Here is a 286,191-nt window from a genome sequence, read left to right on the forward strand (position 1 = left end):
ATGCAGCCACCATGGAATGGGACTGTGCCAACACCCTGACTGACTGACGGGTGTCAGCTTGGATTCTGACTCTGGCAGGGCTGGGATTGTTCTGTGTAATACTGCATTGCTATTTTAATTTTCCTAGTAAAGAACTGTTATTCCTAATTCCCATCTCTTTGCCTGAGAGCCCCTTAATTTCAAAATTACAATAATTTGGATGGAGGGGGTTTACATTCTCCATTTCAAAGAGAATCTTCTGCCTTTATTGGCAGACACCTGTCCTCCAAACCAGGACATCCACCATGGCTCAGCCCAGCAATCCAGTCCCAGCCCAAGCATCCCTGGAGCAGCTCCACAGTCTGCACATCCTCACACTGGAATGGATGTTGTGAAACTCTCCTGTGGAACCTTCCTGTGCTGCCCCCACGGTGGCATTGTCCATCCACTGTACTGCTCTGGAAGTGGCTCTCTCCTGTTTAGATGAACTGAGTTACCAAAAATGCTCCTTTTCTAAGAGGCCACCGGGAAAGTGTTTCAGAGTGATGGAATTACAATAACTTGGTGAGAAAACTTTACATTGCTCAGAGCTACGGGTGAGATTGGTCTGAACTGAGAGGAAAATTTTCTTCAATTGTTGCTCCTGGGTCACAGAGAAGAGCTGGACTCCGAATTTCTTCAGGCAGTTGTGGCTCTTGGGGCTCTGGTGGAAGAGGCAGGGGATTTCTCTGCGTTTCTTGGCCAGGTTTGAACGAGGTGAGCACACTTTACCTCTGGGGATGGAGAGCCTTTCCAATAACTGCAGAGCACCTGTGCATTTCCATTATGGAATGATATAAAATGCTCATTGCCAAGTTTTCAGGTCTCCACAGAAGAGAGTGCAGTAGTTTCTCTCCTGAAGAGACTGCAGAGTGAGGGTGCAGTGTGACCTCTGGATGCTGCTGGGGGCCAGGGGAAAAGCAGCCTTGGAGCCTTGCCCTCCTCAGCCTGCACAAGGACAAGCAATTACAACAATTTATGCACCTGCAGGGTGTGTGAGAGCTGTGAGTGCCTCGTGATGGTTTGCACAAAGCATGTTTTCAGAGAGGTGTTGCCTTCTCGACCAGTGAGCCTTTTCTATTGTTTTTCACATACTACCCTATATCAGTTTATTTAAATAAAGCTCCCTTTCTCTTTTGCTTCTCCATTACACCAGGAACTGTGTTGCATTATCCTTTTCACCACTCTCCCATAGCCTAAAATGCAACAGACCCCTCCAGCCCAGCTCTGAGGGATCAGCTGCACTCAAACAAGCTGGGAAATGCACCCACCATGGGTCAAAGATTGCAGTGTCCTCACAGGAAACAAGAAGATTTTCTGAGCCAAGATGAGATGGATCCAACTACCAAAGGCAAAGTGGCCTCTGTCAGAAAGTCAGGCCTTGCCTGCCCACAGCAATCAAGTTAATCAAGGAGGAGCAGAGTCTGAGATATCACCCTAACGGTTAACACAGGGAATTTTGGGTGCTGGATACAGACAATGCCACAGGCTGTCATAAATCTGTAATAAATCTGCATAATTGCTACTTAATCAGGAACAATGGAATCAGTTACAGCTGTAATTAAGGGTGTGAAATTTCAGTGTTTGTTCCATAGGTGTAATGAGGCCAGGTCCTCTCCCAGTGGGGTAACTGCCACCAGCCAGTACCAGGAGGTCCCCAAGGTCACCAAAGCACAGTTCCTGGTGACACAGCCCTGCCACCAGCCAGCACCAGCCTCTCCTCTGGGTGCTCCAGCTCAGGCAGAGCAGAGCTCAGAAGAGGAGCCAAGGAACCCCATCTCCTGCTGTCCTTGTACTCCTGACCTGCTGCAGGAAGAGCTCGAGCAGCAGACGACAGCACCTCTGAGCTGGGCTGGGAGGGAGCGGTGCTGGGACAGACGTGGCTCTCTGGGGACAGCAGGAGCTGAAGTCTTTCCAATTAGCACTCTGGAGCGGAGTCAAGGGCTGTCAGGCTGGATTTACTGGGCAGTGTCCCTCTCCCCATATATCCCCGTGACAGCTCATTCCTTTGGGCTTGATGGAGTGCGTGGCTGGCCTCTAACTGTGCTCCTATCCATCTCCCTCCCCAATTTCCTTCCTCAAGAACGTTTTCCAAAGGGGAATTTCCACGGCCTGTGGTCACCCAGGTTAATTTATGCCAAATAGTTATTCCTGCTGTAAAACAAAAGCTCGAGTTTCTCAGAGTCCTTTTCATGGCCTGGGGTGAGGATGGTGATTGTGTAAATCACCACAGATAGCTGACAACAACAGGGATTTGTTGATGCCCCATTCCTGGAGTCCAAGGCCAGGCTGGTCACTGGGGCTGGAGCAGCCTGGAACAGGGGGAGCTGTCCCTGCCAGGGCAGGGTGGCTCCGGGTGGGATTGAGGGTCCCAAACCACCCAAACCACCCAAACTGCAGTGAAGTTGGGATTTTCTGACCCAGACAGGCAGGTCTACAGTGGGGCAGTGCCCTGGGCTCCTCTGGTGCTCCCTGGGGTCAAACAGGGCATGAGGCACCAGCTCATGTCAGAAATTCCCTCAGGGTGGGATAAGTCATTCCTGGAATACCCAAGGGTGGAATAAGACATTCCTGGAAAACCCATTTTGCCCCCTGGACCAGGAATGGGGGGTGGGCAGCTAATTGGGATGTAGGTGTGAACACCCCTTTACAGTCACAGAGGCTTGAAATGAAGTGAACCCAAATGAACATAATTACGGGGGCAATAGGAAAGGAAGACACACCAACACCAGCACGAGGCTCATGGAGAAAGGAACAGGAATAACAATTCAGAGCCAAGGCCACAGGTTCTGCTGTGTAGAGGTCAGATCCCATCTCCCAGCTCCCAGATCCAAATCCCAGCTCCCAGATCCCAGGTCCTGGATCCTAGGTCCCAGCTCCCAGATCCAGATCCCAGATCCCAGATCCTGGATCCCGGTGGCTCCTGGGCACTCCACCTCCTGAGCCACGCAGCCACGGAGCAGGGCCAGCAGGGCAGGGCAGCAGCCAGGAGCAGCTCCATTGCCACATTCCCTCGGTGCTGGGAGGCTCTCAGGGCACAGGGCTGGAAGCAAACCCCTCCTGCTGCCTTTGGATTATTTCTATTGAGCTGGAATACAATGGGAGCGCTGTAAAAGCTGAGATCAGTCTTGTTGCTTGTTAGAGTGACAAGAATAATGCAGAGGAGGAGGAGAGGGCAGCAGAGAATGCAGAAGCATCAGGCAGAAACTCTCTGAAGCTCATGCAGCCTGGAACAAGCCACGCTCGGCACGCTGCGCCGTTTAACCTCCTGCCCCTGTGACTAATGAATTCCCAGTGCTGACGGGGGGAAAACCCACCCCAGCCCCACAGCAAGATAAAATCCTGTAACCCTGTGAGCTGGCCAGCAGCAGCACTGTGCTGTTCCAGCAGGGTATCTCCGGGGCCATCAGTGGGACATGGACAGCCTCACACAGGACTCCACTTCTCTGGCACTGTCTGCCTGATAAAGATTTTAATTGCACTGTTTATGTTTCCAGCTCTCCAGCAACACAAATCTGTGCTGATAATGTGTTTTAAGGGACCAGAGGTAACATTTGGAAGATAAATGTGATGTCAGCTGCCCACTGGGTTACACAGACATTATGGCCAACTAAGGATTCATTATCCATTGTCTTTGAGGGGTTTTTATGGGTTTTCCAGGCATCCAGCTCTGTTTTCATGGAACTTTGCCTCTTTCCTCTGCTTTTAGATACCAGCTGGGATTATCAACTGATGTAAACCAAGCAATTCTCCTTGACTGGCTTGGGTGGGGCCTGGGGAAGGATCCTGAACAGCAGGAAACAGGACAGCACTCTTCTTATCATAGCCTGGGATTTGGGGCTGGAGCCCTCTGCTCTGCAGCCAGGCTGGGAGAGCTGGGAATGCTCCCCTGGAGAAGGGAAAATTCCAGGGAATGCTCAGAGTCCCTGCAGGGGCTCCAGGAGAGCTGGAGAGCAGCTGGGGACAAGGCAGGGAGGGACAGGACACTGGGAATGGAGGGACAGGACACAGGGAATGGAGGGGACAGGACACAGGGAATGGAGGGGACAGGACACAGGGAATGGAGGGAGAGGACACTGGGAATGGAGGGAGAGGACACTGGGAATGGAGGGGACAGGACACAGGGAATGGAGGGACAGGACACTGGGAATGGCTCCCACTGCAGAGGGCAGGGCTGGATGGGATTTGGGCAGGAATTGTTCCTGGGAGGGTGGGCAGCCCTGGCACAGGTGCCCAGATTGGCTGTGGCTGCTCCTGATCCCTGGCAGTGCCCCAGGCCAGGCTGGATGGGCTTGGAGCACCTGGCACAGTGGGAGGGGCTGGAAGTCGATGATCTCTAAGGTCCCTTCCAGCACAAGCCACCCCATAGCTCTGTCACCCTGTGAGTCCTGCAGAGCTCGGGGCCCCAGCAAGGCAAGGTCCCAGTGGGGAAGCAAGAACTGGTTGTGAGCTCCAGGAGACAAACCCTGAGTGCCAAGGAGGGGATTCCTGTGCCTGGTGCCCCTTGGCACACAGCTCTGGGGCTGGGGTACCTCTGAGCCCTGGGGCAGAGGGGGGCACACACCCTGGGCATTTCCTGATGGGAAAGTGTGCCCCCAGTTTCCACAGTGAGAGGACAGCACTGCTGGGCTGCCCTGGCCACTGGGACCATGGAAGCCCCTTGGAATGCACATTGACATTTCACTTCCATCATCCCCTCACTTTTATTTTCAACTCAAACCATCAGTCACACTCAGCCCATGGTCTCCAATAACCCCCAGCCCACCCCCTTAATTGAGTTCACTCCTGGTGAAAAATGATTCACAGGCCTCTACCAACATTTGGTCAAGGGCTACTTTTAATTTCTGCTTCCTTCCCCTGGATTTTGCTGGATTGTTCCCCCTGCAGGATCAGGGGTGCAGCCCTGGAGCACCCAGCAGTGCTGGCTCTGGGAGTGTCCCCCCTCCCTGGCACCACAGGCTCTGACCCACTGATCCTCACTGGCCCTGTGCCCTGACTGACATGGGAGAGTCAGGGGGGATAGTGGGGATAAGGGAGGGTCAGTGGGGATAGTGGGAGGGTCAGTGGGGATAATGGGGATAAGGGAGGGTCAGCCCAGCCCAGGCTGCTCTGGGTTCAGCCCCCTGACAGCCTGGGGCACTCTGAGTCAGAGGGAGGCAGGGGAAGCTGCTGCCAGGCTCCACCTGTGTGCCAGCAGCTCTCACCTGGAGAAGGTGCACCCAGGACGGAGAATTCTGTCCCCAGAGTGAGTCTGAACTTGCTCCAGGGGCTTCCTGGGGTCCCTCCTGCACAGGGCTCAGACCTCTCAGGGGAGTGAGAAGTTTCTTTGTTCTGGATTTCAACAGTGACAGCTGGAACCCCCCAGACTGTCCCCCCAAGGCCCCATTTGTGTGAAATCAGAAGAAAACCAGGAGGAATGTGTTCCCTTCAAAGGTGCTGAGAGGTGAAATTTCCCCCCACCGTTTCTGGTTGTTCCTCCCAGAGCTGTCAGATCATTTGAGTCGGGAACACAGAGACAGAAAATATTTAGAATTGGCACTGGCTTTATTTTCAGTCTTCCCAAGGCAGCCCAGAAGGGAAAAGCAGACTCTGAAGATTTATATGTTCTTTGAACAAGCAGTGAGCAGAGCTTTTAATTGATCACAGGCCATTTAAAGTGAGGGCTGAGCAAAGCTGGGGCTCTGCAAGGGGCTGGCAGTCAGTTCCACGTGCCCTGGGCAGCCCCAGAGCTCTGCTGCTGCAGAATTCTCTCTGCTCCCTTTCCCCAGCCCCACACCCCTGCATGATGTGTGCACCCACCGAGGGGCACAGAATAATCTTGGGGATCTCTTCAGGCCAGACCTAATGAGAACCTTCTCCCTAAATTTTGGGCTGTAACCCCCAAATCATGGCTGTGCTTCCCATTGCAAAATCCAGGGGAAGGAAGCAGAAATTAAAAGTAGTCCTTGACCAAATGTGTGTAGAGGCCTGTGAATCATTTTTCACCAGGAGTGAACTCAATTAAAAGGGGGGGCTGGGGGTTATTGGAGACCATGGGCTGAGTGTAGCTGATGGTTTGAGCTGAAAATAAAAGTGAGGGGATGATGGAAGTGAAATGTCAAAATATTTCTTTTCAACCTGTCTTGTGTTTCACATCAGAAACACCAGAGCACTTTCAAAGCAAAACCTCTCAGCTTCCATTTGTCATCTGAAAGCAGAATTTCTTTCATAGTGGACCTTGCTTTTTAAAAAAACTTTGAAATTAAGCAAAAAATTTTAATTAGGAAGAAAAAGGAAGTATTTGGGGTTGACCCTAAATGATTATTTTTCCAGTTGTTTTTCATTTCTCTGAAAATAAGAGGGCAAATAGCTGGGCTTGACTTATTTTAGTTGTTTCTCATTGATTCTAGTAAAATCAGGGACCTCAAAAAAAATTATTTACAAGCTCTGAACCTTGCTCTGAACCAGGCTGCATCTCCTGGGGGCGTGGGCTGAGTACCTTCTCCTGATTATAAATAGTCTGTGCTTATAGACAGCAAATGAAAACATGAAGATGTGAGAAAAAAAGAAAAAAAAAAACTCCTTGTGAAGGTCTCAGCAGTTTCTGCATGCTGGCAGGTGCCAGAGCCCTGGGGATGCAGCTGGGAGCACAGCAGTGCTGGGCTGGAGGGAGCCCTGCACAAGGCAGGGCAGGGCAGGGCAGGGCCCTGTGGGGGCTGAAAGGAGAGGGGCTCCAGGCACAGAAATCCTGCTCCTTCCCAGGGCAGGGGAGGGAAAATCTCAGCTCACACCAACTCCCTGAGGATCCTCCCTGAGCATCACCCCTGCCCACAGCACCCATCACATCCCATAGCATCCCATCCCATCACATCCCTCAGCATCCCATAACATCCCATAGCATCCCATCCCATCCCATCACATCCCATCCCATCCCATTATCCCATCCCATTATCCCATCCCATCCCATTATCCCATCCCATTATCCCATCCCATTATCCCATCCCATTATCCCATCCCATTATCCCATCCCATCCCATCCCATCCCATCCCATCCCATCCCATTATCCCATCGCATTATCCCATCCCATCCCATCCCATCCCATTATCCCATCCCATCCCATCCCATTCCTGCCATTGCAGGGACACCTCCCCTGCCCCAGGTGCTCCAATCCCGCCCCAGCCTGGCCTGGGCACTGCCAGGGCAGCCCCAGCTGAGTGTCCAGCATGTCCAGCACCTTCCAGCCTTGTGTCCCCCGTGCAGGGCTCTCCCCACACGGGAACAATTGCTCCCCCATATCCTCCAGCCTGCAGCTGTCAGACTCTGCTCACTGGTGCCACGGGGCAGAGCACCTTCCCTTTGATGCACAGAGGATCCTTAGTGCCAGGGAGAGGAAATAACTCAGCTCTCCTCTGGACAGCAGCCCTGACCCTGCCCGGCCTCCTGGAGCAGCAGAAAATCATCAGCCCGGGGCAGGAGCTGTGCCTGTCACCCAGGGGGAGAGGAGCTGCAAGGGGATATATTATAATTGTCATTGGAGGCAAAGAATATCCTCCAGAGCTCCCCTGGAGGAAAGCCACAACAACATGTAATTTGAAAAGCTGTGAGAGCAAATGTGAGAGAATAAAGGCCTGGAAAATAATGTTCTCTCTCACTTTTGGAGTGGTTATTGGAAGCACCAACTGGAGAGCACAGAGGAAGGTCTAGCATGCTGTGGTGTTTAAAAAAACAAACCCAGAAAACGTCCTGGTTAATGAAATGAAAGAATCTCCTCTGATAAACGGGAAGTGCTCTCAGAAGGAGTCCCACTGTGAGTCATGCTCCAGGAGAGGAGCAGGGCTCACACAGGGACCTGCAGCCAGAGGGGTCCCAGACCCAGGGACTCACACAATGGCTTGGGAGGGACCCAAAAAATCCTCCAGGGCCACCCTGCCGTGGCAGGGACACCTCCCCCTGCCCCAGTGTCCAGCCTGGCCTGGGACACTGCCAGGATCCAGGGGCAGCCACAGCAAACCTGGGAATTCCAGCCCAGCCCCTGCCCACCCTCCCAGGCAGGAATCCCTCCCCAAAACCCCAACCAGCCCTGAGCTCCTTCAGCTTCAGGATTAACAGTCAGCAAAGGAGCATTGCCTGAGCATTGGCCTGGCAGGGATGTGAGAAGGGTGGGGTGCAGAGGGACCCTGGGGTGCAGAGGGACCTGGGGGTGCAGAGGGACCCTGGGTGGCCATGCCCTGAGCTCCCCAGGGTGAGTGCAAGTAGCTGTGTCATCCATCCATCCATCATCCATCCATCCCTCCATCCCTCCATCCATCATCCATCCATCCATCATCCATCCATCCATCATCCATCCATCATCCATCCATCCCTCCCTCCATCATCCATCCATCATCCATCCATCCATCATCCATCCATCCATCCATCATCCATCCATCCATCATCCATCCATCATCCATCCATCATCCATCCATCCATCCATCCATCCATTCATCATCCATCCATCCATCATCCATCCATCCATCCATCCATCATCCATCCATCCATCCATCCATCATCCATCCATCATCCATCCATCCATCCATCATCCATCCATCCATCCATCCATCCATCCATCCATCATCCATCCATCATCCATCCATCATCCATCCATCCCTCCATCCATCATCCATCATCCATCCATCCATCCATCCATCCATCCATCATCCATCCATCATCCATCCATCCATCATCCATCCATCCATCCATCATCCATCCATCCATCATCCATCCATCCCTCCCTCCATCATCCATCCATCATCCATCCATCCATCCATCCATCCATCATCCCTCCATCCATCATCCATCATCCATCCATCATCCATCCATCATCCATCATCCATCCATCCATCATCCATCCATCCATCCATCCATCCATCCATCCATCCATCCATTCATCCATCCATCCATCATCCCTCCATCCCTCCATCCATCATCCATCCATCCATCATCCATCCATCCATCATCCATCCATCCATCCATCATCCATCCATCCATCCATCCATCATCCATCATCCATCCATCATCCATCCATCCATCCATCCATCCATCCATCCATCCATCATCCATCCATCCATCCATCCATCATCCATCCATCCATCCATCCATCATCCATCCATCCATCCATCATCCATCCATCCATCCATCCATCCATCCATCATCCATCCATCATCCATCATCCATCCATCCATCATCCCTCCCTCCCTCCATCCCTCCATCCCTCCCCACAGTGCTGCTGCTCCAATCAGGGACCGCAGACATTCAGAGTTCCTATCAGGTTTTGGGATCCATCTCTCCCTCCGGGGTCCCTGAGGTCTCCCTGCAGTTCAGGAGGAGTTTCCCCCCCCGGCACAGGGGGATCCTGGGGGTTGGTCCCACAGCAAAGGGCTGGTTCTGCCGGGACCAGAGCACGGAAGGAGATTGATTCTGGTGGTCTTGCTTCAGTTCAACAGTGGTTTGTGAGAGGACAGAGCCACTCCTCATCCAGCTGTGACATGAAACTGCCCCTGGTGATGTTCTTTCACATGGAACAGAAGGATCCAGGGGTGAATTTATTCGCCACCTTTTCCTCTGAGCATCTCAATCTCCTTACCCCCTGCCCCTGCTGCAGCAGCACTGAGGGTGAATCTCCAAACCAAAACTCAGTTCTTGAGATTCCCACTGCAAATCCCACGTCAGGTCATGGGAGGAGCAACCAGCTCCTTCCCAGTGCTCTCCTCTCCTGACAGAGCAGCTGTTCAGGCTCTGGTTTATGGAGGGTTTGAGCCATGGAGGAAATAACAGGAGTAGGAAAGAGAAGTGTGAGGGGTTTTTTTTCTTTTTAACTGAGCAGATTTCCACCAGGGAAAAAAAAAAAAAAAAAAAAAAACCAAACCAAAAAACAAACAAAAAAAAAAAAAAAAAAAAAAAAAAAAAAAAAAAAAAAAACAAAAAACAAACAAAAAAAAAAAAACCAACAAAAAAACCCTGAGATCATCCTCCACTCCTCAGTGGCAACCTCTGCCATCTTCCAGTGAATATTTGAGATGTGAAGGGAGTTCTGCCCTTACACAGACCCACGGACTCTCCCGAGCTGGAAGGGACCTTCAGGATCTCCATCCAAGCCCAGCCCTGCCCAGACCCCCCAAATCCCCCCTGTCCATCCTGGAGCTCTGTGGGGCCGTGCCCGTTCCCTAGGCAGTGCCCAGCACCCTCTGGAGAGGGAATAACCTTTCCCAAAATGCACCTTAACCTGCCCTGGCCCAGCTGCAGCTGTTCCAGCTGTGTGAAGAACAGATCAGCCTTCGCCCTGTATTGCACCTTCCCACCCATCCTCCTCCACCTGCCCTGCATCGCCCAGGGCTGCCCTGCCTGAGCCTGGCTGCGTTCCCCATCCCAGCCCCTGTTCCCTGCCCTGCCGGCAGCTCTGGGGAGGAATTTGTGGAGCATTTCCATTCCAATGCAAGGGACTGGAGTCACTGATTACCGCTGCCCTTGAAGCCAGAGCCTCCCTCGGATTTAAAATATCCTTTACGAGAAGTTAAGGACAAAACCCTTCCCTTACAGAAGCACTCCCTGTGACAGCCTCACTAATTAGTTGTTATTAACAGTGATAACAGAGCTATCCGATCTAATCGACAGAGATTATGGTAATTACGGGGATCGGCGGCTCCGGGAGCTCGGGCTCTGGGGACAAAGGGATTTTGTCAGGCAGGCGCAGGGAGGCTCCAGGGCAGGAGGGTCCGGGCAGGAAAGGGACACCAGCCACTGGAGCCTCCGAGGATTTTGGCAAACCCACATTCCCGAGCTGTGCAATGGACCAGGAACATGGAACTGCTCCTGGGCAGCTCCTCATCCTCATCCTCACCCTCCATCTCATCCTCATCCCCATCCTCATCCATCCTCATCCTCATCCCCATCCTCATCCTCATCCCCATCCTCATCCCCATCCTCATCATCCTCATCCCCATCCTCATCCTCATCCCCATCCTCATCCTCATCCTCATCCTCATCCTCATCCTCATCCCATCCCCATCCTCATCCTCATCCCATCCTCATCCCATCCCCATCCCATCCTCCCTCCCTGCCCCTCAGCACCGCAGGCATTTCCCTCTGGGCTGGTATTTCCTTTTCCCTGCTGGATTTTTATTGTTAAATCAGCCTTGAGAATAAAACCCAACACAAAACAGACACAGCAACACATCCCTGAGTCACAGCTTTCCCACTGCCACTGGGTGTTGGATTGCCTCTGTTATTATTATAATATTATTATGATATTATCATATACATTATATATACATTATATATACATTATATATACAGCAACAACGGGATGGGGCTGCAGGAACGGTGCTCTTGGATCTTTTATTCCATCAGCATCACCAGCCCCATTTCAGAGTGAGACAGGGGGATGGTGAAACCCTGGCTGTGACCACGGCAGCCAAAATTCTCAGGGTTACAAAGTCTTTTAACAGCTTCCAGCCAATGATGTCCAAAGCTGACAGGTGTTTGCCTAAGCCAGTTATCCTGCTCTGAACAATGCTTGCTTGTTACAGCTTAAAACAATGGATAAAGGTTCATATTAAACTTACATATTTCTACTGTCTTGCTTAACACTTGCTGTCTCTGCACAGCTCACAGCTTTGTTGTTCCTGTCCTTGCACCTTCAGCATTCTTCCATTCTGAGATTTCACACAGCTTTCTGAGAGTTTTCTGCCTTCCCTATTTCCCACAGCTGGGGCTTGTGAAGAAATCCTGCCCTGGTGCCTGTGACGTGCCCAGCCCATGCTTGGCTGGAAGGATCCAGGAGGAGAGCCTGGAGCCCCTGAGGGGCTCTGCCCCTCCAGCCTGGGCTCTGGGATGGGGAGCAGAGCCCAGATATGTGATTCCAGGGGAACAACGTGCCCCGGGGTGCACAGGGGATGGAGGGGACCACACCTGGCTGTCCTTGCATTGGCTCCTTGAACCCAACTCCAGGAGCCCCTCTGGGACCAGCACCTCGCTAGGCTCACCCTGGAGGAAGAAATAGAGGAGGGGTTCACAGAATGTGGGGCTGGAGGAGAGCTCTGGGGTCCCTGGGGGATCTCCAAGCCTTGGATGCGGCACTTGGGTGCGGGAGTCTTTGGGATTCTGTATCGGGGTAGACAAAACTCAAACGCTCTGTGGAAGCTAAAGGTTAAATTGCAGTTTATTATAAAAGAGCCTGATAGGGGCTGCCCAGCACAGCCCCAGAGCAGGATTAGAGATATATAGGGGGGAGAGAGAGAGAGAAGAGGGAGGGTAAAGAGAGAGAGTAAGGAGAGAGAGGAAGAGGAGTAAGAGAGCGACTTCCCATTTACAATACAATAAATCTTCTTCCATGATGAATATTCTAATTTCCATTAACCAATGTAATACAAAATACAAATTCTACAGCATTTACATGCAGCCTATAGAAATCCTTATATTAGCATAATGTGTTACACTTTAAGATCTAATCTTTGCACCCTGGCAAGTCTTTTGTGACCTTTGGAGTTGCTCTCTGGCCGAGGGCATTGTTCAGTCAAGAGGGGATTACCTTCAGGGGCCATCCTATTGTTTCATGGTAATTCAGGAACTAAGGCTTGGTATCTCAAACGTGGCTTTCATTTAATTTTGTTCATGGTTTCTGTATTCCCAGAATCTGAACATTCATATTTGCAAGATTCCTGTTTCATCTTTTCCAACACTTGGGGACGTGGGGCAGAGCTGGGCATGGCTGGGCTGGGAGATCTCAGAGCTGTCCTCTTTATTGCTCTGAATCTGTGCACACCCCTGTGGGAGGTGCTGGAACAGAAGCTGGGGAAGCAGCTCGGGCAGCACCTGCAGCTCCTGCACTTCCCTGGGCTGGCTGCACTGAAATCAGCATTTCTGGCAACCCCAGAGTGATCCACAGCTGACATTTGGGAGGGATTTCGGTTCAAAGGGGTTAGAGCAAGAGGTGCAAATACTGATAAATTATCTTCCTCATTTTTTTTTTTCTCTCTCACAAAGCAGAATAAAAATGCCACAGACTCAATTTCTATAATGTTCTGTTTTCATCTGTAAGGAGAAAATTTTCAAGCTTAGGTGCCAAAAGCAGGAAAGTTAAATCTCTATTTAGACAGTTAAATAAGAGGCTCAATTTTCAAAGGCACAATACCCTGTATTCTTAATTGCTCCAGAAGAGACAGAAACCTTCCTTTACTTTTAAAAGGGTATTTCCTAAGCCTATAAGGAAAACTTTCTTATTTGTAAGCATTTCAGCAGAAAATGTCCACCAGGGAATGAAGGACAGATGTTCACTGGAAAACAACACGCTGATTTTTCCTTTTAAAGTTCAATTCCTCACAATAGACAACTGAGATGGATTCAGGAGCAATGGAGCAACAGAAATCACAGGGAAATCAAAGGGAAATCACAGGGAAATCGCAGGGAAATCGCAGGGAAATCACAGAGAAATCACAGGGAAATCAAAGGGAAATCGCAGGGAAATCACAGGGAAATCAAAGGGAAATCACAGGGAAATCACAGGGAAATCAAAGGGAAATCACAGGGAAATCAAAGGGAATCACAGGGAAATCAAAGGAAATCAAAGGGAAATCACAGGGAAATCAAAGGAAATCAAAGGTCCCATCTCAGCTCTTCTACCACTCCTCTGACTCAGGGGTTGCCCCCAAGGTCCTGCCAGTGAAAATCAGGAAATTAGGGAAAGGGTTTGGAGCCCTGGAGGGACTGAGGGAGCTGGGAAGGGGCTGGAGGATTCCTGAGGGAATTCTGGGTGAAGATTTTATGGAAATACTTCCAAACCCCAGCAAGAGAATAACACAACCACAGTTTAAACTTGCTTTGAACTTCATTCCTCCCCACACAAGGTGACTTCTGCTGGCACCTCGTCCTCCCCCTGAGCACATCCCCACCTCCCCAGGTTTGACATATCATTCTGGTTTCACACAATCTTTGTCTCACTGTGACGTGCTCAGCCCCCAGCGCAGGCAGGGAGGTCTCTGGGCAGACAGGGATGTTGTCACAGGGCAAAGCTCAGGGTGTGACCTTGGCTGGCCAAGGCACAAAAGGTGGAATCAGGTCTGGTGCTAAATAAACACTTCCCACCATCCCTGCCCCAACTGCAAGAGCTGAGATTAACTCTGGGGAAGGTCAGAAGCTCTGAGATAACTCAATGCAGGTGCAAGGGCTACCAGGGTCAGGAAGGAAAGGAAAATACAAGCCATAATTCTGAGGGAAATGGAGATTTGTCACTAGGCCCTGACAAAAAGCCTGTGCTGGATGAATAACGCTGGCTGGGGAGAGCTGCCACCTCCTGAGGGCTGAGCTTCGTCCCCTCGTCCTTCCTGAGAGCTCTGAGGGCCAGCACAGCCTGGGGGTGTCCCAGGGCCAGGGCTGGACACAGCCACAGGGCCAGGGATGGACACAGCCACAGGGCCAGGGATGGACAGTGATGGCAGTGCCTGTGCCAGGGGCTGGACAGAGCCACAGGGCCAGGGATGGACAGTGATGGACAGTGATGGACAGTGCCTGTGCCAGGGGATGGACAGAGCCACAGGGCCAGGGATGGACAGAGCCACATGGCCAGGGATGGACAGCAGGGGATGGACAGTGATGGACAGAGCCAGGGCATGGACAGCAGGGGATGGACAGTGCCCCATATCAGGGATGGACAGTGCCCCATGCCAGGGATGGACAGTGATGGACAGTGCCCCATGCCAGGGATGGACAGTGCCCCATGTCAGAGGATGGACAGTGCCCCATGCCAGGGATGGACAGTGATGGACAGTCTCCCCATCCCAGGGATGGACAGCAGGGGATGGACAGTGCCCCTGTGCCAGGGGATGGACAGTGATGGACAGTCTCCCCAGGGATGGACAGTGATGGACAGTCTCCCCATCCCAGGGATGGACAGGGCCTTGGCTCCCCAGGGCTGCCCAGCAGCCTCCACACCATCCCAACCTCCCCAACACCAAAACACGCTCAGGAACCAAATGCTCCGGTCTCCAAGAGGGTGTCCCAGCCCAGGGAGGAGATTCCTTGCCCCAGGCTGGTTTGTGCCGCGCTTTGTGCCGTGTTTTGTGCCGTGTTTTGTGCTGTGCTTTGTGCCGTGCTCACTCTCCGAGAGAACAGGTTCAATGTCTGTGATGTGCAAACACTGAACCAGTGAAATTTCCTCTTTAGAAATGATCGAGGGCACCAAACCCACGGTTCAGGGTGCGAGTTGTTCAGGCAGCTGCTGTTTGTGGAGCACAAATAAATCGGTGCTGCTGTACCAGTGTGCCCCAGGCTGGGGCTGCTCTCCAGCCTGGTACCCCAATAACCCGGGGTGACCCGTGGGTGGCTGGCTGGGGACCCTGAGGGGTGGCAGTGCAGCCGAATGGGGCTCTGTGCCTCGGGGACACAGCCCGAGGCAGCGATGGCAAATCCCAGCCGTGAGCCACAGCAGGACACAGGCTGCTCTCCAGGTTATCCGGGAAAGTTCACAAACCAGCACAATATCCCCTCGCTATTCACAAAAAGAGGAGGGAAGGAAAGCATTTCAGCAATAAAAACATCAGCCTCTGGTTTATTTAAAAAGTGCTAAAACAATGAGCTGCAAATGGGGAATCTAGCAAACTCCTTTGATAAATGTCAGTACTTTTAAATTAGGACAAAGGAATTAGAAAAATGGAGGCTTATGTTTAATTCACTTGAAAGCAAATTAAAGGGTTCGGCTTATGGATGAAAGAGAAAATTAGGTTATTTTTTTCCTGAGAGTTACCAAGGCTACTGCAGCCCAGAGAAAGGCGCCCAGCCTGTTGACAGGGCTGTTTGCACATCCTAAGTGGCTTCGGGAGAAGTGGCTCCATCTCGGGGATCCGGAGCTGGAGCAGACGGTGTGTCACACCCTGGCAGGGACAGCAGCGGCTGGGTCTGTCCAACCCGGATTTTTCCCAAAATAGCCCTTCCTCCCCCGCATTCACGGGGGGTGGTGAGTGTGAAGCCTCCAGCAGTGGGCTGGGGGATTTTGCAGAGACTCAGGTGCTTTACAGCCCATCCTCAGAATGAGGATTATGGATTCAGGGAATGGTTTAGGGTGGGAGGGACAGTAAAGCCCCTCCTGTCCCACCCCTGACACCTTCCACTGTCCCAGAGAGCTCCAAGCTCCATCCAGCCTGGCCTGGAACAATTGGTCTGTTTTAGATTTGCCATAACAATTTGGAAAGGTGGAAATTAAGTTCTGATAAAAAAAACTCCATGAAAAGTAGCAGGAGCTGAATATCTCAGAGAAAACCTCAAGAATGAGCAGAAACAGGATGAGAGTTCAAAACCTGAAATCATGAACCTGCAAGGAAAAGTTTCCTTGGAAAGGGCCCTTGATTAACCCCTTCTGTGCTGGACAGGATTCCCAGCCTGAGCCAGGGCAGCATGGGCAGGTTTGGGCACAGGGGCTCAGGGGCAGCGTTTCTGCAGTGCTGGGCACTGTGCCCAGGGCAGGATGGGCAGGTTTGGGCACAGGGGCTCAGGAGCAGCGTTTCTGCAGTGCTGGGCACTGTGCCCAGGGCAGGATGGGCTGATTTGGGCTCAGGGGCTCAGGGGCAGCGTTTCTGCAGTGCTGGGCAGTGCCCAGGGCAGGATGGGCTGGTTTGGGCTCAGGGGCTCAGGGGCAGCGTTTCTGCAGTGCTGGGCAGTGCCCAGGGCAGGATGGGCAGGTTTGGGCACAGGGGATGAGGGGAAGCGTTTCTGCAGTGCTGGGCAGTGCCAGGACAGGTTTGGGCACAGGGGATGAGGGGCAGCGTTTCTGCAGTGCTGGGCACTGTGCCCAGGGCAGGATGGGCTGGTTTGGGCACAGGGGATGAGGGGCAGCGTTTCTGCAGTGCTGGGCACTGTGCCCAGGGCAGGATGGGCTGGTTTGGGCACAGGGGATGAGGGGCAGCGTTTCTGCAGTGCTGGGCAGTGCCAGGGCTGATTTGGGCACAGGGGCAGCGTTTCTGCAGTGCTGGGCAGTGCCCAGGGCAGGATGGGCTGGTCTGGGCTCAGGGGCAGCGTTTCTGCAATGCCCGGGGCAGGATGGGCTGGTGATGGCACAGGGGCTCAGGGACAGCGTTTCCAGGGTCCCACAGGTTCTGTGCAGGGAGAGGAACCACCATTCCCTGCTGAAGGATCTTTCCTGGGCAGCTTCTCGCAGTGCAGCCCCTGTCTGTCTGTCTGTCTGTCTGTCTGTCTGTCCTGGGTGTCCCACCGTGGTCACAGACAGGCAGGAAATCCCTCCCTGCTGCTTTGGGCACTGGGGGTGGCTGTGCCTGCTGTCCCCACATCTCCAAACCCCTTTTGTTTTTCCTTTTCAGACTTAGGAGGAAGTGATGCTTGCCTTGCACTGATTCCTTGCCAGTCCCTTTGTCCTCAGCCCCAAAGTGACACCAGGGCAGCCTCCAGCTGGTCCTGAGGTGGGGATGGAGGAATTTCATGCAGCTTCTCAGGTTTGATGGAAAGGAAGATTTTCCTGCTGCTCAGACCTCAAAAAGGGACAAGACAGAGCCAGGGGCAGCAATTCCTGACATCCCAAATCTCCTGTGTGAGTGGAGAGCCAAACCCACCCCTCCTTCATGGGGCTCAGGTCACCTCCAGGAGCACCAGAATTTCTCATTCCTGAGGGAAGCAAAGACATTTTCCAAGGAAAATATTTTTTTTTTCATTTGTTAAAAGCCCCACTAAAACTCACACATGTTCCAGTGATTTTTTTTCCCCTGGACAAACAGCCACTTCAAAAATAGAACACTGAAAAAGAATCTGCAAAATAATTAAAAATAATAATAAGCAGAAAAATCCAATCATTTACCCAGTTTCCCAGCTGATGTTTCAACTTCAGCTCAGCTTGAAATTTGCTTAAACATAATCATACTCTTCTTAAAGAAATCAAAAATCCCAACTCCAGAGCAATGTTCTTTACTCCAAATGAGGCTTTATTAACACTTTCTTTTTCCCCACTGGGTAGCTCAGGAAATGCTCATTCTGGGTGTGAAATACAGTTGCTAAAGACATTCATGTATTTACAACTTTTCAGTTCTGGCAGAGGACTAGGAAACCTGTTAAATGAACTGTTCCAGACTGGAACTTGGGAGAAGCTTTCAAAAGGAGAGGAAGGCTGAGGATCACACTTTCCTTTTGATTTGCCAAGAGGGAAGGAGAAAAAAAAAAAATTTCCTTGACTTTTTCTGTTTGATATAGAACACCTACAAATGGCTGTATGAATTATTTCCCTTCTCTGTTTTACTCCTGAAAAATAAAAGTGTGCAGCTGCTCTGGCTTTGCAGGAAGGATTAATGAGGTGATGCCACGAGGAAATGCAAGTTAAGAACCCTGAACAGCTACAGTGGAAAAAAAAAAAAAAAATCTTCCCAGAGCATTTAAATACCTGCTCAGTGAAAATATCTGAGCCAGCAGTGGGAAAAAGCTCTCTCTGCAAATATCCAAAAGCTTTGCCTGGGTGATGTGGGAAAAGAGTTCTGGTCATGCCCTGAATGATAAGGGAAGGGAAGGGAAGGGAAGGGAAGGGAAGGGAAGGGAAGGGAAGGGAAGGGAAGGGAAGGGAAGGGAAGGGAAGGGAAGGGAAGGGAAGGGAAGGGAAGGGAAGGGAAGGGAAGGGAAGGGAAGGGAAGGGAAGGGAAGGGAAGGGAAGGGAAGGGAAGGGAAGGGAAGGGAAGGGAAGGGAAGGGAAGGGAAGGGAAGGGAAGGGAAGGGAAGGGAAGGGAAGGGAAGGGAAGGGAAGGGAAGGGAAGGGAAGGGAAGGGAAGGGAAGGGAAGGGAAGGGAAGGGAAGGGAAGGGAAGGGAAGGGAAGGGAAGGGAAGGGAAGGGAAGGGAAGGGAAGGGAAGGGAAGGGAAGGGAAGGGAAGGGAAGGGAAGGGAAGGGAAGGGAAGGGAAGGGAAGGGAAGGGAAGGGAAGGAGCTGTGTCCAGCACTGTGTTCAGCACTTGGGACCGAGGCTGCTCCTTCTCCATCGGTCAGTGAATTTCTGGGGAACCTGAAGATGTCACTTCACGTTTTGTGTCTCAGGTACTCCATCCATGAAATGGAGGTAGTGAAAAATGATGCTCACTCATCATCATAAAGATTAAGGAGCCAGGCTCTGCTGTTGGCTCCCTGCAGCAGGGTCACTGGCTGGGGATTGGAGCTGGGGAGGCACCAGGGGATTGGGTGAGTGAGCAGAGCTCCGGGGTGAGCGAGGGGTGGGGAGCTGATGGAAAGTTATGGAGCACATCACCGGGATTGTGTGTTATGGGGCACATCACCTGGATTGTGTGTTATGGGGCACATCACCTGGATTGTGTGTTATGGGGACACATCACCTGGATTGTGTGTTATGGAGCACATCACCTGAGCTGTGTGTTATGGGGCACATCACCTGGATTGTGTGTTATGGGGCACATCACCGGGATTGTGTGTTATGGGGCACATCACCTGGATTGTGTGTTATGGGGACACATCACCTGGATTGTGTGTTATGGAGCACATCACCTGAGCTGTGTGTTATGGGGCACATCACCTGGATTGTGTGTTATGGGGCACATCACCGGGATTGTGTGTTATGGGGCACATCACCTGGATTGTGTGTTATGGAGCACATCACCTGAGCTGTGTGTTATGGGGCACATCACCTGGATTGTGTGTTATGGGGACACATCACCTGGATTGTGTGTTATGGAGCACATCACCTGAGCTGTGTGTTATGGGGCACATCACCTGGATTGTGTGTTATGGGGACACATCACCTGGATTGTGTGTTATGGAGCACATCACCTGAGCTGTGTGTTATGGGGCACATCACCTGGATTGTGTGTTATGGGGCACATCACCTGGATTGTGTGTTATGGGACACATCACCTGGATTGTGTGTTATGGAGCACATCACCTGAGCTGTGTGTTATGGGGCACATCACCTGGATTGTGTGTTATGGGGCACATCACCTGGATTGTGTGTTATGGGACACATCACCTGGATTGTGTGTTATGGGGCACATCACCGGGATTTACAGACGGTTTGGAGGAGAACTGGGAGGTCACACGTTGCAGGGATTAGGGGAAAGTGTCATGGCCAGCAGGACGTGGCCCAAGTCTCCAGGGCAGTGTCCCTGCCGGCCGACAGTGACAGCAGGACAATGTCCGAGGCCAAGAAGGGCTCCCAGCTGAATGAGGGGTCGGGATGAGCGGGGACACGCCGGGACCCGCGAGGCGGGGAAGGAGCCGGCCGGGCCGGGGGTGCGAGGGGCCGTGGCCAAGGCACAGCGCAGGATGCTCGGGGGGCAGGAGGGAGGCGGGGGCCGCACCAAGCCCCTCCCAGGGCTGCGGGCGGGAGCTCGGGCAGCGCCGCGAGTTTCGCTGCTGAGAGGCTGAGAGAGGAGGGAGAAAACAAAAAATAAAAATACACCACAAAAAAAAAGAAAAAAAAAAAGAAAAAAAAAAAAAAAAAAAAAGAAGAAGAATAAAAAAAGATAATATTAGGAAAGGAAGATTAAATAATTAACAGGCATTAAATAAGTGTAGGAACCCTGCGCGGAGGATGCGGCGCAGCCCGCCCGTGTCCCCGGGGCCGCCCCGGGCATGAGCCGGGACCAGAAGCGGAGCCGGAGCGGGGCCGGCCCGGGCGAGTGAACTGGGCCGGGGGCCGGGCCGGGGCTCGGGGCCGCCTCCTCCCTCCTCCCTGCCCTGCCCAGCGCAGCGCAGCGCTCCGCGCATCCTCCGGCAGCCGCGCCGAGCCGAGCCGAGCCGGGCTGAGCGCAGCCGCTGCGGAGCCGTGCGAGCGGGAGGATGAGGGGCATCCTCTGCCTCTGCACCCTGCTCCTGCTGGGTGAGTGCCGGGGCACGGGGGCGCGGGGGGCACGGGGGGCACCGGGGGCACCGGGGCACAGCTCCGTGCCGGGCTCGCTGGCGGGGCTGCTCGGGCACCCCGGGCTGGGGGGTCCGGCACCGGGGGCTCGGGGGAGCAGCCCCGGGCTGGGGGTCCCCGCTCCCAGCGCTCCGGGGCTCGGAGCAGCCCAGGCTGGACGGGCTGGGAGCAGCCCGGGCTCGGGGAATTGTCGCTGCCCGTGGCTCGGGGCTGGAACGAGATGCTCGGCAAGGTCCTTTCCAGCCCAAACCATTCCGCGATTCCGTGACCGTCAGCCTTGTGCGGGCTCCTCTGCTCTGGAGCCCAGCAGGGCTCTGCCGCTGATCTGGGATGGTCCTACTTGCCCAGAGAGATCCCGAGAATGAGGGCGCTTCTTGGCGAAGGGGAGCTCGGAGGGGAGCGCTGGGCAGGGGGAGGCATGTTCTGCACAGCGCCCGGAGTGCCCCGGGCATGGCGAGCTCGGAAATGCAGGGTTTGGGGCGGTGAGTGCGGGTTTGGGGCGGTGAGTGCGGGTTTGGGGGTTTGGGGCAGATGAGTGCCGGGTTTGGGGCAGCTGAGTGCGGGGTTTGGGGGTGAGTGCGGAGTTTGAGGTGGATGAGTGCGGGGTTTGGGGCAGATGAGTGCCGGGTTTGGGGCAGATGAGTGCCGGGTTTGGGGTGGATGAGTGCGGGTTTGGGGCAGATGAGTGCCGGGTTTGGGGCAGATGAGTGCCGGGTTTGGGTCGGTGAGTGCCGGGTTTGGGGCAGTGAGTGCGGGGTTTGGGGCAGCTGAGTTCGGGGTTTGGGGCAGTGAGTGCCGGGTTTGAGGGTTTGGGGCGGATGAATTCGGGCTCCAGCCCCAGCTCTGCCCCTGCCTTGTGCAGCCCCGGAGCCGCGTGTGCCTGCGAGCCCTCGGGGTCCCTGTGCGGGTTTCCGCGCAGCCCGAGCCCGGCTGTGCCCAGGGCTTTGTTCTTACCCGGAGCAGGGAGTTCGCACCCCGAATCCCCGTCCCCGAGGAGCTCTAGGGCAGCCCTGCTCCTCTGGCTGCCGGAGCCGCTGCCCCCGTGTCGCGGGAGCTTGGTGCTTGGAGCATCCCGCTCCATCCCCGCTCTGCTCCGCTCGGGCGCTTCTCCTGCGCGGAATTCCCGGGGCTGCCGCGTCCCTGGCGAGAGGGAAACGCGGGCGGGGGGCTGCAGCCCCCGGCAGCGGCTGGGGCTGCCTGCTGCCCCCCTTGGGGCATTCTGTCCCCTCCTGTGCTCCGCTGAGGCAGCGATCCCAGCATTGACCCGTGCTTGAACAGGGAAAGGCTGTGGGAACAGCATCGCCCTTCTCCGCGGGTGGGCACGGGAGGAGGAGGTCCCGGTGTCACTGGGGGAGGTCCCGGTGTCACTGGGGGAAAAGGTCCCGGTGTCACTGGAGGAAAAGGTCCCGGTGTCACTGGAGCAGGTCCCGGTGTCACTGGAGGAGAAGGTCCCGGTGTCACTGGGGGAGGTCCCGGTGTCACTGGAGCAACTCCCGGTGTCACTGCAGCAGGTCCCGGTGTCACTGGAGGAGAAAGTCCCGGTGTCACTGGAGGAAAAGGTCCCGGTGTCACTGGAGCAGGTCCCGGTGTCACTGGAGCAGGTCCCGGTGTCGCTGCAGGCGGCGGTGCCGGAGCTCCAGTGACGCCGTGCCCGCTCTGCCCGGCACTAGATGTCAGCAGCAGCAGCTCTCCCGAGTCCCAAAGTCGGGGGGAGGCCAAATTCGACCCCCCAAGAGGCACCGACCGTCCTCAGCCGGGGAATGCTTTGCCCCAGGGGCTTGGGGGGCAGCGGAACCCGGGCTGGGCTGGGCTGGGCTGGGCTGGTCTGGCAGAGGGGCAGGAGCTGTGCCTGGGGCTGGGCTGAGCTCGGCTGGGCAGGGCTGGGCTGGGCTGGCAGAGGGGCAGGAGCTGTGCCTGGGGCTGGGCTGGGCTGAGCTCGGCTGGGCTGGGCTGGGCTGTGTTGGGCTGGGCTGGGCTGGCAGAGGGGCAGGAGCTGTGCCTGGGGCTGGGCTGGGCTGGGCTGGGCTGGGCTGGGCTGGCAGAGGGGCAGAAGCTGTGTGTGCCCTGCCCCGGGCTGGGCTGTGTTGGGCTGGGCTGAGCTGGGCTCAGCCTCCCCAAAGCTCAGTTTTTCCCTGAGGCTCTCACAGGCCAGGGTTCTCAGGATCCGCGCTCCCAGCAGCTCGGCTGGGCTGGCTCGTGGAGTGACTGACTGGTGGCCTGATTGATTTTAGAGAAAGTTGCTTATGGAAAAGAGCAAATGGCCAGTCCTCCTCTGTCGGCAGTGCCATTGGGAACGGGGGACAGGTGCTAAGGACACACTTGTCACCTCTGGTCCGAGCCAGAGCAAAGCCAGCAGCTGCTGTTCACCCTCTGCCCTCTGCTGCCCCTGAGCTGGCACTTGACCCCTGCAGGCACAGTAGTGCCCAGCAGGTGCTGCTGGACACCTCAGCCTTTCCTCGAGCTGTTGTGGGGATGTTGGTGTCATGGGTGGACATGAGATGTGCCTGGGGAATCCCTGCAGGGATGCAGGAATGCAGGGTGGCAGGAAAGCAGAATGCAGGGATTCAGGGTTTCAGGATTACAGGGTTGCAGGCATGCAGAATTGCAGGGTTTCAGGGATGCAGGGTTTCAGGGATTTAGGGTTTCAGGGTGGCAGGGATGCAGGCATGCAGGATTGCAGGGTGGCAGGGTTTCAGGGTTTTAGGGTTTTAGGGTTTCAGGGTTGCAGGCATGCAGGGTTTCAGGGTTTCAGGGTGGCAGGGTTGCAGGGATTCAAGGTTGCAGGCATGCAGGGTGGCAGGCTGCACAGGGCAGGCATATAGGATTGCAGGGTTTTAGGGTTTCAGGGTTTCAGGCATGCAGAATTGCAGGGTGGCAGGCTGCACGGGGCAGGCAGCAGCCTGGCAGTTCCAGCTCCATCCCTGCTGCCTGTGCCCCCTCTGGGCTGCAGTGTGAGCTCCTTGCTCCTGCTGTGTCCCCCTCTGGCATTTCTGGGGCGATCCTGGCTGCAGTTCTGGTGGGACTAGGGCTCCCCAGGTGGGGCTGTCAGTGTCCCCAGCTCCCAGCTCCTGTGGCACAGGGAGCCCAGAGCAGGCAGCTGCAGAGCTGAACAGTGTTTTTATTTTTCTGGACTGCTTTCAGCCAGATCAGCTCCCTGACTGTGTCCCCAGCAGCCACTGCAAGCACAGGATGGGAGCACAGCTCCCCCCCTGAGGACAAGGGATGTGGGATGGCTTTGGGGGGGTTCATGGCTGCTCTGGTGTCCCCTGGTGCTTTCTGGAATTCATTATTGGAAATCCCACTCACAGGACAGTGGTGAGGTGCTCAGGTGTTTATGGAAACCAAGGCTCCAGGAAGCAGTGAGGCAGTTAAATATAAAGAGTTAATTAATTGGACCAGGGCAGGGGGCTGCACCTGTACCCAGATCCCAGAGCACACACCAAACCCATTGTTGGGTGAGGATGGAGGGCTGGCACAGCTGGCACAGCTGGCACAGCTGGAGCTGGGTTTGCTCCCTCCTGGTGCCTGTGCTGGGACCCCCAGTGGCCCCAGGGCTGGTTCCTGCTGCAGCTTTTCCTGCCCTGCTCCTTTGCACCAGTCCTGGCACACGCTGTAATCAAACACGAGATCCTCTGGATCACCTGGTTTGGGGGCTCAGGTCCCAGGGGAAAAGCAAAATACATCTCTTGAGAAAAGCATGTGTGTGTGAGAGAGGGAAACTCTCCTGACACGAGTGCCTTTGTCAGTTGTGGCAGCAGCAATCCCTTATTTGCATCAACAGCAGTGTGATATTTGTTTCTGCAGAGCAGAAATAAAACTTCTCCCTCAAATGCTGTGCAGATTCCTCTGCAAGGATCTTACCACACCCAGAAAATATTTTTTCCAGAGCTCTGGAGCCTTAAATAGTAATTATTGCTGGGTAAAAATTAGTACTACTTAAGGCTAATAATTAGTATGAATTCCTGTGAATAGCATTTTATTTTGCTTTTGGAGACAGAAATGTCTTCCCTGATCTCCTGGCAATTTTCACAGATGATTTCTATTGTGCCTGAAATTCCCTTCATCATTTTCACACAAGACTTGTTCATTTTTACAACTTTCCACTTGGTCATTTTAAAACACGACTTCTAATGTCTCTAAAGTTTGCCACCTTTTGATAAAAATACCTTGCCACCAAGATATTCATGACTTCTTTTTCCCTCTAGTGGACTTTATATTCCTTTTTCTTCCTTAAAAAGTACATAAATGACCTCTTTCTTCCCAGCCCAAAAGTGAGAGAGGACAAATTGAAAGGTAGTTCTCCTGCCAGAAGAATTTTTTCAGAAGAACACATTTCATTGAAAAAATAAAAAGGAACAAAACTATGAAAAGCTTGTTCCTGCCAATCTTCAGCTCAGTGCAGCTCCCCTGTTTTAAAAGCATCTGTCAGAATGCCCTGTGGTAACTCTTGTGGCAGTGAACTGCACACCTGGATGGGCTGGGGGAGGGAGGGGAGGAGAGGAGGGGAGGAGGAGGAGGAGGGGGGCTGCCTTCATCCCTCAGCTGAGCTGTGTGGATCCCTGGGAGAGCTGAGTGGAACCTGGTGCTTGAGAGGTGACCGGAGAGTGGATGGAAGGTGGAACCATGGGTGGATGGATGGTTTCTCCTGCAGGTGACACCATGGCTGGGTGTTTCTCCTGCAGGTGGAACCATGGATGGCTGGGTGATTGATTTCCCCTGCAGGTGACACCATGGCTGGGTGGGTGGATGGTTTCCCCTGCAGGTGGAAAGGGAGGAGATCCAAGTTTGGTGCCTGGGCAGGTGGCAGTGCCCAGCAGGGGCTGTGGGGATGGAGGACAAGGACCCAGGGCTGTCTCACAGGGCAGGGAGGGTTTCCACCATTTATCCTGGGCTGGGAGACCCTGGGAGTGGCACAGGGAGGAAAGATGAGTCTGCACTAGGTCAGAGGAGATTTAAATCAGTGAGTCGTGCAGGAGCTGGGGCTGACAGCAGGGGAGGCTCTGGCTGAGCTGTGCGGAGCTGGGGGTGCCAAGAGAGGTTCTTGCTCTCATGGACACTCCCAGACATGTCCCTGCTCCTGCCAGGGCTGGTGCTTGGGGACACTCCCAGACATGTCCCTGCTCCTGCCAGGGCTGGTGCTTGGGGACATTCCCAGGATGTCCCTGCTCCTGCCAGGGCTGGTGCTTGGGGACATTCCCAGGATGTCCCTGCTCCTGCCAGGGCTGGTGCTTGGGGACACTCCCAGGGATGTCCCTGCTCCTGCCAGGGCTGGTGCTTGGGGACATTCCCAGGATGTCCCTGCTCCTCTCACAGAGCTGGTGCTTGGGGACACTCCCAGGGATGTCCCTGTTCCTGTCACAGAGCTGATGCTTGGGGACATTCCCAGGATGTCCCTGCTCCTGTCACAGAGCTGGTGCTTGAGGACACTCCCAGGGATGTCCCTGTTCCTGTCACAGAGCTGATGCTTGGGGACATTCCCAGGATGTCCCTGCTCCTGCCAGGGCTGGTGCTTGGGGACATTCCCAGGATGTCCCTGCTCCTCTCACAGAGCTGGTGCTTGGGGACACTCCCAGGGATGTCCCTGTTCCTGTCACAGAGCTGGTGCTTGGGGACATTCCCAGGATGTCCCTGCTCCTGTCACAGAGCTGGTGCTTGGGGACATTCCCAGGATGTCCCTGCTCCTGCCAGGGCTGGTGCTTGGGGACATTCCCAGGATGTCCCTGCTCCTGCCAGGGCTGGTGCTTGGGGACATTCCCAGGATGTCCCTGCTCCTCTCACAGAGCTGGTGCTTGGGGACATTCCCAGGATGTCCCTGCTCCTGCCAGGGCTGGTGCTGCCCCAGCTCTGGGGACACTCAGGCTGTGAGCAGCTGCTGCAGTGGGAGATGTCTCTGCTCCTGAGGAGTTCTTTCAGCTCAAACCAGTCTGGCACTGGGATTTTAGATTCAATCAGCCTTAGAGGGTCCCTCCACCCCAGTTCTGAGACTCTCTGTGAGTGCTGCCCCACTGCAGATGTGCCTGGGGCCCTGCAGCCCCTCTCAGTGCACATCCTGCCCTCCCCTGGGACAGGATCTGTGCTCCCCACGCCCTGCTGTGTCCCCAGAGCCTCAGAGCCTCTGTCCCCTGGCAGGAGCTGCTGGGCACTGGGTTTAGCTGCTGCTAAGGGATGGGTGGCCCCCAGAGGAATGGAATGAACCTCACTGTCCCCTGCCTCAGTGTCCTCACAGGGAAAAAAGATTTCCCTGTATCCTGGTGTATTAGATAAATCTCCTCCAGCTCAAAACTTTTTGTCTGCAGCCTGGCAGGGAGTTGCTGCAGGAGAAGCTGGAACCCTCGGGCTCTGTGACCTGAGAGGAATTCTCTAAAGGAGTCAATGGTTCTGTTAATGAAAGCTTTCATTACAAATTACCCGAAGGAAGGGGGAAGAGCCAGGTTCCCCTTGGGCTGGTGGGGTCCCTGGGGGAGGTGTCAGGTTTGGGAGATTAGCAAACCTTGAACCCAAAGTGCTGCCATGGAGCTGCTCGAGGAGCTCAGCTGCCCCATTCCCTGAGTGTTGCATCTATGGTGTTGCTTGGGGTGAAATCAGCAGGAAAGGCCTTTGCAGGGTTTACAAAGATGTTTATTTCAGCCACGCACGGATTCAGGGCTGGGGGAACAAAGGCCAAGGGCTCCGGGGATCCAGGCTGAAGTAGGTGGGATGAGCAGGGCGGGGAGAGCATCAGGGACCAATTACCAGGGACACGGGGTCTGCCAGGGAAGGGCTGAAAGAACCAGCGGGGAATCGGGGTGGGAGTGACCGAAAGTTTCACGGGCAGGGAGAGGGCACGGGGCTTGTTTTAACTGGGAACTGGGTCTGCACACCTGAGAACATCCTGACTCTCCCAGTCCACTCAGAAATCTTGTCCCTGTGTGATCCCGTGGAAGGTTAAAAGGAAATGTGCTGAGGTGAGAAGTCTCCTGTAGCACTGAGCTTTGGGGGCTCTGCTGCTGTTTGGGGAACTCGGCTAAACCTGCACCCCAGAGTTCTCCATCCAGCAGCTCGGGGAACAGTGGGGAGGGTTCTGGGCAGGTTCTGCTCTGGAGCTGGGAGCTGGAAGGGGCTGCTGAGGTGTCAGAGGATGCAGCTGGAGCTCTGTGGGGGATTGAGGAGCTGTGGAGGAGTCAGAGCCCCTCTGGACATCCTGGGCTGGACGTTCCCCTGCAGAAGGACAGCTCTGTCAGCCTGGCTGGGGACACACAGCAGTGTCAGAGCTGCCACCCTCCGGGACCAACACGAGGAAATTTATCTCCTCCCTTGGTGTTGCTTCATTCTCCTCCCAACAGTGGCCAGGGCAGCCCTTAGTGTGTGCTGGGAGATCTGGCTGTAATTAAACACCTGACTCCAGGGGTCCAGAGCTCTAATTGGCTTCATTAGATGCTATTGCATTGCCAGTAAGTTTTGATCATAATGGAAGGGCTGGAGCAAAAAACAAACGAATTAAAAACCCAAATATCAAGAAGAAATCCAGCAAGCTCTTCCAGAAGTGTTTAATCTGCAGGTTGGGTCTGTCCCACAGGATGAGGAATGGCAGCATCTGCTTTGGATAATGGTGCAAATTCAAAATAAGGATATTTTTAAAGTAGGGAAATTCTTGTGAGGCAAAGCCAGGAGACAGTTCTGTGTTTGTGTTTGTGGGGAGCAGCAAACTATGAGCTGGGATTCAGCAGCACTTGCCTGACACAGAGCACACTGAGCCCTTGCCTTGGGCTCAGGCAGGAGCCAGAGTCAGGGGATGGCTGTGAAAACCTTCCCCAGCCCGAGTGAGGGGAGCAGGGATCTTGAAAACCTTCCCCAGCCCCAGTGAGGGGAACTGGGATCCTGAAAACCTTCTCCACCCTGGGCACAGGGATCAGGGATCCTGAAAACCTTCCCCACCCTGGTCACAGGGATCAGGGATCCTGAAAACCTTCCCCACCCCAAACACAGGGATCAGGGATTCTGAAAACCTTCCCCACCCCAAACACAGGGATCAGGGGTCCTGCCTCACTCTGGGATTTGGGATGGGCTCTCTGAGGGTGCCCCTGAGGGGGAGCTGCCCTGCAGACTGAAGTGGAAAAGCCTCTGATGGAAGAGCAAGCAGGAAAACAGGAAAACAGGAGCACATTTCCCAGGAAAATATTGGGCTTTTGGTACAGTTTGACTTTGGAACAACAATGACAGATCAGGAACAGTAAAATTTGAAATAAAAGATAGCAAGGAAAATAAAATGCTTATTAAGTATAATTCCAGGGGAAGAAAAATGAGGGCTGAAATAATGCTGCAGATGTTTCTATTCTGTTTTATGTTTTTATTAAGGAAACAGACAACGGTTGTCCTGGAGGGACCTGGCACAGGGACAGGAATGGAATTTCAGGCAGGGATGGTCCCTGAGGTTGCAGGAATGGGTTTCACCAGTGGGCTCCATCCCAGCTGGTTCCAGCTGGTGGTGTGAGCTGCTGCTCTCAGCTGAGGCAGAGTGCAGCCCTGCAGGGACACTGGCCTCTGCTGCTCCCTCCAGGGCCAGTCCTGGGGACACTGCCAGCTCTTCCCTTGGCCAGTGACATGAGCCCAGCCTGAGCCACCAAGTCTCCTGTCCCTGAGGAACAGCTGGTGCTGGAGGGAGGAGTCAAGGACTCGTCATTTCAATCTATGCATAAAAAAGGAAAGACAAAATGAGATTAAAACAAAAGAAAGAAATCCAATGGGAAATTTCTGTTTCACAGGCCTGATGGGCTCGAGTCCCAGTGGTGGTTGGAATTCTGTGGAGTTGGTGACTGGTGGTGGTCACAGAGGCCACCCAGAGCCCAGGAGCTTTTGGAGCTGTGGGAATTTGCTTGTCCCACCTGTTAAAATACCTGAAGAGCTTTTGGCCATGGCAGCAAGTCCTGTTCTGGGCACTGCCCACGAGCAAGGACCATTCCTGTGGGTGTGCAAGGGCTTGCTCTGCTCTGCCGTGCAGGGGAGGAGACCCGGGCAGCCTGAGGGGCACTTCTGGGTCACTGGGACCAGAGTTCATGTGGAACCTTGAGTTCCTCAGGGAACTGAGCCAGGCAGGCACTGGAACCCTTCCCTCCCACGCACTGCCCCTTCCTCAGGCAGCTCCCAGCTGGACAAACCTTCTCAGTTTAATGTCCTTCCATCCATCCATCCATCCATCCATCCATTCATCATCCATCCATCATCCATCCATCCATCCATCCATCCATCATCCATCCATCCATCCATCCATCATCCATCATCCATCCATCCATCCATCATCCATCCATCCATCCATCCATCCATCCATCCATCATCCATCCATCCATCATCCATCCATCCATCCATCACCCATCCATCCATCATCCATCCATCCATCATCCATCCATCATCCATCCATCCATCCATCCATCATCCATCCATCCATCATCCATCCATCCATCCATCATCCATCATCCATCCATCCATCATCCATCCATCATCCATCCATCCATCCATCCATCCATCCATCCATCATCCATCCATCCATCATCCATCCATCAATCCATCATCCATCCATCCATCCATCCATCCATCATCCATCCATCCATCATCCATCCATCCATCCATCATCCATCATCCATCCATCCATCATCCATCCATCCATCCATCATCCATCCATCCATCCATCCATCCATCCATCCATCCATCATCCATCCATCCATCATCCATCCATCCATCCATCACCCATCCATCCATCATCCATCCATCCATCATCCATCCATCATCCATCCATCCATCCATCCATCATCCATCCATCCATCATCCATCCATCCATCCATCATCCATCATCCATCCATCCATCATCCATCCATCATCCATCCATCCATCCATCCATCCATCCATCCATCCATCATCCATCCATCATCCATCCATCCATCCATCATCCATCCATCATCCATCATCCATCCATCCATCCATCCATCATCCATCCATCCATCATCCATCCATCCATCCATCACCCATCCATCCATCATCCATCCATCATCCATCCATCCATCCATCATCCATCCATCATCCATCATCCATCCATCCATCCATCATCCATCCATCCATCCATCCATCCATCCATCCATCCATCACCCATCCATCCATCATCCATCCATCATCCATCCATCCATCCCTCCATCCATCATCCATCATCCATCCATCATCCATCCATCCATCCATCCATCCATCATCCATCCATCATCCATCCATCATCCATCCATCCATCCATCCATCATCCATCCATCATCCATCCATCCATCCATCCATCCATCCATCCATCCATCATCCGTCCATCCATCCATCATCCATCATCCATCCATCCATCATCCATCCATCATCCATCATCCATCCATCATCCATCCATCCATCCATCCATCCATCCATCATCCATCATCCATCCATCCATCATCCATCATCCATCCATCATCCATCCATCATCCATCCATCCATCCATCCATCCATCCATCCATCATCCGTCCATCCATCCATCCATCCATCATCCATCCATCCATCATCCATCCATCATCCATCCATCCATCCATCCATCCATCCATCCATCCAACCATCCATCATCCATCCATCATCCATCATCCATCCATCCATCCATCCATCATCCATCCATCCATCCATCATCCGTCCATCCATCCATCATCCATCATCCATCCATCCATCATCCATCCATCATCCATCATCCATCCATCATCCATCCATCCATCCATCCATCCATCCATCATCCATCATCCATCCATCCATCATCCATCATCCATCCATCATCCATCCATCATCCATCCATCCATCCATCCATCATCCATCCATCATCCATCCATCCATCCATCCATCCATCCATCCATCCATCCATCCATCCATCCATCCCTCCCCAGCAGCAGACCGCTCCTTTCCTGCCGTTGCAGTGAGTGGCGTCTCAGAGCAGGAGGCACAGGGAGGGTCCTGGGGCTGTGTGCTGTATCCAGAGCTGAGGGGGAAAGGGAGGCAGAGGAGAGAACATGACCAACTCCATAAATACCCTGAAGGTAACAGGGCCAGGGAGAGAGCAGGATTAGTCACAGTCCTGTGAGACAGCGAGGGGAGGGGAGAAGCAGCAGCGTGAAGCAGTGAAGGAAGTTTTGAGTGTTAGGAGTGAGATGTTTAGGCTGGTTTTTCTTTCTCATTTATAATGGCAAAAGAAATTTCAGGATCTCAGTTTGAGTTATCCTTCAGGCTTGATGGAATTTTTTCAGGAGAGTTGTGAGTCATAGGCATGAGGAGTAAGCAGTGCATTGTTGTGTAGGAGCTGCAGGTCCTGGGGGCATCCAGGGGCCAAACAAGGGGCCAGGGTGGCCTTTGGGACAGCCACAGTGTCACCAGGCACAGGCCACCCTGCTGTCTGCAGCTCTTGGGCTGAGGCCTGGCCACAGTTCTTTGCCTCTGCCCCAGTGCAACCCAAATTCATGCTGGGGGGCCCGTGGGAAGGAGGTGCTGGTGCCTGGTCAGTGGCCATGGGCTGGTAGTGCTGGTGCCTGGTCAGTGGCCATGGGCTGGTGGAGCTGGTGCCTGGTCAGTGGCCATGGGCTGGTAGTGCTGGTGCCTGGTCAGTGGCCATGGCCTGGTGGAGCTGGCAGGGGCTCAGTGATGGACCCTGAGCTCTGCCTGTGGTTCTGTGGTGATGGGCTGGCTCCTGTGCCCTGGGACAGTGCTGGTACCTCACCCCTGTGCCACCCTGTGCCACCCTGTGCTCTGGGACAGACCTGGTACCCCCTGTGCCAATCTGTGCTCTGGGACAGTGCTGGTGCCCCCTGTGCCACCTCCCAGCCCCTCTCCTGCCCCCACACCTGGCCCTGTTCTCCCTGCAGTGCAGGTGAGCAGGGCAGCAGTTTGGAGGTGACCTCCTGAGCTTGGACAGTCACTCCTATTGTCACCTCCATTATGCTGGGACTCAAAAGGAAATGTTTTCATAAAAATGTGGATTGCTGCTGCCAAGATCCTTCCCTCTCCTCAGGTTAGTGCCAAGAGCTCTGTCTGCTCATAACAAACCAAGTGGGCAAACGTGGGTGTCCCTGGAGAAAACCCTTCAGGCTGGTACGAATTAACAAGTTGATTCAACTAAAGGTAAAACACTTTAATTGTGTTGTTCTTCCAGCTGTGTTCTCCTGAGAAACTGAATCTTGTGTGTGTCACTCTGTCCTCCCCCACTAGTTTTTGAGCCCCCTGGACCAATCAGACAATCACAGATTCATGGAATGGTGATTTAAATCCCATCTGCTTCCAGTCCTGGCACAGGCAGGGACAGGACAGGGACAGGGAGGTTGCAGGGACAGGGACAGGGACACAGGGACAGAGACACACACAGGGACAGAGGAACACAGGGACAGGGACACACACAGGGACAGGGACAGGGACAGGGACAGGGCTCTGGCCATGCCCCAGGGGCAGGGGGGTGGCACAGGGCAGTGCCAGGGCAGGAGAGGCCGAGGACAGGCTCTGGTGGCTGCTGTGACCTTGCACAGGGGTTTAGGGATTGCCTGGTGCACTCTGCTGCTCTGCTCTGAGTGCTGAACACAGCCCCTTCCCTTCCCTTCCCTTCCCTTCCCTTCCGCTCCGTTCTCTTCCCTTCCCTTCCCTTCCCTTCCCTTCCCTTCCCTTCCCTTCCCTTCTCCCTTCCCTTCCCTGCTCCCTTCCCTTCCCTTCCCTTCCCTTCCCTCGTTGTCCCTTCCCTGATCCCTTCCCTTCCCTTCCCTTCCCTTCCCTTCCCGTCCCCTCCCTCCCCTCCCCTCCCCACCCCTCCCCACCCTGGGCTGTGTGTTGTACAGAAATCACAGAGCAATAGATCACAGGGAAAAAAGGGTGAAAGAGAAGGAGGGGGAAGGATGTTCCTTCATGGTGCTTTTGTTTCCTAACAATGTTGACATTCTGGAGTAAGGGAGTATAAAATGTGCTGTGGTGGGAGCTGTGCAGGAAGATGTCATTATCCCAGCCTGTTATGCCTCTTTACCCTGTCTGCATCAGAGCAGATAAATGTGCAGATAGAGCCCCAGCTCATGTCTTTATTTCAGCTGTCAGGTGCTGCTGTGTTATTTTATGATGATTGTTACAGAAAGCCTCCACAAAGAGATATATGTTTCTATACTCCCCCTTGTTTCCTATTTTAATCTATAATTTAATATAAAAGAGATGTATTTCCCTTTATTATTTTTATTTGTAGTGTCAGTGCTTCTTGTTCACTCTTATTTTTCAAATAAACATTCACAGTCACAAAGCAGTTAAAATATGCACACAGTCAATCTCCCTTGTTCCCTTCTGGGCTCCCTTTGGCTATAATTTATAAAGTGGTGCTTTAATTTACAATTAATGCCAGAGCAGGTTTGGGCAAAGCACGTTCCTGCTGGGACACGCTCAGGAGCACGGGGACATTGCCAGTGAGCCACACCCACTGCAGAGGTCAGGCACCTGCTCAGGTGAGCCACACCCACTGCTCAGGTGAGCCACACCCATTGCTCAGCCACACCCACTGCTCAGCCACACCCACTGCAGAGTCAGGCACCTGCTCAGGTGAGCCACACCCACTGCTCAGGTGAGCCACACCCACTGCTCAGCCACACCCACTGCTCAGCCACACCCACTGCTCAAGCCACACCCACTGCAGAGGTGAGGCACACCCACATTCTCAGGTGAGCCACACTCACATGCTCAGATCAGTCACACCCACCTGCTCAGGTGAGCCACATCCACTGCTCAGGTGAGCCACACCCACTGCTCAGCCACACCCACTGCTCAGGTGAGCCACACCCACCCATGCCATGAGGCCAGAGCCGTTTCTGCTGGGCTGGAACAGGCCCAGTCCCAGACCCAGTCCCAGCCCCAGTTCCAGTCCCAGCCCCAGCCCCAGCCCCAGTCCCAGTTCCAGTCCCAGTCCCCAGGCTGCTCCAGCCCCAGTGTCCAGCCCAAACCATTCTGGGATATTCAGTGATTCTATAACTGCTAACAGATTCTGGGATTTAGTTACCTGTCAGGGCTTGTACCATACCTTCCAAAATACTGAGGCATGTTCATGGTGTCAGGGCACTGAGCTTCCCGTGGGCTCCTGGGAGAGCTGGGTACCAGAGGAGGGGGTGAACCTGTGGGCCTGAGCCAGGTGTCTGCTGACATCCAGATTTGGGTGAGCCTGAGCTGAGCCATGCCCGTGATTTCTCTGGTTCTTGTTCTCCCTGTGGCCACCCCTGCAGCTGCAGCCCTGGCTCCAGGAAGCACCAGGGAGTGACCATGGCTGAGGTCAGCACAGGGCTCGTGGGCTGGGGGTCTCTGGGGCTGGACAAAGTCACTGGAAACATCTCATCCCACTTCTCTGCCAATGTCCTTCATCCTCTGCACAGACTTAAATCCTTTCTCTTTGGGGGAAGGCATCTGCCTTCTGTTTTGTTTTAATTTGGGTGTTTAAATAACTAAACCCCCAATTAATTTGGGGGTTTTAAATTCTGTCACAGCCTTTACAGAGCTAAAAGTGTGGAATGGGCAGGAGCAGGGCAGCCTGGGGAGCATCACTGGGAGCTGCTGACCACAGCTGCTTGAACCATCTCCAAGTGGAACTTGGCACCTCTTCACATTTAAAATACAGACAATTAGTGGAAGTGGTTTCAGTCTCGATTATTTCCCTCTTATGGCAGAAAATGCATCTGTGAAAGCTGGACAGTTTCTTTCCAAGAGTGTTGAAATTGTGTCCAAAGGGAACAGGAGGGAATCCCAGAACTGGCTCAGCATCTCTCATTCCTGCACATCTGAGCCCTGTGCCAGGCAGTGCCCACCTCTGTCCAACATTTTCTCAAGTCCTGGCTCTGAAAACTCTAATAGGAGTTACAGGGGTTGTCAGCAACATTTTTGTTCTGTTTAGTTTAAATCCAGTCTCTAACATCCAAATCAAAGGGGTTACATGTTTTAGAAATAAATCAGAGCAGTGAAGAGCTATAGAAATGATTCCTTCTGCTCCCAGGATGAAACTTCCAAGAGAAGAAATGAGATGAAAAGAGCCCTGGGATGCAGAGTCTGAGGCAGACACGTCTGTTCCGTGGGATTGGTCTCTGGGGTGAGCTGCTGTTCCTGTGCTTGCACTCAGATCGGGCTCCTGCTGACAGGTCTCAGGGCTGCAGGATGTTTCTGCACATCCATCACCTCTCCCAGCAGTGGAGGGTCCCTGGAGGCACCCAGGAATGCAGAGACATGGGTGGGCACAAAGCTGCTGCCCCCCAAAGCAAGGAACTCAGAGCAAGGAACACAGAGCAAGGAACTCAAAGCAGGGAACTCAGAGCAAGGAACTCAGAGCAAGGAACTCACTCAGAGCAAGGAACTCAGAGCAAGGAACTCAAAGCAGGGAACTCAGAACAAGGAACAAGCTGCTCTGCATCCCAGAGGAGCAGAGCTGGTAGGTTCTGCTTTGTCCTGTCCTGCCAGTCCCAGCTGGCATCTAAATTGGAAAGGGACACAGAGAATCTCTTCCAGCACATTTCCCAAGCCCCAGGAAAAATCTGCAAGCTCCAAACGTGTGTTCCCTGCTCCATGCTGGCTGTTCTGCACTCTCTGTGTGTTCCCTGCTCCATGCTGGCTGTTCTGCACTCTCTGTGTGTTCCTGGTGCTCCATGCTGGCTGTTCTGCACTCTCTGTGTGTTCCTGGTGCTCCATGCTGGCTGCTCTGCACTCTCTGTGTGTTCCCTGCTCCATGCTGGCTGTTCTGCACTCTCTGTGTGTTCCTGGTGCCCATGCTGGCTGTTCTGCACTCTCTGTGTGTTCCTGGTGCTCCATGCTGGCTGTTCTGCACTCTCTGTGTGTTCCCTGCTCCATGCTGGCTGTTCTGCACTCTCTGTGTGTTCCTGGTGCCCATGCTGGCTGTTCTGCACTCTCTGTGTGTTCCTGCTCCATGCTGGCTGTTCTGCACTCTCTGTGTGTTCCTGGTGCTCCATGCTGGCTGTTCTGCACTCTCTGTGTGTTCCCTGCTCCATGCTGGCTGTTCTGCACTCTCTGTGTGTTCCTGGTGCTCCATGCTGGCTGTTCTGCACTCTCTGTGTGTTCCCTGCTCCATGCTGGCTGTTCTGCACTCTCTGTGTGTTCCTGGTGCTCCATGCTGGCTGTTCTGCACTCTCTGTGTGTTCCTGCTCCCCTGTGACTGTTCTGCACTCTCTGTGTGTTCCTGGTGCTCCATGCTGGCTGTTCTGCACTCTCTGTGTGTTCCCTGCTCCATGCTGGCTGTTCTGCACTCTCTGTGTGTTCCTGGTGCTCCATGCTGGCTGTTCTGCACTCTCTGTGTGTTCTTGGTGCTCCATGCTGGCTGTTCTGCACTCTCTGTGTGTTCCTGGTGCCCATGCTGGCTGCTCTGCACTCTCTGTGTCTTCCCTGCTCCATGCTGGCTGTTCTGCACTCTCTGTGTGTTCCTGGTGCTCCCTGCTGGCTGTTCTGCACTCTCTGTGTGTTCCCTGCTCCATGCTGGCTGTTCTGCACTCTCTGTGTGTTCCTGCTCCATGCTGGCTGTTCTGCACTCTCTGTGTATTCCTGGTGCTCCATGCTGGCTGCTCTGCACTCTCTGTGTGTTCTTGGTGCTCCATGCTGGCTGTTCTGCACTCTCTGTGTGTTCCCTGCTCCATGCTGGCTGTTCTGCACTCTCTGTGTATTCCTGGTGCTCCATGCTGGCTGTTCTGCACTCTCTGTGTGTTCCTGCTCCATGCTGGCTGTTCTGCACTCTCTGTGTGTTCCTGGTGCCCATGCTGGCTGTTCTGCACTCTCTGTGTGTTCCTGGTGCTCCATGCTGGCTGTTCTGCACTCTCTGTGTATTCCTGGTGCTCCATGCTGGCTGTTCTGCACTCTCTGTGTGTTCCTGGTGCTCCATGCTGGCTGTTCTGCACTCTCTGTGTATTCCTGGTGCCCATGCTGGCTGTTCTGCACTCTCTGTGTGTTCCTGGTGCCCATGCTGGCTGCTCTGCACTCTCTGTGTGTTCCTGGTGCTCCATGCTGGCTGTTCTGCACTCTCTGTGTGTTCCCTGCTCCATGCTGGCTGTTCTGCACTCTCTGTGTGTTCCTGGTGCTCCATGCTGGCTGTTCTGCACTCTCTGTGTGTTCCCTGCTCCATGCTGGCTGTTCTGCACTCTCTGTGTGTTCCTGGTGCTCCATGCTGGCTGTTCTGCACTCTCTGTGTGTTCCCTGCTCCATGCTGGCTGTTCTGCACTCTCTGTGTGTTCCTGGTGCCCATGCTGGCTGTTCTGCACTCTCTGTGTGTTCCCTGCTCCATGCTGGCTGTTCTGCACTCTCTGTGTGTTCCTGGTGCTCCATGCTGGCTGTTCTGCACTCTCTGTGTGTTCCCTGCTCCATGCTGGCTGTTCTGCACTCTCTGTGTGTTCCTGGTGCCCATGCTGGCTGTTCTGCACTCTCTGTGTGTTCCTGGTGCCCATGCTGGCTGCTCTGCACTCTCTGTGTGTTCCTGGTGCCCATGCTGGCTGCTCTGCACTCTCTGTGTGTTCCCTGCTCCATGCTGGCTGTTCTGCACTCTCTGTGTGTTCCTGGTGCCCATGCTGGCTGTTCTGCACTCTCTGTGTGTTCCTGGTGCCCATGCTGGCTGCTCTGCACTCTCTGTGTGTTCCTGGTGCCCATGCTGGCTGCTCTGCACTCTCTGTGTGTTCCCTGCTCCATGCTGGCTGTTCTGCACTCTCTGTGTGTTCCTGCTCCATGCTGGCTGTTCTGCACTCTCTGTGTGTTCCTGGTGCCCATGCTGGCTGTTCTGCACTCTCTGTGTGTTCCCTGCTCCATGCTGGCTGTTCTGCACTCTCTGTGTGTTCCTGGTGCCCATGCTGGCTGTTCTGCACTCTCTGTGTGTTCCTGCTCCATGCTGGCTGTTCTGCACTCTCTGTGTGTTCCTGCTCCATGCTGGCTGTTCTGCACTCTCTGTGTGTTCCTGCTCCCCTGTGACTGTTCTGCACTCTCTCTTCTCTGCCTCCCTTGGCTGTTCTCACACCCTGTGCTCCCTGGGTGTGACCCCAGCCTGGCACTCAGAGCTCCATGTTCCCAGGGCCAGGCTGCAGGACAGGCTCGAGCAGAGGCTGTGGCATTTCCCTCTCCAGGGACCTGCAGCCACATTGTCACTCAGCCCCAGAGCTGCAGGATCTGTTTTGGTAGTGTTTTGGGAGTGTTTTGGAGTGTTTTGGGAGTATTTTGGGAATGTTTTGGAGTGTTTTGGAGTATTTTGGAGTGTTTTGGCAGAGCTTATTTGAGGTGCCCTGCTGCAGTCCTGGCCCCCCAGCCCAGCAGTGCCTGTCTCCAGAGGGGTCCCTGCTGGCATGGCAGCACAGACAGGGCTGGGGAGGACTGGAGTGGTGTCACCTGAACCTCTGAGGAACAACTGCACAGCCAGGAAAGTGCAGGTGGTTTGGCTTCTCATTAATTAATCAAAGGCTTATGTGAGGGAATGACCAGCTTGGTCCCACTGCAAAGCTCTGTCCCCCTCCAGCCCTGGCTCCTTCCCTGGCAGTTTGTGACAACCAAATTCTGCCTGGGGCTGTGTCACAGGCCCTGAAAACCTGCCCCTCTTCTGCCACACCAAGCCCCAGAGAGCTGCTCTAGTCACAAGGTTTGCAGAGAAAATGAGGTTTTTTTCTTCCTGGCTGGCTTCCACCAGCAGCAGCTCCCGCTCTGCAAGGCACATCTCAATTAATTAATACAGTCAAACCTTATTAGAGACAATCGTTGGGCAAGAATTACCCAGTCCAGAGTTCTCCTTGCCTTTCCCCTTGTCACTCCTCACCACTGCCTCCCTCCCTGGAGCCTTTGTGTCCAATGAAGCATCTCCTGCCAGGCCTGCTGTGGGGTGGGAGCTTGTAGAGGGAGCAGAGGTTCAGCCCCCTCCCAGCCCAGAGGTGCAGAGGGGGATCCAGAGGGGATCCAGGACACGTTAGATGGCATCACCCACGGCAGGGCACAGCAGCTCTGGGATCCCAGGGTCCCAGTGTCCCAGTGTCTCTCATGGTCCCAGTGTCTCAGTGTCCCAGTGACTCCCAGTGTCTCTCAGTGTCCCAGTGTCTCTCTGTGTCCCCGTATCTCTTCTGTCACCTCCAATTTGGGAAGAGCAGTGAGTTGCTTTTGTGAGAAAAGTGAGAGATGACAGGGCTGGCAGTGCCCCAGTGCCCCAGGCTGGCAGAGGGGCTGCAAGGGCTGAGAGAGGGGCTGAGAGAGGGGCTCAGGGGGTGGGCTCAGGGGGTGGGCTCAGGGGGTGGGCTCAGGGTTGGGCTCAGGGGATGGGCTCAGGGATGGGCTCCATGCTCAGCAGGATCAGCCTGTCCCAGGGCAGCAGATCCAGGGATGGGCTCCATGCTCAGCAGGATCAGCCTGTCCCAGGGCAGCAGATCCAGGGATGGGCTCCATGCTCAGCAGGATCAGCCTTCCCAGGGCAGCAGATCCAGGGATGGGCTCCATGCTCAGCAGGATCAGCCTGTCCCAGGGCAGCAGATCCAGGGATGGGCTCCATCCTGAGCAGGGATCAGCCTGTCCCAGGGCAGCAGATCTCTGGCACAGCAGGAGCAGAATCTGCTTTGTGTCTCTGGCTGAAGGAGAGGCATTTTCCAGCACTGTCAGGCCACAGCTGACAGCCTCAAATTATTGTTATTATTTTCTTTTACCAGGAATGCAAATATGTCAGCCTTTCTAGGTGGCTTCATTAAGTACCCAGCACATCACTCAGAGCCTCACAATTCTTGTCAAGCACCAACATCCCATCCCCTGTTCACTGCAGAGTCTGAATTCCTCTGCCTCCTTCTCGTGATGACAAACAGGTCCAGAATGGGATTAAAAATATCCAAAAGATAATAACAGTTGTTTTTCTTCCTCCCAGTTGCTAAAGAGCAGAGAAAACCCACGCCAGGGTCAGTGCAGCTCACAGCCTGGGTGCCTCAGTGCTGTGTCATGGTGATCCAGGGAAAGAACTGGGGCTCACCCTGGATTTAAGGGGTTTGTGCTGAAACGTGGGGCAGTGCCCTGTCCCCTCTGTGTGCAGGAAGGAGAAATTCCTGACTTCCCCATTTTCTGCCTCTTGATTGAACGGGAGGGAACAAGAACAGTGCTGCAGGGTCATTATGAAAGCTGATCAAACTGAGACCAAAATAAATCAGCTAACAGCAGAAAAATCCTTTCATTACATAAAGGTCTTGATTAGTGTGTTTATTTTCATGAATGCATTGACCTGTTCTTCGACCCTCAGTGGATTTCCTGGGAGCTTCACCCACTTTGTCCCGCAGTGTCAGATCAGGGGTGTCCCTCACTCTGCCATGTGGCTCATGTCACACAGCACCACATCCCACCCGTGTCTGCTGCCCCACTTGGGCTGCCCCAGCACCCCAGGGCATTCCAGAGTCCAGCTCCATCCCTGCCAGGTCTGTCCAGCTGGTTTTCCTTTCCCAGTCCTGTAGGAAATTCCTTCTCCTCTCATCCCATCGAGAACTCCTTTGAGACCCCTGAAAACATGGGACAGCTCAGTGACATTACTGAATAAGTGAAGCATGGAGAGATGCTTCACATCTTCTTGGAGTTTGGGGAGCTCAACTGAGAGATTCTGGAGCACAGAGAAAACACAGTTAAACTCAGGGGATGTTAGGAAAGACAAGTCATGACCAGTCACCCTGCTCCTGCTGCATTTCAAACCAGCCACAGAAAAGTGTTCAGCATTTGGGCAGAAGGCACAGCACAGGGACTGCACAAAGGGGGGATTGCTCCAGCTGGGGGTGGCTGATGAGCAGGGAGGGGCAGATTTAAATGGATTTTTGGGAGAGGCAGATTGAAATGTATTTTAGCAGCACTGTGTCTAAAATGCTTGAGCCTTGACTTCCAGCTGCATGAAGAAAAGAGTATTTCAGGCTCCAAAGCCTCTCAGACTATTTTAATAAAGGATGGGTACTCCAAAATTATAGCCTGGACTGCAGAAGAAAGGAAGGAGTTGGGGGTCACTAATTAAAGCAGCAGCCGCTGCTCTGTCATTCACACAGCCATGAAAGCTGTGGGCAGCTCAAACCAGGCTCTGCCTCTGATGGTGCAGAAACATTTTATAGCTGGATGACTTTAATTATTTAATTATTTAATAATTAATTATTTAATGCAGCTTTGCTCAGCATCCCCAAACTAGAAACCTAAACTGGGGAAGGAAAAGGAACATGTGTGCACCCCAGAAAACCAGAACCCCACTGAATGCTGCTGGTCCCTGTGCAGTGGGGCCTGGGGCAGTGGGGGTCAGTGACCACTGGGGTTTCTGACCCTGCTGGGCAGTGGGGGTCAGTTTTTGGATTTGTGACCCTCATGAAACAGTGACAGTCACTGTTCTGGGATTTCTGGCCCTGCTGGGCAGTGGGAGAGGCTGCCCTGGGGAAGGAAGGACTCTCTCTCTCTCTCAGTGCCCTTCCCGGGTCTGGCTCTCACACATGGCACTTGCTGGGGTTTCTGTCAGCCCAGGGTTTGTTCTCCAGGTTGTTTTCTTGTCTATTTGTCCCCATGGGAACAGTCTCTCATCACATCCAGTGCAAGCAGCTGAAGAACCATTATGTGTTTTGTGTATTTGCAATGGATTTCCTCACACTTGCACTCTCATTTTCCCTCCTGTTCCCTCCAAAGTTCTGACCTTAAGGGAGAGAGAGAGATTCTGGAAGTTTTACTTGTGGCTGCAATTGTCCTGTGGCTCAGGGCTGCTGTTGCATGGCCATCCCAAATATCTCTTGTTGTTTTCCCTTCTAACTTCATTTTTTCCTAATCCAAGGAAAAATCCAGTAACTAAAGCCAAGCAGTTCAATCATCCAACTCGATTTCCCCCCCACTCCCCTATTCCTCTTGTTTGCACAGGACAAGTCTGCTGGCATCACAAGAGGTTATTTCTCTTTTTTTGCTGCCTTTCCATAATTCTTTCTTTATTTAGAAAGTTTTAAGGAGGGTTTTACACTCTGCACTGTGCAGCAGTTGTTTTGCACATGGCAGTGTCCCAGTCCCAGGGCTGGTCCATGGGGTGTCCTGTCCCTGGCAGTGTCCCTGTCCCTGGGCTGGTCCATGGGGTGTCCTGTCCCTGTCCCTGGCAGTGTCCTGTCCCAGGGCTGGTCCATGGGGTGTCCTGTCCCTGTCCCTGGCAGTGTCCTGTCCCAGGGCTGGTCCATGGGGTGTCCTGTCCCTGGCAGTGTCCCTGTCCCTGGGCTGGTCCATGGGGTGTCCTGTCCCTGGCAGTGTCCTGTCCCAGGGCTGGTCCATGGGGTGTCCTGTCCCTGGCAGTGTCCTGTCCCAGGGTTTGGTCCATGGGATGTCCTGTCCCTGCCATGGGGTGTCCTGTCCCTGTCCCTGGCAGTGTCCCTGTCCCAGGGCTGGTCCATGGGGTGTCCTGTCCCTGTCCCTGGCAGTGTCCCTGTCCCTGGGCTGGTCCATGGGGTGTCCTGTCCCTGGCAGTGTCCTGTCCCAGGGCTGGTCCATGGGGTGTCCTGTCCCTGTCTCTGGGCTGGTCCATGGGGTGTCCTGTCCCTGGCAGTGTCCTGTCCCAGGGTTTGGTCCATGGGATGTCCTGTCCCTGCCATGGGGTGTCCTGTCCCTGTCCCTGGCAGTGTCCCTGTCCCTGGGCTGGTCCATGGGGTGTCCCTGCCATGGCAGGGCAGCTGCACTGCAAGGATTTTACAATCCCCTCTGGGCCCCAAGGGTTCTGTGATCCCCGTGCAGGGGATGAGCAGAGCTGGGCCCTGGTGCTGCTCCCTCCTCCACCCTCCTCCTCCTCAGCATCTCCTGCTCACACCCAGAGGGACCCGGGAAGGGGAATCCTTAGGGCAGAACCTGCCCTGTGCCCTGATCCTGGGAGAGCAGAGGTGAGCCCAGCAGAGATCCTGCCCAAGACACCCTGAGAGAGCAGAATCTCTCTCAGAAGGGTGAGAGGGAAGGCAGGAAGGGAAGGGTCTGAGCACAGCCAAGTGAATAAAGGCTGGGCTGTGAGCTGAAGCTGGGCAGCACACAGAGCAGCAGTGCAGGACCTGGAGTGCCTGGCAGGGGCAGGGCAGGGAGTGCTCCTGTCCTGGGATTAACTGACATCACAGATACGTGATCCCAGGAAAATGAGATGACTTCCAGGGGGAAAAAGTACACCAACCAAATTGAAGGGAATTGCAGTGATGTATAAACAAACATGGCTGGATCCACACCCACCCCCAGATTCCCAGCTGAGTTCTTCCTGCCCATCCCGTGTTCACGAGGGATCTCTGCTGATGCACATGGGCTGAAGTTCTGGCTCAACAATTCTGAGTGGCCAGCATTCATTTAAAAGATAATCGGTGCCTGCAAAGGCTTTTCTTCCTCCCATCCACCTTCCCACCAGAATAAAAGATTCCCCTACATAAGAACTGGCCAGAATGGAAATTGCCCACGTTTGTCCCTAAGGTATGCACAGCCAGGCAGCTGTGGTGTGGTCTCAGCTGGGAAGTTCGATTTTATTCTGCCATTCAGCCCAGGTGCTCAATAAAAAATGCAGGAGCGACAACAACAACAAAAAAATCAAAAATCAAAGGGCAAAGGAAGGGAATGTTGCTGGCAGCTAAACAGCTCCTTTTAATCTGGGCTCCATCCTCCTTCTGAGGGGAATGTGCTGCTGTTAAAGGCAGATGAGAGGGAGAGATGGGATCCCAGGTGTGCGGAGCCGGAGTGGTTCTGGCAGATAAGATTGAATGTTCAGAGGCAGAGCTGGAGCTTTGTTGCTGCAGGAGGAGGGGATGTTTGATTTCAGGGTGTCAGTGCAGGGCTGCAGCCCTGGGGCTGTCCAAGGGCAGATCCAGCCAGGAAAAGAAATAAGCTTTGGGGGGTTCTGGTGGAGATTTGGTCTGGAAGATTCTGTCCCTGGCTGGACAGAGGTGGGAGCTCCTCGTGATGCTGCCCTGCAGTTTGGGGGCACCTCGGGGTGGGATGGGGGGGTGCCCAGAGCTGTGGGGGTGCCCAGAGCCTGCACCCACTGCTCCCAGAGCCCTGTCCCTGCTCCTGCATCCCAGACTGGCACTGGGCTCACCCTCCATCCCAAACTGGCACTGGGCTCACCCTCCATCCCAAACTGGCACTGGGCTCATCCTCCATCCCAAACTGGCACAGAGCTCACCCTCCATCCCAGACTGGCACTGGGCTCACCCTCTATCCCAAACTGGCACTGGGCTCATCCTGCATCCCAAACTGGCACTGGGCTCACCCTCCATCCCAAACTGGCACAGAGCTCACCCTCCATCCCAAACTGGCACTGGGCTCATCCTCCATCCCAAACTGGCACAGAGCTCACCCTCCATCCCAAACTGGCACTGGGCTCACCCTCCATCCCAGACTGGCACAGAGCTCACCCTCCATCCCAAACTGGCACTGGGCTCATCCTCCATCCCAAACTGGCACTGGGCTCACCCTCCATCCCAAACTGGCACAGAGCTCACCCTCCATCCCAAACTGGCCCTGGGCTCATCCTCCATCCCAAACTGGCACTGGGCTCATCCTGCATCCCAAACTGGCACTGGGCTCACCCTCCATCCCAAACTGGCACTGGGCTCATCCTCCATCCCAAACTGGCACAGAGCTCACCCTCCATCCCAAACTGGCACTGGGCTCATCCTCCATCCCAAACTGGCACAGAGCTCACCCTCCATCCCAAACTGGCCCTGGGCTCATCCTCCATCCCAAACTGGCACTGGGCTCATCCTGCATCCCAAACTGGCACTGGGCTCACCCTCCATCCCAAACTGGCACTGGGCTCACCCTCCATCCCAGACTGGCACAGAGCTCACCCTCCTTCCCAAACTGGCACTGAGCTCATCCTGCATCCCAAACTGGCCCTGGGCTCACCCTCCATCCCAAACTGGCACAGAGCTCATCCTGCATCCCAAACTGGCCCTGGGCTCATCCTCCATCCCAAACTGGGGGAACTCAGTCCCAGAATGAAATGACAGAGAGGGAAGTGACTTGTTCCGGGCTGTGTCACCAGCTGCTTTCAGAAGTGGGAACTCCCCTGAGGATCCCTGCTTGTGTTTGATGTTTATTAAGAGGCTGTCACGCTTTTCAATGGGAAACTCAACCTCAGTCCTCACTATCTTGATGAGCTTTTCTGTGTTAACCAGCTGCCAAACACTCGATCAGGGAAGTGTCTCTGAGCCTAATAGAGTGAGAAAAACCCACCCACTTCCACAGAAAGGCAGGGACTGAGCTCCCAGAGCAGACTCTGGTGTGAGACAGTGAGAGCCCTCGAGTGGGTAACATCCAGACATCCTCCTGCATTCATAAAATTGGGGTCAATAACACCATTATTGATGCTAACTATGGCAGCCCCGTTTCCCAGAGTGTCAGCTGTAATAAAACAGCTCCCCAAATGTCAGGCTGAGCATAAAGGATATTAGGAGCCTAATGGAGCACATTCATATTTCTAATTGAGAGTAAAATACCATCAAACAACCCAATACTTTGACAGGGTTGTTTAATAATTAGGCCAGGATGCAGGAGAGAGAGAGTTCAGCTGGAAATGAGGCAGGGCTTATGATGAGGGGAATAAAGACAGCCTTTTACAGAAGCAGTTTGAGAGGAAATATTGCTGAAGAGTGCTGTAAAAACGCCATGGCTGTGGTCTGAGCCTGCACAGGAGGGAGTGCAGTGCTCAGGCTGCCCAGGGAGCTGGGGACAGAGCTGGATCTTGGTGGGTAAGGCGAGTTTAAAGAGCAGCTTGGTCGTGTTTGCTTCATTTGGATTCTTACATCAAAGATCTCATTTATCCTCTCCTCCAAGCAGAGGCTACAGGAGGCAGAGCTGCCCTTCTACCTGAGCAGTAAAAACAATCCTGAGGCTTTGAGGTAAACCATGAACACATCTCTGTGACCCTGCCTGGGCTCTGACAGTCCCTGGAGATCCTCCCGGTCCTTGATGGCTCCAGGTGGCTCCATCCTGCTGTCACTCCCTTGAAGGGCAGGGAGATGTCTGGCACTGCAGGGATGGGGAGTTTTTCCTGTCCTGCACTTGGAACACCCAAACTCATCCTGCTCTCTCAGTTAGAAACAATTTTCCTTTTCACTTCATGACCCAAACTGTTGCCTCAATTAGTTGCTCAGTGTTGATTAAACAAGCCAGTTCCTCTAGATGGTTGGGAAGGAGTCTGTGGGGATCTGAGCACTAATGGAATGCACAATATTAACTGAAATCAATAGAATTAATGGGTTAATTCCATGCTGATACCTAGTGCTGGAGAAGTCAGGCTAATGAAAATGCATGTACCCCAAACTGTCCCATTTGTATCAGATGATTCATCCAGCCCTGCTTCTTCCCAGCATTCATGAGATTAAAAGTGCATTTACCGAATGTCCATGAGCAAGGCACAGGCTCTGCCTCACAGCTCTCTGGGCTGTCAGGACACCAGGTGTGTGTGCAGTGTCACCTGGGCACAGGTGTATCTGCAGTGTCACCTGGGATGTGTCTGCAGTGTCACCTGGGCACAGGTGTGTGTGCAATGTCACCTGGACACAAGGTGTGTGCAGTGTCATCTGGACACGGGGTGTGCCTCATTGTCACTTTAACACGAGGTGTCCCTGCATTGTCACCTGGGCACAAGGTGTTTCTCACTGTTACCTGGGCACAGGTGTCTGCAGTGTCACCTGCACACAAGGTAAGTGTGCAGTGTCACCTGGGCAGGAGGAGTCTCTCATTGTCACCTGGGCAGGTGTCCCTCATTGTCACCTGGACATGTGGTGTCTCTCATTGTCACCTGAGCACAGCACAGCCCCTGCCTCCATTTCTGAGCCCCCATGGTGACCCCACCTGCACCCTCGTGGTGTCCTCGTGGTGACCAGGAGGAGTGTGGGCTGCAGAGGGTGAGGCTCCTGTAAATGGCTCTGTACAGGTGCCCCAAGGCAAGGACACATCCCAAACCAGGCTGGGTGCTCAGGGATCCATCCCAAACCAGGCTCAGTGCTCAGGGATCCATCCCAAACCAGGCTGGGTGCTCAATGACACATCCCAAACCAGGCTCAGTGCTCAGGGATCCCTCCCAAACCAGGCTGGGTGCTCAGGAACACATCCCAAACCAGGCTGAATGCTCAGGGACACATCCCAAACCAGGCTGGGAGAGCCCAAACCAGGCTGAGTGCCCAGGGATCCATCCCAAACCAGGCTCAGTGCTCAGGGACACATCCCAAACCAGGCTGGGGGAGCCCAGACCAGGCTGGGTGTGCCCAGACCAGGCTGGGTGCTCAAGGATCCATCCCAAACCAGGCTGAGTGCCCAGGGATCCATCCCACACCAGGCTGGGTGGGATCCATCCCACACCAGTGCTCCCCTGACATGGGGTCACTGCTGCTCCCAGGTGCTCCCAGGTGCAGAGGATTCAGGAATGAGGAGTTCAGCAAGGCAGGATGAGATACTGGGCTGCTCTCTGAGGCACACTCAAAGCTTGGGAAGTGCTCAGTGTTTATTTGGTGTTTATTGTGGAGGTCCTGAGGACAGTGGGAGGCCAGCACAGGCACATTACATCTCTGTCTTGTGGGGCAGGATGCTCTGATATTGTCAGGGAGGGCTGAGGCAGGGAAGCTGAGCAGCCAGGTGGCAGCAGTGACAGATCCAAGGCTGTCTGTGCAATGAAATTCCTTTCCCCCATTGGTTTCCTTTCTGATATAGTCTTTAACTGCGTGATTAAAAATATTGATACTCTTCCTGGACAAGATAAAAATCTGTATGTGGAGGTATTGAATAACTGGAGACACAAATCCTTGTCTTTGCCAGAGAAGGAGGCAGGTGCTGAGAGCTGAATGCAGCTCTGGGTTCCAGCAAGGAGGATGAACAGCCCCTCATGCCACAGTGGTGATATTTCAGCTGACAGAGAGTTGGGGCCTGGCAGGCAGAGCTCATGGTTTGCTGAGATGTTGTGTGCAGCACTCAGACCCTTCACGGGCACACAAATGAAAACTCCAGACTGGAGAAACCAGCAGGGCTGAGGGGTGTCAGAAACTGGGGATGGGCACCCACCCCATGCCTGGAGGAGAGATTCTGAGCCACTGGGTCCGTGGATTAAAGGATTACAGAAATCATCTGCAATCCTGCAAAGACTCCCACAGACAGAGATTTAAGCAGTGAGGCTGTTGCAGAGGGAAGATGAGTGACTGTTCTCACAGGGTTTCCAAGAATTTAATGCTCACAGGAAAGCAGCACAAAGAGCTGGGGGAGAATTTGGGCCAGTTACAACCAAAGGAGCCAAGGAAAGCAGGTTTTGGCAGGAGGGGTGACAACCATTGGAACAAACCTCCTGGGTGATAACAGACTCCTTTCTCTCTCGAGGTCTCCTGTCAGGGAGAGCTCTTGTCTGTAAGAGAGGCTGGAGCCAAAGCCAGGGGACAGGGCCACTGTCACCGTGAGTGGCTGCAGTCCTGGGCTCAGGGAGGGACTCAGCTCTGCCCTGAGCCCACCCAGAGCCCGGGGTGCTGCAGAGCCTGGCAGGGCAGGGCAGGGCAGGACATCCACTGCAGCCAGGGCGTGGCAGGGACAGGACAGGAAAGGGACAGGGCAGGGACAGGGACAGGGACAGGGACAGGGACAGGGACAGCAGGGACCGGGACAGGGACAGGGACAGGGACAGGGACAGGGGGACAGGGACAGGGACGGGGACAGGGACAGGGGACAGGGGACAGGGACAGGGACAGGGGACAGGGTCAGGGACAGGGGACAGGGCGTGGCAGGGGAAAGCTCCTGCCAGGGGATCAGGTCCTGCCAGGGGGATCAGGTCCTGCCAGGGCACAGGTCTTGCCAGGGAGGATCAGGTCCTGCCAGGGGATCAGGTCCTGCCAGGGCACAGGTCCTGCCAGGGAGGATCAGGTCCTGCCAGGGGGATCAAGTCCTGCCAAGAGATCAGGTCGTGCCAGGGAGTATCAGGTCCTCACAGGGCACAGGTCCTGCCAGGGCTCCAGACCTTTCCCTCCATCCATGGGTGGTTTTGGCTCCCCATACACTGCCCTGGGCTCTGCTCCAGACCCATTAGCTCTGTTCTGGTCAGTGTCCAGCCTCTGTTCATCCTCTATTCCCACAGTCCCATGTCCAGCCTCTCCCTGACCCTGTTTGCTCCATCACTAACACCTGCTAGTGATTGAGCACAGACCACCCAAGGCTGCACTCACAGCACCATCCAGACGGGCCCAGGGGCTGCAGCCCCAGCCCTGAGCTCCCCTGAGCTCCCTTGGGCCCCACGGGTGGGTCTGGAGCACACACAGCCTCCTGCCCTCCCCTCCTGGCTCTCCTTCCTCCTGGCTTTGTCTTTCCAAATGCAATCATTGGTGCCAGGGCCAGAACCAGAGAATGCTGCAGCTGGGCCAGGGCAGGATCAGGCTGGATTTGGGCAATTTTGGAAAGGTTCTTCCCCCAGAGGTGATGGCACTGCCCAGGATCCCCAGGAATGGGCACAGCCCCACAGAGCTCCAGGAACATTTGGACACCTCTCCAGGGATGGACAGGGGGGATCTGGGGGGTCTGGGCAGGGACAGGGGTTGGATGGTCCCTTTCAAATCAGGGGATTCTGTGAGTCTGTGATCTTCTTTTAACCAGGGCACTGCAGTCACTGCCTTATTTGGTGACTCCCAGAATCCCAGAATTCCAGAATCCCAAATCCCATATTCACATAATCACAAATCTGAGAATCCCAAATCCCAGAATCCCAAATCCCATAATCACATAATCACAAATCTGAGAATCCCAGAACCCCAACTCCCATAATCACAGATTCACAAATCCCAGAATCCCAGAATCCCAGAATCCCAAATCCCAGAATCCCAGAATCCTAAATCCCAGAATCCCAAATCCCAGAATCCCAAATCCCAGACTCCCAGGATATTCTGAGTTAGAGGGAACCTTCCAGCCCTGTCCTGCATCAGAACCTTTCTGCAGAAATGCCAGTACTGGGGGTGCCAGGGGGAAATGCTGCAGCAGTTTCATTCTGCCCTGGGCTCTGGGATCCCAGGTCTGTGCAGGATGGGAGCAGCAGCTCTCAGCCTGTGCTGCCCTGTCAGGAGCTGAATTCTGCTCTGGGATCCCAGGTCTGTGCAGGATAGGGAGCAGCAGCTCTCAGCCTGTGCTGCCCTGCACTCAGCCAGGGGCTGAATTCTGCTCTGGGATCCAGGTCTGTGCAGGATGGGGAGCAGCAGCTCTCAGCCTGTGCTGCCCTACACTCAGCCAGGGGCTGAATTCTGCTCTGGGATCCCAGGTCTGTGCAGGATGGGGAGCAGCAGCTCTCAGCCTCTCCTGCCCATCACTCAGCCAGGAGCTGCTGCCTGCAGAGCTGTGCCTGGGGGGGAACACAGGACCTGGCTGGCCCAGGGCTGCTGTCCCTGGCCAGGCCCAGAATCCCAGAATCACCTCTCAAGCAGGGGCTGCTCACAGGTGTTTGCTCAGCAGCTCCATGGGGGGAAAGGGTTATTGAAATAACAAACACAGCCAGGGAGAGCTGTCATTAGCTGGACTTTACAGACAGACAGGACAAAAGCTGAACTTCATTACTTCTGGCTTTTCCAGTTGCCTCTGGTCTATTCAAACTTCATGACACTTCAAATTAGATTGAACAGTGAGTTTCTCTAAATTGGGAAACTGAAGTCAACAGGGAGCAGGGCAGAGAGACCAACAACACTTTTACCTACATTGATTAGATGATAAAAATGTGATTTCCCTTTAAAGGTTCTGTTGATTTAAGTGTCTGAAATTCACTTATGTGCAATAGGGTTTTTAATAGTACACATGTTCCTGGTAAATCTTCATAATCAATTTTCTTTATGCTCTTCTCTTGCATTTTCCATCATAATCATCTTTCCCCCGCTCTCCTCAGCAAGTAATTCTGAATTTCAGGCTTGTTTGCAACCTGCTGACCTCTCCCCACCCCCAATATGGAATCTATGAATAATCATTGAAAGCGTGTCATAAATAATTGTATGTGAACTGCAGCCACTAATTAAATATTAGGATTCTGCTCCTGTTTCTGGGTGAACTCTTGTTTTACAAGGATAAAAGAAGCCTTCCAGCAAGTTACCAGACCTTCGTATGGCTCAAGTTTTCTTGGATTACAAGATAATTTCTTACAGCAAAATTCATATTTGGTTATTTAAGCTGAGACCGAAAACAGATTTCCATGACAGAAACAGTGAGGACAGGAGGAGAAAGTTCAGCACAAAGGTTCAGACCTTGTTTAATAACTTATGATTATTTTAATTCCCTCCCTCCCCTGAGATCTCTGGAATGGGAGAACATGGAATTGCAGATGCAGTTCAGGTGGCTTGAGGATGCTGCTCCTTCCCTGGAGTTTGGGCAGTGCTGGCTCTGGTGTTTGGCAGGGCTGGCTCTGGTGTTTGGCAGTGCTGGCTCTGGTGTCTGGCAGGGCTGGCTCTGGTGTTTTTGGTAGGGCTGGCTCTGGTGTTTGGGCAGGGCTGGCTCTGGTGTTTGGCAGGGCTGGCTCTGGTGTTTGGCAGTGCTGGCTCTGGTGTCTGGCAGGGCTGGCTCTGGTGTCTGGGCAGGGCTGGCTCTGGTGTTTGGTGTTTTTGGCAGTGCTGGCTCTGGTGTTTGGGCAGGGCTGGCTCTGGTGTTTGCAGGGCTGGCTCTGGTGTTTGGGCAGGGCTGGCTCTGGTGTTTGGTGTTTTTGGCAGTGCTGGCTCTGGTGTTTGGGCAGGGCTGGCTCTGGTGTTTGCAGGGCTGGCTCTGGTGTTTGGGCAGGGCTGGCTCTGGTGTTTTTGGCAGTGCTGGCTCTGGTGTTTGGGCAGGGCTGGCTCTGGTGTTTGGGCAGTGCTGGCTCTGGTGTTTGGCAGTGCTGGCTCTGGTGTTTGGCAGGGCTGGCTCTGGTGTTTTTGGCAGTGCTGGCTCTGGTGTTTGGGCAGTGCTGGCTCTGGTATTTGGGCAGGGCTGGCTCTGGTGTTTGCAGGGCTGGCTCTGGTGTTTGGGCAGGGCTGGCTCTGGTGTTTTTGGCAGTGCTGGCTCTGGTGTTTGGGCAGTGCTGGCTCTGGTGTTTGGGCAGGGCTGGCTCTGGTGTTTGGGCAGTGCTGGCTCTGGTATTTGGGCAGGGCTGGCTCTGGTGTTTGCAGGGCTGGCTCTGGTGTTTGGGCAGTGCTGGCTCTGGTGTCTGGCAGGGCTGGCTCTGGTGTTTGGCAGGGCTGGCTCTGGTGTCTGGGCAGGGCTGGCTCTGGTGTTTGCAGGGCTGGCTCTGGTGTTTGGCAGGGCTGGCTCTGGTGTTTGCAGGGCTGGCTCTGGTGTTTGGGCAGGGCTGGCTCTGGTGTTTTTGGCAGTGCTGGCTCTGGTGTTTGGGCAGTGCTGGCTCTGGTGTTTGGGCAGGGCTGGCTCTGGTGTTTGGGCAGTGCTGGCTCTGGTATTTGGGCAGGGCTGGCTCTGGTGTTTGCAGGGCTGGCTCTGGTGTTTGGGCAGTGCTGGCTCTGGTGTTTGGGCAGGGCTGGCTCTGGTGTTTTTGGTAGGGCTAGCTCTGGTGTTTGGGCAGGGCTGGCTCTGGTGTTTGGCAGGGCTGGCTCTGGTGTTTGGCAGTGCTGGCTCTGGTGTCTGGCAGGGCTGGCTCTGGTGTTTGGGCAGGGCTGGCTCTGGTGTTTGGTGTTTTTGGCAGTGCTGGCTCTGGTGTTTGGGCAGGGCTGGCTCTGGTGTTTGCAGGGCTGGCTCTGGTGTTTGGGCAGGGCTGGCTCTGGTGTTTTTGGCAGTGCTGGCTCTGGTGTTTGGGCAGGGCTGGCTCTGGTGTTTGGGCAGTGCTGGCTCTGGTGTTTGGCAGTGCTGGCTCTGGTGTTTGGCAGGGCTGGCTCTGGTGTTTTTGGCAGTGCTGGCTCTGGTGTTTGGGCAGTGCTGGCTCTGGTATTTGGGCAGGGCTGGCTCTGGTGTTTGCAGGGCTGGCTCTGGTGTTTGGGCAGGGCTGGCTCTGGTGTTTTTGGCAGTGCTGGCTCTGGTGTTTGGGCAGTGCTGGCTCTGGTGTTTGGGCAGGGCTGGCTCTGGTGTTTGGGCAGTGCTGGCTCTGGTATTTGGGCAGGGCTGGCTCTGGTGTTTGCAGGGCTGGCTCTGGTGTTTGGGCAGTGCTGGCTCTGGTGTCTGGCAGGGCTGGCTCTGGTGTTTGGCAGGGCTGGCTCTGGTGTCTGGGCAGGGCTGGCTCTGGTGTTTGCAGGGCTGGCTCTGGTGTTTGGCAGGGCTGGCTCTGGTGTTTGCAGGGCTGGCTCTGGTGTTTGGGCAGGGCTGGCTCTGGTGTTTTTGGCAGTGCTGGCTCTGGTGTTTGGGCAGTGCTGGCTCTGGTGTTTGGGCAGGGCTGGCTCTGGTGTTTGGGCAGTGCTGGCTCTGGTATTTGGGCAGGGCTGGCTCTGGTGTTTGCAGGGCTGGCTCTGGTGTTTGGGCAGTGCTGGCTCTGGTGTTTGGGCAGGGCTGGCTCTGGTGTTTTTGGTAGGGCTGGCTCTGGTGTTTGGGCAGGGCTGGCTCTGGTGTTTGGCAGGGCTGGCTCTGGTGTTTGGCAGTGCTGGCTCTGGTGTCTGGCAGGGCTGGCTCTGGTGTTTGGGCAGGGCTGGCTCTGGTGTTTGGTGTTTTTGGCAGTGCTGGCTCTGGTGTTTGGGCAGGGCTGGCTCTGGTGTTTGCAGGGCTGGCTCTGGTGTTTGGGCAGGGCTGGCTCTGGTGTTTTTGGCAGTGCTGGCTCTGGTGTTTGGGCAGGGCTGGCTCTGGTGTTTGGGCAGTGCTGGCTCTGGTGTTTGGCAGTGCTGGCTCTGGTGTTTGGCAGGGCTGGCTCTGGTGTTTTTGGCAGTGCTGGCTCTGGTGTTTGGGCAGTGCTGGCTCTGGTATTTGGGCAGGGCTGGCTCTGGTGTTTGCAGGGCTGGCTCTGGTGTTTGGGCAGGGCTGGCTCTGGTGTTTTTGGCAGTGCTGGCTCTGGTGTTTGGGCAGTGCTGGCTCTGGTGTTTGGGCAGGGCTGGCTCTGGTGTTTGGGCAGTGCTGGCTCTGGTATTTGGGCAGGGCTGGCTCTGGTGTTTGCAGGGCTGGCTCTGGTGTTTGGGCAGTGCTGGCTCTGGTGTCTGGCAGGGCTGGCTCTGGTGTTTGGCAGGGCTGGCTCTGGTGTCTGGGCAGGGCTGGCTCTGGTGTTTGCAGGGCTGGCTCTGGTGTTTGGCAGGGCTGGCTCTGGTGTTTGCAGGGCTGGCTCTGGTGTTTGGGCAGGGCTGGCTCTGGTGTTTGGGCAGTGCTGGCTCTGGTGTTTGGGCAGTGCTGGCTCTGGTGTTTGGGCAGGGCTGGCTCTGGTGTTTGCGCAGGGCTGGCTCTGGTATTTGGGCAGGGCTGGCTCTGGTGTTTGCAGGGCTGGCTCTGGTGTTTGGGCAGTGCTGGCTCTGGTGTTTGGGCAGGGCTGGCTCTGGTGTTTAGCAGTGCTGGCTCTGGTGTTTGCCGGGCTGGCTCTGGTGTTTTTGGCAGTGCTGGCTCTGGTGTTTGGGCAGGGCTGGCTCTGGTGTTTGGGCAGGGCTGGCTCTGGTGTTTGCAGGGCTGGCTCTGGTGTTTGGGCAGTGCTGGCTCTGGTGTTTTTGGCAGTGCTGGCTCTGGTGTTTGGGCAGTGCTGGCTCTGGTGTTTGGGCAGGGCTGGCTCTGGTGTTTGCGCAGTGCTGGCTCTGGTGTTTGGGCAGGGCTGGCTCTGGTGTTTGGGCAGGGCTGGCTCTGGTGTTTAGCAGTGCTGGCTCTGGTGTTTGCCGGGCTGGCTCTGGTGTTTTTGGCAGTGCTGGCTCTGGTGTTTGGGCAGGGCTGGCTCTGGTGTTTGGGCAGGGCTGGCTCTGGTGTTTAGCAGTGCTGGCTCTGGTGTTTGCCGGGCTGGCTCTGGTGTTTTTGGCAGTGCTGGCTCTGGTGTTTGGGCAGGGCTGGCTCTGGTGTTTGGGCAGGGCTGGCTCTGGTGTTTAGCAGTGCTGGCTCTGGTGTTTGGGCAGTGCTGGCTCTGGTGTTTTTGGCAGTGCCGGCTCTGGTGTTTGGGCAGGGCTGGCTCTGGTGTTTGGCAGTGCTGGCTCTGGTGTTTTTGGCAGTGCTGGCTCTGGTGTTTTTGGCAGTGCTGGCTCTGGTGTTTGCGCAGGGCTGGCTCTGGTGTTTGCGCAGGGCTGGCTCTGGTGTTTGCGCAGGGCTGGCTCTGGTGTTTTTGGCAGTGCTGGCTCTGATGTTTGGGCAGTGCTGGCTCTGGTGTTTTTGGCAGTGCTGGCTCTGATGTTTGGGCAGTGCTGGCTCTGGTGTTTGCGCAGGGCTGGCTCTGGTGTTTGTGCAGGGCTGGCTCTGGTGTTTTTGGCAGTGCTGGCTCTGGTGTTTGGGCAGTGCTGGCTCTGGTGTTTTTGGCAGTGCTGGCTCTGGTGTTTTTGGCAGTGCTGGCTCTGGTGTTTTTGGCAGGGCTGGCTCTGGTGTTTGGGCAGTGCTGGCTCTGGTGTTTTTGGCAGTGCCAGCTCTGGTGTTTGGCAGTGCCGGCTCTGGTGTTTGGCAGTGCTGGCTCTGGTATTTGGGCAGTGCTGCTGTGCTGGTGGGCAGAGCCTGTCCCTCCCCCAGTCCCTCCCTGTCTGTCTGGATCCAGGTGCCTGTCTGAATCCCTGTCTCAAGTGCACCCCAAGGGCACCAACACCCTCAGGTGGGCAGGTGGCTCCTCCAATGATACAGAAACACCACACCCATCTCAGGGGAGGTCAACGAAGTGTTTGCCAATCAATTATCAATTACAATGATCAGAGAGCCATGGAGTGGCTTGGGCTGGAAGGGACCTTCGAGTTTATCTCACTCCACCCCTGCCATGGGCAGGGACACCTTCTTCTAACCAGGCTGCTCTAAGAAGGCCTTGACTTCCTTTTCTCTGTACCACCCTTGTATGACAAATATTTTACTGTTTGCTTTATACTTTATATTTTTTAACACACTGCCTTTGTTGTTCGTTGTCTGCCCATTTCTGCCCAGAGCCTCACCTCAGCAGCCTCAGGGAAAACCGATTTATCATCCTGGTTTTGGAGCCACCCCAAGACATGACCCATTCGTCTTCTCTCTTTTTCATCATGTTTCCAGTTTTTCCTTATTCTGCGTCCTCCCCATTGGTTTTATGCTTTTTATGGCTCAGTTACCCAGCTGAAATATCTCTTTTGCTCTCTCTTTTATGAGATGCATTAGAAAAGACTTGCCAAGGCAGTGTAGATCTGGCAAAGCAGCCTCTCCATCACAGCACTGTGAATATTACACGAGGTGCAGACACAGGGCCTGCAGAGCTTGAACAGGTACAGCTCTGAGCCAGGTTTGGGGATTAAAGTACCAAAGAGCAGCAGCTCTGCTCTGACTGCCAGCAGCTGATGCTCGGGGCAAGGCAGAGATTTGTCACGAGAATCACTGCTGGGTGTGAGGGTGTGTTAATGCAGAGATTGGGGTGTGTTAATGCAGAGATTGGGGTGTGTCAATGCAGAGACTGGGGTGTGTCAATGCAGAGATTGGGGTGTGTTAATGCACACATTGGGGTGTGTTAATGCAGAGACTGGGGTGTGTCAATGCAGAGATTGGGGTGTGTTAATGCACTCATTGGGGTGTGTTAATGCAGAGACTGGGGTGTGTTAATGCAGAGACTGGGGTGTGTTAATGCACACATTGGGGTGTGTTAATGCACACATTGGGTGTGTTAATGCAGAGATTGGGGTGTGTTAATGCACTCATTGGGGTGTGTTAATGCAGAGACTGGGGTGTGTTAATGCACACATTGGGGTGTGTTAATGCAGAGATTGGAGTGTGTTAATGCACACATTGGGGTGTGTTAATGCACACATTGGGTGTGTTAATGCACACACTGGGGTTTGTTAATGCACTCATTGGGGTGTGTTAATGCAGAGACTGGGGTGTGTTAATGCACACATTGGGTGTGTTAATGCAGAGATTGGGGTGTGTTAATGCACTCATTGGGGTGTGTTAATGCACACACTGGGGTTTGTTAATGCACTCATTGGGGTGTGTTAATGCAGAGACTGGGGTGTGTTAATGCACTCATTGGGTGTGTTAATGCACACATTGGGTGTGTCAATGCAGAGATTGGGGTGTGTTAATGCACACACTGGGGTGTGTCAATGCAGAGATTGGGGTGTGTCAATGCAGACATTGGGGTGTGTTAATGCACTCATTGGGGTGTGTTAATGCACTCATTGGGGTGTGTCAATGCAGAGATTGGGGTGTGTCAATGCAGAGATTGGGGTGTGTTAATGCACACACTGGGGTGTGTTAATGCTGACATTGGGGTGTATTAATGCACAGAATATGTTTTTTTTTAATGCCCTGATTGGGTTTTTTAGTGTACAGACTGGGGTGGTTGGGAGTGCTGGTATGGATGGGAGGATGTATTTCAGCTCCTTCTGCATGATCCATGGCATGTCTCAAATTGTGAATCCTTGCATTTACAACCTCAGTGTCTCTCTGTGTGCAGTCTTGTTTACTCCAGTGTACATTTTCATGGTTTTGTGGTTTTGCTGTTCCAACACTTCCTGCCTTTTCCCTCCATGCCCTCCCACCCTCTGTCCTTTGACTCCCCCTGAGCCCCCAGGCTGTGGGAGTGTTCCCAGCCAAGTGAGGCTCCCCAGGCTCTCCTGAGTCGCTGAGGGCACAGAAGTGATTCCAGAGTAACTGCAATACTTAACTCAGGTTCCTCTTTGTAACTCTTTTCCTGTATGTGTAAATACATATCTGTGGCTCTGTGCCTGAATTCCAGCTGCCTTGTGTCACCACTCATTTCTCACTGCTAAAATCTTTTCTGGTTTTTCCAACTTGGCCTCCCCTTCCCATTTCACTGTATGCCTTGTTTGTCCTCACTTGTAATCTGGGCTCCCAACTCCAGCCTTCATGTCTAATATTTAGTGTCAGAAGCAGAAAAGGGTCAGTGAGAGATGAGGATGATGGATAGATGCAATGACCTGTGCTGATATGGACATGTACACAGTTTTGTCTTTGAACCCAGGGTTGCCTGGAAAAGTGTCACTGGAGGACTTTTGTTGGAGCCCTGTGGCTCCTAACGTCAGGAGGAGAATCTCTGTTCTTTGATTTCAATCATCATTAATCTCCATAAATCTTAGCTTTTGTTTGAATGAATTTTGCAACTTCCAGAGAAAACAGAGCGGGGGAGTATAATTGAGTGCTTGTTTAGTGCCAAATTCATCTTAAAGCAGGGAATGGAATCACAGAGCAAGTATTGAATTATATATGATTAAAACTGCTTCAGCCCTTGCAAAGAAAAATAAAAAATGGCCTTCTTATTCACCAGTTAATCATGTACCAAAAAAATAAAGTGGATGGAACAAAAATGAACTTAATCACAGAAAAAAGGGTCACAGTTCCTGCTTGACACATGGCTGAGATCCCCATCATAGCCATGCAGTGCAGAGCACGCTGGCATTTAAGTGCTTCAAAGTGGTACATTAAGAAGAGAGTTCATTGATAAGTGACCCTTTAAAAAGGGGTGAGATTCTGTCCTTAGAAACCAATGCTCAAGGTCTGCACAGTTGTCTTGGCCCATCTTGGCTGCTCTGTGTTCTGCAGGCAGAGCTGGGAGGTTTTGCAGTGCTCAGTTATAAGGAATGATGTGCAAGACAGATAAGAGTGTAGAAACTGCTGAAGGCAGGATCCAAATGCTGCCCATTTTTGATAATAATTGTTAGTATGGCAGCAGCTCAAACTCAACACCCGTGGACTTTTCCCATCCAGCAAGTGCCAGAGATCAAACGAGGAAAATGTCATTTTCTCCTCACTTCTCTCCAGCAAGAGCAGGGACCTGAAAACGACTCCTGGACCCTGCTGAACCAGGAGCATCACAGGTTTTTGGAGCTGTTTGATGCACTGGGCATCACAACTCCCCTGGAGAGCTTGATGAACTCAGTGTTCCCAGAGCTCTGCTTTGAGCTTGGCCCTGCTTTGTTGCTGGCAGCGTGGAGGGGCTGCTGGGTGCTCTGCACACACGGGAGGCTGCAGGGCAGGGATGGGCTCAGCTGCCCTGGAGCAGCTCTGTCCTCATGGGGATAGTGAGGGAGGACACAGGCTGCAGTGGTGTTGTGTGTGATTGCAGATGCAGCCCCTTCCTGCAGGTTTGGGATCAAAGCACAGTGCTGGAGCTGTGCTGGAGCCTGCCAGCCCCTTCCTGCAGGTTTGGGATCAAAGCACAGTGCTGGAGCTGTGCTGGAGCCTGCCAGCCCCCTTCCTGCAGGCTTGGGATCAAAGCACAGTGCTGGAGCTGTGCTGGAGCCTGCCAGCCCCTTCCTGCAGGTTTGGGATCAAAGCACAGTGCTGGAGCTGTGCTGGAGCCTGCCAGCCCCTTCCTGCAGGTTTGGGATCAAAGCACAGTGCTGGAGCTGTGCTGGAGCTGCTGAGCAGGGCAGAGCTGCCAGGGACACCTTGCACTGTCCCAGCCTGCTGCAAGCCCAGAGCCCAGCCCAGCCTTGAGGAGGGAGCTGCCTTGTCCTGGGGGAGCCACAGCCCACATGCACTTCATTTCCCTTCCATCTGTGCTGTCTCCAGTGGGTTTGTGTGGTTTGGAGGTTTTACAAGGTGTCCCATGGATGGTCAGTGTGTGCAACACCTGCTGCTCCAGCAGAGAAGGAGGATGCAAGAGCTGTTTCTGACAGGTGCTTTTGTCAATAATTCCACTGCTGGGGATTAAACACACCCTCCATAATCTGTTCCACTTTTTTACTTCCTATATAACATTTTTCTTAATATTGATCTAAATCTCCCTTACTGCACATTTACTCAATAATTCTTCTCATCTTATGTCCCACAACAGTGGAGGGATATCTGTCACTGTTCACATCTAAAATGTCCTGTTTATGTATTTGAGTGCTCTGACCTTGTTTCTTCACAGCCTTCATCCTAAACTACACAAATCGTTTTCTTTCATCCTCGCCTCAGCCTGCAAACCAGTTATAATTTTAATAAAATTCCTCTGGGATCTTGTCATCTTCCTTGACATGTGTTGTCCTATAAAAAAATGACCCAAACTCCAGCTAAAGCCTGACTGGAGCTGATAATTGCTTCCTGTAACAAACACATCCCACTCATGCTCCAGACCACACGTTTTCTGGTTTTCATCCTGCCTCTTTTCCCTGTGAGCACCTCTCACCCCATGCTCATATCTCCCCTGCTTCTGCTTCCTAGGTTTCCTTTTCCCTCCTGTCTTCTCACACTCACATCTCCAGTGCCACTTTTGCTTCTGGTCAGTGTCACCCTCCTGATTTCATGCACTGCTTTAAACACACCAAGATCGTTTTGAATTCCAGTCTTGTCTTGCCCATCGCTTGTGACCCCCTCTTCATCTTCTGCCAGCCACAAATTACAGAAATCTATTCTCTATTCCATCACTGGAGTCATTATGGGAATATTGAACAGTACCAGACTCAGGACAGACTCTCAAACGCCTTCTTAGCCTGAAAATGTGCTTTTTCTGGGTTTGGAGCTCTGTATTCATGAGCACCCACTTGGCTGTGACTGCTCAGAGGCCACTCACTCTTCTGGCTCCTCATGTGGACCTGTGCCAAATAGCTTGGAGAGGTCAAATCACACTTGGCTGGAGTCTTATCCATGAGATTGATCTGTGATTCATCTGGTGCCTTTGTCTGCTCCTTTAGAAAGGGCATTCCTTTTCCACTCCTTTGGGATCTCATTCCTCACAAGAGCTGGAAGGATAAAGATGTTACTCTTCCACCATCTCTGGTAGCTGATACACACAGGCTCTCTGACAGGTTCCAGCCACCCCTGGGAGAACATATTTCTGGGTAAGCAGTTCTGAGGGGAAATGAGGGGAAATGGATTTTGTATCAGAATTAGGAGGGCAGAGTCTCTTGTTGTACGTAGAGTGTGGTGGGACGTGGCAGAAGCAGCCTGGACGTCGTTCCAAGGTCTTGCCCAAAAGGGTCCACGGCCTCAGATCACTCTCCTTGGATCTAGAATTCCTAGAATCCTTGGAGCTGCTGCCCCTCTCATCACCCAGCACACTTCTGACCACAGCAGGAGTTCAAAGTCTTGCTTGTGGTTATGTCAGAGGGACAAACCCAGGGCAGGAATGCCAGAGCCCCTCCCATCCCAGTCTGTGGGCCAGGATCCATCAGTGGATCAGCAGCTCAGCCCTCCCTCTCCTCACCCCCATCTCCCTCTCCTGGCTAGCAGCTCCTCCCCAGGAACTGGCTGCAGCCAGAGGCCACAGCAGATGGAAGGATCTCTGGGAAGTGAGAAGGACGAGAATCACTGGATGGAATCTGGAGCAGGAACGTGACACTCTGTAAGGAAGTGCAGAGCAGGGGAAAAGGGAAAATAAACCAGTGTTGAGATGTCTTTAACAGCACTGGTGAGCAGGGCACAGAAATCTGTGCTGTCAGATCCTGAAGCCTCAGTGCCTCAGCCTCCAGAAATGCTCTGCTCATCAGGCACAAGCTCAGGGAAGGCTTTGGACTATCTGCAAACACTGAAAATCATTGTTTAAAACAGAAGTCACTGCAATGTGCCTGCCCCTGGGAGCAGCAGGAAAGGACAAGTCCCTCAGATGGAGATTAGATCCCAAACAACTCAATAGGAATTTTCTGATTTTTAATAAGGAACAACTTAGAGAAGATTTTTTCCCTTGTGTACCCAGGGAGGTATTTTGGAGGCAGTAGCTGGAGATGTGAGGTTTTCACCCTGTGATCTGCCCCTCCTGGGTCTTTGAAAATTGCCCTGACAAGAAGACTTTGCAAGTCTGCATTTCCAATGCCCCTGATGGGATATGTTCCTTTCAAAAGTCTCCCTCTGGGATTTTACTTGCTCCTAGGGTTTTTGACAGGGAAGTGCAAGAATTATCTGAAGGAAATAAGGACATTGCAATCCACATAGACTGGGGGTGGGGGAGAGGGCAGCAATGGGTCAAAAAATGGGGCATGGCAAAAGAAATCTAATTTAAAATCAGAAATGTAGGATATTTGGGAGAAAGTGCAAGTGAATTGACGTGTACCCAGACTCTGGCCAAAGCCTTGTGATTACAGAAATGCTGCTTTGACAGCTAAGAAGGACCTGCAGGCTTTGGCTCCTGCAATTCAATGAGCTGGCTGTTCTTTCTGGGATGCTGTGCAGGGGATTCCAGGTGAAACATTCTATAGTGCCAGTGGACAGGGAGTTCTGCCAGCCAAAGAGAGGAAAACAAACACCTGAGTTTGGGCAGGCTGGGCCAGGTGATCAGAGAACAGTTTGGGGTTTGAAGAGGCATTTGAAGGTGACCTGTGCAACCCCCTGCAGTGGGCAGGGGCATCTTCCACTGGATCCCACTGCTCCAACCTGATCCTGAATATTTCACACCAGGATCAACCACCTGGCCATAAACCCCTCTGAATGGCTCAGGACAGTGGGACAGAACTCCCACTTCCACTCAGGTGGAATTGTTTTCTCAAACACTCTGCAGAAAGCACCTTCATGTGCAGAGGGATGCCTTTGCTGCAGGAGATGTTAAAGAAAAATATTCAAGTAGGGCAAATGGATCTCAAAAAGAAAATTGACCCCAGTTTAACTGTTCTAGGGAAACAGAAGACAGGAGGGTGTTCAGCTTTGATGTTCCAGCTGCATCCATGGAGTCTGAGCAAAGCAGGAACACAGGAGCTGAGGGCAGGCTGTGTCTGGGAGTGTTTGAGTGCTGTCTGGGGAACTGCACAGGCCATGCCAGTCTGGGGAAGAGACTTCTCTCATCTCAGACATCATGGGGAATAAACTTCTGTGAGCATGGCATCAGAGAGGCACTGCAGAAATCTGCTGACATGCCATTGCAAGGAGGCTCAGGGGCTGCACCCACTCCAGATCAGAGCTTTCTGTGGCTCACAGTGCACAGCAGGAACTGGCAGTGGCAGTGCTACAGCCTGAGGGACTCTACAGAATCTCTGAGATCATGAAAAATCCACTGCAGTGGCCACCAGTGAGCACAGGGATGGAGGAAATAGGAATGTGTGACAAGTATCAGGAGTTTCTACCTTGGAGATAAAAACTAGTGATGCTGGGGGAGATGTGGGATTATCCATGGTGCTCTGACACTGTAATTAGAGACTCTCAGAACAAGTTACCCTGTAGGAAACAATAAACCTTTATGTGGCACATATGGGCTTCCACAAGTGGTGATTTTTTACATCAGTGCACAGTTAATTAATAGGACCTTGCAAGATTTTGGAGAGTTGGTGAATGCCAGAACTCTTCAGTCAAATTATTTGAAGCACAGCGGAGCTAGGGGAGTTAAAAAAATCTCATACATTTAATTTTATATGTGTATAAAACCATTACAGGCACTGAGAAAGATCTGGATCTCACCCTGCTGGACTTAAGCAGGTTGCCTTTAAGGCATTGGCTGTTGTTAGCTGAATTTTTTCTCAGAAAGATGAGAGTTAGTCTGCCTTGCTTATCCAAATCTGGGCTGGGAAGCTGAGCTGATCTTGATGCACAGATAAATAAAAATACATGCACAACATCAAGTGATGTTGGAGGAGCTCAGTTGCTGCAGACTCTGTGGCTGATGACTCCTGAATGCTGCTTTAGTGGCAGATGAGCATAAACTGCAACATGGGAAGAATTATTGTTTGTAAAAGGAGAAGATGCAAAGGGTTTAATGGAGAGGTTGCTCTAGGAAGGACACCAAGGGAATGTCACAGTGTGTGCTGCAGTGTCCAGCCACAAAGCCTCTGTTCAGCAGAGCCCAGGGACTGAACCTTCCCAAAGCACCAGTATCAGGGTGTGCTCAGATTTCAGCAAAGAGTTAGTGTGATGTGGGTCATTTTCTCTGCCAAAACTTGTAGAGCTGTGTGATCTGTGTTCCAGATATCCAGTACTTCAGAATAATACCCACTTTGGGACTCCATGGATCCACAAAAGTTTTAAGCCTTCTTCCTGGTCTGATGGATTAAACTTATTTAAAATAGATACACAACTATTTGCAACCAGGTCATGCACTGAGAGTGATGGTTTGATTCTCATCCTCCTTTCATAAGAATATTGTTTATAGCTGATCTGGTGGTTAGTCTGGCTGAGTCAGTCCAGCAGGATGGGGCATTCCAGAGGCATCTTTAGAAAACAAAGGCTGAAGCCTTGTCAAAAAGGATGTGTTAGTAATTATTTCTAGGGAGACTTCACCCCAAGTCATCATGAGGGTTTTCATGAGGAATTCTGTTCTCCTTAAGGGTAATGGGGACATGATGCAACTTGTCATGGTATCTGGGTATCGTGTATAAATCCATGATAAACAGCAGGGCAGAGCAGAGGAATGTTTCCTGCTGGGTTTGAGTCCATACAGCGAGCGGTGATCTACATGGATCAGCCATTAGATAGAAATATTCAGTGAAAGTTGTTATTTGTATCTCCTCAGTGCCTGTAAAGTCCTGCACGGAGGCACAGATAAAATACAGACCAAAGATTGCTCATAACCTGGAGGGAAGGGGTGAGAAGTCAGAACTGGAGGGACAAGGAGTCAGGCAGCACATTTTTAATGTCTGCTCAGGACAGACAGCACGTCCTTGGCCTGAACCTCAGACCTTCCATTGCTGAGATGTTCTCTGCAAATTACAGTGCTGGCTGGGAAGGGCCACAGGAAAAGATCTGTTTGCAGTGTGAGACTCCATTCTGCACAAAGGACAGGGAGAGGATTTCATTTGTTCTCCACAAAGGACAGGGAGAGGATTTCATTTGTTCTGCACAGAGGACTGGCAGCAGTAGTGGTGTTCTCCTCCTCAGGTGAGCTGCTCTGGGTTGGACAGGGAACCCTGGGGCAGCCCTCACAGAGGTGTTGGAGCATGGAACCTGCACTAAGCTTGGGGTAACAGGTGGAAGGGAAGGAAACTCCCCTTGCATGGGGAGCAGCATCCCAGAGGAGGTTCCTGGGCACTGCACAATGCAGGTGGCAGCTCTAAGGGCTGGGATCTGTGGGAGGGCTGTTCCCAGGCAGGCAGAGCAGAGATGTGGCAGCTCTGCTGCACATCCCAAGCACAGCTGCACTTCCTTGAGAAAGGAGATTTTTTCCTTGCAGGATTCTCCTTGGTTCTCCTTGGAGGAGAGCCAGACCTGCTTGGTCAGCACAGTGCACTTGGAGACACCTGCATGAGAGGAGCTGGGGTCTGTTAAAATGGGAAGAGACAGGTTTGTCTCTCACTCCCACACTTCAGGAGTAACTCTGGGTGAATGGCACTGAGATAAGAGTGAGCAGAAACAGATGTGGAGCACAGCTACAAACAGGATATGAAAATAAACTCATTACTCCATCTGCCCACCATAAACAGCATGAAATTAGCAGGGAGTGAGGAATAAGACTGCAGCCAAATGGCCTTTTAAAGGGAGCAGAGGGAGCTGGAAGGGCTGCTGTTAGAGAAGCAGGGACACAGAAAGCCCAAGCCACCCACAGCTCGGTGCAGATCCCAGTTCCCTGGTCAGTCCAGGAGGAGGAAAACCCTGTGGCACAGCCTGCCAGGGGCTGGTTTTGAAGGCAAAACCAGAAAGGCCACTCCATCTTTGGGAGAGAAAACCTAATATTGCTCTTGTCCCTGCCTGTTAGGAAGTGCTATCAATTTTGTAAGTCATGGAGATTTATTTTTTCCCCTAAGAGGTGCTGTCTTAATGTTGCATAAAATTACTCTCTCAGGGGCAGTGTAAGGAGAAAAACGTGGTGTTATGTTGTCTCAGTTGCAAAGACATTGCTGACAATAAAAGCCCCTGAACGATTTGGTTTTTAAGTGACACAATTAGGGAACGGGTCATTCGTGACACTCCAAGAGCCTTCAGGCACCTCTCCATAAAGCCTGAATGGGTTTGCAGTTCTGTGCTGCGGGTTTGGGCTGTCAATATTCACCCCTGGCCTTTGTTCTGTGAAGCAAGACTCGACTTGAGGATATATTTACTTAAAATGTTCAGGAAAATTTCTCAAATGGTCAATCTGCTTGATTTATTTAAAGTGAGATCCCAAAGTGTTTTACAGCTTTTCCAGGCTGGTTGTGTTTATAACCATCCTGGGGAGTATCTTCTGCAATTCATGTAGTGGAGAAAGGGAAGGAAGGTCATAATTTCTATTTTAACCTACTTTTCTAGCAGCTGACAGGACACTGACAAAGTCATCTCTTCTAGAATGCAATCTGCTGGGCTTTATCCTCATTCAGAGGAGATCCTTTGGAGAAAGCCAGAGTAGAAAAAGCCAAGTATTTTTTCCTTTAGTCCCATGGATTTTGCTCAGATGTGTTCTCTAGCTCATTTTATGGATCTCAGTGAAATTGCAAATTGCCCAAATGATATTTCAAGGAAACTGGTTCCCTGTGTTCGAAGTTCTTCAGTATATGACAGCCCAAGGCAGAGTTTCCCACATGTTGGAAATAATTTCTCTCTCCACATTTGGCAGATCCAAACAAGCCTTGAGTGCTAAATAAACCAGGTCTATGAATAAATCAGGGGCAGGAGAACTCAAATTTGAGATGGTGTGAGATTTGAAATACCTGAAAGCTTGACGTTGGCCATGAGGCACTTTGAAATAGTCTGCAGTTAGATGAAAGGTTTTTCATTTGAGATTCCACTGGGATATTTCAGGAGGAAACCTCCTGGTGGGTTCACCCAAAGTTTGTAATAAACATAATTGAAGTATCTGAACTCCAGCTGCTGCTTTCTACTCTAATCAAGAGCAACAGAAGCAGCTCGCCCTTAGCAAACACGCTGTGACTGCTGAGGGAACAGAAATGGAAATCCTGGGCTCCAGTGCTGAACTGGGGGGTGCAGAAATTAAGGAGAGGTAGCAGTTGCAAGGCAGAAAAAGGGACTTGGTGAAGAGATCCATAGAGTCTTGGAGAAAGCAGAGATTTCATGAAGCCCTCAGAGATGGAGATCAGGGACTCACATTTTTTCAGGAAGCAGGATTTTCTAATATTGTCCAAGCTGGGTCTCACCAGAAGCAGACACTGGAGGGAGTCAAAAAGCAGAAGGTCTTTTCTATCCTTCCCCTTCTAGTTCCCATCCAAAGGGAAGACAAGTTATGTTAGAGACAGACGGTTCCTTTGGGAAGTATTTGAGAAGTTCTGCTTCAAGGTCACGATGGCATTTTCTGGTTTTATGGTACAGCAGGATCCAAAATTACTGTACGAGCACTGGAACTGGTTCTCCCCTTCCACAAACCAGGTTTGCCTCTTCCTCACTCTCCCAAGCCGTGATGCAGTCATGCCTGACCTCTGCCAAATGCTCCAGACCATCACAGCAGTCACCTCTCTGCCAGCTGGGTGCCACACGCACACACCCTGCTGAGCAGAGCCGAGCTGCTGGCCCTGCCCTTTGCCAGGAGCAGAGATGAGCCCTGGGCTGAGCACATCCCAGGAGCCAGTCTGGATGTGTGCAGCCTGCCTTACCAAAAAACAGCCATGAATAACGGGATTGGTCTGCTCCTGGCACTGAGGCACAGCACCACTGAGCTCTGATGAACTAATTCATTGGTGTGTGTGCAGCAATAGCATCTTCCTCCCATGCTTTGGGCTCTCCTCTCGAAATGGGGAACACAGCATTCTGTGTGTAAAGGAACTCTGAAAACAATTTAGAAAAGCTTGGAAAAAGCCAAAAGAGAAGCAGTGGGAGTGCTGGAGAGATGGTGGCAGTGAACAAGGACCAACTCCTGGGATATATGTGGGCTGATTACATGTCAGAGCACCCACACAGAGCCATTTCCATCAGGAAGGTGTAGGCACAGTTAAATCATATTCAAGGAGCAGAGGTCAGGTTTCTGTGACATTGGGCTACTGCTAGCTTTGGGGGGAAGAAATGAGATGAAGAGCTGGGAAAGAAAGGGTTTGAAAATATTTCTGTTCTCCAAGAAGGAAAAATCAATCACCAGGTACCGGTCAAGTTTCTGTCACTTATAATCGTGATGCCAGGCTGGTCATGTCATAGAACCATGGAATGATTTGGGCTGGAAGGGCCTCAAAGGTGATCTGGTTCCACCCTGTGCCATGGGCAGGGACACATTCCAGCATCCCAGGCTGCTCAGAGCCCCCAGCCTGGCCCTGAGCATTGCCAGGAACAGGGCAGCCTGGGGGAAGGAGCTGGGGAAGACCAGGCCGTTCTGGGTCACTCAGAGCCCCAGCCTGCAGGAAGGAGCTGGGGCAGGCCCAGCCCGTTCCCAGCTCAGAGCCCCCAGCCTGGGGGAAGGAGCCGGGGCAGGCCCAGCCCATTCTGGGTCACTCAGAGCCCCAGCCTGGGGGAAGGAGCTGGGGCAGGCCCAGCCCATTCTGGGTCACTCAGAGCCCCAGCCTGGGGGAAGGAGCCGGGGCAGGCCCAGCCTGTTCTGGGTCACTCAGAGCCCCAGCCTGCAGGATGGAGCCGGGGCAGGCCCAGCCCGTTCTGGGTCACTCAGAGCCCCAGCCTGGGGAAAAGGAGCCGGGGCAGGCCCAGCCCGTTCTGGGTCACTCAGAGCCCCCAGCCTGCAGGAAGGAGCCAGGCCAGGCCCAGCCCGTTCCCAGCTCAGAGCCCCCAACCTGCAGGAAGGAGCCGGGGCAGGCCCAGCCCGTTCCCAGCTCAGAGCCCCCAGCCTGCAGGAAGGAGCCGGGGCAGGCCCAGCCCGTTCTGGGTAACTCAGAGCCCCAGCCTGGGGAAAAGGAGCCGGGGCAGGCCCAGCCCGTTCTGGGTCACTCAGAGCCCCCAGCCTGCAGGAAGGAGCCGGGGCAGGCCCAGCCCGTTCTGGGTCACTCAGAGCCCCAGCCTGGGGGATGGAGCCAGGGCAGGCCCAGCCCGTTCTGGGTCACTCAGAGCCCCCAGCCTGGGGGATGGAGCCGGGGCAGGCCCAGCCTGTTCTGGGTCACTCAGAGCCCCAGCCTGGGGGAAGGAGCCGGGGCAGGCCCAGCCTGTTCTGGGTCACTCAGAGCCCCAGCCTGGGGGATGGAGCCGGGGCAGGCCCAGCCCGTTCTGGGTCACTCAGAGCCCCAGCCTGGGGGATGGAGCCAGGGCAGGCCCAGCCCGTTCTGGGTCACTCAGAGCCCCCAGCCTGCAGGAAGGAGCCAGGCCAGGCCCAGCCCGTTCCCAGCTCAGAGCCCCCAGCCTGGGGGAAGGAGCCGGGGCAGGCCCAGCCCATTCTGGGTCACTCAGAGCCCCAGCCTGGGGGAAGGAGCTGGGGCAGGCCCAGCCCATTCTGGGTCACTCAGAGCCCCAGCCTGGGGGAAGGAGCCGGGGCAGGCCCAGCCTGTTCTGGGTCACTCAGAGCCCCAGCCTGCAGGATGGAGCCGGGGCAGGCCCAGCCCGTTCTGGGTCACTCAGAGCCCCAGCCTGGGGAAAAGGAGCCGGGGCAGGCCCAGCCCGTCACCGCTCCATGCTGATGCCCGTTCCCTTGCAGCAGGCATGGCGGCGGGTGCCGGGCCCGGCAGGGACTGCCTGCAGGCGGGCGAGGCCTGCGCCACCGACCCCGTGTGCAGCGCCAAGTTCCGCACGCTGCGCCAGTGCATCGCGGGCAACGGCGCCAGCAAGCTGGGCCCGGGCGCCAAGAGCCAGTGCCGCAGCACCGTCAGCGCCCTGCTCTCCAGCCAGCTCTACGGCTGCAAGTGCAAGCGCGGCATGAAGAAGGAGAAGCACTGCCTGAGCGTCTACTGGAGCATCCACCACACGCTGATGGAAGGTCAGTGCAGCGGCACTGCTGCTCACGGCTGTTCTGCAGAGCTCCCAGCCCTGAGGCTGCTGCTCAGCACGCCTGCAACCCCTGTGCTGTCTCAGGAGGGACAGGCCCCAAGGGAATGGCTGGAGGGGGTTTGGGTGGATATCAGGAAAAGCTTCTTCCCCCAGAGGGTGTTCAGACACTGCCCAGGCTCCCCAGGGAATGGTCATGGTCCCAAGGCTGCCAGAGCTGCAGGAGCATTTGGGCAATGCTCTCAGGCACAGGGTGGGATTGTTGGGGTGTCCTGTGCAGAGCCAGGGGTTGGACTTGAGGGTCCCTGTGGGCCCCTTCCAACTCAAGAGCTTTGATGATCCTTTTGATCCCCATGGTATTGACATTTTGGGGAAAGCACCACGGAAAACCTGAGATGCCTTCTTCCTGTTTTTTTAACTCAACCTCTCTTTTAGGACATCCCCAAAACACACTGAGATTTCTTGCTGGAGAAATGCACAACATATGTTGTATCTAAGTATGCTAACCAAGATCATGAACGCTGTAGATTTTATAGAAACACAACATAAAGCACAGCCACAGAGGAAAAACAGCATGAACTTCAGAAAAATCACTCTCTTAGAATGTCTCAAGTGCACCAGAGTCTTTGGGTTAGTGAAGATTTGGGGCTGGTGACATCGAGTTGGAACTTAAAGTGTTCCCAGAGCCAGTATTCAATAAGTTTGATTTTGACGTTTTTTAAGAGTCACCATAAAATTGCACCTCAGTGACCATAACTCTTTCCTTGTCAGGCTGGTGAGTATTTTATGCACCATGAAAATTAAAATAGGGAATAAACCAGACCCTTCCAGCCATGGGCTGTGAAATAGATTAATAAAACACTGCTGGCTGAAACCTGAAAGGAAAAGTGCAGGGGTGAGACCACAGGCCAAAGGCCAAGCAAAACAAAGAGGATGGACACTACAGAGCACAGGATTGCCAGGATGGACACTGCTTGATCCAAAGCTTTCAGGTGCCAGAGCTTGCAGGGGTGCAGAGCACGGTGCTGTAAACTGACAGGAAATACGAGACCTCAGCACCCTCCCAAAATGGTCTCTCCCAAAATGATGTGGCAGATTTGTTCCCACTGCAGGCAAGCCTGGGGAGGAGGTGCAGTCCAGCTGCCCCATTGCTCTCAGAGGGCTCTCAGCTGGGTGACCTTCCCGGCTCAGCCTTCGGAAACATCGCCCGTGGCACGGCTGTGGGGCAGGGCTGTCAGCAGGGTTTCCACTCTGGGACACGAGTGGTTCATGCTGGAAGGGACCTGAGAGACCATCCCAGTTCCAAGCCCCTGCCGTGCCAGGGAGGGACCCTCACCCTGGAAGGGAGAGAGGAGAGGGGCTGGAGGGGAGCGCTGAGAGCAGGCAGGGGCCAGCGCTGGGCTGCAGGTGCAGAACGGCACTTTGGTGCTGGATGGAATCCTGCCCAGTGCCTTGGCTTCACCTGGGCACGACTGGGGGTGGCTGACAGCAGCTCTACTCCACTTCTCCGCCGTCGTGTCCTGAGCCCCACACTCTTCAAACAACTGATTTCATTTGCAATGCAGATTCGCACACCAAACGTTTGGTTTCCTTGCCTTAATTTCCCCAGGGAGATCTATTTCGTAGCAGTGCCGTGTTTCAGAGTCCTTACACATGTTTAATTGACTGAGAAAGGAAGCCAATCCACACGGTCCATGTAGAGCTTTGTTTCTCAATCACACACACCCAGGAGGCTGCGAAAAGCTTCCTAGAAGCCCTCTTGCAAAAACGATTGTGGAAGTGCGTGCTCAGGGAATTTACAAAGCACACTATTTACTCAGCCTCTCTAGAGCAAGCTGTGTTTAGCCACCTTCCCATTTAGAGACACAATAACATGATGACAACCCGATAACAACTCTCTGATAAGGTGCTTTATCATCAGGACATAAAACTGCTATGCTGGAAAATACAAATGGGCCCCTCTCCAGTCAGTAACCATGCAAGATATTTCAATGAAGGTGTAAAGCTGCCTTGTAATGCACAGTGGTAATTGCACAGGGCTGTGGACTCAGGGAGCCATTCCTTCCTGCTGGAGGTCAGCATATGCCCGGAGCAGGAGGTTAGATGGTCCTTTCATCCCAGCCAGTACATCTGCTGCTGCTGTCCACATCCATCTAAATGTCTAATAAAAAGACCAACAGATACTGAGCTGTTTGCTTCAATAATATTCCATGGTATCCATCAGGATGATGGGGCATTACAGACCATTGCACAGATGAAAGGGAAGCACCAGTTGAATAAAATCAGGCTCCCAGAGACTTAAAAACAAAGAAGGAAGAGCCACGAGTCATTAGCTTTGTTCCAAGTAAGAAAAGGCTGTTGGCAAGGAGGAAGGGAGAGGTGACAGTAAATACCCAGTGTGTCAGCACACACATAATAACACTGTGCCCTGCTGTGTCTTAAAAAGAGGTGAGGACCTTTGAGCCAGGGAGGGACATAGAAGAAATAGCAATAATGGTGATGGGAATGCTGTGTGTGTAGGGAGCTCCTGGTTTGAGCTCTGCCTGTGCTACAGCCTGGTGTCCTCTGACAATCCCTGCAGAGTGCCCCAGAGCTGGAGCTACAGAGAGTGGGGACTCAGCAGCTCCTGACAGGCTGCCCCACTCCAAAAATGAGATGTATTTTCCAAAGCCAGCTACATTCTGTTCCCTTCTCCAAGATGTGTCCTCTTCCCATGACTCTGAGTATCCATTTCTGGTGGCCTTCAGAGCATAGTCCCCTTGGACCCACCCAACAATCCTCCACTGCAGATGAGCCTCGTGCATCTCAGCCACCCCTCAGGAGCCTCACCTGCCTTCTCACCAGGCTCCCTCTTCCCCCAGGCATGAACGTGCTGGAGAGTTCCCCGTACGAGCCTTTCATCAGGGGCTTCGATTCGGTGCGGCTGGCGTCCATCACCGCAGGTAGGAGTGTGGGCAGTGCAGGGCGGGGACCCGGCCCTGGCTCCCTCTGCACGCTGGCAGCGCTTTGTGCTCCTGGGAGCATTGCCTGGTTCGGGTCTAGCAATTGTTTTTCCAAGGAGTTGCCTCGATTCCTGTGCTAAGCTGTTACATGATCTGGGGAAAGCCACTTGTGATTTTTGTCTCTTGGCTGTTTCACGTCCATACTATGGAGGACTGGGACTTGGAGATGTGGTACAGACCCCTTGCAGTGAGCCATCCCAGGCACTCTCATTCTCCATAGCAGTGGATGATCTGTCCATGCAGACACCTCAGCAAACAGGAGCTGCTTGGGTTGTGAGGTTTGAGAAGGTGCTTCCACATCAGTCACAGGATCAAACTGCAGGAAAAAGGTCAATAACTCAACCTGTGTGTTGATCCCAGCCACAGCCTTTAACCAGCTGCCCTGAGGGCACCCCCAGGACCCAGAGCCCTGTTCTGCTCTGCACTGTAATCCTGTTAAGAGCTGAGCAGAGCAGCCTGACCCCTTTGAACTCCCCAAGGCTCAGCAGTTCAAGGGTCAATACTCATCCATCACCAATGGCACAGCTGCCACCACAGCAAGTCCATGCCCCACAGCCATGGGGAAGCTTTCCTGAGCTGTGGGGTGTTTTACCAAACTCCCTGACTGGGAGCAGGCAATGTGCTCCTCCCGTGTCTCTGGCAGATGTGCCCAAACAACTTCACCAGATGTGTGCCTTGCTCTGGGGTGACATCCACAGCTGGAGTGCACCCAAGGCAGGAAGGAGCAGCCTGTCCCTGCAGATGGTGAATGCCTGCCCCCACCATGGCCAGGAATGCTGGGTGAGGATGTCCTGGGGCAAATGAGCCCACCAGCCCTGGGCAGGGGAGCAGAGGGGATGGGAGGTGCTCCCTGACCTCCTTCTTACTGACTCCTCCTGGCAGGTCAGTGCATGGACAGGGAATTGTTTTTGCTGGGACATGCTTTTCTTTACTGGAGTTTTTCCCCTTCTGCTGAGCCCTAGAAAGTTTCAGAGCATGGGGAAATCCAGGAATGGGGATTTTTATGCGTGGTAAACACACTCTCAGTGTTTAAAGTAAATTGAAATAGGTTGTGCAGCAAAGCAAATGGGCCCAGAGCAGCAGAGATTCTTCAGAGGACTTGGCATCCACTTAGGGACATAAAATTTCTTAACCTTTTTGTCCTTATTCATATTAATAAATAGCTTCTATAACAAGACTTATGACCTGTTGCCCTTTACCTATCTAGTGAACAGGGTCATATGGTCAACACTGCCCAAGGACCCTCTCTCAAATCTACCAAAACAAAATCCCAAAAACTTGTTGGAACATAAGACACCCCTGTGACCATAGGCCAAGTGAACAACAGGTATATTCAACTAAATTTTACATCAGCAATATACGGCCACTACTAAAACTGCACAAATGGAACCATATCCCTCCACTCTAATTGTAGCAGTGATTTAAAAAGCACATCCGCTGGTGATGCGTGGGAAGAGGAGAAAATCCAGCATGTTCCCTGTGATTTATTGGCTGAATGGATAATGAAACCCTTCCAAGTCACTGTTTCCCACACGTTAGCTGGCAGCTCCCCAGCATAAACCGGTGCTCTGACAATATTCATCTCTGGCCAGTTTTAAAGGTAAGTATTTAGTGATGGGATCACAACAAGCAAAACTTTCACCCATCATAAAATAACTGAAAAACTTGGAACTTTACTTCCAGCCCACTGTAAGCAACAGGGGGCAACAGGAAGGGAAAAATAAATGCTGGGAGAAAGAGTATCTGATAAAGTCAGGGAAATTAAGGAGGGCAGCCAGCTCTGAAGTGCTCAGGGAGACTGTCAATGTTTTAACAGTCAGCAGTGACTGGCTGCTTTTAACTCCCAGTCAAATACAGGGCTTGACTCTGCATTGGGATTATCATTCTGGGGATTTTTCCTCAGTGGAAGAACCTTTCTGTGCTGGGGAGAAAGTCCTTCTGGTGTGCTGCAGGTCATGATTTTAATTCAGAGAGATGAAAACCAGCTTCAAGTCCATTTTCTCTCTCAAACTGGAAGGACCCTTGTTTTATCTGTTCAATCAGATACAGTCTGATGTCTCCACTGACTCCTGCCAGGGCCCTGTAGCATTTTTCCCCTCTGTAAAACAGACCCGTCCACCTTTGAAGCAGCCCTACAACCAGTGTTAGACCAATACCTTCCCCTCTTCCTTTCCCCTATATTTACAGAGGAGGCTGTTGGTATATAAACTCATGAGATCCCTACTTTCCCACTGTTTTTCTCATCCATCACTACAGTTTTGCTTTCTTTTCCTGAGCTTTTCCCTTACTGCAGATTTCCTCCACCTTCCCTGCATCCCAGAGCACATCTCTGCTCTCCCACCCAAACTGGGACATTCTTTCTCCTCTCGTTCAGGAGGGGGGACGTGCAGAGTGATTTTGCTGATGGGAGCCACCCTGTAAAGGTGTGGGGAGAGACCCAGGTGCACTCCCACACAGGCAGCACCAGGTCCCAGGGCACGAGGCTGGGTGGTGCCTCTGATCCCACCCTGTGAAGGCACTGGCCCTGCTTAGGACATCGGGTTCTGGGTCGGGCTGCTCTGGGTCAGGCACTGCGACCCAGACAGGTCTCACTGAGCTGGGCAGATCCTGGAGTGAGCAAACAGAGCTGCTGCCAAAGCCAGTGACCCTCCAGGGGCCTAAAGAAACTCCCTGTCCAAGCAGTGAGCCTGCGGTGCCAGAATTAGTGCAGGCACCCATGTATCACAGACCCAGCTTTGGCACCGACTCAGTCCTTGATCTTGAGCAGCTTGTGGGAACAAGAAGTCCATTAGTGGAGATCCCAACACCCGAGTGGGTCCGTTTGTGGCCATAAGTGGATGCACTTTCTAATGCCTGCTGTCTTCCAGGCCTCAGGCTGGTTAATTTGCATTACTAAAGTGTTACCAGATGCCCAGATTAAAGCAAAATCCATTTTATTAAATATGCAAGCTTGGTGAAGTGAGCCCTGGGGAGTGAAGTCTGGTATGTGACTGTGGCACTTCTTGGAAAAAGATGAGTGTGGGAAGGGATTTGGTCCTACCAGGACACAGAGAGCAACCCCACACTTCACCCTGGCCGCTGCCTTCGCGAGCAGGTGGAATGAATAGGCCTTTTTTAAAGCCTTTATTAAAGGTCAGCTTTGGGTGGGGAGCCCGAGGGAGAAGAAAACCTTGTGTTTGGGAACTTATTCCCCACAGCAGGTGTGTCTCACCTGGTGGCCGTGGATGGCAGGGCGGGCTGGATCTGGGGTGCTTCCGTTCAGGAGGCCAGCACGGAGCCTCCTCACGGTGCCCCACGGCCCGCAGGCTCCGAGAACGAGGTGACGCAGGTGAACCGGTGCCTGGACGCCGCCAAGGCCTGCAACGTGGACGAGACGTGCCAGCGGCTGCGCACCGAGTACGTGTCCCTGTGCATCCGGCGCCTGGCCCGTGCCGACGCCTGCAACCGCGCCAAGTGCCACAAGGCCCTGCGCCGCTTCTTCGACCGCGTGCCCCCCGAGTTCACCCACGAGCTGCTCTTCTGCCCCTGCGACGACACGGCCTGCGCCGAGCGCCGCCGCCAGACCATCGTGCCCGCCTGCTCCTATGAGGCCAAGGACAAGCCCAACTGCCTGGCGCCCCTGGACGCCTGCCGGGACAACTACGTCTGCAGGTAGTGGGCACGGGGGCTGAGGGGCATGGAGAGATCCCCCTGCTGCTCTGGGGCTGGCACTGCCCAGGGGCCGCAGCCGGGGCGCTCGCCGGTGGGTGAGCTGTGTGTGTGTAACACGGGATGTGTGTGTAACACGGGTATGTGTGTGATAACACAGGTTATGTGTGTAATACCACGGGTATGTGTGTGTGATAACACAGTTATATATGTGTGATAACACATGTTATGTGTGATAACACACTCTATATACACCACAGCCCAGGGGCTGCAGCCGGGGTGCTCGCTGGTGGGCGAGCTGTGTGTGTATGACGTGGGGTGTGTGTGATAACACAGGTATGTGTGTGTGATAACACGGGGGTGTGTGTGTGATAACACAGTTATATTTGTGCAATAAAACAATTATATGTGTGTGATAACACACTCCATGTGTACCACAGCCCACTGACTGGCCAGTGCCTCAGTGCCCCCTTCCCATGAGTCGTGTCCTTGTATCCTGCAGGACATGTTAACAGACAGCAGGAGACAGGAGATGATCCTGCTGAAGTTTTTTAGACACCTTGTATGGGTTTTTGCTTTGGTCCTAGAGAAAGACCTGCTATAGAAACAGTTCCAGGAAGGTACAGGCTAAGCAGGAATATGAGGGAAGGTCTTTACAGCCACCTTCACCCATCCATCTCTCTCACTGTCCCTCTTAGCCAGCCCAGGGCATCCTCAAGGAGCACCCAAGGTGTCCTTACAGCCAGAGACACTTGTGAAGGCCTTAAAATAATGTTTGGGGTTTTTTTTCTTGTTTAATTAGAAGACTTAATCTATTTATGTAAAAAATATATACCCTTCTGCTGCAAGGCTGAGTGTTGGAGAGACCTTAAATCACCTCCCAATAGCCAAGGGAGCAGGAGAGAGACTTTGGACAAGAGCAAGAAGTGGCAGGACAAGGGGGAATGGCTGGAAACTGAAGGAGGGTAGATTTAGATGGGATATTGGGCAGGAATTCCTGGCTGGGAGGGTGGGCAGCTCTGGCACAGGGTGCCCAGAGCAGCTGTGGCTGCCCCTGATCCCTGGCAGTGCCCAAGGCCAGGCTGGACACTGGGGCTGGGAGCACCTGGGGCAGTGGGAGCTGTCCCTGCCATGGCAGGGGTGGCACTGGGTGGGTTTTAATGTCCCTTCCCACCCAAACCATTCTGTGATTCAGTGATTCTATGTTTTGGTGACTGCAGTAGGAGTCTCAGAGTCCCAGTGTCATTCCAGATCCACTGCACAGTCTGTGGCCAGCCTGGCTTTCTCCTCTTGTTTCCCTCCAGCCCCAGTCACACACACAGACCCATCCCACGTGCACACTGACAGCAGAACCCCTCAGTGCTTTCCCTTCATCTGCACTGTCTCCACCTCCCTGTTTCTCAAAACTCTTTGGTATTCCAGGAGGTTAATTCACACAGCGCTGTGGGGAGCAGAGCCCACCTGGCAGTGAGAGATGTGAGACAATAACATGTGAGACAATAACCCCATGGGGGCCCAGCCCAGTCCCTGCGTGGGCCACAGGCAGACACCAGGGAAGAGCACAAGAACAAGTGTAGGACACACCTCCCTCTGTTGTCTCAGTCTCTAATTGCTGTGAGGTTTGGGACTTCCTGAGCTGAACTTCCAGCAGCCATCCCCTACCAGCACATCATCTTTTAATTACAATAAAAATGTTCTGTATTTTCACAAAGGAAGGTGAGAGCAGCGGCATCCTCCTGGAAGCATGAAAGTTCAAACAGCCTCAGCACGCTGCACCCCAGAGAGATGGGGGCAGGAGAACGACTGACTGTGCAGAAATAGACTGAGAGATACAAACCCCCTGGGCTGACCAGGCCCTGCTCAGATGTTGTTCCTATCCGAAATAGGGGAGTACTGCCCTCTCCCTAATGTGACAAGAGGGCCTAGTGGGGAGGAAGAGGTTCAAAGGGGAGAGTGTTACTCCCCAGGAGACTGGAAACTATTTCCTGCAAGCAGCATTGCTGTTAATTATCTGGTCCCTTGGTCTCTGAATATATAATATAAAATATCCACCAGAGACACAGAGGGAGCAAGAGGTTGAGATGTGACCTGGTCAAAGCCAGCAGTGCAGAATCCACAAGGAGAGCCAGGAATAAATCATACAGAAATGGAGTGAAACACTCCAAGTCTCACCCTGTCTGCACTGCAGCTCCTGCACAGCTCCAGCCCTTTGACCTTCCCAGCTCAGAGGGGTGGGTTTTACTAATATGGATTTTATATATGGGTTATATCAAATCTGCAGTCACTATCTCCCTTCTCTAAATCTCTAAACAATGCAGCAGGTTTTGGGAAAGATTTTGCCTGTCTATGTTACAGGAGAAAATGGTTGGTATGGGGCAAATATGGGAACAAAGATGAGAAAAAAAAGACTAGGGTGTAGGGGAGAAGTGGGCTGGGAAATGCAAACTGGAATGCTGACACTGACCAGAAGCAAGAGCAACATGGCTGGAAGAGAGGATGTCTGGGAGGAGCAACATGCTCAGTTTTTCTGAGATTGCCAGGCAGGGTGGGTATTTGAGGTATCAGTTCTCAGCTCAGACAGTGCAGGCTGTCCCATGAAGATCCCTCCCTTCAGCTGTTGTCAGTGCTGGTGCTTGCTGAGTTTCCAAAGCAGCTCAGGTGCCATGTGGGATCCCTTCCTGCCTGGCCACAGAATGATGCTGGGATGGATCTGGATCTCCAGCTGCTGTCCTGCCTGAAAGCCCTGTGCTGATGCCTGAGGTGTCCTAGGATCTCCAAACACCACCACGTGCCAAGAGCTGACTGGTGCCTAAAGAATGATGTGGCAGATAATGAGCTGCCTGCTCCACAGGCTGCAGAGAGTTCCTCTGCTGAGAGGGGGCATCTGCAGCAGAGGATGGGGCAGCAGCCCTGGTGATGGGTAGGGCATTTCATAGCTGAATTTCTGGACATTTCCCTTGATCTGAGGTGATCTCAGATATATTTAGAGTCTTGAGACAGAAACTGGACCAGAGCAATTCTCTGTTTCATCAAATCAGACTAAAGATGAAGGCTGGGGTCTTTAGGCAAAGTTATTATCCCAAAGACAGAAAATGGCAACACAAACTGATTTTCTTCCTGGCAACAGCTCTTCCCTCAAAAACTGACCTCACACAATAGAAGACAAAGATCTCTTCAAAGACTGGACTTTTCTTGCAGTCCTGGAGGAAGCCTGTAAAGCATTACTGTTCCAAACCTCCTGCTGGGTTTGCTGGGTGGGCAGGAGGTTGTAAAAGGATGTCTGTTGCAGCTGTTAGAACACCCACAGCAGCACTGTGCAGCACGTTCCCTTCTGTAAACAGCAGGAGCGTGCTGTGGCACCGCCGTGCCCGGTCACCCGTGCTGATGTGCCCGCTCTGTGCTCTGTGCTCTGGCTCCACAGGTCGCGCTATGCAGAGTTCCAGCTCAACTGCCAGCCCTCCGCGCAGGCTGCCAGCGGCTGCCGCAGGGACAGCTACGCTGCGTGTCTGCTGGCCTACACCGGCATCATCGGTACGGCTGGGCTCTGCGGCAGCGGGACGGGTCCTGGGAGGGACGGGTCCTGGGATGGGATGGGATACTGGGGTGGGATGTGGTCCTGGGGTGGGATGGGGTAATGGGGAGGGATGGGGTCCTGGGGTGGGATGGAGTAATGGGGAGGGACGGGTCCTGGGGAGGGACGGGATCATGGGGAGGGATGGGGTCCTGGGGTGGGATGGGGTAATGGGGAGGGATGGGGTCCTGGGGTGGGATGGAGTAATGGGGAGGGACGGGTCCTGGGGAGGGACGGGATCATGGGGAGGGATGGGGTCCTGGGGTGGGATGGGGTAATGGGGAGGGATGGGGTCCTGGGATGGGATGGGGTAATGGGGAGGGATGGGGTCCTGGGGAGGGACGGGCTACTGGGGAGGGATGAGATCCTTGGGGTGGAATTTTCTCCTCTGGTTGGGACACTGCTCCTCTTACTGGGGCTATGAGAACAGTAAGGTGGAGAGCTGAACTCTCAGAGACATCACAGAGTCATGGAATGGTTTAGATTGGAACAGACCTGCAAATCCCATCCCATTCCAACCCTCTGCCACGGCCAGGAACACCTTTCACCAGACTCCAGGCCACATCCAACCTGGAGCTGGTCTTTCTCCCTTCAGTGATGTGACTAATACATGGGGATGGGGTAACTTTAGGATGGCTGCAGGGGAGGGAGAAGATCCGTGGGGTAACATTAGGATGGCTGCAGGGGAGGGAGAAGATCCGTGGGCTGCTGCAAGATTCAAACTTCTCTGTCTGGTGGAAATAGATGGGCTGTCCCAGGGTGTCTGCTGTGCCAGGATTCCTTATGTCATCACCACTGGAAATCACCATGCACTGCCATTTTTCCAACTTCAGACTGTGTCAGATTAGGGGTTCAGATGCTGCAGAGCCCAGCTGGCAGCAGTTGGCACAGGCACAGACAAGAATCCAAAGAGAAGCACCAGTGGCCTTTGGACCAGCTCTGTCCTGATGGATGAGACAGACTGACATTTCATTCTGTTGTAATTCTTCATTCTAGAGATTGATATTGGCTTCCTCAATGACAGAATGAAAGCCTTTATGCACATTCACATCCAGTTTTTGAATGCTCAGCCTGGAGAGTAAAGGGCTCCAAGAAGACCTTAGAGCCCCTTCCAGGACCTAAAGTGGCTCCAGGAGAGCTGGAGAGGGGCTGGGGACAAGGCAGGGAGGGACAGGGAGGGACCCAGGGAATGGAGGGACAGGGCACAGGGAATGGAGGGACAGGACCCAGGGAATGGCTCCTACTGCCAGAGGGCAGGGCTGGATGGGATTTGGGCAGGAATTGTTCCCTGGCAGCCCTGGCACAGGTGCCCAGAGCAGCTGTGGCTGCCCCTGGATCCCTGGCAGTGCCCAAGGCCAGGCTGGGTCCACCTGGGACAGTGGGAGGTGACCCTGCCATGTCAGGGGTGGCACTGGGTGGGATTTAAGGTCCCTTCCAACCCAAACCATTCCATTATTCTCTGAATGTTACTAGGGAACTGAATTCCCAGAAACTGCCCATTCCTTGGACTGATAGCAGTTTCTAATTGACTGGAGGCTTTGGTGATGGTGTGACCAAGAGGGTTGTGACTGCTCCTCTTCTCTTCCCTGGGAGCAAACCAGAGCCATGACACCAGCCCTGGAAGGGTTTTGCTGCTGTCATGGAGGGTCTTGGCCGAGGCAGAGTAATCCGGGAGAGAGCACCAGGGATGTCAGTGCCCTTGTGGAGTCCCTGCCCTGCAGTAACCCTTGTCCGTCGGTCCCGGCAGGCAGCCCCATCACCCCCAACTACATCGACAACTCCACGGCCAGCATCGCGCCCTGGTGCAGCTGCACCGCCAGCGGGAACCGGCAGGAAGAGTGCGAGAGCTTCCTGCACCTCTTCACCAGCAACGCCTGCCTGCGTGAGCAGCACTGCAGGGCCGTGAGGGGCCTGGGGGCTGCGGGGCTGTGAGCGGCACTGCAGGGCCGTGAGGGGCACTGCAGGGCTGTGAGGGGCCATCAGGGGTCTGGGGGCTGCGGGGCTGTGAGCGGCACTGCAGGGCCGTGAGGGGCCTGGGGGCTGCGGGGCTGTGAGCGGCACTGCAGGGCCATGAGGGGCCTGGGGGCCGTGAGCGGCACTGCAGGGCCGTGAGGGGCCTGGGGGCTGTGAGGGGCCATCAGGGGTCTGGGGGCTGCGGGGCTGTGAGCGGCACTGCAGGGCTGTGAGGGGCCTGGGGGGCCGTGAGTGGCACTGCAGGGCTGTGAGGGGTCTGGGGGCCGTGAGGGGCACTGCAGGGCTGTGAGGGGCCTGGGAGGCCGTGAGTGGCACTGCAGGGCTGTGAGGGGTCTGGGGGCTGTGAGGGGCACTGCAGGGCTGTGAGGGGCCTGGGGGCTGCAGCCCCTGTGGGGCCGTGTGAGGGGTCTGGGGGCTGTGGGGCCTGTGGGGCTGTGTGGGGCTGTGTGAGGGGTCTGGGGGCTGCAGCCCCCGTGGGGCCGTGTCAGGGGTCTGGGGGTTGTGGGGCCTGTGGGGCTGTGTGGGGCTGTGTGAGGGGTCTGGGGGCTGCAGCCCTTGTGGGTCTGTGTGAGGGGTCTGGGGACTGCAGCCCCTGTGGGGCCGTCAGGGGTCTGGGGGCTGCAGCCCTTGTGCTGCCAGGCCAGGGGCTCTGGGGGCCTCAGGCACACGGGGTGTTGCACAGAACGGGGCTGGGAAAGGGGCGCTTCCCCTGCCCTGACAGCCCTTCCCTCCATCTTCCCCACACAAAGAGAACGCCATCCAGGCCTTTGGCAACGGGACCCACCTGAACACAGCCGTGGCCCCCTCCATCCCCCCCACCACACAGCTGTACCAGCAGGAGCGGAACGCCAACAGAGCCGTGGGCACCCTCAGAGAGAGCAGCCCGGAGCACCTGCAGCCCACCAAGGTAGAGAGGCCTGAATCTCCTTTCCCTTTCCCTTTCCCTTTCCCTTTCCCTTTCCCTTTCCCTTTCCCTTTCCCTTTCCCTTCCCTTTTTTCAGACATTTGTTCCATTTAGAAGCATTGGGAAATCCATGGGGTTTCCAGCCAGGACCACTGGCTTGGCTCCTCACCATCCTTCGATTCATCAGTTTACTTCAGACACACATTTCAATTTCCAGGACACAATTTCCTCCCCTGTTAAATGAGGATTCCAGAGGTCATAATGCAGAGGTTTAACTAAGCTTTGCTAAGCATTGGAAAAATTGAAAGGAAAGGTTCTGTTCATCAGCAAATTATTACTATCAAAATAATATTAAATTGAAATTATTAAAAAAAAATAACATGTCCATTTACTGATGATGGCCATGGCAGGCATTAAATATTTTATTTTTAAATACAACAAAATGATCTTGACTTGCCACACCAGAGTTAATTTTCAGGTTCAATTATTTTACTATTGAATAATTAACAGTGACCCTGATTTGCTGAATGTTCAGGTTACAGAAGCTGTCAGTTTTAACTAGACTCCAAGGACTGAGCACAGGCTTTGCACTGGCCTGGCTGATACCTTCAGAGAGCTTCCAAACGTGGGTTACTTCAAGGCTTGTCACTGTTTCTTTTGCTGGGAAAACACTCGGCTCACCTCTCTGCACCGTTTTCACAGAGCAGTGGGTTGGGAGGTGCAGAAAAGTGGCCTGGGGTCCACTCAGTGCTGTGCAGGGTGTCAGGTGTGACATGTCAGGTGTGGAGTGTCGGGTGTCAAGTGTCAGGTGTGGGTTGTGGGGTGTGAGGTGTCAGGTGTGAAGTGTCAGGTGTGGGGTGTGAGGTGTCAGTTGTGGGGTGTGAGGTGTCTGGTGTGGGGTATCAGGTGTGGGGTATCAGATGTGGGGTATCAGAAGTGGGGTGTGAGGTGTCAGGTGTGGGGTGTCAGGTGTGGGGTGTGAGTTGTCAGGTGTCAGGTGTGAGGTGTCAGGTGTGGGGTGTCAGGTGTTAGGTGTGGGGTGTCAGGTGTCAGGTGTGGAGTGTTAGGTGTGGGGTGTCAGGTGTGAGGTGTGGGTATCAGGTGTCAGGTGTGAGGTGTCAGGTGTGGGTGTCAGGTGTCAGATGTCAGGTGTCAGGTGTCAGGTGTGGGTGTCAGGTATCAGGTATCAGGTGTCAGGTATCAGGTGTGATGTGTCAGATGTCAGGTATCAGGTGTCCGGTGTGAGGTGTGAGTGCTGCTGGAGCCTGATCCTGCTTGCACTGCCCTGGGAACGAGGGGCTGGGCTCTTGAATGTGGACTCAGCTTCAAATGCAGATCCCATTCAGTGTTTAATGAGCTCAGCACCTCTGGAGCTGAGGGGGCAAGTCTGCCAGCACCTTGGAGGTGCCCAGCCCACCTTTAGGGTCACCAGGGGAAGGCGGGGGCTCCAAGGGTGAACAGTGAGCTCACACAGACCCCTCCCGCCAGTGCCCAAAGCAGGGCTGTGCCCAAAGCTGTGCCGTGCCCAAAGCTGTGCTGTGCCCAAAGCAGGGCTGTGCCCAAAGCAGAGCTGTGCCCAAAGCAGGGCTGTGCCCAAAGCTGTGCCGTGCCCAAAGCAGGGCTGTGCCCAAAGCAGAGCTGTGCCCAAAGCAGGGCTGTGCCCAAAGCTGTGCCGTGCCCAAAGCAGGGCTGTGCCACAGCAGGGCTGTGCCCAAAGCAGAGCTGTGCCCAAAGCTGTGCCGTGCCCAAAGCTGTGCCGTGCCCAAAGAAGGGCTGTGCCCAAAGCAGAGCTGTGCCCAAAGCTGTGCCGTGCCCAAAGAAGGGCTGTGCCCAAAGCAGAGCTGTGCCCAAAGCAGGGCTGTGCCCAAAGCTGTGCCGTGCCCAAAGCAGAGCTGTGCCCAAAGCAGGGCTGTGCCCAAAGCAGGGCTGTGCCACAGCAGAGCTGTGCCCAAAGCAGGGCTGTGCCCAAAGCAGGGCTGTGCCCAAAGCTGTGCCGTGCCCAAAGCTGTGCTGTGCCCAAAGCTGTGCCGTGCCCAAAGCAGGGCTGTGCCCAAAGCAGAGCTGTGCCCAAAGCAGGGCTGTGCCCAAAGCTGTGCCGTGCCCAAAGCTGTGCCGTGCCCAAAGCTGTGCTGTGCCCAAAGCTGTGCCGTGCCCAAAGCAGGGCTGTGCCCAAAGCAGAGCTGTGCCCAAAGCTGTGCCGTGCCCAAAGCAGAGCTGTGCCCAAAGCTGGGCTGTGCCACAGCAGGGCTGTGCCCAAAGCAGAGCTGTGCCCAAAGCTGTGCCGTGCCCAAAGCAGGGCTGTGCCCAAAGCAGAGCTGTGCCCAAAGCAGGGCTGTGCCCAAAGCAGGGCTGTGCCCAAAGCTGAGCTGTGCCAGAGCAGGGCTGTGCCCAAAGCAGAGCTGTGCCCAAAGCTGGGCTGTGCCCAAAGCAGGGCTGTGCCCAAAGCAGAGCTGTGCCCAATGCTGAGCTGTGCCAGAGCAGGGCTGTGCCCAAAGCAGAGCTGTGCCCAAAGCAGGGCTGTGCCCAAAGCAGGGCTGTGCCCAAAGCAGAGCTGTGCCCAAAACTGTGCTGTGCCCAAAGCAGAGCTGTGCCCAAAGCTGGGCTGTGCCCAAAGCAGGGCTGTGCCCAAAGCAGAGCTGTGCCCAAAGCTGTGCCGTGCCCAATGCTGGGCTGTGCCCAAACCAGAGCTGTGCCAGAGCAGGGCTGTGCCCAAAGCAGAGCTGTGCCCAAAGCTGTGCCGTGCCCAAAGCTGTGCCGTGCCCAAAGCAGAGCTGTGCCCAAAGCTGGGCTGTGCCCAAAGCAGGGCTGTGCCAGAGCAGGGCTGTGCCCAAAGCAGAGCTGTGCCCAAAACTGTGCCGTGCCCAAAGCAGGGCTGTGCCAGAGCAGGGCTGTGCCCAAAGCAGAGCTGTGCCCAAAGCAGGGCTGTGCCCAAAGCAGGGCTGTGCCCAAAGCTGGGCTGTGCCCAAAGCAGAGCTGTGCACATAGCTGGGCTGTGCCCAAAGCAGGGCTGTGCCAGAGCAGGGCTGTGCCCAAAGCAGGGCTGTGCCCAAAGCAGGGCTGTACTCAAAGCAGGGCTGTGCCAGAGCAGGGCTGTGCCCAAAACTGTGCTGTGCCCACCAGTGACTCTGCTGGCACTACCAGCATCTCCTGAGCAGCTGCACTGTCCTGCAGGCCAGGTCTGGGCTGGAACCAGCCCTTCCCCACTCTACCCCTGCACACCCTTGGGGCCACACAGCCCCAGATGCCCTGAGCACCCAGCAGGGACACCAGCTTCCTGAGAGTGATGGAGCCACTCTCCTGGGAGGGAAAACAGACTTGGGAACGTGCAGCCTGGGCAAGAGAAGCTTCAGGGTGACCTAACCGTGGCCTTCCAGTGCCTGCAGGGCTCCAGGAGAGCTGCAGGGGGACTGGGGACAGGGACTGGAGGGACAGAACCCAGGGAATGGCTCCCACTGCCTGAGGCAGGCCTGGATGGGATCTAGGGCAGGAATTCCCAGCTGTGAGGGGGGACAGGTCCTGGCACAGGATGCCCAGATTTGCTGTGGCTGCCCTGGGAAGCTGCTCCAGGCCAGGCTGGACAGGGCTTGGGGCTGGGACAGTGGGAGGTGTCCCTGCCCCGGGCAGGGGCTGGAACTGGGTGTCTCTATGGTCCCTCCCACCCTGAACCATTCCGTGGTTCCACGATCAGCCCCACCTCACCCATGTCTCCTTCCAGGTGGCTGCAGAGGAGAGGCTCCTGCGTGGCTCCACTCGTTTGTCCTCAGGCACCTCCAGCCCTGCAGCCCCGTCCTGCTGGGCAGCCCCTGAGCTGCAGGTGTGGCTGCTGCTGCTGCTGCTGCTGCTGTGCTGAGCCTCCCCTGAAGACAGGCAGGGCTGCACAAGCAGGCACAGACTCGCTTTGTCTTGGGCTCTTCACTGAACAGCCACACCAGTAACTGTTTCAGGAGGAGAGCAGGGAGAAGGGAGGGGATGGGAAGGCAAGGTGAGTGCTGGGCATCCCTTCCTCCTCTCACCTGCCTGCGGGTTTATTTGATTTTATATGATCAGCATTGTTGACAACCAGCTCATTCTTGGTCCTGGCCACCTTTCCACACCACAGCTTGGTTGTTGTTTCTCCAGCTCTCTGTGGATAGGGCTGGAGCCATGGACAATTTCCTTGGAAAAGTTGGAGGAGAGAGTTGATCCAAGAAATGGGAGCTGCAAAGGAAATGTTTCTTCCTGCCCCAGCCAAGAGGGGAAAAACTTTTGATGGATGGATGGATGGATGGATGATGATGGATGGATGGATGGATGGATGACCTGTCAGGAGGTTTCCTGAAGCCCACACTGGGGGCTCTGGACAGGACATGTCGAGTGATGTGGAGTTCAGATGTCTGCAGGGTGCTCAGACCCTGAAGGACAACGTGCCTGGTTCCTTCAGACTGCAGAAACCACAACACTGGTGAGAAGGAGGTTTTGTTCACTGGAGAGGAACCTGAAGCTCCTCTGGGAAGGACCAAGTAACCAGACTCTGAACTGGCTGGCAGGGATTATCACCCTCTCCAAACCATGGCCAGAGTGCAACCAGCATCCATGTCCCAGCTGACCCTGCCCTGGGCCTCCTCCCTGGGGAGCCCTGTGTCCTGTATTGATGAATTCAGGAACAAACACGTGTGTTGCATTTGGTTTACTGATGAGTTTTTTGTGTCCAAACCCAAACATCTCTATCCACCCGTCCTGTACAGTGTTTGGGGCATTTTTTGTCCCAGTATTGTCCCACTCCAGGCATCTGTCCCTCCATCAGAGACCATTGTGAGCCCGTGGGCAGGATTTGATGTGAGCCCAACACATCCCACTCACATGCTACCTGTTCACCCCCTGGTCAATAGGCACAGAGTGTCTCCAGCCAAGGGATTTCATTAGGGAAGAGAGAGGAGAGGAGAGGTTTGCTGGATACCACCCTGAAGACAGACATGCCCAGCCAAGAAAGGCCCAGTCACGAATTATATCATGAGCAGGGACTGGATTCAGTTTCCCCTCCTTGAAGAACTGGTAGAGGCAACCACCTGTGTCCAGGTGAGCAGGTGAGGGGCTTTGCCTCTTGCCAGGTCCTGTTTTTTCAGTGAAGATGTCATTTAAGCAAAGGCTAATGAAGGGACCCTTTCTGCTGAGCTGCAGAGGAGCCCAAGGGGGAAGGTGAGGATGAATGTCTGTGGTGTCCTGGGCACAGGGAGAGGTGAGGATGAGTGTCCCTGGTGTCCTGGGCACAGGGAGAGGTGAGGATGAGTGTCTGTGGTATCCTGGGCACAGGGAGAGGTGAGGATGAGTGTCCCTGGTGTCCTGGGCACAGGAGAGGTGAGGATGAGTGTCCCTGGTGTCCTGGGCACAGGAGAGGTGAGGATGAATGTCTGTGGTGTCCTGGGCACAGGGAGAGGTGAGGATGAGTGTCCCTGGTGTTCTGGGCACAGGGAGAGGTGAGGATGAGTGTCCCTGGTGTCCTGGGCACAGGAGAGGTGAGGATGAGTGTCCCTGGTGTCCTGGGCACAGGGAGGCAGGTGTGTGACCTTGGACTACCTGTGCATCCCAGGGTCCTTCCTTGAGGTGAGCTGAGGAGTCCCAGTGCCCTCTGGGGGGCTGAACCCCTGTACTGTGTGAAGCCAGGAAAGAAGATGGTGAGGAAGAGTGAGGTTTCCCAGGATAAATGCTTCCCCAGGCTGAGTGCCATGGGAGGAAGGGCAATAGCCCCAGAATCCCCTGAGTGTAATTAGGCCTGGCCTTTGCAGCAGTCCATCTATCCTTGGTTTGTGCGCCTCCAATAAATATCATTATTCCCTTGGCATTTGAATCATGGAATCTGACACAGCAAAGCCCATTGCTTTTTATTCCCATTTCATGCAAAACCCTCACATTGTTTATTGCTTCAGATTTTCTGAGAAACTGCAGCAACTTCCTTGGCTTTTGTTCCAACAAGAAACCACTCTGGTTTTCAGCTGAACACCTGTGGATGTGTCTGACCTGAACAGAAATGCTCCTGCTGCATCCTGTGCAAAGTGCTGCTCCTTGAGGTGCTCAGGGCTGTAGCACCAGGTTTTCCTAACCCCAGGGTGTGCAGAGGCACACCAAGTTCCCAGGCAGGGTCCAAGTCACACCCTGAGCTAAAAGCTGTATGTGAGAACTTCACGGCTGGGGTCTCACTGTGGTCAGGAAAGCAGAAAGGAGGGAGAGCTGCAGGCAGGTGACCCCATGAGTGCACAGAGTTGCTGTGAACATCTCCCTTTATCCAGGACACCAGTGTCTCCTGAGAGAGGGATACCTGAGTGCTCAGCCCTTCAAAGGCAAGGCACTACCTCAACACCACAAGGTCCTGCTGGGAGCTGTGTTCTTCTGCCCCTTTCCTTGCTGGTGCTGTAGTTCCCTCTGCCCTCCCACAGCCTGGCCGCGTCAAACCAGGCTCCAGCAGCTGCCAGTGGTGCACAGGCTGTGTCTGCACAGGGTGGGGTGCAGCTGTCAGCTGCTGTCCAGGAGCTCCCACTCCTCTGTCTCTCACTTCTCCGTGACAGTGATGCTGAGGTGCCACTTTGCCATTTCCTTCTCATTCAGCACAGAAAGAGTTTTTGTGGGTGGTCAGGATGCCTGGTGGCCCCACCGCGCCTCTCCCTGCACACTGGTGCTGTAAAAAGGGGTGGAGAGTCTTCAAGGACTGGATGGGATGGAGGAGACCTGCAGAGGTTACCTCATCCCAGTGCCATGTCCCACATCAGCACCTACTTCAACAATTTCCATGACAGACATCATCATTTCCCTTGGATTTATACCACAGAATCATGAAATGGGTCAGGTGGGACTTTAAAGCTCATCTCATTCCAGCCCCCCCTTCCACTAGACCAGGTTTCCCCAGCCCCATCCAGCCTGGCCCTGGACACCCCAGGGCTGCCTTGCTTTAAGGACCCTGCAGGTGTTTGTTGTCTCTGCACAAGAGATCCTCAGTCCCATGTCTGGTGCTCCAAGCCCTGTCCAGGCCAGTCCTGCCCTCCTGGGGATTCCCTGGGGCTCCCAGATGCTCTGGAATGGAGTGAATGAGGCACAGAGCAAGGACCCTCTCACCCAGCAGGAAGGAGCTGGGGGGTAGGAATTAACAAAAAAAAAATTATCCCCAAACTTTCATGGCTTTGTTCTGATTATTTCACTCTTTTCACTAATATTTAATGTCGATTCTCCCTCCAAGCCTGTTCATGAATCAAACTTTGCAAAAAAGGATGACTTTTGAACCTTTCTTTTGGAGGAAGCAAACATGATTACTCTCCTCCCACCCACCAAGATGTGTGCACAGACCACTGCTTTTTCCTTGTGAAAAGTCAGTAATTTTTTTGGATGAAATTCCATCTCTGCTGAATTCTGTGAGGTGAACCATGGATCTTCATTTTTAAGTCTCTTGATTAACCGCAGAAGTCATAGCAGCTGCTTGTAAAGGCAAAAGACTGACTGAGCCAAGAGGCAGAAGGGGAGAAAATTTTCTTTTTAGGAATTACTCCATTCCTGAGGACTTCCATAAGCACAAAGAAGAATCCTGGGAAAAAGAAAGGAAAAAAACCACAATTAACCAGTCAGACATTCTACTTTATTTTTTGGGTGCACAGCACCACTGGCAGTGGTTGGCAGCCCTGAACCCTGTGAAATATTGTGTGTGTACTTCCCCTTGTCATGTCATGTCATGTGCAGCGTTGTCCAGGCTGGAGCAGAGCTGGGAGGGACACCAGGGCTGGGGAAGGTGCTGGAGCAGGAGCCCCAGGTGGGGAGGGTGGTGGCTGCCAGCCCAACCCGGGGTCAGACTGTACTTACCTTTTCTGTAATGTCAGTATCTAAACATATCCCTGAATAAAGCACACACGTTTTCCTGAGCCCTGGCTCCTGCCGTGCCAGCTCCTCCTGCCAGCACCTCAGGATGGTGCTGGGCTCTGCTCTGTGCTGGAAGGACCTGGGGCTTTCAGTGCTGGGGCTCAGATGGGCTTGGCTGGACCCACAGAATGCTGGAACATCCTCAGCTGCAGAGACCCTCAGGACCATCCATCCAGCCCCTGCCCTGCCCAGACCCCCAGATCCCACCCTGGGCATCCCTGGCAGCGTGTCCTGTCCTGTCTGGTCAGGAACAGTGAATATGCAGCACACACACGAGTCCTTCAAAGCAGCAAGAGGTGATTTGTTGAAAAGCCACTGCACTTATATAGAGAGATCATGCAAAGCAGAACAGAAAAGGCTCACTGGTCCAAGGAGGAAACACCTCTCTGAAAACATGATTTCTGCAAAACATCACAGGACACTCACACGGCTCTGTGGTCAGCCCCAGGTGTTTATCTGTGTTGTTCTTCCTCCCTTATCTTGTTTGTCTCTGAGCAAAGTCCCCAGCCTGGGCAAGGTCTGAGCTGGAGCTGAGAAAGCCAAGAGCCTCCTTGAGCCTCCAGCAGTGCCCACACTGTCCAAACTCTCCTGGAGCTCTGGGGGGCTGTGCCCATTCCCTGGGGAGCCTGGGCAGTGCCAGCACCTCTGGGGGCTTCTCCCAAAATCCAGCCTTGCCCTGGCCCAGCTCCAGGTGCTCACCCAGGTCTGCCCCTGGGCCCAGGGCAGAGATTGGAGCTGTCCCTTGGCAGGAAGCTGCAGACAGCTCTGAGGGCCCCTCACTCCAAACCCAGCCCAATCCAGTGTGTCCCAGCCTGGAGGGGTGGCAGGTGGAAAACAGCTCTGCTGAGATGGAGAGACGTCAGTGCCATCAGGGAGGGAGGCACGAGCCCCACACAAGCCCTGGGGCTCTTTGTGGGGGTGAAACAGGCAAAGGTTTGGGGGAAATTTGGGGCAGGTTTGGCTCAAAGCTGGTGCCAGCACAGGAAGAGGGAGGCACTGCAAGATACAGCAGGGATGGGAGTAATTGCACCTGCAATTAGGGGCGTGGAGCCACTGATGCCAGGATGTCACCATGGGACCCACGGAGTGGAAATAGCTGGGAAAGGCTGATGCTGCACCCTGTGCTGGGCACAGCAGGAAGGGGGAGGGAGGGGAAGCAGGGTGGTGGCTCATGCCAGCCAGGAAGACCTCTGTTCATGCCATGAACATCTGTGAGCTACTTTTGGCAAATTAAAAAAAACAAATCGCAGGAAAATTTATTAGAGGCAAATGGAATGTTTCCTTGCCAATTCTGGGTAGCCCTAAAAAAATTTAGAAAATAAATGTACATAAAATTTCTATAAAAACAATGAGTGAAATTCAAGTCAGTTCTTAAAGTGAGTTCGAGGTTGAACACATAAATGCTACAATTTCTTCCCAGAAGTCATGTTTGCCTCTTTGTGTGCATGGAGCAGCTGAGGATGCAGAGGGGCAATTAAACCTGAGGGTTAGGAATGGTCTGAGACTCTCCCCAAAGCCTTGTCCCTCTGGGAGCACCCAGGCTGGGGTTTGGCTCAAAGGACAATTTCTGTGCAGGTTCAGCTGAACCTGAGCCCTGCTGTGAAAACCTTGCAGCTCTGAGGGAGCTCTGGGCCAGCAGCTGCTCAACCAAGGTCAGCACCCAAAAAGCTGCTGGGGCCAGTCCAGGGCCACACAGTGCTGGGGGACAGGAGCTGTGGGAACAGGAGCTGTTGGGGAACAGGAGCTGTTTGGAACAGGAGCTGTTGGGGAACAGGAGCTGTTGGGAACAGGAGCTGCTGGGAACAGGAGCTGCTGGGAACAGGAGCTGCTGGGAACAGGAGCTGTTGGGGGAACAGGAGCTGTTGGGGAACAGGAGCTGTTGGGAACAGGAGCTGATGGGGGAACAGGAGCTGTTGGGGAACAGGAGCTGATGGGGAACAGGAGCTGTTGGGAACAGGAGCTGTTGGGGAACAGGAGCTGTTGGGAACAGGAGCTGTTGGGAACAGGAGCTGTTGGGGGAACAGGAGCTGTTGGGGGAACAGGAACTGTTGGGGAACAGGAGCTGTTGGGAACAGGAGCTGATGGGGGAACAGGAGCTGTTGGGAACAGGAGCTGATGGGGGAACAGGAGCTGTTGGGAACAGGAGCTGTTGGGAACAGGAGCTGTTGGGGAACAGGAGCTGTTGGGGAACAGGAGCTGTTGGGAACAGGAGCTGTTGGGGGAACAGGAGCTGTTGGGGAACAGGAGCTGATGGGAACAGGAGCTGCTGGGAACAGGAGCTGCTGGGAACAGGAGCTGTTGGGGAACAGGAGCTGTTGGGGGAACAGGAGCTGTTGGGGAACAGGAGCTGATGGAACAGGAGCTGTTGGGGAACAGGAGCTGATGGGGGAACAGGAGCTGATGGGAACAGGAGCTGCTGGGAACAGGAGCTGTTGGGGAACAGGAGCTGTTTGGAACAGGAGCTGTTGGGGAACAGGAGCTGTGGGGAACAGGAGCTGTGGGGAACAGGAGCTGCTGGGAACAGGAGCTGTTGGGGAACAGGAGCTGTTGGGGAACAGGAGCTGTTGGGGAACAGGAGCTGATGGAACAGGAGCTGTGGGGAACAGGAGCTGTTGGGGGAACAGGAGCTGTTGGGGAACAGGAGCTGATGGAACAGGAGCTGTGGGGAACAGGAGCTGTTGGGGAACAGGAGCTGATGGGAACAGGAGCTGCTGGGAACAGGAGCTGTTGGGGGAACAGGAGCTGTTTGGAACAGGAGCTGTTGGGGAACAGGAGCTGTGGGGAACAGGAGCTGTGGGGAACAGGAGCTGCTGGGAACAGGAGCTGTTGGGGAACAGGAGCTGTTGGGGGAACAGGAGCTGTTGGGGAACAGGAGCTGATGGAACAGGAGCTGTGGGGAACAGGAGCTGTTGGGGAACAGGAGCTGTTGGGAACAGGAGCTGTTGGGGAACAGGAGCTGTTGGGGAACAGGAGCTGTGGGGAACAGGAGCTGTTGGGGAACAGGAGCTGTTTGGAACAGGAGCTGCTGGGAACAGGAGCTGTTGGGGAACAGGAGCTGTTGGGGAACAGGAGCTGTGGGGAACAGGAGCTGATGGAACAGGAGCTGCTGCGAACAGGAGCTGCTGGGAACAGGAGCTGTTGGGGAACAGGAGCTGATGGGGAACAGGAGCTCATGGGGAACAGGAGCTGATGGGGTGTCAGGAGCTGTGGGGGTCAGTCCAGGCCATGCAGTTTTGGGTGATAGGAGCTGCTGGGCTTCAGGGCCTGAAGGAGATCCCAGGAGTCCCTGGGACCCCAGGCTCTGCACAGGGACAGCAGAGGGGCTCAGGCCAGGGCTGAGCTTCAGCTGCCCTGCTCTGGGTGTAACCCCTGCTCCAAGAAAGCTTGGAAATCATCCTAAATTTAGGGTGAGGAGATTCTGGAGCAGGAGAAGCACTTACAGCTGGAAGAAGCTTTGGCTGACTCTCACTTCTGCCCTGTCTCTGGGTCTGGTTTTGGGGGTGCTGGCTGTGCCCACAGCAAAACTGAGCAGTGCTCCCTCCTTCAGCCACAGACATCAAACACTGAGCACAGAGCACAGGGAGGGATTTTTCCACACTCCCAGAGAAAAGGTTGCACAGCCTGTGTAGCCCCCAGGACGGGATGGACAGGGCTTGGAGCAGCCTGGTGCCATGGAAGGTGTCCCTGCCCCTGCAGGACCAGACCATCCTGGGCCAGGTGGTCTCTAAAGCCCCTTCCAGCCCAAACCATTCCACGTTTCCATGGCAGATGGAGCCTGTGGCAGCACGGGGGGGTCTGGGGGAGAGACCTGCAGGCAGGAGCCACAGTCCCCATTCCACTGGGGCTGCAGACACAGCACAATAAAATCATGCAGCTGATGTTCAACTGCTGCAAGGAGATGTTGAAATCAGAAACAACAATTTCCCACATGTTATCTCCAAGCAAAGGGTGCTAAAATGCTGATAGGGATGGAGACATCTTGCTTTGGTTATTAAAACACTGAATTTCTGCAGAAACAGTGGATGCTTGCCAAAGGGAAAAGCTGCAGAATTAGCTCTGACATGAAAAATGTTCAAGTCATTTTGTGGGGTTTTTTCCTAAGGGGAAGTGGAAATGATTTCTGGTGGGACCAAGGATCCCAGGGAACGTGTCAATGGAAGTGCTGCCAGTCACTCTGTTGGAGGCACATTGTGGCTGCAGCCTGGAAAGCAGAGCTGATAAAACAGCTGCAGGTGGGGTGGATGGAGACCCCAGATATGTCTGTGCTCTAATTCCCCACCCAGACAGCACTTCTCCATCTGCCATCACCACCCAGCCCTACCCACTGAAGCTCTGCTTCCAAATTGCATTCAGGGGTCAGCAGGAGGAGCAGGAGAGACCCAGTCCCATCCTCCCATGGCATTGCTGGTCACCATGGAGGGGGAGGTCAGGAACAGCCCTCCCTGCAGGCTGTGGGCTCATGGAGCTGCACCTGCACTTCTTGGCAGCAGCAGGGAATGAAAGAGGAGAAAGACACTGTCCTTGGTAGAGCCAGAGGGGCCCAGTCGGTGTTTTTTGGCTAAATTCCCTGCAGATGTGGTTTCTGAGTGATGCACGTGGCCTGAGGGCCCAGGAACACAGAGAAGAGAGGGGAGGAAGGGCCTGGTCCTGCAGCTGATCATGGAATCATGGAATGGTTTCAGCTGCAAGGGGCTGTAAAAATCATCTTTTTCCACCCCCTGCCCTGGCAGGGACACTTCCACTGTCCCAGGTTGCTCCAAGCCCTGTCCAGCCTGGCCTGGGACACTGCCAGGGATCCAGGGGCAGCCACAGCTCTGTGCCAGGACCTTACACCCTTACAGGGAGCAATTTCTTCCCAATATCCCGTCCATCCCTGCCCTCTGGCAGTGGGAAGCCATTTCCCCTTGTCCCAACCCTACATGCCAATGTAAAACATCCAATTTCAATGCAGTTTGAGCCCTGAGATCTTGCTCTTTTTTTGTGGGGAAGATTTATCTCTTCTCAGACATCTCTAGTGCAGATCCCAAATCCCAGGCTTGTCACTGGGTCTCTGGAGTTCCCAGGGAGAAGAGGTGCCTCTAGGAGCTCTCATGCCTTACCTCAGGGCTTCCATGGGTGCTGATGGTGTCCCAAAATCCCTGCCAAGGGTGCTGGGGCTCTGGCACAGCCTGGGGAGGGGCTGCTGTTCCAGCCATGCTGCAGTGGGAGCTCAGCCCACCTGCAGTGGTGCTGACACCTGGGCCCAGCAGCCTCATTACCAGGCAGAAAACTCATCAGCAGGTGCCATCACCTCATTAAAGAATCTCCCCCACCTTGTGCCTTTGGCAAGATCTCAGTGCTTCCACTCTGTCCCTGCAGTCCCTGACTTGCTGCTTGATTAGCTCAGAAACCAAAAACCCCAGGGAGAAACTCAAGAATCTGCTAATTCTTATTCCCAAGTGGCAATGCATTGGCTGTGGAAGGAAATGTTGGTGTTTCTGCAGATGATTTTCCACCAGCCAGTGATGTGGAACTACCCAAGAGCTGCCCCAAACCCCACCTTTTCCTGGGTGGAAGAAACAGCACCCAGCCTCCCGTCCAGGAATTCTGGGGCAGTTAAACTGGTTTTTAAAAAGACTTAAAGTCCCTTTTTCCTGTAGGTGTTTGATATTTTAGGTTTGTGGAAAGAAAAGCTGGACCTCAAATTTCTCTCTGGCTCCTTACCCAAAACATTCATTAATGACAGCTGATGACAAAGATCATCCTCCTGGATGTGCACACAGCCTTGAAAACCTCCATGCTCTCTTCCCTTCCTTCCCCTCAAACCTCTTTTCTTTGCTACAACAAAAGAAAAATCAGAGCAGGGATGAAAAATGGCTCCAGCCCTCTGTGGTTTGTCCTGCTGTCCAAAATAAACCTAAAGCAGCTTTAAAGCCACCACCCCCTGCCCATTTCATTTCGAGTCTGGACACCCCACGCTGTGCTGTCAGCCTGGGGTCCCTGCTCTGCAGCAATTGCTGGGAATTGCATCCCAGGTTAATGCCTGGGAATGAAGCAGCACAACAATCTTGGGAGGCAACGGTGGCTGAAACCTTCATGGCTCATAAATGCCAGGTTCAAGTCTGCTTCATCCCAGCAGTGCTTAATTTCAGAGTTGGAGTGACATAAAAATAAATGGAGAGCAGCGGGTTGGTCCCGCGGGACGGGCCGTGGGGTCGTGGAGCAAGTGACAGCTCCAGACAAGCCCTGCCTGAGGCTCAGGATTTTGGCAGCAGCTCTGCTTAGGTGACCTGCACCTCAGTCCCTCTGGCTCACAAGTTCTTAAGGCTGGCTGATTAGGGGTATTATAAAATGTGTTATTTATTGAACAGACAGGAGATAACAGACAAACGGCCTTGAACAGCCACTGCACAGTGAAAAACAGCAGAAATACTGGGAGGTTACATAAAACTGCATGACATTAAGGTCCCTAAATTAAAGCTACCAAAGACACAGCAGAGAACAGGAGTCAGTGGAATTTCCCACCAAACTGCCATTAGAGTACTCAGCCCTCGGCAGAGTAACCACAGAATTGGTGTCCCAGCTTTGGGGAAAAGCCCCACACATTTCTAGGGAATGTGAGAAAACTTTGGCTTTGTGAAAGTTTTGTGTAGCTTTTATAGTTTGTGGAGTGTCTGTCAGTCAAAAATTCCAGCTCATCTTTCCACAGTCTTGCTTCCACAGCAAGATGTTTATTGTCAGCTAGAAGTGCCACTTCCCCAGTGCCTGAATAACCACGACACAGGCAGTTTTCAGTGAGTTATTTCACCAAATTGCAATCTTTCGAGAAGGTGAGAAGCCTTGCCCCAGCTAACAAACAGCAGGTGAGTTCTGTGGTGGGAGCTGTGCTGCTGCACAGGGGGTGGGACAGGAGTGGCCACCTCTGCTGTATCTCTCCAGCTCTCCTGGAACACCAGGGCAGCTTTTCCTCTTTGCATTTAAACAAAGACATTTACTGGACAGAATTATTAGTGAGAGTAAGAAAGGGAAGGGGCTGAGATTTTTTAGTTCCGTTGGGGTCACATCATGAGGGGCAGCTCTGATCTCTGGGACAGGGACAGGACCAGGGAAGGGCTGGAGCTGTGTCTGGGGGGGCTTAGGTTGGATTTTGGGAAAGGTTCTTCCCCCAGAGGCTGCTGGCACTGCCCAGGCTCCCCAGGAATGGGCACAGCCCCACAGAGCTCCAGGAGCATCTGGACAGGGTGCACAGGGGGGATTTTGGGGGGTCTGGCAGGGACTGGGGTGGGACTGGGTGATCCCTGTGGGTCCCTTCCAGCTCAGAATATTCTGTGAGTCTCTTAAACCCTGAATGCAGAAGCTCTGAGCTTTGGGACTGGGGGAACTCTGAATTATCCAGGTTGGAAAAGACTGCCATGGAGCCAAGGCAGTCAAGGATCAGCTGGGACAGCTGGGACATGGCACCAGCCCTGAGGGGTGGGAGCAAATAAATTCCTCCTCCAGCCCTCACAACAAACAGCCTGCATGGAGAAGAGGCCCCTTTGTCTATATAATCACAGAATTATTTAGCTTGGCAAAGACCCTTAACATACTGAGAACTCTGATATCTCCTTGGGATTCTCCTCCCTTCTCCCACCCTTCAGAGACAGCCAAGGAGATCAGGGACCAAGAGCTGCCCTGAGACACCTGGGGAAGTGAACCTGAGGGTAGAAACTCTGTCTCTACCTTTAAAACCTACAGATTTACCTCTTTGAATTACATTACATTACCCCCATCCTTTGGCAGAGGACTGTCCCTCCTTCCCCCTCCCAAATTCAGACCTGCCAGGAGCCCATTGATACCCACCCTCACCTCAGCCAGGAGCCTTCAAAACCACCTTGAATTAGTTTTCCCCCATTTTAAGAAAATAAATAAGAGGAAAATTTTAACCAGATCATCTACTTTTTATTTCAGAGGAAAGATTTGCATTATTTACTTTTATTTATGTACATGTACTTCACATTTGTATTTAAAATGCACAGACCTCCCAAGAATTTTCTCGTTCCGGCTTTAAATTAGCTGTTATTTTACAATACAAAATATTATACCAAAAAACTGCAGTCCTAAATGTGTGTATGTATAACACCCACAACCCCAGCAACAAAATAGTTTACAATACTTGCTCCTATTTACATATGAATGCAAGAAATGCTAAATTATACATATTAACAAACTAAGCTCAAGTCTGAACACAGATAAGAATCATAAATAATTACAGAACAAAGAGGAAAAAAAAATCCAGAATACAATTAATTCAAGGATCTTAGTTTAAAGAACATTTATTGTGCACAAATTTCAGAGTAATACAAAACTCTTTTTTTTTCCTTTTTTTTTTTTTTTTTAGATGGACTGACATATGATACCCTCTGTGACGATTGTTATTTTTTTCTTTGTTTCTACTGATGAGGTTTGTGGAATCAATACTAAATGGAGAGGAAATGTCTAAAGAATTCTTGTACCTGGAAGACGCACACAAATTGTGTGTGGTAGTGTCAGAACAAAGAAACAGACTGAACAAAACCTGCCCAGAAAAATCAGCACATACACATCTTGTAGCAGTCCTGGCATGGAAACTCAGCTCCTTTCAGCAGCTACCAACAGAAAAAGCAAGAATTTTACTAAAATTGCAAAGAACACATCCAAAAATGAGGAGCACACCCCGGCCATCCCTTCCCTGCCTCCTGCAGCCCCAACACTCGGGGAGCACCTTCCCCCTGGAGCCCCCCAGATCCCTCTGCCCTGCCCCTGACCCTGCCCCTGTCCCTGCCCCTGTTCCTGCCCCTGCCCTCTCCCTGCTCCTGCTCCTGCTCCTGCTCCTGTTCCTGCCCCTGTCCCTGTCTCTGCCCCTGCCCCTGCCCCTGCCACGGTCCCTGTCCCTGCTCCTGTTCCTGCCCCTGTTCCTGTTCCTGCCCCTGTCCCTGTCCCTGCCCCTGCCCCTGCCCCTGCCCCGGTCCCTGTCCCTGCTCCTGCACCTGCCCTGTCCCTGCTCCTGCTCCTGCTCCTGCTGCTGTCCTTGTCCCTGCTCCTGCTCCTGCCCCTGCTCCTTCACCTGCCCGGGTGCTCCCGGAAGGAGCAGCAGCAGGAGCTGCCCTGGGCACACAGACTCTGCAGGGGCTGCCCTGGGCACACAGACTCTGCAGGAGCTGATCTGGGCACACAGACTCTGCAGGGGCTGCCCTGGGAATGCAGAATCTGCAGGGGCTGATCTGGGCACACAGACTCTGCAGGGGCTGCCCTGGGCACACAGACTCTGCAGGAGCTGATGTGGGCACACAGACTCTTCAGGGGCTGATCTGGGCACACATAATCTGCTGGAGCTGATCTGGGCACACAGACTCTGCAGGAGCTGATGTGGGCACACAGACTCTTCAGGGGCTGATCTGGGCACACATAATCTGCTGGAGCTGATCTGGGCACACAGACTCTGCAGCTGATTTGGGCACACAGAATCTGCTGGAGCTGCCCTGGGCACACAGAATCTGCTGGAGCTGCCCTGGGCACACAGACTCTGCTGGGGCTGATCTGGGCACACAGACTCTGCAGGGGCTGATCAGGGCACACAGACTCTGCTGGGGCTGATCTGGGCACACAGAGTCTGCTGGAGCTGCCCTGGGCACAAGACTCTGCAGGGGCTGATCTGGGCACACAGACTCTGCTGGGGCTGATCTGGGCACACAGACTCTGCAGGAGCTGATCTGGGCACACAGAATCTGCTGGGGCTGATCTGGGAATGCAGAATCTGCAGGAGCTGATCTGGGCACACAGACTCTGCAGCTGATCTGGGCACACAGAATCTGCTGGAGCTGCCCTGGGCACACAGACTCTGCTGGGGCTGATCTGGGAATGCAGAATCTGCAGGAGCTGATCTGGGCACACAGACTCTGCAGCTGATCTGGGCACACAGAATCTGCTGGAGCTGCCCTGGGCACACAGACTCTGCTGGGGCTGATCTGGGCACACAGAGTCTGCTGGGGCTGATCTTGGCACACAGAGTCTGCTGGAGCTGATCTGGGCACACAGACTCTGCAGGGGCTGATCTGGGCACACAGAATCTGCTGGAGCTGCCCTGGGCACACAGAATCTGCAGGAGCTGATCTGGGCACACAGACTCTGCAGGGGCTGATCTGGGCACACATAATCTGCTGGAGCTGCCCTGGGCACACAGAATCTGCAGGGGCTGCCCTGGGAATGCAGAATCTGCAGGGGCTGATCTGGGCACACAGAGTCTGCTGGGGCTGATCTGGGCACACAGACTCTGCTGGAGCTGCCCTGGGCACAGACTCTGCTGGAGCTGATCTGGGCACACAGAGTCCGCAGGGGCTGATCTGGGCACACAGAATCTGCAGGGGCTGATCTGGGCACACAGAGTCTGCTTGGGCTGATCTGGGAATGCAGAATCTGCTGGAGCTGCCCTGGGCACACAGAGTCTGCTGGGGCTGATCTAGGCACACAGACTCTGCTGGAGCTGATCTGGGCACACACAGTCTGCTGGAGATGCCCTGGGAATGCAGAATCTGCTGGAGCTGATCTGGGCACACAGACTCTGCTGGAGCTGATCTGGGCACACACAGTCTGCTGGAGATGCCCTGGGCACACAGACTCTGCAGGAGCTGATCTGGGCACACAGACTCTGCTGGCTGCTTTCTCCAGTGCAGCAATTCCCTGTTCCCAGGGCAGGGTTTCAGGCTCTGAGCTGCTGCTGGTGCCTGTCCCTAACTGAGGCTCTCATGGGAAGGGGAACACGAGGAGCAGCCCAACCCTGAAGTCCTGTCATGGAAAAGGATAAAGCTGCACTTCAGCCCAAAGCCTCCCTTCAGCTGATCCAGGGCCAAGGAACCGAGCTGCCATTGCCAGCCACCCCTCAAACCCTGCAGAGAAATGTCAGAAAGTGCTTCTGAGCAATGCCCAGGACAGGAACTGCCCTAGGGACAGGGGTCTGCCAGCACAGGCTCGTGTCAGTGGCACCACACACTGAATCCTGGGACATTTTAACCATGTCAATCACAGGCACTACCCCATCACAAATAGCTTTATTTTGGTAATTTCAGTACAATGTGTTTTAAGCCCAGGGAAAGTGATCATAACAACTGAAAAGTTGTGTCTCATAAATCTTCTTCTATCCAAAATATTGAGCCAGAGCGTGGCAAGTTCATGCTACAACAACCCAGAGAAGATTCTGGGCTAAAACCCATGGAAAATGGTGAATTAAACAACAACAACAAAAAAAGTGTGTTATTTGGAGATCCACTGGCACCACTGTTTTCTAGAATAAAAGGGCCCCAAGAATTCTGAAATTTTATTACTGATTTTTTAAATGCTCCTCTCAGAGAATGAAAATCTTCTGAGGGTTGAGATGTCGAATGCTAAATTTCAGCCAGTTATAAACACCTGAAAATAGTGATTTTGAATGGAAACCCTGCACAATTTTAGTAACAAAGGCCTTAAACTACTGATTTGATCCTCCACATAGTGACCACTTTAAGGATGTTTATTACTTGTCTCCAAATGTTGCTTTTCCCCCTTCCAAATGGAAAAGCCATTATTTTACTTGGCTTCTACATTTAAGTGAAATGCATTTGAACACACAAAAGTCAAGTTATGCCTCCCTGCTTTGCAAGACATCCTGATGTAATCTGATGTTTAAAGCTCTGGAAAGTTATCCAATACTGATCAGATGAAGGAGTTATTAAGACAAAACTCATACATCATTTAAAATGCATCAAAAATACATTCAATTTTTTTCTGGTTTATATACACTTTAAATCTCTCCATGTTCTGCACATTACCGTAGAGTTTATGTACAAGTGCAAAATCTGAGTGTCATTTGTCATTTATTTACATATCCTCCCATGAAATAAGGGTGCTCTTTCTCCCCACCTCACTTCCAAATGACATAAACCCAAAAATCTGTCACTTTTGATACTGGCCTGGTGATAAACTGCCAGCAATTCCTCTTTCCCCTATCCTTTCCTGCTCTTTTCCCTGTTTACCTCTAAGCTGGGATGCAACTGCAGCAGAGCTGTGTATGAGAGTTCTCTTCTCCCTCATCAGGATGCAGATCAGATGCAGGGTAGAGCTCCATCCCAGAGGAGCCTGTTCCTTTGATTTGTGTAACTCTTGTTGCTCTATTTACATTTTTTGGTTCTGATAAACCTTGACTCTGATCATCTTTGCTCATTTTTCCAGAATCTGGCAGCTCACTTTGGCCACGCTCCTGAGCACACTGCAGGCTCTGCAGAGGACAGCCCAGCTCTCCAAGAGTGAGAAAACCTCCCCAACTCTGTAGGGATGTCTTTTCATCCAGGTAAAAATCTATCACCCCTCCAGGCCCACAGCTCTGAAAGCTCCTGGTGATCAGGAAAACCAACTTCAAGCACCTGCTCAAGTGCTGTCCTGAAGAGGTAACACAGGAAGCACAGGGCTTCACCAACGGGGCTGCCACAAACAGCAAGAAGAAATCTGCAAAGGTCAGGATGTGCATCATGGCTTAAAACATGCAGGAACAGGGGAGGGATTTTAGTCCAGTCTTATTTCTCCAGTTCAGATTAACCCTATTACTGAGCAAGTTAGAAAACACTATCAGGAGATGAATCTGTCTGAGGTAATCCATGCATCAGGTAAAACTTAAATTGCCTAAATCCCCTCATTCTAAGACAGAGCTCAGCCCCTTCCCCCTCATAATTTCTTCTTCACATAGAGCACTGAAACTTCTAGTTTAGAAACAGAAGCATTTATATATATTTCTATATATAATGCATTTTTTTCCCAATATTTTTTGGCAGTTCCAATATTTTTTGCAGTCTCACTGCACTCGTTAAATGCCACATTAAATCAGAATTATCATCCAGCACAGCCCTTAAACCATCAGGCTGTTCCCATCACTGCTGCCTGGACACACACAGAAATTCACCTCTTTATTGTGATGTGCCAGGCTCCAAAGAGCTTCTTCAAAACACATGGTTAGAAAAAACCAGCCCAGAAATGAGTGGCTGACGTGGCTGATGACCAGAACACGCACAAGCAAAGAGCAGGAATTTGGGTTTCAGTTTGGAAAGGTGCTGCCTGGCAGATCCAAGAGCACCTCCCTGCGCTGTGTTACTTCTCCATTTATTAAACATCAGATGTCCTCAGCAGGGCCCACCAGCTGAGAGACCTGCATGAATCCACAGTCACTGCCTGAAGCCACAGCCCCACCCCTCGTTTGCCATCTTCCCTCCAGCCCCCCACACACAGGGGGTGGCTGAGTCCAGCCCTGACCTCCAGACACAGCCCCAGCCTGTCACAGCCCCTCAGATGGTCTGATGCACCCTCCAAATGCCAAACCTTCTCTCTGCCATTTCCAAGCCTCATCCTGTCACCAACCAGCCCCTTCTGCAACATCTAACAGAGCTCAAACCCAACAGGAAACACCAGGATCTGATTGTGTAGAACTCAAACCTATGGCAAAACAAAGCTGTTCTGATTGATTTTTATTTCAACTTCTTTTTTTACTTCATCCTCAAGTGATCTGGCACCCGGAGTGTTGCTTTCTACACCCTGTAAGAAGATGGAGCAAACCATAACCACTGAGGAGCAATGCCTCCAAGCTCAGCTCTCACCCAGAAGGATGGCAGGTAGGGAGGGGCAGGAGAGAGGCCAAAATCAGAAAAATCAGAAAAAGTGATGTGTCTGACCTGGAACACAGAGTGCTTCTATGAAAATGCTGGTGAAACCAGGAGTTCTCTTATGAGATACTGAAACTCTACGTGCCTTCCAGATATCTCCATCTGAGTAGTTGGTTGGTCAGGAAAATGAGATTTTCCTCTGCCTGCACAGGCCAGAGGACACCAGTGCCTTGGGTGACTCCAGATGTGAGTCTAATACCCTCAATGAATTCCATTCTGTTAAAGCAGCGTGGGCAGCAGTCTCCTCACTCCCTAGACCTGGTCACGTCTAGGCACTTGTGTGTGGTGTACTCCAAGCAGGTTAAGACTATGTAAACACTAAGTCTTTCCAAAGCAACATCCAACTTTCCAGTTATTTCACAAGGTCTGAGCATCTAAACCATCCCAGCATTCCTGGACCATGATGACTACAAAAGGCTGTGCCTGGAAGAGAGTTCCACTGAAATAAGGAGGCAACAATTAAATATTAAATGAAAACAAAGGATGAAGATGCTTTGAAGATTAATAGTAGTGTTTATGTGTTGAGAGCTGACACCTGTCAACACTGGATCTTTTTCTTTTTGTACAGTTTGATAAATACATGAACTACAAAGCACTTTCCATGTAGAAACCTGAGTGTCATTCCTATTGGACTACAGTTGTATTTACACTGACCAGGAACGGCGGCACCTGCAACCAAATGATCTTGCTTTGAACTTGAAGGAAACAAAGGAGCAACCTGAAGCCATGTGTCAGTAAAACTTAAGTGGAGCAGTTGTCAAATAAAGCCAACTAGCACGCAGATGGGAGAAAAAACTGGGTTCGAGGAAGTTGTGGTTTTTTCCGGGTGCTTTAGTCTCTTGGGACACAACTGGGAAATCTTTCTCCTCCTCCTCCTCCTTGGTATAACTTTTCCATTTTGTTTAAAAGCCTAGAGAGTTTCTGATGTCCATGCATCAAATACAGGTTCCTGGCTGTGCAGGGGGCTGCTGCTTCCGATTCCGAATGGCGCCCGACTTCTCTTTGTAGGCAACTGGCATCTGCTGTGAAATGTCCACCAGTGCACTGGCCACTGCGAGACCTGGGCACCAGAACAGAGAGTCAGGCAGCACAAAGCCACAGCAACACAGCCTGCAGAAACTGCTGGCATCATCTGTAGAATTTTTTACAGAAACTAGAGCAGCGTTTTGGCTTAATAATTAAACTGCAGCCCATATTCTGAAAGGAGCTGAAATACTGCATGTTTAATTAGAAGCAACAGCAGGAGAAAAGGATGCAATAAGGGTGACTATTACTGGATGCAAAATTCTAAATGTTGAAGCCTGAACCCTTAATATTGAAGGTGTCTTTCTCTGCATCAGTAGATGGACAATAAAGCTGAAAGCCAATGTGCATGGAGGTTTCACTGCACTCCCCATGGATACCTCACCTCTGCAACCTCCTGCTGGCAGATCAGGGGTCATGGAAGGTCTGGGCTGAAAGGCACCTAAAGCCCATCCAGTGCCACCCCTGCCATGGCAGGGACACCTTCCACTGTGCCAGGGTGCTCCAAGCCCTGTCCAGCCTGGCCTGGGACACTGCCAGGGATGGGGCAGCCACAGCTGCTCTGGGCACAGAGCCAGGGCCTCCCTGCTCTATCCACAGACAAACCACACCTGGGACTTAGTTCAACCCAGCTCAGCACCAAACCATCCAACTCAAACCCTGCTAATGCTCTTTCCAGAGCCTTTGCTTCAGCAGGCTCCCTGGGCACTGGGGAACCCCAGTTAAACCACACTGCCCAGGAGATGATGTCCCACTGCCCTGACATCAGGTTTAGGTGTGAAGGGGTTGAGAATAAGGAAACCTTGAGCTGGATGGGGAAAACCTCTGTCCAGAGCTCCTAAGAGGAGGGCAGAAGTGTTCTGAAAGGATTTGAACTTGAAAGGCTTCAGACTGACAGTGGGCAGGGCTAGATGGGAGATTCTTCCCTGTCAGGCTGGGGAGGTGCCAGGGCTGCCCATCACTGGAAGTGTTCAAGGCCAGGTTGGACAGGGCTTGCAGCAAGCTGGGCTAGTGGAAGGTATCCTTGTCCATGGCAGGGGGTGGAACTGGATGGGCTTTAAGGTCCCTCAAACTCAAATCCTTCCATGATTCTGTGACTTGATGCTCCCCTGCAAATGGAGCTGGGAATGAAGTCAGATGTGCCAAGTGACAAGTTACCTTCAAAAGTAATTACTGCAAACATGTCTGTTCCTCTTCCCCCCACCCAGCTGTTAATTAAAGCACAGTCCAATATCAAGTGTTCATCCATTAATTGACCTTAGTAATGAACTCAGAGCTCATGCTGGAAGCCAGCAGAGCCCAAACCAGGGAGCCTAAAGTGCCTTGAGCACATCCCAAGCTGAACTGTGGCCACAGCAGCTCCTGTGGGATCAGGAAAGGTGAATCTGTAAGGGTGGGGAAGGAGCACAGAGCTAATTCCAAGGCATCACAGACAAGAGCAATCCTCACCTGACTGTCCTGGTGGTGGGATGCCCCCCAGTCCCCGAGGCAGCCTCACGAACACCGAGAGGACGGCGGCTTTGTTCCCAAAGCAGGGCTCCAGGGCAATGGGCTTTGGAACAGTCTGCAAGGGGAGCAACGAGAGAAAACAAGTGTTCAGCACTGTCTTACACCCTCCCTCTTCCCCCAGCACTGCTTTCCAGCCTGTACAAGCCCCAGGGCATGAGCCACCACCAACCACACTGCTGTGCTGAGTGAATTTCCTGCACACAGCCAGCAAAGCTAAAACCACTGTCAGCAACAATCAAAACACAAGTCATCACAAGGAAACACATTCACTTAATAAAAATCAGGCTATTAAAAAATCAAGCACTACATAAGGCTTGTATTTCTCCCTAAATTCAATAAAAGGAGCAGCTCATGTAATCAGCAGGACTGAGGGTTTTGTTCCACCGACCCCATCAGCAGCAAGTCACTGACACCAGCAATTGGTACTCCGAGTTCTGTTTCCAGCATTTAGCTCCATGTACCACCTTAACAGCACTTTATGCCCTAACACAGTAAAGCACATTTTCCCAAGAACAAAAAGAAGTGTCCAAGGCCAGGTCAGAAGGGGCTTGAAGCAGCCTGGCCCAGTGGAGGGTGTCCTTGTCCATGGCAGGGGTGGAACTGGATGGGCTTTAAGGGCCCTTTCCAGCTGGGATTGTGATAATGGGCAGTCAGCTTTCTGCACCCTGGAGGAGCAGGGGATCCAGTCCCCTCTGTGCCTGTGACCCACTGCACTCCTGTGCAGATTTTACCTGAATGACCAACAGACAACTTCATCAGAAATTAGAAATATGTCATTAGAAAGCCAAAATGCAACAGCCCAGTCCAAAACTCAAATGTGTTCCCACCTGGGCCTGGCCCAAATCCCACACACAAGTACACAGGGTCAGTGCTATTGTGTGAGTGTTCAGCAATGACAGCAGTTTCAGGAGAGTTTTTTCTTTTGCTCCACATCAGCTAAAAAAGCTGGGAAACACTATTTTACCCAATACACTCAGTGCTTTCTGTTTTCTTCTTTAGTATGGAAAATTCTGCTCTGGTGCTAATGAAATAATTAGTGCTTTTTCCACCAGGCATCAAACTACACTGTAATACTCAAATGTTCAACAGAAACTCAATGCAATGTAAGCCATGAAAAAGCCCAAACAGGAGTCAAACATGCTGTTGAATTACTGCTGCTCAATAAAAAGACAAAAGGAGACAACAGCAAGCCAAATGAAACTGAAAACTTTCCACATCTGAGGTTTCCTGCAGTGAGTGCAGCAGGATTTGCTCTGTGCAGGGCAGATAAACTCGGGCTGGGGGATGAAGCTGCAGCCTGGCTGGTTCATGGCAGCAGATTTCTTCATGTCCCCACCCCCAACAAAGGGATCAAACTCAGAGTAAAGCTTTTCCCAGAAGGAAACAAGCACACCCTGGTGCTGTATCCCACAGTGACTCAACTGCCAGAGGTAATGAGAGAACACAGGGAAGGCAACTGCAGGAACAGAGCCCAGACTTCTGCCAGCTGGGTGGCAGCAAGAACTGAACACAAAGTTGATTTTCCTTTGGACAGACTCAAGTATCTCACTTATTGTACTGTTAATAAATCAGCTCTGGTGAATTCCAGAGTTTGGAGGATGGTGCTTGGGTTACAGAGAGCTCTTCTGTTCACCCTCAGCAGAATGGGCAGCAAAGACACACAGAGAAGTGATGGAGGAAAGAGAATGAGGGAGCAGCTGAATAAGAACAGATTATATTTTTAAATACTTTAAAATGTATTTTAATGGATTTAAACAGATTAATGGATTCATGGATTCATGGCTATGGAGATGCTCCCAGGACTGGAGGCCCCCTGCTCTGCAGCCAGGCTGGGAGAGCTGGAAATGCTCCCTGGAGAAGGGAAGCCTCCAGGGAGAGCTCAGAGCCCCTTGCAGGGCCTGGAGGGGCTCCAGGAGAGCTGGAGAGGGGCTGGGGACAAGGGAGGGAGGGACAGGACACAGGGAATGGAGGGACAGGACACAGGGAATGGAGGGACAGGACACAGGGAATGGGGGGACAGGACACAGGGAATGGAGGTACAGGACACAGGGAATGGGGGGACAGGACACAGGGAATGGAGGGACAGGACACAGGGAATGGAGGGACAGGACACTGGGAATGGAGGGACAGGACACTGGGAATGGAGGTACAGGACACAGGGAATGGAGGGACAGGACACAGGGAATGGAGGGACAGGACACTGGGAATGGAGGTACAGGACACAGGGAATGGAGGGACAGGACACAGGGAATGGAGGGACAGGACACTGGGAATGGAGGTACAGGACACAGGGAATGGAGGGACAGGACACAGGGAATGGAGGTACAGGACACAGGGAATGGGGGGACAGGACACAGGGAATGGAGGGACAGGACACAGGGAATGGAGGGACAGGACACTGGGAATGGAGGTACAGGACACAGGGAATGGAGGGACAGGACACAGGGAATGGACACAGGGAATGGATTCCACTGCCAGAGGCAGGGCTGGGTGGGATTTTGGGCAGGAATTGTTCCTGGCACAGGGTGCCCAGAGCAGCTGTGGCTGCCCCTGGACCCCTGGCAGTGCCCAAGGTTGGACACTGGGGCTGGAGCAGTGGGGCAGTGGGAGTGTCCCTGCCAGGGCACACAGTGCAGAGGTGACCTTCAGAGTCCCTCCCAGCCCCTGAGGATGCTCAGCAGCACCCTCACCATCCTCCAGCCAACCTGCAGAAATGGGAGGCTGGAAATTCCCTCAGGGGTGATCAAATCCAGCCCTGCACTAACACAGGCAATGGCATGGAAAAGCACAATTCTCTGCTTTAGGCCTAGTTACACTTTCAGCCTGTGCCATCACCTCTGTGACACCTTTCCAGAGGCTCCCTGGCCTGGATCTCACCACTCTGCCACCAGAAACTTTCTTTTAATCTCAAATATTTCAAACTTCAATTTATTCATCTGTCTGACGTTCTTCTGCACCTTAGTCCTCTCCGTGGGCTTTACCCTGCTGCACATCTCAGTCTTCCTTGGGATCAGCTGAAAGAGAAATGCTCTGAATTCCTTCTCTGAACAAGCACTGCTCCAGCTCTCTAGGAGCCCCTCTCTGCACCTTGCTCTCAGCCCCCAGTGACCTGAGAGCCACTTCAGGCTCTGGCAGTGCCTCTGGTGTGGCAACAATCACTGAGGCTCCTGCACACCATGAAACAGAAAGGAACAGGAGTTGTTCATTACAGGCATGGAGCTGAAGGGACTTGGAGAGGAATTTAGCTCATCCCTCAGCCCCAGGCAAGACCCTCTCTCCTGCTCTGCCCTTTCCAGCTAATGAACCCTGAGTGTGCAGCAGGAACTCTCATTACGAGTCCCTGTGGGCACAATCTTCCCTTTCCATGGAATTTTTATTTTGGTCCTCAAGGTCACACATCTTCCTCCTCTGCTCTCCTGGTTCCACAGCACAGACAGCTGGGCACAGGATGGAACCCTGAGCCTCCTTCCTTCCCTTGTCAACTGCTCAGAAAAGAATCAGAATGGTTTGGGTGGGAAGGGACCTTGAGGTTCATCTCAGGCCCTGCAGTGAGCAGGGACACCTCCCACTGTCCCAGGTGGGACAACCCGCCCTGGGCCTGCCAGGGATCACAGCTCTGGGAAGTCCAGCCCAGCCCTTCCCCACCCTCCCAGGGAACAATTCCTGCCCAAATCCCACCCAGCCCTGCCCCTGGCAGTGGGAGCCATTCCCTGTGTCCTTGTAAAATCTCCTTCTTTCCTGGTGGGCCTTTCAGATACTGAAAGGCTCCAATTAGACCAACCCAAAACCTTTTATTTTCCAGGCTGAACAACCCCCAAAAAACTGGGTTAGTAAAACACTGTTAATATTTCCCTGCGTGGAGAACTTTATTTCTCTCAACCATGCACAGCAAGGATAATGATGCACCCAGACTCTGCCAGGCAGTTGCAAACTAATTTGGAAGGAATTAAGCACAACATCACTTTGCTGCTAAGCTCCATCTTAAAACTAAAAGGAAAAAAATGGCCTATTGTCCATCAAATCCAGCTTTTCCTGAGACAAGCTGCAGTTAATAACAACAAAAACTCTCCTGAAGAATCAAGTCCTGCACATTTATTTTTGACAGCCCCAGCTGAGGCACCTGCTCTCTGAGCTGTGACTCATTGTGCAACTTGTCCCTGAGCAGTGCTGGGGCCAAGAGAGCCAGGAGGGAAGGAGGGAAGGAGGGAATGACTCAGAGCTGGAATGAGGGAGGAATTCTGGGAAGGAAGGTGAGCAGGAGTGAAGGACACTGCAAGGCACAGAGCCTGGGAGCACAGGGCAGAATGGGACATTCCAGCCATGTGACATGTGTCACATCAGATGGGACATTCCAGCAACTTCACAGTGACCTGCACTGCAGGTGCACCCACTGCCAGCCCTGCCCTGCCCTGCTGGGATTTGATGGGACCCAGGAGGTGCCACCAGGGCACAAACCAGCAGCTGCCTGGCCTCAGCAAGTGCAATTCTGGTGGGGAGACCTCAGAAGAGCTCAGGTCTCCTTTCTCTGCCCACTCAAGTGGTTTCTGAGTGCTCTTACCATAAATTATGGAATCCCCAGAGTTGGAGGTGACCCACAAGGATCACCCAGTGCAGCCCCTGCCCTGCTCAGACCCCCCAACAATCCCCTTGTCCATCCCTGGAGAGGTGTCCAAAGGCTCCTCCAGCTCTGGAAGCCTCGTGCCCACTCCTGGGGAGCCTGGGCAGTGCTAGCAGCTTCTGGGGGAAGAAACCTTGCCCTAAAATCCACCTAAAACTCTCCTGAAACAGCTCCATGTCTTCTTTTGTTGCAAATCCAAGCTGCTCTCCTGCAAGAAGATTTTGAGTGGACTTGGAAAGCAGAGATCAGCTGTTAGAGATTGTTCTTAAGGGTAAACTTCAAAAAGAAGCATAAAACAGGTGCATTTCCAAACTCTGTAACAACCTCTATCAGATGCTTAAAACCTGCCTCTGCCAGCAGCTTCCATTGAGAGGTTTTGATAAACCCTCTGCTGAATTACAGAAGTGATTCCTTTTTACTGAAGGCTTAATGGCACAATAAAAGAGACATTATTCAAATCCATTCAAATAAAGTGCATCTCTCAGACACTCAGAGTCCCACCTTGGGAGCAGGCCCAGGGGAGAACAGAGCCTGGTGCTGCAGTGGGTGGTCAGTGTCACGGACAGACCTGGCTGGGCCACCAGCCCCTGCCCTGAGGAACCTCCTGGCCTTAAAGAAATGCAGAAAACTGTGCCTGCAGCACAATGCAGAGACAAATTCATGGAGCTGATCACAGGATCATGGCATGGCTTGAACTGGAAGGGACCTTAAAACTCATCTTAAAGCCACGGCAGGGTCATCTCCACTGTCCCACTGCTCCAGCCCAGTGTCCAGTCTGGCCTTGGGCACTGCCAGGATCCAGGGGCAGCTACAGCTGCTCTGGGCACCCTGTGCCAGGAACAATTCCTGCCCAAATCCCACCCAGCCCTGCCTCAGGCAGTGGGAGCCATTCCCTGTGTCCTGTCCCTCCATTCCCTGTGTCCTGTCCCCTCCATTCCCTGTGTCCTGTCCCTCCAGGCCTTGTCCCCAGCCCCTCTCCAGCTCTCCTGGAGCCCCTCCAGGCCCTGCCAGGGGCTCTGAGCTCTCCCTGGAGCCTTCCCTTCTCCAGGGAACATTCCCAGCTCTCCCAGCCTGGCTGCAGAGCAGCTCTGCAGGTGGGGTCTCACTGGGGGCACAGGGACAGGATCTCCCCTCCCCTGCCCCAGACAACCTGAACCCTTCCCTGCACGGGACTGTCCGTGCTCCTCCTCAGCAGCAGAGCAACAATCATGGAAATGATGGGGAAGATCCCAACAACTCCAAGAACTAGAATGGTACAAATGCCAAACAAGCAGCAAAAAGCCAGGCAAGCCTCTTAGCCTGGTGCTGGGTGGAGTGCAGGTAATCCCTGAGTGCTGACCTTGCTCCAGAGGCACTGACAGCTGCTCTCAGCTCCTTCCCACAGATGCTTTTACTGGCCCAAACCAGCTCTAAATAGCCCACTAATTCCAGTTGTTTCTGAATTCTGATGCCTATTTAGCATGCATAAAGTATAAGCCATTACAGACATAAACAGCAGTAAGAGACATTTTAGGTGATTTAATCAGTCCAGCCTCTCCAGCAGCATTTTCCAGGAACAGGGCATTTCCCAGGAATTTGTCTGGGCTATTTCTAGGTGACCCAGGTGTGGATACACCACCTTGTGGATACCCTTGGGAGTCCATTTCACAGGCAAATACTTTCCCCAATAGCCTGAATTGTGTGATGCTCAACCTAAACATTTTTATTCCATCTCATTATTTCTATTTACGCTGCTTTTACTTGACAAATTCAAAAAGGTAATAAAGTGTCACATAAAACTAATGGCTAGAACAATAAATATTCTGTGTAATTTCACAAACACACCATCAGTTTTATTTAGATTCTGTGATACACTGCCAGCATATTGCATTTCAAGATATATTTTGAAAAAAAAACATAGAGAATTTTTTTTCCTTAACAAGAAAACATGTTTCTGTGGTTTGAACAAATAAGTCTTACATGGTTTTCAATTTCCAGGAAGGAAATTAAAATAAAGGAAAAATCTTACAGTGGTGGATGAGAAAAGGAACATTACCCAAGCAGTTCAGTTTTATTATTTGATTCCACTTTTCAGGTGATTTCACTCTGTATAAAAAGGGTCAAATTCCATTTGCAAGTTTTTAAATTGTGCCATTTAAAGCTGAGTGAACATTTGCAAAACAAGTTACAAGCAATTTCCTATTAAAAATAGATTATTAAGCTTTAAAACTCATATTCTCAGGGTAATATGTGTGTCCTGCGAGATAGAGATGAATGAACTTCCAGCAATGATTCACAGAAAATGAGTTTAGATTAAAAATTTACATTTACCTTCTCCCTGATATCTACCCTGGAATTTTGGAGAGGCTGGGGAATGAACTGCCTTGGTCCCAAAACCGGGTGGTTGCATGAGAGAACCTACACAAAAGCCACGCTCAGCCCCTGAGGTGGATGGTAGCCTGGAACGGAGAGCACAGAGCTGAGCACCCACACCTGCAGCCCTGCCCCAGCCCCAGCCCCAGCTCTGTCCCCTCTTTAACCACTGCTCTGGGTGCTCCTGTCCCTCAGCAGCCCCCAGCCACCAGCTGGGGCCAACAGCAGCGTTTTGTCAATTTGGATCTCCAAAGCAGCTCCCCAGAAGTGACCAAATCTCACATCACAGTCTGAGCTGGGCCACTCCTGGGTGCCACCACTCATCCTCTCCTGCAGCTCCCAGCCCCAGGGAGGGGATGGATGAGTCATGGGCAGCAATCTGGGAGATCTGTCTGTGCAGATGGCCAGTGCTGGGCATTTATTTTGATTTTGTACAGGTGAAGAGGCACCTAAAAGAAGACTTTTACAGTTCTTTTCAAGTACTCAGTTGTTTTTTGCACAGGAAAATGGAGAAGAAAAGAAACCCAATGAAATGGGACAATTGGATAAAGACTGCAAACACAACACACAAAACAACTACTTGGCATAAATGAATGCAAATAAGTCCTTGATAATACTGTTGAGAAGCTGCTGGTGTTATTAGTACTTCAATCAGAGAGATGCTCGTTAGAGGGAAAAAAATGCTTAGAAAATCCTTCTCCTGTGGGAAGCTTCATGCTCCCTCCTCTCCTTCCAGCAAATTCCTCCTTATCAGCTAAAATCAGCGTCCAACCTGCGGAAATGTTTACAGTCCTCAAATCTAAAACTAGTTAAAAATCACTTATCAGCCAAATGTTCCCTAAATACAGGGCAGGCTTAAAGATATGACTGCTGATCTCATGACAGCTCCTTTCCAAGTATCTATATTTGGTATTATATTAGGGAGTAGTAAAAACTTTTCCCCTGGTTTTTTCCCCCTAGTTTTGCAATAGAAATCAAAACAAGACACTGGGCACTTGTTTACTGGAAATAATTCATTAGGTGAAGGTTTTATGGATTATTTTTGTTGATGTTTTGGTAGGAGGTATCACAGCCTGCCTACATGGAATTCTAGTGCAGCTAATCCTCTTCACACACCTCAGCTGCCCAGGAGACACTCCTTTGCTACCACTGGCATTCCCTCAAAGGGGAGCCCACACTTTTCCATGCCCTAAAAGTGGCCAACACAAGAGGAATAAACACCAAACAAAGTGCAAGCTGGGGTGTCCTCCCTGAGTGCTCCTCTGTCACCTCCATGCTCCAGGAGGAAGGCTCCAGAGTGGAAGTGGTTTTGCCAAAGACAGAGAGACAGCTACACATGGATAGCCTTGGAATTCCTAATGTTAATGTATGGAAAAGCTCCTAGAACCAGGAAATGCCAGAAAGCCCAGAAATAAGACTCCAGAAATTAAACTGCCTTTCCAAAGGCAAGAAGAGAAACCCAGAGCTTACCTTAGCCAGGTCAGGCAGAATCACTCTGGCCTCACAGGCTGCATGTGATCCACCTCCAGCAACTGCCAGAGCAGATCAAGATTATTCAGTTTGTTTCCCCCATCCCTCAATTTAATTCCCTTCCTGCAACTATTACCCTTCTGAGGATAAGAATGACTTTCAGCCTATTTACATCATCCTTGAAAAACCCTAAGCTGCTCTGTCCCCCTCTACCACATCTTGATCAGACAAGAAGAAAGTGGTTCAAGTTGCACCTCAGGAGGCTGAGACTGGATATTAGGGAAACCTTCTTCATGGAAAGAGTTGTAAAGCACTGGCACAGGGAAATGGGCATCAGCATCCCTGGAACTGCTCAGAAACCTTCTGGCTGTGGTAGCTGCAGACAGTTTCATGGTGAACATGGGGGTGGTGCTGTGTTCATGAATGCACATGGTGATTTAAAGGCCTTTTCCAGCCTCACCATTCCATGCTTTGACACAGCCTGGTCATTTGTGGCTTTTGCACATCCCCCTCAGGCCTGCCCTCCTTCCCAACCCAGCCCTGCACAGGACCCCAGCCTCAGCCACTGCAGCTGTCCTTGCCATGCTTGCACTAACTGCAGCTGAGCAGCTTGGGAGAGGTCACAAAAGCTGGTCCATCACCAACCTGATGGACCAGGAGCAGGTCAGACATGTGGGAAGTGAAGGGGAAAGTGAGTCATCAAGGGAGACAACCAGAACAGGATAAAAGCTGGAAAAATCATCAGTTCCTTGGCCTTTAGTTCTTACTGAACTCCAGCTGCATGAAACAGCCCAAAATCAAGCTACATGTCAAAATTAAGATGAATTCACCCTGCAGAAGTGCTGGAGCTGGCAGATGCTTCACTTCAAATACTTCCTTACCCTGCAGCTTCCCCAAGCCCTGCACCCAGTGGCACAGGACTTACTACTCATTTCTCTGCTCCTTTACTGCAACTTCATCGCTACTTAAAAGGAATTTAACAAGGGCATCACTCAGATGCAAAATACAAATAGACTGAAAATATATTAATTAATCTGTGGTACCCCCTACCCACTCCCAAATCAGCTCATCACTTTAGCTCTGCACTTCTTGAACAGATGGGATCTTCTGGCAGCCTTTAAACCACTCAAAAGCACTTTCTCTCATAACAAAGCAAACTAATTACTAGAGTAAGATGCTATTTCCCATCTATTTATCTGCTATTTTTAAGGAATTAGCTCGCTGTCTGATTCAGGATTTGCAGTGAAGCCCTCAAACAGCAGAATTAAAGGCACATTGGTACAATGGTACAGAACACAATAAATGAACTTCTCAAGGATTTTGCTCACCAAATGCTTCTCCCTTTCCCTTTCTAAGCATCATGGATGCAAAGATCATCAACACTTAGCACTGTGCTGGATCCCTGAACACAGTACAGCAAAGACTGCTCCAGCTCTGCTCTAGGAGATTCCAAAATAATTTTTTTTCCAACTTGAGGATAATTTTTTCCCAATGCAACCATTTTCTTGATGACCCTGTAAGTGCTTTGCTCAACCTCAGTACTTGCTTGCTAGGCTGTGCATGTTTTTTCCAAGGTAACTTCTTGCCTTTAGCAACTTCAAGATACGTGGAAATCAATGTCAAAATTATAAACTTCCCGAATTCTTTTGGGAAAGCTTCTAAACCTGGCTGCAGAGGATTACAAGGCTTAGATTAATCCGATAACAAGCCCTAAAACAGCCTGAGCTACAGCAATACCATCTCAGACTCCTGGATGAGTCCCAGGCACCCAAGGAAGTTACACATTCTTAGGAAAATATTGCAATATTCAGCACCTCTGAACACACAAAGAGCTGCAGAGAGAAGCCAACAGATTTTGTAATAACTAAGCAAATTTAGTAGTAGATTTGTAATTCAGTGGGTATTTGTGGAGTGGCAAATAAACCAAAGCAGCTAGTTACATGCTGCCTAGCTGCAGCCTCTAATAGCAATTGCTTCCCTGCAGGTAAATCACTTTCTATTACTCCCAAGTACCCCAGGAAAACTACTAATTGAAAGCACAGTTCTAATACTGTCCAGCTGGAAAACATTAGCTTAGGATGGAACTAGCTTGACACTGGCTGCCAACTGGCTATGGACAATGGAATAGGAAATTAATCTTTTGCAGACAAGATATTCCATTTTCCACTTCTCCTTTGTAACCTTCAAATCAGCTTGTCATTAACCAATGGCTTGGATTCCCACGGGGGAAGAAAACCATCACTGAATTCATGATAATGCAAGCCTGGCTTTCCTGCATTCAAATGGAGACTCAAATTTTGACACAGTGGATGGCAGAGGAACTGGAGAGTGGATACAACAGCCAGTACCACAGTAACATTTCCTCTTTTCTTGGCTAAGAGTTAAAGAACAGCCAGACCACAAAGCAACCACAAAGAAAAGCACAGTTACCCAGTTCTGTATCTCCCCAGCCCATCTTCCTGCAGCTCCCTCCTGCCAAGAGCTTTTTCCCATGCAGGTGCAAAAGAGATGAAGAGAAAAACCCAAGCTGCTGGCTAGTGTTAAACCACAGCACCCCACAGATACTCAGACTGGTTTTTCATTTCTATTTAAACTCATTTCCTTGCAGTGACCAACAGGTCAGACCCTCTCAGAAACATCATTCCAACCCACAACCTTCCCGAGCCTCCTCCCCTTTCATGAAACACCCTGGCCTTTTATGACTACTTTGATTCCCTACCCAGTTCTCCAAGATGAGAAAGCCCCACACAAGCCCCATAAACCCTAGTAACTCTCCCTGTCACTCTCCTAGAAGCCCCCTTGTGCACCCACACCTGCAGCAGATGGCAGCAGGGTCCTGCCCATGGCAGGTACTTGGAACAGGATGAGCTTTAAGCTCCTTCCAACCCAAAACACTGACCTGATGATTTTATGAACTGACCCACTGGCACAGCACTTCAGGTGCATGTTCATCTGCTCAGCTCCAGGTGCTGCACAGGGCTTGTGCCACTGCAGGGACCAGACCATCTCACTGGTGCCAGGGCAGGGCTGCAGCCCCCATCCCTGAGGGATGTAAAGCCCTGTCTTGGGGCACTTGGGGACATGGGCAGTGCTGGCCCTGACACTGCTGGGGGAGTGCTTGGACTCAATGGTCTTAGAGGGATTTTCCAACCTTAACTATTCTGGGATTCAATATATTGAAAAGCTGCTTCTGCACAGTGTCCACCCAGAACATGGTGCACAACACCAATAAAGTGGACAAGTATTAAAACCTTCCAAGACAGACCATATTTACACATAAATGAGGAAGAGCTAATGCTATACAGGCAACCTTAATGGTGGCATTTCCTGATACTAAGGCCAAGAGTTAAAAATGATTACTCACCAAATAGAAGTTTTGGGGTCAGAATGATTTCATGTGCTAATAATTAAAATACATGTATTTAAAAAAAAAGAAAAAAAAAAAAAGAAAAAAAAAGAACTAGTTCTCTTGTTATATAGTAAGGAAATGTGAGAAGCTCAGTGCCTGGACTAATCATAAATCTCAGAATGGTTTGGGTGGGAAGGGACATTAAAGCCCACCCAGTGCCACCCCTGCCATGGCAGGGACCCCTCCCACTGTTCCAGCTGCTCCCAGTGCCCAGCCTGGCCTTGGGCACTGCCAGGATCCAGGGGCAGCCACAGCTGTGCCAGGGCCTCACACTCTCCAGGGAGGAATTTCTTCTCAACATCTAACCCACGTCCACCCTTGTTAACCTTAAGGCCTAATGAGAAAAACTTCCAAAAAACTCCAGTCTAAATAAAATAAAACAATTCAGTTGCCTTAGATGAGAAAGAACAATAATCACTGTTCTCAGGTTATTAATTTTTCTTTTTGTATAAAAGTTTGTTCTGGTCAAAGCATCACATCTTTTTTCTTTGAATTAATTAATCACCTGTTGAATATGCTTTTACTAAAAATTCAATGTGTTGTGTGTAAGAATGTACCAGCCTAGTGTATGACAATGATTTCTTCATGCTCCTATTTGCTAATCACAAGATATACTGGAATATATATTTTAAATCAGAAATATGTTAACATAATCACAGAACACAGACATGATTATATTCACATTTGTTTTGAGATATCACAAAAAAGGGTTTCTATTTGCAGCACCTACAACTATTTCCAGCCCAGTGTTCTCTGGTGTAAAGCTGAATTCTTCTCTATTTCAAAAACTGATAGGCAAACCCAACAGTTGAAACTCAGCATTAGTGTAACTTCAGTCTGAACCAGCCCCAAAGTTACAAGTGAATATCTGAAGGGATAAAGGAAATTAAAATGGCCCTGCTGGACCTCCTGGTTTACAGCTTCTTGTAGGTGCATCAAACACCGAGAGTTTTTGGGACTGTGTGTTCATGTGCCTGGTGAATGGGGGTGAGCAGCCTCCTGCAGCCCCAGCTCTCACCTTTATGCTCCCCCCGATGAGATCCGGGGGCTCCTCGTCCGTTTCCAAGGCGACGTTGATGGAGGCGAAGGGGCGACTCGCCATCTGTTGCATCTCACGCAGCAGTTGCTAATTTATCAAACAGAAAAATATTATCATCACATTGTTCCCACACAAAGATGAAAGACAAATGGATCTAAAGGGCTTTGCCCAATAGAAAGGGACATGAATGAATATGGAAAAATAACCCCCAGGGGTTTATCGGCCTTAAGAAGACAGATAATGGAAATATTCACATTATTACCATTTAACAAGTTATTGGAAGTAAAGCTGAATGCACAACGTGAGCCTGACACATCTGGGAGGGAAAACCATTTGACTGAGCATCCATAAAGCAGTTATTTATTTTTTAAGCTGTTGTTTGTCATCACCTGCCTGATTCCCACTCCACAGGATTTGTGGGAATCATTTCAAAATTAAACTACCAGCAGTATGGAACCACTGTAAGAATGAAGTTGCTATTTTTTATAACAGCACCAGCAAAATGCTGTCAGGCTTCTATTGAATAATCCCCTTTTTTATTGTTTCCTTGCTGAATACAGAAAATGGCAAACATGTCCTTATTGCAAAATGTTTTATTAAAATAAAAAACCTTTTCCTGGGCAAATCCCCAGAAGCCCTCATGACACAAGACATCTCTTTATTGTGCTCTTAAGCACTTCTAAGCATTACAATGCCTCTTCCCCTCTTTTAACACATAAAAAACAGACACTTTCTGCTCAGCTGGGCTGGAAACAGCATTTGGGTTTTGGCTGAGCTGTGGACACGCTCCTTTTGGCTCCAGTGACTAATCTCTAACAGTGACAGCACAGCCTGCAAGGGGAGCAGAACCAGAATTCCCTACAGCAAGGGGTCCAGTGGGACTCGGTGTCTCTGTTAAATAAGGGAAGAGGCAAACACTTTGTGCAGCATGAGAAAACCTCAAATGCAGAAACTGCCCAAAGCTCTCCCACAGCTTCACACATTTACCATCACTACTGATGACAGCAATACCAGTTATGCTCTATTTTTAAGCTGGACTGAGGCACCATCAAATGCTCTCTAGAATGCCACCATTGCCACCTGCATTTTGCCATTCATTCTGGGCAATCTGACACTCCCAGCCCAAACTGACCATTTATAGCACTCAAAAAGCACTACAGAAACCCCACAAAATGCATCATGCCCCAAATATCCCCCATGCAGCACAGAAGGTGAAGTGAAGGAGCCACTGTCCAGCAACATTGCTTGGACAGAACTAATTCAGAGCATCACTGAATCCAGAATGGTTTGGATTGGAGAGGACCTCAGGGATCATCCCCTAAATTCCAGCCCCTACCCGGGCTCAGGCCCTGCCCGTGGCTCTGGTGCCACTCCTGGGCCATGGAGCAGAGCCTGGGACTGCCCAGCTCCTCCCTGCACACAGGGACAGACAGACAGACAGACAGGGACAGACACGGACAGCCACAGACACCCAGGGACGAACAGGGATACCCAGGGACAGCCTGGGACACCCAGGGATACCCAGGGACAGACTGGGACAGCCAGGGACAGACTGGGACACCCAGGGACAGACTGGGACAGCCATAGACAGCCAGCTCCTTGTGTCACTGGGAGCTGCTGGGAACCCTCCACCCCTCACCCAAACCACTGGCGAACCAAACTCTGGGCCCAGGACAGAGCCCTGGGGACACCACTGGATCATGCCTCCAACTAGACCCTGTGCCACTGATTACCACCCTCTGGGAACCTTTATGGTCTTTGCTTTGCCCAGTCACCTATAATGTTGAGACTTTTTCAGTGCAGAAAACTAGAGGACTCTCTGTAACTTGGGGGTGCAGGCAAGACATGATGAGGTCGATGCAGAAAAGCTTGGGAGGGGGATGAGCTTCTATGGTTCTCAGTCTGGATAAAAAAATGGTAAAATTTTACTGCCATAAAAGGCATGTGATAAAGTTTTCCTTAATTTTTGAAAGAAAAAAAAAAGGGGAGAAAAAAGGCATTTTGAGCAGATTGTAGATACTGTCACGAAGCAAAAGCCCAACAAATCCACAGAAATGGAGTGTTGATAAGCAAACTTGTGTATAACTCACACTTGGGGAGAAGGACACCAGGACTGCTCGGGTATTTAAAGACACCAGCAGATTGCAGACAAGGCAAGTGTGAAACAGATTGCTGGGTTGTTGTTCCTGTAATTGTCCCCTTCAGCTATCACAGACTGCTTTGTTTAATGGCTATAAAATCAATGAACAAGCTGTCCTGATGAAGATGTCCAAGAGACTGACGAACTAAAAGCTATTAGTTCTTCAAAGGAAGTTATTTTACTAAAGAAAATGTGCAATTTGGCAACATGACTCTTACTGAAGTCAAAAGTAGCTTTAAGAGTAAAGAATCACAGAATGGTTTGGAATGGAAGGGATCCCAAAGCTCATCCAGCCCCACCCCTGCCATGGCAGGGACACTCCCACTGCTCCAGCCCCAGTGTCCAGCCTGGCCTTGGGCACTGCCAGGGATCAGGGGCAGCCACAGCTGCTCTGGGCACCCTGTGCCAGGAACAATTCCTGCCCAAATCCCACCCAGCCCTGCCTCTGGCAGTGGGAGCCATTCCCAGTGTCCTGTCCCCTCAATCCCTGTGTCCTGTCCCTCCATTCCCTGTGTCCTGTCCCTCCATTTCCTGTGTCCTGTCCCTCCAGGCCTTGTCCCCAGCCCCTCTCCAGCTCTCCTGGAGCCCCTCCAGGCCCTGCAAGGGGCTCTGAGCTCTCCCTGGAGCCTTCCCTTCTCCAGAGAACATTCCCAGCTCTCCCAGCCTGGCTCCAGAATCCTGGCAGCATTTCCATGACCTGCTCTGGACTCTCTGCAGCAGCTCCACGTCCTCCTGAATTTGGGATGCAGGGCTGGGGCAGCTCTGCAGGTGGGGTCTCACCTGAGCATAAACATCCCCAAAACAGGTGAAATCAGAGGTCCAGGATGAAACCAAAGCAGCAAATGCCTAAGGGAACATAATTTTCCTAGCAACAGCTTCTGGTATAGCACAAATCATGTTACAAATTTTCCCCTAAAATTAAGAACTAATTTAAGAAATAATTGTTCTGTAACTTGAATGTCACTGTCTCCCCCAAGGCTTGCACCATGCCTGTTTAACCCAGACACATATCTATCCTTCAATATTTGTTTGGTGTGTCAAAATTTTAATTAAAAGATTTTATGATGCTGTAAGAGAGCAATTGTGACTTTTCCCCAGTCAAGAGGCTGAGCACAGCTGTACAAGTCAGCAGCTGTTAACATCTAGACACTGCAGAACCTGCCTTCCCCTCACTAATGATGGGCTTTCTGAGGGTTCAGACAATGAACCCCAATACTCTTTCAAGCCAACCCTGGTTTTCCAGATGATATGATTAATAGGACAGCCTGGGAATATTTTAAATCACTTAGGCCCAAAGAGGATTTTAAAGGCAAAGTGTTTGACAGCCTTACAAAGAAATCACATCAAAAAGCCTGTCCTGGAATACACCTCTGGCCTTTAATATTTAAATAACTGCAAGCTGTGAGAATGCACACAACTTTCATTTGCATTGTTTGACTTTTTTCCCGTTTCACAGAATTATGGAATGGTTTGGGTTGGGAGACACCTTAAAGACCATCTTGTTCCACCCTCCACTAGACCAGGCTGCTCCAAGCCCAGCCCACCCCAGCCTGGACCCTTTCAAAAAGGTGATCCCTATCAGGAATATTTTTAATTCACACACATTGAGTAATGGACAGCCTAAAATGAAGAGTGTGTTACTGATGGGAGACAAAGCTCCTGAGGAAGTGGGGACAGCCTTGGCAGGCAGAGTGCAGGCTCCCACAGAGAAGACAAACAGCTATTCAGGTTACCAGGTTAATTGACTAATATAACCTGTGTTTCCTGACAGGAAAAGCCTGGACATTTTACTCCCACCATAACCCAGCCACAAGGCTCTGCACAGCCATCCTGCAGACACTGCTCCTGGGCACAGGCTCCAGCTTGGGGATGGGGCTTGGTATTTTCAGCCATGAAACAGCAATGATTTTTCCAGAAGAAAGTCACATATTCTGGATTTTATGTGCTCATTATGAATAATGGCCTTAAAAATAAGCTTATCAAAACAGTGACCTGGAACTCATAAGGAACTACTGTATCTACACGAGCAATTTGTCTCTTTTTCTTTTTCTTTTTTTTTTCTTTTTTTTTTTTTTTTTTTTTTTTTTTTTAAGAAGGAAAACAGACCAGGAAGGAAAGCAGCAGGAGCTCGAGGAGGACAGTAGTGAGGCCCTGGAACAGGAGCCCAGAGCAGCTGTGGCTGTCCCTGATCCCTGACAGTGCCCAAGGCCAGGCTGGACACTGGGGCTGGAGCAATGGGACAGTGGGAGTGTCCCTGCCGTGGCAGTGGGGACAAAATGGATTTAAGGTCCCTTACAAACCAAGCCATTCCATGATTCTAAACCCATGGGTGTGTTCAGTGAGCAGTGGCATGACTGAGCTTTCATTTTAATGGAAGGTAAAAGCAAGCAGGGTCCCAGGGGAAGGGGAGGAAATTCCCCAGACAGGAGCACTCAGGCAGCCTGGGCATGTCTGCTGCTGTGGCTGATCCAGCTGGAGCAGCTAACCTCAGCAAGAGTGCCAGGAAAGGCCTACAGTGGGTTTTGCCCCAGGAAATTTGTAGCTCTAATTTTTCAAGGTATTTCTGAAATTCAGTATTTATGGACCCACTGGTTGCTCTTTTTAGAAGTACAGCTACTGTGAGCATTCTGAGGACATCCATTTGGTTTGAGAAGAACATTTGCTGAAGACATTCCAACAGAGCAAGTCACATGTTTCTTTACTTTGAAAACCCTCCAAATCCATGGAGTCCAGCCATGAACTGAACACTTCCAAGGCACCACTAACCCACGTGCCCAAGTGTCACATCTGCACAGCTTTTAAATCCCTCCAGGAGCAGGGACTCCACCACTGCCCTGGGCAGCTGTGCCAGGACTGGAAAACCCTTTCCTTATATCCACCCTAAACCTCTCCTGGCACAGCTTGAGACCATTTCCTCTCATCCTGATGAGATGAGTACTACTAGAAGTAACCTTGAATATTCGTATGACAACCCTCAAGGCTGCAATGAATTTTAGATGGTTCCTGAAAACTCCAGTTACGACCAAGCCCCCACTGAACCAGGTCTCTGATCCTGGAGTTCTGTGCCACCATAGAAAACATCAAGCTCCACTCTGTCATGAACAAGCAAAATCATGCCCTGTTCTCTACAGCCAACTTTAAAAGCCAGGAGACTCCAAAATAAGCTGTGTGTTCTAAGCCAAGCCCTGCCAGTACTGCACAGATGAACTGGCCCACGGGGCTAAAACCAGAGCCCTCACAAAGCACACTGAGTCTGCAGCAAGTCCCAGCTCCAGTGGCACAGCAAGGGGAGAAGGATAAAAAAAATGGAGATGATGAGAGGGATGGAACACCTATGAATGAAGGCTGAAGTAGTTGGGGTTGCTCAGACTGGCATTTTGAGCTTATTCCTGCAAATCCTTTTCCTTCAAGGGCTCCATTTGAATTCAGCAGGCAGCATGCCCATTTATGCACAAATAACTGTTCCTGTGTGCACAGAAACTATCAACACCCTATTTTCAGGCATGATTAACTCAGCTGGGAGGACACGTCCCAGACTCACCTGCAATAACATCTCCCAAAAGTGCAGCCTGCAGGCTGCTGACAGTCAGTGTCAACAGGGGACACAGCCTCAGGGGCTCCAAGGACCAGGGGAAGGTTCCAGCCCTGCTGGCAGCAGCAGCAGCAGCAGCTTGATGGAGCTGCCTGTCTGCAGGAGCCATGGCTGCTTTGGGCTGGAAGAGACCATAAAACCATCTGATTCCAGCCTGCCATGGCAGGGACACCTCCACTGTCCCTTTGCTCCAGCCCAGTGTCCAGCCTGGCCTTGGGTACTGCCCTGTGCCAGGAACAATTCCTGCCCAAATCCCACCCAACCCTGCCTCTGGCAGTGGGAGCCATTCCCTGTGTCTGTCCCTCCATTCCCAGTGTCCTGTCCCTCCATTCCCAGTGTCCTGTCCCTCCAGGCCTTGTCCCCAGCCCCTCTCCAGCTCTCCTGGAGCCCCTCCAGGCCCTGCCAGGGGCTCTGAGCTCTCCCTGGAGCCTTCCCTTCTCCAGGGAACATTCCCAGCTCTCCCAGCCTGGCTCCATAGGAGAATGACTGTACATTACTGAAGTAACATACAGATCCTCCTGTAGCAACATTTGCTTGATGTCATCATAACTTGGTGACCTTGGGGGAAAAGGAGTTACCTTCCAAAATAAAAATTGGCATCAGCAAAAACTAAACATACAAGCCATAAATATTCCATGAAGATGAGTCACAAATGTCTCAGAACTAAGTGATTTAAAGTATTTAACTACAATTACACTAACTACCATATAAGTCAACAAACAAACAATTTTCTCTGACGCTTTCATCATCACTGAAAATTAAGTTTTTAAGCCCCTAGAGCAGTGCACATATTAATGTTAGCTAATTAGTTTTGTAACTGACTTTGCAGGCTATGTTGAAAGAGAGAGGAGGAAAGAATTAATGTTCAAATCCTTCTCAAATGGCATTTCCACACTTCAAAACTATAACAAACCAGAAAGCAAAGCTGCTGGGAAGTCACCTCATGCTGAAATGACAGAAGATATTTAATTCAGGGCTGATTAAGATAACAAGTTATTCATCATAATCATGCCCAGTAGGAGGGCACAGGAATCCTGACCTTTAATAAGAAGAAGGAGATAATTTCCTTTTAAAAGACCAGGAGGATCTAGTCCATGCAGACTGAAATATCCACCAATACCTGATAATTACACAATAGCACAATGAAGCTTTGAGTAGAGCTCTTCTGGAATAATTACACAATCTCTTCCTGATTTCTGAAAATAACTGAATTAGATACCTGTGCAGCTGATGCCTACCATTAGAAAGAGACCTGGGAGTCTGAAATGAGAACAGCTCCAATATACCAGTCGTGGGCTTTGTGTAAATAAGGCTGAACTCTCCTAGAGCTGGACTGACAGAATCACAGCATCACAGAGAGGTTTGGGTGGAAGGGACCCAAAGCCCTCCAGTTCCCCCCCTGCCCAACAGAAGGTTTCACCCAACGAGCTGGAATCCAAGCACGATGCTCCTGTTCCAGCCCTGCTCCAGCTCCCACCAGTTCTTTCTGGGGATATAAAACCAACTCCCTCCACTGAGGACTCTGTGGCAGAGCTCTGTGGCTGTCAGCCCCATGTGATGTTGGCATTAGAGACAGGGGCAGGTCAGAGAACCCTGCATGAGCTGCACTGGGCACAGAACAACAGGAGCAGCTCCAAACAAAACCAAACCACCAAACCCCCCAAGCAGCAATCTCTTGTCAGCACGAATATTTTGGGATGTTATTCCTCTTCAGGGCATCTCTTATTTCTGCTACAATTTCCTTCAGTGGGTGACCAAAGCCACATGGATCAGTGCAGAGCACACAGTGTTTATATTCTGGAAAAAGCCTCCTGGCACTATGAGCTGGTTCCCATTCATGGATTTTAAATTTAGGGAGAGTGGAAAGTTAGAATTATTTGATCTGACCTCCTGCCTAGTACGAGTCACTGAACTGCACCATGTGACTGACCTAGAAAAGGTCCTTCCCAAAGCACTCATTCTGAGAGCCAGGTTTCCAAAGATATAAATGACTGGCATTGCCACTCACCATTAAAAACAGGAGAAAAACAGAACGGTTTTTTACTTTTTTACCCCCAGTTGCAGACACTGGGTGTTACAGGCTGGTTTGGTTTGGAAAGGACCTAAAGCTATCCAGCTCCAAACCCCTGCCATGGACAGGGACATACTGTTCAAAGTCTTGGCTGATCCTTTAGAAGATGCTCATCCCATCATGAATCTTCCATGATTCCTTTCCACAGCCACTGATTCACATCACCAAACCTCAACATGTTCTTCCTTGGAAAAAATGAGGAATTTGTGATGCTTTAAACTCTTGCTTATTTTCCAGATAGCAAATTTGTCTTGCAGTGCTGTTCTCCACCATCTGCAACACCCAAAACATTGCTGAGAGTAGTGTGGACACAGTACTCCAATAGCTGGTTACACCTAATAGTAACACTGAGCTCTTATTTTACTACTCATAAATGCAGGAAATGGAAATTTACATCCAGCTTTTAAAGCCACCATCACTTCAGTCTATTGTCCTAGGAATAGCTATTCTGGGAAGTAAACTCACTTTCCCTGCATTAAAAAAGAAACTCAGGTTTATGTTTCCCACTGCAAAGAGTGAAATTAGTGTGCTCACCATGTGACTTGACCTCCTCAGTCACCTGCTAGCTGTGACTTCTCACTCCTCCAATTCTTGTTTTCCCTACAAACCACCCCAAACCCAAGCTCAATATTTCCTTTTTGCTGACAGACACCAAATAGTGCTGTCAGTGCTATGGAACAAGAAGGTCTAAGTGGCAAATAACTGCTGGGAGCTTGGAGAACACACCAGTAAACTCTCCAAAGCTCCTGGGACTGTCCAAACACAGAGAACTTTGTGGCCAGACCTTCTAATATTTCTGTATAAGTTTGATACCAAATCTTTTGGAGCAGATTCTAGTCCAAAACACCACTGAAGACTCTAAACAATGACGAAGATCCTGAATTACAATTAGTTGAAAATATTCCAAATCTAAAACTTTTTCTTTGACCAAGGATGCCCTTCAATGCAGTCTAAGAGACTAACAGGTATAATAAAATACTAGCAGGTGAGAGCAAGAAAGGGAAAGGAAGGCAGGGCAATAAATAACACACAGCACAGATCCCTTGGAACATCTCTGCTGTAAAAACCCCAGGAATCTAATTGCCCACGTGGTATTCCATGTGCCTGGATGTTACAGCAGAGGATGCCAGTGGAAATAGAAGCACTAAGAAGTTTTGAATGCACTTGGGAAGAAAAAAGGTTTCAGAAATGAAGTTGAGGAGACAGATAATTCCTGCAGTAAATCAATACACAAATCCCATCCTGAATAACTGGGTGACTTGCAAAGTAAAAATATTCAGTTTCAGAAAGCCTTGGCAAGAAAGGAGGCAAAATACAGATAATTTTGTTAAGGGTGAAATTGAGTTGTAGACAGCCAGATTCAGTTATCTCTGGAGGTGCTTGCTATTGACACTCCCACCCTGTTCCAGGAGGCACAGTGACCCAGCTGAGCTCAGCCACACACTCTGGGAGGGAGCTATTCCTTGCTCCCAGTGAAGGAAACAAAGAATACTGAGGGTGAAGAGAAGAGGATTTGCATGAAAAACAGAACAATAAGACAGAAAATTCCTGGCAGCATATTAGCATATTAAAATTCTAACATCAAACTTTGTGCATTATTCTCTATCATCATCTTGATTCCTTTAACATCTCATTTTCTACAGGCAAGACAGAAAGGCTTCCTATCCCTATTTCCTAAGGTCATTCACCTCATTCAAAGCCTCCTATAAAAGCTGCCTTTTATTTCTATTATCCCTTTTTAAGATGTCTGAAGATGCTCAAACATGGGCTCAGTGGCAAGGGAATAAACACACAGTTTACAATTCCATCTCCTGAATGCCTGATACAACACAAATCATTCCCAGTTTTACTTCAGGTCAAGTTTTACACTCTGCAAGGCCTGAACTTAGTGTTCCAAGCCCCTTTTCCTACAAGTACACATTGGCTATGCAGTCTGCACACCCCAGAGCCTCCAGCCAGGAGGCTGAGGAGCTTTGACACAGAGATTTGGGCAGAGATGTTCAGCTGAAATACAGAAAAAGAAAGAAGTCAAGAGAATCTTGTGTATTTTAGAAGATTCTAATGGAGACTCTGGATTTGTAGCATGCTGCCTTCTCCATAAGGAGCAGAGCAAACCTGGTTTCAACCAAATGATGCTGCTGTGCTCCACTAGCCAGCCACACCAAGCACAGCTGTCTGCCCTCTCCCACCACATTTCCCAAGCAATCCTGGTGAGCAATCCTGACTACCCAACCTTCAGCACACTCCTGCCCTACACATGTCTCAGAAGCCTCAGCAGTCAGCTCTTCACTCTGCTCTGTGATGAGGACTTGGGCACCTGCAGAGCTCCTGCTGGAAGCACAAGTGATGGACAGCTGGGAGTTACCTGCACATTGCCTCATGCTTCACTGGCTTCTGCATTAAGACTAGGGAGCAAGCACAGAGCTCCTACATACATGGGAAGTTACTACAGAGCTACTACATCCATGAGAAACAGGGGGTTGTGATTTGACTATTGCTAAAAATGCAGCCCAAACCAGAGAAAGATCCTCCTTCAGGGCTGCAGCATTTTGTAGAACCATGGAACAGTTTGGGTTGGAAGGGACCTTGAAAATTTTCTATTTCCAACCCCTGCCATGGGTTATTTGTTATCTTAGATAACAAATTCTTGGGTGGACTTCTGTTTCTGGAGAAAGTCTATATTAATGTATGTAATCATGACACAACAAAGATTTTAAACTGTTTCCTCAAGATTTACAACTATTTCTAACAGAAGATGAATGGAACAGCAGAGATCCATGAATTACAAGATAGAGTCACTAGATAACAAGAGAGAGTGAGATAAATAACAGCAGAAGACAGGATTGTGCCTGGAAAGCACCACCCTGAAGAACTGCCCGTCAAACAGCCACACATGCAGACTGAACTTAGACTCAAACATGTCAATATGTTGCCAGTACTCCAGGTTTGGGTTTTTTTCCCTTGAAACATGCATCAGACTGCAATTTAATTTATAGAGACATTTCTCACCTAGGCCACCACTCAAATACTTTAACTGAGCTCCAAAGCACAGTATTTACTTCTCAGTCTATATTCCTTATACATTCCTAGATAACACTTAACCCCAGAAGCCACAGGGGATGTTATGCTGACTCCAGCTTAGTTTCTTGCCAAGCAAGTGAGCAGGAAAAAACCAGCTGCCCTAGTAAAAATTTATCTACCTTCAGAGAATACAGAAAACCTCAAAGACTTCCATTATTTCTGAGATTAAGGGTTATCTGTTTGAAAAGCAATGATTATATTCTGCAGTGAGTTCACCAGTAAAAGCAAAAACATCTGAAGCAGAAAGAGGAGGAAGAGAAGAGTTATCAGACATCATCCTGCTTTATTACCAGAGAGGAACTCCTCATATGGAATAAATTCATATTACTCACACCACTGCACTGCCAAGTATAACCAGCTACAGATTTCTGAAGATGTGCAGGAAACAGGGGCTTGCAAAGAATTCCAGCACTGTAAAAATTAAACTCCCAAACCCTCTTGATCGACTCCAGTGTGGGAACAACCCACTCTTGAACAGAACAGTGACAGGGCTGGGTGCCTGGAGCTTCATCCCAGCAGGGCAGCTGGGAGGAAAACCCAGAGCAGGGGGCAGATCTGCCCTGGAAACCCAAAGCAGGGAAGAAACACACCTCATTCCCCTGGGAGTGTGGCCTCAGGTGATGACATTCAGATAACTCTGTACAGACAGTGCACATGGACTGGCTCAAATAATGTCTGCCTTCTCTCATTTTGCACAGAAACAAAGAGATTAAAAACAAGACTAAACTCCTAAAACTAATTCCAGGAGCAGCCCAGCGCAGCCTCTGATAGCTGCACATTCCATGCTTTCAGCACTTGCACACCAAGAAAACCTGATGAATGTGTTGTTGCCTGTGGCACCAGGACTGCCCTACAAACACAACTCATCTATGGGGGCATTTGTGCTGAGAAACCAGGACTAAGGACACATTCTCTGTGCCACAACAATTGGCCACCTCTCCCTGGTCATCCTGAGTGCTTCAGGTGGAACAGGAAATCAGCTTCCATTGAGAAGCAAGAAAAGAAGCTAGTGAGCAAAAATAAATCAGGGATAAATGAGGAGGAACCAGATTTTGGGGGCAGAAAGCACAAAGTTATTTAAGTGATGCAAACACAGGAAGTTGTGAAGCTTGTTTGGATCATGGGTAGGTGAAGAGGAAAAATCTTTGGCTCTAAAAGTCACACTTTTAAGTAGTGAACTACAGATTTCCACATCCTGGGTGGCTTCCCCACCTTTCTCTTATGCTCCTAATGCTCCGGGGGGAAAAAAAACAACTACCCAAAATATTTGAAAAATACCTAATTTGAAAATGGGGATTTGACTTCTTTATTTTTTTAACATACTATGCAAGAGCTAATGTTTCTATTTTGTGTTTCCTATTTTGAAACAGATATAAATAATCTCCTAATTCATGTGTTTTTTTACTTATGCTGTCTAGAAATAGAAGTTCTGAGAATTCAGGATATTCACCCCTATTGTTTTGGTGCTTCACAGAAACTGCAGCATCACGGTACTAAAATAACACAATTTGTCAGTGAAACTGTAATCAAAAATATGCTAAAGGCCTAAACATTAACTGAATTAGCTTAGCCTTCAATTTAAGGTTCATGTGATGCATTTGTAAATAAATATGCATCTAGAGAGAACAACTATTAAAAAGTCATTTAAGGAACAACACTTTATCTCTCACCTCTCTCCGCCGTGATGCCCAGCAACTTTGTTTAATCTTCCAAACCACAGCAGCCACCAGGAGCAATGACAGGAAACAACTGGAAAGGGAAAAAAATGGAAAAAAAGTATTTTATTGCACTTGCTCATAACAAACTGGCAGCTGAAAAACTCTAGGAAATGCAAAGTTAAATGAAAAGTTCATATAATAATTAGAAATACAGTGAAGAAAGATAATCCAGCACAGTTCAGTGCCTCTGATGCCCACTGAGGAATGACACAGTCATTTTCAGGGAAAACTGTTGTTCCAAAGTTCCCTCTCTCACTTTAAGTGACAGTAAGGCTGAAAGATTTAATCACATTCGGAAAGCTACTACTGCTTATCTCTGGTATTTCTGGTATTTCAAGTGAGAGGATAAGCCCCCCAAAAAAACCTTGAAAGAGGCATAAAAAATTGATTATAATTTCCTTTCCAAATTACAAAAATAAGACACAGTGTAGAGCAGGCAGGCTGTTGCAAAACTACAGGCATTTCGTGATTTCCCCAAATCTATATTGGTTTTCTTCAGGGGAAAAAGGATGAATGGATATATCCATTTCTAGGGAAAATGCAAGGAAGAAGATATGACAAAAAACAGTGGTAGTAGTAGTGTAGTAATAACAATAATAATAATGATAATAACTGACTGTATTGACAGTCATGATCTTATCACTCTGAATACCTAATGAGCAATGTCAAGGCCCACGAGCTGAGATTAGATCCCATCCCTGGGATTTCCAAGCCCTGAGCACTGGCACCTGGGGACATGGCAGTGCTGGCAGTGCTGGGGATGGAGAACTCACTGATCTCACAGGGCTTTTCCAGCCCAGGTGATTCTGTGATGCTCTGACTTGGAACTGCCCAGAGCTAACACCAGGATAGGCAGCAGGAACCATTGCTGAGAAATGCAGAAGGTGAGGACACTGTTCTTGCTGCCAAATCACCCTCTACAGACTATGTGATATGGAAATCCATGGATGGGGCAGACACCCAAAGGCAGCCAGTCAGTATGGGAGCACATTTTTCAGGCTTAGATATGCACAGAAATATGCTTTACTATTAATAGCATGTAATACTAAAAATGCTGCACTTGTTTGACCTTCAGGGCCCTGGCACAGGAGCCCAGAGCAGCTGGGGCTGTCCCTGATCCCTGGGGGTGCCAAGGCCAGGCTGGGCACTGGGGCTGGAGCAGTGGGACAGTGGGAGTGTCCCTGCCATGGCAGGGGTGGGCATTAAGGTCCCTTCCAACTCACACCATTCCATGATTTTATGATTTCAGATGCAGTTTATGTGCAACATACATTGCTGCCACGGCTTGTTCTTGTTTACCTCCTCCTTTATTGGGGAAACAAGATGGAAGTGCAAAGGGCAGAGGGAAAATGCCAGCAATGGCAAAAATGCCATTACTCCCAAGCACCTCTGTTAAACTCCCCATCTCAGAGGAGCTCCTCAGGAGGAGTTTCTCAGGAGGACAGGGACACAGATGACCTTGCATTGTGCCACTCACAGGCAGCAAAGCCAACCAGGTCTCCACTTCACACAACATCATGTACCCATGATGGTATCCAACAGTATCCATGAGACAGCTCCAGAAATACACAAAGCAAGTGGAAGATACACATCAAAACATGCTTAGTTGCTGTAAGGATGGCCCCTTTTTAGGAAAAAAAGTGACCGCAGCAATTTGAAAACTGCTGGACCTCTTTGGTTGATTTCATAGAATCACAGAATCATTTATGTTGGAGAAAACCTCTAAGATCATCAAGTCCAAGCATTAGCTCAGCACTGCCAAGGCCACCAGTAAACCATGTCCTCAGGTGCCACATTTTCAGTGGCACTGTAAATATGTATTATTTACTCCCTTGGAAAAGAAAGCTAGAGTGGAGAATAGGATCACCTTTATTATTAAATCCCCTTTCCAAAATGCAACACTGCACATGCCTGCATATTCCAGAGGCTTTCATTGGTTTCTCTTTCCTGCCCATTTCTGGTACCACAGCCAAGTCTTTCTTGACAAAACAGAGAGGAATTAACAATTAAAGACTAATAAAAACTTCTCCTAAAACGCTCACCACAGTACCCTTTTATTTCAAAGGAACAGCACCATATATCTTTGTATTGTCACAAGGAGGCAGCAAATACCCACAAAAGCTATAAAATCACTAAGGAAATATATTTTCCCCCTTGAACTAACATTCCTGGGAAGCACTCAGGGAGAAATAACAGGCAGAGCCTGCTGCAGTCCATACCTGCTGGAAGAGCCCCGGGGCAGAGCAAAGCCAAGATCTATTGTTGCCTTTACTCAGCCTAAACCACCCTGAAATCAGTGAAAAGACCTGATGTGAGCATCAGTAGCCTTAAAGAAGGGTTTTTCCAGTTTTCTCAGAGGAAGCAGCTCTGTAGGTGTGGAGGCAGCAGAAGGGAAGAGCTGTGTGCAGAGCTGTGCTGGGAATGATCTGAGGGAGGGCTGAGGCTGGCAGAGTCCAGCTCCAAGCTGAGCTTTGCCCTCTCTCCCTCAGCAGCTCCACACACCTCTGCCAGCCAGAAATATCCACCTGCTCACAAATGACTTCCCAAAGATCATTTTACTACAGGGTTTGCTTTGCCCTCTCCTCTCTTTTCTCCAAAAACAGCAGCCTACCAAGAGCATCCTCCATCCCAGAAATCCACTCTTCACCCAAGCCTTCTCTCTGCAGCTTCCCCCAACTCAAATGGCTCCAGGGAGAGCTCAGAGCCCCTGGCAGGGCCTGGAGGGGCTCCAGGATAGCTGGAGAGGGGCTGGGGACAAGGGATGGAGGGACAGGACACAGGGAATGGAGGGGACAGGACACAGGGAATGGAGGGACAGGATACAGGGAATGGAGGGGACAGGACACTGGGAATGGAGGGACAGGACACTGGGAATGGAGGGAGAGGGCACAGGGAATGGAGGGGACAGGACACTGGGAATGGAGGGGACAGGACACAGGGAATGGAGGGACAGGACACTGGGAATGGATCCCACTGCCTGAGGCAGGGCTGGATGGGATTTGGGCAGGAATTGTTCCCTGGCAGGGTGGGCAGGGCTGGCACAGGTGCCCAGAGCAGCTGTGTGTTCCCCATCCCTGGATCCCTGGCAGTGCCCAAGGCCAGGCTGGACACTGGGCTGGAGCAATGGGACAGTGGAAGTGTCCCTGCCATGGCAGGGAATTGAAACAAGGTGATCTTTAAGTTCCCTTCCAACCCAAACTATTCTGTGTCTCTATCAGCTGCTGGATTTCCATTTTCCTATAGCCTGTGACACGCCCAGTTTGAGACCAGTTAAATTTTTCCAACAGAAAAAAAGGAAACCAGCAAACTCAGGTGTGAAATCAGACTGTAAGGAAAAAAAAAAACAAACTTCAGAAGCCACCAAACACCCTGGAGAGTTTTTAATCCCAGGGAAATTTGAACCATTTCAGTCAGGTTCTAACAAGTAGAGCTTCCACTGGCTCCTACAGTTTTAAATATTTGTTCTTACACAGCATAAATATTGCAATGTAGAGAGGAGATACATTTAAATTTTATGGAAAATATTCAATTTGGCAAACAACTTTATTAATTCATGCTTAATTATTCATTAGATTATTTAAGTACAATAAATGAGCAATATGGTTGTAAATAATCTCTCCCCAGTTGGCCTCAAGACATGCATGAAACCTCACTTGATCAGCCCTCAGAAAACCACAGGGATACCCACACTGACACAAAAATCTGAACTTAAACACACTGTCTGGTTTTATTCTGGACTTTAATCTCCTTTTCACCACAGAGAGAATATTCTCTCCAGTCCTGGTAACCTGAAAGCTTTTCAAACTTTCCACTTTCATTTTTAAATGTCTGGAAAACTCCATCAGCACTTTACTATAATGCATTCTCAGGAGGGGAGAAGAAAATCCATCAATGTATTAGGGCCCAATTATTAAACCCTCATGAAATGTTTATCCACATCAGAATTGCTTGTAAAAAATGGCAGCTTTAAACACCAAAATGTACAGCAGCCTCACTGCTAATGTGCTTTAACACAGACAGGTCACTCAATAATTTCAGAAAGCCCTGCCATGATTACTAGAAACATAGCCCAAATTATTTTGATGAATTAGAAGCTATTTAAGTGCTATTTACAAGTAAATTTTAATATGCTGGAGAGTTAAGGACACATTTTAAAGCACTGGATGCATTAAACCTTGAAATAATTGGAGCAAGTACAGAACACAGACATGGTTGGCTGGGCTTTGCCAAACAGCTCCTGCAGCCCATCAAGCCAGATTCCTGAGCTCATCCTTGTGCTGAAGATGGCACAAGGCTCAGCTGTGCCAGGGGAGGGCAGTGGAGACAGGGAAGGGCTGCAGTGCAGGGACATGGGTTAAACCCAGGTGCAAATTAAGCACTGCAAAGCCACTCAGCCCTCTCCTCTTCTCTTCTCCCCAACCCTGGTGGAGTGGGGGGGAGAATCAGAAGTACAATTTGTAGGCTCAGAAGAACAGTTTAATAATTGAAAACAATATAAAATACAATAATATAGCTAATAATAATAATGATATTAAAAAGAGAGATTCAAATCCCAACCACACAAGTGATGCACAACGTAAGTGCTCAGCACCTGCTGGCCAAGCCAGCCCCTTGCCCAGACCAGACCCTCCAGGTAACTCCCAGTCTGTACCCTGGGCACCATCCCTGAGCTGGGGAATACCCATCTGGCTACTGGGGACCACCTGTCCCAGTTATGACCAATCCCAGTTTGAGCAACTCTTCACTGGCAGAGCAAGAGAAAAAAACCCAACAGACTTCTGAGAAACACAACTCAGCAAAAAAACCATCAACACTGCTCTCATTCTGAACCCAAAACACAGCATCAAAAATTAACTCCATCAGTCAAAACCAGTGATGAGGAGCAGCTGAGGGAGCTGGGAAGAGGCTGGAGAATTCCTGAGGGAAATGGGAAGGGACTGGAGAATTCCTGAGAGAAATGGGAAGGGAATGGAGAATTCCTGAGGGAAATGGGAAGGGAATGGAGAATTCCTGAGGAGCTGGGAAGGCTCAGCTGGAGCAAAGGAGGCTCAGGGACCTTGTGGCTCTGCACAACTCCCTGCCAGGAGGGGACACCGGGGGGATTTGGGATCTGGAACAGGGACAGGAGGAGAGGGAACGGCCCCAGGGGAGGCTCAGGGTGGGAACTGGGAAACTCCTTCCTGGAAAGGGCAGGGGTGAGTCCTGTCCCTGGGATGTGGCACTTGGGGACATGGGGCAGTGCTGGGGGAGTGTTGAACTTGCTGATCTCAGAGGGCTTTTCCAACCTAGATGATTTTATGATTCCATTCTATGATTATAGAGTAAGAGTGAACATGGAAGGAAGTTGTGGGTGCTGAACTGTTACAGTGCTCCTGCTCAAGCTTTTCTGAGGAACAAGTCCAATTATTTGTATCAAACTAAAATTACACCATTGCTATTTGATATTCAGACCCTAATAGGGCACATGAGGTTTGATGTGCCATCAGAAAAACACTGAACTGGCAGCCTTTGTTCCATTTGTGAAATAACAGCCACTTCTCTCCCAGTCCTGGTAAGGCCTCAGTGGGACAGGTCAGGGCTAGACCCTGGAATCACACCCTGCCTTGGGCTGGAAGGGACCCCAAATCCAGCTCCAAGCAGCCTGCCCTGGCAGCAGCACCTCCCACTGGGCTGACCAGGCACTGGGCTCCCTCAGCAGGATGGTTCAAGGGCAGGAGATGAAGGCAAGACAAGCAGCAGGCAAGAAATGCAACGAACTGTGCATGTGAGAACCAGACAAGTGCAGGAGGCAACACCAGAGGCACATGGAAATCAGGGCAATAAAGCTCAGGATGAGATCCTAGAACAGAATCTTGGAAAGGTTTGGTTGGAGAGACCTTACAAGGTCATCCAGTCCATCCCTCTGCTGTGAGGAGGAACATCTTCAGCTAGGTCAGATTGCTCTGTCCACCCCAGACTGGAATGTTCCCAAGGATGGGGATTCACCCCCTCTCTGGGAAGCCTAGTCCAGTGTCTCACCACCTTCACCATAAACAATTTATTCCCTCATCTAGTCTTAACAGACCCTCTTTTAATTTAAAGTCATTTAGTGATAGGACCCACTACTTAAATGTCTGTCCCCATCTTCCTTTGAACCCCTTTTTAAGTATGGAGAGATCCCAAAAAGGTCTCTCAAGTCTTCCCTAGGCTGAAGGTTGAAGGGAAGACAAGGAAAAGGGAAGAATGGATGGAAGAAAGGGAAAGAAAAAGAGGGAATGATTCTTGGGCAGTAATACATGCTTACAAGGCCACAAATATTTTTACATCCTCTGTACATGAAGGCAGCTGGTGATTAATATCTGTGATAGGTGTGCTGGCAGACAGACTGCATGGAAGATAAGGAAGCACGAATAAAAAACATTCACTACAAATTGTCAAAATAGCTCAAACTGTGTGCTGAAAGACAACTGCACAATCTGTAAATGAAAGAGCTGTGTTATGAAAAGCAGAGAGGAAAAAGAGAAAACCCAGTTTACTTGCAATTCATTAGCTTTGCAAAGGTTAACAGAGGCTGGGATATCATTTCTCCCCCAGCTTCGATTATAATGCAACATTAACAACCTCAGAACTCCACCCAACCTTTATCCACTGACATTTCCTTAGCTTCAAACAGAACATTCAGGTGGTACAAATTCAGGGTGACACACAGCCCCTGGCTGGCTGCTGCTGAGCTCCATGGCCCAATGTGAGATGTGAGGCACAGCCCTCTGGCCACAGTGGCAGCCAGTGCTCTGTCCCCCCACACTGCCCACTGTGGGGATGCACACCCAGGTTCTGCTTTGCCCTGCCCCTGTGCATCCCACAGACAGCCCAGCCACTGCCTGGGGCAGCTCAGACTGCAGCCTGGCAGTCCAGCAGCCTGCCTAACTCATCTCAAATGTCAGCAATGAAACCAAAAATCCCCCCTTCTCCTCTCAGGTGCTCCACAGAGCTGAGTGCTCTCCTCCTCCTCCAGCTGCCCAGCAGAACAGCACAGTTAGGATGGGCTTACAGCAACCAAGTGGGGAAGTGGCTTCCAGAATAGAGAAGTGTGCCACAGTTTCTCCAGCTCAGATTTCCCAAATTCACAGAATCACAGAATGGTTTGGGTTGGAAGTGATCTCACAAATGACCTTGCTGCAGCCCCCTGCCATGGGCAGGGACACCCTCCACCACCCCAGGCTGCTCCAAGCCCATCCAGCCTGGCCTTGGGATGGGGCAGCCACAGCTGCTCTGGGCAACTCCTGCACTTCCTGCAGAGCAGCAAAACGAAGCAGCACCCTTAAATGTGCAAACAGAAAGCCACTCTAAACCTCTGCTTTCCAGAACAACATCTCTTTAGGTCCCCATTACACCTAAGAAATGGATACATATTCCAGTTTTTGAGTTTGGTGTTAGTGCTACCAACTGGTTTTAGGTTTTCACAAAGTATTTTCCTTGCCTTTGTTCTAGGGAGCAAATTCTCAGCCAACTGTTGCTTATTAACAGCATAGGGGCTCTCAGATATTATTTATTTATGGTCTGCCTGGGATCCAACAATAACTATGAAATGTGCCCTAGAGCATTAAAAATGCAAATATTTCAATGGTTTGCCCTACAGCCAGTGAGGTGAATCACACAGTTCTAATCCACTGGTTAATTAGGGAGCTATAGTGACTAAAATAAAACACTTGGAGAGAAGCTTAGGAGTAGTAAAGAATCAAAGAATTTCTATCACATTGTAAATGCTTAATTGAAAAACACCAGTAAACTGTCTTCTCTCAAATCCACGTTATTATTCCTCTGGCTTGTTAGGATGTTAAATAATATTGCAGTATTATTTCTGAAGGAGATCCATGTGATAACAGCAATGGAGAAAGGAATCTCACAGCCTGTGGACATATAAGTTCAGCTGCATGTGCTCACTGAGCTACACAATGCACTTTTCTTCTGCTTTCACCTGGGATGGGAATCATGGAGGGATTTGGGCTGGAAGGACCTTGAGGATCATGCATTTCCACACCCCTGCCATGGCAGAGACATCTCCCACTGTCCCACTGCTCCAGCCCCAGTGTCCAGTCTGGCCCTGGGCACTGCCAGGGATCAGGGGCAGCCACAGCAAATCTGGGAATCTCTGCAAATAATGAATATGGAGCAATCCCTCATACTGAGGAGTTAAACCCTCACATGCAGATGAAGTTGGGTCTGTAAAGCACTAATTTTACACAATTAAAAAAGAACTAAGGAACCAACTGCTTCCCTCTTCATTTTCCTAATAAGCAATTACCCTGCCACAAAGATTTTTAGGGAAGATGCTGTCTGTGATTAATTCAGCAACAAAAGCTTAAGCCTGAGCCAGGAGTAACCACCTACTGGGCTCCAATGGCAGGAAGTTGGTGGCTCAAACTTCTGTCTCCCAGGACTGCACTAAAGCAGATTCTACTCTCTAAAACCTCCACATGAAAAAAAAAATTGATATAAACCACTTATCTGAAGGATCTGTCTGGAGCTTCTTGCTTTAATTAAATTTAGCATGAAATCTAAAGCAAGATATTACTCCCACTGCAGATTTCACAGCAGGCAGTATTACCTGCTTTAGAACATGCTGTAAGCATGGAGCAGGGTTTACTCCATGTACATCCCCCTGTAGGACTCCTCACTGAGCAGGTACTGGCTTACACTTCTGGAGTACTAACAGTCCCTGAAACAGAGGCCAGTACATGGGATTTGGAAGCTTTGAGAGGCCTGCTGTGCTTTGGAAGTGTTTGTTTCACCTCTTTGGTAGGGCTGTATTTTCTGAAGGATGGAGAGGAGACAAGTGTTGAAATGGCTTCTGTGGGCTCCCACTCTGAGGGAATCATCAGTTCACTCAACACTAAGAAATGTTAAAGCTGTGTATGAAGAACAGAAGTATTTGGCTTCTGTTGTACTGCAACATATGTTTGTATTTAACTTGACATACTTTCAGAGTTCACTTTAAAATCAAAAGGTGATACCTAAAGAGCTGGAAATTACTGCAGACTCAACTCTTTGCAAAGTAACTGCCCGAGTTTATGACTGGTGTCTAACGAGGTGTGAAAACCTGCATAAGTCACATTACCTGTGGCAAGTCAATGTTTTCTACACTATCTCAAAAGGAACTTCTTTTCCAAAGCCTCTCCCAGCCTCATCCTCCCTTTCCCTGCATGCACTGGCAAGATGCATTGGCAAACATGGGCAGACAATTAATTTTCTTAACATAATTCCTAATTATATATTTAAAACAGACTGAAGATTTCCATTTTCTAGGCTGTAAGCAGGATGTTTAAGTTAAAAAACCAGACCAAGAAGAACCCGAACTCTGAAGCCCAAAACCTAAAGAAGTAACATTTAGCAGTCTTAAATGAAAAGTACCTGAAAAATGTGACAAAGAACTGCACCAGGTCCATAAAGTTGCTGTGCTGTGAGAATGCAATCTGCAAAAGAAAAGCAAATGCTTTCTGTTACTTACTGAAAATTCCTATTTCAAGATATGTAAAAAGGATGAAAAATGACAATGAAAAGCATCTTTACTCAGATCAACTAATATTTTTGAACATTGTTTTTGAATGGAAATGCTCTGAGGAAAAAGAAAATAAATTATAACTTCACATTGTTTTGAAAACAAATATCCCAAAAATGAAGCTGAAAAAGTAACTCTGTCTCTCAGCCATGTTCCAAGGAATACTCTTCAGTGCACATTGAAGAAAACACTACAAAAACTTAGAACAGAGGTTTCACAGAGCTGCAAATAATCTTTAATTAAAAGTGAAAATCTTTAATTGTTGTTTACACAGCAACACAAAATTCAGTATTTACACTTCAAACAATTTCCAGACAACAAAATCTCCTCGAAGAAGGAACTTACACCAAGAGCTGCAAAGAGGCATGAAACAAGGAGGATGGTGGACACTGTGCAAACATCTCAGCCCCTGCCTGCAGCAAGAGCAGGGAAACCACAGAATTGGGACAGAAAGCAGAGGGAAGGGCCAGCAGGAAACTGGGAGGGTCAGAGGCAAAGGGAAGATTAGGGAGCCTGGTAAAAATAACAGGGGGGGAGGCGAGCCAAGAGAAAAGCAGCTTGTGCAATATTAGGAATCAGAAGTTTTTCCAGGTACCTCCTATTTCCTCTGCCTATCAATCCCATAGCACTAGAGACTATTAACTCTTTCATGAGGTAACAGGATTTATTCAGAACTGAAGTGAAATCTGCACTGACAAAAGCCTTTCATGAACATTAAATCCATTTCTGGTGTCATTTGTTGTTTTTCTCCTTTAATAAACAGCACTTATGGCAACATTAGCATAAACATAAATCCCTCCTCCCAGCAATAGCCACATCTCAAAATTCATGAATATGTGCAAAGTGAGTCATTGCTTGGGTTCCTGTTGCTCTGGAACACTGTCTATGATTATATTTGCTTTAAATATTCATTGTAATTCGGTACAGAAGCTGCCCCAAATAGTTTTCTTATAAATAAATTCAAATATTTTGAAGCTGAAAGTTCCTTTGCAGTGGACAACCACTGTGTGGCTGGAAACTTAACTCCAAACCTGCACACCAGATGCTGCAACATCAACAGTCCTGTCTACAAAACACAAGGAAACACAGAGTTTCTCTTTGACTTTTACTTCTGAATTGCTTCTCAATAGTCTTCTGATTATTAAAAGACAGTGAGCAAGATTTCACTTCGTGTAAAAAATCAGTGCCTAGTAACTTAAGTGGTAGAGTATTTGCATAAATGGATATTCTGGAATGTCTTTAAGGCAAAGATATCTTTAGTGAAATATCACATCCCAAAATACAAACATGTAACACACTCAATGTAAAAATAATAAGTTTTCTTATTATTTCTGAGAATAACCATTATGCGGAATGACTATAAGGGATGCATTTCAAAATAAAACCCTTGTTATGTATCAACAATCCTTTAGCAGAAAATGAAAAGCACAAAGGAATCATTAACAGGCCAGTCCCCCGTGCACGGCCATCAGGATCATCATCTCCTACTAAAAGAAACAAGAATCTGTTAATTTTAAAATAAGAGAGATTCTATGAAAGATTAATGAGACTGTTACCAGAGAAGAGCTTCTCATTTTTTGACAACAACTGCAGGATAAAACAGGTAAATACAAAAACAAGCAAACAAAAATAATTTAGGCTTATTTCACACAGAAGCCTTTCAAATGCTTTACCAGTGGTGATTATTTTCTCTATCTGTTGGAGTTCTTCTATAAAGACCAATTGAGGACCTGTGCCTCATACATAGATTTAAAAACCTAGGTTGTTCCTACAATTTATTCCTCAAAAACTGAAAATACTTTGTGCTATCAAACCTGACCAATCTGTGTCACAGGCAATTTGGTCTCATAATTGTTAATGGTTTGCTTACTTAGAGCTTAATTTCCCCTAATATAATCTGTTCTCAGGATTTAATTAATTCAGCTACATCGGAAGTTTGGGAAATAGCTGTTGAAAGCAGGCTGTTCATTCTGCATCCACAAAAAACACGGCACCAATTTCGTAGCAGTCTGGATTTTTAATTAAGTTTAACTGACGGCAGAAGATTCATTTATCCATTCTCAGAAACGAGTTCTGTACCAAAGACTGAAGCACTTTAACTGCAGGAAGGCTCCATGGGGCTGGAGCTGGCAGCTGGAAAGCCTCTCCCAGGTACAGGGTCAGAGCACCAGCAAGCCCCACTTTCACCCCAAAGAGTCCCAGAAGTGTTTAGGGCTGGGCTGGGGACTCCACCCCAAAGAATTCCTGAAGTGTTTAGGGCTGCACTGGGGACTCCTCCCCAAAGACTCCCAGAAGTGTTTAGGGCTGGGCTGGGGACTTCACCCCAAAGAGTCCCAGAAGTGTTTAGGGCTGGGCTGGGGGCTTCACCCCAAAGAGTCCCAGAAGTGTTTAGGGCTGGGCTGGGGACTCCTCCCCAAAGAATCCCAGAAGTGTTTAGGGCTGGGCTGGGGGCTTCACCCCAAAGAGTCCCAGAAGTGTTTAGGGCTGGGCTCTGAGCCCATCCAAGCTTGGAGGTCCCTGCAGGAGGAGGGCTGCACTGGCAGCCAGGGCTGGACACCCGTGTCTCTGTGGGAAGAAACTTTCCCTAACAGCAGCTGAAACCTTTAGCTGGGCTCAGCTGAGCCGCCTCAGGGCCCAGCCCCTCCTGCCTGAGCAGCTCCTGGCCCTGCCCAGCCACGCTCAGCACTCCAGGGTGGTTTGTGCCCTGTGCTCAGGAATAACCAGTACCCCAGGCAGCTGCCATCACATACTTGATCACGTTCATTCCAAAGAATCTTACAAATATTACTGTGTTTATCTTATCTGCAAAGCTACCTGGGAGAGCACAGCCTCCTCTCCTGCTTTTTCTACTGCCACATCATTTGAGGTACCCAAATAATCCACTTGCTTCCCAGAGAACCAGAAGTAGCTGGCTGCATGGACTAGCAAATATTTATAATGAAAAGCTTTACATTTTTTATCATTTGATTAGCATAAAATATGAAGCCAAGAAGAAAATTTGGCTTCCTCTAACTAGCCAACATCTAAAAACTGCACTGGTTTTTAAATCAGTACACACAAATTTCAAAGGAGTTAATGGCAAATGACTTGGCCACAAAATAATAGAAGCAAAGGAAAAATATATTTGAACCCACCTGACATTTCAGTAACAGTTGGTATTCCAAACTCAAAATATTGCTGGAATTAAACTACAGCTTGTGACTGATAGAAATTTTGAAAAACCAATTAGAACAATTACATACCAGGACTTGCTTTGCATAAGCACTAGAGTTTGTTCTCCAAGAGAAAAGAAAATTGAGAGTAATTCTGAGATGATAATTTTGTACTAAATTAGGCCAACTAAGACCTACCTTCACCTTAAACTTGTATATGCAACAACACCTAAAATTATTTAAACCTCTATTCTTGTGATTTGTAAGTGTTCTGAACTCTTCAAAAACAAATTGAGTTTCACATACCACTAAGAAAAATCAGTCTATAACCAAGTAAGAAATTATGTAGCAAATTTTTCTTAAATCCAGCAAGAACCAAATTTGAGTAGCTCCTCCCATTTAACCGTAATAAACAGATGTACAGCTAGTTCATCACAGCATGACTCTTGTGCTGGAAATTCCTGGTATTTTACAGGAAGCCAAACTATTCACCACAATGGGATTAGGACAACAACTTCTCCAAATGCTAATAACTGCCAATATTATACAGAATATTAGCAACCCTAATCTAAAATTAGCTAAAGAACTGATAACATGAGAGTTGGGGCTGCTGCAGAAGGCTCTGGGGAGACCTTGCAGGGCCTGGAGGGGCTCCAGGAGAGCTGGAGAGGGGCTGGGGACAAGGGATGGAGGGACAGGACACAGGGAATGGAGGGACAGGACACAGGGAATGGAGGGGACAGGACACTGGGAATGGGGGGACAGGACATTGGGAATGGAGGGGACACGACACAGGGAATGGAGGGGGACAGGACACTGGGAATGGAGGGGACAGGACACAGGGAATGGAGGGGGACAGGACACTGGGAATGAAGGGGACAGGACACTGGGAATGGGGGGACAGGACACTGGGAATGGAGGGACAGGACACAGGGAATGGAGGGGGACAGGACACAGGGAATGGAGGGGACATGACACTGGGAATGGAGGGGACAGGACACTGGGAATGGAGGGGACAGGACACTGGGAATGGCTCCCACTGCCAGAGGGCAGGGCTGGGTGGGATTTGGGCAGGAATTGTTCCTGGCAGGGCTGGCACAGGGTGCCCAGAGCAGCTGTGGCTGCCCCTGGATCCCAAGGCCAGGCTGGACACTGGGGCTGGAGCAATGGGACAGTGGGAGTGTCCCTGCCCATGGATGGGCTTTAAGGTAATTTCCCACCCAAACTATCCTGTGAATGTGAACTATCCTGTGAACTATTCTGTGAATGTACCAAAGAATATTTCAAGCATGGCAATTTCATATTATAATCTGGCACATTTTGGATTCCAAACACTTGAGAAACCATGAACAGCCACAGAAAACAGTGTTTCCACAGTTTTTTTTACCTTGGTAACAACTCAGGATTATTGACACATTATATGTTTTTCTTCACAAAAATAAAGTGACTAAATTCCTACCAGTAGTGCCTTCCTTTTCATCCCTATTTCATATCAGGGATGAGAAAAGGAGAAACTAAAAATGGTATTTTGCACAGGACATGCTCCTGGAATGGAACTGTGTAAGAAAGAAAAACAGAAGTGTAATTAACTTCTGAAACTAGAGGGGCCCAGCAGAGACGGCACAATGTGACGCTGGCTGCCAGAGCTTGGGGCTTGCTGTGAATTCTGAAGGAATCAAAAGGTCCAACTGCTGCATCCATTAACCTCACCTGGCAGGTGGGAGAATGCTACAGCACAAACGTTTTGAAAGTCTAGAGGAACACACAGAAATTTAGTGGCTTTTGGGCTCATTTTTGCTTTTTATTTCAATCTAGCCCCAGCACCAAAGTTAATGAACAAAAAGCAGCAGGGAAAAGTGGAAAACTGGGAGTTCCACAAACTTCCAGTGAGAAAAAGCCACAAGCCAAATAAGCTGCAGGTGACATTTATGCACATTTCTTCACCAAAATTCCACTGTCTTGTCTCTTTTTTTTTCCTATGGATAGAGCAAGGATTCAATCTGACCTTGGTGAATACAGACAACACGTACAGGATGCCATGGCCTGAATGCTGAGTGCCTGTGCCTTTGTCAAAGCACCTGCTGTAAAACAAAGGGGCTTTAAGTATTCTTGAGTGATGCCAAAGTCATCAAAACATTCATTTTGCCCTCTAGAATAATGCTGGGGGGGAAACTTCTCTTCTGCTCAGGAGTATTTCACTGCCTGCTGCAGCTTCCTTCAGGCACAGACACCGTGCTCCAGTGAAACCCATGGCCACAGTCCATGCTGGCCACGCCAGGCAGCAGTGACCAGCTCCAGGAGCCCTGGCAGGAGCTCTCAGAGGAATGTCCAGCACAGAAATCCAGCTGCACTCCTGAACATGGTCTCAGCTCTGCCATGTGCTGCTGCTGCTGCTTCCTGTGTTCTGTGAGCATCTTTAATGAGCCATAGAAGTCGTTAAGGCAGCAGAGAGAGATAACCACAGGAATGAAGGGCAAAAAGCCTTTCAAAAACACCCTTCAGAAACTGGGATTGTGGAGCTGACCCTGCTCACTGAGGGATGAGCAAACACAACAGCAACCTGAGACGAGCCTTTTTCAGGAGGTGGCTCTTAAATGAGCTCAGCAATGTCAGTTGCAAGGAACATCCTCTGGAAAGAAACATTTGTTCACCTCTGCTGATAATTTGTGGGATTCAGACACAGACTATGACATCCAAATCCAGGCTCACAGGGGCATTCCCACCAGCCCTTTATACTCCATGGAAACCTCATCTGTGATTCAACTGACCAATGCAGGTGCATAATAATAAATAACCAAAATTATTACCTGACCAGTTCCATAACAGAACCATTAACACTGAGGCACACAAAGACATCTATTTGTAGACCCGTAGATTTATACAGTTTACATTTCCATGGTGCATCCTTGCCCTTGGTTTCACAGATGAAGTAGAAGCTCCAGTTGCTGCCTAAAGAGGGGTACAAGCTATTGCAGCTGCCCTGGGACACCTCACCTGGCCTCCAGCTGCTGCTCCAGAATCACAGCATGGGCTGGGTTGGAAAGGCCCTTAAAGCCCATTTCACTGCACCTCCTGCCCAGGCAGGGACACCTTCCACTGGAGCAGGCTGCCCCATCCAACAGCTTTTGGTGAATCCATACCCCAATCACTCCATAGAGGCAGAAGGACATTCTACTTCAAGGCACCACAGACCTCTGTTTTAATGAACAGCAAAACTGCACCCAAATTTGGAGGTTAGGTAGAAAATGTAACCTGACCCACAGGGACAGATTCTCTAGAGAGAAGGTTAAACCTTAGGTTTCAGAGAACAAAGGATCTTAACAGCAGTTAATTGTAACTTGAAAAACTGACACACAACACGTTGGAGCATGATTTGGACGTGGGAGATCCCAGAGTAATGCACCTGATGCTGCAGGTGTGGACAGCAGAAGCAGCACTGCAAGGGGCTCTGACTCTCTCTGGAGCCTTCCCTTCTCCAGGCTCAACACCCCCAGCTCTCATTCAGTCCCCAGAGCAGAGAGCTCCAGCACTCACAGCACCTCCTCTGGACCACCTCCTCATCCACTGAACAGTTCACCCTTCAAATCCATCTTTCTCCAAATCAGAGAGAACTTGGTGCACCTGAAGAGGTTCCCATGCTCACATTTGCATTCTACAACAAGCAAAAATAAAACCCTCACTCAAATTTGATTTTCACACCTACTACTCCGAGTCACTCAGCTCCTGTGTGAAGGATGAAAGAGATTAATGACTGACTCCTCACCTGCTGCAATATTAACTGAGCCATTGAGCTTTATGGCACAAATACTTGCTACTGTGCAAATATAAAACCCGCTTCGCTTCTGAACTTATTCTGAGATGAAAACCAATTTATATTCCAATACTGTGCTGCCTTCCTGCAGTAGTCACAAATTGTCCCTTCTCAGCTAATTGGCTGCAGTCAGCACTAGGCTCAGAAATGCCACTTAGACGTGTTTTGTCTTCCCATGTGAACTCTCTCATGGTGTACAGAGTGAACACCGGCATGACTGGCTCTAAATTAAAAACAGTGCTTAAGATGTGGTCCCAAATTTCACTGCATCCCAGATATTATCACACAAATCTGACAAATGAGAAGTATTTGTTCAATAAACAGCCAGGGGTTGAATTGTGATGCTCATCTAAATGTAAAGTGCATTAAGAAATGAAATTCTGGAAAGTCTCATAATTGAAACAGCAAACTCAGCTCAGACCCTACACATCTCCCCATGACAGAAACACACCCCCCCCAAAAAAGCCAAGGCAGGGCCAGAAAAACTCAGTTCTTCCCAACCCTCAGTGAGTTCTCCTGAATTCTCTGAACTTCTCAATTCTTCTTTCAGGCCACTTACAAGAAGAAAGACATTAAGAGGCTGGAGCGTGTCCAGGGAAGGGAATGGAGCTGGGAAGGGGCTGGAGAATTCCTGAGGGAGCTGGGAAGAGGCTGGAGAATTCCTGAGGGAAATGGGAAGGGGCTGGAGAATTCCTGAGGGAGCTGGGAAGGGACTGGAGAATTCCTGAGGGAGATGGGAAGGGGCTGGAGAATTCCTGAGGGAGCTAGGAAGGGAATGGGGAATTCCTGAGGGAAATGGGAAGGGGCTGGAGAATTCCTGAGGGAAATGGGAAGGGAATGGAGAATTCCTGAGGAGCTGGGAAGGCTCAGCTGGAGCAAAGGAGGCTCAGGGACCTTGTGGCTCTGCACAACTCCCTGCCAGGAGGGGACACCGGGGGGATTTGGGATCTGGGTACAGGGACAGGAGGAGAGGGAACGGCCTCAGGCTGGGCCAGGGGAACCTCAGGGTGGATTTTGGGGAATTCCTTCCTGGAAGGCGCTGTCCTGCCCTGGCACAGCTGCCCAGGGTGGAGAAGAAGCAGCTCTCCCTGGAGGGATGTGACAGCCATGCACTTGTGGCACTTGGGGACACGGGTCCCTGTGGGCTGGGCAGCGCTGGGGAACTGCTGGGCACGGTGGTCTAAGAGGGTTTTCCACCATAAATAATTCTGTGATCCTGCAATTGCAACAATTATTCTGGAGACAAGGAAGCTCTGAGGTGCTTGGAAAAAGTGGTTAAAAATAAAGATCCTAAACCTTGAGACAGAAAACAAGTCACCAGCAGGAAAACACCCCAATCCCCTGAGTTCCCAGTCCTCAAGCACCTCCCTCCAGTCCCAACCACTGCAGTGTGGATGCATTTGGGAGGGTTCCCACTGCATTTGGGAGAGATCCCACTGCATTTGGGAAGGGCTCCATTGCATTTGGGAAGGGTGGATCCTGCTGCATTTGGGAAGGAGGATCCTGCTGCATTTGGGAAGGATCCCATGGCATTTGGGAAGGATCCCATGGCATTTGGGAAGGGTGGATCCCCCTCCCTGGCTTCGTGCCCAGCACAGCTCTCACTCCATCTGCTTGCAGGCTCGGTTACATTCAGCAACATGCCAACCATCGCTGGAGAGTTTCAGCTTGGAAAAAATTAAAACTTTAGCACAGAGCAGCTCAAACTCTCACTCAGACCCTCTAAGTCCAGTAAAAATGAGCTTTATGGTCTACTGAGCTTAAAAGGAATAAAAGTTGCTTTCCTAAAGAACAGGTGATGTAAGTACACAAGAGGGTATCAACAATAAAAAGTATAAAATAGCCAAAGCAATATTTGCAAATTTTTTTTTTTAGGTTTCAATATAGCTGACAGATAGAAACAGGTAAAACCTTCTGTGTTGCATCATTTCTGACCAGACAAAAGAGGGGAAAAATGCAAGACAGAGTTCAGAGTAGCAGTGGTATTAATGGGGAAAACAAGGAGGCTGTGAGTTCCAACATCATACTGGATGAGAAATTTAACATGTTTATCAACCTGCAGGAAGACATCCTGTAATATGCCAGTTGCAGAAATCTCATATTTAATAAAATAAAGCAGTAAAGAGTATATATATTTATACATATTACATATAGAATCATAGAATGGTTTGAGTTGGAAGGGACCTTAAAGATTATCTAGTTTTAGTCCCAAACTAAATATGTATTTATATAAATAACCACTTTAAAATACCTTTGAATGACAACATTGTCATAGTATTACAAAACAATGAAGCCATAAGTCGTCTCAAACCTGGTGTCACATCATGGCCGGAAGTGGCAGTAATTAAAACTCCTCAAATTTACTTTAAGCAAAACACATAGCATCAGGATCAGTTTTAAAGAATCATAGAGCTGGGCTGTTTTATTCACAGGTTTTTCTGCTGAGAGCCTTAGCTATGATTTGGTGTTCAAGTAATGTTAACATGAAAACATTAGTTGTGCTGGGTAGGGCAGAACACACAAGCTCTCTATAAGCTCTCATACTTGCATTAAAAAGGCCAGGTGGTCACTGCCTCTCACCAAAGGATTTCTACAACATGCAATTCACCCTTTTGTCAGGAAGAAGTTCCCAGTAAAATACTGAACTGACAAATTAATTGATGGAATTTACTTCAATCCTCAGTCAAAATATTAATGCAATTCATTGATACTTTGGGTCCAGGTGTGGGAACGTGGATGGTGCTAATCTTGCATACAAAACAGACTGGTTAAAGAAGTAACTATACATGACAACTCAAAAAAACAATTTAGGAGAGAACCAATTTAAGAAAAAAAACCCTATGAACTCCCCAATCATCCCAGAAATGTATTCCCATGCAAGACTGTAACAGGACTACCCTGGCCTGACCCCAGCTCTCCCTTGTCAACATTTGCCAATACAGTAAAAAAAAGTCAAAATCTCAGTAATACAAAGTCAGGAAAATAAGTGAGAGAAAAGGAATTTTTCAGGACATTCCAGGGATGTTGTTTTTTCCACAAAAGCAGCCCTGCAGAGTCAGCTGAGAGCTGTCAGGGGAGTGCTGGTGTCTCTGCCCTGGTCTTTGTGAGCCAGTCACAGGCCGTGGGTGTGTCAGCCTCTCTTAGCTCTGGATATACTTTCCCTTGTGGTTTAGCCAGGCTGGATCCACTGTTGCATTTCAGTGGGTGCTGCTTCTATTTTACTGCCAATACACTTTTCTCTCCTTCATTAGCTCTGCTCACTATTCTTTGACTCTTTAAATAAGCTTTTGTATAAAGAAAAGTACCTCGCTCTTTTGGCTCTCCAGCAATGGTTCACAGCACTCATTTTCTGAAATCTATTTTATTTTGGGGGTCTATATTTACATTGTGGTGAGTTATGGTGCTTTCAAGAGTTATTCATGACAGAAATATAGCAACATCAAACAACCAGCACTGGCCTCACCCAGAAGAAATTAATGCCTGATTCAGACTTAGCTTCCATAGAAAATTAATTTTGTGATTTTTTTATATATTATATTTTCCAGCCTCGCATTTGAAAAGAAAAAAAAAATTAGCTTCCTTAAAATTAAGGCAATCAATACATATGTCACTGTCAGATCTCAGTAAAACACAACCTAAGAGATGCTCCTGGTATTATTAAATCTGAGTTCTAGACTGTGTTTCTCTGGTATCCTACAACTTTTCTTATTTTTGCAGCTCAAGTTTTGCAACATGCACTCAAAAAGACATTACAATAAACCTCACAAAAGTTATGTGAGTCACTACAGTTCTTCCCAAGAAATCCCAAGCTTCAGATGTAGAAGATTTTATTGGTTGCCCCTTCCAGTCCCTGCAGGGGCTCCAGGAGAGCTGGAATTGGGGACAGGACACAGGGAATGGCTCCCAGTGGGACAGGGGAGATGGGGCTGCGATCTTGGAATTCCTGCCTGGGCTGGGATTCCCAGATTTGCTGTGGCTGCCCCTGGATCCCTGGCAGTGCCCAAGGCCAGACTGGACATTGGGAACTGTCTCTGCCATGGCAGGGCTGGAATGAGCTGCTCCTTCATCTCCCTTCCAACCCAAACCATTCCATGAATCTGAGAAAAATTCCCCCTCAGCACAGCACCTGGGAAAAGTTCAGCATGAACGATTTTCAGAGTTGCTGATGCTACAACCTCCTGTAAAAAGGACTGAAATGGCACCACATCCAGCCAAGGCTTAACTGCCTGTGAGAGAAATCCTCCTTTTAAAGGATTTAAGAAGGTGCTAACAAAAATATTACGTAACTGAAAAGAGAACAACTTCTAAAAGGAGAAAAATATCACCCATTGATGCCAAAAATAAGGTGGCAGGAGCAGATAAAATACAACAGCTATTTCATGTTTTAAAGGACCATTTAACTGTTCTGTTTTAAATCTTTCCATCCCACAGTAGATGCCAGTTTGCCTGTTTTGAAAAATGAGCATGTAATTGCATGTCTCCAAAATAATTACACTCAACAGCAAATTTCATCAGATTAACAAATTGATTTATGTTTCATTGTTGAGTTTCAGGAAAACCTTTCACATGGCAAGAGAGATGCAGGGAGAGAGGCTGAAAAGCACCTGCAGTTACAGCTAAAGAAAGGAAAGGGACATCATTAGCAAGCAACTTTGGCAATGCCATGCTTTCAGAAGCAACAGAAAAAAAGAACATTTTTGGAATAAAGAGTTCCAGAAAGTTGAGGATTATTTTATCTCTGCACTTACATCTCTTCCTTGTTAAATATGCATGAGGCACATGAGGACCTGGCAGGAAAGCTGTCCAGATCAGCAACCTCACTGCCATTTCAAGCCTACACAATTGTTTTATCAAAGCAATCCCTACCTGTCTGAATGTGTTTTACTCTCTGTAGCCACCAACAAGGACACTTCTTGTTTGCCCTCTCCAAGAGCTCTCGTTCAATGGGCCTGTCACTTTTGATTTGAGAATGACACTAATTTACAGAAAGACTGGAAACCTCCACGGGCCATGGCCAGTCCTCAGGGGTTATTTATGTCCCATACCAAATACCTAAAGCTTCTTCCAGAGAGGAATCAAGGCATTAGAGACATTCAGGCCCTGCTTTTTAACTGTGGAGGGTTTCTTTGCTCGTTCTTTTTCCATGTGTTATCAGAGCCTTTTAGTCAGGCTGCAAACCTCAAAGAGGGAAATGCAGAGAGCATCACTGCTGGCAATGGTCACGCCCCCTGAAAGAGACTAAAAGCCTAAAATAAAAGGAATGTGTGAGAATTGCTGTTCCTCCAGCTCTGTTTTGGGCCCCTCCTCCTGGCAGGAGCTAAGGGCACCCCAAAGCTCTCCTTGGCTGTAGCAAAGTGTCATCCATCATTTAGCTCTGGAAGAAAACAAATGCTTCCTGAACAACACTCAACATGAATGGCATGTAAAATTAAAGCTTAATTGAAAGTGGTATTAAGATTCTTGCTAATGCAGACCACATGTTTTAGGGGTAATGTTGCCAATAAAACTAGCAGGGTGATGTGGAATAGCATTAGAAGAATAATTTCAGATCAAAACTGCTTTAATGAAGGAGTTTTACTTTGAACAATGATAACTTCAGAAGGTTTCAGTATTTACATACTGGAGGACACAACAGCAATGAAACACTGAAATAAACAATGATAAAGATCAGAACAAGAGCTTTGAGGATTGTGAAGTCTTCTTGAAAAGGTAATTCCTGGCAGCATGCCAAAATATTGGCTAATATTTCCAACTTCAATTGCCACGTTCAGCATAAGAAAAAACAAGTGCCATTCCTCAGCAGAACCTCAGTCTAGTGTATAATTCATCTTGACTCTGAAATGCAGCTGGCACCAGGCAGCTCCCCCTGAACTCTGCCCACTTGCTAAGACAGGAAATTCCTCCAGCCTAAGGAAAAGACCCATTTCCACCATCACTGCAGCCCTGCTAAGCAAAGAGGTGTGAAGGGAGTTTGCTCTCCTGCATCCCTACAGACATTTTCAGCTAGCACTGGAAACCAGCAGGAGCTGCTCCCAGGTCAGAGGAGGCAATGAGCAACTATAACACTTGGGAAAGCTCCGGGTTGCTGAGAGAGGTAGAAAAGTCTTTTGGTGCCTATGACACAACAGAGCTTCAGCTATTCCCTTAAGACAATTCAGGATAGAAGAAAAGGTCTTAAAAAGATTAGTAGTCACAGGTCTAACACACAAGGCACTTGAATCCAAGCAACAGAAGGAAGAGAGGGAGGGCCCCAAAAGAAGGGGCTCATTAAAGAGCACCTTAGGTAATGGCTGACATCTCATTCCTGGGGATGGCACCTGCAGCGGAGCTGTGACACTCAAATTCCTCCTGTGGAGCTAGGCTAGGGGAGCTGGGGGTGCTCAGCCTGGAAAGAAAAGGCTCTGGGATGACCTTATAGTCCCTCCCAGAGCCTAAAGGGGCTCCAGGAGAGCTGGAGAAGAACTTGGGACAAGGGATGGAGTTCCAGGACAAGGGGGAATGGCTTCCACTGCCAGAGGGAAGGGTTAGATGAGATTTGAAATTCTTCCCTGTGAGGCCATGGCACAGGCTGCCCCGAGAAGCTGTGACTGCCCATCCCTGGAACTGCACCAGGCCAGGCTGGGTGGGCTTGGAGCACCCTGGGGCAGTGGAAGGTGTCCCTGCCCGTGACAGGGGCTTGAATTAAAGTCCCTTCCAATCCAAACCCATCTGTGATTCCAGGATTCTATGTGCCAGTCCAAACACAGTCACCTGTGACAGTCACTTGGATCATTACCAAAAGAAAGCACCACAAACCAAATTCAGGTTTAATTACAGCATGTTTGAGCCTGTCCTCAATTTCCAGGCCTCCCATCAGTGACAGTTTCTGCATTTGACCTCCTGACACCTCCTGTGCCAGCTGCAATCCACTGAAGGGCCAGGAATTGTTTCAGTTCACCACTCACCCTTGCAGCAGAGGAACCAGAAAGCAATCCAGCATTTCGAGCGTGTTCACCAGGACCTGCCTGTCAGGGTAAACAGCATGTTTGGAGACAGAATCATTATGACAACACGTGATGTGACTGAGTTAAGCAATCCACAGGTTGTCTTTAAGGTCCCTCCAATCCTGTTTATTCCATGTACTATCTGTGTAGAAAGGGATAAAGATAGAAAGGAGACTATATAGATAGACCAGCCTGAAATAAATCAAGTAGAGGAAACCAGAAGAAGGTTTGAGAAACTAAAATTGAAGGCAGAGGCAATTTTAGCTATTTTTCCATTACAGCCTTTATGAAAGCTGAGTGGAAAGCTACAATTTCAGTGAGTTGAATGTTTCCCACTGGTTCTCAAATGCTCTTCAAACAGTGGGGGCTATGCACTGCTGCTGCAGCCTCCACCACGCTGCACGTGCAGTGATGCTGTGTAGTCACAGTGGCACTTTTTGAAGCCCAACACGATGATGAATTGCCAAGAAAATTATATATAGGGAATACCTAATGAGATTTTGCAAATGGCACATTTTGTATGCAAGGGCTGCAAAATTCCTTCTCCTCTTTTTGTTTCTTGAAGCATTTGGTTCATAATTAACATTTAAGCGTGTTCAAATCAAAATCCTTCAACCAACAAAAAGGAAAGAGGGGAGGCAATTTCCAGTTAATGATACAATTACAAACTGGTTTTGCCTTAATCAGCTCCTAAACGTCTTACACATTCTCAGAACGTAGAGATCAATGCAAGATGCTTGGAATCTGAGAGGAAAAAATCGAATATCAAATGGGACAGAATGTTAGTGAATATAAACAATAGTTTGGGTATGAAACAAGACTAAACTGCTGATTTGTATTTAGTGAGGGGTAGCAAACACCATCAGCAGTAAATTGTGAGGAAGCAGAGAGCTTACTGGCAGGGAAGAGTTTCTGCATCAGTAGATTGAATTCTCCCCCGTACACTCTGGAGAGGGATTCACTCACTGGACTCGGCCCCAAGTAAATACACACAGCTTTAAACAGTGTTAAAACCTGCTGACATTTACACAGGTATCTAGGAGAGTTTCACATTCTCCCCATGAACTGCTTGTCAGCTCCAGAACTGCAGTTTCACCTCAGAGTCAGCTGACTTTGCATGGACTGAAACCGATGAAGAGAACTCTCTGAAAGTCTCTGCATGGAATTCCTTTGCTTCTTACTGTGCTATTGTGCAGCTGATTATTTATAAGCAATGTCTCTCTTCTACTCTGAGCTTCACTTGAAAAGAACAACAAAGCCAACTTGCAGTGAAGATTATGCAAAGAGGAAGGATAGTGGGGAAGAGATTACTATTACATTTACATAAGTGAAAAAACCCTCAACCCTTCAATGCCCACTAGTGTCCTTTCCTAAAGGGTGCACTCCCAGTTTGGGGGACGATAGGGAATATTTAGAGCAAAGCTGAAGAGAGGAAGGTGAACAGCTGGGTTTGCTAAATGCTTCAAAATTCCGTGTGCCCAATGTTTGCAGCAACAATGAGCTCCCAAAGCAGAGAATGGAATATCCAGACACTCCTGACAAGACCCTACCCGGATTTTCAGGAAAGCTTAGCAAGGTAAGGCTTTAAGGAAGGCTTCCTTCATGCTTGCAACTGGTCAGAAAGGAGGAATTAGGAAGATGATTGCTGTACTTTGAAGGCTTTCTGCATTTTGCTGCTTTAGTTCTTCTATTGAATAATCATTAACCAGGCAGGGAAAGACATCCTAAACCAATATACTCTAAAAAAGAAATGAACTGAAGTGGTTTGAAAAAGAGGTGGAGCAAGATAGGGAAAGAAGAGCATTGACAGGGACACAGCCATCTCTTAATCAAAGGAGCCTTTCTACTTTCCAAATGCAAATTTTAACAGGCAAGGAGAGAGAATGAATAAGAGACAGATTTCAATCAAGGGCTTTAAGACAAAGTTTGTAATACTTAGGCAAAAAAAAGGTGGATTGTAGAATTGCTTTGCAGTAAAAACTACATTTATAAAGTTTTCTGTCGAAAAAAGATTTTGTATAGACATAAACACTCCTGTTTAAATACGAGTGTTGCATTGAAATTGAAAATAAAACAGGACAAGTGAGTGTATGCACAATGACAGTTTACTAAGATAGTCAAACGAAGAATAAACCCCTAAAAATATGATTTGGACATGCTGCACTGCCCAGGAGCAGCCCAAACACACGCATGAGCTGCCAGGTGATGCACACACATGAGGACAGAATAATTTCCAGCAGCTTGGCAGGAACACAGTTTTCCTGACTTTGACATACTCTATTAAAGTCAGTGTGATTTCCAAAGGGAAATTGAAACATGTTCTGTAGCTGCATGACAATTTAACAGTGGGAGTGCAATGAGGAATACTGTAGGAGACAAGCTAGGAGATAAGAGATCAGTTTGCATCCTACCCATACTGCAACGTGGAGTTTTAATTAACGAGCCAGTTTGCCCTAGAGGACTGATCCAAACAGCACAGGAACTTTTCTGCAGTGAAATCAAGGATGGACCCCTTGGAAAAACAAATGAGAGAAGGGAAGCTCTGAATAAAACCTATTCCTGAGAAGAATGTAGCATGGGATGAGTCAAGGACTGATGGCCAGGAAGTCATAAAACCACAGAATCAGAAATGAGGTGGGTTGGAAGGGATCTTAAAGCTCACCTCAACCCACCCCCTGACATGGGCAAGGACACCTTCACTACCACAGGCTGCTCCAAGCCCTGTCCAACCCAGCCTCCAACACCTCCAGGGATGGAGCAGCCACAGCTTCTCTGGGCATTTGTCCAAAAACTCTTTGCCCAAAAACCTGCACCATGATTTAGCTCCTGTTTTATCATGTTGAACACAAACTGCAGAGAGACACAATTTCACAAAAATGAAAACACTGGGGCATGGGAAGGACAGGCAGGAACACAGATTGCAACTGAAGGAAGCTCAATCCATCTCAGCAGATTGCACAAGACCTGGAAGGACACGGTGAGTCCTGGGTTTTAGCTATGCACTGAAGAGGAAACTACCTGAAAATCTATGGACCACAGATTGCTGCCAGACTTCTTCACAAACACTGTCTCTCAATGAATAAGAGCTGATGCTATTTTAGACTTTGTTTTGGCAAGTAATAAAGACATTAAGAAGGGGTGGTAATAAAACATTAACTTGGATTGAGTGCATACAAGCACATTCACATTAAATTAAGGATAAAAAGAGGTTAAGTGTTGTAAGAGAATCAAAGTTCACTCTCTAACTATGAGAAGTGAAATCAAACAGTAAAATCAAGTGGACTAAGGAGATCAGGAATGGGAAAGCTGCCATCTAAATATTTCTCTCAGGTCAAAGATGCCAAACTATTTGAAAGCTGCATCCTCAGAGATAGCCTCAAAAAGGACATGAGGATCAATTAAAGAGACTTTGTATTAAGGGGAGGAAAGGATTCATTAGCAATGTCTTTAAAGCCAGCAAGAAGCAGAGAGAGAAAATAAGAACTGCCAGAAGCCAAGCTGTGCCGTTGCTCAGCAAATGAAAACAAAGCAGCACGAGATGTTTCAGCCATGCAAGTAAAGGAAACCAGGAACAGAAGGGAAGCAAGGATGCTTTAAGGAGAGATAAGAGAAAAACCAATCAGATGTATCCTTAATACTCAGTTCTGCAGCAATAAATAACAAATAAACAAATCAGGGTAAGGTACAGTCCAGCACTGATTATGGAAAATCAAGTATCAATCAAAATAACCCATAAGGTTTAAAAAAAATAACTAATTTTTTTTCCTGAATCTTGCAAGTATGAATTTGATGAAAGAGAAGCTCAAATATTTAAATAAATAGTTGCACAAGTGCTCACCTTTGTACCCAGATGCTACTTCCCCTACAACAAGTAGTACTCACATGAAAAGGAGGGGTTTGGAACTTGCTACTTGAGTATCCAATGACATTAAGATTTTACATGCAGCTCATCAACTCCTCCATTTTTAAAAATTAGGACCTTAAAATAAACTAAGGCTTTACCAGTTTATGAAGTAAAAATTCTCCAGCTGCTAACTGATTACCAAAACTGTGATATTAAGAAGAGCTCAAAGCCAACCTGTCAAATCTTCAGTTTGCAATCAACAAGACAAAGTTTCCCAAGTAATTAAAACCCACTGTCTTTAGGAGAAGGTGATAAAGACATTTCACAAGCTTTTTTAAAAATTCAGTAAAAATATCACTATAGCTTAAGGACTACTTTTTCAGGTGGATTTCATTTTCTTACTCAATATTATCCTGTGCATTATTTTTTTGAAAGAGGGAGTTTGCCTGACCAATACACTTGAAATACCAAGTACATTAATGTGAAGTGTCAGCTTTCATAAAACACTCGGATGAACAAGTGTGAAGATGCAAGAATTCGAGTTCCCACATTTGACCAAGTTTCTTAAATAAGGCAGAAGTCAAATATGCCAAGCTTTATGTGAGATCTGTGGCTATGCCATCCCTGTAACTGTTCAAGGCTGGCCAGGGCTTGGAGCAAGCTGGGCTAGTGAAAGCTGTCCCTGCCCATGGCAGCAGGTGGAACGAGATCTCTGAAGTCCCTTCCACCCCAAACCATTCCATGACCTCTGCTCCAGACCTTGAGGGATTTTGTCCTTCAAACACCCACATCACTCTGAGCACACAGTGAGCTGATCCTTGCCCAGCCCACTGCAAGAAGGTGGACGAGGCTGCTCTGAATTGTGAGCTGCCTCAGCAGCTGCAGAATCTGTTTTTGCAATCACAGAGTGATTCTGATTTTATAACCACCCAGCTTCACCCACTGCTTCTCCTGCCCCTGCTTCATCACCACAGCCAGCCTGGCGTCCACAGCAGTGCCTGCCAACCAATTATCCTGAATAAAGGAAAAGGATGAGCTGCTTGTCCTGCAGTGCCACCAGCCTGAGGCTGCAGCAGGAGGAAGGGGGGCCCTTGAGCTGTGCCTTTTGAGTACCAGGCACCAGAGAGCTACTAAAGCATTTCCTCTGTCTGCTCTTTCCAAGCTTTGTTTTCAGCTTTATTAGTCTTTTTCTGCAACATCAGTATCTGCACATTTGAAGTCAGACACCTCAAACACAGCCCTATTAATAAGTGAGTGCCTCTCTTTACTTCACAGCACATCTTCAGATCCACTGGGCTGAGGCAACATCAGAAGATGCTTCACACCTTCCTCCTCTTATCCAGGAACATCAAACTGTCTGCTCTGGGATTACACCAGGCTGGTTCAGCTTGGACAACTCCATGCACAGCAAACTGCCACAGCTCTTGAGAGAAACAAAAAAGCACTTTTAAACAATTTGGCATCTATTAGCAGCTCTTACCTGTATTTTTATGGGCCAGGTGAAATTGCTGACATAAACAAAGAACGTGATGTTCGGGTTGTTGCGGAAATCGAATTTCTCATTGGAGAAACTGTCCTTGTATTCTTTTACATTGGTTCTGGAAACAACTGGAATTTCCTCCCCAGCCTGAGTACCAGCTGTTGTAAGGAATAGCAGGAAAAAATATTTCAATGTGTATTTAAGAAAACAAACAAAATGGCAAATCATCTTAATATGAATTTTAAAAAACTAACTATTCATTCAAAACCAACTATGTTAAGCTGCACTGCATTATCAAAATCACTGTGTACCAAGATGTTGCATTATTAAAAATCAAATTTGCACTTCTGGTTTTTACAGAATACACTATTAAAGTTGAAAACATAGGGTTTTTAAACATTTTACTTCCCCCCTCAGGCTGACAATTTAAGAACACTATGCAAAAAGTATGTAGGTTAAAAATTCCCCAAGTTTTCCCAATTAAATTTGCCGTTTTCAGAAACAGATGAATGAAAGAAGCTCCTGAGTTACTCAGATCATCCTCAATTTACCTGCAAAACTTGTGGACCAAGTAATGTTGAGGTTGAAGTTTTTAGATGCATTGATGAACATGTCCAGGTCTCTGTTTTGCTAAAGGAAGAAAGAAAAAATAAACCCCATTTTTAGGATAAGCAATTTTACTGTACTGTTTCCTAGAAAATTGTTGCTACAAAAAAATTACCTCGAAATTTAGCTAAAATGATATACTATTTTTTCTGAAAAAAGTATTCTCCTCCTCAAGGAAAACATAACAAAGGATAAAGAAGTCATATGTATAGTATATCACAGGAAGAACTGAGACACAAGATATGGATGAAAACAAGCAAGACAAGCTCTGGAGACAGGCTGAGAGAGGTGGGATTGTTCAGCCTGCAGAAGAGAAGCGCCCAAAGGGCTTCAGGAGAGCTGGAGAGGGACAGGACACCGGGAATGGAGGGACAGGACACAGGGAATGGAGGGACAGGACACTGGGAATGGAGGGACAGGACACAGGGAATGGAGGGACAGGACACTGGGAATGGCTCCCACTGCCAGAAGCAGGGCTGGATGGGATTTGGGCAGGACTTGTTCCCTGGCAGGGTGGGCACAGAGCAGCTGTGGCTGCCCCTGGATCCCTGGCAGTGCCCCAGGCCAGGCTGGAGCAATGGGACAGTGGGAGGTGTCCCTGCCATGGCAGGGGGTTTGGAGCAGGATGGGCTTTAAGGCTCCTCCCAACCCAAACTGTTCTGCGATTTTAAAAAAACTAGAACGGCCCAGAGGCTGTTTCAACAACTGGAAAGAATCAAATGTGGCTCCTTATTCAATTTTCCTGTGATGATTTGGGACTGCACAGCCAAGCCAAGTTCAAAAATCCCTGGCTGCTCCATGGAGCAGGACACACCTTCCATATCACAAGATTAAACCTAAAGACCTGCAGAACTGTAACAATTCATTGCCTCCAAGGCCAAAAGAAGACAAAGGACAAAATTAAAGGGAAAAGAGAAAACGTACCTCTTCAGGTGTTGCTACAAAGTTGATTGCTGTGTAATAGCGATCGTCCTCCTGGGAAAGGCTGAAGGTAAACTGATAGTCGATAAGAAGGGTATCTGTAAGGAATGCAGGGAGACAGTTACCCCATCACCTGGAATAAAGTAACTTCTGTAAAGGAAGGCACAATGCCACTGAGGGGTTTCTTGGACAGCCAGGACAGGACGCTGTCATGACACTGCTACAAATTACTCCAACCTACATATGATCCCACATAAGGAACAAAAAACTCCAAGAGCTGAGCCTAGGGCAGGAAGAGAGGTGGCTTACACTTGCCAGGCAACAGCCTCCAGTCTTGATCTAAAACAATATTCCTACCTATACACTGTAAAAAACACACCAAAATATTTACTTTTCCAGCCTGCAATATCTGTGATCTAAGGGAATAGCAGAAAAGTTCAGCAGCTGTGCAATTCCCACTTGGAAGGGGACAATGGTTCCCCTCCACTGCAGGTTTCTGTACATCAGCATACTTTCCTGGGAGAGGCTCTACAGAGCAGCTGGCTGGTGAAGAACCAGCTGCCATCCTGCCCTGTACACATCCCAGCCAGGAGCCAGGAGCAGCCTTTGGTCCCTTTGTCATTCCCTGCCCCTGTGTGCCCAGGCAACCCACAGCCACTGCTGGGGATGCACTCCCCACCTCAGTACCCTTCCCTTAAAGTACACTACCATGGCTTGTGCAGAGATATTCCCAGCAATAATAAGCAGGAATTGACAGACCAGGTGCTGCCTTTCTCCTCCTGCCTCCTGGTGACCCCTGGCTGGACTGACACAAGAGCTGCTGCTGTCAATCCACAGCACAGCACAAAGAAAGAGTCAGGGAATGAAACCAAGCAAGACTGGATCTGGACAGCACAAGGTTCTTCTTGTAAGAGCTGAAAAGTTTTGACTTTCCCCACTTTTTGCCCATTTAACCATCCCTGCCACTTCAGCAAGGAATTTGGTCATTCTTATACAGAGATGCCACAAGAAGCCAGCAGTGCTCTTGTTTGACCCCACAAGCAGAATTCAAATAAGCCAAAACCAGCCAGTTGATCATTTCTGTGCTGGACAAAACCACTACTGGAGACTTCATGTACTTTAAGATTCCCTCTCTCCACGTCTGCCAGGCTGCTGATTGCTAATACTTGCAAACAGAAGCTGGAAAGTTTCCATTAGGTAATCTGAATTGTGGCAAAGGATCTTGTGAACTGCATGCGAATCCAATAGCTCACTCCAGAGGAAGCGTGGCAATTCTGGAATCCATTCTAACATGGAGCAGAATTTAAAATAAACAGTGTTTTACATTCATACAAATTCTAAGGACATTCTTTGCTTTTTACCTGTTAGGAATATAGTTTAGAGTGCTCTCCAAAAGACCAGACTTTATCTCAGTCCCACGAAAAACATTCAAAACATTGTTCAAAAGATCAAATCATCACACAAACCTTATCAAGGAAAGTACTTTCATTCTCTTTAAACAATGTATTTGAGAAAAGTGAAGGTTTTTAGAGCTATTTTTTAGTCCTTTCCTTAATCCCTTATATTTTAAACACATGCTGAGGCAACTAAAACAAGTTTTAAATAAGGTATTTTAAACTTCAAGCACATTTTTTATCTCCAAACAAAAATCCCAAGGCTACTCACAGTAACACGTTCCTTTAAGTGGATTTCCCTGATACCTGTTTTCAACTTCACACCTAAAAAGAATATACATTTTTTAATAAATGGATTTTTATTTGCAGTTCTATTTATTCCCAGCCCCTAAATACCAGAAAACACAACCTGTGCTGATAACAGTACACAATTAAAGATTAATGTCTGAGCTAGACTGGGCTGATGAAGAAACTCTATATTCCCTGCAACTCATATGCAGTAAAAATGCAATATAAAATTCTGGATATAACATTTGCAACCACTTGGAAGGTATTTATTAGCTTTTCACAATGCATGGAACTGGATTAGCTCAGTCATTTATGGCTATTCCAGGTTCTATCCTATAAATGTTTACTCATGTGAACAACGCTTTAAAAATAAACCTGGCAATGAAATTATTTGGAATTAAATTATTTCCACTAACATTACACTAAAAGCATTTCTGTTATGTTACAGAGAAACCTCCAGCAAATTTGTTGCTCTAAAACTGCTCCATTAAACTGCTTGAATGTCAAAGGCTCGTTTTGGATATATTTACACTCCCAGTGAACACGGATGGTGAAATCTACCAATTAAAAATAAACCACTGAGGGATAAAGCAAAGCAGAGCAAGTCCAGAGGAGGCCACAGAACTGCTCCAGGGCTGAAGCCAGGCTGGGAGAGCTGGGAATGTTCCCTGGAGAAGGGAAGGCTCCAGGGAGAGCTCAGAGCCCCTTGCAGGGCCTGGAGGGGCTCCAGGAGAGCTGGAGAGGGGCTGGGGACAAGGAATGGAGGGGACAGGACACAGGGAATGGAGGGGACAGGACACAGGGAATGAAGGGACAGGACACTGGAAATGGCTCCCACTGCCTGAGGCAGGGCTGGGTGGGATTTGAGCAGGAATTGTTCCTGGCAGGGTGGGCAGGCCGTGGCACAGGTGCCCAGAGCAGCTGTGGCTGCCCCTGGATCCCTGGCAGTGGCCAAGGCCAGGCTGGACACTGGGGCTGGAGCAATGGGACAGTGGAAGTGTCCCTTCCATGGCAGGGGGGAACAGGATGAGCCCTGAGGTCCCTTCCCACATAAACCATTCTGTGACTCTGTATTTGGGGGAGTGGGAATTTTTTCACCCATACCCTCTGCATGACATTCCCATTTGAAATGTTTTTAAAATTGGAATTCTTCAGGAAATCGTTCTGTTCATGATATTCCCAGGGGGAGCAGGGCTGGGTGCACCCTCACTGCAGTCACTCAACTGTCAGGAGGAAGAAATGAGCAGAGACATCATAAACACACCATTAAAATCAGGGGGGGCAAGGTGGTACTGCACAATGTTTTGCTTTCAAAGAAGAAAGGAAAGGAACTCACAGCTGGCACTCGTCTCCTTTGATTCCCTTGGTCGTGCAGAAACATTTCCCCGTGTTCGTGTTGCAGACGGACGCGTGGCCATTGCACTTGCAGGCTGGTGAGCAGGGGGGAGATACAGCATTGGATGGGGAACAGAAACTGATTCAATAGCAATTAAGTCCTTTAGTTGTCTAACTGAGATACACCAAGAATGAATGTGTAGATGAAAACCCATTTGGTGCTCTTTGCTTTTTTGTGCTACAGAAGGATGATGAAAATAGAACCGTGCGTCAGAACAGAGCAAGCACAGGACACCCAGCACTGGTGTTTTGTAAGAAACCATCATCAGACTCAGCTTTTTAGTCTCTAAAATTCATTTAACTTCCTCTCCTATTGTTAGACAGCAGGGGTGGTATCATAACTGGGAAGGAAAAGACAATATTTGAAATAATTTTGGGTTTGCTAACACATTTCAGCCAAACTCAAAATTCTTGAGAGAAGAGTTTGGAAAATAAAACAAAGCCTGTGGGACTTCAAGGGCTTTTTCCAGAAATAAATAAATAGGCCTTGGGAAAAATAATGCTTCATCAGTCCTACTGAGAAAATAATGTCATTATCAACAGCACCAGCAGAAAACATGTGGTGCTAGGATGATGATGTCCATGCTGGGAATAGTTGGGGTGCATTCCCCAATATATTTTAGGATAACTTTGCACCAAATGTCGAGTTGTGGCTGAAGCTAACCTGCACAGCCCTGAACTACTTCAGGTTTGGGGCATGTCCGAAACAGACCTCCTCACACACATCAGTCTGCCCAAAATCCAACCCAGGGTAGCATGGTGGGGACATACAGGAGATTTTCTTCACAAAATGCTCCTGATTTAAGCCAAATGCTCATACTGACACACTTTGAGACCTTTATTTATAAAGATGTAGGGAAGAAACATTCACGATAACCCCAAAACCAAACCAAGAAATAAGAACAAAGCCTACACAGCCAGTTGACTGATACCTTGTTCACCATCATCAGAAGGATGGATTTAACAACTTCTCCTGGCATCTAGGTGCCTTTCAGGAGTCGTTCTGCCAAGGCAGGTGCATACATCTAGAGTTGTGCACAGCAGAGTGTACAATATAAGGGAAAAACCACACAAAGCAAAGATCCCTTGTTTATGGTCGCTGAGCCTGCTGGGAACAAGATGCTGTAAAGGCTGGAGCCTCCTTGTTAAAGACATTCCTCCTCACTAAGCTGCCATGCCAATCAATGTACCAGCAGATTCTTAGACATGAAGTCCCCATCCTGAATATCTCTGCCAGCCTTGGACCTTATTTTAGGAATCCTTTTGATATCTTCTTTCTGTTGGCACATAATGGAAGCTATACTGTATCAGGGACACTTAACTGTGCTCTTCAGATGTGGATGAGTGGTTTCCTAGCAGCAGCACAGAGCAAAATAGGAATAAGTTCCCTGTTGTGGGAACAAGATGACTGAATGAAAATTCAACAAAGTAATTGTATTCTGTGAAGGAAAGATTCTTTTCATTAGTGCTACTTAAAGAAAAATAAGTCTTAGTACTATTGAGAATGTCTTGTACTTCTTTCCTTATGCTTTGCACAAGGCAAGCAAAGTGAAGTTGGATCAATATTCAGTATGAACATTTCTCCTGAATTTTAAACCTCAGGTTTAAAGGCAGATTGTAGCATCTTGAGCAATATTCTAAATTCTTAACATTAATTTAGCTTTCCTCTCTGCTGTTTAGTGTATCAAGAAGACTGGACACTCAAATATCTCTATTTAAAACAACAGAATCTATTAATTTATCCACTTTCCTACAAGCCTGTAACTAGAGAACATTCACTAAAGAACTGGAATATGCAGAGAGACATTTTCTCATGGCTTTTCAGAGAACTTCAAACTTCAGAGACAAACTATTGATAGAATGTTCTAGACAACCTCGCTGGAGCCTACAAAGAACAATTTCCTGCCAGAGTCAGATGACAGAGCAGAAACCCAAAACCACTGGAAATGGCTTTTTGACTGAACCATGGTAACAGCCTGATGATGAACCACCTCCCACAAGATGAGTCTCCCACCCTCTCCACACCCCACGGGTCACAGACACATTCAGAGATGGTCACGGGGATCATTACTCCTCTTTCTGTTTGTGATGTCCAGCTTCCCAATGGCACCACATCACCCAGCTGCCCAACACTGTTCTTCCATGCCACGTGCTCCCTGCCCTGCAGGGCCTCCCTGAGCCCTGGCACAGGGCATCAGGCAGGGCCACAGCACCAGCAGAGGCTGCATGCATGTGTTTGCAAGCACTGTCACTGCTGCAATCTGATTCCAGGCCTTCCCTTCACTTGCAAATAACTTCCTTATCTCCCACCAGCATATTTTCATAGGAAACTTTAACCAGAAAATTCAGAAAAATAAAATCCCGAATGCAGAGAAAGCACCTTACAGCTATTTTTACATTTTGTGTGCTGCATTTCCTGCCCTTCCTGATTAATACTCCTCTACTTGGACACTTTCTAAAAAACACCTCTGAGGAGTGATTTTCCTGCCACTTAGTTATTATCTTCCTAGCCATGCCAACATCAGGGCATATGATGTGATGCAAACAATTTTTTCGGGGAAATAACTACAGTTTGACAAAATATTTTCAACACAAGTAATATTATGTTGTGTTGGGACTTCTTACACGGATATTTAGGACTGAAGGCATTGAAATAGGAGGGCAAGGTTAGAGAGGATATGAGGAAGAAATTCTTCCCTGGCAGGGTGCCCAGAGCAGTTGTGGCTGCCCCTGGACCCCTGGCAGTGCCCAAGGCCAGGCTGGGCACTGGGGCTGGAGCAGTGGGACAGTGGGAGGTGTCCCTGCCATGGCAGGGTAGAATGGGATGGTCCATTAGAACCCTTGCAACCCAAACCACTCCATGACCCCAGGAGCTGCAGCAGGCAGTGAGTGTGCAAACATACAGATGTTTGTTTGTGTGTCAGGCTGGAGTGTGCAACAATAGTCTCCAGCATAGCTGTGACCATGGCCTCTAAAAACAAAACAGCACTAAGTATTGCTCACAAATGCACAGGAAGAGTGAAACCAGCACATTATTAATGGGAAAGGATGAAAGGACCACAGCTCAGAGAAGGGAGAAAAAAGGAGCTAGCTCTGCTGCCCATCAGCCAATCCTTATCGAAGAATTCCCCTCTGGAAAGGTTTTCACCAAGCAAAAATGACTAATAGGCAACAGTCAGCCTGGCTGCATCAGATAGGGTGATTTGCTCTTGCTTTCCCTTTCCCAATCCACCTCAGTCTTTCTGCACAGGTTCCTGCTTCCCTCATTCTTTCCCCTTCCCAGTAAACAGTGTTACACCACAGCAAATTAAAAACTTGAGTCCAAAGCACTTGAGAGCAAAGCACTTCTGACATGAGCTCCTGGTTACATCAGATAAGGAATGAATGCTGTTCCACAATCTCTAAACACATTTTCTAATTTCTTCTTCAGGCATCTGGATGATTTCAGTCTGTCATTCATTATCTCAACAACAAACTATTTTGGGACAGTGCTTATGCACAGGAGTCCAAAGGAACTCGCTCTCCATTTCCACACGCAGAGAAAAGCAGGCACACTATGATCCAGTGATTAAACCTGAAAGCTCAGGGTAGAATTCTGTATTTTCTGAGGCAACTCAGCCTCAATTTATTCATTACCTTCAAGTAAACTTTGGAGCATTTCAAAGTATCCTCACCTGAAATGAGTTTATGAGTATCAGCAGCATTTAATCTGGCAGATAATGTTGTGAAATCAAGTGTCAGGAATCCACCTTCTCCTTTGTACCCATGTTGCCATGCTGTCTGCTGGAATTCCATATCCCTTTGCTCTAAGGGAAGCAGCTCCACTTCATTCTTCCAGGCTGGCCACAAACCACCCACACTCATTCCACAGAACTACTGACACTTTGAGCAATGTCATTTTTATTCTACCTTTTCCATCACTGTATCTAATTGTCTCATTCCACCTCACTATACTCCACTAACACAATCAATCCACTGGGACCAGTGCTGTTTAATATTTCTGTTGGTGACAGAGGCAGTGGGACTGAGGAACCCACAGCAATTTTGCTGGTGACAACAAACTGGTAAGGTCAGCATGCTGGAGGGAAGGGAGGACATCCACACAGACCTAGACAGCCTCCAACAGTACCTGGACAGCATCAAAGGGGAGCTGGACAGACTGGAGACATGGGACTGTGTGAATCATGAAGGTCAACAAGGCCAAGTGCAAGGTCCTGCACCAGGGCTGGAGCAAGGCAGAGCCCAAACTCAGGATGGGTGGGGAATGGCTGGAGAGCAGCCCTGGGCAGAAGGACTTGGGAGTGCTGCTGGGTGAGAGCTGGACATGGCCCAGCCCAGAACCCCCAGCCCTGGGCTGATCCCAGCGTGGGCAGCAGGAAAGGGAGGATTCTGTCCCTGTGCCCCCAGGCTCAGGTGAGACAGGTCCTGCAGAGAGTCCAGAGCAGGTCATGGAAATGCTGCCAGGATTCTGGAGCCAGGCTGGGAGAGCTGGGAATGTTCCCCTGGAGAAGGGAAGGCTCCAGGGAGAGCTCAGAGCCCCTGGCAGGGCCTGGAGGGGCTCCAGGAGAGCTGGAGAGGGGCTGGGGACAAGGCCTGGAGGGACAGGACACTGGGAATGGCATCCACTGCCAGAGGGCAGGGCTGGATGGGATCTTGGGCAGGAATTGTTCCCTGGCAGGGTAGGCAGCCCTGGCACAGGGTGCCCAGAGCAGCTAGGGCTGCCCCTGGATCCCTGGGCTGGGCCTTGGAGCAGCCTGGGATAGTGGCAGGTGTCACTGCACATGGCAGGGAATGGGAATGAGATGAGTTTCAAGGTCCCTTCCAATCCAAATTATTCCATGATTCTAGGAAAATCTCTCAGGAGCAAGAAGCACCATTCCCCCTTACATCTGCACCTCTCACAGCTGGGTTCTGGTTTACAACTGGCCTCCCCCTGCCACAATACTGAAAAACTCACAGCAGTTCAAGACCACGCCACAAGGTTGCAGGTCAAAACTCCAAGACTTCCATGTATATTTATCAGTATTAAATGCATTGGTCTTTCAAGGAAGACTTTTTCCCAGTTTGTTAACTGGATCTTGCACAGCCGAAAACAGTTCTTTGTGCCAAAGAGTCCCAAAGCACTTTACAAACTGAAATGCAATTTTAACAGGGTTCTCCTAATCCTCAACTGAAATCCAGCCAAGTCCTCAGTAAAACATAGCAAGCCTTTATGAAGCAGACAATTTTAACTATAAACACACAACACATTAACCAAATGGAATAGAAGGTGAAACTTAGATAAGCAGAAATTTGTTCAAGACATTTGGATCAATACTTTCTTTTAAAAATACGATCATCAAACACTAAAACACAGGCATTTTTCACTGTGGTCATTCCAAGTTTAGAAAGGAGGGCATAAAATCATCTTTTATGTGCAATGAAAGCAATTTCACCCAGCAGTTTGAGCGCCTTTGATTTGAAGAAACAAGAACTGAGCCTCGCCTGCAGGAAAGAAAAGGTGAGTTATCAGGCTGTAATTTGTGTCAGATAGCAGAGGAATGAGGCCAGAGTGGAAGCTGTGGAGCAGTGAGTGCAGGGAGCCCCGAGGCACACTTACGCTGGCACGTGCCCCCGTTGGTGGGATCCCCGTAGTAGCCAGAGATGCACGTCTCACAGTGCCTGCCCGTGGTCAGGTTCTCACACTTCTCACAGACGCTCTCGTTGACACACCTGCTGTGCCCGTTACACTGACAGGCTGTGGAAAACAGGAACACTGTGAGTCCTGCTGCTCAAATACAGCTCCCATAGACCCTTAGGGTCTGCCCTGTGCAGAGCACAAATGAAACCTTTCATGCACCTTCCCAAGAGGCTCTCATCTCTGGCTAGCGACACACAGACCCAAAGACAGGTGTATATCAACAAATGAAATGTAAAGCAACACACGGAAAACTGAACCATGAAACATTAAGTGCATCTTGGACTGGAAGCTGCTGTGGGATGGATTTACAAGGAATGGGGAGGGGAGTGTTGACTTCCTCTAAAAAACATTAGTTAAAAGTCATCCTAAGCATTATTAACACTTAAGACAACCTTCAAAAGAAGATCTGCCTTTCTTTCAAACAGCCTTAAAATAAATAAACAAAAGTTAAAATCTCAGCAAAGGTCTGTAGGAAAAGAAAAAATTTCTCCCAAGTAATAAATAATAATGTCTTCATGCAGCTCAGCTGCTTCACAGCTCCTTCCATCTCCAAGTGTGTAATTCCTATTTATATTTCATACTCTTCTCCTCCCTCCCTTAACAGGAGGGAACACAAGACACCACCGTCGTCTTAAAAACTCTCTCCCCTTGCACTTCATTGAAATGTTGGACAATGAAACGCTGCTGACTTACCTGGACACTGAATAAAGGACCAGTTGTAGCTGTTCTCCATAGGACACATGCTGACATTGAGGACAGGCTCCAAGCTGTGTTTCCCTGGCGTGGATGGGGCTGGCATCTTGACAGGGCCCCGGTAAGAGCCTTCCATGCACTTGCCCTTCCCGGTGTTGCTCGGGTCCGTGCACCATCCACAGCCTGGCTGCTCCATGCACTGAGCACATGTGCAGTAGCCTGAGCAGTTCTCAGCTACAAAAAAACCAAACCATGGAACTGTGGAATAAATTGCTATCTCAAATATGGGCAACAAAAAATGCAGGATGTATTCTGGGTAATTGTATTTTTATCTCACCTAATATTTATCTCATTAAATCTAGAACCATTTATTCTGATATTCACAGTAACATATTAATTCCTATCAGCATATTTACTCCAGAATCTAAGATAACTATCAACAAAGGTTCCAATAATCAATGAGTTACAAAACAGCACAACACACAGTGAAGTTTTTCAAACCATTACCTGCCATCCTCTAACACCAGAGGTTAAAGTTTTCTCTACAAAACATCTCTGATTGATTTAAAATAGATTGGATGATCAAATGAGCCATCTGGAAGCAAAGGCTAAAAACCAGCCAGTTCAGTCACTCTGGGCCTCTTCCTACCACGTTTCAGTATCGCATGCTATTATTTCAAGTACTTATCTGAGTCCAAAAACCAAAGAATACAAATAGGAGAGTAAGAGTCCACCCTTTAGTCCTGCCTTTCTCTAATGGGATTGAATTTTAGGGGTGAAAAACTCCTTACATACTGAAAATTTTTTCCATCTTGAAAAAATTTTCTGGATTCTTGGTATTACAAGATGAGCAGACTTTCTATTTTGATGTTTAAATAGACAATGCTTGCCTTTAAAAAGAAAAAAAAGTTTGTTTTCCATTATTTCAGCTTACTCATCTCCTGCCTAATGCTTCCTCCAACTTTTGACCTCTGGCAATATGGGAAGTTCATACTGTCATGTTCCTTGAATTCATTTTCTTCATCTCTTATTTTGCAACACTTTGAGCTACTTGTGATGCCCCTACTCACACACAGCTCGTAAAGAATTAAACATAAATAAAATAATCTCTACACCTTCGAAAAGAATACACACTATTCCAAAGTGCAATGAAGCTTTTGCAGTTTGGTCATATCTTCCTTAAAAAGGGCAAAACAGTATATCATTTATTTAAAATGAGCATTGTCTCTAAGGAGACAATGCTTCAGAGTAAAACACTCATGCAAACCCTAATTTGGATTTCATAATGAGACAATCACAGAATGGTTTGGGTTGGAAAAGACCTTAGAGATTGTGTCACTCCACCCCCTGCCATGGGCAGGAGACCTTCTACTAGATCAGGGGTGCTCCAAACCCCACCAGCCTGGCTGTGTTCCTTTGATCCAGAGCTGCTCCAAACCTCACCCAGCCTGACTGTGTTCCTTTGATCCAGAGCTGCTCCAAACCCCACCCAGCCTGACTGTGTTCCTTTGATCCAGAGCTGCTCCAAACCTCACCCAGCCTGGCTCTGTTCCTTTGATCCAGAGCTGCTCCAAACCCCACCAGCCTGGCTGTGTTCCTTTGATCCAGAGCTGCTCCAAACCTCACCAAGCCTGGCCGTGTTCCTTTGATCCAGAACTGCTCCAAACCTCACCCAGTCTGGCAGTGTTCCTTTGATCCAGAGCTGCTCCAAACCTCACCCAGCCTGGCTGTGTTCCTTTGATCCAGAGCTGCTCCAAACCTCACCCAGCCTGACTGTGTTCCTTTGATCCAGAGCTGCTCCAAACCCCACCCAGCCTGACTGTGTTCCTTTGACCCAGAGCTGCTCCAAAGCCCACCCAGCCTGGCTGTGTTCCTTTGATCCAGAGCTGCTCCAAACCTCAACCAGTCTGGCAGTGTTCCTTTGATCCAGAGCTCCTCCAAATCTCACCCAGCCTGTGTTCCTTTGATCCAGAGCTGCTGCAAACCCCACCAGCCTGGCTGTGTTCCTTTGATCCAGAGCTGCTCCAAACCTCACCCAGCCTGGCTCTGTTCCTTTGATCCAGAGCTGCTGCAAACCCCACCAGCCTGGCTGTGTTCCTTTGATCCAGAGCTGCTCCAAACCTCACCAAGCCTGGCCGTGTTCCTTTGATCCAGAACTGCTCCAAACCTCACCCAGTCTGGCAGTGTTCCTTTGATCCAGAGCTGCTCCAAACCTCACCCAGCCTGGCTCTGTTCCTTTGATCCAGAGCTGCTCCAAACCCCACCCAGCCTGGCCGTGTTCCTTTGATCCAGAACTGCTCCAAACCCCACCAGCCAGGCTGTGTTCCTTTGATCCAGAGCTGCTCCAAACCCCACCCAGCCTGGCCGTGTTCCTTTGATCCAGAGCTGCTCCAAACCCCACCAGCCTGGCCGTGCTCCTTTGGCCCAGGGGGTTTCCAGCACAGCCCAGCCACGCTGGATGGCCGGTGCCCAGCCCCGAGCAGGAGCATGACTCACGTGGACAGCTGCTCATGGTGTACCACTCCATGCACTGGCCGTAGGGGAAGGAGGCCACGTAGGCGTTGGAGTCCACGCACTGCTTCATGTTGCTGCACCACATGCACTCGGAGCTGCCGCTGGTGCACTCGGCGCAGGCGGTGCGCAGCGCGCAGGGCGTGCGGCACTGCTTGGCGCTGTGGTTGGCTGAGGGGGAGGACAGCCATCAGTTCCCTTCCACAAACAACCCTGGGATGCTTCAGCTGGGAAGGGACCCTAAAGCCCACCCCAGCCCACCCCTGCCATGGCAGGGACACCTCCCACCGTCCCAGGCTGCTACAACCCCAGTGTCCCATTGCCAGGGATGCAGGGGCAGCCCCAGCTCTCTGGAAATAGTGTTGTGAGTGTGGCCTCTTTCTCTGCAGTTCTGCTGAGGTATTCCTTAGGTACCCTCCACCAGCAAAGTGAAGGTAGAACTCTTTCACATGAGCAGGCAGGGACGTGTTTTAGGTGATTTGATCAGTTCCAGACATCAAACAAGCACTGAAGGCAGAACTAAACTCAGGGGTTTGCAGTATGAGCCAATGCTTTAAGTTTTGCTTCAAGTGCCTGTTCTCAGACCACAAAAACCAGGGTAAAGCTTAAACCCAAGCGCTGCACGTGAAAACATACAGAATTTTGAGTTTAGGTTCCGTATTCAGGATTCACATCCTGCACTTCCACAAAGAGTAATTTCAACTGGTGCAGTGTACTTTTATTTAATCAACCAACTTCCCTAATACTTAAAGAGGCACTAATTGGTATTCAGAAATAATCAGCTACAATGGAGAATTAACAGACCAAGCCATCTGAAAAGATATGTAGTATTAACAAAGCTGGAAGACTTTTCCCAAAAGCAAATAGCTTCTTTTTTTTTCAAAGTTCTCATATCTCCAAAGTGACTTGGCCAATTAATTTCAAACTTTGATAAAATCCTCCTCTGGCTACATAGCAGAGGAGAGGGAAAAGGGGAATTCAATCAGAAAGTTACTTTTATTTTTTTGGATTTTTGAAACAGCAGATTGCTCCATATCATAACTACCCTAAATGTCACATGTAGGTATGCAATCGAGAAAAAAATGATTAAAATTATGTACTTCAACTATTTTAAGTTAACAGCGTAAATGTTGAGCTATTTTTAAAATTTCTATTTCCTGCATGAAATATGTACACGAGACACTGATTCAGAAGTACTTTTCTTTGGCAAAGTCATGATGCAGCTGGTCTAAAATGCAGTAAATCACATTCTCTTTACTCTCTAGGAAATATAAATCAAGCAGACAGCTGTTGTTACCTGGCCTTTCACAGACAGTGCCGTTGACCTCGTTGATACATGTTGCTGCCTTCAGTCCCTGTTGGGAAGGCTCAGCTAAATACCCACAAAATCCAGCATCACTTGGTTCATTGGGAAGCCACTGGACAAGGGTGTTGGTGAAGGGAGACATGTCTTCCCAGCACCAATAGGACACATTGATTTTCCTCAGTCCAACCCATGGAGTCAAAGTTTTGGGCTAGAAATAAAGAGAAAGTCAAATCTAAATTAGTGTTGTTGGCCATAAACTTCTTATTATAAAGACCCTATAAGACAACTATTTCTACTGACAATTTATTTTTTGGCACACTTTCATTCTGGGGAGGAGCATTTGAGCTCTATTGGTATAATATGTGGTTTTACTGCTAAAATAAGTAAACATCACCTACTTCAAACTGATTTTATGCACTTTTATACCCTAGAGCTGCAGCTTCCAACAGCAACAGGGTTACAAAGCATATCATGCTAATACCAACACATTTTCATTATTACTAAACATCTACATACAGTTTACTTGAAAAAGCAGCAACTGCAAAGCAGAGCCTCCCCAAGCACAGCCAACAGTGCCCCAAGTCCCATCCAGTGTGTCCTTGGGCACTGCCAGAGATCCAGGGGCAGCCACAGAACCAGAACCCAGCTGTGAGAGGTGCAGATGTGAGGGAAGGGGCTTCTTGCTCCTGAGAGATTTTCCTAGAATCATGGAATAGTTTGGATTGGAAGGGACCCTGAAACTCATCTCATTTCCATTCCCTGCCATGTGCAGTGACACCTGCCACTATCCCAGGCTGCTCCAAGGCCCAGCCCAGGGATCCAGGGATGGGGAACACACAGCTGCTCTGGGCACCCTGTGCCAGGGCTGCCCACCCTGCCAGGGAACAATTCCTGCCCAAGATCCCATTCAGCCCTGCTCTCTGGCAGTGGGAGCCATTCCCTGTGTCCTGTCCCTCCAGGCCTTGTCCCCAGCCCCTCTCCAGCTCTCCTGGAGCCCCTCCAGGCCCTGCCAGGGGCTCTGAGCTCTCCCTGGAGCCTTCCCTTCTCCAGGGGAACATTCCCAGCTCTCCCAGCCTGGCTCCAGAATCCTGGCAGCATTTCCATGACCTGCTCTGGACCCTCTGCAGCAGCTCCACGTCCTCCTGAATTTGGGATCCAGGGCTGGGGCAGCTCTGCAGGTGGGGCACAGGGACACAATTCCCACCTTTCCTGCTGCCCACGCTGGGATCAGCTCAGGATACAGTTTCCTACCTTACAAGCATTCTATACTAATATCCATTAAAACAGGCTCCTAGTCTCTTTAGGCTCACTTTTCAAAGGACTTTGCAGGTGGAAGGAAACCCTGTAAATTAAAAATTCTTTTTTACACTTTTAAGAAGTGTAAAACCTCCTTGCACAGTGTAAAGATTTAAACACTATGAGGGAAGGGTTACTGCGTGTCTTTAGGAATTTAATCTGCATTCAGCTACTGGAATACCCAGAAACACCTGGAGCTGTCAGAATCATGTATTTTTACAGCATCCCCGGCTTGGCTTCCTCATTTTACAAAAGATTTAACAAACTATCTTGCTTAAACTGCAGCCTACCTTTCTTTGACTAAATTGGCACCCCTCTAAAACAATTACAAAGGGAAACAAGTCAGGGAATGAATGGAATGGGCATTCCAACAGAAATGGCAGTTCTTGTTTTAACAGGGGAATATTTCTCTTAAGTATTGTCCCTTGAAAGAAAGCAATCCTATTGCCTCCAGCCTCATTTTTCCTAGAGAAAATGCTTCCCAGAGTGGCCACTGGGACCCAGGAGTTGTTATTCTGATGTGCCATCAGGGCACAGCAGCTTTCGAGACTAATCCAGGATTTTAGAAGAGATGCACAGCATTTTTCTTTGTCAGGGCTGTAGCACCACCTATACAACCTGCCCTGAACATCTCCCTTCTTCTCTCAGGGACTGGAAAAAAATATGTTTTATTCCACTGACGCATGAAGAGGGAAAAATTCCAATTCACTTCTCCCTGGGCCTGATAGAAAAGCACCTGCCACTAAATCACATACAAATAATGTCAAATAAGCCAAGCAGCTCTGTGGAATGAGAAGGCGACATTTTAAACAGCTGCTTTTCTGAGTGGAGTAAATAACTCCAGTTATTTACACCTCCAGTGCCCCAAAGGAACTTCTATTATAAAATATTGTGCACAGGTCACCAGAGGGCTCCTGCTGCAGTCCTGTATTCCACTGGGGAAATGCAGGTGTGATTCCAGTACAGAAAATGGTATCTCTAAGGCATTGTGTATGTTTACATTTATCTTTCCCATTTACATTCTCTCCAATTTCAGCTCAGAAGCACCCAGAGGGTACAATGAATTTCAAAAGAAAATCAGCTGGTTTGGGTTAAGAGGCATTTCCATTGTGTACAGAGCATACAATACTTCAGCAAGGACTTTTCCACAGCCACAGCTTTATTAGCAAGGGACTCTAAGGGAAGCACTCACCGAAGACTGAAACTTCTGCAGCTCCTTCAGAACAAATTCCACCTTCTTCTGGGTGGTGAGAGAAGCCAGTAAAGCACCATTGGACCTGCAGGACAGTTTGGCATGATCATAGTTCTCCTTGGCGTTGGTGATCTTCAGGCAGGAGTTGCCAACCAAATGCCAGTTCATTCCACAGATATTTTCTGGGGGACAAGGGAGGCAAAGAAAGTAAACCCAAAGATGCAGGTGACCATCCCAACAACCAAGGTAGTAGAAGAACTATGAAAAAATATGAGCCCAAGAAGGCAAGGGACTGATGGCCCCTGGGCTGTGCCAGCTCTGGGGTGGCAGCAGGGCCAGGGCAGTGCCCTTGTCCCCTGTGCTGGCCCTGCTGGGGCAGCTCTGAGAGCCCTGGAGGGGCTGGAGCGTGTCCAGGGAAGGGAACAGAGCTGGGAAGGGGCTGGAGAATTCCTGAAGGAGATGGGAAGGGGCTGGAGAATTCCTGAGGGAGCTGGGAAGGGGCTCAGCCGGAGAAAAAGAGGCTCAGGGACCTTGTGGCTCTGCACAACTCCCTGCCAGGGGGGGACAGCCGGGTGGGTCTGGCTCTGCTCCCAAGGAACAAAGGGAAATGCCATCAAGTTGTGCCAGGAGAGGTTTAGATTTAGATTTAGATTGCCTCACAGAGAAAATTTCTTCCCTGAAAGTGTTGCCAAGCATTGGAAGGGGCTGGCCAGGTGAGTGGTGGAGTCCACACCCCTGGAAATATTCAGAAAATGAGCAGACATGGCCCTTAGTGCTGTGGTTTAGTGCCATGGTGAGACTGGGACAGAGGTGTAACTTGATGATGATGATGATATTGGAAGTATTTTCCAGCCTTAAGGATTCTATGAACCCTTCCACTAAGAAATACCTACAGCCCCATCTCAAACCAGTATGATCTAGAGGTGTGCTCAGAAATGTTGATACACAATAATATTGGAGGAGAAGGAAATCTGTTTAGGAGAGCTGAAGTCCAACATCAGCATTTGGTTATCTGCAGTCCATAATCAAAGCACTTATTACAATGTTCAACAGTAAAACTGTTGTAGATAAAAGAGGAAAAAAAACCCCAATTTGTATTTTGTTGGTCTTGAAGCCACTTATTCACCCACAGCTGTCAGGGGACCTTCTGGCAGGAAAGAGCTGTTGTGCTAATCCTGTCTACAGCACAAACTTCCAGGATTAATCCTTGCTTCAACTTGAGCACAACCCCACTACTTAAGAACTCCTTACACTTAGTGATTAATTATTTCCCTTACAGAAAAAAACCCTGATGGGCATTTCCAGTGTGAATTCAGACTTAACAGATGGAAAAGCTCTCAAGTGTCAATTTTTCAGAAGAGCGTTTTACACACATGATCAGGTCACCCCCTTTTCTACACCAAATAAAACAGACCAAGCTCTTTATCTATCTCACTAAAAGATGTTTTTTCTCACTTTCATTGATCTTCTTCAGAAGTCTCCTCAATTTTAAACTGCTGCAGACTGTCAAACACCGGACCTGGGCATGTCCAGACCTACTGTTTCCTAGGGGAAAGCTTTCCATGTCCATTAAAATACCCTGTCTAGTGGGTTTTTTCCCCTATTTCTATATTTCATTACCTACAAATGCTAATCACTGAAGATCCTGTATTTCTCTCCCAGTCATTGGGTTTAAAAAAAAAAATTACTGCAATGGAACTAATAACCAACTCCTGTGGGCTCCACTGGAAACACTGTAATAGGAGCATTTTCCTTAAACACTTCAGGTGTTACTTGCCTCACTTGTCCAGTATGTGCCATTATGCTTTTGCACAATTTTAGTTCCTAAATTAAATAGCATGCATCATTAAATCTAATATCTTGCCAAAGCCTATTATCAACAGCTTTAATCAAATGAAAAGGGAGAGATGAAATACAGCCTAATAATTACACGAGTGATCATAGTCCTCTTCAGACAACTGGGACAGAAAAATATTCCAGCACACTTGCTGGATTTACTACAAATTAAATTTCATACCAAAGCTAGTATGATTAAACAACACTATTTGCCCCATTGTAAACACTAAAAATTACAGATTTGGGGATAAAACCAAGAAAAATTTTTAAAAATTCTCAACAACTTTTGGAGTGGGTGAATGTGTGTTATGCCACCAGTACCTACCTGGCAAAGCAATGCACTCCTGATTCCTAGGTTCCCACTGACAGTTTTGATCCATGGCACAGCTTTTACAACTTGTCTTTTTGTTACAGTAGTAGGCAGGATTATCCTTAGGACAATTGTCATAGAGAGTAACAGGAACCTAAAATAAATAGCATAGGTGAGGCTTTCTTTGATATCCAAGCCATGTGGGTTTACAACAGCCATGATTATACCACCACATAACACAGCTCAGCTCTCCAGAGCAATTTATATATCCAAAAGCTGTGGAACTGGGCACAGCCTGAACTGGTTATCCAAGATATTCCCCCAGAACAACACCTGTCATGTTTTCCATACTCAAGCTTTTTATTTTGTTTTTTTTTTTCCTAGGAAAAGCCCTATTGATATCAAACCCAAAATGTGATTAATGAATAATCATACCATGGTGAAATCTCCACCTCTTCCCCTGCCACAGCTATCCTCCTAAAGTCATTGGAAAATTCCACGCAAAAACCCTTGGATCAAATTGATAAAATCCAAGCATGTAGCACTTTTGAGCTAGACATGCACTGGGAATAACAAAACAGGGATCATAACATCAGCAGATGAAAACGTGGACATTTGCTATTCCAAAGGGCAAATTTAAACTAAGAAAGTGTTAAGAGCCATTACCTGTTCCTCTGTGCAGTTGTTGTGTGCTGGGATACACTGGTCAGAACACCACTGACAGCTGTTTGTGTTGGCTGTGCAGCTGTAGCAGTCTGTAATCTGATCACATTTTTCATTGTCTACAACTATTAAAGAAAAAAACCTGCATGACCAAAAACAGGCATTTCCTGACAGAGTTCTAAGAACTTGATTAGTTACAGCAAATGATACAACCAAACAGCAGTGCCTGCAGATTTTCTGTTAGCAACTAAAATCAGGTACTTTCACATGTTTGAACTGATAGAAAATTGCTTTTATTTACAACAGCAATCATTTTTAGTGCCCAAGGAACCCTAAAACACACCACCAGTAAATAATGTACCAAGACATAGAAGCACATGAACTAAGATACATTAATGCCCAGGGAAATGATGCCAGAGGATATTCCATAAGGACAGTGGCCATCTCCCACCACAGGCCCATCCTCCTGCAAGCCTGGCTTTCAAGTGGAGCATTTCCATGTGAAGCTTGAACTTTTCATTCATTTTTCCAATTATTTATAACCTGTGTTTTGTAAAAATTCATTGTACATTGAGAGCCCAGCAAGGCAATGTCCCCTAACATCAGTTTCTATAAAATAATTAAAGGCTACACATATGTTACAGAATCAAGTGTTGTATAATCAATTCAGAGCAATGAATGTATCAGAATAAAGTTGTTTAAAAATATCCTAAGAGGAAATACAGGTATCAGACCTTAAAACATTAATTCATTTTATCTGCCTCCATACAAAGAATCACAGAATCCCAGAATAGTTTGGGTTGGAAGGGACCTTAAATATCATCTAGTACCAACCCCTTCCCCAAAAAAAATAAAGTAAGTTTTCCTACAGCAGTGTTCCTGCTGTCTCTTTTGAAGAGTACAGAATAACTCCACCAGATCCAGATGCCCTTCCTTGCCCTATGGCACTCTTCAGCAAATTCTTAGCTCTCACAAGGTCAATTCTTGGAACAAACATTTACAGAATGATGGTCCAGGCCCAATTCCTGGCTGGCAATGCTTATTAGAGATAGAAAAGCAAATCCAAAAAGCAGGGTAGGAGAAAGATCTCATGAACAAGCAGCTTCAGGAGTTGCAGATAGAAACAGCTCCACATGTCCATGACCCTTGGCCAGAGGAAGGGCCCCCAGGACAGATGGAAACACAACCACGGGCCCCCATCTAAAACCTGACCTTATAATGGCATACAATTAACTGACTTGGGAACAGAAAAAGAACCTGCAAGCCTTTCAGAAAAGGGAATTGCTGTGTTTCACTAGGAGGGGGGATCAGCCAGATGGGAAGAATGTGACACATACCTGGCTTGGGAGGACACTCTTCAAAGACCTGCTGCTGCTGCTGCACTGTTGCATTTTCCCAGGGGATGCAGCGAGGAGGGCGGGGAGCCCACACACACCTGACACCAGGACCTGCCCGCAGGCACGACGTCTGGTTGGCAAACGCCTCACACCGCTCGGGCGTGAACTTCAGGATGTCACTCAGGAGAAGGCTATTGAAGCCTCCAAACACGTACATGGTGCTGGACAACATGGAAGGGAAGAGAAAAACGCAGCTGTTTTCATGGACAGAGTACTGCTGCAGGTAAATGGGATTTAAGCACTGAGGGAAGTGTTTTATTACATGCCAGCATATATAAATCCAAATAAATAGCTCTCGGTTAAGGGAGGCACTAAAGAAAAGGTCAGACAAATTTCACTGTTTCAGTTTAGCCTGAGAGACTCACAGAGTCAAAGCTATTCAAGGTCATCAACTGATCTTCCCCTTCAGCCAAAACTTTGTAGGGACCTGATAAACATGACTATACATAAAATTCTGCAAAATGTGGGATCCTCCTGTAATCTGCACTGGCAAGAGACAGAGGAAGGCTAAAAATTGGAGATGGTATCATAGCATTAAACCAGAGTTCAGAAACTGTGACAAAACAATTTGGTGCTGTCACTCTCTCTTCTCCTCCGTAGGAAAACCACATTTTGCATGGCTAGTAACAACTGAGCAGAGTCATTTTGTCAACTAAAAAACCCGAAACAACTCCCAAAACAAATAATCTTTTGTAGGGGGAGGAGTGGAGGATTTCAAACTTCCTTCAGTATCACAGCTGCACCAGGCAAAATTTTAAATTTTAGTAGTTAAACAAAAATCTCACACAAAAATTCTCTATGCATCTGTGTCTGTCAATGCACTTTTAAAAATACGGTGAAGAAAGGCCAAGGCAACTGAAAACAGAAGTTTTGGTTGAATAATATGTATTTTTATTATAATTTTCATTCTATTTTAGACCTCCTATGAAATGAATTTCTCAAACTTGGTTGCACTGATTCACTAACAGCTGATCATCTGGAAGCAGGGATATCACTACAGTCTGTAAGGCTTAGCAGCCAAAATCTCACCTAAGATTTCACCTAAATCCAGATATCATGTGCCTGGGGAAGAACAGTCCCACAGGATAAGGTGTGTAAAGTGAAACACGGATAGATTTTAAAAAGTAAAATTCAGATTTGGAAATAAATGTTGTCAGTGCAGCTAAAAAATAAATGTGAAACACACAATTATGTACGAAATAAATAAAAAATTATAAATATTTATAAAAATAATTTTAAAAAAATCAAATTATTGAAAAAACTAAGTGAGCTGAGACAGTTTAGCCGAGTGAAGAAGGGCTGATGGGAACGGTGACTACTGAAGACATTACAAGAGTGACTATATGAAAGCTTTCAGAGATTCACAGGAAGGAACCTTGAATCCCTCCTCATTCCCCTGCCACAGGCAAGGACACCTTCCAATGGAGCAGGTTGCTCCGAAGCCCATCCAACTGGCCTCGGGGCCGGCAGGGACGGGCGGCCCAAAGCCCGCGGACAAGGAGCCCCGCGCCCGCCGCCAGCCCGGGGCCCGGGATCGCGCCCTCACCTGTTGTACAGCACGGCAGAGTGCCCAAACCTGTTCACATCGTGGTGCAGGGCCGGCCGAGGGAGCACCGACCACCGATCGCAGGCTGCGAGGGAAAAACCCGCATCAGAAAAGTTTATCGGGAAATGAACGAGCCAAGCCCCGCAGCACGGCTCCTCCGGAACGGGCCCAAAGCGCCCGCGAAGCTCCGGAAAAACCCCCAAGGGTGGAGCGTGTCGGGGAAGGGAAAGGGCTGGAGAATCCCTGAGAGAGCTGCAGAATCCCTGAGGGAGCTGGGAAGGGGCTGGAGAATCCCTGAGAGAGCTGCAGAATCCCTGAGGGAGCTGGGAAGGGGCTGGAGAATCCCTGAGGAAGCTGGAGAATTCCTGAGGGAAATGGGAAGGGGCTGGAGAATCCCTGAGGGAAATGGGAAGGGGCTGGAGAATCCCTGAGGAAGCTGGAGAATCCCTGAGGGAAATGGGAAGGGGCTGGAGAATCCCTGAGGGAAATGGGAAGGGGCTGGAGAATCCCTGAGGAGCTGGGAAGGCTCAGCTGGAGCAAAGGAGGCTCAGGGACCTTGTGGCTCTGCACAACTCCCTGCCAGGAGGGGACACTGGGGGGATTTGGGAACAGGACAAGAAGTTGCTTTTCCTCCTTTACTAGTAGGATTTTGCACAATGTAACAAGTTTTGGTATTATCTGTTTATATATTAATTCTTTGCAGTTTTGCCTCAAACCAGTCTGACTGAGAACAGAGGCTTATCTTTTTTTTTATTTTTTCCATTGCCATTATGTTCCTAGAGGGCAGATATCCATGTTTTAAAAAAATATTTTTCACTCATCATAGCTTAAGGATTTGTGGCTGTTTTTCTCTTTTAATATAATGTTAGATTATGCCATCTTTTTCTATTAGCATAAAATTTTTAAGTTCTGCTTCATTTTTTACTTGGTTTCTCAGGTAGTTTTTTCCTTTGGGTAGCATGAGAGAGAAAAACAAATTAAGAAACATCTAATCCACTGAGCAAAGGAACAAAAGTAGGAAAAGTCAGTCCAATTCATAAAGGGAATGGATCACCCTGGGGGCAAATACCCTAAAGGCACTTGAATGCAATTTATGCAATTAAGACAGAAAAGTCAATCTCCTGTAAAGATCTACAGAGCCCTCAAATACTCCTAAGATTCTTTAATATGAGATAAAACCATTGGGAAAAAAAAAAAAACAAAAAGCCCACAAATCAAAGTAGTCCATGGATAAACTAAAAGGGCAAAGAAAAACAAAGTTTTAATTTTTTACTAAATTTAATTGGAGAATTGTTGGATAAAACAACAGATGCAGAGCAATTTTGTTCAAGACTGCTGATAAAGAAAAGACAGAAGACACAGTTAGATTTAGTACTTTGATAAACTGTGATTTTGGATTTTATTTTTACATTTCATTTGTTCCATTTTCAAAGAATTTAACCTAGCTCAGCCTCACTCCCAAGCCAAGCATGACAGTTCCAATTTTTAATAGGAAACTTCATAAAAATTGGAAAGCAATTTGCAATTTTTTAGCCCTCAAGTTGTGTGTTATGTGAGGCCCAGAAACATGTTTTTCTAGATTAATAGAAGGCCAGGAATATTTTGCTTTCTAAGCTTCTTTCCCATTTTTAACCAGAGATCAAGCACTGGAAAAACAGAGTAATTCTGAGACTACAAAGAATCTTCTCCTTTCTAACTTAACCTAGAACTTACAATGCTGGGATTTATTAAATGTACTGTTCAAACAGAACATGTCAGCTACACAGACATCCAGTCTCTCCTTGTGTTTGTCATCAGAATTTTGATGGGGTAAATAGAAAAGTTTAAGTTTTTCTTCTGTGGGGAGAAAAGACCAATTCAAAAGCAGCACCTTTACATAAGTAGCAGGTGGAAGGTTAGGCGAGGTATTTTTCCACTCAAAGCTGCTGCAGAGCAGGAAACCTTTTGACAAAAGCCAGAGAGACCAATTTTGGTGATAGAAGAGCTAACTGGCCATTTCAGTGTGCAGAAAATCCTGTGAGACAGCTCTGCCCAAGTGCTCGCCCAACCAAAATATTAACAATCTAAAGGCTTGTCCTGAGAATCAAGAATAACACACGGACACAGCTGGATTGTTATCCTGAAACCTTCCTGAACTAGGCAGCATCCAGACAAAAGTTGGATTGAATATGCCCCAACCTAATCAAGTAGAGGATAAAGGATAAGAAACATTCAAGAATTTTTATTGCTCACCCCCAGCACAGATCTCAGTGCAAGCTGTTAGCATTGCCTCACACAGAAAAAAGATTTTATGTCCTCCCAATACTCAGTGCACATGCTCCAATTAGTCGAAATTTGAGGAGGGAAAACCAGAAAAATTTGATGATGTAAATAAAATTACTTATCACCAAAAAAAGTTGTAATGGCAAAGGTTAAGGAGAAGACCTGGGTTTGAAGCATTTGTTTCAGTCTGGGTTTAATTCCACTCCAGTCTCCCAACCATCATTGTGATCATTAATCAATGACAATGGCTAATCAACAAGATGCAAAAAATGAGTAAACCAGCCAGACAGGACACTATAAAAGTAGGGAATATAGACAATTATTAAGCCTCTCCAAGGAAGGCTCTCAGTATCAACTTGTTTGAAATTCTTCTGGGTAACTTGTGCCTTGGGAACATCAAGGGATAGATAACAGGAGGGTTACATGGGCTTATTCCCATGAAGAGCAATGGAGCGTAACCAGGGTAATTAATTACTGCAGAGATCATGCATGAAGAACCACTGGAAAGGTGTTTTTGCTGTGACACAAATGATGAACCACCACCCTAATGCATTCCTAGTCACGTGGGATAAGGAAAATAATGCACAATGGCTCCTGCAATGAAGAGAACAGAAGAAGTGGTCTTATTTCTGAAAAAAAAGCTGCTCTTTTCAGACTGAGACTCAAGAACACCCCTCACCCATCATGTCAGGTAAAATCAATGTAAGCTTCACAAGTCAGTATGTATCCGGTAAGAACTGGGAATGTTGACTGCATCACTCATACCTTGTAACATGACCCTGCCTGTTACCTAAAGTGAATCAAAATGAACATCGTATTTTGTCAAATTAATGCAATTTGTGTTTTATACCTAGCTGAGTTCAACAGGTCATGGCAGACAACACAATGCAGAAAAAAAATCTATCACTGTTGCTACCAGTTTGAAAAAAATCAAACTGTTCGTGACTGCCACAGAATGCCAAAACACTCTGGGCTGGATGGCACCTTAAAACAATCTCATTTCAGCTCTGAGCCATGGACAGGAAAACCTTCCACTAGACCAGGCTGCTCCAAGGCCCATCCAACCTGGTCAAATACCTCATTTTAACTCTTCAATTAAAAAAAAAAAAAAAAAAAAGTAAAAATAAAGCTAGCTAGGAGCACACAAGGATTCCAAATGGATGTGACTAGAAATCACAGGAGGCAGAATGGAATAATTGCTGTAACAGAGAGCAAAAGGGCGCAAGGATACCAAACCCTGATGACCCAAGTATTCACTTGCATTTTCCTCTCACAAACCAGGGGTGAGGTCTCAGTGGACAGTCACTTTGAGACTTCAGATTTACAGGATTATTTCAGTGAAGCCACATTTAGGGCAATTCTGAGAGCAAAAGGTTAATGTCAGATTAGGGAGTGGTGTTTTTCTCCATTGTAAATTATCTGGGTATGTATGTACCTTCTTTTATGTAATTTCACCTCTTCTTCCTTGTTCTTAACTCACCATCTCTGTAATTCAAATCCACGAATAAATGCTGCCCTCTCCTGGCGACTGAAACTCAGAAAATCCAACCTAATAATTTGGCTTTATTCTCAAAAAAAAGCAGTTAAAACAAGAGCAGTACAGGCTGAGTTTCAGCAGGGTCTAGTGCTTGTAACTGCCCTAAGAACTTGAATTTTTGATCAATCACAGATTAAAACACACTCAAAATATCAGAATAGATTTATGACTGAGATAGCAGGACAGGGAACAGCATCAAGCTGCGCCAGGGAAGATGCAGATTAGATAGTAGGAAATACTTAATGCCCAAGGTTGTGTACAGACTGTTGACAAAGGAACTGCTGCTGTCTCTAACTGGAAATCACTGCAGCTCATTTGCTTGGAATTCTGTAACAAGTTATTGATTGCACACCCCTGTGCCCAGCACCATTTGGGATAAAACATCCACACATAAACCAGTCATTCTGGAGACAAACTGAGGACAGCTCCCTGGGAATAGCCAAGTATTTAGGGGGTTGTTATTGCTTCTGCAAGAACTTACCAATATCATAGGCCATAAAATCTGAGGAAAAGCACTTGGCTCCGTGGCTCATGGAGGTGTCATTGTGAGTGTTTCCTCCAAACACCAGCATGGTCCCACTCACTATCACAGCTGTGTGCAAGTAGCGGAAAAACCGGCTGTCTTTCAGAATAGTCCTTCAGAAATAAAAACAGATGTATTCATCAGACTGCTAAGTACCTGGCAAAGGCAAAACACTCCATAAATCTAAGCTGAAGAACATTTTGAGGGTGCAGGGAGGAGGGTGGTAGTATCTAACTACTTTTCCTAATGAGGTACTTAACAATTACATTCCACACTGTTCAATTCCACCTGTAAGTCCATTCCATCTTTCCATTTTCTTTGCCGATATGTAGGAGAAATATCTATGAGAGCTTCTTTCTAAAGCTATAGATCTTCAAATAATTTCTTTCCCTAGGGATTCTCAAGTTTTCACACAAACCTGTCTTTTGAATATAGTCAGTCTAGGAAGACACCAATATTTTGCAGTAACACTCCTTTTATAGCAACCCAAAGAACTCTTTCACACTGGGCAGCATCTGTTGTTCACAGCTAAAAAATCTAATTTAAGGAAATCTATACAGCTCCTGAAAATGGGGCCTACAGGTTAATACCTGCACAACACTCTGGCTCATCAGTGACAAAATGATGGGAAGCACTAACCAAACTCACCACTGATCTCAACTTTAACCAGTAGGATTGATGGCACTGAACACAGAGGGTCATCTTTTGGAGGATTTTCCTACTTTTCTGAGAGGATTTGTGTTGAAGGAGGGGATTCTGCTTCAGTGGCCCCAGGCTCAGGTGAGACCCCACCTGCAGAGCTGCCCCAGCCCTGCATCCCAAATTCAGGAGGACGTGGAGCTGCTGCAGAGAGTCCAGAGCAGGTCATGGAAATGCTGCCAGGATTCTGAAACCAGGCTGGGAGAGCTGGGAATGTTCCCTGGAGAAGGGAAGGCTCCAGGGAGAGCTCAGAGCCCCTGGCAGGGCCTGGAGGGGCTCCAGGAGAGCTGGAGAGGGGCTGGGGACAAGGCAGATGTTGCAGAAACACAAGCTATTTTACAAGTTATTTTTATCACCCAGTGAGAGATGTAGTGTGTCAAATTTACATGTGTTAACCCAAAAGACAGTCTCCTTTTTGTCAGGAGCCTTTAGAATCAACATTAAGAAAAACACAGAATTAAGGAAAATGTATTTCACCTCTTGCTTCAGGCTGTAGAGTGTGGCTATAGCTTTTTAATAAAACTCACCTTTGGGCAGAAACAAATCACAGAAGATTTCAGCTTAAGAAATGAACATTCCAAGCAGTTACAGGGCCAGAAGAAAATAGGGTTATAATAGAAATTCTTTTACAGTCTTAACTGCAGAATGGATTATCGCTCACATGACTGCAGTAACTGTAACTCATATGCACAGGCTGTATGGCTAGCAAGAAAAAACATCAAATAATTTTTCTTTTCAGCTTGAATCAAACAATAGATTAAAATTGATTTCTTGGCTTGTTCACAGCCTTGATTATATTGATTATATCATTCTTTATTCATAAGGGAACATAAAAACAAGAGATCCAAGAGGACAGCATCTATCTGAATTCACTGTACCCTTATCAAATATCCACCCTCTTGTTCACTACAAACAAAACTGACAGGGTAGTAATCAGTAAAAAGACAGAAGAAGAATCACTTACCACATACGGGAATCCACGTCATACTTGTACAGATCATCTGCCAGCCTGTACTTGTTGGCACTGAACGCTTTGTAACCCCCGTGGATATAGATTGATCTTGTGTTTGGATCATAAACACTGCTGTGACCGTATCCTCCTTGCACCAGAGCTCCGCTCGTCTGTAAGATGCTCCAGGTATTCGTCTCTGAAAAATGAGTGACAAAGCATGGTTAATTTCTGCCCATTAAGAACTCATCAACACCATGGTGAAATACACTGGGATTCCCCTGACTCTGATCTAGACACTGTCTCTATCACTTCTAACCCAAAAATATTCTCCTTCAGGAAGCCTGTTGTCAAGAAGCATTGCCAGGTATTTTTAATTAAAGCAGAAATAGCTCTTCCACAGTCATTTATTACATTTTGCAGACAAGCTAAGTAAATGAGAAATAAAAAGTAGACAAATAATAGATTGCATTTCACGACATGAAAATGCCAGCACTGTGACTTGATTTGGAATGGGACTCAAGAGCACTTTTACTTTTTATATGTGTATAAATATATATATAAACCCAGACAGCACTGAAGCCAAGCCTGACTGTGAAGAACACTGCTGTTAAAAACTAATATGTGATTCATGATCCCATATCTCACTCACTAAAATAACATTGGTCTGAAGCACTTTAGACATATTATAATGGCAACTGAAATAAAAATAGCACATTACACACCAAATCTCTGTAGTAAGTGCTGAATGAAACCCTATACAAGCTTCCCAACTCCAGGCCAGAGCAGGCACACAAAAGGCAAAGGAATTGAACAGTCTGCCAGATCACACAAATCATTGCCCCACACGCCCTGGTTCTCTCTGGATTTCTGCTAGAGGAAGAAATCTCGCTCACATGGACTCCAGAGAATCAGGCTCCAGCAGATCCCTTGGATCAGCATGACTGGAGGACAAAGATAACAGGTCCAAAGTGCAGACAGGGCCACTACCCCTGAGAATAACAAGCACATTCCTGCTGTGAATTCCTGTGCTTAACTACAATCTCTACATGGCCTGTGGAGCCAGGAACATGCCTCCCTTTTTGGGTTAGGTAGACGTTCAGTTTACCTGGAAAGCTTCCTGTGCTTCTTCTCTAGTGATACTAGAAATCTCTGCATCCTAAAATCAGAGCCTGGACCATTCCAGGACATGGGGGTCAGATCCTATCAGGGATATGGGAATCCAGAAATTCACCACCTGTTTCCTATAGCATCTGCTGCTGGGGACACGAGTGTCAGGTTAAGCAGATATTTGCTCTGAATTGTTGCAGCCATTATTATAATTGCAGAATTCAGAAATAATTTCAGAAGTGTTTGTTTTGTCAGAGGGAGAGAGGAAATTCAATCTAAACTGTCCCTGCTTTACCTCTCAATTACAGCTTTATGTCTTTGGGACCTAACACTGTGTATAAAGCTGCAGGCACGTGGCTGCTTGCTCACTGGGTTATATAAATATGTTAGGTTCAACTTCTTGTAAACACAAAGAGGAGGAGGGGAACACATGTGCTTTGCTATCTGAAGGTGAGTTGTGACTTTCAGAGCAGCTCTTTCAGCTGCAGTGACGGCAGGAGGGCCTCCCTCACCCAGGTTGTACTCCTGCACGCTGCTGATGTAGCCGTAGAGGGGGCAGTGGCCGAAGAGCACTAGCATGACGGTGCTGTTGTCCCGCAGGGTGACGACGTGCGCCGAGTGCCCCACCACGGCGTACTGCTCCTTGGCGCGGGGCGCCACGGCCGCCCAGCTCTGCCGCGGGATGTGGAACACCCACAGCTGGCTGCTCACGTTCCCCGTCGCATCCACCTTCCCTCCGTACATGTAGATGTCGTCCTGAAAGGAGGCAGATGAAGTGAGGCCAAGGAGTCCAGCATTTAGGAAACAGCAATTTGGTAAGGAATGAAGCTACTGCTCTGAATTCCTTAATAAGGTCCCCTGGAGAGGGGCTGTGGGCAAGGGGCTGAAGGGACAGGACACAGGGAATGGCTTCCCACTGCCAGAGGGAGGGATGGGTGGGATCTTGGGAAAGAACAGCTCCCTGTGAGGGTGGGAAGGCCCTGGCACAGGTTGCCCAGAGCAGCTGTGGCTGCCTCATCTCTGCATGTCCAAGGCCAGGCTGGATGGGGCTTGCAGCACCCTGGGATAGTGGAAGGTCCCTGCCTACAGCAGGGGATTGGGACCAGATGATCTCTAAGGTCCCTTCCAACCCAAACCATTTTGTGATTCCATAATGAATTTCCATGCTGAGGTTCCTCAAGTGCTCTGTTGGTGAATGACAGTGTGTGCAGTTTTTTGATTAAGTTTTGCACAGGCCTGCACTGTTTGCTCTAAATAGCATTCCAAAAGCCAAAGGTCAATAATGGATCAGCTCATTTCCTTTCCAAAGACCTTGTCATCCTGCTCTCACATGGCCTACACTCACAGCAAGGCACACAAGTGAGAAAGGAGGTAAAAACAGTCAAATCCACTTTGTGTCAGATGCTGAAAGATCAGATTCACAAGTTTATTTGCAGAGCAAGTAACAAAAATCTGTAATCCTCCAGATCTGCTTTGGTGTCTTGGACAGCAGAGCTCATAAAACTATTCACATGATGTACATAAAAGGCAGAATGGGGAATCAGCTGAACTCCAGCAAACTCAGCCTCAGGCATGTCTTGTCAGCACAGAGTGCAAGAAGGAAATAATGGACTCACTGACCTCAGTCATCCTCAAAATCTCTGGAAAAAGAGCAAAGAAGGAACACACAGGCAGAGACACCACAGACTTCCTAGGACACCCACCCAAGGATTCCCTGAGCACAAGTGTACAGCCTGGGCTAAGCATGGACAGGCCTCTGAATGAGGAATGCTCCTCTAAAAGCAAGACTGATCTGGGAGAAGGAGTGGGAAGCAGGAGGGAAGGGGAAACCAGCTGGGAAGTGAGTCTGGAACACTGAACTTACCTTGTGCAATGCCAATGAATGACCATATCTCATCTCCACTGAGTTCACAGAGTTGTTCAGTGGAAGCCACTCTTCAGAAATAAGATCATACCTGAATAATAAAAACTGAATTATTTTCCAAGGAATAGGCATTAAAGCTGAGAATATGACTGCTTGCCTTTTCTAAGATTTGGGGAAAAATATTTACCAATATAATATGTTCGATATAATTATTTACTGAAATAATATATCCTGCCATGATTTCAGCATGCACAAAGCAGACACAAACTACTTATGGGTTAAAAAAATTCAGTTGAGCCTGCTCTCTTATTCAACATCCACATATTGACTTCCTTTGCCCTGTTTTCTTTTCCATATAAACCCAAGAGCTAATGCATTGCCTATTAAGCTGTGACAACCGACACCATCTCTCCCTCAAAAAAGTAAGAAAACTTTACACTAAACTGAGGTAATTTCCAGCTGCTTGACTAAAAATCTCTGCCAGTGCTTAAAAACACTTTTTAATTATGTCTTTGCCATTCATGCTTAAAATAACATAAACCCTCTGCCCTGAAAATGGCTTGTAGCTTCTTAATCAACATAAGGCACTATATTTGCCAGGCTTAGGGCCTTGTGAGATAAAATCACCTCTGAGAGAAAGCATTCAACAAAGCCACAGGGTATCCTATTAAAAAACGAGGTGTGACTTTGGAGGAGTAAATTGTGGGTGCAACTAGCAACAGTTCTACATTTAAATGAGTGTTTTCAGCTCCTCTTCCCTTAGAAGAACTATTATCTCAGGATGTGAGTGCAGAATACACAGCTCTCACTTAAGTCCATCAAAGTGAGGTATGTGAGATCCTCACATCTGCCCTAATGCAACACGAAAACTGAGTTGTTTTAAAAGGAGAATTTCCATGAAGTACAAAATTATTACTTGGTATTTTAGTTACTGTTGAATCTCCTCAAACATTTACATAAATGTCCTCATCCTAATGCCATTCCTTGTTTGGTATCCTATCCACTGTGAATAACCATCCAGAGTAATCAGTATGTGTTAATTAAGGAGCAAAAAAGTCACACAGACACAACATAGGGAAGGGCTAAAAACACTGAAACAAAACTACCCTCTTTGAATGAGGCTAGAAATCATTTAGGAGCTGGCCCAGAAATATACAGAGAATAGTTAAATTCTGTCAGACACAGATGAATCAAAAACTCACTGAATATCAGGAACCTTATGCTTTTCTTTTCCAAAATTAGCAGCCCTTAGCAAGATTTTCGCCCTTCTCAAATGTGAGCCTGACTTTTTATTACGGTTGTTTTCCCTTGGAGATGAAGCATAGACCAAAGCAAAGCTCATCAGGTGGCATTTCCTAAAAATAACTCTCAAACCTAAGTTCCTCTCTTTAGTTTTTATTATCAGGGTTTATACTCACGCTAAAACCTTCTGAGAGTCAGAATGATTGAAGACATAGCCTCCAACAATCCACATTTTATTGTCATGGATGACGGTTTTGTGAGATGCTCTAGGAAGTTTTGGAAGAGTGTATTCCTCTCGGGTCCAAAACGACTGGTTTGCAGGAAGAGGAATTGAACAGTCAGGACCTGGGAAAATAAGATTTAAAAACGTTTTTTTTTCCAAAGCTGCATTTCAGCTGGAGGTCAATCTCCTGCTAGTGCTGTAGCTGACTGCATTCAATATGAGAGTAACTCTTACATGTCAGTAGGTCTTTGCAAAGGCAAAATGTATGTTCAGGCCAAATCACTGCCAAGTTGGATGTGGATGACCAGCTCAGCTGGACATGAGAACAATGCACTTTACATCTTCACACAGGTCAACTATGGCAACCAGGCTCAAATCTGCTGCATAAGAATGAGGTTTGAAGGGATGCCTGCACACCACAGGTTGGTCCCACTTTGAAAGGTGACAAAGTTGCTTTTAAAAGCAATCGTAAAAAACACAGAATCACAGTCTGGGATGGGCTGGAAAGATCCCCTCCCACCACCCTGCCATGGGCAGGGAAACCTTCCAGTGTCCCAGTTTGCTCCAAGCCATGTCCAACCTGGACACCTCCAGGGATGGGGCAGCCATAGCTTTTCTGGGCACCCTGTGCCAGCATGTCATCACTCTCATTGTAAAAAACTTCTTCTTTATATCTAATCTAAAACAACTCAGTTTCAATTTAAAGTCATTCCCCTTTGTCCTGGCACTCCAGGCCCTTGTCCAAAGTGGTTCTTCAGCTCTCATGGAGGCCATTTGGGCACTGGAAGTGGCTCTGAGGTCTCCCTGGAGCCTCCTCTTCTCCACTTGAACATCCCCAGCTCTCCCAAAGTGTCTCCAGAGTTGAGAGGTTCCAGCCCTTGGAGCCCCTGTGTGGCCTCCTCTCCAGAATATCCACCCTTCCAAATGAAGTCTGATCTTATATATTTAAAAAGCAGATACTGTGTTCCTAATCAAAATGCTAATACTTGTCAGGCAGAACATTCCCACGTACTCCCAATTAAACTGCCAGTTTCACACATAGAAAATTCATCCCACAAGTTCTGTATGCAGCAGGAGACCCACCTTGCCATCCTGCAGAGCAGGAGCACGCCTTCGAGCCCTGGAGGCTGCACTGGCCTCTCTCAGGTGCCCCGCAGCTCCCCGGGCAGGAGGGAATGTCACAGGCCTCTCCCTTCCAGTGCTCAGCACACTCACACTGCAGGGCCATGGCGCTGCTGTTCAGCCTGCACTCCCCTTGGCCAGAACAGTTCTTGGGACACATATTGAAACTGGGGACAGAGCACAAAGCAGCTCATCAGGAAGGGAGCAGATTCCCTTCATGTAATAACAAAGGCAAGAGTGATGCTGAACAAAGTTAATACAAATCTTTACAAACCAAGAGACAGTCATCTGCTACCTGGTGTGTGATGGACCTGTAGAGATTTGTACTCTATTCCTAGAAAATTCATTTCACAACTTAAACTCTCGGCTCCTCTGAGAAAATTATCAATATGATTTTAGCTATTTGTAAGGCAAATGACTTGCCTTAAAACACTCAACAGTAAGTAAGACTTTACTCAGAGTGTGGTGTCTGTGCAATTTATACTTAAACTGCTCACAATTAGGTGCTATTCTGGGATCTGCTTACCAAGAGAACAACTGGAGATGAAACCCAAGCTGAGGCGTGCCTGGTTTGAATAATTTCTGATTTTATAATATCTGCAATGTAGCTGAAGCAAAACCAGATACATCCTTGGTAAAGGTCCAAATTTTGAGATTATATTAATTTCCAGACTCCAGTTTTTGCTTGTGTATCAACCAGAATAACTCACAGATAGAAATTACTACCCATTGTTCTCACTGTCACTGGCTCCAAGACATAATTTTACAGGTGTTTGTTGAGCACCTACACCCAGTAGTAACTATGAAGACTGCTATGTACCACTTAATCTATTTACTGCAAAATTGTTATGAGGAAACCTAAGAACCATAACACAAAACAGCACTTGAAATTGTCTGAAGTTATGAAGAAAGTGAAGAATTAAAAGAATATTGTTCTTGAAGAGAGTATTTCATTGCAATGGTGCAAATCCAAAAGCTGGCAGTAGATGGAGCCCTGGTTTATCAATCAGCCAGACTTGGAGAACGCTGCCTCTTCAAAGTAACTTTGCAAAGGCTCCTCATCTTCTTCTAGTGCTTTCAAGGGGTGCTGGATGCCCCTATTTTTAAAGAATTCACTATTATGCGGATTATTAAGCACATATTTATGTTCTTATTAAGGATGAGAGCACTGAGACTTGATATTCAAAATCTAAGCTCCTCATTTTAAGAGAAATTCAATTTTTGCAAGAAGGTAGCTGTGACTGAAGTTTTTCCAGCTTTTTTTTCTGAAAGAGGTGAGACCTTCTACAGGTTACTCCCAAATTAAATCTCCCAATGTGTCACAAACATAACGTGCATCTGCAGGAACAAAAAAATCAATACTCACAAACCCTGCAGAAGCAAAACCTTCCATCTCTGTAAGTATGTCCACACATTCACCTCACGACAAAACCTTTCTAAAAGCAGTTGATGAATTAGGGCAGAATTGCTTTTCAAAAGCTCATCATTGAGGACTAAATACATGCCAGTGAACAGAAAGCAACCATCTGTTTAGAATATGAATGAAAGAATATAAAACAGTCCAGAACAAAAAGAAGCCAGATTAAGGGATTCAATCCAGCAATTGAATAAGAAAGCATATCCCAAGGATGAGGATCCTCAAGAGCAGCTACAGCCCAGTGTCTCAAGTGAAATGTGTGGCTGATGGAAAAGTGTGTTTGTGCAGATCTCTGCAGAACACTCATGAGCACAGATGTGCACAAAACATATCAATTCTTGTTGATTAGATACAATCAAACTCAGCAAACATTTGTCCACACTGACAGCAGACAAATTGTAACAGTGAGCACATGCCACTTATTAGCTGTTGCAGGGGTACAATAAAGATAAAAATCTAATTTCAGGTGTCTTCTCATAATTAGACACTTCAATGGCAATTGCTTATTTCAAGACAAAAGTGAGAAAAGGGGAAACTGCTTTTGCTCAACTTGCAGCATCACTGTGGAGTGGTGCCACTTACGTATAGGTGATGTTAAACCCTGTGAGATTATAGGCAGCATCACTGAAGAAATGTAGAAGAGCATATCCAGAAGTAGCTACAACTTCGGGTACTGTTTCATTGCTGTCTTTCTCAGGAACAATAAGACCACTGGAAAAGTAAAAGAACAATATTAGAAGTGAAATTAAAGGGAGCAAAGCAACAAGAGTAAATGCACCAGTACTTTCAATAAAATAACTGAATTTCAATAAAACAACCTAAACTTGATGTATTTCCATTATTTGAAGTATAATGAATTTGTGGAATCATAAATAAATGTATATTGAAAGTTACTCAGCAATTAATTAAGCAGGTCCCATTCATGAAAAAAGGCAGCATGTTTGGCAACAGAAATTAATGTGTACTAAAAGAATAAAATATGTATTACAAAGTCAAAGTAAAGGTCTGCTGAGCCCAGGTCTTCTGCTGACTGTGGGCCACAAAAATGACTGGGAAAGGCTTTGACATATCAAGCAAGTACAGAGCATTTTGGTGATGTGCAGTCCAACTTCCAGACATCCAGTTCAGATGCTCAGACCTGGAGAATGCACCCAGGTTAGCACAGTTAAATAAACCATTCATCCATGCTTCTATCCAATTTCTTTCTAATCATTTATATCCTTATCACCTGAAAAAGGTGCAGCAGTGAGGTTAAAAATTTAACTCCACAACAGCAGAGAAAGGATTATTCTACTCATTTTTGACTTGCTGTCTTTTGGGTTCCTTTTCTATGAGAAATATGAACAGTCAGCCATAGAATCACAGACTGGTTTGCACCAGAAGCTTAAATCAGAGACTTCAAGCTCAACTCATCCCACCCCTGCCATGGGCAGGGACACCTTCTGCTATCCCAGGCTGCTCCCAGCCCCAATGTCCAACCTGGCCTTGGGCACTGCCAGGGAGCCAGGGGCAGCCACAGCAGATCTGGGAATTCCAGCCCAGCCCCTGCCCACCCTCCCAGCCAGGAATTCCTTCCCAAGATCCCAGCCCAATCTGCCCTTTCCCAGTGGGAGCCATTCCCAGTGTCCTGTCCCTCCATTCCCTGTGTCTGTCCCTCTATTCCCAGTGTCCTGTCCCTCCATTCCCAGTGTCCTGTCCCTCCAGGCCTTGTCCCCAGCCCCTCTCCAGCTCTCCTGGAGCCCCTCCAGGCCCTGCCAGGGGCTCTGAGCTCTCCCTGGAGCCTTCCCTTCTCCAGGGGAACATTCCCAGCTCTCCCAGCCTGGCTCCAGAATCCTGGCAGCATTTCCATGATCTCCTCTGGACTCTCTGCAGCAGCTCCACATCCTCCTGAATTTGGGATGCAGAGCTGGGGCAGCTCTGCAGGTGGGGTCTCACCTGAGCCTGGGAGCACAGGGACACAATTCCCACCTTTCTTTGGGATCAGCCCAGGGCTGGGGTGTGTTCTGGGTCCCAGCTCAAGAGGCCAGGGCATGTCCACTCTCTTACCCACCAACATCCCCAAGTCCTTCTCCCCAGGGCTGCTCTCCATCCCTCCATCCCACAGTCTGTTCTCATACTCAGGACTGCTCCAGTCTGATGCAGGACCTTGCACTTGACCTTGTTGAATCTCATGAGGTTCCTAAGTGCCACTCCTTGGGCCTGTCCAGGTCCCTCTGGATGCCATCTCATCCTTCAAGCATCTCATCTGCACCACATCTTCCCATCATCTCTTCTTTTATAAGCGCCACCTGACTCATCACATCCACGTTTGTTGTCTTTTCTATCATAGCAGCCTGTCACATTCTCAACTCCCACCTCATTCTTTGCTTCAGGCTTTTGGATGCCTTTGGCTGTTTCTCTCACCCTTTCAGGTTCTCTTAGATCCAGCCTTCTAGTTTTCCAGGATTGGCAGAGAGAAACAAAGATGGTGGGCAAGACTCTCTACAGTATTCCAGACATACTCCAGATTTATTTAATGGTTTGTCAAAATAATTGGATCAAACTGACAAACTAAAATGAGCTTTGAAAAAAGTAACTACTACCTATTTCCCTATTGCACTAAATTCTTTGTATCTGAGAGGGAATTTTATTCTTCATTTATCAGAAGCCTGACAAAAACAAAAAGTTGATTCCTCCCTCATACAAAACACATCAAAGTGGGCACAAATTCAAAGTCTATTGAATTTATGTTTTTAAAAGCCTTTATCCATGTACAACACATTGTCTACCACCCCCTATTCACAGTCAGCTGCTATTTTCCTGTACAGATCCATCCTTCCCCAGCCTTACTCCCATTTTCAAAGGCAAAGTCAAAGCAGAGGGTGGGGCAGGGAGCCAGAGGCAGCTCCAGCCCTCTCCTGGCAAAACAGCCCAGTCTTGTCCTGTGCCCTGCGACTCCGAGTATTATCCAAGGCCACCATCAACCAAAAAGCAATGATGAAAAGAATTTCCCCCCTGAGAAGAACTTACTTTTCCTCTTTTCACATCTGTTTAGAATAGAAAGCTTAAGACAGTTTCCTAGGACAGAGTAAATGAGTTTATCCACTCAAGGAAATTACTCCCAGCTATCCACAGCATCCATTAATACCACCTGAAAAGCACATTTTTGTGACCTGAATTTTTCTGCCCCCATGATACAATACAATGGTGTGCTCCAAGAACAGAATAGACACCCAGATCCTGTTTGCTACAGATTTTGGGGTATTTGCACCAAAAATGGAAGATGAACGAGTTATCTACAGTGGGATCATGCAAACTGCACAACAGCAGTTGTAGTGCACAACTGCGCTACAAGTCTTATGGTGGACAAAAAGATATCCTTCATTTTATCAACACACCATAAAAATCACTGGAACCTGATCCCATATTTTGGCTAACGAACTCCAGCACAATCTGCTGATACACATTTCAAGAGATATTTCCTTATGAGAAAGCCAAATTTCCCACCGCTGCTCAAGGATATGGGATTAAACAGCAAAGTTAATTCCCTTTTCATCTCTCTGGAAGAGGTGCCTTGTTTCATTCTCAACATTTGAGACTTCTGAAGTTTATCTCTCCCAAAAGACCATCTCCCACAAAACCAAAGAACAAAAAACCTAACAAAATTCTTGTTTGGTTCATAATATTCCTTTGTAATGGACACTGTAGGGACAGTACGTCTCCACCACAGGAAAACAAACATTTGAAAATTATTTGGATAAGGCAAACTGCAGGTCAGGGATAAGAAAAAAATTGCTTTGTTCTGGTTTCTTCTTCAGCACTTATCACTGATATTACAGGGCAAAAGTAAGTGGAAGACAAGATAAAAAATTCCCCTCAGTAATCTTTCCTAATAAAAGGACTATCACTAGATAATTCTTTGTTTTCTCACAGAAATCTCAAATTTGGGATTTGTTTGATAAGAACACAGGTACCTCCAAAACAATTCTTGCATCCCACTTACTCTCTTATTCCCATCTTTTTCTGATGATTCATGTGTAAATAACTAAAGAGGATGTTATCCCACCTAGACAAATTTAAAACAGTCTAAGGAAACTTAATCATAGAATTGTCTGGGTTAGAAGGGACCTTAAAGGTCATCTAGTCAAACACCCCTTCCATGGGCAGAAACACCTTCCACCCCACCAGGATGCACAAAGGCCCATCCACCCTGGACTGAACATTTCCAGGGATGGGCCATTTTCATTTCTTTCAGAGAAAGCCATGAAGACCACAACACAGTGGCAACAATCAGATCCCTGAAAGGTTCAACCTCGAAAACAGCGAATAAATCAGCCTGCTCCCAGCATCATATGGAATAAACAGAGGCACAAACAGAATTTACATCTGCAATGAAAAATGATCCAATACGCAGACTCAGAATGATAAAGGAACATGCAAAACTTCCTTTAAATTATGATCCAGAATCTCTGAGCAACTCCACTCTGGCCAAGATTAGCATGTTTCGTAACATGCTGCTTTTACTTCCTTTCATAAGGTTTCATAACATTTTGCAACCATCTCTACTCCAAAACAAATAAACACTCCTACTCAGCTCAGCTGTCCAGTAACACCCAGGGAAAGGCAAACTTCTGCTTTGGACTGAAACCATATCTATTTTGTGTAAGTGGATTGGTGAAGTCAGTGGCAGAAAGTAAAACAGTATCAGAGAATCAATGAAACACAGCATGGCCTGAGTTGAAAGAACCTTTAAAGATCATCTCATCCCACCTCTGCCATGGCAGGGATACCTCATACTGTCCCAGCTGCTCCAGCCTGGCCTTGGGCACTGCCAGGGATCCAGGGGCAGCCACAGCTGCTCTGGGCACCCTGTGCCAGCCCTGTCCACTCTGCCAGGTAACAATTCCTGCCCAAATCCCACCCAGCCCTGCCTCAGGCAGTGGGAGCCATTCCCAGTGTCCTGTCCCTCCATTCCCAGTGTCCTTTCCCTCCATTCCCTGTGTCTGTCCCTCCATTCCCTGTGTCTGTCCCTCCATTCCCTGTGTCCTGTCCCTCCCTGCCTTGTCCCCAGTCCCTCTCCAGCTCTCCTGGAGCCCCTCCAGGCCCTGCAAGGGGCTCTGAGCTCTCCCTGGAGCCTTCCCTTCTCCAGGGGAGCATTCCCAGCTCTCCCAGCCTGGCTCCAGAGCAGGGAATCTCCAGCCCTTGGCATCTCTGTGGCCTCCTCTGGACTTGCTCTGGCAGCTCCATGTCCTCCTGCTGCTGGAAGCCCCTGAGCTAGATGCATGTTCCCATTGACAGCAAGGTCAGTTACACTTTCTGGCAAAGAACTGAAGGAATAGAAGGAAAAAATAGAGGAGAGTCACATAATCTATGTACCAGAAGAGGTAGAAGGAGTGAGGTTTCTTTAACTTCAAGGAGATACAGCTGAAGAAGGGTGAAACCTAATTTTTGACCTCAGCTACCACAGCAGAGATTAGAGATGGGAATATCAGAGGTTCACAAGAAGATGACAGGAGGTAACACAAACAGGTTGCAGCAAGAGATTGTGGCTAGACATTAGTATTAAATTAATTTTTTATCATTAACACCTATCTCTGGACCCCTGACCCAGAGGTTCAACGAGATCTCCATCCTAAAGATAAATTCACACCTTGATTGGACAAAGTCTTGGGCACAGGGCTCTGATGGTGGCCCTGTTTTGAGAGAGGCATCAGACCCTTCCAACCCAACTCACCCTGGGCTCAGATTTGGGTGTTCAAGTGCAAGGGAGAAAGGATGGTGAGCTGATCCTGCTGCCTGAGGAACACACACGACCATCCATGTGGCACCTGATAACAACCACCAGGAGCTTCTGGGCCATTGCCAAAAATCTTGCAGAAGAACAGCTGGGTTTGCAGAGCAAAATGAAAATAAAGGTCCAAAACCAGCTCTGGTAAATGTTTAATGTGGAGTAAAGTTAAAAAAACCAACAAAGTTCACTGGTGCTGAGTAGAGTTTATCTAATTCAGATTTCTTCATCAGTGCTGACAAACATGCTGCATTTGTTTTCCATGTTCTTTTACTGCATTTTTGAAGCAGCACAATTTACACAGTCTCACTGCGCCTGTGGTCACAAATATAAACCAGCAAAGATATTTTTAACACTGTTTAATAAAAAAAACTTAATGTGCAGGACCAGACAGCTCTGAGGGCTCTCAGACTGCAAGGAGTTTAGTCTATGCACACACTGGAACTGTGTAAATGCTGGCATTAAGCAAATATTTATTGCTGCTAAAATTTGATAAAACCAATTTAAAGCTTCCCTACGGTCCAGTGCTGAGGATTCCCAAGATCATCTTATATATATATACAAGATATACATATATATATATTTCAGGATAAATATTATCTTGTGAACAAAAATAAATGAGCATCAGAAGGTCAAGAAAACAAAATGAGAGTAGTGAAGGAAGTGAAGGTTCAAGGAACTACTGTAAAAAGCCAGGGAGGGAACAAAAACTGAGTCCAGAAAGAAAGGAATTTCTACAAAGCTTACAGGGTCCAAAGCTTAGTCTTGCAAATCTCCTGGATGGGTGCAAAAATAATGAACAAGGAAATATATTATGGCAATAACAAATTTAATATAACCCAAGTAAATTCAGAAAATATAAACACTTCTCTTAAAAAATTCCAATGCATTTATTTTGTACCAGAGAAAGGTGTTTTTCAATAGATGCTTTCTGGTACTTCACCAAAATGAGAAGCATCTGCCATTTCCTGAACTTGGATTAATGAACACCACAGCTCACTGCTAATGAAGTTAAATTCAAATATCATCTAAAGAAGCAATTAAACAAAAATTTGGGTTTTTTCCCTGCCTCAAAAACATTACTGTACTAAGCTCATGTTTGCTTGTCCTCAGATCCAGGCTTGCTGATTTAGGGAAGATTTCCCAGTCTGAAACATAACTGTTAATGCTGTGAACTGCTTACAACTTCAGTTTTAAAAGGCTATTAATTTTTGGAAAACACACAAGAAATTGCAGGCACAAATCATCATTTCACCTTTTCACAAGTGTATTAAAAAATAGCTTGATTAGAACAAAATGACATTGGATCAAAACAACATTTCCTCCTCTTCCTGCACATCAATCAGGGCATGATACCAGGGAACACTTCCAGGTGGCATTGCCACGTTTTTGGAGGTTTTTAGAAGAAAAAGGTTGTTTCTTCTTCAAATGAGGTGTCTTCTTTTGACCTCACATGAGTCTGAAGCTTTACAGGAAACATTCCTTCAATCCAAAACAACTCTATATTTGCAGCTGAAGACCAAAAAAACCACATAGGATGGTTTAAATTTTTATCAACTTTTGCTCTTCTGATCATCTCTCATAGACATTACAAGGATTTCCTAGAACAAACATGAAGTATTTTTAGACCTCCATTTCACAAATGAGAGGAAGCCCAGCAGAAGGTTAATTCTGGAAACAGTTACACAGCCACTTGGAACAAGCAGAGTGCCAGGAGAATCATTAGTTTTTCCATACATAACTTGGGATTATTTTCCTAATTCCAGTTTAAAGAATAAAAAGCATAAGGTGGTGGTGTCACGGTGTCACTGCAAGACTGAAATACAGCACAGCACAAGTTATGCTTAGGTCTCAGCATGAAATGCCCATTGTTCACCAGCATCCACACTGATCTGTCATCACATGGACGAGTCAAATACCTGAAACCTATTGGTCAAGATAAAAAAATGGATAAAAGAATGGATACTTGTACACATCAAGAGCTGGAGAGGGGATGGGGACAAGGCCTGGAGGGACAGAACACAGGGAATGGCTCCCACTGCCAGAGGCAGGGCTGGGTGGGATTTGGGCAGGAATTGTTCCTGGCAGGGTGGGCAGGGCTGGCACAGGTGCCCAGAGCAGCTGTGGCTGCCCCTGGATCCCTGGCAGTGCCCAAGGCCAGGCTGGACACTGGGCTGGAGCAAAGGGACAGTGGGAGTGTCCCTGCTATGGCAGGGGTGGGACTGGATGAGCTTTAAGATCCCTCCCAACCCAAACCATCCTGTGATTCTATGGTTTTACAAGAACTATGTTGAGCCATCACTGCTCTTCCTGAACATGTTCCAAATAACTAAAAGATTTGAAGTTTTAGGTAGATAAAAGAGAGACATAATTCTATGAGACCTCCATGTCTATAACATTAGCTGGCTTTTGCCCTTCTGTCTGCATTGACAGAACTACAAGTTTAACTCATAAATGACATTCAAATCCATAAATGGGGCATTTTCTCCTCTCAAAGGATGTTGAACACCAAATCATCTCCAGCCCAGACAGAAGACAATAATTTTTATAGTCTCTCAAAGAATCAGGATTTGGAAATGAAAACATAATGCTTACATGTTAGAGTGCAGTGACATGACTTGTTCATTGTAAAAGTGAAAAACAACTCCTTATTTGTTTATACTGATGAACAGTGCACAAAAGGACATTGGCTATATGTGCTGCACTTGCAATGTTATACATTTGGATTACTGGATCATATTTACAGTGTCAGAAGTCACATTTAAGAGAAGTTCTAAGTTAAGAAAATACCACTGGCTACAGTTGAGTGTCACCAAGGAGAACTTACCTAAAAGCTGCCAGTAAGGGAGCATAGATTGAGTCTCCATCATACACATACAAGTGGTCCCAGCTGCACTCTGTGGCAAAGTGATTGAATCGAAGCCTGAGGATTGTGTTTGGCCTGTAAAGAAAAAATAAATAAATAAATGAACAAATAAAAGATTTGTAATTAGCCACTCAACAACACAGGGCAAAATCCCTTCAACACAATCCTCTGGTGTGAAGCTCTGGTCTAGGCAAGACTAAAACTGAGTGAGTTGGTGTAACTGTAGGTGCATTAAACATGCTGGGGCTGAGGTGGTTTTTTTTTGGTGTGCAGCTCTCCTGGTATTAACTAAAAAATTCTTTATGGTCAGAAAACTCTGTCCTGTTGTGCAGAACAAATCACAGAATGACAGAATATGCTGAGTTGGAAGGGACCAACAAGGATCAGTGAGTCCAACCCCTGGCTCTGCACAGGACACCCCAACAATCCCACCCTGTGCCTGAGAGCATTGCCCAAATGCTCCTGCAGCTCTGGCAGCCTTGGGACCATGACCATTCCCTGGGGAGCCTGGGCAGTGTCTGAACACCCTCTGGGGGAAGAACCTTTTCCTGGTATCTAAGCTAAGCCTCTCCTAACACAGCTTCAAGCCATTCCCTTGGGTCCTGTCCCTGCTACAGAGAGATCAGTGTCAGCCCCTTCCCTTTGCCTCAGAAGGATTAGGTGATAAGGTTTCCCCTCAGTCTTCTCCAGGCTGAACAAACCAAGTGACCTCAGCCATTGCTCAAACAAACCAAAAGTCCCTCTCCAGCTCTCCTGGAGCCCCTCCAGGCCCTGCAAGGGGCTCTGAGCTCTCCCTGGAGCCTTCCCTTCTCCAGGGAACATTCCCAGCTCTCCCAGCCTGGCTCCAGAATCCTGGCAGCATTTCCATGACCTGCTCTGGACTCTCTGCAGCAGCTCCATGTCCTCCTGAATTTGGGATGCAGGGCTGGGGCAGCTCTGCAGGTGGGGTCTCACCTGAGCCTGGGGGCACAGGGACAGAGTCCTCCCCTCCTCTGCTGCCCACGCTGGGATCAGCCCAGGGCACAGGGAGGCTTCTGGGGGCCATGGCTGGGGCATGTCCAGGTTTTCAGCATGGTAAGATACCATTTTTTTTCATGGCTAATATAAAAAGATACACCTAATTACAACCACAGAGAAACCACAGCAGATATTTAATTTAGGGTTTTGCTCCAGGAAGGTACAAACATCACTAACATTGTGCTTGGACCTGAAACAAATAGAAAATGAATCTGTATCAGCAGTGCTTGCTCCCACCCATAGCTGGAGCTGTTGAAAGGCCAGACACAAGGATCTAGGATCTCCCCAATAGCATTGCCCTTCCCACAGGAGGGGAAGTCTCTAGGGAGTTATTCTGCAAAATGACCATTTTTGATAGGTACAACAATCTACTCTGGGCCTTTGGAAAAAAGCACCAGATAGAACTGAAGGATAATATCCTGCTTAAAGGAAAGAGTACCTATGACTTCATAACTGAGCAGCCTATAGAGTCATAGAGGCTTGCTTCTACTTGAATAGCCTGACAGCTATAGAGCAGAAATAAATTGTCAATCAATGAAGGCTCAGACCACAAACAAAAAGGAAGAGTCTCTTTGCAACAGCCAGCAGCCGTTAGCAGACAGCTCTCATCTGCACCATCACATGGTCCCCAGGCTCCAGGGAGCTCATCTGCCTTGTTCACACTCCTGGGAAAAGTAAAAAGGACTCCCCTGGGATGAGACCACAGCACAGACACCAGCCAAGAAAAATCAGAAACAGTGCAGAAAGGAAATAAGAACACTAAGGAACACTGGCTGATTCCATCTCTGAAGCTCTCCAGGGTCCTCAACAGCCACTGGGATTGTTCCCTTCCCTGCCAACCTCAAACCCTCTGCACAAGGAATGCCAGCAACGAGCTGAGGGCACTCAGAACTGAACAGCTCCACAGCTGCTGCTTTCCAAGTCCAGATCTCTGGGAATTTCACTTCTGGCAGCAAGCTTGGACTCTTCACACGGCTGCAGATTTCAGCTGGTTTAATCAGCGTGATTATCTCTGTTCTGTTTACCACCATGTCCTGACAGCAGGGTATAAACACTCACAGGCAGAAAAAGGACTCCAACCTAAATGCCTGGCTGCTGAATAGGGAGGAACATTTCTGCCTTTCCTGCAAGAAAGATCTCACTTCAAACCCCACAAACTGGTGGTTCCCTAGGAAGCTTCTCAGTAGTAGCAATTATAGGCTGGAGGAGCAGCTTTGGTGACGTTGAGGACTCAAGAGAAGCACTTCTCTTCTGATAAAAATATGAGTCACAATATCCTTTAAAAACAGAAGTTATGAGGGTTAAGCTGGCTATGCTGAGATTGCTGAGGCTAGTTTGTCTGCAATAATGCTCTTGTGAAACATTTTTTAATTATTTGTAATTGCAAACTGCAGCTTTATTCTTATAACCTACACAAATTAAAAGGTGTAGCCACTTGGAGCAGCTAACTTTTGCTCTTAACCACCTCAAACAACTGGGCTCCTTATAAAGTTAATAGTGAGTGGCTGCCTCTCGGTTTCATCGTTCTAGATGGTTCTATGGAGCAGCTTAGCCCTCAGTTCTGTGTTATCTTAGCAGCTTAGGATTTAAACTTCCTCAACTCAATTACATGTCTGAAGGAAATATAATTAATAACTCCTCCTAACTCATCAGACCTCTCAAACAAAGAACCATAGTGTGGTTTGTGTTGGAAGGGACTTCACAAGCATTTTGTTCCACCCCTGCCATGGACAGGTTGCTCCAAGTCCCATCTAGCCTGGCCTTGCGTACTGACTGGGATCCAGGGGCAGCCACAGCAAATCTGGGAATTCCAGCCCAGGCAGAATTGGTTCCCAAGATCCCAGCCCCATCTGCCCTTTCCCAGTGGGAGCCATTCCCTGTGTCCTGTCCCTCCATTCCCTGTGTCCTGTCCCTCCAGGCCTTGTCCCCAGCCCCTCTCCAGCTCTCCTGGAGCCCCTCCAGGCCCTGCAAGGGGCTCTGAGCTCTCCCTGGAGCCTTCCCTTCTCCAGGGAACATTCCCAGCTCTCCCAGCCTGGCTCCAGAATCCTGGCAGCATTTCCATGACCTGCTCTGGACTCTCTGCAGGACCTGTCTCACCTGAGCCTGAGGGCACAGGGACAGAATCCTCCCTTTCCTGCTGCCCACGCTGGGATCAGCCCAGGGCTGGGGGTTCTGGGCTGGGCCATGTCCAGCTCTCACCCAGCAGCACTCCCAAGTCCTTCTGCCCAGGGCTGCTCTCCAGCCATTCCCCACCCATCCTGAGTTTGGGCTCTGCCTTGCTCCAGCCCTGGTGCAGGACCTTGCACTTGGCCTTGTTGACCTTCATGATTCACACAGTCCCATGTCTCCAGTCTGTCCAGCTCCCCTTTGATGCCATTTCTTCCCTTCAGCATCTTGACCACACCATACGGCCTGGTGTCCAGTGGCAAATTTGCTGAGGGTTCCTTGATCCCACTAGCATGTCAGCAACAGATATGTTAAACACAGGGAGAAGACAAAGGAAAAGTGCCCTCTGGGACTGTAGCAAATTCTCATCCTCCAGGATGCCAAGAGGCCTCTTGGAGTGCGCAGTGTCCAGTACAAGTTCACACTCTCACATGACTCATGCCAATTCACAGATCTCTCTACCTGCAGATTCAGAGAACAACATGGAATGTGACTGAACACACAGATGTCATCACACAGCATCATATATGACCATGGAAACTCTGAGACTAAAACAAATGGGTCTTACAGTCCTGGCACCAGCTTGGTACTATCAAAAATATACTTCAACAAGTGAGATGCAATGAACTGCTGCCATCAATCAGATGACAGAGCACAGACATTAAAAATGCTACTCCTAAAAACCTGTGCAAGAAACTGCTGTAAGCAATATAACAGGAAGGGCAGCAAAGTGAGGGGAGAGATCTAAGGGACTTCTCCCAGTTTAGAAAACCTTTGCAATAAAAGGTCACTGGCTCCTCTGAAGTCCTCATGGCTCAGTGAGTAAAGAAATATCTGAAGTCCATCACTACAGAAACTGATTCTTCATGAAAAAAAGCTTTCAGAGCTTTCTCTTGTTTCTCATACTACTGAAAAATCCCATGAATCCCATCATCTGGATGGCCAACTATGGTATCAGTTAAGTAATTAATAATCCTTCATTATTTACAGAAGTGCACTGATTTTCGTTTACCGCTGTTTCAACACGAACCTCTTAATCAGAAGTCAGTTTGGAGGGCTCAGTTGCATGAAAACTTATGTACCATGAACAATTAAGTGTTGCCCTATCTAGCTTCTAGACTAGCCAGAAAGTATTGTGAGACCTAAAAATATTCAGTGCAGATAAAACTCACCTAAAAGTCCCAATAAGCAACACAAAATCCCAAGCTGCTTCCAACACTCACCTTCCTTCAATGAGCCAGGTGCATTTTGTCTTGTATTTGTAATTTCCAGGCCCATCTGTGACATATCCTGAAGGTTCAGTGAGTCTGCAAACAAAAACACAAAGACAAGCATTAGTGTCCAGTGGTTTTCAACACTCAGAAAGGATTCTCTAAATTCTGAAGATCCATCATTAGATTATTATTTACTTAAGAGCCATTATAAGCAAACCAACTACAGCACAACACAACCCAGCTGGGAGTCTCCTGTTGAACTCTCTGTGCAGCCTTCTGATGATTGTTCTCCAAGAATGGCATCCTGAAGGACATCACTTCAAGAGTGATGGTTTCTCTATCAGATTGATGTCATGGTTCCAAACCTGCATGTATGGATATACCACCTAATCACCAGAAGAATTCCCCAACAGAAGCTAAAATTATTCCCAAACTATTTATTTACACAAACTGTACCATTCTTGCATGCAGTTCAGATGAAGTCCGTGGTGCAGCCTCTCACCTCATTCTGCATCTGACTCTCCACAAACTCCTTGGCAACCTCCTGAATGGAGGACTGATCCTCAAGCCCCATCCCTGGAAGTCAAGGCCAGGTTGGACAGGGATTGGAGCAACCTGGTCTAAACGAAAGTGTCCCTGCCTGTGGCATGGGGTGGAATGAGACAGGCTTTAAGATCCCTTCCACCCCAAACATTCTGTGATTCTACATTGCTATCAACATCTGCAAATGCTGCACAGTGCAAATTCTAAACCAGCAAAAGACAAAAACAAGAGCCAAACCATTAGGACACATATTCCTATCTCATATGAATTAGTCAAAATATTCCAGATGAGTTCTAACGAATTCTAATAAACGACAGGGAAGGATGGCAGCACAAAGGCGGCAGCATCTGAAGGTGCCCAAACACCTGGTCTGGTAGTGACACCCAAAACAGGATCCCTTCCTAGGCAAGTTATGAACTCCATTGTCAGCACACGGCTGGAGCAAATTACAGACCCCTGGCAAAATTCAACTGTCCTACTTACAACACAGCTTTAAAATAAAAACACTCTAAATTTAAACTTGGCAAAAAGAGAAGCAAGCAAGACCAGAAGTTCCCCAAACCGTATCTTGGAACCTTTTCTGTGCCTTTCCCCAGTGATCTGTTAATGTTGCCATCTCACTTTTCTAAATATTTTGGCTGTGTCAAAAATGATTTTCTGAACTCTGTTCCATGAAGCTTTTTTAAGGTTGATCTCTGATTTAAATTTTAAAAAGCAAAACCCACAGATTTTTAAACACCACCTTCCTCTGTCTATAAATGAATTTATGATAATACTTTTCAACCTGAGAAATTGAGCTGAAGATTTCTAAAACCCAATTACTGAACTTTTGCAAGAAATGGACATTCAAGCAAGTGAAGAAAAAGCTCAGATTTTTGGAAGTACAAGAAGCATCTGGGCTTTCCATGGAGACACAGATGTAGGCATAAACATACAGATGGTAGAGATTTAGGCTGGATATTGGGAAGAGATTGTTCCCTGGCAGGGTGGGCAGGGTGGGGCAGGGTGGCACAGGGTGACAGAGCAGCTGTGGCTGCCCCTGGATCCCAAGGCCAGGCTGGACACTGGGGCTGGAGCAACGGGACAGTGGGAGTGTCCCTGCCATGGCAGGGGTGGCACTGGATGGGCTCTGAGGTCCCTTCCAACCCAAATCATTTCATAATTATGTGATTGATATTTCTTCTAAAACTTCAATATCTTTGAGAATTCAAACCACTTATGTACTGACCAAGAAGTCACAAAACCGAATGAAATTTCCAAGTGGAGGCAGTAACATCTAATCTTTTTGTCTAAAAATTCAACCTTTTGAATATAATGTCCAAGGAAAATCCATGAACCAAACAGTATCCACAGTGATAGAACTTCAGCTGCAACCAAGAGGAGAGATTCTGGAAACCTGAGCAAGTCTCAGTGTGGCAAGTTTTCAGGGAGCTTCTACTCAAAGAACCCTTGCAACAATTTTATCTGGAAACAATTACTAATTCATTCCCCACAGAAATGTTACCAAGAGTGATATAAAAAGCAAAATAAAATTATCCTGTTAATACTGTATTCCCAGGCATGTCACATCTCAGGAGAGAAAAAAAAAAAAAACATTTCAACATAAATGTAATTCAATGAAGTTTCAGCAAAACATTTGATTTAGTTTTAAAAATATGTCAAACCTCTTTGATACACTATGAGTAAAACCATATCTGCAAGTTTCTCAGACTGCTTACTAAACTTCCTGCCATTATAGACAAATGAGAGATATTAAAAATTTATAATAAATCAGAGTTGACATCTCTGAAAGGAAAATAAATAGGAATTAAGTTCTCACTGTCTGCACTGCCTGGCTAGAGCAGGGCAGCAGCATCCATGTTCTTCTATAAAACTCTCCCAGTGAGATATAAATCTTCAGCACAAAAGCAAACTGAAATTAGAATTTCATCCTTCCATTCTGTACAGAAAGGTCAACTGAGCTCCAAGCTGCAGTAAAAAAGCAAACAGCCTGCTCCTCATGCTCGCTGCTGCCTGTGCCATACATGACACAGGCCTGGGGCTTTGCCTAACTGGGACATGTCCTACACAGAGTTTTGGCTTTGTCTGCAAGCAAAGACTTGGGAAGGAAAGATGTGAGTAAGCCCAGAAGGAAAAACACTCCAGGAATGAGGGACTTGGATACACAAAGCTTTCCTGATATCCATCAGGGCACTCTCACATAGAAGGCTCCTACCCCACGTAACCTGTCACCAACACCACCAGGCTCAGGGGTCCTTGGCCCCAGAAAGCTTTGGCCATATTTGTGATGTGGGGTTCAACAAGGCCAAGTGCCAGGTCCTGCACAGCAACCCCTGCAGCTCCAGGCTGGGGCACAGGGGCTGGGAAAGGCCCTGGGGGTGCTGTGACAGTGGCTGGACATGAGCCCAGGTGTGCCCAGCTGTGCCCAGGTGTGCCCAGATGGGCAAGAGGCCACTGGAGGCCCCTGGGCTGTGCCAGCTCTGGGGTGGCAGCAGGGTCAGGACAGTGCCCTTATCCCCTGTGCCGGCCCTGATGGGAGCCCTGGAGGGGCTGGAGCGTGTCCAGGGAAGGGAACAGAGCTGGGAAGGGGCTGGAGAATTCCTGAGGGAGCTGGGAAGGGGCTCAGCCTGGAGAAAAGGAGGTTCAGGGGGGACCCTGTGGCTCTGCACAACTCCCTGCCAGGAGGGGACAGCTGGGGGGATTTGGGCTCTGGGAATGGGAACAAGAACAGGAGGAGAGGGAACGGCCTCAAGTTATGGCAAGGGAGAGTTTGGACATCAGAAGGAATTTCTTCATGGAAAGGAATGTCAGGCACACGGAAGGGGCTGGCCAGGGAGGTGGTGGAGTCCCCACTCCTGGAGGTGTCCAAGGAGCGACTCGTCCGTGGCGCTCGGTGTCCTGGGCTGTCTGACAAGGTGGTGCGGGGTCACAGCTCGGGCTGGGTGATCCTGGAGCTCTTTTCCACTCCCAGTGATTCTGTGACTCTGTTACTCCAATTAGCCTTCCTCTAACTGGGGCACTGCTCGTGCTGTATCTGTGCCAGCTGCTGCTTTCTCACCTGTAACATTTAACTAATGCGGAGCAGTAAAGGGGCTTTGATTTTACAGCTCAATTTTAAATTGACTCATTTCCCGGGAAATGCCATTTCACGGTTTGGGAATTGCCGTGTGTTTTAATCTCTGCTTCTTAAACTTGCTGAGGTGAGAAACTCGCCCCTAAGTGAAGAGTTCTGCAGCTGCAGGACCTAACCAAGAACTGCCTTTAGTATTTCTAAACTGGGGATTGTAATCAGCGGAACCATTTGATTGAGAGCCAGTTTGAACAGCCTGTCTTAATCTAAATAAAACTCAAATACTCTGAGCAAGTTTTGCCTCCCTTTTTCCCTATCAGGCTTTAATATATAAATTAAATAATGAGATGCAAAAAGCTCAAAATAGTACTGCAGAGCTCTTGGTAGGCAGGAAAGCAGCTGTTCCCGCGGGTGGGATGAAGGAGAAAAACAAGTTAGGTCTCCAACCTGCTCTTGCTTGTCCCTATGGCAGACTACTGTGACAGCTCACCTACTTCCCTGAGCTCATCACAGCCAGTGACACTCCGGAGAGCTGGGCACCACTTTTGCCTCTGCTTTGGTAATGATGTTTGCTTTTTGAGGTACAGCTCTGTGTGCTCACATGTAACAGGGGTTTGGCATGGCCTGGGCTGTGGGAACCTCACCTGGACAAGCACTTCTGTCCATATACTTGGGATACTTGGACGGACTCTGTAATTGGATGTGGGAGCTCTAAAATTTCCTAGGAAACGTTGTGCAGACGTATTTTAAATTATTTTTGTCATGAAACTATGAATTTTTATTTGTACATTTGCATAGATAATTTTAGCATGAGAACAAAATAGTTCCTGAAAGCTGTTGTCCAGTGCTTGGTACCTTTGGATTTTTCATACGTCTAAGAGGAATTTATCTCCATGACTGCTTTACTTCTTACTCTGTGTGCTATAAATTACCTCTGACAGATTAATTTAAAGCAGAGGAGATGAGAGGAAGTACTGACCTTATGATGCATTGATGCATCTGTGGTTAGGTCTGGGTAACATTCAGCTGAAATTTCCTCTTTTGACCTGAAGTTTGGTATTTATTGTGTTAAATATCCGAAATAAGGGCTGACACCAAGACTGCCCTGCTGTTACACCTGTGCTACACCTGTGTGTGTTCCTCAGCCCCACAGCAGGGCAAAGAATTGCTCTGGGGCTGGAACAAAAATATATCCAAGAGGAAAAAAGCCCGGTAGACCCAAGTCACATCAACACCTTGAAATTCTGCAGAGCGCGGACGGTGCAGCGGGGTCAGAGCATGCCAGAGGGAACACTCACTCCGTGAGAAGTGCCCTGTGGGTTTCTGCTCTGGAGGACTCCACATAAATAGTTCTCCTAGTGCTCTGTCATAGGGTACGGTGAGGTATCATTTCTTTGTTTAAGCAATTTGAAGGCAGGAATGAACTTTTCCTTACAGGTTTAAGGGTTGGACTTGGGGTGATCAGTGTTTCTCTCATAAATAATATTTTAAGCCATCTTGGTTATGAATAGAGATAATGAAATGAAAATGTAGGAAGCTAAATGGGAAAGTGGAACAAGGCAAAACCTTCTCCTTTCCTGTTTTTCTTAATAAACTTAGGCAAGCACAGCAGTATTTTGTGCACAATTCCTTGTTAGTGCAAACAGGCTTTTAGAATCATGGGATAATTTGTGTTAGAAGGGATTTTAAAGTTGCAGCCTGGGGTGAATGTCCACAATTGTGGTATTTTTTTTTGATTGATCTAATTCTTTGTTGGATTTCTTGTTTTGTGTTCTTGATTTTTTTTTTAAGGAAGAGTTTCCTAGTAGTGATTATCAAGAGATCTGCATTTTAGACACTGTCATACTACAAGAAAATATATCCTCCCCCATGCAGGAACATCTGCCTCTACAGCTAAGGAACTGGACTTCCCTGAACCAAGTGTTTCACAGACAAGCACTCCAGAGCTACTTATCCAAGAAAGAAATGCTAGCAGGTCTTGGATGATAAAGATATTGTGGCAAGACTGTTGCTAATGCAGCATTGACAAATTCTGTGTAATGTGCCAATGACTGTGTTGTTTCTATATTTTCAAAGTTTGCTCCAAAACCAAAATGGCTTCATGTAGTCTTCGCTTGATTGAAGTGTGTTTAAATAGTCACAGCATCCCAGGATGTTTTAGGTTGGAAGGGACCTTAAAAAATCCCATCCAGTGTCACCCCCTGCCATGGCAGGGACAGCTCCCACTGCCCCAGCTGCTCCCAGCCCAGTGTCCAGCCTGGCCTTGGCCACTGCCAAGGATCCAGGGGCAGCCACAGCTGCTCTGGGCACCCTGTGCCAGCCCTGCCCACCCTGCCAGGAACAATTCCTGCCCAAATCCCATCCAGCCCTGCCTCAGGCAGTGGGAGCCATTCCCTGTGTCCTGTCCCTCCATTCCCTGTGTCCTGTCCCTCCAGGCCTTGTCCCCAGCCCCTCTCCAGCTCTCCTAGAGCCCCTCCAGGCCCTGCAAGGGGCTCTGAGCTCTCCCTGGAGCCTTCCCTTCTCCAGGGAACATTCCCAGCTCTCACAGCCTTTTTTTGTTTTGTAGTATTTTCTTTTTCCAAAACCAAGTTTTCTCACTGCATCATCTGCCCTGGTAAGTAATCAAGTGTTTTAATAGCCAAGAATTTCTGTTGATGGGTTAGGAAATACCTGATCTGGATTGTAAATCTATTGTACAGATACATTTAATAAGGCATAGCAGTCTATAGTGCCTAAACACACCCCATTCTCTAAGGGATTTAGACCAGTCACAGTGAGGCTAACAAACACACTCTGGCATTTGCAAGCCCCTCCAACTCTTTACCTCCTGGAGTTTGGAGCTCTTGAGTTACTGAATTACTTTCACATTTAGTTTATTTGCTCAGGCTCTTAAATAAACACTGTGATGGTTTGAGTACTGTGGCTTTATTTCATTCTTCCTAGGAGCTGGTGAAAAAGCTTAGGCTGGCTGGTGGAGTAGTCTGTGTGGTTAAAGTGACCTGTGCCAGCAGTAGAAAGTTTTCATTGAAGGGATTAAGATGATTTAATCAAAGCCACATGAAGTCTGGCCTTTTCTCCATTTGCTAAACCAAGATTTTGCCTGTGGGTTTGAGCATAAAGTGCTGCAGGTGACTTCCCACCCCACAGGTGTGAGTGAGAACACACAGCTGGACGAGTGCTTGGTATTCACATTTTTCACAAGTTGATGTAGTCGTGCCTAAATTCAAGTCATCAGGATTATTCTTTATTTTTGAGTTTTGTTTTACTAACAAAGGGGAACTTCTCAAGGAAGCCAACTGTGTACACCGGTCTTCATTAGACACTAGAAGTGTTTGGTGTTTAGCTCCTTTTTTTTCTGTGTAGTGTGGAATTGCTTTCATTAACATGAGTCGTTTGGGGAAAATGCCACTCGTGCATTTCTGCAAGGGGTTACAAATCATTATTTTTCTTGCTATGATAACGAATTTAGCAAACAGTCTGTGGGAGGGAGGAACAGCTGCCTTGAACTGGAAGAGAGAATGGAGAAGAACTGATAAGTGTTTGTGGAAGTGTTTACAATTCTGTACCAATATGTATGTGGAAATGAGAAGTTCCTGTAAAACCAAAAATTAGGAGACAGCTTTTTTGTTCCTGTCTTTCTTTCTCTGGGATATTGGCAAACATGCATGTTTCTTGTTTATGTTGTGAAGTTGGGTGCAGGTGCTAGATAGAGTCCTTCAATTATTTGGGTTGAAGGGACCTTAAAGACATCTAGTTCCAAACCCCCTACCATGGGCAGAGACCCTATCCAAGGGTGCTCCAAGTCCCATCCAACCTGGCCTTGGGCACTGCCAGGGATCCAGGGACAGCCACAGCAAATCTGGGCACCTGTGCCAGGAATTCCCAATTCCCAATATCCCATCCACCTCTGCCCTCTCAGAAGCAATTCCCAGTGTCCTGTCCCTCCAGGTCTTGTCCCCAGCCCCTCTCCAGCTCTCCTGGAGCCCCTCCAGGCCCTGCAAGGGGCTCTGAGCTCTCCCTGGAGTCTTCCTTTCTCCAGGGAACATTCCCAGCTCTCCCAGCCTGGCTCCAGAATCCTGGCAGCATTTCCATGACCTGCTCTGGACTCTCTCCAGCAGCTCCATGTCCTCCTGAATCTGGGATGCAAGGGCTGGGGCAGCTCTGCAGGTGGGGTCTCACCTGAGCCTGGGAGCACAGGGACACAATTTCCACCTTTCCTGCTGCCCACGCTGGGATCAGCCGAGGGCTGGGCCACATCCAGTCTCTTACCCACCAACATCCCCAAGTCCTTCTCCCCAGGGCTGCTTTCCATCTCTCCATCCTCAGACTGTTCTGAGACCAGGCACTGCCCTGACACTGGTGCAGGACTTTGCACTTGGCCTTGTTGACCTGCGTGAGTTTTACACTGTTCCACCTCTCCAGCCTGTCCAGCTCCCGCTAGGTGCCATTCCATCCCTCAGGCATGTCACCCTCACCACTCAGCTTGGTGTCATCAGCTGTTTGTGGGAGGGAACAGAGCTGGAAACTCAGCTGGATTCTTGGGCCAGCACTGGCTGACCTGGGCTCTGCTGCCTGAGCCACGACCACAGTCCTGCTTGAGTGCCTTGTCCAAAATCCTTCAGGTGTGATGGAGGGACTGCTAGGAGAGAGAGCTCATGTGCCTGAAGGGAGTATGTCTGGATTCACTGAAATGAGACAGAAAATAGAACAATCTAAATAGATTTTCAGAGACTGTAGTGGTAAATTGTTGGTTTATTTTATTATTGGTGCTCTGTGGGCTTCTCCATCTCCCCTCAATAAAATTCTTCTCTGTCCCCTCCTTCAAGACAAATATTTACATGTCTTTCATTCTTTACAATAATACATGTGAGGACAATGACATTTTTGGGACAGACTGCATATCCTTGTATCATATAAACATACAGACTTTTTTTTCTGGGGGACCACACTTCCATCATTCTGTCAGATTTAATATTTGATGCTCAAAAGGCTCCTTTGCTGTTGTATTAGTTTTACTACTTGTGGCATCCTTGAGAACATCTTGCTTATTAGTTGATCAAGGTGTCATTAAATTACTATATTGGCTGAAAATTTGTTTCATTAATAAATACAGGACTTTCATTAACAATTCCCTGCTCTTTGCATGTTCTTTTGGTGTTGTTTCAGCCAAAGACCTGCTTTAAAAAGTCAAGGACTTGTCATTCTCAAATGCCCCTCTAGATTTTAGGATGTTCTATGACTATTTTAGGGATCCGTATCTGAGGATCTTTGTCAAAATCTGGTTTTGAGGCCTGGACCAAACAGAAGTTGACAGCAATCTTTTTCCTAACTACTTTAATTTTTTTAGGAATTAGTTTTCCCAGCAGGTAGCACTGTCGTGTAGTAGCTTAAAATTTTTTAATGCCAGGAAGGAAATGAAAGGCATTATTTCTATCTGTGTTAGGAAAGTGGGTCAGGCTGTGATGTTTATTTATAGAATGTCTCAATATTTTCATTTTTGTTGCAACACTGACTGATCTTTGGCTTGTGCTTTTCTGTAAATGTGACTACCAGTTCTGAGCTCTGCATTTTGCCCCAAAATCAGCAGTGATGGAGGGTGGCAGGTTTGGAGCTAAATCAGAGTCCAAATGGGCTTTTTGAGAGTTCAGTGGATTATTTTGTGGTTTAGCATTTAGGAAGAATAGGGCAGCAGTTTCATAGGCAGCACTGGGATTGCTGTTGCTGCTTTTTGTTTCTTGTAAAAACTTGGGTTTGCATTTGTCTGAGAAAGTGCAGCAGGACGATGGCCCTCTGCTCCACAGGGATGGCCTTAAACTCCACTTATTCTAATTCCTGCTGGCATGAAGGTTAAATCAGTTGCTTAACCTCTTTTCATTCACAATACAGCACATATTCTGCCAATTAATGCTTTTCCTGGTCTTAAATGTAGACCTGACAACTTGAAGGCTTATCAAAGTGAAGGGCTCTCCAACTAGAGGAGAAGATTGATGTCCATCAATTCTGAGCACGTGGGCTTTAAAGAATTTGAATTATGAGACATTATTTACAAGGGTCACAGGTGTGCTGTACTGCAACTTAAGTGATTGTACAGGTGCTTGAGATCCACTGAATAACTGAGTATTTCTAGTTTTTGAAAAGGGATGAAAAATCATTTAAATAGACCTTGTGTGCATAAGCCTGTGACAACTCGCTTTGACCACTGCAATAATGTGGTTTCTCTGTCCTGTTGTCTTGAAGGAGGTTAAGTTTTGGACACTTGCAAGGACTCTTGCCCCAAGGTTTTAGAGGTTCATTGCATGCCAGGGAAAGGGAGGGATTGATATATTCTCTTTCTGCTGTAGTGAGATAGTTTATGACGTGTGAGATGGAGTTGCTTCCACTGTGCTCTGCTGTCTCCTTTAGCCTGGTGTGTATAAGACAACTCCCTACCACAAACCCCAAGAGGATTTTAGGACCACCAGCGAAAGATGAGACTCCTGTTTTTCTGGGCATTACAAACACCTTCAGCTAAATTATCTTTATTTCAAAGAACTAGGCCAAGATCTAGTAAGTGGTTTTGGGAGCAGGTGGGGAAAGCAGAGTTCAACTGTTGGATTAGATCAATATACAGCTATTGTAGCGTCCATCATCTGCATGGCCAGTGCCTCAGGTACGAGTGGTACGGGTGGCCTTCAAGGGGACCTCATGAATTGGCCTTTTGTCACAGTAACCTTTCTGCATAACACACAGGTACTGGGGAAGGTGTTCAAAGAAATAAGGGTGCTAAGACTGGAGTTCTTGCAGTGTGACAGCAGAGATCAGAGATAATACAGAGATAATAGAACGATGCCACAGAAAAATGTGCTGACAAACAGCTCAAAATGTGCTGCTCATGTAAAGAACACACCTCTTCAGTGTAACAATAACAGTAATAATATTTTAGTCTTTGTTTTACCTACTAAGTTTGAATGTGGGAAAAATCTGTAGTAAATGTACACGGTAATGTTGACATTTACAGTGCAGCTTGGCTGATTGGTTCTGCAGAGACAAAGCTAAGGTTATATAGTGAATAAATGCTGCATTGTGGTCTATGAGACAAGGCTGGGAATAAAGAAATAGGAGAATATGCAGGAACCTAAATTTGGGATGTTTTCAGTTTGAATTTAAAACTTAGAGGTACAAATGAGAGTAGAGCTCTAGTGTATTTCTGGGGTGGCAAAAGGAGTAGGACCACAAGGCAGCATCTATAAATGATGGTTTGGAGCCGTGGGAAGTGCTGGTGTCATTTGGGATCCAGCACAGTTCTGAGGACTTTTTTCAATGCTTCTGATGTGGGGAAATGGAGTTGGTGGAGGGAAATCAGCTTTTCCTTCCTAGTTTCTGTTGTCTTAGTCTTGAGGTTAGGTAATTTTAATTATTTTTATAATTTTCTTTTTAATTATGCATTTTAATTACTAGGATAAAAATCTTTAGTGCGAGGAAAAAGTTGTTCCCTGTGAGGGTGGGAAGGACCTGGCAGAGGGTGCCCAGAGAAATTGTGGCTGACCCTGGATCCCTGGAAGTGTCCAAGGCCAGGCTGGACAGGGTATGGAGAATCCTAGGATAATGGAAGGGGGGTAGAATGAGATGAACTTTAAGGTCCCTCCCAACTAAAACATTTGGATTTCCATGATTACGCTACAGCAATAACTTTTGCATGAGTTGGCTCATCTTGAGGACTTATCTCAGGGAGACTGTACAAGAACGAGAGAGGAGGAGAGAATTCTCTGGACACCTGGAGTAGTTCATTGTTTTAGGTACCTGTTGCTGCATAGGTAAAATCCTTATCAAAGTGGATTTTGCAGTAATGTCATTACCTTCATCAGTGAGACCTAGCCTGTAATAAATTACATCTTCCCTGCTTTACCTGCAGTGTGGAACTGAGGTGGAAGAAGAAGGGATTTGGCTGTTCTACATTAGAAATTAATGAAATAGCTCCGTGGATTGTTTATCTGCTTCTCTTATCCCCAGTGTGCCTGATCACTATTCCTTGCCTATAAATTAAAGTATTTGCTTATAATATATGCTCTCTAACCTCAGTGCTTTTAGTAAGAACATGAACAAAATTATTAATCCATTTAGGATAGAAAGCTTTTGTTTCTGGTAAGAGGCTGTAACAGCCCTTTGTGCCTTCAATTCCAAATACACCCAAAACAATGACTTTTAATTGTGAAGTGCTTGAGCACTTGGGGAGGAGGAGCAAGGAAAACTCATTGCTTGCATCAGTCCCTAGATTTAATAACTTCAAAATTAGGATGAACAAGGGCCTTTGGGGTTTGTTTTGCTTGTTTAAGTTTTGTTGTTTTTCTTTGATTTGTTTGTTTTGGTTTTTTGTTTGGTTTTTTTATTATTTGGTTGGGGTTATTTTTAGTGAAAAGGCTGTGAAGCCTCTCCAGATAAGATGCTGATAAGTCTTCACTGTCAATGTCACTGCAGTCTTACTGAAAGTAATACAAACCCGTTTCGAGATCCAGTGATGACCACTTAGGGGTTAAATTTTAACATGTTTTATAAACCAAACCAGCCTGCTTACCTTTTCTGGTGAGTAATGAAGGAACGGCAAGCTGCATTTTTTTCTCTATTAATACTTCTGATGAAAATAAATGTACTCAAAACCCTGTTGCCAGCATACAATGTACCTTTAAGGTCCTACAATGCTTTGAAGTAAGTGCTGCGAAGTTATTTAATCCTAAATTCTAAGGTACTTTTTGTGAGTTTTTGTACACACTAGCAACATAGTCAACAGCTTTGAGGCTTTGCCTTATTGTGCACTTCCTGCTTATCTGAGGAATTTTCTCAGTGCATACTAATTTGTATTTGAAAAATATACGCTGCTAGTATTACTATCATATTATTAAAGAAACCACGGATTTGTCCGGTGATTTCCAATATCAGCTTTGGCTGTTTACCCAGGAGATAGCACTGATTGCTGCCTGATTTTGTGTGGGTTTTGTGCTTTTAAGGGGCTCCCAGGATGAGTGGAGACTATTTAAATATAGCGAATCTTTTTGCATAAAATAGTTCTCTTTGAAGTTCTTTTTCATTAAATCTTCATTCTTGTCATTGCTTCCCTTTTTTCTTTTCCTTTAAAAGACCTGGAATAGGCAGGATTCAAGGCTGGAGCTCTTTAAATACGTGCGCTGTTGGTTCAACTCCCTAACTCTCTTCCTTTGGTTCTTATATATTGCAGTCCACTTGGAAATCCATGAAAAATTTAGTGTGCACAACACTGTTGTAAACAGTGAAGTTTGAAATAAGCCTTAAGTATTGCATATATATGCATGTATACAATGAATTTATGCTGTACACATACATATTTTTTTAATCTGAGCTTTGTGAATATCCTTGGAGGTGTTTTTTCGACCCTGGAAGTTTCAAAATTGATGCTGTAGTTTATAGCCTCATCAGTATTGTAGTACAGGACCTGATTTACTGTTTTTTTAGGGTGTAGCAGCTGCTTCTCGCAGAGCAGGAGATGTAACACTCAGGCAGCACTTCTTGTATAGGAGGCACACGTTTCACCAGGTTAGCAAAGTCAAGCGGTATTTGGTGCCTCTCCATATTTTCTAGTGTCTGATTTCTACATATGAGTCATAAATTACCATAGAATCATGGCATTGTTTAGGTTGGAAAAGCGCTCTAAGACCATCAAGTCCAACTGTTCCCCAGCACAGCCCAGGCCAGCACTGCCATGTCCCCAGGTGTCACATCCACAGAGCTCTGAAATCCCCCAGGGACGGGGACTGCCTTGGGCAGCTGTGCCAGGACATCCCCTTCCAGGAAGGAATTCCCCAAAACCCACCCTAAGATTCCCCTGGCCCACCCTGAGGCCGTTCCCAAATCCCAAATCCACCCCCAGCTCCTCAGGAATTCTCCAGCCCCTTCCCATTTCCCTCAGGAATTCTCCAGCCCTTTCCCAGCTCTGTTCCCTTCCCTGGACACGCTCCAGCCCCTCCAGGGCTCCCATCAGGGCCAGCACAGGGGACAAGGGCACTGTCCTGGCCCTGCTGCCACCCCAGAGTGGCACAGCCCAGGGGCCTCCAGTGGCCTCTTGCCCACCTGGGCACACCTGGGCACAGCTGGGCACACCTGGGCTCATGTCCAGCCACTGTCACAGCACCCCCAGGGCCTTTCCCAGCCCCTGTGCCACCTGGAGTGGTCAGTGAGGTTGCTGTAACTCAAGTGCAGGACTCAGCACCTGGCCTTACTGACCCCACACGATGGTCTCAGCCCATCAATCCAGCTGCCCAGACCCCTCTGCAGAACTTCCAGCCCTCCAGCAGAGTGATACTTCCACAGAATTTCATGCCATATACAAACTTACTAAGGGTGCACTCAATCTCCTCATCCAGATCATCAATAAAATATTAAATAGGACTAGGCTAAGACTGAGCTAATACCTGTTGGTATCAGCTTAGCTAACCCTGACCTGAATCCTCCAAAGCAAAGAGTACAAGCAGCATTTTAGACCTTTGCCATCAACTCCATCACAAATTACATGACTCTCTTTTTTTGTTTCCTCCTCTCCCTAAATAACTGTCTGGTATTTCAGAGACTGAAAAAGCAAGAACTGAAAATACTGAATGCTCATTTTTAAGATCTGGATGATTAATTTTCAAAGTTTAACTCAACTCACCATTTTCTCTTTGTGGGCAACAGCTTTAAGAGTGAATCCAAAAGTATTTCATGGACAGCAAACACAGAAAAACCTTGAAAGCCAACAGGGATTTAAAGGCAAAGATAATTAATAAATTCACTCACAGGACCTTTCACAACACCCCCTTTAACACTGGAGGCAAACAGGAGAGTCTTGCACAGTTCATACTAAATTTGTTGCTGCTTTGGAACCCAAACAAATTCAGTTACTACTTGCATACTTTTGCTATCTCAGTGAGACACAGGATTTCATGGTGTTAATGTTGGTTCCACAATGATCAGTAAGTAATTCCCTCATGGACAAAAGCCGTGGCTGATGCATTTATTAGGAGTTTAATCCAAGCTGTCTCTTGCCTGTGATCCTCACTGCTCCATACTGAACCAAAAAGCAGACATTTTCCCAGGGCTCTCTATCATGTTTTCTCAAGAGACAAAATAATTTCTACATGAGCAGTGCTGTGACCTGTCAACAGGCACAGGCTGCTCTGCCAGACGAGCCTGGAGACTCCCAGACCTCACCCAGCCACTAATTTGCTGCAGAGCACTTTGCATCCTGCCTATCTCAGCACAGTCCCACAATTCCCTAACATGGGGGCATTGGCAGGAGGAGGATTTCATGAAAGACCCAGTGTAGTGAAGCATTACATAAAAATTACATGTTTATGCAAAACTTTTGCAAGGTTACTAACAGTATCACCTCAGCACTGCATTAAAAACAATCACTTTTTAGCCCCAAAAACAAATTAAAAATAATTTATGTAAATAAATAGAGGGGGGGGGGGAAGAGTAATTTGCAAACATGCCCTACTGAAATTTTACATAAAACTTGAACATCACTTTTGCACAGGTTCCACCATTCCACACCAAAAATACAATGTCCCACATGAGGTTTTATATTAATTTGTGAAATCATCAAAGGATACAGTGGTTTATATTAGCATTTCAACCCTCTAAGCACAAACTTTATCACATGAATATTGACTACACATCACACAAGGCCCCAAAACTGGGAGAACGGAATTTCCAGCAGAAAGCTGGATACATGTGCTTCAAAAAAACACGAAACAAACCAAATGTCACAATATTGTAAGGAATGGAAAAAAAATTACTTCCTGCAAGTTATTTTATATATAGAAGAACACCTGAGAAGCCTTGTGAGGCTCCCAAAGGGCCATGATTGTCAGGATTACTCAAACAGTGGGTTTGGGATGAACTTCAGCTCCAGACAGAAAGCAGAGGGGGAGACCCCCATCCCAGCCTGCTCTGCTGTCAGCAGCTCTCCATTGTTTGGCTCAAATTTATTCAATTTGAGGCTGCTGTTCCATATTAAGAGTGTGAAAGCCTTTATATGTCTACTTAAATTTTATATTAATAGTACTTTTTCCATTTGAGAAAAAGCTGACATGGTAACAATTAAGAAATAAAGTAGCCACCTGCTCCCAGTGAGCTGGAGAACAACATGTAACAAAAATAAAAAAAAATATTTCTAAAACAACTTAATAGGTTTTTAAAGGGAAGATGGCATGACAAAATGTTCTATAATTACTGACTTCTAGTTTCTAATCTGAGTAGATGTCACTGGGTTGTAGAGGGAGAGATGCAAAGGATCGTGCAATGACTGGTGCTGGACTAAATCATCAACGTCTCTGGATTAAACATGAGGACTCGTTCCATTTAAAAATTATCTTCAGTAATTGAAATTGTTTAGCACCCATGAAGCACTGTGGAATGAACAGCACCAGTAGGGTAAGGGTTATACTGGTAGGAAACAGCTGCAGGCCAAGAGCATTTGCTGATGAACAGACATAAAAAACTTAAAGAGAAATGACAGCCAGAGTGCCTAGACACAAAACCAGAAAAATCCTCTTTGCAAACACATAACTGAAAGGAAACCAACTGATCAGAGAGTGATGCTATTACCCAGGAGATACTCCTACCAGGGCCTTGAACCACAGTATCATTTTTCCTCCTTCTCCTCTCTGCTTTTTTCCTTTGTCTTCCCAAATGCATCATGCTGACAAGCAAGAACCATTCAAAGAACCAATTAATGTTTCTGGGTCTTTTTTTTTTTAATATAACTTCACCTTAACAGGCTTTTTTGGAAATCCCTGTGAGTGCAATGCCACCTCAGCCCCATTCTGTCACTTCATTCCCCCTGCTCTGCTCGATGTGGTGTGATCTCTGCTCTACAATGACATCATCAGTGATGAAAGAAGTGTGTATCTCTCCACTTTGCCCAGGGTCACAAATGAAAATACTAAACCAGGCTCCAGCTCCAACTTCCTACCCTCTTCCTTTCTTTCACAGTGTGAGAAACACGCACCAATAAAGTTGAAAGAGGTCAAAGTCTATGAAGCAAAACTATTTATTAATAAAGACACAGCAGCTGAGTCAGGTGCACCTCACTAAGGAGGCACATCTCCCCTAAAACGTACACACCTTTATGCTCTTCCCTGGCCAGGGGCATTCCTGTCCCCTTTCCCACTGGCTGGGTACTCAGGAACTTACTTTCATTCTGATCACCTACTGCACTCAAACCAACACATCCTTCTCTCTCCCCTTTCTCTCCCTTGTGACAAACATCAGCTAACTCTCCCCTTTTCCTCCCTGCCATGCTCCCTCCCAAGGCCAGCCTCATGCTAGCTACATCTTTGTCTGTGTGACATTAGGTATACAGTCTCATGGCTGAAACAAAACATTATTTTATCTCTCACAATAGAATCATGAAATGGTTTGGGTTGGAAGGAACCTTAAAAGCTCATCCAATTTCAAACCCTCACCATGGACAGGGACACCTTCCACTATTCCAGGTTGCTCCAAGCTCCATCCAACCTGACCTTGGACACTTCCAGGAATGGTGCAGCCACAGCTTCTCTGAGCAACCTGTGCCACCTCACCACCCTCATCATAAAAAGCTGCTTCTTTACATGTCGTCTAAGTCAACATTGTCTCTTTGAAGCCATTCCCCCTTGTCCTGTCTTCTCCAACTCCTTGTCCAAAATATCTTTACATCTTTCTTGTCAGTTCCTTTCAGTTACTAGAAGGCCACAATTAGGTCACCCCAGAGCCTTGTCTTCTCCTGGCTGAACAATTCCAATTCTCTCAGTCTTTCCTCCCAGTAGAGCTGCTCCATCCCTCTGATTCAGGTCCCTGCTCTCGACTCACTCCAAAAGGTCCAGGTCTTTCCTGTGCTGGGGGCCCAGAGCTGGAGGCAGCTCTGCAGATGAGGTCTCACCTGAGCAGGACAGAATTCCCTCCCTTGGCCCATCTTTTAACCCTTATCCTCCTATTTAACACCTCACCAAGTGCTCCCCTTCCATACCTGTAATATGAGAAGGAGCCCGATACATTTTCTATCAATAGAAATGGCAGAATGGAAGATAAGCTTTCCAGATTTCCTGACTAGAACACCTGAAGTGAAAAGCTCTACATAGGTAATGCAGTGCAGTCCAGCTCTGGGTGGTGCCATAGAATCAGAGGCTTCCAAAGCCCAGATTGCACTTATTTATCTCTTACAGGTGCCTTCATCCTAAACGATGCTTATAAAACATCCAACACACACATACATTGTATTTTAAACAGTATCACTTACAAATGGCAAATCTATCTAGCAATTTCTGTCTGTGTACTATCATTCTTTCCTTTAATGCATTCTTAAATTTTCATCTCAAGGTCAGACTGATGGGTCTGAAGCTAGCAGATATCTTTCCCTCCATTTCTTTTAATCACTATTCCACAAACCAAAGACTCAACTAATGTTACTTTCTATGACTAGTTCTTCACCTTCTTCATCCTATTTTTAAAACAGCTCTTAAAAGATTATCCATATACCTGCTCAAGGCCAAAATTCAATTATAATTAGATGATGAGAAGATTTTAAAAGTGAATTAAGGATACAGACGATACAATAAAACTTCTGAAAATCTAATCAAAGCATTAAGATTAAAAGAGTAGCAATGAAAAAGGCAGAAAATCTCATTTGAACCAGTGAACATGAATACCATCAGTACATAAATAATCAGGACAAAGACCAACATGGATCATTTTAGGGGCAACACAATGCAAATGCTCTGACTAGGAGTCCTACACACTCCCTTCAGCACACGCACATAACGCAATATGTATACACGTGTCTCACGCTCCAACCTCCAGTGCTCGGGATGGGGTCTACAGTTTAAAAGTCAACTTGGAGAAGGACTACAAAAAGCTTGTTGTGGAAACAGTTCTCTAAAAGCACGTTCAGATGGGCAGGTAAGACTCTGGTGGCATCAGTCTGGCGGTGCCCAGCCTCTGTGTCTGCAGGGGCTGCAAAGCACCTCCCTGTACCCAATCAATTCAGTATGACGGCCGTTATCCACTTCACAAATCAGTCCTGTAATTCTATCCTGTACTAAATCACTTGGAGAGGGAAGTGTGCCATACCTTTCTGAACTGAAACTTCAACAAAAACAAGCTGAAGTACAAACCATGACTAGAATAAAACAAAACCCCAAAAAGCACCCAAACCAGACCAAGTGATGCACAGAAATTCCCTTTCCTCATTTTCAACCCTGCTGCAGTTTGCTGCTACTAGTTTGCTACAGATATCACTGGGAAGCAAGGACAGCAGGGATGATTGCTGTACTGTGTTTTGCTTTATTTGCACATGGAATCACACACAATATCCTGAGTTGAAGGGACTGACAAGGATCATCAAGTCCAACCCCTGGCTCTGCACAGGACACCCCAACAATCCCACCCTGTGCCTGAGAGCATTGCCCAAATGCTTCTGCAGCTCTGGCAGCCTTGGGACCATGACCATTCCCTGGGGAGCCTGGGCAGTGTCTGAACACCCTCTGGGGGAAGAACCTTTTCCTGATATCCACCCAAACCCCCTCCAGCCATTCCCTTAGGGCCTATCTCTCCTCACAGAGAACAGAGATCAGAGCTGCCCCTCAGGAGGAACTGCAGTTCACAGTGAGCTCTGACCTCAGTCTCCCCGTCTCTCCTGAAGGGAGAGAAGATGCCTGGAATGAGACTGCAGGTGGCATGTTGCCACCATCTACCTTTAATTCAGTGTCTATTTAAAACAGACACGTTCTGTGCAGTCTATGGATAGGGTCCTTCAAAAGACAGCTCATAACATTTTGTTTACATTTTTAGATCCTAAGCAGGGTTTAATTCCAAAATCCCACACCTGATTACTCTACGTGTCAGGGAATATCTCAAACAGTATCAGCGCCAGCAATGTTTTAAGACATTTTACTGCATAATCAGTAATACCTTTGCTACCAAGATCAGGATGAGACAATATAGAATAAATACACTTCATATTACACATATCAAAACTACTTTGTACCACTATTTTACTCTGCTGACCCGTGCTCTTTTCTCCTTAGCTCCATTACTTAAATAGAATACTATATATTAAGGAACATATACATAATAATTACTTTGACTGCACATCTCAGAAATCGTAGAGCATTACTACAAATGTTTTACACAAACTAATTACAGAAGTAGCTGCCAAAAGAAAACATAGAAGCTTACCATTCCTACTATTTTCAGTACTTGCAGAAGTTACAGCAACACACAACTCACTGGGGCCAAACTTTTCTGGAGTTTGTTTTTAAAGACCTAATAATGAACATGTACAACTTATAAAAAAAGCTTATAAAAAGACTCTAGGCTATTAGAGGAGGACCTCTGTTGAAATGTGAGTCAGTCATGGTAGAGAGAAAAATATATGCATGTGTATATATTTTACTCCATTAAAATTATCGCTATCTGGCACTTTTTTAATTTAATTGGAAATTAAAGGGAAAGCATCTCGCGCCATGTCACAGTCCTGACCTGCCACTAATCTTCAGATCAACAGCCCAGCCTGTCAGAAGGCTTCCAACCATCAGGCACAGCACCTTTTAACTGTTTTTATCACATGTTTAAGTTGGGAGAATTTTAAAACTTTCCACAATGCTTTCTGACCTCACAATGGTTGCTTTTTCTACTTCAGATATGACAGTTACCACAGAGATCACCCACAGAGGTTTATCTCCTCCAGCATCAATGGGTAGTGGCCTTCATTCACCTACTTTCATACTTTCAGTGTGAATTTGCTCCTTCTAATCACATCAGTCAAAAAAGACACTAAGGAAACATCAATTTCAGTTGTGTCTGTAGAATCCTGCTAATCTCCCTAAACCTGAACATAAAAATTTCCTTCAGTGAATTACAGAAGTTGACCTCTTATTTATCGAATTTACTACGGAAAAGCAAGACAGCCTTGATGCCCAGAGAGCCCAGCAAAGCGTAGCCAAGAAAGGCTCAGACTTCTGCAGATTTGTAACTTTAAATCAATACGAAATGTATGAAAAATTCAAGTGCAAACAAAAATCAATAGACATACATGATTGTCTCCCACAGAATTTCTTCTTCAAATCCACACGTAAAAGCAGGAAACCTTATAGACACAGGCTGAGAGAGCTGGGGTTGGTTCAACCTGGACGAGGCTCCAGAAAGAAATTCCAGCACTTTGCAGTACCTAAAATGGCGCCAAGAGAGCTGGAGAGAGACTAGGGACAAAGACATGAAACGACAGGACAAGGGGGAATGCTGTCCCACTGACTGTGGGCAGGGTTAGATGGGGTATTGGGAAGGAACACTGCGAGGATGGGCAGCCCTGGCACAGGTTGCCCAGAGCAGCTGTGGCTGCCCCTGGATCCCTGGAAGTGCCCAGGCCAGGCTGGATGGGGCTTGCAGAAACCTGGGATAGTGGAAGGTGCCTCTGCCCTCAGCAAAGTGTAGAGCAGAATGGGGCTCTAAGGTCCCTTCCAACCCAAACAAGGCTGTTTCCATGAAGATGTATGCAGTTACATTAACCTACAAGAAAACGGGAAAGACCTCCCTCCATATTCCCTAAGATAATCTCCAGCCCAGCCATAGTGCCCGACCTCACTGGCACTGGTGAACCTCATACAGAACCTGTCTTACCATAGGTCACTGCTTGAGGAGCCCAGGTCTGCAATTACATGTGAATTACCACACCTTCCTGTCTGCACTCATGTCTGGACTCCTGTGTGCACTCATGTTCCAATCCTACCTGCCTTGGGATACCGGAAAAATCAGTGGGATTTAAACAGTGGGAATATAGCAAAGCACGTGTCTCCTCCAGCACCATGTCCTATCAAGTGCACACACATATTGCACTGCAAGCAAGCAAAGCACAGGCACAGAAGCCACTCTGATGCCTCAACCAGCTTTGATCTGATAACACAATTTTCACATTGTGATTTCTTGTCTTTCCATATCACATGACAAATTCCCATAAGTGCTGAATAGAGAAATTAAGATCACATTTAAACTTCATCACTTTTAACACACAATATCCTTTTTCATCAGCTTCAGTGAAGATAATTTAGGCATATTTATAGTAACATTAACCACATTTGTTCTGTATGGCAGTATAATTCTCAGAATAGACAACTGAATACAAGTTGCCATACAAAACTGTCATTAAAATATGTTTCCAAACCTCCAAATTCCTAAGTAAATAGAGTCATCATCAGAACATCTTTAAACCATATAAATAATTTGTCCTAATTAATTGATAGGGAAAGTGAACCAAGGGGATTAGATGATGAACTGTATTGATTCCTCAAGTCTGTGATCATCTGTTCTCAAGGGAACAGTAAAGTTAGAGGCTATAAAGTCATTTCAGCTTTTCCAGCCAGACCACACATTCCTGTTTCTACCAGAAATCCAAGTTCCCATCCTCTCACATTCAAACATCCGACTTCCATAGAAATTGTTATTGTACCATTCACATAAGGACATTCTGATGGTACTGGCATTTGCCTGCTGTCCCAGAAATTCCCATCAGCTCAGGTACTGATAAAAGCTGGAAATTACTGGTTTAACATGTTTTCAGTAACTGAGTTTTCTTTGAGCTCATCACATAAATTCAGATAAAACAAGTTAACAGACTATCAGCAGTAACCACAAGAAAACTTAAAATTCCAGCAATATTAGTATGGATGTTTCAGAAAAAATGTGCATAGGCAGGAAGTCAAGTCCTGGTTTTGACTTTGAACCACATCAACACCTCCTCAAAATGATTCATCCTCTAGAAGTTGAACGAGGGCATACTTAAACACCCATTACAATTCCCAAAATGAAAACCAGTAATTTTAAAGAGTCACTGCAACCTGTGCTTGTGAGAAAGACACCGACTGACCCAAATTTACAGAGCTGCCTGTTATGTTTCAGTGTAATAAATCAATCCCTCAACGAAAGTACACTGACACACTATCAAACAAGGAGGCAGCAATACAAATGCAGATGCAAATAGAGTGTATCCTGAACAACAATAAATTTCAACTTTTTCAACAAAACTAAAAGCCCACAATTCTGCCTGTTCTTGATATCCCCGTGAAAAAAATGAAAATTAAAATCACGGTGGCCTCTAAACTACATATTTCTCAACATATTAGTTGGAATTCAATGCTTTGCTTTCAGCAAGCCAGCAACTTCAACGTATGCTCTCAGTTTGAATACAGTAGTATACTTCATTCTAGCTGCACAAAAATCCTTAATAGGAAACATTGCTGGAGTTTCCCCTGTGTTTTTTGGGTTTTTGGTATTGGGGGGGGGGGGGGTGGGGGTGGGTTGTTGTTGTTTTTTGTTTGTTTGTGCTTTTTGTTGCTTTTGGTTTTTGTTTTTTTTCTTGTAGCACTTGCCTGTCCAGTCAACACCTCTATTCTACACTCCTCTGCAACTCAGGTCTTGCAAAGGTTGGAAAACTTTGCAGCATAACCTTTGATGATTTCACACAAGATCAAAGTATGTAGCAATCATACACTAGAGATCTAAGCTCTGAAATCACTATAAAATTCAAGTGACATTCTCCACTCTGGATTAATGGGAAATTGACTGTGCAAATTAATCATTAAACAGGCAGGTGCATAACTCTGGCAGGAAACATGCTGCACCTTGCTGCAAAAAGCCTTCACAAAACCACCTTGAAAAGTTTATTCTAGAGGAACTCACACACATTCTTGATCGTGACAAGCAAAGAAATTTAAAAGCTGTGCTGAGGATAATCCTGAATCACAGATTGTCCCTAGATAGGGCAATTACAGTCAAAATACCTGGGAGCACTGCCATGACACCAACATGTGGAAAATGACCAAACTGTGGAAGAGATAATGACACAAGCACAAAGAAACTGAAGGACAAAAAAATACTAAAGCCACTCAATACACAGCTAATCCATTGCAGGAGTAATTTTTTTCATTGCAATGACTGAAAACTAAACAGCTTTTAATCACAAAGTAATTCCTTCCCTTTACCAAGAAATAATATTAAACCAAATCTAAATTTTCTGAACGGAAAAAGCTCTCACTTTCTGTATCTAAGTTAAGGAGTTAAAAAAATGCTAATTCATCTGTGTGAAGCTTCTTATCCTTTGACTAGAGAAGCATCACCTTGGAGACAGACATTAAATTTTCAAGCAATACAAACACTAATAAGAAAGTCTTTTAAAGAGTGTTTTCCTAGCACAACATTCCTTATTTTGTTTTCTTTCAGCTTACAGAAACTAGCAAATCAAAAAAGGTTTCTGAAAATCAGGAAATGGAGGGTAAAGGTAAATAATAGAAAGTCTGGGATTTTCACAGCTGTATTTGTACATCCTGCGAAGTCTCTAAGCAAAGCTGAGCAGCATTGTCTCATGATAAAGGTCATTATGGATAATTTTCACCCCAAAGAGGATGTGTAACAACCTGTACCCACATGAAGCAACAACCCCCATTTACATTTTTGCAACATACACTAAGCACACCCAAGATGAGTTTGTGTACAGCAATGCTTTTACTTCTGCAGCCGTGAGCCCAGCAGGCACAGGACAGAATAAAAGCTGCTTTATACATTGGAAAACCCTTTGTTGGCATGCCCAGACCACCTCCGTTAGCATGGTGTCCGCTAAACCTGATTAATTCCACTTCTGCATTTTCAGGGAAATGAAAATTCTGAATCTGGTGATACTGCAGGAAACTTGTTTTACCAAGTGAAGGCACAACCAGGAATGTTATCCAGATCCTGGGGTGTCCAAGAAGTACTTCTCACAATCTGTTCTGGAGATCAGCTGGCCCTCTTTAGCAGGAATATTGCTCAGTTTGTCAGTAAAACATTTAAATTTTTCTTCATCATGCAAGATGCACTAAAACAATTATTATCAGCCCAAAACTCAGAGTCCATTTTCTTTAAATGATTCTCCAAATCCCCCACTACGCCAATGTCCCAAATCTAGGTTATCAGATTGCTACATAAAGCTTGTTCTGTGTGCAATTAAGGCCTCTTAACAACCCTAATGATGTCACAACTCTGCAATAAGGACAGAGCCCTTATGTTCTGAATACCCCAAGCATTTCACATTCCTTAAGCCCAAATCATGCTCGGAATCATCTGTATGCAGCACACATTCACCAAAACCTTGGCAAGCAACCTGCCTCTCCATCAAATAAAAATTTATTTTAAGCAAAAGGAGGAAAGTAACAGTCACAAGTAAATCTAAAGGAACTTCTGCGAGGAACAGCCATAAACAAAGCAAGGGAACAAAAGCGGGAAACAAAAAGCAAACATCGTTACTGCTCCAGTGTTTCGGTGACTAAATGAGTATTTGATTCAAAACCATGCACAAAAGCAAATTATCATCTCTGTTCACTACTGTAAAATCGATTACCAAATATTCCAGCCCTGCTTCCAAGATGCTGCAGTGGTTTAATGGGCAGATGTGAACACGTGGCTGTGCAAGAACAAAGCACTGGCATAAAACTGATGTGGTCCTTCTTACAGTAAATTCCAGTTTGGAGCAGCTCCCTCCTTCCCCATAATTACTTCACTTACAAAATCACATCATTCTCAATCCCATCTTCTGCCTGTTTTACTCTGTTTTTTCACTATGCTTCTGAAGTTGTGATTTAAAAGCTCCTATTTGCTGGGAATACTTTGAGTGCAGGAAAAAAAAGCAAAGCTCTATCTGGTCAAGAAGGTAATTCCAAGTGCTGTGCTTAGAACTTCAAATCAGAAAAAAATTCTTCAATTAAACTGTTCAAGAAAATAGGACCCAGGGGTATCCTAAATTAATACAGTAAGACAACAGCTTGGTCAGCAGCAGCACTATCTAAATCTAAGATTTTCATAAAATTGTCATTTATTTCATAAATATATGGATTTCATAGACATGTTAGGCATAGGAAGCTCAGGTTGGAAACTTTTGCTCACAAAAGCTTCAGAGGAACAAGCCAGGAAAGTCAAATCCATCACATACATTCCAAACATTATTTAAATGTATCAAGACACAGGATAAAAGGATTGCTGGTCCTAGATTTTGTTGTTGTTGTTGTTAATTAAAGAAATCAACAGTTTTCTGTGAAAACAGTGGTAAGCTCAGTCATTTTTTGGTATTTCCGTGTAAGCTATTTATGTTAAATGTAAATTGATGAAGAGTGTAACGAACACCTGGTTGGACCTGAGCTTATTTTATTAGTTGCCAAGAGAGGCTGTGGCTGCCCCATTCCTAGAAGTGTTCAAGATCAGGTTGGACAGGGTTTGGAGCAACCTGCTCTAGTGAAAGGTGCCCCTGCCCACCGCAGGGGTTAGAACGGGAAGACCTTTAAGGCTCCTCCCAGCTCAAACCATTCTGTGATTATTTTTCATCCAAAATGGAAGGAACAACTGAGACTGAAATACTGGAAAAATCTAGAGCAGTGTCAGACAACTGCTAAGGAATTCAGGCAGGTATTCCCTGATACTTACAGAAACAGAGAAATGAGACAGAAATGGTGACCGCTGCAGATAAGGAGGTGTTTGTAAGTCTAAGTCAGTGATATGTCCCTGGATTTGGCAGGCAGAGGAATGTTATCCTTTATCTGCTCTGTTTCAGGAGGTCTCAAGCTCAGACATGCTCAGCAAGAAGACAGGAACAGGACAGGACTTACTCCTCTCTCTCACACATAAAGTGTTCAGTGATTCCAACAATTCCAATAGGGATTCCAAAGCTCCAATAGGGAAGGCACTGGATATGTGTGAAGCAGAGATGATGGGGTGGATCCAGCATGAGCTGTTTTATCTGACTGCTCTGAATTTTCCACTACTGCCTCCTTACTATAAAGCAGACTGAAAAAAAAGCAGTGAGCTTATTGTAAACATTAACAAAACCTCCCGCAAGTCAAATATTTATGCTGCACGTTTAGTGCATGGCAGAAACTGCAGAACAACTCAGATATTTCAAATATACTGAATAATTTCACAGGTGAAGTTTTGTTCTTAAAACAGACCCAGTAAAATATCAGATCATCCAATATAACAGTGCAAGAACACAGAATTCAGATTAAATATTAGCCATGAGTTTCTCAATGAACAGACCATTTAAATATAATCATGGAATGGTTTGGGTGGGAAAGGACCTTGACGACCATCTAGTCTCACAATGCTGCCATGGTACCTTCCACTAAACCAGGTTGCTTCAAGCCATAAAATATATATTTATATATTATATACATGTATGGATTGACAGAAATATAGATATGCATGCATAAAGATATCCACACATACCTCCAAGAACTAAATAAAAGCATATAATTGTTCTTTTTTTCTCGGTGTATTCATTACAATTGATGATGTTTAAGTATTTCCTACCTGAATAGCTAATTCTTTTTTACCAGTGCATAGTGCTTGAGCAAGCCTTTCATTAAGCAGCATGGAAGAGAAAATAATTTTAAAGCACAATAATATCCTAATGAAAAGGGAGAAACAGAATGGGGATCAGGCACAAATGCAGCTCCCAGATCTAATTTGAGCACTTAAACTGATTTGATTCAAATTGCCAACATCCTTGGATCTATTAAGCAGCTTCCTGACCTTCCTAAATCTACATACTGCCTCAGGTAGCTTTTTAAAGACAATAGTTTGTATTTAAGCTTTTGACCAAAAGCTCCTATTTCTTTAACAAAGAGAATTGTGATAGCTCTTTTCCAGCTCACACTCTCTCAGGTTGTGATTTACAAAAATCTAGAGATAAAATTCCTCTTCACTGTAATATTCTTTGGCCAAGGACACTCTACTAACACCAAGTCCTTCATAACATTTAATCAGCAACACATAACTGCTACCATTATATTAATAAAAAGAGAGTTTAAAGGATACACTCTAATCTTTATTTTACCCTCCAACTGTCAGACAAAATGGTTAAGTCCTGCTTAACATTTGCCATCTCCCACCACAGAAGAAGTATTACCATGAAAGGTGCATCAGTGTCTTTACACACAAAATCCATATTCCTGGAATTATTTGGTATTTCATTATACAGTCAAAATATTATTTTCAGCTACCGCCATACATCAAACTGCCCATCAGTGAGCCTACACACACAATCCACACACACTGACTGTTCAAGAAGTCAATCATTACCCTGAAGTTGTTAATCCAACCCTTTACAACCTCAGGACAATAAATCCAGGTGAACCAGAGGTCATTTCTTGTCCTGTGCTTTACCTGCCCTGTATGGTGAAGAGCAGCTGAGAGAGCTAAGGGGGCTCAGCCTGGAAAAACTCAGGGCGTTAGAATGAGAAGAGCTCATTCTTACTCTCTCTAAAACTCCCTGACAGAAGAGTGCAGCCAGGGGGAGTTGGCCTCTACTCCCAGGGGAAAGAGACAGGACCAAGAGGAAATGGCCTCAAGTTGCACTTGCGGTGGAGGGCTAGACTGGATTCTGGAGAAAATGTCTTCATGGAAAGGTTGGTCAGGCACTGGAACCGACTGCCCAGGAAAGTGGCTGAGTTCCCATCCCTGGAAGTGTTCAAAAACATGCAGACGTGGTTAGTGGTGATTTTGGCAGTGCTGGGGCAGTTGGAGTCTGTGACCTTAGAGGGCTTTTCCAACCTTTATTCCATCTGCTAATTAGGCAGCTGCCTGACAACTCAGTTTAGACAGGACAAGAGGCTGTGTCACTGAGTTGCAGATAGTGCTCTGAAGAGTCTGTTAACCAACTGTGCAGCATCTTTTTTATCGTACAATAATCAATGATGCCAGTTTCATTCTCAAATTTGGAGCTCCCAAGCTCCCATTGCTCAGGATGCTGCTGCAGCTCTTTGACTGGGAAATTTCTCATCCCTCCCAGCAGCTCCTCTCCTGCCCATATCATGGCATGTCGAAGGCCTCAACAGCCTCCAGCCAGCCCAGAGCCCTCTGGAGGTTTGTACTGAAACAGAAGACACAACACATCAGGTACATTTTATGTTTTCTATTTCAGCTTCCATTAACACCAAGATGTTTATCTTTGAACAACTAAAGTGGCTGGTTCCACACCTTAAAAAGGTCACCTGAAGTCCTTCCTAAATCAGCCTTCTACCTTTAAAGACCACCACTGATCTGGAGTGTGTTACTCATACATCTAACTGCAGTCTGAAAATAAGATTCCCCAGGGAAAAAGGGAAACAGAATATTAGCAGAATGCCATTCGATGCTACAACGTTCATCCTTCACCGTGAACACGAGATGTGAGAGATTATTAAGTTAGCAAGGCACTAGGTGTATCTTTACAATGTAAATGTAAACAGTCAAGGCCACAAATATAGTCATCATATACATCTAGATAAGATAGGATGATTAACATGCCAAACTTAATTACATCTCTCAATCCAGAAGATAAACTCATAAAATATGCTGCACTTGGAAAATAATTTTCACCTGCTCTTCTACTTCTCATTTGTACCTACAGAATCTAACAACAAGTCCTTTAAAGCCAAACTTGACAACCGTGAATCAAAAAAAACCTCCTGTGGAGGCAATTCTGACAGGAGACAGAAAACTCGACGCATGTGAAAGAAGACACATGACTGCAAAACTCTGAACACTGCTTGCTTGCACTTCTCAGAGCTCCATGTTTAAAAACATTACTAGAAACTTCAACTCCTTAATAAACTAATAAACAGACAAATAAACCATCTACAGAGAAAAGCATACATTATATTTTCAGGCAAAATTTTAGACTAGAACTATAAGCAAGAAAGAAAAAAGAAGCTTTATCAAAACAGGTAAGAGGATAAAAAATTGAGGTTCTATTAGCAGTGAATATATACTAATTCTTTTTTTTTTTAATTTGGATTACAATATGGAAAATAAGCCTCTCAAATCCAGTCCCCTTAAAATTACAAATATCTTAAGTTTCTCCAAGAAACTACAGGTATGAGGCTATTCCTTCAAGCTATCTCCCAACTAAAAGAAAATGCTTATCATGACAGTGGCAAAAAGACACTGAAAAGGCAGGTTTAACCTCCAGGGCTTGCCCAGCTTTGAATTGTTTCTACATAAAATCCCTTTTAAACTCTTTGCAACACATACTCATCTACAGACTGCCAATAAGTATGAGTAAAAAATTAAAGTATTTTTCTTCCATGAGTTCAGGTTATACAGATAGTTACCCTCCTCCCAAATCCATCAGGAATGTCATCGAGGAGTGCATGGTACTTTCAGCAGCTCCCCAAGAAAGCAGTCACTGCCTAGGATAATCATCCTTTTCTCATTTCCTTCTTTTCCAGGAATCAGCTCTGCCAGGGAATTCACCTAACGCATGCAGACACACACACACACTGCCTCTCTCACTGCCACAGCTGACAAATCCAAGGCAGGTAACCAACTTACAGAAACCTTTGCCATAAAAGAGAAGCCAGGGAGCATCCCCAGCCTATTTGCAAGAAGATTTCCATTTTCTCCTCCAGTGGGATACACTTCAGACACACAACCCAACACTAAAATAACTGGCCCCAGCACTACAGAAATGCACTTTCCATCATCATATAGCCCAAAAATCAGCATCCTGTGCAGACATCCCCCACTACCACACACAGTCGTTAGCACATAGCCTGGAACAGGGCAGAGTCAGGGGGTTCTGGCCCCCCACCCAGACACCTCCTTTAGCCTTTTTTACTCAAAAAAACCCAAAACTTTGAAGCAGCAGGACTCTCCTAATACCCTCTGTCCTGTTCAATCTCCATCCACTGCCCAGTCTTCCCAGTCTTGTCTCCCCATAAGCCCAGGAGCTTTCTTCCACCAGGCTGCTATTCCCACTGTCCCTTCCTAAGAGCCAGTAGCATTACAGTTCCAGAAGATGAGCCTCCCAAATGCCAACTATTCCTACAAGGATATTGGTTCTCTCCCCTGAAATAACCTTTAACCAAAACCAGCACCTGCTGATCTGCCAAGAGGAGCTTCCTTAAACGGCCCCTCAAACACCTCTAAAGTCTCCACCCAGCCCTAACATTCACTTGCATGCCCCTTCCCTCCAACCTGTTTTCAGTCTGATCTAGTCCCATCTCCACATTAGTCCTTCTCCCCACCCAGGAACTGGCCCCACACTCACGCTGTCCTTCTCTATCCTGCTCCTCACTGCTCCCATCTGCTTCCAACTCCAGCCACATCCACACACCCCCATTCACCCACTATCCTTAGACTTCCATTTATATAGTCCCCAAACCTAACACTGCTGCCAAAAAAATATCCCCCTACCACTCCCCTCCAGCCTTACTTTCTGTCCAGACCTACTAAAAGTTAAACCAAACATTTTCCTGGCTCTGCAATCCATCACACCTAGACCCCAGTGATCCAGTACCGTACTACCACATCCCTGCTCCTATACAGCCCCTTAAGAGTGGCTGATCACAAACTGATCAGCAGTTATGCCTCTGCAACACCAAAAATTCAGCCCCCAAAGGGGTGCCTCTCTGCACTACAAACATCCCATACTCACCAACTGTGGCACTCAACATCCACATCCCATTGCTCCCAGACCCTCTCAGGATGCCTCAACCACTCTGTGGAACTCCACACCTAGCCTTCCACACTGTAATCCCATCACACCCATGCTGCCATCACCTCTCTGTTTCCACACACCCACTTCTCCCTCTACATCCCCTTTGTCCCCCTGCATGGCTCCTGTCTGTCCCTTTGCACTCACATCCCTCTGAATCAGTCCCACTCTCATACCCTCATTGCACAGAGACCCAGCCCCTGTTCTCCCCACAACACGATCCTACTCTGCCCTAACACCTCCATCCTTACTGTCACCTGCACCTGCCCCTCGCCTTCATCATCACCTGGACCTACCTCTTACCTTTATCATCACCTCAGTGTCCCTCACCTCCCTTTGACCTGCCACTCACCTTTAGTGTCACTTCCACCTGCCGCTCACCTTTAACCTCACCTGGTCCCGCCCCTGACTTCTGCTGTCAGCCGGTCCTTCCCCTCGCACCAGGACCCTACTGTCCTTACTCACCATCCCTGGACCCTCCTCAGCCTCCCATCCCGTCTGAGTGTCCAAACCTGCTTCTCGTACCCACCCCCCTATTTCCCTCAAGTGCTCCATTAGGCAACCTGACCCGGGCCACCGAGCCACTGATGTCCTCTCCTTCCTCCCTTGCCCTGTCCTTCACCCCCAACCCTGATGTGGCTGCCACACACTCCCCTCCGTACCCCAAACCAGCCCGATCCCCGTGGTCCAAACTAACTCCGCACTCAAACCAGCCCCGCACCCTCGAGCCAGCCTTTCATGCCCGTACCCTAAACCTAACCCCTCGCTCCTAAGCCAGTCCCGAACGGCGAACCAAGCCCGAAGCAGCCCCTCCACCCCCGTCCAACCCGACCCCCCGTGTCCCCGCGCTACGCCCTCCACCCCAAGGCACGTCCCCGCCCTCCCGCTCCGCGGGGTCTCACCTGAAGCGGCCCCCGCAGTGCTGGCACTGGTCGCCCACCCAGCCTGGCTGGCACTCGCACTGCCCGGTGCCCGGCTGGCACCGCCCGCCGTTGGCGCACGGCTTGTCGCATTCCTTGGACACCGCCACTTCCTCGCCGGCGGCGGCGGCGGGGCCCAGCACCAACAGCAGCAGCAGCGCCAGCAGCGGCGGCGGCGGCGGTGCCGCTGACCTCCCGCCCCGCCTTCCCGGTCCCCGCCGCGCCATCTGCGGCCGCTGCCGGCTCGGAGCGGGGCGGGCGGGGGGCGGCGGCACAACGCGGACCATCGGCCGCCGCGGGGCCTCCGCCGATCCCGCTACGGTGGCCGCGAGTGGGGGGGGAACCGGGAGGCGGGGCCAGTGACGTCACCCTCGCGGCCATGGCGGCGGGGAGGGGGCGGATCAGGGAGTCATAGAGTCACAGGATCGGCCCGCTGATTACAATCCCCAGTTTAGAAATACTAAAGGCAGTTCTTGGTTAGGTCCTGCAGCTGCAGAACTCTTCACTTAGGGGCGAGTTTCTCACCTCAGCAAGTTTAAGAAGCAGAGATTAAAACACACGGCAATTCCCAAACCGTGAAATGGCATTTCCCGGGAAATGAGTCAATTTAAAATTGAGCTGTAAAATCAAAGCCCCTTTACTGCTCCGCATTAGTTAAATGTTACAGGTGAGAAAGCAGCAGCTGGCACAGATACAGCACGAGCAGTGCCCCAGTTAGAGGAAGGCTAATTGGAGTAACAGAGTCACAGAATCACTGGGAGTGGAAAAGAGCTCCAGGATCACCCAGCCCGAGCTGTGACCCCGCACCACCTTGTCAGACAGCCCAGGACACCGAGCGCCACGGACGAGTCGCTCCTTGGACACCTCCAGGAGTGGGGACTCCACCACCTCCCTGGCCAGCCCCTTCCGTGTGCCTGACATTCCTTTCCATGAAGAAATTCCTTCTGATGTCCAAACTCTCCCTTGCCATAACTTGAGGCCGTTCCCTCTCCTCCTGTTCTTGTTCCCATTCCCAGAGCCCAAATCCCCCCAGCTGTCCCCTCCTGGCAGGGAGTTGTGCAGAGCCACAAGGTCGTGGGATGGGATGGGATGGGATGGGATGGGATGGGATGGGATGGGATGGGATGGGATGGGATGGGATGGGATGGGATGGGATGGGATGGGATGGGATGGGATGGGATGGGATGGGATGGGATGGGATGGGATGGGATGGGATGGGATTTAAGATCCCTTCTGACTCAAACCACTCTGTGATGTTATGATTCTAATTGTGTAAACAAAAAAAAAGGGGGATCTGAAAAAAGGATCCCTACCCTGGAAAACAAGCTAATGATCTCCAAGGATTTCTGGGCCCTAATTTGTAACAGCAAAGGTCTGAGGAAGGAAGAATAAAGAAGTTAAAAGTCATTATCTGTTGAATTTGTGGGTAAAGCAGCAAACTCTGTTGGACATACACCAAGAATGTCCTTTGCAGCAGGAAGAGTGAAAATTTTAGACCTTTAATTTTTAACAGAGTGAAAAAGGTGTGAGAAAGTTGGCAGTGTTTGAAGTTCTTGGCTAACTGTTACCTTTGGTCTGTCTCCAGCAATATGATTGTGTCCAGACTTACACAAATGGTTTTGAGTGAGGAAAGATGTCAACAGTTGTGAATTTATTATTAAAGGAAAAAAAGGGGAAAAGATACTATTCACATTTTTCTCTCCAAAAGAATGCACAGACACACAGCAGACTGGGTGGAAATAGCCAACTCACCATATTTAAATAATTAATTTCTGTTTAGAAATTCGAATGTTAGTTACTTGTCTGAGGGAGGTTCTCAATGGGAGCTTAGTGATTTCTATGTGAGTTACTGGGATAATGAAGGGTGTTGAGCAGATAGGAAAGAAAGCATTCTAAAGAATGTTTGGTTTTTTTCTTGTCAGTCAATTATCTTTAGCAAAACCATTGCTCAGAGATTTTTCCTTTTCTGCTTGAAGCCTCAAGAAGGAGGATTAAATCTTGGGTTTAGTTTGACACTGCTGGGCTGGGCTGACCAGGTATTCAAAGGCAAAATAAAACTAGAAAGGTGTGAGTGATGAGAACTGGGTTGCAAATCCCTTGTAGTCTATGCAGAAATGGAGGCACAGAGAGGCTATTTCTACATACATCTCTTTTCCTGGGACACAGACAACTGCCACCATGCCCTGAATCTGTGGATTCAGATACCTAGTCATTTCCCAAGGTGCAGCCAGAATAGCCAGTCTGGCTCTGAGAGTCAGCCAGCTCAGGATACAGGCAATGCATGACACTGCTGTCTGGATTATCACTGTGGTGGGGTGACCCTGGCTGGACACCGGGGTCCTAAAACTGCTCTCACTCCCCTCCTCAGCTAGGCATGGAAAGAAAATACAATTAAAGGCTCATTGTTGGGATAAGTGCAGGAAAAGATCAGTCACTGGTTACTGTCATGGGCAAAACAGATTGAGGAAATCAGCTTAACCAATCAAATCAGAGTAGAGCAATGAGAAATAAACCCAAATCTTAAATCACTTTTCCCCCACCCCTCCTTTCTTCCCAGGCTCAATTTCCCTCCTGATTCTCTGCCTCCTCCTTCTAAGTGGTACAGGGGGAGAGGGAAAGGGGCTGTGGTGAGTCCCTCACACATTGTCTCTGTCGCTCCTTTCTCCTCAGGGGTTGGACTTCTCACACTCTCCCTCTGCTCCAGCGTGGGCTTCCCAAGGGGTCACAGCCTCCTTCAGGCATCCATATGGTCTGGCATGGGGTGTCATGCTGCAGGTGGATCTTGCATCCCCACACCCTCCGTGGCTCCATCAGACACGGAGGGAAGCTCCAGCACCTCCTCTCAGGAGCCACTCTCGGATCAAAGCCTTGTCACCCAAAACCAGCACAGTCACACAGGTGCTGCCAGGACAAGTTGCTCTCACCAAGTGATGTCAAAAAGTTCCAACCAGTGGAAGCGTTTCTGGCATGGCTCTAAAACACTGCATGGATTAGCCAGATACAGCCAGCTCAGGGCTGGGGTTGTCAAATATTATCCCCATCTTCTACTTTGTTTTTCCTTGCATCTGTTTGAGTTCACTTGCAGTTATCAGTGATAACAGTACTTATATTTTCACAACATCTGCTCCCCCCTTTCTTGCCAAGCATAGCTCACTGTTGCACAAAAGACAAAAAGTAAAAACATTAGGTAAGGGTGCAAATAGGCTTGGAGAAATTGTTCCCATCTAGATAGCAGTTGAATTTCTCTTCAGTGTGTCACATTTAGCAAACTGCTTCTGTGCTCAGGGTTTTTATCCAGCTAAGCAGATAAAGCACAAGGTGCCATCCGTCCTTGGATCTCTCACCACCGTTTTCCCAACAGTACTTCCTTAAAAGTCATAAAATCATAGAATCACAGAATCACAAAATGGTTTGGGTTGGAAGGGATCTCGAAGCTTGTCTCATTCTAACCCCCTGACATGGACAGGGGCACCCAAGTCCTGTCCAACCTTGCCTTAAACTCTTCCAGGGACAGGGCAGCCACAACTTTCCTGGGCAACCTGGAAATCAGCAATTCAAAAGGTTTTTGCCGTTGGGGAATCAAAAGTTTTTTGACAGATGACTGGAATTATTAGATCTGTGCAGTGGTTAATGTTTTTTATTGGGCAAACTTTAAATCACTTAATGAAAGAGTTAAGAAGGATCATCCAGTGAATGAAAACAGGAAGAGTTCTGGCATCACAGCCCAGATAACAGTGTTCATCTGCTGCCTGTGGCAAATCTCAAATACTTGGGGGAAGCATAATATCTGTGAGTGTTGCACAAGAGAAGGAATCCTTTCCTTATCTTATTAGTGATCACACTGCCCTCCCTGGCACTGTCTGCATCAAATACTAGCTGCAGGAGATAATTACACTTACATTAACTTTAATCTGTTTCATTTTAACATGCAAAAAAAGTTAAAAAATATTTGGGGTTTTTTGTTGTTGTTGTTGCTGTTGTTTAATTTTGTTTTGTTTTGTTTTGTTTTGTTTTGTTTCGTTTTTGGAGGTGTTCTTTTGTTTGTTTGCTTTAGAGTTTTTTTGTCGGTTTTTATTCTGGTTTTGTTTGGGGTTTTGTTTGTTTGTTAGTTTGGTTTGATTTTTGGTGTTTTTTTTGTTTTGTTTTTTATTCACAGGCAACTTGCTGACATGAATTGTTGTTTGAAAGGAGAGGAGTTAGGTTAGCCCAGAGTTCTGACTGGGGTATTTTTTTTTCAAAAACCAAAAATATTTCATAATAGATGTACTAGAATGGTTAAAACTCCCTTTCCTGGCAACAGGCACAGCAGGACAATGGTGTATTTGCAAACTTGATGATCCTTGGGGATCCTTTCTCACTCAGGCTACTCTGTCCATTATATTCTGACTCACACAACTTTATGAAGTAAGTGAAATAAACAACCAATTCAACAGCCATTTCCATAGACATTGATTTTGGACAACTATAAACAAGCAAGTACAACAAGCAAACTTCGAGCAAACAAGCAAGTACAACAAGCAAACTTCGAGCAAACAAGCAAGTACCACCAGCACTGAATTAGGTCTGGAATGAGTAGTTACACTCACCTCTGTTCACTTTTACTGCCAAACATTTATGGCCCCATCTGTTGTCGTTATGTGTGCAGTTGAATCCATATTTACACAGCACATATTTGCTCTGTATATAAGCCAAGTTACTACCCACTTCATATGCCCAATGACAGGATAGCAGGATGTGCTAATTAATGAATTTGCCTCTGGGGTGAAATTATGTCTGCATTAAGAAGGTTTACATTGATATTAATAAGGTCAGAACATCAGTGCTGATGGCTGAGTCATGGCTGAGCTGGGTATCGCAGACACGTAAACAATGGATCTTCCCTAGGAGGCTGGTTCAATGGTATGTTTATCAAAATAGATCAAGTCATGGTGATATCAGAGGTCAAAAATTACATAAAACCATAATGCTGCATCATACAGGCTTTTTGTCTGCTGTTGAGATGAGCTCACATCTCATGAGTCCTGAACTTCAGAAATAACTCCCTTGCGAAGGGCCTAGAATCAACTCTCTCCAATTATCTTGTAACCCAGCATCACCAGTTTTTCTACTCCTCACCCAACCAGTTGTTTCCTCCCATTACAACCTCTGCCCACATTCCCAAATCCTCAGCACCTTTCACCTTGTCCTGTTTAAGGTCCTTCAATTTTCCCCAAAACTCCTCTTTCCTTTGCTTCTGAGTGCTTCACCTCTGCAGCACCAGTGAAGTCTGAATCCAAACACAATCATGCCCAGCCAAAATGTATTCACTCAAGATGCTTGTTTGCTTGTTTGTGGAGGTGTGTGAGGCAACTCTACACGTAAAAACTGCCAGGTGGCCTTGTCATAAAATCCCACAATGATTTAGGTTGAAAGGGACCTTAAAGACCACCTTGTTCCACTCCCTGCCATGGTGGGACCACTAGATCAGACTGCTGCAAGCCCTGTCCAATCTGGCCTTGAACCATTCCAGAGATGGGGCAGCCACAGCCTCTCTAGACAAGCTGTACTAAAGACTCACCATCCTCACAGGAAAGAATTTTTGCTAATATCTACTCTAACCTGCTCTCTGGCAGTGGGAAGCCATTCCCCCTAGTCTTGTCATTCCAGGTTCTTGTTCAAGGTTTGTCTCCAGCTCTCTGGTAACCCCTTTGGGCACTGGAAGGTACTCAAAGACTGGAGACTTCTCCAAGCTAACAACCCCAACTCTTCCTTCGAAACACTCTCTGGGTCATTTGAAGGACTTGTTTCTTTTTTTTTTTTTCCCCTCTCCATATTTCCTGCAAACAACTCACCCTTGTTTTGTTTCAGTTCCCTTGACCCTATCCCAGACCTCACAATGGTACAAGTCCCCCTCATACCAAAGAGCTTTTCCACCCCAAGTTCCCAAGCTGATACAAATATCAGAATGGCAGGAGTAAGCAGAGAAACCCTCTATTTTCTACCCACCCAACTGGAAATCATGCTATGAGCATGTTTGACAACACAAATCCAATTAATAAGCACATTTAGGTATAAATTTAGAGTTCGCTAGAGGTCTAATTTGACATCTCTTTTTCCTTTATTTAGATGTGGGTGGCCAAAGGTCCTTTGAAAAAGTGCTTAATAAGGGCAGAAATATAGTAGTTCAAGTGGTACCAAGAACAAAGGTCTGAGAGATTTGCAGGCACAATAATGATGAATAGCAGAATAATAACTACATCTGCACAATTGCTTTAGATTTTTAGGATAGGGGAAATCTATTAATAAAACTTTATTGAAGCACAGAAATTGGGAGAGAAATGAAGAACAGTGCACTCTTCCAAAGCTGCTGAGGACACGGTGTTTAGTGAGACTGAAAACTGCATGTGAACTTGGGTTATGTGCAGGGTCCAGGAAGAACTCTAGTAATTACAAAAGTTTGGGGTTTGGTTTTCCATGTAATTCAAAATAAAAAGTATTTCATAGATCATAGAATGTTTTAAGTTGGAAGGGACATTAAAGATAATATGTAGAACCAGGAAGGCTGCTGGATTCATCCAGGTTCAGCAAAAAGCATCTCAGTGACCAAATTACTTGCAGTGTATCTTCTCTGTCTCCTTTTTGTAGATTTTCTATTTTGAGATCATGTCTTGAAAGAGATTCATGGAAAGATTTGATCCATTTGTCTCCATCTGATTTTAGGGAGAAGATGTGTAGGCTCTGAAGAGCAGCATTTGATGGCCTCAAGTTAGTTAACTATGAAACCAAGGTATCTGTTTGGGAAAATGTTGATTTATATAGACCAGGTACTAAAGTTAGGGCCAGACCTGGGAAGTGTGGCTCCCAGCCCAGAGCTGTATTCTCTGTAAAACCACTCCTCCAAAGTCCTGGCATATTCTGACATAACCTCCACCTTAACAATGAAAATCAAAATATTACATAAAGAACAAAGAGGGCAAAGGAAAAAGAAAATGTCAAAGGAAAGTAACTTGCATGTCTTGGGAACAGAAGAAACATTTCAGTGAGCCATCTCTGACAAACATTTTTTGAAAACTAACACAGAATAGTATATTTGCTTCACAGAAAAAGCCAACTACATGCTCAAACCCCTGTATTTATAAAAAGAAAGGCTGTGTTGCAAGCAACTCTTCTGCATAGAGGAATCCTTCAGGTTTCAGCCTGCTCTTTGGAAGGAGCTTGTTAACTACATCAGCCTTTTTTCAAGTGTGGAGCAAAGTCCCAAGTGCAGCAAGTAATTGAAAGACCATTGACCAAGAATAGCAAGTTAGATGCAGTCAGGGGAGACCCTGGATGCTATATAAACAGCTCTGTTTCCCTCCTTCCTTCCAGCACAGAGCCCAGCAAGAGCATAACAAAAGGCATTCAGAGGCACCACTGGAGCCTGGGATAAGGTGACCATCCCCACATTCTTGGGGAAGAGGCTGAAAAGATAAGAACTGCTGGCATTATTCAGGCTGTTCTTGGGTGGAAAAAAGGGAGGCAAAACAGTTTTGTATATTCAAAACCAAACCCCAAACAAAACAGTGAAGACAGGCTGCACATTGTTCAGGGCCACACTAGACATTCTGCTTTTCACACGGAGAAGCATCTCTGCTGTGTCTGATCTCAGTGACTCTCTGATGTCGGGGCTGGGGGAGCAGCTGGTGCCCATGGTGGTTTGGTAGAGCAAAAGCCCTGGCAGCCCCATGATGGGTGCAAGACTCCCCCTGCAAACACCATCGTGAGGGTGCAGACAGGCAGGCAGATTGTGCCAATATGTTTGAGAAGGTCTCACCTCCCTTAGAGAGATTTACCGATGAGGAAGAGGAGAAGGGAAGGACATGCTATTGCATTTGTGCCTCCCCATCCTCTCTTCTTCCCCAGGTCATTTGCAGAGGCTCCAGAAGCACAACACTTCCTTGCCTCAGCCCTTTCTGTTGGGAGCTGAGCAGTGCTGCCCAACCCTCACCAACGCAGCTACAAGGAAACGTGTCCTTGACACGCAGCCTAGCACTGGCTGACTCAGATATCTGGGGTGGGAACACCTTCCCCAGTCAGCCCCTGGTATTGCTGTTCCTGTGGCATGTTTTACTTCCTGGGAAGAGGCATGGCCCCATCAGAGGGGCTATGGGGAGGTCAGGCACCGCTCCAGGGATGCAGGTGTGTTTCCAGCTGCAGCACAGACAGACCCTATACAATACCCAACTTCTGCTGCGTGCCATTCCATTACCAGTTCACTCTCTCTTCCCCCTCTGGCTCACAGGTCAAGTTGCTTCCTTCCAGTTCTTGGGAGAGATGTCGGAATGGTGTTCACTCTCTAGGAGAAGATACTGAGCTCCATTTTCTCAGCTGCTTGAAGCCTTAACCACCTTCCCTGGCTACAGGGAAACAGCAGTGGCAGGAGACACCAACCTTGGGCTCCAGGGCTGTTTTGGTGACTCCCTGTCAAAAATCTCTGCTGGAATGTATGCCTGGTTCTTGCTGGGGGATGAAGTAGGGCTGGCTGAGGTTGCTTGGGCACCTGCCTCTTGGCTGAAGCTAACATGACAGCATGTCTCAGGAGAGCCACTCCTGACAAAGATCTGATGGTATGAGGCTGTATGCAAAACATGCTGTTAAAAAGCTAGTGAGTGCGAAATCCTTTCTATGGTTGACTCCTCAGTGTTCCCGACAAAAACAGCTTTGGAGCTCCTCATCTCCAGCTCCACGGAGCTCGGGCTGGTGGCCTTTCAGTGCTGTGCTGTTCTGCTGGTCTACCAGCTCTCCCCTTAGCTCTCACACAGGACTGGAAGGAGCCATTGGAAACATGAACTTCATGCTGTAGAAAAGAGAAACCATCAAAAAGTTAGACTCTAAAAGCATGTCCAGGAAAAGGAAGAGATCTGGGGAAGGGTCATCAGACATGGGAAGCATGTCTGATGTGGAGCAGCTGAGGGAGCTAGGGGTGTTCAGACTGGGAAAAAGGAGGCTCAGGGGGCACCTTCTCACACTCTGCAACTCCCTGACAGGAGGGGACAGCCAGGTGGGGGTTGGGTTCATTTCCCAAATAACAAGTGACAGCACAAGAAAACGTGACCTCAAGCTGTGCTAGGGGAGGTTCAAGTTGCATATGAGGGAGAATTTCTTCATGGAAAGGATTGTCCAGCCCTAGCACAGGCTGCCCAGGGCAGTGGTAGAGTGTCCCATCCCTGGAGGGATTTAAAAGACATGCGGATGTGGGACTTGGGGACATGGCTTAGTGGTGGCCCTGGCAGTGCCCTGGCAGTTGGACTCAATGGTCTTAGAGCACTTTTCCAATCTTAATGACTCTGTTATTCTATGAAAGCACAAATACCCTCATCCTGACATTTACAAGAACAGAAATGCCTGAGTGTAACATGGGCTCTACTTCCTCAGTAGCATGTTGCTTCTCAGAGCTTATTGGTTTTCATACAAACCCCTCAGTGGTGACGCCCCTGAAGTTTCTTGCACCTTGCTTGTTTGCAGCCAGACACAGTAGAGCTGTGGCAGCAGAAGTGCATTGAATCTATATGTCCATGGCTGAGGAATGGAAATTATGTCTTACATTATGTTGTCTTGCATTTAATATATCTCATCCTTGAGATGTCTGCAAACTGCATCGCACACCAGTACCTTAAAGCTCTAAGATTTGGAGCATTGTCAGCCCAGCTCTGGAAGAGCTTGCCTGAAGGGAGCTCCAGATTCATACCAGTCGAATACCATCAGCTAGAGGAGAGCCGCTCCTTTTTCATAGTAGAGTACTTCACCTCTGCTCTGGAGACAGGCTGCGAGAGTTGGGATTGTTCAGACTGGAGATGAGAAAGCTCCAGGGAGACCTTTGAGGCACCTCTAGTGTCTGGAGATGTTGAAGAACCATCTGGATGCTATCCTGTGCCATGTACTCTAGGATGACCCTTTTAGAGCAGGGAAGTTGGACCAGATGACCCACTGTAGTTGCTTCCCACCTGACCAATTCCAAATAGCCTGTGAATTAAGGGGCTGCAAGAGAGATGGAGTGGAACCTTGAAAAATGGACTGGAGTGACTGAAAAGGGGGAACAGATTCCCACTGCCACAGATCAGGTTAGATGGGATATTAGGAAGAAATTGCACACAGAACCTTTCACTGCGTCATCCCTGGAAGTGTTCAAGGCCAGGTTTGATGGGGCCTGGAGCAATGTGGTCTAGTGGAAGGTGACCCTGCCCATGGCAGGAGGTGGAATGAGATGATCTTTAAGGGCCCTTCCAATTCAAACGATTCTGTGATTCTATGATTCTATAATTAAAATTAGTACTGGAGCAGCAGCATACAGTACTAAGAGTGACCTGGGCTGGCTGCTGGCTTCCCTGGGTGAAGTTATGCTGGTTTAAATCAACTTAATAACTGGCTGGGGACTGTGTTGGCGGAACATATACAAACCCTGTTGTCCAGCCACCTTGGGCTAAATTAGTTCCCTTAGCCATGGAATCTCTGGGATAACAGAGCCTCACATTTATAGAAAGTTTATGAAACTACACTTTATCCAAACTTTTATACATGGACTCATCATTAAGAGAATGACTGGTTTCACTGACTTTCTGTGGAAGGGGATGGATGTGTAGTTAAACTGGTGCCTCCAGCTGAAGAAGAGGGGAACTTCCCTAGGGGCTGGTCTGTGGTCTGTTGGAACAGCGCACAAGGAATCTGGGTTTTAGATTACATCAACACAATTTACTTCCTCCTATCGTAACAGGCCAAACCAGTAGAGAGTTACCGATTTTACACTGAAACCAGTTCTCCAAACACCTCTCCAAAATAGTTGGCCAAAGTGTAATTGGGATAATAGAGCCCAAGATAATAACAGTGTTGAAGCACATATTTTGCTAGAGGTTGAATGAATAGCACTGGAGAGTAGGAAATGCCTAAAAGAGGGGGATGGACATACAGAGAACACACAAAATACAGGAGTGAATTCTTATGGATGAAGAAAGCAGAACTGTGGAATCACAGAAAAACTGAAGTTGGAAGAAATCTCCCCTTCCAACGCTCTCCCCTTCCACCAAGCAGCTCAAACCATCTTGGAGAAATATTTGGGGCTTGAAGATACATTACTAGTCAGCACTTCTGAGCACTAAATCAGGATTAATAGTTTCATGCAATTTAACTGCAGTACAACTGCAGATGCCAACATATTAACAGGGTTTAACATGGGATTTAACCAATTCTGAAACCATGTTTTTTCCTTGGTAGAGACAGTGTAACTCCATCAGGAGGAGTACCACCAGGGCGTGGTTTTTGGGTGGCACAGAGAGAAGGAATAAACTGCTGGGAGCAGATTGCAACAGCCTTTGCCCCACTGGGTGAGTCGTTGCAAAATCTGGGTGCAAGGGCAGAGGGGTAGTGAGGAAAGGGAGAGAGAAGTGAACAAAGTAGGAAACAGATGCTACCATGCAACTGTTTTGTGTAGGAATTATAATAGTTCATGGAGTCAGAGGCAAGGAGGGATCATCAGCTCATGGAGGCTGACTTCCTATATTTTGGTTCCATTCTGTTGCCTTGGGTGCTGACTGTACTCCTACCCCATTCACAGTCCCAGAGGGCCTCACATCTCTGAGGTCCCAGGCTGAGCTGGAAAAGCTCGGCTCTGTGGCACAAGTTGGGGTCATGGCTACTGCAAAAGCCCTGTGCAGCTGCTCAAGGAAGCCGAACATTTGTCTCAAGGAGATTGCTGTGGAATCCTTTGGGAGGAAACAATTTTTCATTATAATCCAGAAAGGTCTGGAGAACTTTTTTTTTTTTCCCCAGTTTAAATAAATGTGGCTTAAATGTAAAATGCTGTGATCTATTAAATAAATATAGAAAAGTTTTTTGACATTTCTTCCACTGCTTTGAGCTCTCCTCAGCATGATCGTGTGAGTGTCCAGTCTGAGAAAAGACAGACAAGGAGGAAAGGTGGGAGGCAAAGAATTGGGAAAAAACCACCCTCAAATCAGCACAACTGCACATGCAGGTTCACAACTATTGGGAGATGATGAGACAACTGCCAGAACAAGAAATGCTGGCTTAGAAAAAGAGGAACTGTCTTGTGCAGACTCTGCTGAAAGGATCTACCCTGAGCACACAAAACTGGCTGCTGCTGTGTTTGAGAATGCAGGTTGGAAACAGAGCGGGCTCTTCCACAACGAGACACACCCCAGGGGCATCTTTACAACAGGACTGTGTGTTTTAGAAATAACATTGGATAGAAGCCTTATCTGGGAATCTGTGAGTCAGCTTGTGTTGGGTACTGTCACATAAATATACAAATAGGCACATGCAATAATACCCACCTTGAAGGAACAGCCTCAGCTGCTGATATGGCCAACACGTTTGCTAAGGATCTGCAGAGACTGGAAGTCCTTGTGGTTAAGTCCTGAACAGTCAGGGAGAGCCAAGAAAATGCATTCCTTGGCTGAACTGTGCTCCAGCAATGAGGAAGAGGTGTTGGCCTTTCTGGAGCCTCAAAGGCCATCCTTGCCCCAGGCCAGAAGTGCTGCATGGACTAAGGATTGCTTGATATTTTGTGGATAGCATTGCCTCTGTCCCAAAGGGTGGGACTTTCCTCAGAAGGCCTCCAGCTGAGTTCAGAGATTTGGTGTGCAGGATGTCAGGCAAAGCAAAAAATGTTTTCTGCAGGAACTTCAGAACTAAGTGGCAGGAAGGACTTGGCCAATGGAAGAGCCAAGCAAAGAAGGTGAGAGGAATGCTCAGCATAGAACTGAAAAGCTGTGATTTTTGCAGACTTCAGCAAGAGGTGACCTTCCAGGCACTGTGGAGGGCAGTGCACGGGCAAGACTGAGGAGCAACTTAAAGAAAAAGAAGGCAAACATTTCAGATTCTGGGAGATGTGAAAGGCTGCAGCTGTATGGAGAATGGAGTGACAGCTGCAAAGGCAGTGCTTTGCTTGATGCAGGCTCAGACTGAGGCAAGGAAAGGATGGAGTCACAAGACCAATGTGTTTGAGACATGAGCTGGGAAGATGATCCCAAAAGCAATGGAGGAGTACCAAGATGCTCTCAGAGAGGTGCTGTACATAACCCAACTCCTTAGACCACCTTTCAACCTTTGGGCTGACACAGAAACCTCGTGACCGTGTAAAGTGTCTCTTTTTCACAATAAGCGCCATTTTACTTTTATTATTCTTTTACTCTCCTTTTGCTTAGAAATTAATGGATTACCTTTGGGGCAAAATAGCAAGAAAGAGGTGATTCACCTGCACACAGAACTCAAAGAATGAGGAGAAAGAGGGGAAAATACCTTATGATGAGAAGAATTATGAGTGGGAACAAGGGGGTAAAGAATGGGAATTTTCATGCAGGACTAATTTTAATAACACACAACAAGTACCTTGCCATAATTAAGTGCTAAGAAATAACAACCTACCATTAAGTGACCATATTATAGTCTCAACAATGATCGTGTAGCAGCTTTGATATCCATGGTGTCAAACCAGGATGTTCACAGGAGGATTAATGAGCAGTTAAAACATGCAAGTTCCTCACCAGAAGGCTTTCTCCAGGAAATGCCTGCAAGCTCAATTGTTGTTACTTAAATAAACACAACAGCATTATTGAATATGAACATTTTTACACTGTCTTATAAAAATGTCAGAATAAAGGTGAAGAGGAAGTGTTTTACAGGAAATATCCAGAGGCAAACTGGTTTTCAGCATCATTTGCCACAGCTTTAACAGTCCAAACTCCCTAATTTGCCTACAGGTACCATGCTGTGATCTGTGTTTTCTGAAAGCATTTTAGGGAGTCCCCTGCCCTGGAGAAGGGTTATTTCATAAAATCATGGAATGGGCCTTTAAGATCACCTAGTTTCAAACCCCTGCCCTGGGCAGGGATGCCACTCACTAGATCAGGTTACTCAGGGCCCTTAATTTCTTCTAAAGCTGTTTTGTGAGGGATGTTAATATATAATTCTCATTTCTATATTCTTTTTCCTGGTATGAAAATATCTTCACTTTCTTCTGCCCAGTCCTAGTTAGAGTGTGACAAACGCCTGGCTGATGGCTAGAAAAGTTGCAGAAACTTCTGAGGACCATCTCATCCAAGAACTGGGACTGCAGGTGTTACTTTCCTCAGCCTGCTATCTCATATTAGAGGAAAAGGATTAAAAAGGCTTAGAGGGGGTGACAGGTTCTTGTGTTTGGATGAAAATTGCTGTGAAGGTGATTAAATGCTCGGCTGCCTGTTTTTAGAGGATTTGCCTTGTGGGAGGTGATCCTATACAAATCACCTCTCTACCTAGGAAGTGCTGATGGCTGATAAAGAGGCAAGGCAGGAGGGTGGATGAGGGTGACTCAAGAGCAAGGCACTCTCAGGGAAATACACTCTCTTTGTAGACATTGAGATAATTAACTTGTTTTAGCCTTTGCTATCCAAGACTGAGATCTGTTACATGAGCTCAAACTCCACTTAGGAGACAGTGGTGGACACTTCACATGAGGTGAAGCCATGGGGTTTCATGGATCATTGGCCACCTCTTGTCTCCAGAGGGAAACCATCATTAGATGGGTGGAGAAACCACTAAACCAGAGTCAGTGGAGATGACCAGGTACAGAAGTGACAACCACTTATAATCATAGAATCACAGGATGGTTTGGGTTGGTAGGGATTTAAAGAACATATGGTTCAACCCCCTCTCATGGGCAGGGATACCACTCAGTAGATCAGGTTACTCAGAGTCCCATCCAGCCTATCCTTGAACACTTCAAGGAATGGGGCCATGCAAAACTTTGTTGGGAAAGCTCAAGATATTAACTGGAAATTCTCTTCACAGTGCCAATGGTGCTCCTCAGTAGGTCTGCAAATCAGAGGACCTGTTTCTAATATGTGAGTCTTGAGAACCTCACCCCTGAGAGCACCTGGGGTGCTCTGACCTGTGTGTATGCTGCCCAAGCCATTGTACACAGGCCACCAAGTTGGGATAGCTGCAGACAGTTCGGATTACCCTCACTTTGACCTGTCTCCGCTACAGGGTGACAGAATCAAAACTAAGAATCTACAAAGGGATAGAAAATGGCCTGTCAAGTCCTCTGCTTTCCAGCTTTTTCACTGCTGAGTTAAACCAAGTTACATGTGAGCAAATTCACAGAGAGCATCCCCAAGCTCTGTCAGCACCCCGAATTCACAGATGCTCCCAGACATCTTCTCTGTCCCTCACATCTTCTGTAATTATGCAGAGGACTTGTCCATCCCACTGGCATCACTAGTTTCTGCACCAAATGCCTGGATCAAACCCACAAGTAACTTTCCCAGGTTAAATATTAGGAAGAAGTTCTTTACCCTGGCACAGGTTGTTTAGAGAAATTGTGGCTGCCCCATCCCTGGGATTGCCCAAGGTCGGTCTGGACAGGGCTTGGAGCAACCTGTTCTACTGGAAGGTGTCCCTGCCCATGGCTCAGCATCAGAACTGGATGGTCTTTAAGGTCCTTTCCAACCCAAATCATTCCATGATTTTATGAAGGCTGCAGCTCACTTGCCCTTGGCACAATGCATCACAGTCCCATGACTTATCTTATAAATCTACTTTTGGCATCCAACTCTCAGATGACAGAGATCTTGCAGACAAAGGATAAAGCCCTGTACTTTCCCATCTCCTCCTGATAATCGCTGATATATCCCAGTTTCCTGGTGCCAGCAGGAGTACACTGCAGTCCACTCCAGCTAGCACCAGCTGCCTACAGCCCTAGCAACCTTCTTTGCTTTCCAGCTTGCAAAAGCCAGGCTAGAGCCCCTCAAGTATCCAGAAATCCCCCATTTTGCACTCAAGAGACCGTCCCCTCTCTGCCTGGCACTTTCCCTTCCCCAGCTGACCCCAGGCACAGACAAGTTCCAGCAGTTTGTCTTTGCAGGATATTCGTGCGACATTTAAATCAAGTGCATGTACTACTGGGAACAAAGCCTTTTCCACTAGGAAACGCCCTTGAGAGGGCATCAACTCTCACTATATCCACAGCCTCACAGCTGCTGGCTGCTGGCTGCTTGGCTTTCCCAAAATGCACTCAGCTGCTTCTGAATGGGAAGTGCTATAGGGAGGTAAGGTAAAAATTCATTGTAAGGGATTTGGTTTCTTTCTGGCATAGTCAGAAGAGAAGAAGAAAATGAAAAGGAAAGCTTAGTGAAATCAGACTTGTGTTTCCAGAGCAGAGGATTTGAGTATCTTGTTTCTGCATCCGAGGGCCTCACTTCCCTGCCCCACTGCCAGCATTCAGCCGTCTCAGCTCTTGGCTCAGCTCTAGTTGAATGCAGACAGATTCTTTCCTGTGAGGGTGGGGAGGCCCTGGCACAGCGTGCCCAAAGAAGCTGTGGCTGCCCCATCCCTGGAAGTGTCCAAGGCCAGGCAAGACAGGGCCTGGAGCAGCCTGGGACACTGGAGAGTGTCCCTGCCCATGGCAGGGGGTTGGAACTCAATGAGTTTTAAATTCCTTCTAACCCAAACTGTCCTGTGACTGTATGACTCTATGATCTGACATATAAAACTGTCAAGACACAGGCTTTGAGATCTGGCTTTGCAGCTTTGTCATTCTGCAGTCCCCAATGTAGGATTTTTGGTGCAGTGTGTTGTGCTCCGAGCGATTCCCCACTCCAGCACGCAGGCTGGCTACTGCAAGACAGGAGCACAATATATCTGCCCATAACAGCTGAATTGGCCTGAGCTCTGCAGAGCTAATCAGCCATGAAAATGCCCCTCCTTGCCATCCTGGAAGAATTGACTTTAATGATGAGAGACATTCTGTTTTGAGTCTGGTTAAAAGGATGCCTTTCAGGGAGATTTCAGCTCATCCTTGGGAGCATCCCATGCAATCAGAGAGCTCAGAGCTTTCTCTTAACTCTCTCCTAACCTGGAGTCAGGAATTTTGGAAGTTCAAGGCAGGATTAATACAAAACTTGGAATTATAATAGATAATTAATCCAAGACTTGGCATTTGGGGTTTTTAGAATTATTTTTATTGGAGATCTTCTTAATATGTTACTCCCAGCCCTGACTCTCTGCAAGTGCTGGTGATCCATCATTCTCCAGATCTCCAGCTCCTACACCAGCCTTGGCATTCTTGACCTCCAGAATCGTAGAATAATCAGGCAATCACAGAATGGTTTGAGTTGGAAGGGACCATCTCATTCCACCCCACTGCCATGGGCAGGAACACCTTCCACTGTCCTAGGTTGCTCCAAGCGCCTTCCAACCTGGTCTTGGACACTGCCAGGGAAGATATCAAGTATTATCATAGAATTACAGAATAAACTAAGTTGGAATAAACCTTTGAGATTATCCAGTCCAACCTGTGACCTAACCTTACTTTATCAGCTAAACCATGGCACTAAATGTGCCTCATCAAGTTTTTTTCTAAACACCTCCAGTGATGGTGACTCCACTCCTACCTTGGGGCAGTCCATTCCAATGTCAAACCACTCTTTCTGTGGAGAATTATTATCATCTAATATCTAGCCTAAACTTCCCCTGGCACAGCTTGAGGCTGTGACCTCTCATCCTGTCACTGGTCACCTGGGAGAAGAGACCTACCCCCACCAGGCTACAACTTCTTTTCGGGCCGTTGCAGAGAGTAGTGAGGTCTCCCCTGAAGGGCCTTCACCAGCCTTGTTGCTCCTTTCTGGACACATTCAAGCATCTCAACATCCTTCCTAAACTGAGAGGCCCAGAGCTGGACACAGCACTCAAGGTTTGGCCTCACCAGTGCTGAGTACAGGGGAAGAGTGACCTCCCTGCTCCTGCTGATCACACCATTCCTGGTACACGCTGAGAAACCTCCTATAGCATCTCACTGGAAATGTTCTTGTACATTGTGTTTAGTCCAATGTCCTAGCACAGCTAAAAGGATGCAATTCCTGGCTGCTGTCCTTACATCCATGTTCTACATCCAGTCTCACATCCAGGCAGCCACAGATGGGATTTATCCCCAGCATGCATAGGGCTGTTATCTGTGCCTATGTTCAGGCTGGCAATGCCAGCAGGACCTTGTGCTGCTATTTCCTCCTTGTTATTCCCTGTATCTCCCTAAGCAATTTTTCCACATGCTTCCTCTCTCTGAACAGCATCTCCTAATAGCCCAGTCTCAACTGTGGGAGCTAGGAAATGTGATAGAAATGATGGGATATTTATCCTGTCTCCCAGCTGGGCTGCACTGACTGTTAGGACTTGATGAGCCCAGATTTAGGACACAGCTGCAAAGAACAATTTGTGAGTCAGGGGCTGAGATTTTCAGAGGGTTAAAAAAGACCTTTCCCATTAGTGAGTTGGGTGGAGGAGACTGTCATCTTGAAAAGAAGTGGTTGTAAGGTTCCTTGGGTGAGAATACTTACTATGGAAGAAGGCATTTATCTCTGTGAGAACAGCCTGACCTCCCTTACTAGTTATCGTAAGTAACTGTAATAACTTAGTAATTATTAGCAGGCTGAGAGCTGGGGGTTTCAACTTAGTGAAGAGAAGGCTTCAAGGAGACCTTACCATCCATTCTAGTGCCTGAAGTGGCTCCAAGAGAGCTGGAGAGGGACTTTGGACAAGAGAATGGCTTCATACTGGCAAAGGGCAGGGTTAGATGGGATGTTGGAAAGAAATTCTTCCCTGTGAGGTTGGCAAGGCCTGACACAGGCTGCCCGGAGAGGCTGTGAGTGCCCCATCCCTGGAAGTGTCCCAGGCCAGGCTGGATTGGGCTTGGAGCACCCTGGTCTGGTGGAAGGTGTCTCTGCCCATGGCACAGGTTGGAATGAGATAGTCTTTAAGGTCCTTTCCAACCATTCAATGATTAATAATAATATTATCTGGTCTTGTAGCAACATGTGAAGTTACAACCATAAAGGACAAGCTGGCCATACCACTTTGAAGAGGACATCCTTACCATGGGGCTGATAAGGCAAGCTGCACTTTTTGGGTCACTATGATCAGCTATGACCTCCCCGCTTGGGTCTGAGGTGGCTCAAAGTTTAGGCCCAGGAATCATATCACCCTAGTCCCTCTCCTGCTGACTATGCATCAAAGGCATGTCTTGAATCCTAAGAAAAATATTCCTATCTCAATAACCCTGGAGAAAAGAAAGTCCTGCAAGTAGGACTGGAATGTAAATCCACTGATTCTCCTTTTTCTTCCACAATCTTCAGGTACTGCAATTAACAAAGTAATGGAGTAAAATTATGGATTCAGCATAATCTGAAGACAAATTTTTCCAATTTCTTTTTGAGTTCTCTGTGCCAAATCAGTTCAAGAGAAATGGTTATGGATTGATGCAATCTGAGCTCAGCAAGCCAGAGGCTTTTCTCCATGTCAAAACCTGGTCACCCCTTGCTATGAGTCAGGAGGGAATATTCCCAATGTAAATGTGTTTACAGTATATATGAATTAAGCCCTGGAGGACTTGCCAGCAGAACAATTCTCTGTCCAAGCAGTTCATCTCACACCAAGCCTTCCTACCATTCCCTTCATATAGAGGGAGGGGTTTGGTCTCCATCCCCAAATCCTCCTGATATTACCGGGGAAGGAGGCAATTACTCTCAACAGCTTTGCCAAAGTAGCTTGCCTAGTCTAGGGAGGCCACTAAACTCAACACACCAAGCTAATGACCACATGGTGGGAACAATGCTCACTCACCACACAGCCATTGTGGATCCTGGTCTATTCTCAGCCCTGATGATTTCTTGCAGTGATTTATTTAAGTCCATATCAGGGTTGCTCAAGAGCCGAGTCTGCAAGCCAAGTCCACACACCGATTTTTTTAATTGTAGGACGATCCTGCCATGACAGTATCTCTTTATTATCAAACAATGTTGCTCAGAGCATGTCACTACCTTATTTTTCATTCATGGGTCATCTGGTTTTGTTTGTCATTCACTAGGAGACAAGCAGGTGTTCAGCCATTTAGGATCATTAATAGATGATATTGCTCTTCAGGGAGCAAGACAGGGAAAACACATACTGGATTGAGAGGTGTTGGTCAGAGGAGTGTGCAGCAATATGTGCTCATGAATTTTACATCACCAGATCTCTCTGCCCTCAGAGTGGAGTTCTCCACTCTCCCAGGCTTTAGCAGGTAAACTTAGTTTTGGTTTTCTTTGTTGATCACAAATCCACTACGAGTTCATGGTCTGGCAGAAAGTCAATGCAGATAGCTGTACATTTTCTAGCTCCAGGCAATGCCTTTTCCATGTCTGAGCAGCCTCAGTACTGTTCCCTCAAAGTCCAAGGGTGAAACTCTTCCCTTGTCCCAGGAAAACCATTCTGACTGCAGAGCTGGGATTCCCTCAGCATGATTAATCTGTCAGGGCTGGGGGACTGTTGTCTCTACATTTCCCCATGCACCAGAGGTTGTGGTCCTCTGGAATGGCCTCTAATGGACCACGGGGCAAAGGCAGCATGGAAGAGAGGTTCTGAAGGGAAAGTCCTCTCCAAGCTGGGAGGAAATCATCTAGAGATGTTGTTAATTTAGCAAATGAACATAGAGAGTTGCTCCAGCTTTAGGATGCTTCAAAAAGCTGCAAAGCTTCTTGGTCAGGCTTTTTTCCGGAGATCAGAGATGTTATAATATGGTCAGGTTCAGAATCATGGAATCACTTAGGTTGGAAAAGAGCTCTAAGATCATTGAGTCCAAACATTATCCCAACACTTCTACCTATGCAGTACAAATAACAATTCAAGACAGGGTGTTGATGAAAGTTGGTCAAACCTTCATATGCCTGCCTTGAAACCACCGATCACTGGTTTCACCTCATTACACAGATTCTTAAAATACGTGTTCCTTTTCATCTCTTCAGTTACCCTCATGGTGCATTTTTCCTTCCTTATATCCAGTTGGATTCCTTTTTCCAAATTGCACCTTGTGTCTTCACTGTGCATCTGTAGGAAGTCTGTCTCTCCTCTGTCCTCTCTGTCATCCTTCCACTGCCAAGATAGTCGAAGACTTTACAGGACCACTTAAAAATTTATTTGTATACAACCAGCTCTTGACAAGTTCTCTCAAATATTCCTAGCTTTCTAAGCCCATCTGCAATCTGGAGAGCTGAAAATATGGAATTGATGCACTGGCCATGTAGGAATGTCTGGGGAAACAGAAGAGCTCATCTGGATCCTGAGAAGCAGCACAATAAAGGACCAAGTTTGTCCTGAGGAATTATCCACCTATATAACCTTTGATGGGGTTTTGTTCTATATCAACTATCTTGTAACTCTTTTCTTTAAATTTTTTTTGAGTATTTAGGCCCATTTCTCTGTCACCACATCTCAGGCTGTGGGGTTTATTAGGATTCCTGGAAGTCTGGGAAGCCAGAGTATGCTTTCTGTGCATGAGCTGCTTATTCTCTGCCTGGACTGCTCTGTGTTCTCCTCCCTCCATCTTGAGGATGCCTGAGATAGTTTGCACTCATCAGGCATTATCTTAGCCTTGACACCATGTTGAGTCACACAAACTGTTCCCATGCCCTTCAGCTCCTCGATGGAGTTGTATAGCCTTCATTTTTCTGCCTGCTCCTGCCCAGACCACCTACTTGGTGGACACATGTAGACCTTCACTTCCAAGGGACACATACCTGGTGCTTTGAGCTCTGTTCTCAGCTATCTGCCTCTGTGAAGGTTTTTAATATTTTTCTTAACAACTGCCTTCAAAACAGGACAGTGATTTGGGGTGGAAGGAAGTGTCTGAACAGGCTGAGGTTAGAGAAGAATCTGAGACTGGACAGGCCTGGCTCTCTATGCTCTTAAACTGGCCTGACTGTGATGTGAGGTTTTTTAAATCTAGTTCAACACCTAGTCCCCTCCTGTTCCACCCTAAAAGTATCTTTGTGCTTAAAAAATGAAATAATGCTGAGCTTTCCAAATTTGCGACACACACAACTGCTCAAGTTGGAAGGAGAAATGTGACTTTCATAGGACCTTTTTTCTTCTGGCCTCTGGGAGGCTTAGCCCAAGAAATCATAGCATCACAGAATGGTTTGTGTTGGAAGGGAATTTAAAAGTTATCCAGTTCCAATTCCCCTGCCATGGGCAGGGACACCTTCCACTGTCCTAGGGTGCTCCAAGCCCCATCCAGCCTGGCCTTGGACACTGCCAGGGATCCAAGGACAGCCACAATTTCTCTGGGCACCCTGTGCCAGGGCCTCACCACCCTCACAGGAAAGAATTTCTTAGTTAATATGTCATTTATTTTACATAATTAAAATTCATTTGCACAGTAAATATATTCCTTGCAAGGCCCTTTTGACACCTCCCTGTACTGCAGAACCTTGGACACCCTAAATTCTTTTGGTGGCACCGATTTTCCACAGCTCGGTGAATTAATGATTTTCGGAGCAGTAATGCAGTTTGCCACATGCCTGTGCAGCTCTGGCATCAGCTGGGACATGTATTCAAGCACCCTCCAAGATCCTTTCACTGGGATGTCTCCTGGCACTAAGAGTCTGGTTTGGTGGCATGGTTAGGGAAGACCCACATCCCAAGGAGTCCAGCAGGATTTCCATCCAGCTTGCTGAATCACTTGGCAAAATTACATCATGAAGAGCATTTCCAGGTAATGCCAAATGTTCTTTGAGCCTCTTGGACTGCACAAGCAAGAAAAAGCTAGGACTCAGCAAAGAGAGAGAGCTTGCTCCCCTCAGCAGCCCTACGGCCACCACACTGCTCCAGCCCTCAGAGAGGTGACTTGAAGACACAGCAGAAGATCTGCTGGGAAAGAAGGAGCTATTTTCATTTGCAGGTCACAAAAACAAGCATTTATGACTGCAGCCGCCTTACAAACACAGGCCCCTTATTGTTTAAAACGACAGCCTTGGCAACCTTTTGGAGCAGCCTGCAGATGAACCAAGAAGGCCTTTGTGAAGCCTTATAAAGGGACATTATGAACAGGGGGCCTCACGGGCAGGCGGGATGTGCTGAGGCAATCCTCCCTGCCCGGAGCTGTGGGAAGCAGGAATCTCTGGATGTTTTGTACTGGAGCTGGTGTACCAGGGTTTCATATGCTGGGGATAAGCCCATCTTTCCCACCTTCCTGCACAGAACATCCTCACAGTGAAGACAGAAGCTCTTTGGGAAGCTGAGCAAGAGGTGTGGATGATCTGACTTGAAAAACTTCACTGATGCCTATCATAGTTACAGCTGGAATGGGGGTTGAGGAGTTTGGGTCCTGGATCCTGGTCCTGCTGCTCTGCTGCAGTGCATCTGATAGCACTGGGCAGATGTCCCAGACCAAGAAAATACTGTCTTATTGTGAAAACATAAAATAACAACTGCTGAATCCTTTTTCTTAATGGGATATTAGTGATCAGGCCAGAAGCCCAAGTCAGGCTCTTGGGTTCTGGAAAGGATTTTCCTTGTCTTTGGTCACTTGGCATCATGAGGAAGAACTAACAGCCAAGAAAAAGTGCTCTCTAGAGGAAGGCATGAGCGTGTTATGGATGATAAAACAAAGATGGCTTCATCTCAAGCATGGTCTCACACTTGTAGGAGAGGTCACCCTTTCATTGCTTCCGTGGCTGAAGGACCAACTGCTTTGAGATGCTGAGACAAGGCAGCTGAGTTTCTAGCCACGGCACGAGATATCTACAGCCTTCCTCAGGAAGGGTGATCTAAAGGTCAGGGATGATCTTCTGTTTCCATATTTTGGGGTGTCTTGTTGAGCCAGGAAAAAAGGATATGGCAGCTCAAAAATTTTTTCTGTGTGCTTGTCACAGGAGAGGGACACATCACCTTGTCTGGGGGTTGAGCGAATCAGCCTTTCAAGATGTCAAGAAAATTAAGCCACAAACATCAGAGGTTTAAGTCTAAAAAGGAGACAGAGGAGTCCTTTTACTTTATTCTAATAAAGGGAGAGGCCATGGCGCATTCCCCTGGGATCTCTCTAATTTTTGGAGGCTGCAGCCTCCCTTTTATACTATTTTTGCAGCCTTTACATTTCCCTCTCTCTTTCCCCATGGACTGAGATACTTGAGAGGTACAAACTTCCCAAACCTTCCTAAACCCTCTGATACCTCAGATTCCCCTCTAATGTATAACCATCCCTTTTAATTTTTAATTCTTATAGAATTCATGGTTTTTCCCTATTGTTTCTTTCATCTTTCAATATCCAATTTCATTTATCAGCAAACCTACAGTTTGTTTGTAAAGGCAAATATCTTTTTTTTTTTCTATTCATCAATCAGTAAAATCCTTCCCATTGTTTCTTTTATCTCTCATTACTAGTCTTATTTACCAGCAGACCCACAACTTGTTTATAAAGACAAATCCCTCATTCCTCTCAAGGAGGAGGAGGAAAAATTAGTTTGTGTGAGAGCCACAGCCAGACTGTGCTTCTGCAAACAAAGCAGAGGCAGAGAAAAATCAGGCAAATGCAATCCTGGTGTATTTTATGGAGGTGACAGCAACAAGGAACATTCCAGCCATGCTGGACCACAGACTCTGCAGGCTGAGGCTGCAAACCACATTTGGACTCTGAGGAATGGTGCTGTTCCTCTTTTTTCCACTGATTTTGTGACAAGGTCTGTCCCAGAGCCAGCCCTCTTGTCACAAGTGGGAGATGTGACCACACAGCATAGACTCTCTATTTTGTCTCAAGAGCTGCACGTGTCCCTTTGCTCAGGCCAGATGTGTGAGCTGAGCCCACCCATGACCTGTGCACGGGGGGCTGCATTTGGGTCGTTGCATGCATGTGACAGTCAGGGGTGTTTAGACCAACAAGAAAAGGTCATCAGTGGCTCTTTGCCCTTGAGAAGATGGAGAGGAGGAATGAGCCATCCTGCAAACCCCCTAATGTGGGGATGCCCGTTGCTGCCCCTCACCAGAGCACCCCTTACACCATGCTGAATGGCTGCATTCAAAATGGACTGCTAGAGGTGAGATCAGACTGAATGCCTAAAACGGGGTTTACAGGAAAGTTGGTGAGGGGTTTTGGACAAGGGATGGAGGAACAGGACAAGGGAGAATGGCTTCCCACTGCCAGAGGGCATGGGATTTTGGGAAGGAATTCCTCCCTGCGAGGCTGTAAGGCCCTGACACAGGGTGCCCAGATTTGCTGTGGCTGCCCCTGGATCCCTGGCAGTGGCCAGGGCCAGGTTGGATGGGGCTTGGAGCACCTGGAACAGTAGAAGTTGTCCCTGACCATTGCAGGAGGTTGGAATCTGTGGCTTCTTGAATGTGGGCTCCATCTCCTGGCTGCCACCACCCTGCTGCTGTGCAGGCACTGCCACCAACACCACCTCTGCTCCCTCCCAGAGACCTCTCCATGCAGCAAGTCCTTTTCCTAAAGAACTGTGGAATCACATCCCAATTGCCAGGGGTTTCTCCAGGATGTGCTCCTGTCACAAACCATAGAACAACAGACTCATTTAGGTCTCAAAACCACTCCAAGACCATTGAGTCTGACTTCTACCCCAGTACTGCCAGGATCACCACAAAGCCATGTCCCCAAGTGCCACATCTGCTTTTAAATCTCTCCAGGGATGCAGATCACTGCCCTGGGCAGTCTGTGCCAGGGATGGACAACTCTGTTCCTAATTTTCCCAATATCCACCCTGAGCCTCCCCTGGCCCAGCCTAAGGCCATTCCCTCTCCTCCTGTCCCTGTTCCCAAATCCCAAATCCCCCGGTGTCCCCTCCTGGCAGGGAGTTGTGCAGAGCCACAAGGTCCCTGAGCCTCCTTTTCTCCAGGCTGAGCCTTCCCAGCTCCTCAGGAATTCTCCAGTCCCTTCCCATTTCCCTCAGGAATTCTCCAGCCCCTTCCCATTTCCCTCAGGGATTCTCCAGCCCCTTCCCAGCTTCTCAGGAATTCTCCATTCCCTTCCCATTTCCGTCAGGAATTCTCCAGCCCCTTCCCAGCTCTGTTCCCTTCCCTGGACATGCTCCAGCCCCTCCAGGGCTCTCAGAGCTGCCCCAGCAGTGCCAGCACAAGGGACAAGGGCACTGCCCTGGCCCTGCTGCCACCCCAGAGCTGGCACAGCCCGGGGCCAGTGGCCTTCTTGTCAGCTCCACATCATCCCATTCTGAGTTTCCTTTTGGAGCTGGATATAATTACCCTGTGTATCACTCATCAGGTTGGATCTGTAGCACCTTCCAGCTGAGCAGATCTTCTGAGCTCTCCAAGTGATTTGGCTCCAACCTCCCTGTGGTGAGAAGCCCCATCCAAGCCACAGGGCTCTCCTTCCACACTGCTCAGAGGAGACTTTGCAACTCCCCATGACAGCATTTGGAGCAACCCAGCTTCCAGAAGCTGTAATGAAGCCAGGAGAAACTTTCTCAGAAAAGATAAATTTGCCAAAATCAGGATTCCAGACTATTTACAAATTCAAGCCAAATTATTTTTCCCAGGCAAAAGTCCTGCAGAACCTGGGTGGAGAGATTGCTGGAGCAACTGGTGAAGCCCTTTTTACTGGAGATGTCATTGGCTGCACCATCCTGCCCCTGCAAACCCACAGGATACCTTCAACCTCAAGCTGAGACAGTCTGAGGGTCCTTAAAATCCATGCACCACTGCTTAAACTTGAACCACTTCTCCCCTGCCATAGCAACAAAGCAGGTATCTTGACAGGGCTCAGGGCTCTGTGGTGTCCTGATAGAGCTGCTCAGCCACGTGTGAAGCACTTAAGTAACCACTAAGGTGATGCTGGGAACAGCTCAAGCTGATAGTGCAGAACATTCACTCAGAACAGAAAAAAAAATGAAGAACCCTTCTCTTTTTCATTACTCATACAGGATTGTCCTGATGTGGGCAGACAGATGCAGAAAAGCATTCCCCCAACTCCAGCCTCTGTCTGTGATCTCCCTGGACAGGCCTCTAAGGCAGCATCCTGGTCCATGTTTCCTACTGGGAGACATATAAGTGGGAAGGTTATGAAGAACTGAACTCTTTTTATGATTTATAGGGGCCCAAATGATTTCATGTGAAGTGAAACACTGCTATCAAGCCTAGAAGGAAATGAAGGTTTTGATTTTTAGAGTATTTTGACAAGAAAAAAAAAGCAGCACAGTTTTCTGTTTGGCACTTAGGAAGCAGACTAGGCTGCAAGCAAGAAATAAGTGATTCAGGGGTGGCATAAATGAGAGAGCTGAGAGTAATGGGATTCATATAAGGAAGAACAGACTGACATGGAAAATGCATTTTCTAACAGCCAGGAGCAGCTCTCCGAGAAAGGGATGAGAGTCCCAGTATGGGTACTTGCAATTTCCAATAGAATACCCCAGAAAATATCCCACTGAGGACGGTCCCATCCTGCAAGCCCCCATTGGTGGTAAGAGTGGATCCTCAGCTCCTTTTCCACTCACTCCAGTTTTTCTAATTATCACACATTCTCCAGAGTTGTAAGACTGGCTCTGAAAATGATGAGCAGTTGCAAGATTAATTACTTTAAAAGCAAAAAGGGAACAGAAAATACCTGAAGGCACATGGACAGATAATATGCTGTATTCATAAAGGTTTTAATAATTTATTGCCAGCATCTGTATAAAGTTATTCTGTCCCCTTCCACCACTCCTCTTCAAGGATGACTCAAGGAACACAAATCAAAGGATGTCTTGCATCCTCCTAGGTGGAGTCATGTTTTATTACCCAAAAAAACTTCTTTTCTGGTAAGAAATTAGTACTTTTATTGAGTTCAAGGCTCATGAAAAATTCCAGATGAGTACCTTGGAAATAAAAGACAGTGTTTGCCTCCATTCTGGCTGGGGAAAGAAAACCTGCTCAGGGGAAGGAGTTGAGCATGTCCTTAAAATTAGCTGTGTACCTAAGGGATTCCCTGATATAAAGCCCAAAATGCAATATTTCATCACTCTTCTCAGCTGCACATCCTTTGTGTCTTAGGCTACAATATAAGATGTAACCAGAAGTAGGTATTCTATTACATCCTATCTTCATAAGCTGTTAAGATAGGAGGGGCAGTGTTCTTTACCCTCTCCACACTCATCCCTGATAATGCCCTTGGGAGCCCATCTCCTTGTTAATGGGCCATCAAGGGCTCCCTGCACAACAATAAAATTACATCACCCCATGGTGATGTTCTGCCCAGGGGGAGGAACCAAGCATTCCTACCTGGACAGAAGCTGAGGTTTAGAACACCATCAGTAGCACTACCCTCTGGATTCCCAGAGGAGAAGACCTCCATAACCATCACTGGACCTGCAGAGAAGGGCCAGACCTAACTACAGCATCACTGCTTCTGCAGAAACACATCCATCGCTCCAATGGGACTACAGCCACCATTTCAGTGGCTGCTACTACCACCCTGACCAACAGAGTGTCAGGTTGTATTCTGACTTTGTCATTTGAAGCTAGTGTTTCTTTATTATTGCCTCCATTTTAATTTTCCTATTAAACTGTAGTTCTGACTTGGAATCTCCCACTGATTTGCTTTCAAACTAGGAAATTTTGGCACTGAGAAGGGGGAACATCTGTCTGGAAATCCCTTGGGATTCCTGTAACAGGGTGGTGAGTTTCCTCGATATGATTCCATTAACCTTCAGCCATAAACCTGGTGATCAGCCAAAAACAGAAAAGAAAAACTTTCCTAGAAGGATGGAGGGAAAATACTGGGCTGGAATAGAAGGTGGAAATGGAAATAGAAGTGACCAATGAGCAAACCTAGAACCTTCCTTCTGTGAGCTTCTTTTTTTTTTTTTTTTTTTTAGTTTATTACAAACATTTAGAGGAATTTCCTTCAAAAATAGGGTCCTAGCTGTAAAGTGGAGAGCAGGATATTGGTGTGAGGGAATTAGTTTGGCTGGAATATGTCTGGTTCAAGTGGCTTAGCTGGTGATGCTAAAATGGCATCCCTATACAAGGGACCTCTAGGTGGGCTTTAGATGGGCATTGGTGGTTTGGGAAACTTGTGTTGGATGTCTATGAGTGATTGCTCCCAGGAAAGGTTACTTATTAATACTGTGTCAGATTTCCCTCAGTGACTGTCAGGTCTGAATGGCTGCGAGTTCGTGTTCTTCTCACTGGCAATTGGAAATAATTTCAGTATCATTAGAAATTTTAGAAAAATCCAGTTAAAAGTCTCACCTCTGTCCCCTCTAAGTTATCCCAGTTTTGCCCAGCTAGGAGCTGTATGGAAGTGAGGCAGGGGAAATCATGTCAGGGAACAGCTGTAAAGTTAAAGGCAGAAAGAGAAGACTTACCAGCAAAGGGCAGGAAAGGGGAAAGGCTTCAGAAAAGATTTCTGTGGTCTAATTAATGATAATTTCTGATTCCACAGTGAGAAGAACACAAACTCACAGCCAGTCAGGCCTGACAGTCCCCTGCAGTGAGAGCTCAGCACACATCCACAGAGGCAAGTCCAGCACCTGAAAGAAAAAAAAAGAACCAGAAGAAAAAGGTGAATTATTTTGTTTCCAAGTTATTTCCAGTTCTTAAAGCCCTACCAGCATTTGCTCTTGATTTCGGTTGGGTGAATCCCAGGCAGTGGGCACAGGTCATGCCATTCGTTCAGCTGAACGAATTTGGTAAAGGCAGGTTTTTTTATAATTAATATAAGCAAAATAAATCCAGAGATATACAATAAGTATATAAAGACATAAAATTAGAAGTATTTGTGCATATATGAATATATGTAAGTAAATACATAAATATATATGTAGGATATAAATAATAATAATATATACTTATAATATATTCATAATATAGATACATTAATTACAGATATAAATATGAAAAATATAAATAGAAACATTTAATTATAGTTTAAAATAAAGGGGTTTTTTGTTTGTATTTGGTTAAAGGTGGAGCTTTTAAATAAAATTGGAAACATACACATATATAATATATAAAGATATATATATGCATAAAATAGAAATGAATTTTAACAATATAAATATTATGTGTACAATAAATAACAAAAATAATATTGTATATATGTTATAATGCAACCTTAATTGAAAATATAAAATGTGTATAGATTATAAATATGAATATAAATTAAATATTAATAGATTTTTATTTAAAGGGGATTTTTTTATTATTTGCTTAGAGACAGGGGTTCTTTTAGTTTTGGTCGGGGTGTTTTGGGGGCAGTCATTTAGGAGGATTTTTTGAAGGGATGGGACTCGTTGCTTTTTGCCTTCGCTTCTCTCTGTCCCCAAAGCGCCGCAGCCCCGGGCTGAGCTCGGCGCAGTGCTGCCGCCTTGTGGATACAGCGCGGTACTGCAGCCAGCCCCGAGCCGGCAATGGCAGTGCTGCCGCCTTGTGCCTTGTGGACGAGGCACATATAAAAAAGAAGAAAAAACACTGTATGTCTGGTGCAGTAGAAAATTTCAGGCTCCCAGGGAGTAAATTTTTTTATTTAAATGTTCTAGCCAGTTGAATCCTAACTCATCATTTGCTGGTAGAGAATTTAACACACTTGTCCATAGCTGTAATGCTGCTGTAGGTTTAGAAAGTTCTGGACAGCCATCTTAGGACAGCATTACTGTAGCCAGCCCACAGCTGGATGTTTTAGAAAAAAAATTTTTGGACTCTGCAAAAGTGAAAGCTCAGTTTCCATCTGGCTGTGGCATTCCACGCTCCATACGCTCTTCTATTCGTGCCTGAGCAAAAGGTTTTACCTCTCCTAAACCAGGAGAAGCACAATGGCAGATTTCTACATTCACTAAACACTAAATAAGGGCTTCAAAAGAGAAATCTGGGCAGCAGTAACTGTAAGAGCACTTGGCTTCAGTCTAACAGGCAAGCCTCAGAACAGCTCTTCACCTTTAGTGCTGCAGAGGTACTTCCAAGACAGTCACTAGAGGTCAGACATCTAGGCCTTATCACCTTTATCTGTGGCCCTTAAGGCCAGCAGATCCTGAACAGGGAATGGCCTCCTGCATCAGGCAGGGCTCAGCGTGCCTTTACCTGCGGAAGGTCGGCTGAAACCATACAGGTCTCTGCACTGCAAATGCACATGAACCAGTGGAAGAAAGCTCTCCATGTGTTTCCTCAGGTACTTCCCAGTGGCACTGCTCAGACTCCAGAGCTCCAACTGCAGCAGGTGAGTCCTGGAGTGCTGGATCAGCATGGCCACAATGGTCAGGGAGGTGTGTGAGCACTGGGCAAGACAGTGAGCCTGCACCTCGACACCAAACACAAGGACTGTCTGTAAAGAGCTGTACCAAAATTTGTCCATAGAAGCTTAACTGCTTCCCTATTTTAGGGGATTTTTCAGATTTCTGAGAAGTCAAGCCCATCTCAAGAAGTTGCAGCATGGTTAAAATGATCTCCTTCAGCTGAGCTGCTGTTATGTACATGTGCAGCTCCTCCAGAGCCTGCAGCTGGTGAGAGTTCCTGGGATAGACCTGGCTTCTGTCCTTCCCCACAGTCAGCAGCTCTTCCAGGACACTTTTGGTGATGGCTTTGAAATACTTGGACAAGATGTGTCTGTGATCCCTTGTGATGCTCTGCAGGACGGGGGCGCCTGTTTTCAGCAGCTGGAGCTCCCCAGAATTGAGGTGAGCTGACAGGAGCTTCACAGTGACAGGGTTCAGACCAGGCTGAGGAATAGAGCGCAGCTCCAACTCCAGGAACCAGCTCTCCAGTGCAGGATGTCTGAAAATCAAGGTGAGTGTATCCTCCAGGGTCTGTAACAAACAGGTAACAAAGAGGTAACGGCACCACTGAATGGATAATCACAGTGCAGGGTTAAAAATAAACTCATTCATCTGTCTACTTTCCACAGCTTGTCAGTTACAATTATTGAACATGAAATTGTCTACTAGCTGGCCAGAAGATAAAAAATATTAATGAATTACAAGCACATAAATATCATTCTCCCAACATTTATGCTGTGGGATTTATGGTGTTATACTGAGCACTCTGGACGTGTCTGAGCTCATCTGCAGAGGAAAACTGAGTATTCTGGGGTTCATCAACACACTCTAATCACCACAAATTCACAGAACAGATGAAAGGAGGAAAAATTCCCTCCTCAGGTACCTAATTTTCAATAAGGCTTTACACAGGGCTGAGGGAATACATTTTTTTCTGCAAAGGTGATCTCATTTGGGACTCTCCTGACCATGTTCGAGCTCAGGGGTGGGACTGTGGGTGATGCAGCTGGGTCACATCTCCAGACAGTAGTTTAGCAACGTCACACTCTGCATTCCTAAGTTCTCCTCCAAGAGCTTGACAACAACTCTCTGATCAGCAAAACTATTCCCTAGAGAATCAGCCAAATCCAAGTTTACTAACAGGTACCTCTGTATGCAGGGGTTTGGTACCTTGTCATTTGAAGACTCTTCTCTCATCAGAGACTCCTCATCCATAAAGAGATCCCATCAGCCTGATGCTCCTCCTGCTTCTGCTGCTGCTCCGGCTTTATTTCGTTGCCCCGGCACAACAAGATGCTTAGCAGGTCCACACAGAGATCAACAAGTTGAGGACCCAAAGTTTTACCAAGCTATGAAAACAAAGACATCGTGGAAGTGTAGAAAAGAGGAGGATGGGAGCAGAAGGGTAATTATACAACAGGAATAGGAGTTAACTAAGAACTACTTAGATTACAACCTCTTCTGGGAGAAGGAACCACCTCCCTATGTAGAAACCTGATTCTAAGAGAAGTCTCAGGTTGCCAAATAAATAGTGATAGAATTTTAGTTATATTGTGACATTTGGAGGTACATAGGCCAGTGAATTTTACTCTCTGCAAAGGCTTCTTAGGGAGACCCAGAAGCTGGATTAAAATCTTGAGTTTATTTGCACTCACACCGATCAGCAAGGTAACCCATGCAAAGTAAATCCAAGGCTCCTCAATAATAATAATTGGCATTTGTTTACAAACTAGGTGCAATTTTGTATGGTGCTGTGCAGCCTCAGAGACAAGTACAGAAAAAAGGGCTACAGAACTGGAACCTAAATTTTAACAGCTAAGTCATTTGTACCTTCTACATGAAAATAAACCAAACATAACCACAATATTATTACAATATTGCTCTTACACTGCTGAAGTTCTCCACTGTGGATTTCAGGTATAACAAAAGCTGGTCAGGTGGGAGCCAGAAAGCCAATTTTATCTGAACACCACCTTCCAGTAGGGTACTGCTTCCTCTCTCATAGGCTCTCTTTAGCAAAGTGGTAAATACAGGATCCAGGGGCACAGCAGGTTCTTCGCTTACCTCCTCATGATTTTTAAACTGTTTAAAGTGAAAAAAAAAGCCTCAGAGAAAAACAATGATAAATATGAAACAAAAATCTCCTCAGCTACCCATGTTTTGAGATGAGCTCTGAGCTGAACCCAGGGTGAAGCTCCAGGAGCACAAGTGTGCAGTCCTACTGGAACAGAGCTGTCCAGCAGTGCCCCTGGGAAATCTGTAGTGTTCACTGCTGGCCTTAGAGAAAAACTCACCAAACCCAGCCCAGGGGGCCTGTGATCCCCAACCCACCCAGGGGCAACTCCAGGCACTCTGAACTGAGGCCACTGTGTGCACCAGGCTCTGTTGTGCCTGGTGAGGAGTCTGTGTATGACCTGAGCCCCGGTATCGCCTCCCAAACACCACAAAGACCTCTTGTGTAATCAGAGAAAAGCTCTGGAGCAAATTTGTGTCCCAATGTGATCAACAAGAAATACAGAATTAGCTCGATAGGAATGCTCTTTCTGATGGAAATGTAACCTCTATAAACTGCCAGGTTTTTATAGGAATACTAGCTCAAGAATTCAGTGGCTTCAGGTATTCCATACCACAGGTTCTTGAGATTGCTTGGGTATCCAGAGTTTATAGTACTGGTTAGACTGGAAGAGCTGAGGATACTTAGCAGTTTTCAGAGACTTGGGATCTTTATCATAGAGATAGATAGAGCTGGAACATCAAGCAGAGAGCAAAGGGTTCTCTCTGAGAGAGCAGGAGCTCAGTGAAAACAGCAGCAAGGTACTCCACTATGTGTGCTCTTAGAAAAGCAAAGCCAAATTTAGCTATTGACATGAGCACAGACACTGGGGCAACCCTCCTTACTTTGGGCCTTGGCAGCAGCCACAGAGCATCATTCAGAAAAGTACTAAGTAAGATCAAGAAGTGTTTGTAGTGACCTAGACAAGCGTTCCTGACCACTGAGGTACCTGAAAAATCCTCCACATACTAGTTCATGCTGAAGTAAATAATCCATCTTCACTGTGCTGTGCTAAACATGCCTGTATTGCAACAGGAAAAGCTCCTTGCCTCAGAGAAGAACTGATTTGTACTGGGGGCACACACCCCAGTTAACATGTACAAGTTAAACAGAATTTTCTTTCAGTCCATCCCAGGTGCTACTTGACCACCAAACACACACAGAGAACTTAGTGAGGTTCTGTGGGGTTGGCAAATCCTGCTCCAAGCACAACTGATGCCCCTGTGACTCCCCTGTGACTTTCCTCAAGGACCTGGTAGAACTTTGCAATATTTGCCACCAGAACTTCATTTCTGAAGTATCTTTCTTTGGAAAATGCATGCATTTCCTACTTAACAGCGCAGTCCTCTCTCCCTGACCTCGGGAAGAGCTGCCTACAGCCATGGAAACCACCTTCCTCTCCTGATCTCCACACTGTCCTAAAAACACTGTGACAGAAGCCAGATGGTCCATGCAGGGACAGTGTCTCTTCTCTTTAGGGCCAGGGGAAAAGGGCAGAAGCACCTACAGAGCTTTAATGCCTCTCTTGAGGAGGAAACACCATGGATCTGCACCCTTTTCGCTTGCACAGAAGATAATAAAACACCTTAATGTAAAAAACGGTAAAAAAATAAATAAAAATGGGTAAAAATTATGCCCCTTTCACTCCACTGGTAGAAATTACACAATACCAAAAAACCTGTACCTGTTCCATCTTCAGGCTGAAGCAGTAACTTCTAATGCAGCAGGGACAACAGCAGGGAAGGGAAATGTTTGGATAATCATGTCTTCATTTAAAGATTTCTTCATGAAAGCCATCACTGCCCTCAATCGGGACATCCACCACATCCAAGACATCTAATAAATGAAGAAAAAAATCTAAGCAGAGGATCCAGACTACCAGGGAAAACAACAGAGGTAGAATGCAATACTCGAAGAATACAAGGCATCTTTATAATTTATAAAAAAAAAAAAAAAAAAAAAAAAAAAAGGATGAAAGCCACCTGTGTCACACAATACAACGTTAAGTGCAACACAAACATCCCAGCTGAACCTTCACTCTGCCTTTCAATGCTGCTGTCCAGCACAGAGAAGCTGCGGCTGCTGCTGGATCCCTGCAAGTGTCCAAATCCAGGTGGGACACCGGGGCTCGGAGCACCCGGGGCTGCTGAAAGGTGTCCCTGTTCATGGCAGGAGTGGAACTGGGCGAGCTTTAAGGAGCCTTCCCACCCAAACCATTCTGGGATTCCGTGATTCTGTGAACAGACCCAGGCAGAAGGGCTAAATTTCCATTTTAGTTCGAAAACGCTGCTGCAAGGGCATGAAGAGGGATTTCAAATACTGTTAAAGTGGCACGACCACATCAGAAATTACTTACAGGTGTAAAGAATTCTCTGCCTACGCTGTAAAAAAATTCTCTCTCCGGCAGCGCCGGAGCGGCGGGTTCGGGAGGCGCCGGGGCCGGTTCCCGTCAGCGCGGGGAAATCCCCGCACCGCCCTCCCGCGCACGGCCGGCGGCACGGCGGCGACCCCCGGGCCGGGCGGGAGCGAGCCCAGAGCCCCGGCAGCAGCCCGGAGCAGCAGCGGCAGCGCCGCTCGGCCCCAGCGCCCGGCCCGATGCCGCCGGGTGCCCGAGCCCCACATTCCGCCCGCCGAGGGAGCGGCGGCACCGCTGGGACGGGATCGGCAGCCGGCACCGCCGGCACCCGAAACGGAAGCCCTGTCACGTTAGCGACCGCACGTCAACGGCCCGGGCTCCGCCCACGGCTCCGCACGTCATTTGGTCGGCCCCCCCCGCATCACAGCCGCGGCCCCGCCCCCGCGTCACGGCCGCGGCCCGCCCCCCCCGCGTCACCGCCTCGCCACGCTCCCGCCCGTCATAGGGTCGGCCCGCCCCTCCATGTCATCGGGTCACCCTGTCGGCCCGACCACGTTCATCGGGGCCGCAAAAACTGTCCCCTATCACACGGCAGAATGGCCGCCGACATATTGTCCGGCAACACGTGACTATGTAGTCGAAGCCACGCTTGTCCAGCACCACGCGGCCGCGTTGGAGATGCCATATTTACCTAAAATCACGTGGCGGTTCTGGGCGTCGCCATTTTGAACCGGAAGCACATGTCGGTTATGGGCGCCGTCTTTTGAACCGGAAACACGTGGCTGTTATGGGCGCCGCCATTTTGAACCGGAAGCACGTGGCGGTTATGGGCGCCGCCATTTTGAACCATGGGCGCCGCCATTTTGAACCGGAAGCACGTGGCGGTTATGGGCGCCGCCATTTTGAACCGGAAGCACGTGGCTGTTATGGGCGCCGCCATTTTGAATTATGGGCGCCGCCATTTTGAGTTATGGGCGCCGCCATTTTGAACCGGAAGCACGTGGTGGTCATGGGCGCCGCCATTTTGAACCGGAAGCACGTGGCGGGCAAGGGCGCCGCCATATTGTACGGAAGAAGGTGGCGATTAAGAGCGCCGCCATGTTGTACGGAAGAGGGTGGCAAGCACGGGCGCCGCCATTTTGAACCGGAAGCAGCACCCCGATGCATCCAAGCGCCGGGAATGGAGGCGGAATGCCGTGCCAAGAGCGCGGGGTCGGTCGGCGTCCACCGCTGCCAGCGTCGGGTCGGATTCAGGCAGGAGATAAGAATGATGCCTTTGTGAGGGGCGAGGGCCCGAAGAAAGACGAAGAAAGAAAGACGGCAGCCGACCGGACGTGACTTCGGCCACAACAAAGATGGCGACCGACCGGAAGTGGTTTCGGCCACAACAAAGACGGCCGCAAGAAAGGGCGGGAAATGAAGGACCTTGGTCCGTGTTTGGGCTGCCTGCCTGCGCCCCGATGCCGATCCCTCCGTCCGGCGCCGTTTTCCGCGGCATTGCTAGGCGTGCGGACACGGGCCGTGCGCCCAGCGGCACCGCGGGCACGCCGGAGCCCGGCGGGCGCCGGCAGGCAGCTGCGGCACGCCTCTCTCTGCCGGGCTCCGCCTCAGGAACGACCCTTCCCGAGGCATCCCGTCTCCTCTTTGTGCTCCCTCCCGGCTTCCCTCCCGCCCGGGGAAACGGAGGAAAACACAAATAACATCGAGGAAGAAAGAGCAGCCTGCAGAGCTGCCCGAGCCATCGCCCTGCCCGCAGCCGGGAGCAGCCAGCAGGAGGAGGCAGCTGCTTTCTCAGCCAGAAAGGTGAGAGGGGCGGGAGGGGGTTTCTTCCTTTGTCCTCTCTGCCGGCACTCCCTCCTTCTGCCTCCTGTCGCCTGTGTCTGCGGGGCTGGGGAACTTCTGGGCTGCCCCCGTCGGGCTGCAGTCGTTCTTTGGGGGTGAGGAAAAAAGGCTGAGGGGGACAGGGGGTGGAGACTCGGGGGCTCCCATGTCCTTTGGGGCACCCCAAGGTCCCGAGGAGAGGGAGCCACGCTGCCGTGAAGGAGCAGCTGAGTGGGGAATGGGGGGGCGGTGCCGGGTGCCGTCCCCCAGAGGGACCCAATGGTGCCAGAACATTCACAGGGAGGGCTGGGTGTAGAAGACAGGAAAATATAAATATAAAAAATACCTAACTATAGCTTAAATAAATGTTTTATTGGTTTTATTTGGTTAGAGGTAGGATCTTTAATAAATAACATAAATATAACTAATATAAGCAAATATAAATATACAAATATACAATGTATACAAACATAAAACTAAAAATATATCTAAAACTAAAACTAAAACTATGTATAAATGTATGTACGTGTAAATATATATATAAATATAGAATATAAACAAATAGAAGTATATATGTAGGATATAAATAGTATCATATATGTTATGGTGTACCATATACATAATATATAAATTACAGATCTAAATATGAGATACATATATTTAAAAAAAATATATTTTTATATATTATAGAAATAATTATTATATATATAATTATATTTTTATATATTCTTTATTTATATATTTAAATTACATATATATATTTATTTTAAAAATTTTCAAATATATTTAAAAATAAAGGGCTTTTTGGTTTCTATTTGGTTAGTGGCTCAGCATTTTTAATAAATATTAAAAAATATAAATGTACAAATATATGTAAGGATACACATAAACTAGAAATTAATTTTTGTAATATGTGCATAATAAATTATAAAAGTGTAGTATATATGTTATAATGTAAATTGCATTTTAAATTTATTGAACAATATATGTAATATATTGAATATAAAATATGAATAGGAGTAGAAATTTAATATTAAAAATAGGTGTAAGTTTTCTGTATTTAAAGGGGGTTTTTTTTTTTGTTTTTATTTAGTCAGGGGTAGGGAGTTTTTTAGTTGTGGTCGGGCTTTTTTTGGGGCATTTTTTAGGACTGGGACTCTCCTTTTTTGCCCCAGGAGATTGGGGCTGGCCCGAGCCTGTGGCCTCTCCCGCAGGTGAGTGTGACACGGTAGAGAAGGGAGCCAGGCAGTGCTCTGGGACTTTGAATCTACCCAAATGTTTTCCAAATGTATTTGCAGAGATTCAGCTGTGGGGAAGCTGCAGAGAAGGCTGCCTGGCACAGCCCTCCAAAATGGGCCTCCCCCGACTGGGCTCCCACAATGGATGGGGCAGTTACAGCCCCCTGTCATTCCTGTGAGATTTGGTAAGTCTGGGGAGGGGTTTCCTGACTGTCCCTGTCTCCAAGCGAGCCGTGCCTCGTTGTCCAGAAGCCCACAGGGGTCGGCTGCAGTCCTTAAGAGCAGTGCCTGCTTTCACCACTGCCTTTTGCTGCCTGCAGAGATCTGTGCTGAGGGTTGGCAGCTCCTGCTGGGGCAAGAGCTGCATCTTCCAAGAGGCAAAGCTGCAGCATCTTCCTCCCCAGGGACTGTCTCCATGCAGGAAGCAGCACAGGGGACTGGCCGAGGGGCTCGGGCTGGGACACGGCCCCAACAGGAGCAGCCCTGGCACACTGACACGGGAGGATAAGCCCAGGTGAGGAGCACGGCCCCAGCGTGGCACCAAGACAAGCATCTCCTGTGGGTTATGTGGGGCTCTGCTGTGCACCCTGGGGGTGCTGACTGACCCCCTTTGTGCAGAGACAGAGGAGATGCTGCTGCACCATGTCCCCAGGAGAGCCCCTGCCTCCTTCTGCTCTCAGGGATGGGACTGGGAGACGCCTCCACACCGAGAGTGGCACTTGGCACTGGCTTCACTCCCAGTGGAAGAGGCTGGGCTCCCCGCTGCCCAGAGCTCCTGGTTAGGGACATCCCACGCCTGCGCCTGGCTCAGAGTCCAGGGTGCACTCAGTCCGGATCCAGCCTCGAGATGTTCCTCCTGCAGCTGCAGGTGAGCTCAGCTCTCCCTCAGGGACACCTGTGCCTGTAACAGCTCCAGCCCATGGAGCCCCTGCACGAGAGCTGTTCCTGGTTCTCACAGCTCCTGCTCCTGCACCCCCTTGCTCACTTACTGCTCAGGATATCTGAGGGCCCAGGTGATTTCTGTTCCTTCTGCTTGTTTCACTTGCAGGTGTTTCCCTGTCCAGCTTGCTGAACCTCCGGCTCTGACTGTGGCATGTTCTTCCTTCCAGCTCTGGCTCTGAGATGCTGCACTTGATGGCTGCTCCAGTTCCTTCCAGCTCTGGGTAAATAACTGGTGTCACTTGTGTAATCTGTGTCCGTGTTCTGTCCTTTGTGTCCATCTGTGTTACCTTTGTCACATCTCCATGCTTTATCAGCATCCTTCCAAGCCATGGTAACCGGGCTCTACTCGCCACAGGTTCGTGCTGGTGCTCGCTGAGTTTGGGGAAATTTAGGGGATTTTGGGCTGTTTTGAAATAATTTTTAAAGAGTTTTTTAGATTTTATTGGGGGAATTTTTTGGGGTTATTTTTGATGTGGGGGGGTTTAGGAGTTTTTAAAAGCATTTTTGGAGGAATTTTGTTTTCTTTTTTTTTTATTTTAAAAGTTTTTTTTAAGGGAGTTTTTAAGGGGTTTTTGGGGATTTTTAGAGGTTTTTAAAGGGGACTTTAAAGAGATTTTTTTGGGGATTTTGGGGGATTTTTAAAGAATTTTAAGGGTTTTTTTTGGGTTTTATTGGGGGAATTTTGGAAGTATTTTGGGGGGAGTTAAGGGTTTTTAAAAGGATTTTTGGAGGAATTTTGGGAATTTTTTTGGGATTTTAAAGGGATATTTTAGGGAAATTTAAAGGGTTTTTGGATATTTTTTAGTTTTTTTTTTTAGGGGATTTTAAAGAGGTTTTTTTGGGATTTTAAAGGACTTTCAAGGGGTCTTAAAGCGGAATTTGGGGGCTTTTTTGGGATTTTTTTTTAGGTTTTTTTGGGGGTTTGAAGGTTTTCTTAAGGTATTTGTTAGGGGTTTTTAAAAAGTTTTTTGAGGATTTTTTTGGGGATTTTGAGGTATTTTGGGGGGATTGGGGGAGGTTTTTGGGGATTTTTAGGGGTTTGTGATTTTTTGGGGGAATTTCTGTGCGGTTTGGGATTTTTATAAGGGGAAATCTGAAAGTTTTTTGTGTTTTTTGGGCAGGTTTGTGTGGTTTCTTTTTTTTTCTTGTTTTTGGTCTTTTTTGGTTTGAGGTTTTTTTATTTTTTTTTTTTCAGTTTTTCAAGATTTTTAAATTTTTTAAATGGATTTTTTTTAAATTTTCAACTCTATTTTCAATTTCACCTCCCCCCCCCCCCCCCGAATTTCCCTTCCCAGGTTGGTTTTTTCAAGCACCACTACAAGGAGATGCTGGAGGGCACCAAGACCCTCGGGGTGCCTCAGGACTGAGTGGGAGGAGCCCAAAAATTTTGGGCACCCCACCCCCCCAAATAATTAAATTCACATGGAAGCTTCCCCCATGTTTGTGTGGAGTTTTTGGAAATTATTTTGGAATTTTTTAGGGGGGGGTTTGGGAAACCGGGGAGGAGGAAACACTAAAAAATAAAAAAATAAATTTAAAAAGGATTTGGGAAAAAAATTGGGGAATTTTACCGCAAAAATTGTGAAGAGAGCCCCAAAAATCCACATGGGATGAGGTGGTTTTAGCCAAAATCAAAGATTTGGCCCCAAAATCTCCCCAAAGTGGGAGATTCCTCCTAAAAATCCACCTGTGACACCCCAGTTTCACCCAAAACCCATGCTCATGTCTGCTGATCCATCACTCTGTCTCTCTGGTTCTCTAACTCTGTTTTACTATTTTCCCCTAACCCTAACTCTGTTTTGCTCTTTCTATTTCCTATTTGCTCTATCTTTACCTCTAACTCTAACACTGTTTCTAGCTTTGTTTTCTAGCTGTGAAATTAAAAAATCAGCAGTAGAGATTTTCAGGCTCTCTGTGAGAAAAAACCAAACCAAAACAAAAAAACAAACAACAAACCAACAAACAAACAAACAAAAAACCCCGGCAAAATACCTTATGTTATTATTTAAATAAAAATATTTACACCTCAGGAGCCTGAAATTTTCTACTGCTGCACCAGACATACATTTTTTTTCTTCTTTTTCATATATACCAGGTAGTGCCCCTAATTAATACTCCAGATGGCAGTGACAAATAATTACCTTGATTGACCATTACATGCCTACTCTGGAGTACTAATGAAGTAGAGAGTTAACTACTGCCACACCTTGTTAGTTAGTTGGGCAGTTAATTCAATATTTAGCTAACTAGCCAATTTCTCGGTGCACCACCACGCCTGTCACTCACCCAAAGATCCACTTCTCACACAAGCCCAGCCCATCCCAACCCCAGCCCCGGTCCCTCAACACGTGGGTCCCCCCAGGTGTCACCTGCACATCACGGCATCTCCTGTTCCCAAGTGCCTCCGGAGGGACCCTGACCCTGAGGCCATCCCCAGCGCTGACCCCATCCTTCCCGAGGGACCCTGAGGCCATCCCCAGCGCGGATCCTGTCCCTCCCGTGTCCGTCCCCCTGGGACGCTCCCCCGGCACCGCCCCTGCCCCGCGCCCCAGCCCTGGCTGCGCACCCACCGCTAACGCCGCCCGCTCATCGCCGCCTTGTGGGCACAGCGCGGTACTGCAGCCGCTGCCGAGCACTGCCAGGGCTCGGGGGTGGCTGCAGTACCGTGCTGTGCCCACAAGGCGGCAGCACTGCCGCCCTTCCCATGCTCGCAGCCGCGGCCGCTCTCGCAGCCCGAACTCGGCGTCACCCTCCCCTCTATTCACACACACCCCCCGCTCCCCTCTCCATCCGGGCAGGGCGGGGACGCCGCTGCAATCCGGATCTCCAGCGAGGAGAACAGCATTGCTGCCCTGCCGGATTGATAAATCCGATTCCTTGCAGAGATTGAGGGGATAGGGAGCTCAGCCTTAGGCTGGGTTTTGGCAGTGGCAATCGGGTGAGGAGGGGAGAGGGGAGATTCCCCCGGATCCGTTAAAGCCAGCTCTGCTGGGTTTGGGTAACCCTCCCCAAAAACTGATCCCGCTGAAGGGGGCTTGAGGAAGCAGCGGCATCCCCTGGGGGCTGTGCTGGAACCTCCAGCCCCGGTGAGGAATGCTGGGCAGCGCCGGCTCCGAGGGGCCCCGGAGCCGGGAACAGCCCCGGTTCGGCCCCGGGAAAGGGGGCCGGGCCGCGAGCGATGGTCCCGCCGCAGCCCGGGCAGGACGGAGCGCCGGGGAGGGAGCGGGCGGGACCGGGCGGGGATTCGGGGGCGGGGCCGGGCCTGGCTCAGGTGCGCCGGGCCCCAGTGCGGCTGCGCGGGCCGGGGCCTCTTTCAAAGCGGCCGAGCCGCTCCCGGCCCGCTCCATTCGGGAACACTCGTGCTGGGATGCGGCGGCTTCCTCTCCCGGAGCACTGTGCCGAGCGCGACCCAGGGACCGCTCCCGGTGCTGCCCAAATGCTGAGGCGCTCAGGTGGGACCAGTGTCGGGTTTAGGTTTTGGCGGTGCTGGCTGGGGGTTCCAGGCGGTGACGCCTCTCCCCGGGCAGGCAGGGTGCGGGTAGCGGGGCCGGGATCGGGATCGCCGCAGGCAGCAGCAGCAGCCGCCCCGGACGGGCGCTGGGGCTGAGCCCGGCGCTGCCGCTCCCATTCCGTTCCGGCGGCCGTGGCACTCCGGGCACGGTCCCGCTGCGGCCGCGGGGAGCCGGGGCTCTGCTGGTAACCGCGCCCGGAAGAACGGCG

The 286,191-nt window shown here is 48.1% G+C and overlaps 3 protein-coding genes across 8 annotated transcripts; 1 reads left to right on the forward strand and 2 right to left on the reverse strand.

Annotated features, from left to right (window-relative positions):
- Positions 1-20,465: 20,465 nt before the first annotated feature.
- Positions 20,466-91,464, forward strand: LOC130251974 (GDNF family receptor alpha-4). Of its 6 annotated transcripts, none has more exons than XM_056489017.1 (9): positions 20,466-20,838; positions 70,202-70,480; positions 73,350-73,430; positions 76,796-77,141; positions 80,560-80,669; positions 82,457-82,591; positions 83,433-83,590; positions 87,303-89,000; positions 89,080-91,464. In XM_056489017.1, the coding sequence occupies exons 1-8, from the start codon at positions 20,799-20,801 to the stop codon at positions 87,435-87,437; spliced, it is 1,284 nt and encodes a 427-aa protein (XP_056344992.1). In that variant the 5' UTR covers positions 20,466-20,798; the 3' UTR covers positions 87,438-89,000; positions 89,080-91,464. The 6 variants fall into 6 exon arrangements, with proteins under 6 accessions (XP_056344992.1, XP_056344997.1, XP_056344998.1 ...); XM_056489022.1 differs by having other exon boundaries at positions 87,303-88,802; XM_056489023.1 differs by having other exon boundaries at positions 70,205-70,480.
- Positions 91,465-102,491: 11,027 nt separating this feature from the next.
- ATRN (attractin) lies at positions 102,492-243,365 on the reverse strand. The gene is made up of 29 exons (XM_056489025.1): positions 243,016-243,365; positions 210,993-211,076; positions 206,548-206,661; positions 198,536-198,664; positions 196,498-196,703; positions 195,368-195,536; positions 193,950-194,040; positions 192,598-192,841; positions 190,991-191,174; positions 189,286-189,440; positions 185,006-185,090; positions 183,400-183,620; positions 182,066-182,187; positions 181,415-181,553; positions 179,254-179,435; positions 176,757-176,973; positions 175,445-175,630; positions 172,949-173,182; positions 172,175-172,312; positions 166,517-166,610; positions 165,164-165,216; positions 163,502-163,596; positions 162,523-162,601; positions 161,972-162,129; positions 142,554-142,615; positions 133,116-133,194; positions 120,541-120,648; positions 107,614-107,728; positions 102,492-106,201 (listed from the first exon to the last, which is right to left on the reverse strand). Exons 1-29 carry the CDS (start codon positions 243,318-243,320, stop codon positions 106,077-106,079), a joined length of 4,173 nt encoding a protein of 1,390 aa, XP_056345000.1. The 5' UTR covers positions 243,321-243,365; the 3' UTR covers positions 102,492-106,076.
- Positions 243,366-273,866: 30,501 nt separating this feature from the next.
- Positions 273,867-276,142, reverse strand: LOC130252404 (nucleolar pre-ribosomal-associated protein 1-like). The gene is made up of 3 exons (XM_056489911.1): positions 275,949-276,142; positions 275,232-275,410; positions 273,867-274,592 (listed from the first exon to the last, which is right to left on the reverse strand). Exons 2-3 carry the CDS (start codon positions 275,274-275,276, stop codon positions 273,867-273,869), a joined length of 771 nt encoding a protein of 256 aa, XP_056345886.1. The 5' UTR covers positions 275,277-275,410; positions 275,949-276,142.
- Positions 276,143-286,191: the final 10,049 nt, after the last annotated feature.

Source organism: Oenanthe melanoleuca, chromosome 4 (genome assembly GCF_029582105.1).
Source record: "Oenanthe melanoleuca isolate GR-GAL-2019-014 chromosome 4, OMel1.0, whole genome shotgun sequence".
NCBI classification, from domain to species: domain Eukaryota; kingdom Metazoa; phylum Chordata; class Aves; order Passeriformes; family Muscicapidae; genus Oenanthe; species Oenanthe melanoleuca.

What these genes read in the sequence shown, in the direction of transcription:
- LOC130251974 (XM_056489017.1), top strand. Translation starts at nt 20,799, where the DNA reads ATGAGGGGCATCCTCTGCCTCTGCACCCTGCTCCTGCTGG. An exon ending in CTGCACCCTGCTCCTGCTGG is followed by an intron (nt 20,839 to 70,201) that starts GTGAGTGCCGGG and finishes GTTCCCTTGCAG; the next exon opens with CAGGCATGGCGGCGGGTGCC. An exon ending in AGCACCTGCAGCCCACCAAG is followed by an intron (nt 83,591 to 87,302) that starts GTAGAGAGGCCT and finishes GTCTCCTTCCAG; the next exon opens with GTGGCTGCAGAGGAGAGGCT.
- ATRN (XM_056489025.1), bottom strand. Translation starts at nt 243,320, where the DNA reads ATGGTCCGCGTTGTGCCGCCGCCCCCCGCCCGCCCCGCTCCGAGCCGG. An exon ending in CCCTTACTGGCAGCTTTTAG is followed by an intron (nt 198,665 to 206,547) that starts GTAAGTTCTCCT and finishes TTACTTTTCCAG; the next exon opens with TGGTCTTATTGTTCCTGAGA. An exon ending in AGAGTGTCCTCCCAAGCCAG is followed by an intron (nt 182,188 to 183,399) that starts GTATGTGTCACA and finishes TTTCTTTAATAG; the next exon opens with TTGTAGACAATGAAAAATGT.
- LOC130252404 (XM_056489911.1), bottom strand. Translation starts at nt 275,276, where the DNA reads ATGGATGAGGAGTCTCTGATGAGAGAAGAGTCTTCAAATGACAAG. An exon ending in AAGAGTCTTCAAATGACAAG is followed by an intron (nt 274,593 to 275,231) that starts GTACCAAACCCC and finishes TGTTTGTTACAG; the next exon opens with ACCCTGGAGGATACACTCAC.